The 228415-nt window shown below is 50.1% G+C and overlaps 3 protein-coding genes and 3 long non-coding RNA genes across 10 annotated transcripts; 1 reads left to right on the top strand and 5 right to left on the bottom strand.

The window, feature by feature from the left end:
• Nucleotides 1-16218: 16218 nt before the first annotated feature.
• On the bottom strand, nucleotides 16219-48813 carry MX2 (MX dynamin like GTPase 2). 2 transcript variants are annotated; one of them, XM_072807044.1, is made up of 14 exons: nucleotides 48713-48812; nucleotides 38921-39241; nucleotides 38128-38320; nucleotides 36334-36468; nucleotides 34042-34196; nucleotides 33732-33870; nucleotides 29325-29523; nucleotides 26063-26141; nucleotides 21938-22060; nucleotides 21504-21645; nucleotides 20474-20632; nucleotides 19932-20008; nucleotides 18429-18683; nucleotides 16219-17270 (listed from the first exon to the last, which is right to left on the bottom strand). In XM_072807044.1, the coding sequence occupies exons 2-14, from the start codon at nucleotides 39167-39169 to the stop codon at nucleotides 17040-17042; spliced, it is 2136 nt and encodes a 711-aa protein (XP_072663145.1). In that variant the 5' UTR covers nucleotides 39170-39241; nucleotides 48713-48812; the 3' UTR covers nucleotides 16219-17039. The 2 variants fall into 2 exon arrangements, with proteins under 2 accessions (XP_072663145.1, XP_072663146.1); XM_072807045.1 differs by lacking the exon at nucleotides 16219-17270 and adding an exon at nucleotides 17296-17491 and having other exon boundaries at nucleotides 48713-48813.
• A 6765-nt stretch (nucleotides 48814-55578) lies between these two features.
• On the bottom strand, nucleotides 55579-109103 carry FAM3B (FAM3 metabolism regulating signaling molecule B). 3 transcript variants are annotated; one of them, XM_072807041.1, is made up of 8 exons: nucleotides 109037-109103; nucleotides 87449-87592; nucleotides 73690-73813; nucleotides 65115-65173; nucleotides 64149-64199; nucleotides 63208-63295; nucleotides 61315-61447; nucleotides 55579-55702 (listed from the first exon to the last, which is right to left on the bottom strand). In XM_072807041.1, the coding sequence occupies exons 1-8, from the start codon at nucleotides 109095-109097 to the stop codon at nucleotides 55613-55615; spliced, it is 750 nt and encodes a 249-aa protein (XP_072663142.1). In that variant the 5' UTR covers nucleotides 109098-109103; the 3' UTR covers nucleotides 55579-55612. The 3 variants fall into 3 exon arrangements, with proteins under 3 accessions (XP_072663142.1, XP_072663144.1, XP_072663143.1); XM_072807043.1 differs by lacking the exon at nucleotides 109037-109103 and adding an exon at nucleotides 93496-93812; XM_072807042.1 differs by lacking the exons at nucleotides 87449-87592; nucleotides 109037-109103 and adding an exon at nucleotides 93496-93682.
• A 4329-nt stretch (nucleotides 109104-113432) lies between these two features.
• Nucleotides 113433-151264, top strand: LOC140621709 (uncharacterized). The gene is made up of 3 exons (XR_012021478.1): nucleotides 113433-113811; nucleotides 134419-134505; nucleotides 151067-151264. It is a non-coding gene; the product is annotated as an uncharacterized lncRNA (long non-coding RNA).
• Nucleotides 118002-136379, bottom strand: LOC140621708 (uncharacterized). The gene is made up of 6 exons (XR_012021477.1): nucleotides 134357-136379; nucleotides 131616-131855; nucleotides 130840-131027; nucleotides 129183-129269; nucleotides 126269-126336; nucleotides 118002-119320 (listed from the first exon to the last, which is right to left on the bottom strand). It is a non-coding gene; the product is annotated as an uncharacterized lncRNA (long non-coding RNA).
• Nucleotides 138243-218028, bottom strand: BACE2 (beta-secretase 2). Its single transcript, XM_072807040.1, has 9 exons — nucleotides 217736-218028; nucleotides 184144-184232; nucleotides 174423-174639; nucleotides 170960-171088; nucleotides 169645-169779; nucleotides 168054-168155; nucleotides 163353-163502; nucleotides 157406-157574; nucleotides 138243-138731 (listed from the first exon to the last, which is right to left on the bottom strand). Exons 1-9 carry the CDS (start codon nucleotides 218015-218017, stop codon nucleotides 138478-138480), a joined length of 1527 nt encoding a protein of 508 aa, XP_072663141.1. The 5' UTR covers nucleotides 218018-218028; the 3' UTR covers nucleotides 138243-138477.
• A 1165-nt stretch (nucleotides 218029-219193) lies between these two features.
• On the bottom strand, nucleotides 219194-227871 carry LOC140621705 (uncharacterized). 2 transcript variants are annotated; one of them, XR_012021476.1, is made up of 3 exons: nucleotides 227556-227871; nucleotides 221928-222182; nucleotides 219194-219806 (listed from the first exon to the last, which is right to left on the bottom strand). It is a non-coding gene; the product is annotated as an uncharacterized lncRNA (long non-coding RNA). The 2 variants fall into 2 exon arrangements; XR_012021475.1 differs by having other exon boundaries at nucleotides 222021-222182.
• Between the last annotated feature and the right edge of the window lie 544 nt (nucleotides 227872-228415).

Below are 228415 nucleotides of genomic sequence, written 5' to 3'. Positions count from 1 at the left end.
AGACTGCCACCCCAAGTTTATTCCTCAGCTCTGGAGCATCTTCCCTTTGCTCCTCCACAGGCTCACAGTCTTCCACCCGAATTACTGACGATTTCTTCTCTAGAAAAAAAAAAAAAAAAAACCCTCACTGATGACTGTGTATTCTATCAAGTAAGTGTCAAACTCTTAGCCTTTGAGAACTGTCTTTCCGGCTCCACACCCCACTCAGACATCCCTGAATGCAGCCCACGGTACTGTTGCCTGTCCTTCCCCCCAGGCTCCCAGAGACACCCTCTCCTCCCCCGCCAAGTCCCAACTGTGATGCTCCCTGTCTATGCAGCCACCCTTGGGAGCTCCTTCCAAGCCTGGGTCATGCCTCTTCCAGCCCATCAGCCCATCTTAGCTCAGTCTTAGATGTTGTTGCTCTCAGGTGGATGTTGGGTGGTGGGCGGGAGGGATGCGGTTATCACCTACCTCCACGGGGCTGACACGTCCACAAAGGCAAGCCTGCATCCCTCCAGTGCCTACCACCTACCAACAGCAGGTGCTCCGTAAGCATGGGCTGAGTTTAATGGACTGAGGTGCCCAGCCCCCTCCCCCTGGGCCACCAGGGCCAGCGGGCACTGCCCTCTTACTGTTGTTTCCTGTGTGCATTAAAAGACATCTGGCAAAAACCCACGGAGAAGCACATTAGTAGACAATCACCCTGCTGCCAGTACGCAGGTGCCCAGGACACCCCAGGTGTCTCTGGTCCTTGTCCAGCCCTCTCTTCACCAGACAGCCCTGGCCCTGACCTGCTGCGGACAGCTGTGCTGGTGTTAATGGATGGAAAGCCATGCCTGGGAAGCTTCGGGGGTCGCTCCCTACCTCCTCCAAGCCAGTGGAATTTCCCAACCGCCCCCCTCCGTGGAAAGGGACAGCACCCGGCTTATGTGCTGTAGGGAGTGGGAGTGTGTGGGGTGTTCCCAACTGCTTAGCTGGGCGCGCCAGCCGTGCCCGTGCCCAGCCTCCCCTGGCTCAGCCCTGCTCCCACTGCTTATTGCTCACTACACACAACTCCTCCAGCTACTCCTCCAGCTCGGGGGTGCTCCTCCTCCTCCCCCTGCACGCTGGGCTCCTTCCCAGCTCACAGCCTCCAGCCACCTTTCCCAGACCCAGGGGGCGCTTCCTGAGAGCCCCAGGTTCCCTCCCATTCCCACCCGCGGACCGTGGCCTCATCGCTCGGCCTCGACCTCCGTGAAGGCCCGTCGAGCCCCCGCTTGCCCCAGGGCCGCAGCAGGCCGGTGCAGCTGCGGCTTCACTTGGGTCTAGCACAGCGCGTGGCGCAGAGTATTTCAATACACGTTTCTAGGAGGAGCGCCTGAATGGGGAGTGGGAGGGCTGGCTGTGACCCTCAGGCGACCCCGGGGGCTTTACCCTCAGCACCTCCTCCCGGATTTCCTTTCCCGGTCACCTCGGTTCAGTTTCAGTTTCTTTTTCCCTAGGTTCCCAGAAAGGAAAGTCACGAGAGCGGAAGGAGGGGGCGACGCCGAGGAGGAGGAAGGGGAGGCACCGGGATGGGGAAGGAGCCGAGCCGAGGAGGGAGGGGGCGGCCCTGGGAGGAACGGGGGCGGGGCCTGGAGGAGAGGGGGCGGGTTCAGGGGCATGGGACGGGGCCTGGAGACGGGTGGGGCCAGAGGTGGATGGGGCGGCCCTGGGAGGAACGGGGGCGGGGCTCGGGGGCATGGGGCGGGCCTGGATGAGAGAGGTGGAGCCAGAGGTGGATGGGGCGGCCCTGGGAGGAGGAAGGGAGGGGCCTGGAGGGGAGGGGGCGGGGCCGCGGAAGGGGCGAAGCCGCAGAGGGGGCGGGGCCAGAGGAGGAGGGGCGGGTTCGGGGGCATGGGGCGGGGCCGCAGGAGAGGGGGCGGGGCCAGAGGAGGGGGGCGGCCGTGGGAGGGCCGGGGGCGGGGCCGTAGTAGAAGGGGCGGGGCCAGAGGAGGAGGGGCGGCCGTGGGAGGGCCGGGGGCGGGGCCGCAGGAGAGGGGGCGGGGCCAGAGGAGGAGGGGCGGCCGTGGGAGGGACGGGGGCGGGGCCGTAGTAGAAGGGGCGGGGCCAGAGGAGGAGGGGCGGCCGTGGGAGGGCCGGGGGCGGGGCCGCAGGAGAGGGGGCGGGGCCAGGGGGGAGGGGCGGCCGTGGGAGGGACGGGGGCGGGGCCGCAGGAGAGGGGGCGGGGCCAGAGGAGGAGGGGCGGCCGTGGGAGGGACGGGGGCGGGGCCGGGGAGGCCCTCAGGCCTGGGCACCTCCCGGAGGTCCAGCGCAGCCTGGACGCGGTTCTGCCGGTGCGGGCGCCGGGGAGGGGGAGGGGGCGGCCCTGGAAGGAGGAGGGGAGGGGCCTGGAGGGGAGGGGCGGGTTCGGGGGCATGGGGCGGGGCCGCAGTAGAAGGGGCGGGGCCAGAGGAGGGGCGGCCCTGGGAGGACCGGGGGCGGGGCCGCAGGAGAGGGGGCGGGGCCTGGATGAGAGGGGGCGGGGTTGAGGGCATGGGGCGGGGCTGCAGGTGGCGGGGCGGGGCCTGGAGGGGCGGGTTCGGGGGCATGGGGCGGGGCCGCAGTAGAAGGGGCGGGGCCAGAGGAGGGGCGGCCGTGGGAGGAGCGGGGGGCGGGGCCGCAGGCGAGGGGGCGGGGCCAGAGGAGGGGCGGCCCTGGGAGGGGCGGGGGCGGGGGCGGGGCCGGGGGCGGCCCTCCAGCCCGGGTGCCTCCGGGAGGCGCCGCGCAGCCTGGACTCGGTTCCCCGGTGCCGGGAAGGGGTGGGAGCTCGAGGGGGCGCGCGGAGCGTCTGACGCCGCCTGGGCCGAGGGGCAGAGCAGTGCGCCCCCCCGCAGCGTCCCCTCTGTGCCGCCCGGGGCGCGAGGCCAGAGTACGGTGTCCCTTGCCTGGTTTTGTTTTCTCCTCCATAGATCCGGCCGCAGATTCGTGCTTCTCAAAGGAGGGACCAGCAGCATCGGCGTCACCCGGAAGCTTGCAGGAACTGCAGGGTCTGCACCCCAAGACCACTGAATCAATCTGCATTTTAAGGAGGTTCTCCAAGTGGTTCGTTTGCAATTCAAGCGTGAGAACCTGGTGCCTGCAAGGCTGCTATTTATTTGGTGCTTAAGTGTAGGGTTCGGGGTTGCCTTCAAAGCCCCAGGCCCGACAGAGCAGATAAGCTACCAGAATGGTGAAGCTGAGCTGGTGGCCCTGGGCCCTGGGCTGGTGTCGCGGGGCCCACCCGACCTGCAGTGACGGAAGGCCCGTGGCCATCACAAGGTCTTTTTTCTGCGATAGGGCCTGGTGGTGGTTGCTTTGTGAAAGCTTGTTGTTCAGATAAGGGAGGCTGTTGCCCGGTGACCTGCCTTCCCAGGACCTTTCCCAAAGGGCTTCTGGGAATTGGTGCAATCCGTTCTTTTCACCAATTCTCAAATACCAAGCCAGTCAGTGGCATTCCTCCTCCACCTGCAACGGGGCTCAGTATTTCATACTATAGGAAGTGGGATGCTTGCTCGGGCAGCCTGTATATAGTGTAGGAAGTGGAGAGACCCGCACAAATACCTCTATTAAAAATGCCATCCCTTGGCTGTGGAGCATTCATGCAATATTAACCCTGTCGGATTCTGGGCCAATTTCTGTGATCTCCAATATACCGAGAATCAGTCAAATAGGAGGTGGAGACTCAGAGAGGGGGACTCCTTTGCCTGAAATCAGACAGCTAGTGAGAAACTGAGACTCCTTTCCATGCTTTCACAGGCCAGCCTGCTTTCTGGGTTGCCATTCCAAGCACCTGCCTGCCAGCCATTACTCATTGCTCCGAAAAACATGTCTAAAATGTCTGCGGTGTGAGAGGTACCATGATAGGAACAGGCTTCTGTGTTGAAAAGTTGTCTTCACGCTGCCTGTCATCACACTCGGGCAGCTTTAAGGAAAATTCAATCAATCCTATTTACAAAATGCCATCCTGATCCTGATAATCCTATAGACTTTTCATTTGGGCTGCCATGTTGTGGTATCGCCCCAACATGTGACCTTGCACAGAACTGATGTCTTTGGCCACGGCTACCGAGGGCCTGAGGCCTGTCTACAACAGCTGAGTGAGCTGGGAGCCTGTATCAGCTTCCTGCAGCTGCTGTAACAAATTGCCACTTACACAACAGACACTTACTCTCTTACGGTTCTGAGGCCAGAAGTCCAAGGTCAGTTTCCCATGGGGCTGAAGTCACAGTGTTGACGGGGCCATATTCCCTTTAGAGACTCTGGCCACAATACTTCTCCTTGCCCTGTCCCACTTGGAGAGCTGCATCCTTGCTTGCTTGGCTCATGGCCGCTTCCTCCTTCTCCAAAGCCAGCAGGGTAGCGTCTTCCGATGTGCTCCTTCTTTACGTTGACTTCTCTGTAGCCAGCTCTTGCTCCACTTCCCTCTCATGGGGACACCTGTGATGGCATCTAGAGGCCCACTGAGGTAATTGGGGGGCATCTCCCTATCTTTGGGAGCACAGATTCCAGAGTAACCAGAAAAGTGTCCCATTTAGGCAGGGAAAGCAAGGGGGTTTTATGAGAAAGAAGAAGAAAGTAATCACGTGATTTAGATAAGGAAGAAAAGAAACCTGTGAATTCAGTGCTAGCCAGCTGAGCTGCTTTTCATGACCAGCTAATCGATTCTTTTATTGGTGCTGTCAAACAAAACTATTCCTCGTATGCATTAGTTAACTCTTTGCTCATCATAGGGTTCATATCAGCAGTTTTGTGGTTGAATGCTAGTCGTTCTGGTGGATTTTATGAACAACTGCTTGCTGGATTCTGACCCAGTTCCAGCTCATTAGTTAGAAAGCAAAATGCAGCCTCAACATAGAATCTCTCTGTGCAGAGACTGTATCCAGTTCTGCTCACATTCGCAGGCGCCAGGGATTGGGGCCTGGCTGTCTGGGAGGCCGTTCTTCAGCTCACCACAGAAGCGAATCCTCCTCCAGCTGAGCCTCAAGCTGAGTGCAGGTGCCTGGCCCACAGCTGTACAGGCTCCATGAGACACCTGCCTCCACCACCACCCCCTTCCGCCCCGCCCTGGGACCTAGAGGCACCTGCTGAGGAACACAGTAATTCCTGATCCAGAGAAACTGAGATAGGAAATTTTGGGGTTTAAACTTGGGATGGTTTTTTTAAAAGTTTTTATCTATTCATGAGAGAGAGAGGCAGAGACCCAGGCAGAGGAGAAGCAGGCTCTGCCCATGGAGCTCAATGCGGGACCTGACGCTGAACCCGAGGATCACCCCCTGCAAGCCGAAGCCACCCAAGCGCCCCAGGGGATAATTTGTTATGTAATAATAGATAACCAGCACAGCATGTCCCTGCGTGTGACAAAAGAGGCACGTAGGGCCTCAAGGAGTAGAAACGAGATGGGAAATCGCCTATTGATACCTTTACATGAATACCCTTGGGTCTCATCACTGTACCATTGACTGGACACCCCCACCCCCACCCCGTTGCGGCCCCGCAGGAGCAACTGCCACCCAGAGGAATAGCAGGAGGTGGACACACGGGGGCGTGGATCCATGCACAGTGGCCACCAGACTGCGATGGAAGCGGGTCTCACCAGCAGGGGCTGTTGTGCAGCACCCGGGCCAGAGGAGAAGGGAGGGTCCCACAGGGTAAGGGAAGCTGTGGCAGACTAAATATACTCACACAGCACCCAGATGGGCTGTAAACCCAGGGCTGTCACGGCAACCTGCCTGAGAAACCAACCTGTTCTCTGCAGTAACCAGTCCAGGTGAGCCAGCCAGATGGCAGGATGTCCCCCCTGCTAGCCACCAACAATCCGGAAAGTTAAACAATTATCCCTACAATGGTTAGCCCCAGATGAACAGTGTTTGCCTAATAACAGACAGATTCCCTAATTTTTTCTCCCTGTTCCTGATTCTGGGCCAACCAGAGAAAGCCAAATGTGTACCCCTGACCAGCCACGTGGGATGTCTGCTTCTCATTAGCGGCCCACAGCTTCCTGGGGCCAAGCCCCTTCCGGGCACAGCTGGGGACCGTCCGAGGTTCCCACCGTGAAGCTTTGCCACTGCTCTCCCTGCCCGGGGGGCTCTGCCAAAACCTAAGTGATGGTGGCTCCCCTCTGTGCCACAGTCTGCTTGTTCCCGTGTGGGTGGCCTTCGTTCTGCACTTGTTAGGAGCAAAAGCACAGCCCCACAGTAACCCTGGAGGAGGAAACCGTCGTGGGCATGCGTGTGCCAGCGTGTGTGCATGTGCGTGTGTGTGAGGGAGCCAGCCTGGGATAAAGCAGGGAAAGCAGGGAACGCTCCCGTGCTTCGTTCAAGGAGTATGATCCCAGTGGAAGTAGGGACGGGTATGTAGGGACATCCAAATCCTGCCTCCCCTGCCTTTCGTCTGCTCTGCTGGACCACAGTGAGGTGGGGGGCCCTGGGCCTCACCTGCCCCCCACCGCCGATCTGGGGGGAAGTGAGCTACCCAGCAACTGAGCGGGGCTCCCGGTAGCCTCCCTGCAAATCCTCTGTACTCTGTCTTTCCTCACCTGCTGGGTGGGCGCAGAGGATCTGGAGGGGGCTCGAAGGCCCGGTGATGGTGGGGCCCCAGGGACCGTGTGGCTCAGAACCCTGCCAGTCGGCGTGGATGTCCGTGATGTGAGTGGGGAGCACCCTTGGGTTGTGTTAAGCTGCGGAGATCTCGAGGTGCTGTTGCAGCAGCCGGCTTATCCTGAGAGAAGGTGGGCCCTGCATTCAGCCCCTTGCTCCCACCCTGCTGGGAGGCCCGGGGTGGTGCACCTTGCCCTGTGGCCCCAGAAACTGTGTTCCAGCGTTAACCCCCGGAGCCTAGGAACGTGACCTCATTTGGAAGTAGCATCTTTGCAGATGTCATCAAGTTACAGATCTCAGGATGAGGTCATCCTGACTCAGCCTGATTACCGGTGTCTATAAAAGAGAAAGGAGAGGGACACTTGACCTGAGAGACCCAGAGGAGGCCATGGAATAAGGGGCGGAGATGGGGCTAACACAGGGGCCAGGCACAGAAGGCCAAGGACGCGGTGGCCACCGGCAGCCAGGGGAGCCACCTGGACAGGTTCTCTGCTCCAGGAGGAGCCAACTTTGCCAACACCTTGGCTTCAGACCTCCAGGCTCCAGGCTGTGAGAGAGCAGATTTCTGCAGTGTGAAGCCATCCAGTTCATGGTCCCCCCATGATGCTGGGACCAGGCCTGAGCAACCTCCCTGTGTGCTCACACCTGAGCTTGGGGGTTCATCCCCAGGTGGCAGATGAGAAGCTCTGGTTGAGGCCATGCATGTGTGTGTGTGTATGTGTGTGTGTGTGTGCATGTGTGTGCATATATGTGAAGTGAGGAGGCTCTGAATATGCGATTAATGGAATAAATATTAAATATGAGACTTTCTTTTTCTCAGACTTTATTTTCACAACAGCATTATAATTTGAAGGCTCAGAAACAAACAAACAAGGAATCAAGGACAGTGGGTCTTCTCAGCAATGCTACCAACTATTTGTGTATGTGACCCGACTCATAAACCAAGGGGAAATTATGTACAATGAGTCCAAATTACCCAAAAAAAAAAAAAATTAAAGGACACCTGAACTGAGACTCGTATTTTCTCTTTCATACGCTCTTTTCATAACTCTCAGCTTTGATATTGCAAACATTCTCTAAAACCCAGGACATTTTACAAGACAAGGTTCTCCAATTTTGCCACTTCAGTTCAAGACAGTGTCAGAAGAGGAATTTGGCAAGATGACGAAATGAAAGGCATCCAAATCAGAAAGGAAGAAGCACAATAATCTCTGCTCAAAGATTATGACTTTATATGTGGAAACCCACAAATAAACCCACTACACACACACACATACACATGCAAACTTGTTAGGATTAATGAACAAATTAGAGAGTGCCAAAATACAAAACTGACACATGAAAGTCAGTTGCATTTCTTTGCACTAACAATAAATGATCTGGAAAGGGAATGAAGGAAAACAGTTCCACTTAGCCTCAAAAAGAATAAATTACTTAGGGTTTAGCTTAATCACAGAAGTGAAAGACATACAGACTGAAAACTACACAACGTTGCTCAAAGACATTAAAGGAGACACAAATAAATGGAAAGGCACCCAATGTTCATGGATAGCAAGATTTATTTTTTTGTATATTTTTTATTGGAGTTTGATTTGCCAACATATAGGACAATGCCAAGTGCTCATCCTGTCAAGTGCCCCCCTCACTGACCTTCACCCAGTCACCCCGTCCCCCTGCCCACGTCCCCTTCCACTACACCTTGTTCATTTCCCAGAGTTAGGAGTCGCTCATGTTCTGTCTCCCTTTCTGATATTTCCCACTCATTTTCTCTCCTTTCCCCTATAATCCGTTTCACTATTTTTTATATTCCCTGAATGAATGAGACCATATAATGTTTGTCCTTCTCCAATTGACTTACTTGACTCAGCATAATACCCACCAGTTCTATCCATGTCTAAGCAAATGGTGGGTCTTCATCGTTTCTGATGGCTGAGGAATATTCCATTGTATACATAGACCACATCCCCTTTATCCATTAATCTGTCAATGGGCACCGAGGCTCCTTCCACAGTTTGGCTACTTGGCCATTGCTGCTATAAACATCGGGGTGCAGGTGTCCTGGTGTTTCACTGCATCAGTATCTTTGGGGTAAATCCCCAGCAGTGCAATTGCTGGGTTGTAGGGTAGTTCTAGTTTTAACTCTTTGAGGAACCTCCACACAGTTTTCCAGAGTGGCTGCCCCAGTTCACATTCCCACCAACAGTGTAAGAGGGTCCCCCTTTCTCCACATCCTCTCCAACATTTGTGGTTTCCTGCCTTGTTAATTTTCCCCATTCTCACTGGTGCGAGGTGATATCTCACTGTGGTTCTGATTGTATTTCCCTGATGGCAAGTGATGCGGAGCATTTTCTCATGTGCCTGTTGGCCATGTCTATGTCTTCCTCCGTGAGATTTCTCTTCACGTCTTTCACCCATTTCATGATTGGGTTGTTTGTTTCTTTGTTGTTGAGTTTAATAAGTTCTTTATAGATCTTGGATACTAGCCCTTTATCTGATAGGTCATTTGCAAATATCTTCTCCCATTCTGTAGGTTGTCTTTTAGTTTTGTTGACAGTTTCTTTTGCTGTGCAGAAGCTTTTTATTTTAAGTCCCAATAGTTCATTTTTGTTTTTGTTTCCCTTGCCTTCATAGATGTATCTTGCAAGAAGTTGCTGTGGCCAAGTTCAAAAAGGGTGCTGCCTGTGTTCTCCTCTAGGATTTTGATGGATTCTTGTCTCACATTTAGATCTCTCATTCATTTTGAGTTTACCTTTGTGTATGGTGTAAGAGAATGGTCCAGTTTCATTCCTCTGCACGTGGCTGTCCAATTTTCCCAGCACCATTTATTGAAGAGACTGTCCTTTTTCCAGTGAATAGTCTTTCCTGCTTTGTAAGATATTAGTTGACCATAGAGTTAAGGGTCCATTTCTGGGTTCTCTATTCTGTTCCACTGATCTATGTGTCTGCATTTGTGCCAGTACCACACTACAAAGTACAGCTTGAAATCCGGCATTGTGATGCCCCTGGCTCTGGTTTTCTTTTTCAATATTCCCCTGGCTATTCGGGGTCTTTTCTGATTCCACACAAGTTTTAAGATGATTTGTTTCAAGTCTCTGAAGAAATTCCATGGTATTTTTATAGGGATTGCATTGAATGTGTAAATTGCCCTGAGTAACATTGACATTTTCACAATATTAATTCTTCCAACCCGGGATCCCTGGGTGGCGCAGCGGTTTGGCGCCTGCCTTTGGCCCAGGGCGCGATCCTGGAGACCCGGGATCGAATCCCACATCAGGCTCCCGGTGCATGGAGCCTGCTTCTCCCTCTGCCTATGTCTCTGCCTCTCTCTCTTTCTCTCTCTGTGACTATCATAAATAAATAAAAATTAAAAAAAAAAATTCTTCCAACCCATGAGCATGGAATACTTTTCCATCTCTTTGTGTCTTCCTCAGTTTCTTTCAGAAGTGTTCTCTAGTTTTTAGGGTATAGATCCTTTACCTCTTTGGTTAGGTTTATTCCTAGATATCTTACGATTTGGGGTGCAATTGTAAATGGGATTGACTCCTTAATTTCTCTTTCTTCAGTCTCATTGTTAGTGTACAGAAATGCCACTGATTTCTGGGCATTGATTTTTGTATCCTGCCACACTGCTGAATTGCTGTATGAGTTCTAGCAATCTTGGGGTGGGGGTCTTTTGGGTTTTCTATGTACAGTATCATGACATCTGCAAAGAGGGAGAGTTTGACTTCTTCTTTGCCAATTTGAATGCCTTTTATTTCTTTTTGTTGCCTGATTGCTGAGGCTAGGACTTCTAGTAGTATGTCGAATAGCAGGGGTGAGAGTGGACATCCCTGTCATGTTCCAGATCTTAGGGGAAAGGCTTCCAGTGTTTCTCCATTGAGAATGATATTTACTGTGGGCTTTTAATAGATGGCTTTTAAGATGCCGAGGAATGTTCCCTCTATCCTTATACTCTGAAGGGTTTTAATCAGGAATGGATGCTGTATTTTGTCAAATTATTTCTCTGCATCTATTGAGAGGATCATATGGTTCTTGTTTTTTCTCTTGTTGATATGATCTATCACATTGATTGTTTAACGAGGATTGAACCAGCCTTGCATCCTGGGGATAAATCCCACTTGGTCATGGTGGATAATCTTCTTAATGTAGTGTTGTATCTTATTGGGTAGTATCTTCTTGAGAATTTTTGCATCTGTGTTCATCAGGGATATTGGTCTCTACTTTTTTTTGGTGGGGTCTTTGGTTTTGGAATTAAGGAGATGGTAGCATCATAAAACAAGTTTGGAAGTATTCCACCCCTTTCTATCTTTTGGAATAACTTTAGTAGAATAGGTATTGTTTCTTCTTTAAACATGTGATAGAATTCCCTTGGGAACCCATCTGGCCCCGGACTTTTGTGTCTTGGGAGGCTTTTGATGACTGCTTCAATTTCTTCCCTGGTTATTGGCCTGTTCAGGTTTTCTTTTTCTTCTTATTCCAGTTTTGGTAGTTTGTGGTTTTCCAGAAATGCATCCATTTCTTCTGGATTGCCTAATTTATTGGTGTATAGCTGCTCATAATATGTTTTTAAAATCATTTGTATTTCCTTGGTATTGGTTGTGATCTCTCCTTTTTCATTCATGATTTTGTTAATTTGAGTCTTTTCTCATTTCTTTTTAATAAGGCTGGCTAATGGCTTATCTGTCTTATTAATTCTTTCAAAGAACCAACTTCTGGTTTTGTTGATCTGTTCTACAATTCTTCTGGTCTCTATTTCATTGAGTTCTGCTCAGATCTTTATTAACTCTCTTCTGCTTGGTGTAGGTTTTATTTGCTGGTATTTCTCCAGTTCCTTTAGGTGTGAGGTTAGATTGTGTATTTGAGTTTTTCTAATTTTTTGAGGGATGCTTGTATTGTGATGTATTTCCCTCTCAGGACTGCTTTTGCTGTATCCCAAAGACTTTGAATGGTTGTATCTTCATTTTCATTAGTTTCCATGAATATTTTTAATTCTTCTCTAATTTCCTGGTTGACCCATTCATCTTTTAGCAGGATGCTCTTTAACCTCCACGTGTTTGAGTTTCTCCCAAATTTCTTCTTGTGATTTAGTTCTCGTTTCAAAGCATTATGGTCTGAAAATATGCAGGGGACAATCCCAATCTTTTTTTTAAAGATTTTATTTATTTATTCATGAAAGATACACACACGCATAGAGAGAGAGAGAGAGAGAGAGAGAGAGAGAGAGAGGCAGAGACACCGGCAGAGGGAGAAGCAGGCTCCACGCAGGGTACCCGATGCGGGACTCGATCCCGGGACTCCAGGATCACACCCTGAGTCAAAGGAAGGTGCTCAACTACTGAGCCACCCAGGCGTCCCGACAATCCGAATCTTTTGATATCAGTTAAGACCTGATTTGTGACCCAATATGTGGTCTATTCTGGAGACAGTTCCATGTGCACTTGAGAAAAATGTGTATTCAGTTGCTTTTGGATGTAAAGTTCTGTAAATATCTGTGAAATCCATCTGGTCCAGTGTATCATTTAAAGCTCTTGTTTCTTTGGAGATGGTGTGCTTAGAAAAATCTGTCATTTGCAAAAAGCACCATGTTGACGTCTCCCAGTATTTGTGTATTATTATCTAAGTATGTCTTTACTTTGGTTATTAATTGATTGGTATACTTGGCAGCTTCCACATTAGGGGCATAAATATTCATGATTATTAGGTCCTCTTGTTGGATAGATCCTTTAAGTATGATATAGGTCCCTCTTCATCTCTTACTACAGTCTTTGGGATAAACTTTAATCTATCTGATATGAGGATTGCTACCCCTGCTTTCTTTTGAGGACCATTTGAATGGTAAATGGTTCTCCAACCTTTCATTTTCAGACTGTAGGTGTCCTTAGGTCTAAAATGAGTCTCTTGTAGACAGCAAATAGATGTGTCTTGCTTTTTTATCCAGTCTGAAATCCTGCATCTTTTGATGGGATCATTAAACCCATTCACATTCAGAGTTACTATTGAAAGATATGAATTTAGTGTCACCATAATACCTATTCAGTCCCTGTTTTTGTGGATTGTTTCTTTGGACTTCCTCTTTCTTTTTTTTTTTTTTCTTTTTTTTTTTTTTTTTTTTTTGGGACTTCCTCTTTCTTTTACAGAGTCTCCCTAAATATTTCTTTCAGAGCTGGTTTGGTGGTCACATCTTCTTTCAGTTTCTGACTATATTGGAAGCTCTTTGTCTCTCCTTCTATTCTGAATGAGAGCCTTGCTGGATAGGGTATTCTTGGCTGCATGTTCTTCTCATTTAGGACCCTGAATATAACCTGCCAGGTCTCTGTGATGAGGTCTGCTGTTAATCTAATACTTCTCCTCATATAAGTTAGGGATCTCTTGTCTCTTGCTGCTTTGAAGATTTTCTCTTTATCTTTGGAATTTGGAAGTTTCACTATTATATGTCGAGGTGTTGAACAGTTTTTATTGATTTTAGGGGGGGATCTCTCTATCTCCTGGATCTGAATGCCTGTTTCCCTCCCCGAGTTAGGGAAATTCTCAGCTATGAGTTGTTCAAATACACTTTCTGGTCCTCTATTCCTTTTGGCGCCCTCTGGAACTCCAATTCTACATAGATCTTTCCTTCTGAGGCTGTCATTTATTTCCCTTAGCCTTTCCTCATGGTCTTTTGTTTTTCTTTTTTCCTCAGCTTCCTTCCTTGCCATCAACTTGTCTTCTATGTTGCTCACTCTTTCTTCCACTTCATTAACCCTGGTCGTTAGGACCTCCAGTTTGGATTGCATCTCATTTAATTGACTTTTCATTTCAGCCTGATTAGATCTAAATTCTGCAGTCATGAAGTCTCTTGATTCCTTTATGCTTTTTTCCAGAGGTACTAGTAGCTTTATATTTGTGCTTCTGAAGTGGCTTTCTGACATCGAATTGTAATCCAAATTCTGTAACTCTGTGGCAGAGAGTACTGTTTCTGATTCTTTCTTTTGTGGTGAGTTCTTCTTTCTAGTCATTTTTCTCAGCGCAGAGTGGCTGTATGAGCCGGCTGAGTCAAGAATATCAACCACGACCTAAGTAAATTTCACCCTGGATGATACTGATTAGGTCAGAGAGCAGAAATTGAAAACAAAGATCAGACCAAAATAAAAGGACCACTAAAGTGAAAAGAAAATTTTAAAACAAAGTAGTAAAAAATAAAAGGCCAAGAATTCCAAAGAAGAAGGAAAAAAGAAGAAAGAAAAGAAAGAAGAAAGAAAGAAAGAAGAAAAAAAGGAGAAGAATAAAAGGACTGGGAAATGGTGGTGATGACAAACTTGTAGTGGAGAGAGAATGTAGTCTACCTGAGGGGTTCTAGAGGGTGATCCTCTTGGTTCTGAATATATTAAGATCTGTATGTTAGAAGATGCTAAAAAAAAAAAAAAAAAAAGAAGATGCTCAGTCCCAAATTTATATAAATCAGACATACTTATAGAAGACCCCACCATTGACCACTAAACATAAATGAGATAAAAGAGGGGGGCAGAATGGGAATGAAGAGAGAATAGAATTTCACAGAATGAACCAGCACGGCATACCACTTGGTTCTGGGTGCATGCTGGTCATGTTTTAGAAGGCATTAACGTCCACCATTGTAGAACAAAATGACGCAGAGAAAACAAAAAACACAAAACAAAAAAATCATATCTTGTATATCTCCCCAAATTGAGTATGTTGAAGGGAATCTAGAAGTGGAAAATATACCTAAGACCTTTAACTGTAGAAATATGAAAGTCAAAAAGGAAGAAACTTAAAAATGTAGAGGCGGTAAAATATTGTAGTTAAGGCAGAAAAAGAGAAAGAAAAATTGGAAATTCAGTCTGATAGAAAAACGAGTTGTACTGGAAAAAGGGGGAAAAAAGGGAGGAGTGCCCTCTGGTTCTATGTACTGTATATAAGTCCCTCGACTTCCATGGAACTTTCCAGCGCTGCTCCCCCGAGAACTTGCTCTTCCCCTGTCCTTCCAGCTGGTCTCTGGGGGGAGGGCCTGCTGTGCTCTCAGGTGTGTGCACCTGGGGGAGCTGCCCACCCCCCTGCAGGGTGCCGGGCTCAGTGGGAGCTGTTGACCCCGGGAGGCCTCTGTCCTCTGGCAGCCCCGCCCCTCCCAGGCACAGGGTGACACCAGGAGGGACAACAGCACTGGCGGCGGCCAGGTCCCCAGGCCTGGAGCCAGCTCCCCCAGTAACCACCTGCAGCTCCCAGTCCGCACTGGCCTGGATGCTCCGGGGGCGGGGGCGCTGACCTGCACAGCTTGGGGGCACCTGGCGGCAGGAGCGTCCTCGCTGTCCTGTGCCCTCCCTGCCTCTGCCCGTCCTGGGGGGACCGCAGGATGGGGGGCCGTGTCCCCGGCCTCTGGGATCCGGGGCCTTCGCTGCTGGACTCGCGCTCCAGAAGGCAGCAGGGTGCAGCCCCCTCCCCCGAGCCCCGCTGACCCCACTGGCTTCTCCCCAAGGCCCCGTGGGGTGCGCGCTCCAGCCATTTCCCGAGATTGGCCGCGGTGTGGGTGCGCTCTCCCTGGCGCGCCCCTCCTCTCCTGGTAACCCCGGGAGCCTGGGGGCTCCACCGCCCTCCCCCCTTCCTGCCAGAGTTCCCTGCTGAGAGCCTTTCCCTCGGGAAGAATCCGGGGCGGATTGTTAAAGTTCCTGCTTCCCCGGGGGTCTCTCCTGTCCTGAGGCTCCCAATGCCCCCCTTAGCCCGGCTTCAAGCGGGGGCCCCTCTCCTACTGGATTTTTTCCCCCCACTTTCTTACCTTGTTAGAAGCGCAAACCCTTCTCTCTGTAGCGTTCCGGATGTCCTCTCTTTAAATCTCAGGTCAAATTCATAGGTTTTCAGGATGATTTGAGAGTAGTCTAGGTAAGCTGGGGTTGGGGGGGCAAGTGACTTGGGGACCCTACTCCCCTGCCATCTTCTCCAACCCCAGATAGCAAGATTTAATATCATTCAGTTGCAAATCCTACCCAAAGTGACCTCCAGAGTCAATACAATCCCTATTAAAATCCCCATGACATCTTTTGTAGAGAGAGAAAAACCCACTCGAGGGTTCACGTGGACTCTCAAGCTACCCTGAAACAGGCAAAACAATCTTGAAAAAGGGGAACAAAGCTAAGGACGTGTACGCCCTGAGTCCAAAACATAGTACAAAGCTACCGTTATCAAAACGGTGTGGTTCTGGCCTAAAGACAGACCCAGGGCAGTGGACTAGAATGGAGAGCCCAGAAATAAACCCCCATATATATGGCCAAATGATCTTTGACGGGGGTGCCAAGGCCAATGGGGGAAGGACAGTCTCTTCAACAAAAGGTGCTGGGAAAGCCAGACATGCATGTGCAAAGGGATGAAGTTGGACTTGTCTAACACCATATGACACCTGCCTCCCCAAGTATCAAAGGACAAGGTGTTAGAGCTGGCTGCAAGGGTGCTTGAGGTGAGGGCTGCTCTGTGGACCTAGGAAGTATGGAAGAAACACGTGTTTGATGGAGAGGAAAAAACTGCTGGCATTTTGGAACACCTGCTTTGTTACAGGTGTTTTGCAGAAATGGTTCCACTTACCCCTCCTAAAATTCCTCTGAACTAGGTACTGCTTAGCATGACAAAGCACATCCTCCAATCTCGAGATGGCCACTGGTGTGAAGCTCATCATTTTATTTGTTTGTTTTTTTTTAATGATTTTATTTATTTGAGAGAGAGAGAGAGCACAAGTAGGGGGAGCAGCAGGCAGAAGGAGAAGCAGACTCCCCACTGAGCAGGGAGCTTGATGCAGGACTCGATCCCAGGACCCCAGGATCATGACCTGAGCCAAAGATAGATGCTTCACCAACTGCAGCCAGGTGCCCATTTAAAAAAAAAAAAATGTTCTTCCTTATTAAACGTCTCTTCAAGACTTAACATAGCAATGGGAGCTCCCTGCAGCCAGGGGAACGGTACACATTAAAACCGGTATCACTCAGGCTCATTTCTCCTGGGGGCTGGAAACACGATGACAGTCAACAGTGGGAAGCAGGTGACACTGCCTCATACCACCAAAGTCTGAATTTAAGCCATAGCGCCCGTCTCCATCATTCATTTGTTCAGCGAGATACCATTTATTAAGGGGCTCCTGTGTACCAGGTGCCATGCAAGATCCTGGAAATGCCAAAGAACAGTAGGATCCTGACTCCCCACCCCTCTGGGGTCCTACAATCTAACAAAGAATGAGAGCAGTATTTGAGAAGGCTCAAGGACTCAGAGCCACCTCTTCGGGGAGGTCGGAGGTGACAGCCCCAAGTGAGTGCGGACTTCAGATACAAACTCTGGTGCTGAGCACAGTACAATGAAAATGGACACTGGCGAGAGCAGGAAAGCCTGGTTCCACATGAAAAGCCACTTCTTGTCCCCTTCACAGGGAAGGCACATAAGAAACCGCCCCCCCCAAAGCATTGCTGCCCCTCCATGGACCTGCCCCCTTTAACTGAAGAACATGTAGAGTGCGCGCCGCGCCTGAGCCAGCCGGTAAATTTTCTCCTTGAGGAATCTCCTCTTGGCAGAGGTGTCGGCGTGCTCCTGAAGCAGCCAGGAGTACTGCTCTCTCTCCTGTAGTATCTGCATCATGGCTTTCTGCAAGCAACTGCCGTTCTCTTGGAGCACAAAATACTGAATTATGAATGGGATCTGGTTGGCGAGGCGTTTGCTGGTTTCCTGGAAGAAAGGGTGGGAAGGGTTAGCTGGTGGGGTCTTGGTCTGTGTCTGCAGGGAGGCCTTGGGATTCTTGGATGCCTGGGTAATTGCTTCAATAGGTCCTGGTGGTCCCGTGCACTCCACTCCAGGGGTCAGCGTCGAACCACGGGAAGGTTCTATCTGGGCAGCCGTAGATCTGCCACCGGGTATCCTCTCGGGCCCTCAGGAACCCACCTGGCAGGCTAGCAAATGCACAGCACACTTCTGAACATCCCAGCCTTCCTGGGAGCCCTGCCCGTCTCCCCCCTCCACCTCCACTCCACCTCCTCAGGGAGACCTCCAGGCCCTGCGATCCCCTGGCCCCTTTTGGGAGCCGATCGGGACCGACCTAAGTGCCCACCTCCTTCCCTGTCTGCATAAGTAGGTCCACTTTGCCTGGCAGCTGGACCTAGAGAAGGCTTCAGGATGGGCGCCCGGGGGGCTCAGTTGGGTCAATGTCTGACTATTGATTTTGGCTCAGGTCATGATCTCAGGGTGGTGAGATCGAGCTCCACATGGAGCTCCACGCTCAGCGAGGAGTCTGCTTCTCTCTCTCTCTCTCTTTAAAACAAATACATAAATCTTAAAAGAAAGAAAGGTCGGGAGTTGGGCTCCTTTGCAGGCTAAAAGCTATCTTCCTTCCCATGTAGCCCATATTTCTGTCCGTGGACAGAGGTTTGGAAACCCTGGAGGCGAGCAGGTCCCGGGATCCAGGGAAAGGAAGTTTCGTTCCTGTTTCGTGTTGCTGGTGAGTCTGAGGCCCCGGGGGCCTTCTGGACATCAAGGAAAGCTATGTCACAACTAGCAAAGTCAGTGCTTCTTGTATCAGGCTGCATTCTGCTCATAGCAATTTTGTAACTCGTGCATAACATAAAATATAAAGATCTCTGTGGTTGGAATTCGTGTTGAGTGCGTGCTTTGCCACATACAAAACGTGACCCCCAGATTCCCAAATGAATGAAAAGTTCCCAGACAAGGTTCCTGTAAAACTCTAAAAGAGACGATGTGTGAGCACCTGTCAACGCAGAAGGGGCTTCATAGCTGGTGGCAGCCCTTCCCTCCCTCGCCCAGTGAGGCAGCTGTCAATCGGGATGCCCGGTTCACGGGGCAAACACCCAGGCCACTGACCTACACGCTTACCAAGAAATACGCATTCAGGTGCACGCCGATCTCATCATTGGATGACATCGAAGGCAGATCTTTCGGGAAAGGAAATTTCAACTGAAGATCCTGCGCAGCCTTTCCCGCTGGGTTGAAAACCTCCTTCCGGACCTTCTTCAGAACCACGCTGTAAATCTGGTCTTGACAGTAAACCAGCTGCTCCATTCTGAACTGAAGTCGGATCAGATTTTCTGCGGTTTCTGCCTGCCTCGTTTTTATGTCTTCAATCTTGTTCTGGTTGGATAAGAAAGAGAAGACGCGTTACTTCTTTTCTCCCTCTGGTTGGTTTTTTTTTTTTTAAAGATTTTATTTATTTATTCATGAGAGACACAGAGAGAGAGGCAGAGACACAGGCAGAGGGAGAAGCAGGCTCCATGCAGGGAGCTCAACGTGGGACTCGATCCTGGGTCTCCAGGATCACGCCCTGAGCTGAAGGCAGATGCTCAACCGCTGAACCACCCAGGGATCCCCTCCCTCTGGTTGTTTTAAACCTCGGAGGAAGCACTATCATGTTGAGACAGAACTGAATATAATTTAAGGTCACCGAAGGCCTGCAATGTTATATGGTGACTTTGAGGGGCCCCCAGCAGCCCGCGCTGGTGTCCTCAGCTGTCCTGTGACTCGATTGACATCTGTGCTTTCCAGAAACCCCATGACTCCCGCGTCACCCCCACAGTCAGAGGCATTCTGGGAAGGGAAGGGATGACGTGGTGGAGAAGAGACCCTTCTTGCAGTCAGGAGCATTGTGGGGATCGCCCAGGAGCTAGTCACTGAGGCCCGGGAAGAACAGGCTGCTGGCCTGGAGAAACGGTGGTCCAGGACCAGGCCTGTCGCCCATCCCCCGGTGAGGCACCCAAGGGCTCAGATGCAGCCCCTGGGAGAGGCAGAGAAGTCAGAAGTCAGACTGAGTTTTCGCCAACTGGCCAAAGATGTATAAAAGGACACATTCAAGCTATTATCGGAAAATGGGAGAAATTCTTTTTCCTGCTCACCTGGGCTGTGGAGTGAGATTCAGATCCACGTTGGGCAGAAGAGGGTCTTTATCTAGAGCTCAGGGGGGAAGCTGGACGCCCCTGGCTTCCCATTACTGAGAGGGGAATCTGAGTTATTTACGTGGAAACCCACCCAGCTGTGGCAATATTGTTAAGTCCAGCTTATAAAGATTTAGGAGTAGGACTAGTGGACAATTCTGTCCTTTGTAGTAGAAAGAGAGGCAAAGAACCGGTCAGTCCCCGGGTACAGTCGGCTGCTCAGACCACGACCCCCGAGCCTACATCCTGCTGTACTGCAGCAGGTCCTGCGGAAACACAGCTCAGCCGTGTGCTTTGTTCGGCTCTCCCAGGGAGTGCGGGCGAAGCCTGCAGCCACAACCCCGGCCTCGCATTTCTGAACGACGGTCAGTATCCCACTTCTCTCAAAGGCTAGACCCAGATAAAACAGGCAGCAGTACGGGGAACGAGCACGAAAACCGTGGGTGCTTACCTGGATTGTTTGACTGAGGTTGGAAAATACGCTAAAATGTTTCTTGGCTGTGTCGGTGAAAGCTTGCCAGACAATTTCTGACCAAAGGAAGAACAAAGCATCACCAAGCTGCAAGCAGGAATAAAATGGGCTAGAGACGCAGGGAGGGTAAGTCATGGTACGTGGACCCCCTTCCAACACTGAGCTCCCCAGATCTACAGACTGAGAGAGGAGGAGGGGACGGTACATTGTCCCAGGGAGACCCAAAATCCACCACCACCCAGAACCCACCACCCACCCCGACCAGGTCCTAGCAATTTCCTGATCTTTCCTGGAGTGTGTGTTCTCTCCAGGTCTAGCATCTGACTATACCGCACATGGCTGCCTAGAGGGCGAGGAATAACTCGACAACGCTCCTGTGCACTCTTGTCTTCCCCCCAAAATGGACAAAGAAGATCTTCATGGTTTGTTTGATCATTGCATCCTGATCCTCCCTCCAAGGCCTTGAGCCCTACGGAAGGTACTAGGCTGACACCTGAAAGGCACGCATGAGCGCTCCTCACCAATAGTCTTCCGGAGCATGGTGAGCGCGGGCTCCACCAGCTGTTCGATGTATTGGTGCACTATGGTCTCAAATGTCTTGTAGTTGACAAATCCAAGAAGTTCTTTGCCGCGATACTGCTTTTCGTATACTGAGACTTCTTCAGAAACGATATTTTTAACTACAACGTAAAACAAACCACCAAGGTGAATTCCTTTTTTTTTTTTTTTTTTTACCAAAGTGAATTCCAATAACTCCACAGACATTTCAAAAACAGAAACTTTTTTTTTTTTAAATTTGAGTCTTGCTTACCCACTGTACCCTAAGGCACTATTTCTAGGTGGAGTTTTTTGTTTTTTTTTTGTTTTTTTCATAATGAAAAAAAAAAGGTATGGTCTGATAATGCTAGTTTAAGAAACAAAATTGTTATCCTATGAAAACGGGTTGCAGTTGAGGGTCGTCACACTGAGAGATGAGTTTCGAGTTTGTAACTGGTGGGAAGCACCGGATGAGTTCAATGAAAAGAGAAATTTAAATATTACGGTGGCTCCTGCAGATCTCTCAAGGACACGTCCAGGCTACAGTTGGACCCTGAGTTCATGGATGTGAACAGTGTTTTTATCAGGTGCCTAAGCAAGGATACAACACACACACACACACACACACACACACACACACACACCCTCCAGGCATCTAGGCTGTAGCAGATGCAACTTCACTAGGCAAGGCAAGGAGATCTTCTCAAACCACAGAGCTCTTCGGTCTTGCATCAGGGGTGAAGACAGACAGAGGAAGGCAGATGGCGTGAGTGGAAGTGTCTAGCCTCAAAACAAGGAGGCAAGAAGGGGGTTACAGGTGGTGGACTTGTCTTTTGATGAGGCCAAGGCTGGGAAGCAGTTCTCGGTTGCTGAGGGGCCCACGGTGTCCCGTGTGGGTGGGCACGCTCAGCTGTTTGCACACCTCCTATGTGCCAGAAGTGGCCTCTGGTCTTGGTAAACGTGACACTGTGTTTCGGGGAGACATTTGTGGGGGAGCCTTGTCCCAGGACGTACCTTTTTGGGTATTGGCCGTGAGCACGAGCGCCCAGTGTTCAAACTCCTCCCGGATTTTGTTGTATAAGCGAGTCTCATTCTTCTTTACGATTTCTTCTCCCTCTATTAGCTTGTCAATGTCCTGATTAAACAACTTGATTTTCTGAAAATGAGATAAAGTCATCAACCTGTGCTGGAATCGCATTAAAGAGCTGGGACCTGCCTGGGGCAGCAGCCTGTGGGTTTGGGGGGGAGGTGTGTGCTACAAGAATGTCCGGTCAGCCACCCAGCCACCCAGCCACCCACGATGGGGTCATCGTCCAGGCAGGACAAGTGGAGGGCAGCTCCCTGCAAATGAGGGCTCCCGGTGCGCCACAGGCAGGGACCCACAGAGGGCCATCTCCAGAGGTGCGGGGCCACCAAGGGGATCACGAGGGGTCCCCGGACATCCTCACCTCGATCAAAAAGAACATCTTATCGGCTTCATTGCTGGGGATGCTGTCTCCACACTGGTGCAGCTCGTCTGTCGCCCTCTGGTGGCTCTCCCTTATTTGCTTTTCTAACAACGGGAGCGATTTCTGAAACAAAATGAGAGCAAACACTGAAACTCTGCAGCTTGATCAAACGGGCCACAGGTTTCTTAGGGACATGGGTAGCATCCCATGGGAAGGGATTCACGGGGATCCCGAGTTTCTATTATCGTGTGAAGCTTGTTGAGACGGGCTCCTGTTAAAGAGCCCGAGGATGGCTTTGCACGCAACGGCTGTGCACTTCGGCTTGAGCCATCCAGTGTTGGCATCTGTTGGCCACTGGAGTGGGGAGGACTCTGGGGGGGGCAGGTTTTGGGTTGGCGGGGTGCCCTGTATTTAGAGACCAAGCAGGGGCGCCTGGGTGGTGCAGTCGGTCTTGCCTCTGACTCTTGGTTTGGGCTCAGGTCGTGATCTCAGGGCTGTGAGAGGGAGCCCCAGGTCAGGCTCTGTGCTCAGTGGAGCATCTGCCTGGGGATCTCTGTCCCCTCCCCACCTGGGTGCCCTCTGTCTACAATAAATGAATAAAATTTTTAAAAAAATTTTGGGGGGATGCCTGGGTGGCTCAGTGGTTGAGCCTTTGGCTCAGGGCATGATCCTGGGGTCCTGGGATCGAGTCCCATGTTGGACTTCCTGCATGGAGGCTGCTTCTCCCTCTGCCTGTGTCTCTGTGTCTCTCATGAATAAATAAATAAAATCTTAAAAAAAAAAGTTTAAAAAAATTTTGGAGAACAAGTACACTTGAATATAGTGTAAGCTTTCCTTGGTAAAATGTTCTTTTGGTGATAATTTGAGTATAAACTGATAAACATTAAAAAATAAAATAAAATCGGGAAAAAAAATAAAATAAAATAAATAAACTGATAAACAGGGACACCTCAGTGGCTCAGCGGTTGAGTGTCTGCCTTCAGCTCAGGGCGTGACCCCGGTCCCGGGATCGAGTCCCGCATTGGGCTCCCCACAGGGAGCCTGCTTCTCCCTCTGCCTGTGTCTCTGCCTCTCTCTGTGTCTCTCATGAATAAAGAAATAAAATCTTAAAAAAAAATAAACTGATACACGATGCTATGGTAGAGGATATGTCATGGATGTGGTGCCAGGCTGGCTATTGTCCTTGATGGGGGGACAGAGGACTAGCTGAGGACAAGGCACATCGACAAGTCCTCGAAACAGGCAGAGGGACCTTCCTCTATGGACTCAGCTGCCTGGATGTTCATACTTCTCTAAGGGCAGAAGGCAACCTCAGCCCGACCCCCAGGAGCCTGTAGATCTACTTTAAAATATAAAAATTCCTTTAGAAATGTCCTTTATCTCTAAACCCCCAAGATACGTGTTGACGATCATCCCCAAGCACACGGCCCACCGATACACATCTGAAGGGTCTCATGCCTCAGATTTATTAGAGGGTAATCAGTGACCTTTGCCCAACAATAGCTGCCCCTCAGGGTCCTGGAAACCTTGCTTCCAAGCTTCCTTCGAGAGGATGCCATCTTCAAACCCCTCCCGACTCCCAGGTGTATAACCAGCCTCCCCTCACAGGCCCGCCTGGGGCAGCCGCTCTTCTGGTCCACTGGCTTCCATAAAACCCCCATTCTGCACCAAAGATGCGTCCAGAATTCTTTCTTGGTTGTCGGCTCCAGGCCTCACCTCATCCAACCTCACCTAATTCCAAAACATCATCAGTCCTAAAAATCAATGATGCCAATGCTAAGGAAGAGGAGGAGGAGGAAGGGCAGAGAGGTCCTTGGGCCAAGCAGCATTCTGCACCCTCCACATCTCAGCTAAGCCCCGCACTGCAGGACGGAGCACGTGGCTTTAGTGCCTCTTTGTTTTACAAGAGAGGAGCCTGAGGCTTGGAGAGGCTTAGTGCCTGATGCTGTCACCGAGGGAGGGAGTGGTGGAGTTCGTTCTGATGCACACCCTGCCCACAGCCCATGCAGGTGACACAGGCCTGGGTGACCAGCGACCCCAGCTTCCACTTCGGTGAATGAGGTCACTGCAGCCAGCTGGGCAGGAGGAGGAGTGCCTTGGGGTTTTTTATTTTGTTTTGTTTTTCTTAAAGCCTGCAAGAAACTTTAGTTTTTTACATTTTTAAAAATTTAAATTCAATTTGCCAACATATAGTATAACACCCAGTGCTCATCCCATCAAGTGCCTTGGGGTTTAGGGGCAGTTTGTGGATTAGCATTCCAAGGCCTGGTAAAATGCTGATGAAGATGGATGACACCAGGAGGTAATAAGGTCTCAGGGTGCTTTTGTCTGTTTGTTTGTTTTCAGGCAGTTTGAATCTATAGTTTCAGATTTAACATTTAACCTTTAACATGCTAAATGTTTCCCTGATATTTCAAATGATCATTATCCTAATGGTCTCGTTATGGATTTTAAAAATTCACTTTAAAAATATTACAGATGTAAGATTAAAGTTTTACTGTAAAATATGTAAATGCTGATAAATATATTGCCAAAAATAGTTATCAAAATGCAGTGTCTTGAAATCTCACAGAGGAAGGCACAGACACGGCCAACAAGCACATGAGAAAATGTTCCGCATCACTTGCCATCAGGGAAATACAAATCAAAACCACAATGAGATCCCACCTCACACCAGTGAGAATGAGGAAAATTAACAAGGCAGGAAACCACAAATGTTGGAGAGGATGCAGAGAAAGGGGAACCCTCTTACACTGTTGGTGGGAATGTGAACTGGTGCAGCCACTCTGGAAAACTGTGTGGAGGTTCCTCAAAGAGTTAAAAATAGACCTGCCCTATGACCCAGCTATTGCACTGCTGAGGATTTACCCCAAAGATACAGATGCAATGAAACGCCGGGACACCTGCACCCCAATGTTCATAGCAGTAATGTCCACAATAGTCAAACTGTGGAAGGAGCCTCGGTGTCCATCGAAAGATGAGTGGATAGAGAAGCTGTGGTCTATGTATACAATGGAATATTCCTCAGCTATTAGAAATGACAAATACCCACCATTTGCTTCAATGTGGATGGAACTGGAGGGTATTATGCTGAGTGAAGTAAGTCAATCGGAGAAGGACAAACATTATATGGTCTCATTCATTTGGGGAATATAAAAAATAGTGAAAGGGAATGGGGGGGGAAAGGAGAGAAAATGAGTGGGAAATATCAGAAAGGGAGACAGAACATGAAGACTTCTAACTGTGGGAAACGAACAAGGGGTGGTGGAAAGGGAGGTGAGCGGGGGGTGGGGTCACTGGGTGACGGGCACTGAGGGGGGCACTTGATGGGATGAGCACTGGGGGTTATGCTATATGTTGGCAAATTGAACACCAATTAAAAAATATGTAAAACAAAAAACAAAATGCAGTGTCTTCGTAAAAGCAAAGTTTCTATCAATTAGATGAGGCTGTCTTTTGGACAGGGATATGTCTTTTGAAGCCCTCTTCTGCAAACTAAGAGGGTTCCACTGGAATTGGGGCTCCTCAGAGTATGTTCCCTGGATCACCTGGGAAGTTAGGAATGCAAAATCATTGCCCCCACCCCCTAGATTTACTGGTTCAGAAACTTGGATGGGGACCCAGAAATCTGAATTTAAATAAGCTTTCCAGGTGACTCTTGTGTGTGCAGTTTGAGAACCACTGGTCCCTTCCAACCAAACACTGTTGGGAGTATGTGTTTCCTGGCTCAGAAGAATTCCTTGCTTTTGTTTGACCTGCTGCTAAAATAACTGGCTATTTCATTTTCAAGGTCAACAAAGTGTTAACCAATATATTGCAAAAGGATATCTTTGCTAAGTCAGTGTTCATTCCTCTTACCCTTCTAAACCGGCTTACAGTTTCCCTCCTTCCCTTGCTACTTCTCCAAATGGACTGATTCAGCAATTGGCTTCAACATCACACAGCGGTTGCTTCCAGGTTTTGGAAGCTCTACTGGGAACCTCTGCCCATGAGTGATTTGGTTTTCAGAATGTGCTGGTCTCGTGGCGTGTGTGGGCAGCTCAGTGGGTGTCTCAGCCATCTCATGATGGAGGGACTTGGCTAGGCTGTCATTTTTACGACTCACGATCCAACCCGCTGACTCACATTGATGTGCAAGATGAGCTCCTTGGTAAGTCTTTCCGCCAGACAGGGCACCGTGGCCTTTCCTTCCTCCAGGAGAGCTCTGGGACAAGACAGGAGACACAGGCGTTCAGGAAAGATGCTGGTCTTGATACTGTCAGGGAGACCTCGCTGACACAGAGTCGGGAGGCCAGAGGGGGAGATCCCATGCCACGCGACTGTCCAAGAAGTGTCACTGCCGGGCCCAGCAGAAGACTCAACAGGGGACAAGCATCAACTACAGACCCCAGCAGGAAAGGATGTGGTGCACTGCCTCTCCTGCAAGCAATCGACCGCCCTTGCAATTCAGCCAAGGAAAAGCCATCAGCACTATAAACGCTTGCGTTTCTCCCGTGGACCGAGTTCAAAAGAGCCCGATTTCCTCCATCTTCTCCATAAAATAACATTCCTCTCCTTTGTTGGACTTGCCTATGGTTTTGCCAGAGTTTGTTCCCCGCAAATGGCAACTCTCTGTTATTGCCAAATAAATTCGCTTTTGCTAAAAAAAGAATTCACTGTTTTATTTCTAAGATCCACAACCTATATGCTCATTTTTCCTATTCTGGGCTTTATCAGCTCCCTGCAGTGACACATGCCATCAGAAAAGCCACGTAGTGCATTAGAAATACAAGTGCTAAAAAAAAAAAAAAAAAAAAAAATACAAATGCTAATGATGGCTTAGCCCAAACCTAAGCAAGCATGGTGCTAGAGAGTTACATTTCTTTTCTTTTTTATCATCTCAATAAACTCACAGGGTAAGGCGTTTTTTTACCTACAGGAAAACAAAACAAACTTCACTTCATAGAGGATAAGTGACTTGCCCAAACTAGTATTTTCTTTCTTGTAACAAGTAATTATTTCTGAATAGCCAAATCAATCTTGATGAAGAAGAAAAAAGCTGGAAAAAAAAAAAAAAGCTGGAGGCATTATACTTCCTGATTTCAAATATATATATTACAAAGCTACCGTAATTAAAACCATATGGTGCTCGCATAAAGACAGACATACAGACCAACAATGGAAGAGGACGGTGAGCCCAGAAATAAACCCTCACACATGCAGTTAACTGGTCTTTGATGGTGGGAAAACCTCTCTTTGCTGTATGATGATGGGATAACTGGACAGCCACGTGCAAAAGAATGCAACTGGATCCATATGTTACACTATTACACAAAAGTGTGACTGAAGGCTTGAATGTAGGAGGTGCCTGGGTGGCTCAGTCAGTTAGGCGTCAGGCTCTTTCTTGATTTCAGCTCAAGTCATGATCTCAGGGTTGTGGGACTGAGCCCTGTGCTGAGCATGGAGCCTGCTTAAGATTCTCTCTCCCTCTCCCTCTGCCCCTCCCCTGCTTGCACTTACACATGAGCTCTAAAAAAAAAAAAAAAAAAAAAGACTTGAATTTAAGATCTGAGATTGTAAAACTTTCAGAAGATGGGTGCCTTGCTGGCTCAGTCAGTTGAGTGTCTGACTCCTAACTTCAGCCCAGATCATGATCTCAGGATTGTGGTATTGAGCCCCACATTGGGCTCCACACTCAGTGGGGAGTCTGCTTATCCCTCTCTCTCTCTGCCTCTCCTCCCTTCTCATGTTCTCTCTCTCTCTCAAATAAAGTCTTGGGGAAAAAAAACTCTTAGAAGAAAACATCAGGGGAAAATCTTCATGATACTGATCTTGGAAATGATTTCATGGATATGGCACCAAAAATACAATCAACAAAAGCAAAAACAGGTAAGTGGGTTATATCAACTAAAAAGCTTCTCCAGATCAATGGAGACATCCAACAAAGGGAAAAGCAACCTCCAAAATGGGAGAAGGTACATGTGAACTGTATAACTGATAAGGTGCCAGTTTCCAAAATATACAGAGAACTCCCACAATTCAACATTGACAACAACAATAAAACCCTAAAAACCCAATTAAAAATGACTCAATACTTGAACAGAGGTTTCTTCAAAGAAGACACCCAGAGGGTCAACAGGGACATGAAAAAATGCCCAACACCACTCGTCATCTGGAGAATGCAAATCAAAAGCACCACTTCACATCTCTTAGGATGAATGTTATCAAAAAAACCCCACAAGTGTCAGCAAGGACGTGGAAAAACTTGAGCCCTTGTTCACTGCTGATGGGAATGCAAAAATGGTGGAGCCGCTGTGGAAAGCAGTGTAGACATTTCTCAAAAAATTGAAATATGGAACTTCCATATGATCCAGCAATCCCACTTCTGGGTATTTATCCAAAATATCTGAAATCAAGATCTCAAAGAGCTATTAGCACCCCGACGTGTGTTACAGCGCCATTCACAAGATGTGGAAACCACCTAAGTGTCCACGGGTGGATGAAAGGATAAAGAAAATACACACAAGCAGGACATTCTGACATCGGCTACAACAGGCAAGAATCTTGAAAATATTACGTGGAGTAAAATAAGCCAGTCACAGAAGGGCAAATACTGTCTGATGGTGCTTACATGATCTGTCTACACTAGCCAAACTCCTAGAACCAGAGAGTGGGATGGTGGTGGCCAGGGCTTGGGGGAGGGGAAATAGGAAATAGGGACTTGCTCATCGCCAGGGGCAATATTTCAGTTGTGCAGGATGAATAAGTTCTAGAGGTTGCTGGCCAACATGGTGCCCGTAGTCAACAAGATGCAACTGTGCACTTAAAAAATATGTTGAGAGGTTAAGCGTTCTTGCCACAAGAACATTTTAAAATCAAATTTTAAAAAATGCACATGGCGCTTAGTAAGCAGCGGGCACTGTTCTAAGGGCTTTACAAAGAGTCATGTTCCGAATCCGTGAACAACCGATTTTAAGGGCACAGGAGGTTCAGGAGCTTGGCCAGGGCCATCCATACACCAGGAGGTCTGGCTGCAGGGTGTTGATGTACACGAGTCAGCGAGGATGCCACAGGAGCGCTGCTCGGAGGGCTTGTCATGCGAGGGCTGAGTCCCGACACGTGGGAACTCAAGGATTTACATTCGAAGCACGAGCATAAAAGCACGTCGATGCGCTTTCTTGTCCAGGACTTCGCTTTCCCAGGGACCTTGGGGGTGGGGGATGCTCTGAGTGTGGGTCCCTGCCCCAGCAACACTGGGCTCGACTAGGGACCTGACAGAGACACAAATTCTTGGTCCCCGCCCCAGAGTCAAGGTGGACACAGAAATTGCACACGCTTCTCTCTGTAACTTGGCAGCCACGTGGCCGGTTCTGGACGGCCGTCCTGGGATTGTCCTAAAGAAGCTCACCTGAAATACGGATGTGTTTGGAAGAACATCCTTTCCTTCTCGGTTGCCTCGGCCAGACTCAGCTGGTTTGTGATCTCCTCCTGGCCCCGGCACCTCACTATCATGTAGCCCTTCTGGAGATGGTATGTGAGGTTCTGCGCCACGTTCACCACGGTCTTTTCGGTGCCCCTGTCCACTAGATCTGGTTTGGTCAGGACTCCTGTGACGTGAGAAGCCAAAGACAGTGGCAAAGGTCAGTCTGGTCCTCAGATGTGCTTGAACGCTGCCAGGCTCTGGGATCCTTCTTCGGCCAAGACCCGTGGAGCCCTCTGGAGCTCTGATGGCCCCGTGCCTGAAACCGCATTCGTGCGTTCCACGGCCATCCCTCGGATCTGCGTCTTTATTTGCTCTCCCACTCGCTCAACCCAACCATTTCCTCATATAACCTATTGAACAAACGTGTCTGGGTGCCAGACACCTGGTGGCATGCGGCCTCAGAACTTAGCGGCTCCACCTTATTCCCCGCAGCAGCTCATCCCCTGCTGTACAGGGTGGGGGGTGTCTGTGTCCCCCTCTAGCGTGTCCTGTCACAGACTCACTCTGCCCTCTTCGTGTGGGTGGGTGTCTCCTCGGACATCGTCTTCTCTGCCTCCGTCTCTCCCATCTGTCCCCACACCCTCCCACTTAGATTGGATTGAAAGCTTTGAATTCTGAGTATCTATTTCTATTTGTGTTCTGGAGGTGTCAGATTGCCACTACGTTGTGTTTTTTGTTTTGTTTTGTTTTTTTTTTGGGTTTTTTTTTTTTTTTTTTTTGTCTGTTTAGGGTGGAAATCTAATGTCATCTTCTACTATCTTTGTCCTTGTTTTTGATTTGTGGTTAAGTCTGGCCATCTGGTCTCTCATTTCCTGAAACCTTCCTGGCACCCAAGCAGTTGAACTTCTCTCTCTCTCTCTCTCTCTCTCTCTCTTTCTGTTTTGCCTTCCTATTACCAAAGGTTGTCATTAAGAGCATAGCTTACGTTCATTAAAAGATTTGTGTGCACACAGACCGTCGTGTTCCCACAGGAGCCGACAGGTCTCTGAACCTGCACCTGCAACCTTCCATCAGTAGAGGAGAGGACCCCTCCTTGGAGCCAGCGGTCATTCAGGAAAGCCTAGATCGCTGAACTATATTCTGAGATAAACTAGGCAGATAATAAAGAGTGAGGCTTGCAATGAGTTCTCCCCCTCTCTGGAGTCAGGGGGTCTTCTCACCCAGTGTCTCAGTTTGAAGCCAAGAACTCAAGCAGGGAAAATCTCATGCCTCCATCGACAGCCTCCGCACATGAGCATCACCTAGGGTCCCAACTCCTGGGCCATGGAGAAAGGCACTGTCAATAACTTTTAGATGCCTTAGTTTTCTTCTTTTTAAACTCTTTCCTGAGTAGATTACATATTCCTATTGAATTTTAAAAATGCTTATTCAGTACACTGCTTTAGGTATTGAGAAAGTGGCAGTGAACAAGACTGCAAGTCTCTAATTTCGTGGCTATCCTCTCACCTTCTAGTGGGTAAAAGCCACATAAATTAGTCCAGTAATATACAAGAAACAAAGAGAAAGTATCTGATATTGAGAAGTGCTAGGCAGAGAGTTAAAATCCAGTCATGTGTTGGTCAACGAGCGCAGGCAGGGGGGCATGGTGCAGTGTTGGGTTGGGTGGACAAGGCAAGCTGAGATCTGCAGGAGAGGAAGGAGCCAGCCCTGCGAGGATGCAGAAAGAGCAGTCCAGGCCCTGGAGACGACAGCTACAATGGAGACCAGTGGGCAAAGCAGAAGCGATGACAACCACGATCAGAGAGGCATAGGGAGCCAGGTCACGGAAGGCTTTGGGTTTATGGTTTATGGATGTGAGGTGGTAACATTAGTGTAGAAGCAGAGGAGGGGCCTGACTTTGTTTACCTATTTAAAAACCAGTGGAGGGTGCACTGTGGGCAAGGTGAGTGCCTGGAGACTATAGGAAGAGGTGTGAGTCGCCCAGGCAAGAGATGATGGGGGCCTGGTCTAGTGGTGACTATGCAGATGGAGAGCAGTGGACAGACTTGGTATTAGTTTTGGAGACAGTCACCAGGACTCCAGCTGAATTAGCCATGGAAGCGGGGGAAGGAGGAGTCACGTGTGAGTCAGACTTGGCTCTAGAACTGGCAGGTGTGGTGCTGTGAGTGAGGTGGAGAAGCCATGGGAGAGAGATGAATTGAGGAAGCGCGGGGTATCGGGGGTTGTGTTGTGGTCACATTACCCTGGAGACATTTAATAGACATCCAAGTGGAGACATCAAGCCTAGGGAAAGGTAAGGGTCACAAATTTAGATCTGGGAGTTGCCAGCATACAGACGGACTCAAAGCCGTGGCCGGATCAGCTCGCCTAAGGAGCACGTGTGATAGAGGGGAGATCTCCGAAGCAAGTTTTGGGTTTCCGATATTTCGAGGTCAGAGAAATGAAGAGACACCCGGACAAGACTAAGAATGTGACGTCCAGTGGCCGGTGAAGGAGGAGACGGAGCACGCGTCGTGACCCTGAAGCCAAGAGGCTGTGCGTTAAGGCGAAGGATGGAGAGATGGCAAGAAGGAAGCAGTGGTGAGCCGTCTGACCGTGTCCGAGGTGGAGAAAGATGGGGACTGAGGAGCGACGGCAGGTTTGTTGGCATGGAGGGCATCGGTGACCTTAACAAATGCCACCTGTGTGCCATGGTGGCCACAGGAGTCCCACTGGAGTGGGCCGAGTAGACAATGTGCACTTAGCAGTGGAAGGTGGAGGACCCGCCTCGCGGACCACCTGCGAACATCCTGGCTCACAGTCCTTCCCGAAGCTTGGTGTCATGTAAACCACTGCTACGGTGGTGGTCACACTTGTTCTGTTTTCACCCTTTGGAAGTACGGTATAGATAGTCATTCGGCTCTCTTTTTAAAAAATTGTGGCAAAATACACCTAACGCGTGGGGGCAGGAGAACAACTCAACTAATGAGAATAGGATGCTTCCTCCTTCACTCCACCTTCAGTTATCCTGTTTTTAAACAACTCTTTAAAAATTGTGGCAAAGTCCGCGTAACATCAAAGCGACCGTTTGGGCCATTTGAAAGGGAACAGTTCAGTGGCATCCAGTTACTCATTGTTGTGCAACCCCCTCTGCCAGGATTGGTTTTCTTCTTGCAGAACTGAAACTCCGCATTCATCCACTAACTCCCAGTCGCCGCCCTCCTGTAAAGATACTAATATCCAGCTAGCTGACCCTACTAAACCGATGATGTTACCTACCGTGGCCATCGGTGAGCCATCCCTCCTGACCTAGGATTGAGAGAGGACAAAGAGCGTGGGCCCTACAATGACCGGGGTGACCCAAAGCCTGAGTGTTCTCTCTGGTGCGGTGTGTTGGTGATGCTTGGAGAAGTTGACAGAGAACGGGGCACAAGCGTGGTCTAGCGTAGAGTGAAACATTATTCATGAGGTGTGTGCCCCTCATATTCATTTCCAACCTTACTGGAAAACCAGGCCTTTATTTGGGAAGGCGCAGGAAAGGCAATTATAAGCCGAGTATGCGTTTAGTCAGGGGAATGACCTGCAAATCTGCAGGAGGGTCAGCTCTCTGGGTAGGCGGGATGATCGGTGAAGAAGTGATGCTGAGTGATAATATCACTAATAAAGAAATAGCAGCTATCAGTTGCTGAGAAAACTCTACGTGCCCAGACCTGAGTACCATCTTCATGGAGTCCTCCCAACCACCCAGCACTTAGGACTGTTAGTCCCATTTCATGGATGAAGACAGTGAGGCCAGGAGAGGTTAAATATATTACCCAAGGATACACAGCCAGTAGGTGCTAGATTAAGGATTCGAACCCCAGACAGTGCGCACTCTTAAACCGAGTTCCCTGTAATGCCTTCTAGGGTGACTTTTTTTTTTTTTTTAAAAGAAATTTAAGAGAACCTAGCTCCCCGCGAAGAGTTCTGCTTGAATACAAATCCTGCAGACTCCGGCACCCCAACATCAGCCCAGTAGAATGTCCACTGAGGTCTGTAGGAAGGTCTTTTCCACGTCAGGTGGCAACAACCTTACCTGCGGAATGGCGGAGCTGGTGGGCCAGGCTCTTTCTCCTTTCCCAACCGTTGTGGGAAACAGATAAGGCAGTTCTTGCCCCACATCCGGAATGGTTTGTGAATGCAAACGGGGGACGAGAGGAAGGAGGGTGGAGAACCTCCAAATTCTGGCCATGCATCTAACCCTGGCTGTGGGTGGAGATACCCACCCGTGGTGTGTGAATGCACCCTGAGCCCACGGAGCTCCTGCTGGGAACAGCACTTGCCTCTAATAGTGCTACATTCTAGGACCTTCTAAATATATAAGAAGGCTCCCCCTCCCTCCCATCCTCTGGAAGCTTGGTTCTGTCTTCTTACCTATGGTCCTGTCTCCATTGGGGTCCACCTCCTGAGCCATGCTCAGCGCCTCCGTGGTGGCGATGTCCACGTTGCAGGGGACCACCACCAGGTTGATCGTCTCTTGCTTCTGGATGTAATTCTTGATGAGTGCCTTGATCTGATACCAAAAAACAACAACAAAAACCAAACGACACAAAGGAAGAGTGCGTACGTCTCCGGTCAACCAACACCACAAGGGAGGCAGTCCAAAGCCCCCGGGGCTCCCCACGAAGACCCAGAAGTCTCCCCATCTTCAGCTTGGCCCATTCCCAAGTTCCAGAAGGCCTACCTGCACTCCGATGTCCTGGGGCTGATTTCCCACAGCCACCCTGGTGATGCCGGGGAGGTCAATGAGGGTCAGATCGGGGACCTCAGGGGAGGTGATCTCAAGACTGATGAGCTCATGGCTGATGCCAAGTCCCTGCCCAGCTATGATGTTCTGAGCTGTGGAGGCCAAGAGAGGGGAAACCCAGAGTCCAGGTTAATGACCTGTCGGAGGAATAGCAGTTGTAGGGGTCTCTGGGGCCACTTCGGGGGCTATTGAACACATCAGCCTCCCTGAAAGTCTGGAGGAAAACATACCAATATGTTCACAACGGGATACGGATGGGTTCTAGTCTCTCTCTTTATGCTTTTTAATATTTTCCTGTGAGTGTTAATAATTTCCACAAATTCTTCCCCACTCTTCCCTCCAAACGGTGAAGCCCTGCATGGGGGCTGGACATAGGGACCTCCGCCTAAAGATAGATAGGGTGGAAATGATGGCGTGGCGTGTGACCAGCAATAAGTACATCGTGACCGCCGCCTGCTTTCTCTGGCGTGGCTTACCCTGGGGGAAGCTCACCTGTCCTGAGGACACCAAGCACCCCCGTAGAGGTAATAGGGTTCAAAGACAGAACAAATTTTTCTTTTTGAGCTGGCCTCGAGCTCTGCTTGTGCAAGAGGACGGTTTCCGCCCTCCCAGAGCGTGGCCAATGGGTGGACAGGGTCCCTGGGTCCGATGTCCGAAGGCACACACAGTTGTAATGAAAACTCAAGTGTCAGCAAAGAGGGCCCCTCAGTGCCATCGACGGGGAGCTTCCAGCACCCCTGCAAGCCGAGGCTCAGTGTGCCAAGAAGTGACATGCAGATGGGGATCCTGGAGATCTCCACCCCAGGGCTTCGCAGAGCACATCCCAAGGCCGGAAGGAGGACATGGAGGCAGAGCTGAGCATGTCTCCCCCGCCCCACTCCCCCCATCACTCCCCAGGTGCCCTGCTGTGCATGCACCTGGCTTGCCTGTCACTCACAGTGACGTCCCTCGGGCAGGTAGCGGCCACCAGACACACCAAGGGTATCTTGCCCCTTCCTGGGAGCAGCCCCCTGTAGGGACGCTGGAGTCTTCCCACAGGCTGTCAACTTCACAACCACGACAGGGACCAGCTAAGATGTCTTGGGCACACACCTCAGAGCCAGCCCCTGCTTCATGCACATGGGGCCCGAGCGGTCACGGGGGAGCCCTGAGTTCGGAAGGGTCCCCTCCTGGTTTACTAATCTGCTTTCACGGTCTTGAAATTCTTAGTGATTCTGAACCGAGGGGTCTTGCAGGATGACTGCGCTGGGCCCCCCAGTCACGCAGGTGGCCATGCTCTGGGCACGGGTTCTCGCACTCCGCGTGCGTGTGGCCCATCTGGGAGCCTGGTTAAAGTCCAGGTCCTGACCTGGCAGGTCTGGGGTGTCTCCCGGAGACTGCAGGGCCAATGAGCCCCCAGGCAGTGTTGCTGCTGCAGATCGGGGGCCACACCGAGGGGCCGGGGGCTAGACGGCTTGGGGAAATCAGAACTGAGATGGATGGTCTAGGGGAGGGGAGGTTTCGATGGTGAATATCAGGATTTGTGGGACACACATGCCAAGGACATAGGGGTTGCTGGTCACCCACTCGGGGGGGAGCATGGAGACATAAGGACAATGCTCCCCAGTCCCCTGGCCTTGTCCCCGAGGGTGGCCTCTGTCCTCACCACCTCCCTGCCTCCTCCACTTCTTGGAGTGAGCCCCAGAGCCCCGTGGAACAGGCAGTGAGGCCTGGAGTATCAGGGCTACAAGAGCCCTGGGGGTGGTCATCTACATTCAGGGGTGAGCACAGGAATTGGGGGCAGGATGTCTGCCCTTTGGATGAGATCCCTCTGCTGAGCCATCTGAGGCCCTGGGACATGGGATTCTCGGGGAGCTGAGCTCCGGGGAGTGACGGGAAGGCCTCGCCCTCGCAAGCTGTGTTTGTTACCAGTCACAGGACCCCCCACCCCACCCCGCATTCCGAAAGGCCTGCTCCTGGCTTAATAATGCGCTTTTATGCTCTCCAGAGCAGGGCCTCGGGACAGCGGGACAGCGGTGACCAGGACAGCAGGGAGTCCTGCGGGGGGCACTTCCCGCAGGAGGGGGCAGTGTGCGAGGCAGGAGGAGCAGCCCGTGGAAGAGCCTGGAAGGAAAGGCAGCGGGCTCGCTGGTGGGGACCAAGAAGCCCGAGGACCAGGAGGCAGAGAAGAGGCCAGGACGGGGAGCGAGCGGCCCCGGAGCCGCACCTGCAGAAACCCGGGCCTCCTACCTTGGCGGATCTCCTTCTCCACCTGGGAGGGGTCCTGGAACTGCAGCTCCGTCTTGCGGTAGCTGATCCTCCCCCTCCACGCCTTGTGCGGATCCCTCTTCAGCTTCAGCACCAGCGGGCACCGGGTCACGATTCCTGAGACAGCGTCCCGAACATTCTAAGTTCCCTTTAACAGGACGGTTCGCGGGGCCCCCTCCTCTCACCCCCTTCCCCCACCACCCCAAAGGACCTGCCCCAGTGTCCCCGTCTGAAATCTCGGTCCCTCGCCAGGACCGAGACTGGGGGGCCTGGACTGGACGGGCACAGAGGGTCGCAGGTCCGAGGACAGAGGCGTTTGGAGCTGCCCCCGGGGTCTGTTCTCTGTGGCCACCCAGAGCCTGCAGGCCACCACGGCCACAGTCCCCGCCACGATGCTGTGAGCTGAGGCTCTGCGTGTCTGAGGCCCCCCAGGACTCTTGGGCTGGAGTCGCACCTCCGGCTTTGGCCGTGGGGCCTGCACCTGTCCAGCTGGCCACTGTGGGCAGAGGACAGGTGGAAACGTGGGAGCGGTGGGATCTGTCCCCCCACCTCGAAGCCCCCTCACCCCAGGGGTCAGAGGGTGCAGGGAGAAGGCAGCAAGAGCCAGGGCAAGAGTCCAGACATCCAAAGGAGGCGGGTCAAGGGTGTTCTCAGGGCGCCGTGTGCAGCCCGAGCTCAGAAAGGCTGGAACCGCCCAGAGCTTCTTGGGCGAAGCCCCGGGCACTGCGTGCATCCTCCATGTGCTGGCCCTTTAAGGGCTGCATCGTCTCCTCCTCCAGCCTGGGGACAGGCCCAGAGCCACACGCGTGTCACTGGCCTCCAGACCCTCCACCAAGCTGCACCTCTGCCCAGGATGCTGACTCCAGGGCAGAGCAGAGGAGCGACTGCTCCAAACCTTCCCTCTCTCATGCATCAGGTGCCCGCAGGGCTGAGCAGGACCTCACAGGACACCCTGACGTCAAGGACCCGCTGCCAGTGGCCGGGAGAGGGTGCAGGCCGGGGTGCCCGGTGGGCAGCCCTCCAGGGTCCCCACGCCCTCCTCTGTGCCTGGGGGCGGCCTAGGCGAGACGGCATCGGTGGCCCCCAACCCCTGGGTTCGGGTCGGGTCTGGGACCAAGGGAAGGGACCAGGATGGAGCCTCCCCCCAACCCACTTGGAGGGTACCGTCTCCTCCCTGCCTTTTCTCTTTATTTCATTAAATTGTAAATGTACGATTGCCTCTTAACTCCACACACTTAATTATTTTCTTAAAGGAAAACAGTGGGGACACCTGGGTGGCTCCGCGGTTGAGCATCTGCCCTCAGCTCAGGGCATGATCCTGGAGACGTGGGATCGAGTCCCACATCAGGCTCCCTGCATGGGGCCTGCTTCTCCCTCTGCGTGTGGCTCTGCCTCTCTCTCTGTGTCTCTCATGAATAAATATATAAAATCTTAAAAAAAAAAAATAAGGGAAAACCGTGTGTCTTAGCACACTACGATCCAGGCTAATCACTTTTCCAAACATCTAGAACATTCTTCACATGTCACCCGAGACTCTACAAACTCCACGTGATCCAAGAAACGTCTCCACGCTCTCACGGAGACCACTGGGAAAACGTCTCCACTGACACAGGCCCAGCGAGAGCTACTTGGTGCCAAAGGGGGGGTCTGAAACCCAGGGGCAGCGGGGATCCCCCCGGCCCCGCCAGCCCAGGCCACGCGCTGGGGACCTCAGCCTGCCCAGGCCTGTCTGCAGCTGCTGGCGCCCCAGGGGTGCTCCGTGGCCCACGAGCTTACCGCTGCCCCTGGGGAGGGCGACCCCCGACAGCGCCTCCAGCACGGAGCTCTTGCCCGAGCTCTGGTCCCCGATGACGGCGATGGCCGGCAGGGCCAGGTCCTGCTCCACGCCCAGCGCCCGCAGGGAGTCGATGAGGTCGATGCAGGGGCGCACCTTCTGCTCATACTGGCTGTACAGGCTCTTCTCGGGGCCCTGGAAGAGGCACGGCACACTTGGCAGCCTGGCCTCGGAGGGGAGCGTCCTCGTCGTCGGGACGCTGTGGCAGGATGGGTGCCTGTCTTGACGTCGGGACGCAGACAGGAGGTGGCCGTCCCCCCCTCAGGGAGTACCCCCTCCCGCTCCTCTTCCTGCAGGGGCTTTGCTCCTGCTGATGTGGGGATGGCCGGGCTGGAGGTGCCCCGCTGAGCGGGGCCCTACCCGGGGTGGGAGCTCCTGGCCAGAGGGAGGACCAGCAGCAGCCCCTGGGCAGCCGCGCGGGGGAGGGGTTGGGGGGCATGGGTTAGCAATGGGGGCCCCGCATGGCCTCGTATAGCCCTGTGACCACAGACGCTGCAGGAGAAGCTCCCCCCGCAGGGAGGGAGACCCCAGCATCTGGAACAGAAGCCCCAGGCTTGTTGCCCCAGAGTCTGGGTATGTCCCTGGTGCTCGTTGGAGGTGCCTGGGAGACGGCAGGGCACCAGCTTTTCTGGTGGGATTGGACCAGACTCGGTGGGTTTACGGTCGTGGCTGGGGTGCTCACCTCCAGCCAGCAGCTGGAACGCACCCTTCCTGAAGCCCCTCTGCATGACCTACCTTTGCCATCTGTTGGTGCCTGCTTCCTTCTAGTTGCTGGGGGTTCAGCGTCAGCAAATTGAACTCCTTGGCGAGATAAACCGGATCCTGCACTCCCACCTGACAGTTTGGGGGATACATCATTTGCCTTGCTGCCGCGTCAGATGGCGGCGGCTGCTGCTGGACAAAATTCATTTCTTTTTCTGGTTGCTGTCGGGGAATAACCACATTGTGCCTCCGATATGGCCAAGAACCGTGGGCCTTAGACATGAGTGGTCACGTAGTCCGAGCCGGTGGGAGCGCTCCCCCTTGCTCAGCACCTCCAAGTCTTCTCCGCGAGCTCTGCAAAGACACAGGGTGCAGAGTGGCTCAATGTCCCCAAGCAGTCCCCTCCCAGGCTGGACCTTTGCCGGCCCCTGCCTGGCCCAGCCCCATACAACCCACCCCTGCATGGAGACACAGGCCAGATTGGGTGGGGGGACAGGCCTCTGAGGCCTCTGGGGCTGGGGGGGGGCAGGGGAAGGGGACACCTGCTGTGTATCGGTTTGCTATAGTTTCAAATCCACTTGTTTGTGAGTTATGTGAAGTTGTTTAGATCTGGGGGGTGAATCTGCTTTCATGGAGGAAGCGGTGTCACCACGGACACCTGTTGTCACTAAGCAGCGGCTGCTGATGGGCACCACTGGGGACTTAATGATAAGAACAGGGACAAGGGGGCACCTGGGTGGCTCAGCAGTTTAGTGCCGCCTTCAGCCCAAGTCATGATCCTGGGGTCCTGGGATCAAGTCCCACATCGGGTTCCCTGCAGGGAGCCTGCTTCTCCCTCTGCCTGTGTCTCTGCCCCTCTCTGGGTCTCTCATGAATAAGTAAATAAAACCTTTAAAAATAATAAAGAGGTGGTTAAGGCAAAACGAGGTCCTAGGGGCTGATGGCCCTGATCCCGTCTGACTGGTGTCCTTGGAGGGAGGGATTAGGACACGGACGCTCACAGCGGGACCAGAGCGACGGCCGTGTGGAAAGGTGGCCGTCTCCACGCCGAGGAGACAAGCCTCCGAGGCGCCTCCACACCTTGAGCTTGGACTGCCGTCCTCCAAGACCTTGAGAAAATAAAACTGTTGTTTAAACCACCCGGACGGCGGCACTTCGTTTATGGCGGCCTGAGCAGAGTGACAGGAGGACCTAGTAGGCGTCGTGTGCTTTCAGGCACGGGGATGCAGATAAGGTGTCCGCCTCTGGCCCCTACTTTCGGGCAGGGAGACGCCCCCCCCCCACCCAGACAAACAAGCCTTCCAACCAAGAACGCTTCAACAGTACAGCTCCCGGTGATGATGGCGCGTGTGGAAGAAAGGCAGGCCCGAGACTAGAAATAATTGTCCCTGAACGACTGCAGCCGGGCAGCCGGGGGCGGGGGGAGGCTCTCTTTGAAGATGTGCCTGTAACAGGAAATACGCTGAGCAGAGGAGCGAACCTTGGAGGGGACTGGCTGGCAGGCAGAGGAAATGCAGGTGCAAAGGTCCTGTGGTCAGGATAAGCTCAGAGAATAGGAAAGGGTTGGTGTGACTCTGGGCATTGGGAGGGTGTGGCGGAGGGCCAGGTGACACTGTGAGCTGTTGAGTGACGTGATGACTACTCACATAGCGGAGCCTAGGTAAGGAGGGCAGGTGGCGTGGATAAGGGGCAAGGGCACGGCGAGGCACAGTGATCACACAAAGCCAGCGTCCCAGGTTTGGGGCCGACCGCCACCAGGCCCGGGGACCCAGAACTCTCTCCGTCCTGGAGTTCTTCTCTGCACCCTACGTACGTGCTGACCCGCTGAATTCTCACCACCGCCCTGTGCTCCCCGGGATCTCGCATTCACAGGTGAGGTCGCGGAAGGGCGGGGTGGCCGGCCGCTAAGCTGTGGGGGCTGACACCCGCCCCCAGGTGGGGAGGGCGGGTGTGTGTGTGTGTGTGTGTGTGTGTGTGTGACACAGAAGTGGTCACTACCACCTGCAGAGCGGCCCTCGGGCGCCTGCCTGGGTCCGCCCCGCCCTGCAGCTGCGCTGGGGGCTTCCCTGAAGCCGCAGTGGGCCACCTGCCTGCACCTGCCCTCACCTGCCCTCACCTGCCCGGCTCCCCAGCATGCACGACGCTGCGGGGGAGCCGAGTAAACCCTCTGAGACCAGCTCTGACCCTTGGGGGCTGTGACCACCTCTGTCCCACCCCTCAGCCGGGCACGTTCCTACCCGGGTCCTGGAGGCCCACTCGCGACGGGGCCCATCGCCCTCCTGGGGTTGGCTGCACTTGCCCAGACCCCGCTCCCCACACACCTGCGCACGGGCTCCCGCCTTAGGCTCTGCTTCTGGGGGCGGGAGACGGAGCAAAAGCAAGGAGACTCCGTGGTTGGCACACCAAGTGGCGGCACCGTCTCTCAGAGGATGAACTTCAGGATCTGATTTCAGGAAATCGGATCCTCGGAAACCAGGGTTGGTTTTGACACCCGTCGGCACTGGACGGGGGCCTGGGGGCCAGAGTCGCCGTGGGGGCGGCCCTGCACAGTCTTCACCGTGACACGCGTGGCGGTGCCAGCGGGCCGAGAGCGGTGGTGTGCTACGGGCTCGGGCCAGGCCCCGCCGGCCCAGGAGGACAGGCCCAGTGCGGGCCCACGGGACCGAGGCGTCTCGGGGCCGCTCCCTCCCCAGCTGCGTGAGAGCCCCTGGGAGGAGGCCTGCCCATTTCTGTCTTGTTTTATGTTCTTTAAAAAAAAAAAAAAATTTAAGCTTTGAATGTTCAGCAAAGGAGCCACTGGAAGCTCCATGCCAGGCTTTGTCTCTCCGCCTTCGAAGCTCCCCGTTTCTCATGGAGGGGGTGCTCGGAAAGCCGGGTCCAGGGGCAGCTCGTCTGGGGGGGAAGGGGCCCTGGCCTTCCTGGCATTGCTGGGACTGGACCTGACACTTGGGTTTGGGCTCGAGGGAGGCAGGGAAGGCGCTGTTCGGAGGGGCCAGCCCCGTGGGAGGAAGCCCCGGGAGGCCTTCGGGTAGAAGATGTCCTCTACCTTCATCTGTGCACCTGCAAAGTCACTTGCTCTCTACTTGATTGTCACCTGTCACCTCGTGACGGCAGGGACTGTCTTCTGCATGCCAAGCCCCCTGCTCCAGGGCACGCGTCAGGCGGCAGGTGCTCCTGGACTCGGGCCACATGAACAAACGAGGGAAGGGACCGCTACCTTCCCTGCAGTGACTGGAAAGGCCACTGTCCCAGGGCAGGATTCGCTGGCACCAGCACCCTGGATGGGCCCTGCTCCTGGGGACCCCAGCAGTGCCCGCTGGGCCATCCCTCTCCGCCAGTCCCACTCGCGGCTCGCTCACGAGGGCTCAGGTAGGTGTGCGAACTCCCAGGGCCGTCCACACCTGTGCCAGCTGGTGCCCTGAGCCAGAGCTCGGTCGTGCCCTCTGCTTACAGGCAATGACAGGCTCCCCTGGAGGAGACACTTCGTCTATACCGCCAGCACCCTGGTTTCCTGCGCGTGTTCTACCCCGTGCTGTTCGCATCCTGTGCCAGCACTTCCGGTCCCCCCGTGGGTGAATGTTGAGCACCAGACGGTGGAGCAGAAACTCAGGAGCTGAGGATGCCCAGGTGCCCCCCGCAGCCGGCCCGGCCCGGTGGTGGGTGTCCTGCGTGGACGGCCCCCCTTCCTAACACACCGCCTGCATCTCCTGCGCAGCAAACCCAGTCGTGCACCTGTCGGGAGAGCCGCATCACCTGGCGCTGGCTTTCCAGAAAGAGGCTCTCAGAGCATCCCTCCCTCTGACTGGGGACCAACACGAATTCCTGGGTATCTACGGGGAGTTTCCTTCTTCCAGGTGCCCTTCATCTCTCTGAGTTTGAGCCTTTGATGTTTTCAGCATCTGATGCTTTTCCACTCGACCATGTCCCCGCCTTATCCTGCTGCCCCGCAGAATCCTGGTTTCACCTGACGGCCGCTTCCGCCTGCCCCTCAGCAAGTTCAGAGACCCTGCGACCCTGGCCCCACTGACATCAGCTCTTTTCAGGTTCCCCGGGTCCGGTTCCGACGTGGGGGCTCCCCCTGCAAACCCAGGCAGTTCTCAGACACCGGCAGGGCTCAGCTCCGACCCTGTCTGCCCGGAGACGGCATCGGACCCCATATGCAGGGCGCAGTCCCCCGAGCCCACCCCGCACCCCCGTCCCGATGCCGGCCGCACGCCCCGGGCTCCCACATGAGCCTCTGCCCCACGCCACAGATTGGAGCTCCTCGGCCTCCTGCTTTCACGTTGCTGGAGCGGCTCACAGAGCCCCGGGCAGCGCTTACTAACCAGCCTGCTAAAGGATGTGATCGATGATATATATGAACGAACAGCCAGATGGAGAGACGTGAAGGGGGTGGGGGTCCCAGGAAAGGACGGGGAGCTCCCCTGCCCTCCCCTGCACCCACCCCCCGCCCCCACAAGCTCACCGACCTAGAAGCTCCCTACCCAGTCCTTTTGGGTTTCACGGAGCCTTCATTACACAGGCAGGACTGACTGAGTCATGGGCCACTGGGTGACCCAGCCTCCAGCCCCTCTCCCACCCTGGAGGTTGGGGTGAGGGCGGGACCGGAAGCTCCAACCCTGCACCCACATGGCTGGCCCTCTGGGCACCAGCACCCGCCCTGGGGTGGGGGGCCAGAGGTCACCTTCATCAATATAACAGAAGATACCTCTAGGACTCTCAACACTTAGGAAATTCTAATGGTCTTTGGAGCTGTGAGCCAAGACCTGTGGACGGAGACTAGATATATATGAGAAATATATTTTGGTCATCTGGATGGTCAAATATGTGTTTCTTACAAATCACAATATTCTACCATGTAAAACGTCTCCACTTTTTTTTTTTTTTTTTTTAGGTAAAACCGACCTCAAGGACAAATCCGTCGGTTTACATAAGGAAATCATTTAAGTTCTATTAACCTCCGTGATATAAATACACAATAAACGACTTTGCAGAGGGTCAAGCTGGAGGAGTTGGCTCTCCGGGTGAATCGAGTGCTCCCCTTCATTCAAGAGTGAAGGATGCGATCCGTCTGGGCACCCCCCTTAGCAGCAAGGAGGCTCACAAGCAAATCATGGGTGGTCTAGGGTCGTGGGCATTGCCGTGCTCCTTGGCTCCGGTCCCTAGTGTCTCATCAGGTCTTATCCTCGTTTTATGATTTTGCAAGAAGTGAGAATTTAGGGTCCCCAGGAAAAGGAAGTTGAGCTACAACTTTCTTGACATCAGAAAGGTCATGTTAGGCCCCGGCCACCCCGGATCTAGGCCTGACCAGCACTACTTCCCCAAAACACGCTTCTTCAGGAAGGTCCTGGGATATGTCGAAATTGCACAAGAATAGACCCCGGTAGTTTAGGATTTTAAGGCAAGAAAAGAACCAAAGAAGCAGCCGCCACTACGAAGCCAGGAGAGAGCCTCGTGGGATCAGGGAGTCAATCGGTCCCAGCGTCGGCTCAAAACAAAGATTGGCCAACACGCTCCTGAGCTGTCACTGCAGGATCCGAACCCCCTGAGCGCTCAGGTGCCAGACCAACTGGGGTGCAGAACTGACGGCGTCGCCTCTGGCCGGCCCCGTGGCTTCCGCCGCCCAGCACCCCGACTCTGGCGCTTAACATGGCTTTTGCCCCTGGGGCGCCTGGGTGGCTCAGTCAGCTAAGCACCGGCTCTTGATCTCAGGGTCTTGAGTTCGAGCCCTGCGTTGGGCTCCACGCTGGGTTGTGGAGCCAAAAAAAAGAGAAAAAAAAAAAAGATGGCTTTTGCCCCAATTGCACGCTGCGCTCCCCACTGCACGCGCCCCCTCGTGAACATGCAAGCGCCCCAGCTTAAACCTTGCCCAGTTGTGTTGTTTGAGGACGTGCTGCTTGGGGAAATAGCCCCCGTGTTCCCCTTTGCTTCCTCCAAGGACACTATTCTTGTCCTTGTCCTATTCTTTGGCTTGGTTGGTCGTGCCCTTTGGCTCCCGGAGGCCAACAAGGGGCGAACCCATTTTCGGTAACAGTTTTATGAGCAGTTTACAGCAGGGCAGGCGAGTGATGGTCTTTAGGAATCTCTGCGTTCTCTGCCTTTCCTGGTGGGAGCTGGCGGGAGCGGGAGGAGAGGTCTCAGCTGAAGACACGGGTGTGCAGAGAGAGGCCCGGGCAGTGCAGAAACACCGCTCCCGGGATTCGTGTGCGCGGCAGGATGGAGGCAGCACGATCCCATCAAGTGAGCAGCACGGAGTTGTCTCTGGTGAGATGGACAAGATAAAGGGGGGCACGCACGGCACAGCGTGCCAGGGAGGAGACGCACGGGCAGGAGAAAGATGGCCCGTCTGACACGGGGATCACAGAGGCCGCCCCCAGAGAGCGGATTTCCTTCCCTCCTTCCCTCTCGTCGGGTGGGAAAGCACCCAAGGGGGACCCTGCGTGCCCCCACTCCCAACCAGACCCTGCAGGGGGAACGGGCTGGAATCTGCTTACAGGGGTTGAGCCAGCAGCCAGAGGAAGAAGGGGTCCTCCGGGTAGGTAAAGGGTGGGACGCTAGGAGGACCCAGGCCCAGGATAGGAGGAGGCCGACCGGAGGGGAGGGCTCCCTGGCCCCTGAGGACATGCAGTCTGGCCCAAGGGACAACAGTCGGGGGACGAGGGAATTGCTTTACATCATCCCTGAGACTCTGCCTGCATCCTTGGTCACTACAGGGCCTCGTCTTTGGATGGTCTCATCCTTCCCTGCAGGAGACAGAGCAGGGGTGCGGCTGGACCCCAGGACGTGTCACAAAACCCAGCCTGTCTGTCCACCCAGGCCACAGACAGCACAAGCTCAGAAGGCTCACCTGAGCTCAGTCTCCCCCCTCACCCTCAATCTGGACTCTCCTGGTGTCTCTGTCCACCATCCACCCAGTCCTGGTGCAGCTGGGACAGAGGGACCCGAGGGAGTGACCTGCCGCTGGGTCCATGGAGACAGTGACCCCTCTGCCGAAGGCACCCCCAACTCGTGACAAGGTGACCTATGTCACAGGTAAGCCCCCCGGACGACATGCAAGTGAAGAGAAGGAATGACCCAGGATCCTGAGGCGATGGTTCCCAAACTGTGCGCCCGGGCACCCTGGGGAACCTGAGCAAACATGCAGGGGCTTTGTGGGGTATTTAAAGTTTCTCTTTCTGAAATAAATTAATTAAATTAATCTTAAAAAAAAAAAAGAAGAAAGAAAAGAAAACACATTGCTGAGGGCTACCATCAAGGAGGGTAGACTTTGCATCTGGATCTTGAAGACCACCCCCACACCCCCAGGGCTTGTTCCTCCTGCTTTTCACGTGTTTGGAACTTCCCCGGAGCCCTGCCAATCCCCAGAGGCGGCTCTGCAGGTGGGAGGGCCCGAACCTCAGCGTCAGCGCCCCTACCCCGCCCTGGGGGCCTTGCCTCCCGGACCTGCCCGGGGCCTGGTTCTGCAGAGGAGTTGCAACCTGTTTGCAACTTGTCCTCCTTTGACCTGGCGTCCTGCTGCTGGGTCTTCAAGGTTATTGGCCTAGAAGTGCAAAGATTGGGCCTGAACCCTAGGACCACTCAGGCCAGGCGGGGGACAGTCTGCTTCCTTCCACACTAATTAAGAAATGTGTTTCTCCTGAAAGCACAACACCGTGTCAAAAATCTGGTTCACGGAGATTTTGTCATAGTTTCCAGGAAAGAGAAAGTAAGGTGTGACCACTCCCAGATGTGAGTCTAGACCTCCCCTCAGTCCCTGGCTGAAGCCCAGGGACTCTGTGAGCCGCGGGGAGGAGCCGGTGGTCCAACCGTCCTGTAGAACCTGCAGGAATTGCTCCCGTGTCGCGGGTGACCCTGCGGCCAGGATTCAGGTCCTGTGCAACCTGAGAGCCATCACAGCGCCCTGAGGTATGTTCCCCAAATAATGCCACATCTGCGGGCGGGGACCAGACGCTGGAAGAGGCGAGGAAGGACTCTCCTCCAGTCTGGGAAGGCCCCAGCCCTGCCGACACCCTGGGTCTCCGACTTCCAGCCTCCAGGGCCAGGAGCCGAGAAGCCTCTGCGGTCGAAGGCGCCGAGAGTGCGGGACACTTGGTTTCGGGGGCCCTGAGACACTAACACCCTGTAAACGCCACCCCTTGCTGGGCCGACCTGGCATCAGCGACTCTAAGTGACCCTTCGAAGGCTCCATCCTGCACTGCGAGCCACGACGGGGGGTGGTGGATGTCAGAAGCCAGGTGCCCCGTCCTTTCAGGGGAGCCCCTTTTCCAGCGTGCCGCTAAGGTGGCCCAGTGCCACCAATGCCACAAGCAAGAAGGCACCTGAGGCCCCGAGACCAGTCCCAACGTGTGTTTTCTTCCACAATACTGGGCAATTAAATCAGTCCTCTCACATGTACCCCCAAACTAGCAGCCGACGCCACAGGCTGAAGGCTCAGGCCTGGCAGCTGGCTCCTGCACACACCGCACCCCCATCCGGCCCACTGCAGACGTTACGCGCAAGCCCACGGTGTCACCTGTGCCCTGACCCACTGGCTGCAGATCGGAGGTTCCAACCACCCCCACCTTGGGACGGAATAATTAGCCAGAGCGGCTCACAGAACTCAGAGAAACAGGTCACTTACGAGGTTACTGGGTTAGCAGTAGGGGACAGACTCAAGAGCCAGAGAGGGAAGAGATGCCCAGGCGAGGTCTGGGGGGAAGGGTGGAGCTTCCGTGCCGCCGGGCCCACCCTCCCCACAGCTCCACCCCATGCTCCCCGGCCCTGAAGCGCTCCAAACCCTCCCCTTTTGCGGTTTTTCTGGTGGCCTCGTCGTCGCACAGACACAATGGATGGAGTCAAAGGCCAGTGGAGATGCTTCGACCCCCAGTGGTTCTCCTTCCCTGGAGCTTAGGGGGTGGGGCTCAAAGTTGTAACCCTAATGCTGGGCCAGCCCTTCCCTGAGATGCTTTCCAAAGTCACCTCATTAACATCACAGAAGACAATGCGTGCTCCCCTCCCCGCCCCCTTAGGAAATCCCAAGCGTTTCCGGAGCTCTGTGCCAGGAACAGGATGAAAATCACATTTGGGTCCGCTTTTGGCCCAGGGCGTGACACCGGGGTCCCGGGATCCAGTCCCACATCGGCTTCCCCCGCAGGGACCCTGCTTCTCCCTCTGCCTGTGTCTCTCTCTGCCTCTCTCTCTGGCTGGGTCTCTCATGAATAAATAAATAAAATATTTTTCAAAAAGCACATTTTATAGGTCAAATATTTTTCTCTGGTATTTGTATAGACTGCAAAATGATCCCTGCAGTAAATCTGGTTAACATCCGCTTCCGGACATACAGTTTTCTCCTGATAAGGGCTTTCAATACCTACTTCCCAAGCAGCTTTCAAACAAGCAACACAGCGTTGTTAAGTACATTGTCACTGACTCCGGGGATGTGATATAGAGCAGGTGACCAGCGCTAACGAGGCTTATCATAATTGACAACATCACGGGGGCGCAAAGCTCCCACCCCACCTCCGGATGTGTGTGTGCACCCTGCGTGCCCAGCCAAGCGTTCCCAGAAGCCGCCCCTTTGTGGCCACAGGGCTTTTGGTCAGATTCAGGGTGGGGGCCTGCCCGGTGCTGCGAGGCCAGCCACCCCCTCTCTGGAAGGCATCTGGGTCCCAGCGCCAGCACAGGCTTTCCCAAATCTCACATGGGGCAGCTTCAGAAATGTGCCCGTTAGCCTCCTGCCCTGTGGCACAAGACACGTTTCCTGGAAAGCCCTCTGAGGAGGTGCCCCTGCTGCGGGAAGACGCCGTGAAGCCGCCCACCCCGCGTGCCCGGGGGACCCGCTCTTACCTCTGCAACCGATGCCAGCAGAGTCATCCTGCCCTCCTTGGCTTCCTGCTTATATATGCTGAGTGGATCACTCCTCCTGAGCTGCAGGGAGAGAAATGAAACCAAATCTCCCGGCCACAGAAATGAAACCAAAGCAGCAGCACACACCCCTCCACGACTCACGCTGTGGTCCTCAGCCTCCGGCGGCATTGGGGGGTCCCGGGGGGCCAGGGCGCACTGGCGGGCAGGGTGCTGCTCCGAGCCCCGGGGTCTGCGGCCCGGGAATCTGCATCGCCGAGGAGTCCTCAGCGGGAGGCTGGTGTCCGGCCACACTCGGAGACCCAGCGCCTAGAGCAGCGCGGTCCTGAGGACGTCGGGGAGCGCGGGGTGCTCTACCCGTTGCTGTGCAATACGGAGGGGCATCTAGAAGGAGGCTAGGGAGCCTGAGGGCTTGCCATCTTACTCGGCTCCATCCTAACTGACTTAGCCCCTCACGTGTGGCTCCCATCCCGGGGAGTCTGCAGGTCTTGATCTGAACGTCCTGGGACGGCCGGGGGCAGCGCGCCGGAGCCACACGGGGCCAACGTTAAGCGCTGAAAGCCCGGAGGAGGGACGTCCACAGCTTCCCGCAACGCCCCATTCTTTGGGTGCACGCCCTCGCTCTGCTGTGGGGTCCCTGCCCGGGGAGAGCCCTCCACCGGGACCACGAGAGGGCAGGGGCCACGCTGAAGGCAGCTCCCAGCTGACCCGCTGGTCCTAGGTCAGGTCACCTGCAAAAGTGCAGGCGCGTGCCCAAGGGGTCCCGGAGGTCCCCTGCTCTGTGAGTGGAAGTGAGCCAGGCCTGCCCAGCCCCAGAGCGCAAGAGTGGGGAGCCCTGGGAGCCCTCAGGAGGCCAGGGCTGCGCAGGAAGGCAGAAGCAGGCCTCCATCTGACGCTCCCCCAAATCGAAACTAACACTAGATAAAAATCATAAAAAAAACAAAACCAGAGCAAACCAAACCAAGCACTTCTTTGTTCCTTCATTTTACTTCCTGCCCTTGTGAGCAAGTTTTCCTTTAAAGAAGGCATTTACAATCCCTATCAAAATACCATGGACTTTCTTCACAGAGTTAGAACAAATCATTTTAAGATTTGTGTGGAATCAGAAAAGACCCCGAATTGCCAGGGGAATTTTAAAAAAGAAAACCATAGCTGGGGGCCTCACAATGCCAGATTTCAGGTTGTACTACAAGGTTGTGGTCATCAAGACAGTGTGGTACTGGCACAAAAACAGACACATAGATCAATGGAACAGAATAGAGAACCCAGAGGTGGACCCTGAAGTTTATGGTCAACTAATAATCGATAAAGGAGGAAAGACTATCCACTGGAAGAAAGACAGTCTCTTCAATAGATGGTGCTGGGAACATTGGACATCCACATGCAGAAGAATGAAACTAGACCACTCTCTTTCACCATACACAAAGATAAACTCAAAATGGATGAAAGATCTAAATGTGAGACAAGATTCCATCAAAATCCTAGAGAAGAACACAGGCAACACCCTTTTTGAACTTGGCCACAGTAACTTCTTGCAAGATTCATCCACGAAGGCAAAAGAAACAAAAGCAAAAATGAACTATTGGGACTTATTCAAGATAAAAAGCTTCTGTACAGCAAAGGATACAGTCAACAAAACTCAAAGACAACCTACAGAATGGGAGAAGATATTTGCAAATGACTATCAGATAAAGGGCTAGTTTCCAAGATCTATAAAGAACTTATTAAACTCAACAGCAAAGAAACAAACAATCCAATCATGAAATGGGCAAAAGACAGGAACAGAAATCTCACGGAGGAAGACATAGACATGGCCAACATGCACATGAGGAAATGCTCCGCATCACTTGCCATCAGGGAAATACAAATCAGAACCACAATGAGATCCCACCTCACACCAGTGAGAATGGGGAAAATGAACAAGGCAGGAAACCACAAATGTTGGAGAGGATGCAGAGGAAGGGGAACCCTCTTACACTGTTGGTGGGAATGTGAACTGGGGCAGCCACTCTGGAAAACTGTGTGGAGGTTCCTCAAAGCCTTAAAAATAGACCTGCCCTACGACCCAGCAATTGCACTGCTGGGGATTTACCCCAAAGATTCAGATGGAATGAAACGCAGGGACACCTGCACCCCGATGTTTCTAGCAGCAATGTCCACAATAGCCCAACTGTGGAAGGAGCCTCAGTGTCCATCGAAAGATGATGGATAAAGAAGATGTGGTCTATGTGTACAATGGAATATTCCTCAGCCATTAGAAACGACAAATACCCACCATTTGCTTCAACGTGGATGGAACTGGAGGGTATTATGCTGAGTGAAGTAAGTCAGTCGGAGAAGGACAAACAGTGTATGGTCTCATTCATTTGGGGAATATAAATAATAATGAAAGGGAATATAAGGGAAGGGAGAAGAAATGTGTGGGAAATATCAGAAAGGGAGACAGAACATGAAGACTCCTAACTCTGGGAAACGAACTAGGGGTGGTGGAAGGGGAGGTGGGCAGGGGGGGGGTGACTGGGTGACGGGCACTGAGGGGGGCACTTGACGGGATGAGCACTGGGTGTTATTCTGTATGTTGGTAAATTGAACACCAATAAAAAATAAATTATTATTTAAAAAAATAATAAAAAAATAAAGGTTAAAAAAAAATAAAGAAGGCATTTAAAGGCTGAATGTTAGAACCCTGGCCTTGGGAGGTCTCGGGTGATGGTCTTCAAGATCTATGTGCTGGGGGGTCGGAAGCTGAGCAATGTCACCCTGGAGCCCCCCACGGGGAGCGGGGCAGTTGCCTGCAGTGTGAGGCTCTTCTGTTTCACCACTGGCGTCATATGCATCCGCAGCTCCAGGCCCCAGGGCAGCCGGGCAGGGTGGCTCTATCCTGGGGGGTGAGGGGTGCTGCAAGAGTGCACCTGGGGACCTCCGTCTGCCCCTCCTGCCTGCTCCTCACCTGGTGGCCTCTCCAAGAGGGAGAAGGGGCACCTAGGCACTCAAACTGCAAGGACCGTGGGGTCCTTGCAGCTGGTGGATGGTGCTGTGGGGTCCTTGCAGCTGGTGGATGGTGCCGTGGGGCCCTTGCAGCTGGAAGATGGCACCGTGGGGTCCTTGCAGCTGGTGGACGGTGCCATGGGGTCCTTGCTGCTGGAGGACGGTGCCGTGAGGTCCTTGCAGCCGGTGGATGGTGCCGTGGGGTCCTTGCTGCTGGAGGACGGTGCCATGGGATCCTTGCAGCTGGAGGAGGGTGCTGTGGGGTCCTTGCAGCTGGAGGAGGGTGCTGTGGGGTCCTTGCTGCTGGATGACGGTGCCATGGGGTCCTTGCAGTTGGAGGACGGTGCCGTGGGGTCCTTGCAGCTGGTGGATGGCACCGTGGGCAGGGGCTTGAGACCCTGGTCCCCTCCATGCAAGGGGCAGCTACTTCCGGACTCCCCTGCGACTGTCCTTGCACCTGCCATAGGGAGGGGCAGGGTCTGCACCCCTCCCTGCAGAGCTCATCTCTGCTATGCCCTGGGGAGGGGGGCTTAGGCTCACCCCAATGGGGGCTGGGCCAGTAGGACGCTCAGGGCTGGTTGCCCATTTCTGTGTCATTGGCAGATTTTTTTTTTTAACTAGACTATTTTTTACAGCAGTTGTAGGTGCAAAGCAAAATTGAGAGGAAGTTACAGAACTTTCTCATTCCCACCGTCCCCCAACACATGCACAGCCTCCCCCACCATGGACATCCCCACCAGAGTAGTACCTTTGTCACAGTCGACACACCTGCACCGACGCGTCATCGCTCAGGGTCCATGGTTAACATCGAGTTCGCTTCCCGGGATGGGCGTTCTGAGGGTCTGGGCAAGTGCACGATGACACGCATCCACCTTCTGGTAGGTCCAGGTCCTCTGAGCTCCAACTGACCCCCCCAGCCCCTTGGCCCCTGCTGCCTCCTCACTGACCACACTCACACTCCGCAGCTGCCTGGTCCAGAACCCAGAACCCAGAAGCAGGGGCCAAAGGGGCTTCCCAGTAAGGACAGGACACAGCGAGGTGCCCAGTGGGGGCACCGGGCCCTTTGGGGAGGGAACAGTCCCCAGCTCAGGGCCGAGGACAGTGTCAGCACAGCTGCCCTGCTGCTGGACTGCTCTTGGGTTGTGAACTCCCCCGTGTATGGCTTTCAGGAACATTCCACAAGACCTGCAGAAAGAACACGCTGTGGCCAGGCTGTAACCCGCAGCGGTGACCCGGGCCTGACCCCTCCAATGTGCTAATGTTGCGGAAGCCAGGCCACTGAAGGCCGTACTACCTAATGGAATAAAATGAAAGTTTAGGGTGAAAACATAAGCCTGATGAAGGGAAAATGGCCAAAGTCGCCGCTGAGGAGGACGCTTTCAGGAAGCTGCGTGTTTGGCAGGCGGTGAGCTTGGCAGGCAAGCGTCAGCAGGTGGCACAGTGAGAACAGGCGTGGGGCCCTCCCGGGTGCTGGCGCCCAGGAGGCTGGGACGTGTCCACACTCAGCACCCTCATGGGCAGGAAACAGGACACGGAAGGTTCAGGGTCCCTGTGTGCCAGGTAGGGACATGCCAGTGAGGGCCACTGCGGGTGCCAGCAGAGGCTGAGGGCTCCCAGCCGGGAGGCCCTGGGACCTCATCCCTGACAGTGAACTAAGATCAACGGGGCTGGGATGCCTGGGTGGCTCAGCAGTTGAGCATCTTCCTTCAGCTCAGGGCGTGATCCCGGGGTCCTGGGATCGAGTCCCACATCGGGCTCCCTGCATGGAGCCTGCTTCTCCCTCTGCCTGCGCCTCTGCCTCTCTGTGTGCCTCTCATGAACAAATAAATAAAATCTTAAAAATAAAATCAATGGGACTATGAAAATGTAGTAATTCCCGCCAGAGTAAAAATAGTATCCATGTCCCTGCGCTGCCATAGCAAACCCCACAGACCGGGCGGCTTAAACAGCAGACATTTATTCTCCCTCAGTCTGGAGACCCAAGTGCAAGGCGTTGGCCGGGCCGTGCACCCTCCACGGGCTCCAGAGGACATCTATTCTAGGCCCCTCCCAGGCTTCTAGGGCTTTGCTGGTGTCTTTGGGGTTTCTTGGCTTGTAGAAGCATCACCTGGACCTCTGCCTCTATGCTCTGTGTCCACGTCCCCCTTTTTCATAAGGACACGGTCACACTGGCTTGCGGTCCACCCTCTTCCCTCTGACATACTACACCATGAGGACCCTACTTTCAAATAAGGTCACATTCTGAGGCACCAGGGGTTAGGATTTCAACTTAGGAGTTTTGTGGGGACCTAATTTAGTCCCTAACAGGGTCTGAGCCACAGTCTTACCCTGTGGTTTGCAGACTTCTCTGCAGAGAGAGGCCCTGGCTCCCCGAGGGGCTGCTGCTCAGGGCGGCGGGCCTGCAGGTGCCAACTCCTCCCTGGGCCAGAGCATGCTTGGCTTTCAGGGTCAGCATATCCCGCTCACAAAGACTCACCCCTTGCCTGAGGGAGGACAGCCACGTTCCCCTACATGCTTGATACCTCCTGGGCTCACACATGTCCTGACCGGAGCTCTGAGGCACCTGGGATTTCTGCTCCTCCTGGCTTCCCTGCTGACAGGGACCCTCCTCTGGCTCCCAGCACCCAGCGGCCAACCCCTGGCCGACCTGCGACTCACTTGTCATACGAAGGAGAAATCCGTGCCGTTGTAAGCCACCCAGACTGGGGTGTTTGATGACTTCAGCACCAGATTCGATGGCGCTGAAACTCAAGGTGCCTGGTGCTGCTGGGTTTTTGAAAGGAGTCCTGTTGATAAAGATGCTTGAACGCATTCACCCATCGCTCTCCCACATGAGACAGGCTCGGGAGGCATCACCAATCCGACCTCAGAGCCAGGCTCGGTAAGGGTGTTGGAATGGGCGCTTGATGGGGCGCCTGGGGGTCTCAGTCAATTGAGCGTCTGCCTTCAGCTCAGGTCATGATCCCGGGGTCCTGGGATCGAGCCCCACGTCGGGCTCCCGGCTCAGCAGGGAGTCTGTTTCTCCCTCTCCCTCTGCTCCTCTGCCTGCTTATGTTCACTCTCTCTCTCAAATAAATAAAATCCTTTTTTTTTTTAAAGGGTGCTTGGCAATGGCATAACTTCCCCAACCCCAAATCAGATGCACTGTGGGACACCCTTCACCAAGCGTCGTGGGACACCCTTCACCCTTCACCACCCTTCACCGAGCATGGATATCTTGGACACTCGGATCTTATGATGTGTCTCCTGGGAAGCATGGGGTATCCAGTTGTCCTCCTGAGAGCAGAGCCTGCCGGCCCACCCCATGACACACAGGCCACTCCTGGAGTGCCACCCTTGCATCTGCCTGGGTCTCCTCCACCATCATGATGCTGGTGCCAGGGGCCAGGCATGCCCAGATTTGTGGGGTGAAGGAGTAGTAAGTTCTCGGAGCCCCGGGAGCGTTCAAGGGCTTGGTGGGAGTTGACCAAGGCAGCTTTGCCAAGCCCTCAGGAGATGGCAGTCCTAAAGGACAGTGGGCTTGGTGGTAATGCAACGGAGGCCTTATTTGTACAGCTGCCTGGGCCACACGTGGCTCACGCTCAGGTCCCATCCCACCGCAGGTCCACAGCCGGACAAGCAGGCCTTGCCTCCCCCAGCCTGTCCTCTCCAGACCCCTTCCACTCCTTCCCTCACAGTTCCCATCCCTTCTACTCTTCCTGCTTGCTAACGCCTTCGCTACAGAAATTCTGGCATAAACAGACTGTGTGCTGAGGTTGCACACAACTAGCAAATACTGCTTGCCTGAAGACAAACCTCAAATACTCATCAAATATTGACTGTTGGTTAAGATTCTTGGGCCAGTCCACACCACACTGGTCTACACATTAACACATTTATTAAGACCGTGCAACGTTAGCTTGGCATTTTCGGTATGCAGCCTTCTATCTGGATCTCTGCGGGCCAGCCCGAGTATCTGTTTCTTGCATTATCAGAGTGGTTGATCTGTGTAAAGAAGAGAAAAGAAAAAAAAAAAAAAGAAGAGAAAAGAATTTGATTCATCCACTATTTTATTCAACAAATATTTAACATGTCAGCTATGAGCAAACTCAGAGAGAGCATCACTTCCTAGAGTGGGATTTGCTCTAACCTACTCTGGGTAATTGATTTTTTTTCCACGACGTGTTTCTTTATATTTGAGCCAGGTGTTAATAAGGCTCTAGAACCTTCTGCAAGGATACAGCTGTTGTATAATCTACGCCGTCCAGTAGAGTAGCCACCAGCCATGTTGGATTCCTGAGTACTTAAAACGTGGCTAGTGTGACTGATGGACTGAATTTTAAATTCTATTTAATTTAACTACATTTAAATGTCAATGCAAATTTGGCTAGGGGCCGCCATATTGGACAGCAAAGCTCGAATGTTTAATTTTCAATTCTCTGTGTGGAGGGCTGTATTTTTTTCAGGGAAACTATAGAGTCCCTTGCTCAGCAACTGTGTGTTCATACTGACTGGGCTTTCGTCCTTCATATCTTTGATTCTTTCACCCATAATGGAGTACCTTGACCTCATGTGGAAGAAGAATAATCTGATAATCTGCATTGTTAGAAGACGATGGAATTCTTGTTTTACATTCCTTTTTATATAACAGCTTTATGAAGATGTCATTCACATACTATAAAATTTTCCCATTTAAAGTGTATAATTCAATAATTTTAGTATTGTGGACTCAATAGTCCACAGAGGTATGCCACCACCACCACCACGATCAATTAAGAGCATTTTCATCATCTGAACAAGCAAGCACATACCTGTCCATAGTCACTCCCCATTGTCCACAGCCAGATGAGGTGGTCACTCATCTACTTTCCATCTCTATGGATTTTGCCTATTCCAAGCGGCCGAGATAGCTCAGTTGGATTTTGCCTATTCTGGAAATTTCATATAAATGGGATAATACCAATACGTTGTTTTTTTGTGTGTTTGATTTTCTTCATTTATCATGTCTGAAGGTTCATCATCCATGTTGTAGCATGGATTGGCAAGTCATCTCTTTATGCGGCTGTGGAATATTCCAGTGACTGGCTATACCGTATCTTATTATACATGTTTTTACCCATTAATCAGACATTTGGGAAATGCAGACTCACTGCATGGACTTTTAAATTGTATTTGAATTTTAAATTCTATTTAATTTAAATACATTTGGTTGTTTTCCATTTTTTGGCTATTATGGGTAATACTGCTGTGTGAATTCATGTACAAGTTTGGGTGAGCATATGTTTTCATTCTCTCAGGTAGATGTTTATGCGTAGGATTGCTGGGTTATCTGGTAACTGTATGTCTAACTTTTTGAGGAACTGCCAGCATGTTTCCCAAGGCGGCTGGATATCGCATTTCCTCCAGCCGTGCACAAGGGTTCTACTTTCTCCATATCCTCATCCACATTTCTTACTGTTTTGTGTGTTACAGCCATCCTAGTGAGTGGGAGGTGGTGTCTCACTGGGGTTTTTATGTGCTTTTTCCTAATGGCCAAGGAGGAGCATCTTTTCACGCACTTGTTGGCCATCTACATGTCTTTGAAGAACTGTCTATTCAGATCCTTTGCCCATTTTATAATTGGGTTGTCCTTCTATTATTGAGTTGTAAGAGTTCTTTATATATTCTGGATACAAGTCCTTCATTTGCACATGTTTTCTCTCATTCTGTGAGTTACCTTTGCAATTTCTGGATGGTACCTGTGCTCTCTTCTGTTGTTTGTGCTTTTGGTGTCATATCAAAGAAACCCAAGGTCACAAAGACTTACGCCTCTTTTCTTCTGAGAGTTTAGTAGTTCTAGCTCTTACATCTGGATATTTGACCCATTTTGACTGAATTTTTGTCTAGGGTGTGATGTAGGGGTCAAAATTTATTGTCCAGCATGAGGATATCCAGTTGTCTCAGCCAGTTATTGCAAACACGATTCATTCCCCAGGTCCCAGCATGGGAGAGCTCTGTGACGTGTGGAGGAGAGCAGAGTGGAGCGGCAGTGGCTTCCCTGGCGTGTGGAGCGTATGCAGCATGGAAATACCAGTGGGGAGGGACTGGCTGGGCTGCAGGGGTCTTTGCTCTGGTTCCAGATCACCAGGGACCAAGATGGAGACCATGCTGGAGGGGATGCTAATGATGGCCCCGTGCTGAGTGCACCACGCGGGGCAGGCTCACCGCCCACGGTTCTTGTGAAGACAAGGAGGCTCAGACACATGACATCAGAGTCCTTGGGTCACAACAGCTCTGCGGGACAGAGTCTAGGTCCAAACCCAGGCTACGCTGCTTCCGACTCCTATCCTCCTTCATTTCTTAGTTTGTGGGTCTCAGATTCCTCCTCCTTTATAAAACCAGAATCAGCCTTAAAGTGTGACATGAGCCGGGTTTTCGATGACAACAATGGCACGAGCTGCCAACAGAAGCTTCTCCCAGGTTCTCCTCAGATCCATGATGTAGATGCGGTCACTTTTCCTTCCCTGGACGTACTGTGCGTTCGGAAGTCAAAGTTGCTGCCACCCACGTGGGTTCCTGCTGCAAGCAATCCTAGGACATCCTCTTCCTTAAGGGCTCTGGACTCTGTGACAGTTTCCCTTTAAGTTAGGACAGGAAGGCAGAACAAGGCTGTCTGGACCCTTCAGAGGGTTCACAGTGTGGACAAAAAAGCAAGCCCCTTACATGTTAAAATTCAGTTCAGTGGGTTAGTGGGGCTGGTGAACATGTGGGCTGTGCCTGGCAAGCCAGCTCTGGGAACAGCGGGGGGGATGCATGTGACAGTGGCTGGGGCCAGGGCTTGGGAGGCCCACCCCACACAGCCACACAGCACCCTCGGGGAAGTCCACGCAGTGAGTCTGCATTTCCCAAACAGGAAGACACACGGATTCCTCCAATAGCACTTGACCTGAGCTCTGGGTGAGGCTGGCTCGAGGCCCTGGTGCCCCAGCTCAGGCCTCACCAACATCCAGGCAAATCGCCTTTTGTGCCCCAAGCCACAGCTCCAACAGCTCCCACGAAAGCTGCTCACCGCATTCAGGTCTCATCTTCATGCTCTTGTAACAACCGGGACAAGAACCTTCAACCCACACATGTAGGCAAGACAAGCATTTTCCCGACGTTCCTGTAGAGGCCCCGTTCCAAAACACTCTGGTCCTCTAAACTCAGGGCAGCGCTTGGATACCCACTCTCACCTTGATTCCTCTCCTTCTAGAAACTCTCTTCTAAAGGAGACAGGAGAGAAAGGACTACTGCTACTTTGTAATTCAAATGAGGTTTTATTTTAAGTGTCTCAGCTGAACATTAATAGGGAACCTGTCTGTTGAGATGTTAACCCTGAGTTAAAAAGGGATTCAAGCCTCACTCCAGGCTTCTCTGATCCTGTGGATGTGTGGATGCTTGGGTGCCAGAGGGCACAGGGATGGGGGCCGTACTTCCTGCAGGGTCTGGCCTGTGCTCTGCTGGGTCCTGGGGCAGCTGGGGGAGGCAGGCATAGGGGAAGGGGGGAAGGGGGGCATAGAGGCCAGGAGGTGATGTTAGGGGGAAGCTGGGATGTGCTCAAGGAATTGAGGCCTCCGTCCTGTCGTGAAAATCAGAGCAATGGGCCCAACCCTTTGGGTGCATCAAGATCACCAGTCAGGCCCCACCCTGAGGCTCTGGTTCAGGCAGCCTGTGTAGGGTTGGTAATGGCAGGCTGGGGGTGGACTGGTGGGAAGGGGCAGGGGAAGCTCCAGGAATCTGCCCTGGGTTCCAGGGCTCTGCTCAGTTTCCCTGCTGGGCCCTGCATGCTAGTCTCATGTAACCCTCAGGGACCCTTATGTGACAGGTAGTTTTCATTCCTTCCTCGCTAGAGATGATTCTCAGGCACGGGGAGGTCGAGTAACTTTCCCAGGACCACACAGCTGAGTGGGTAAAGCCTGGAGATCCCCAACATGCCAGACTGCTACCGATCATGCACGGGGGCGAGAGAGGGGACGCTGCACTACTACATGGGGTCAGCCTGACGAAGGCCACGGGTCCGTGGGGCACATCCCCGCATCACAGCCGCTGGGCCCCGAGGAGCTAACTAGCTTTCACCTCACTGCCCAGGGCACCAGAGTGAGGCCTGCAGAGGTAAAGTGGCTGGGGGTGTGGGATCACACGTGGCCCCTGGCAAACCCGACACTGGATGCCAAGCCCCCCTGCCCTGCTGTGCCTGGCCTACCTCACCACGAGGTGCGTGTCCAGGCGGTGATGGCCCGTGACAGTGGTACCACGCAGAGCCCACGGAATGCCTCTCTGACTAGGACAAGTCCCTGAGGTCTCAACTGTACACCGGGCGTCCACACTGCTTATTAGTAGCGAGAAGTCTATGCTAGGGCACCGGGTACATGTTTCTAACGTGTTCTGTATGATTGGCTTCCTGTCTGCAGAAGAATATGAGAGGTACAAGGGGAAACATGCTTTTCTAGATGCGTGCTAAAATAACCCTGATTTCGAACCCCCAGAGGAGGGGGCATCACAGAAGCCGTGGGCCTTCCCTGGGAGCTGGTCATGAGTTATCTGGGGTGGGGCCACACTGAAATCCCACCTCACGCACCCCCCTTCCCAGCGAGGGTGGTCCTGCCAACAAGGAGAGGTCCCGCTGCTGTTTCTGTCTCCCTTCCCAGACCCAGAACCACAGCAGACGGTGCCGGGAGGGGACCTGGACCAGGTGTCCCAGCCTCAGGTCGGGAGCAGCCTCTCGCATGGCCAGGACACGTCCATTCCCTGCCTCCTTTGAGTTTCTGGCTCCTGGAAAGGAAGCCCTTCTCCTGGAAAGAGTCGGTGACCACCCCACGGCAGTGCCGGTAACCGTTCCTCTCTGGAAACTGTCCCGTCTCCTAAAAGGCAGCGTCTCCGAAAGAGGCTGTGTGACCCGACCCAGAGGTGCCAGCTTGTAACTCCGACATCGTGTGCCAGTGCTCAGCTGGAATCTTCACAGGTGACCGAGTTAATCTGTTAGATTTGTTCTCTTGCTCTTTACTATTCTTCCGTAAAGAGGACACGGTGGTGGTGGTGGTGGGGGGGGGGGGGACTTAATCATGCATCGAGCTACGGCAACGGTGCACGTTTATGCTGTGTTTGGCCCCTGCACGCACAGTGCCAGCACTGTCACCAGCCTCCGAACAGAGGCCAGTCACCAGAGGCTTGCCACGAATTGTGTTGGCGGCAGCACGACGGAAAAGTGGGACCAACAGCCCATAAAGAATCGACTCGACCTTCCGTCGAGTGCCTTTTCCTGATGGAATGGGCAAGGTCACAAGCACCTTGTGATGGACTGTTTTACTTACAGTGACGAACCAAGCACCCACTGCGTGGAAGGCGAGATTCACCCCGGACGTGGGAATGCAGAGTCCCAGGCACAGGGACTTCTCCCACGGGAGAAGCGAGGGCTCAAAGCCGGGGAAGCCGGCTCCGTGTGGCCCTGTGTGGCCCGCGCTTAGCGCAGGAGTGTCGTGGAGGCAGGAAGCTGTCACCAGCCCACAGCTTTTCACATCACGGGGCACCTTCTACTACTAACCACTCGTGGGAAGTGACATTGATAAAAAAACAAAAAAAAAACAAAAAAAAACACTCACATTTTCTCTCTGAATGTCTGCAGGAAGTTCGAAGCCTTTTGCTGTAAGAAATACCCAGCTGGACCTGAACTTTATGTTCCTGATTTGTTTACTTCCAAGTGCTTCTATGACCTTCTTGGCGTCCTCCTTCAGCCTGGTGGGGGGGAGGGAGGGCGTGTGAGCGTGGCCTGTGGGGACTCCGGTGTGTCGCACCGCACGTGTCCGAGGCAAGAGGTTTCCCCAGCAACCCACCTCCTCCTGGGGCGGACAGCGGGAGGAGGTCAGATTTCTAGTTAAGCATGTAACGGGGGATCCCTGGGTGGGGCAGCGGTTTGGCGCCTGCCTTTGGCCCAGGGCGCGATCCTGGAGACCTGGGATCGAATCCCATGTGGGGCTCCCTGCGTGGAGCCTGCTTCTCCCTCTGCCTGTGTCTCTGCCTCTCTGTCTCTCTCTGTGTGACTATCATGAATAAATAAATAAATAAAATCTTAAAAAAAAAAAAAAGCATGTAACGGGCATCAGGGCCTCTTTCAGCCTCAGATTTGGGCACAGGGTTTTAATTCTCAATTCTCAAAAGCCCTGTGTCTTGGGTTCAACTGCCTCCTCACGTTCGGCCAACATTACATTTGGTCTTTGCTGTCTCTCCTGTTCACTGACCACAAAAGGTGGCGGACAGAAGTTGCTGAAAGATGAAAGGAAAGGTCAAAATGGTCCTTTTCATTTTCAGAGAGGTCAGTATCAAAAAAGAAAAAATTATGGGGGCGCCTGGGCGGCTCAGGGGTGGAGCATCTGCCTTCGGCCCAGGGCGTGATCCCAGGGTCCCGGGATCGAGTCCCGCATCGGGGTCCCCGCATGGAGCCTGCTTCTCCCTCTGCCTGGGTCTCTGCCTCTCTCTCTCTGGGTCTCTCATGAATAAATAAGTAAATTAAAAAAAAAAAAAAGAAAAGAAGACAAACTTCTGAAACAATGCTAAAAGCACGCAGCTTAGGGTAAGCAGAGGAAGGAGGAGAAGGGAAAAGGAAAAAAAAAAATAAGCTTCCAATTTTCCGGAGTCAAATCAGAATTTTCCCAAGCGTGTTATCAAATAACTTCTGTCTGGCGAGGTGCTCTGTTGAAAACAGGATCTGAGGTCAAATTATTTGGGAGAAGGCCGTGTTCGGGAGCCACCCTGGAAAGCGTACAGGCCACACAAAGACTCTTTGGTTCTTGGAAGTTTGGCAGCGAACACACACGTGTTTACTCAGGAGAGCAAACTTCCGAGAGACACGGAGCCAGACCCACTTCTCCCTCCAGAAAGCTGCGTGTGCGCGCTTCCTTTTCATCCTATCGCTACTCACCTAGAGAATTCTTCTCAACGGCCTTTCCTGTTTCTCGAAGTCCCACCCTGGGTTTAGCCTTTCTGCACCAAGTGTTAACTTTTCTGTCCTAATTATGGTCAGTGGTGGCTCCGTCTCGCTACCTGGGAATGTTCCTCAGCTTCTAATCCTCACGAACCCTGATGGCTACTTGTGGGTTTTTTTTTTTTTTTTTTTTTGGAAACCCCATCTGCTTTGTCATGGGGCTCCTGTTCCTTCTCCTTAAGAAACCGTCCCATGGGACAACCGGGTGGCTCAGCGGTGGAGCATCTGCCTTCGGCTCAGGGTGCAACCCGGGGGTCCCGGGATCAAGTCCCGCATCGGGCTCCCTGCATGGAGCCTGCTTCTCCCTCTGCCTGTGTCTCTGCCTCTCTCTGTGTCTCTCATGAATAAATAAGTAAAATCTTTAAACAAAACAAAACCTTGCTCCTTGGATTTGCTTTCTTTCCCAGAGCACGCTCCTGAGGGCCACCCCCAAAGCAGGCCTGGTCTCTGCCAGCCAGCTTCCCCAGCCCCCCCTCCCCTACGCACCCCACCGTGACAAACCCAGACACCTCACCCGCTGGCACCGTCATCCTGGGTCACCATGAAGAGCAGGGACTTCGGAGGTGCACTCTGAATGAAGGTTGCCATCAGTCCAGAGTTATCTAGAGGGTCAAAGCAAATCAATTTTAGGGTCTTCTCTGTTCACTTGCCCCGGACGCTGTGCCTCCTCTGCTCTTAGGGGCCATGTCCTCTCTGAAACCTTCGATTCCTGGGGTTCGTCCCGCGACCACACACGGGGTGCTCTAGCTCCACGAGCGAGTGGCTGAGGGCTCCACGGTGGGAACAGCGGGGGTGAGGGGCACGAGCAGATGGTGCAGATTCTGTGACTCGAACCCGAGACCAGCAACACGCTTGCCGGCACAGGCGGGGCATCTTCTGCAACGACTAACCAAGCCCGACAGCAGAGTGGCCCCAGGACACTAACGTGCAGAATGGGGGCGAGAAATCAGATTTTTAAATAATTCTCACTGTTCAATAAAGACAAAAGGGGCTGCTATACCCTGACTGCCCAGTGGGCTCAAGCCCAGTGCCCAGAGCACAGAGACCCCGGAAGGAGAAGGGGCGCCGTGTGTCCCAGGATGTGTGTGCTGAGCCCAGCAGGGCACCATGAGCAGGACAGGGGCAATGACAATGCTCAGGGCTCGAAAAAATGATCACATTTTTTACATATATTTGATTAAAAAAAAAAAAGTTCTCTTTCTCATTATCTGAGGAAGGAACAAAAGGGCAAGTGTGACCAGAGAAGACATTTTCTAGATAACACCTTCCAGCTCGATCACGTGAACTCACTTAGAGACCGGAAGGGCTTGTGGAAGACTGTTCTAGAACATTCCTCTGAGCTTCTGGTAACTTTTTTAGTAGACAAAATAAGAGTGTTTGACACTTTTGTTTGGGTCTTTTTATCTTAATGCTCCTAATTCATTTTAATTTTCATAGGAAAATTCCTTTTCTTACCACCTTCGACCATATTAAAATACTGTGTTGCTCTCACTTTTCCAGTCAGATCTGAAAAGAAAAGAAATCGGTTTTAAAAGAAAGTTCACTGGACTCGGGGCACATGTGGCACGCGTGCTCAGAACAGCACACTCGGCTGTCCCCGTGGGCAGGCCGGGAAGGCGGCTGGTGGGCTGCTCTAGAGCTTTCCTCCCGTCTGCTTCCAGTTAGTTGGAGCCCACGTTCTTTCCCGCCACCCCTCTGTTCCCACAGGAATACCAGAGCACCCGCCTCGGCCCTCCCCACTTCATACTTTGGGTTTTCCAGCGGGATTCTCAGAGTGGACACATATTGTCCCTGGTCCCCACAGCCCCGCAGTCAGGGGGCTGCGTGCTCCGTGTGCTCTCAGACACGGCACCTTCCCCAGCTCTGACAGCTCTCCTGGTCACGGGCCCCCAGTGGCAATCGTGCCGGGATGGACTCCCCAAGCTTTGTCCCTCGTGGCCTTTGCTCACAGAGGGGGACCTGGCTGCTGGCTCTCCCTCCGTGAGGCCACCGGGAATCCAAGAGCAGCTCCAGGATGGTCTGTGGCCCCACAGCCTGCTTATCTGATTTTACCCCTGCTTTCTGCTGGCCCCTTTTTTGGTTTTACAAAAGCCTATTTAATTTGACTTTTTTTTTTTTAAGTTTATTTATTTTTAGTAATGTCTACACCCAACATGGGGCTCGACTCACGACCCTGAGATCAAGAGTCGCAGGTTCCTCTGACCGAGCCAGCCAGGAACCCTGGACTGTTTTTGTTTTTTGCAGGAACCATAAATAATCCGTAAAGTGAAGCATTATAAAAATAATCAAATAATTTTAAAGTGCATTAAAATACAAGCCGAGACTAGATCATTTGCAAAAATCATCAAAAACTCAAGGTCACTTGAAAATCCATTTGTGGAACTTTCAGAGAAGTTTGAAAGACAATATTTAATGACTCACAGTCGACAATGGCAATATTTATTCCTCTTCCAACATTTCCAGTCTTTTCTCCAATGAGCCTGAAATGTAAATAAGAGTTAGTCAAAGAATCCTGTTCTTAACTAAGCAATGAGTAGGGCTCCCTGTCCCATGAGCTCTTCTCTTGGGAGAATCACTCCTCCAACCATTGGCACTTACCATTCCCTCGAAGTTACGCAAAGGCCTTGACCCAGCTCCCTCCAAAGTCACTCGACATATACCCACCCCCAAGGTTCTATAGACTCAGTCCCTCGGGGAACCTGGAAACTGAATTTAATCTTATCATCTGGACAAATGGTGAGGGAGAGGAAAGTCTAGGATTTGTTTACCACAGCCTCTTTACACACATTTTCTCACTGAACACTCAAGAAGTCGTAAGAAGTGGATCAATTGGGATGGATCTGACCCAAGTCTGGTATCCACGTACACACCCTCTCTTCTCATACTAACAGAGGCTTTGCTGGACTCCTGGCGATTTTTTTATCTCGCCACAAGGTACATGCCAGCTTACCTCCTCAAATAAATACCTTTTATTACTTCACTTAATTTTCACTTTTATTTTTTTATTTTTTTATTTTTTTTTAAATTTTTTTATTATTATTTATGATAGTCACAGAGAGAAAGAGAGAGGCAGAGACACAGGCAGAGGGAGAAGCAGGCTCCATGCACCGGGAGCCCGACGTGGGATTCGATCCTGGGTCTCCAGGATCGCGCCCTGGGCCAAAGGCAGGCGCTTAACCGCTGCGCCACCCAGGGATCCCTAATTTTCACTTTTAAATTGGAGAATAAATCTCAACTTCAAATGCACTGTGCCCTAAAACCAGTAAGAAGACTGACTTTCCTGGAGATGGTATTTATTACTGAGGATCCTGGAATTGTGTGTGTGCGTGCGTGTGTGCATGTGCAAGCATTCTCTGTCAAGTTTTAGAATCAGTGATATGCTAGTGTCACAAAAAGAATTTGTAAGTTTTCCTCCTTTTCACATGCTTGGGAATAGTGAATATAGCTCTGTAATATTCTCCTCTGGACACATTTATCTAAACTCCCCCAGGGGATTCCCAGGCTAAGTCCTTTTTGGAACAGTAGGTTTTTGACAATTTTAGAGAATATTCTGTACTATATTGAAAGAGAAAAAGAAACTTCCATTTATGACAGTGGAAAGTGGGGAGTGATCTGAATCTAACCTCTCATAGAGAAAAATTTAAAAATGGGATTTAAAGAATATATCTACTGACCATATTGGAATCACAACAAGGAAATAAAGAGTTTTGAAGCCGGGATGCGGGAAAACATGGAGTTTCAGGTGGGGGAGCCCAGCAAGCACAGCTACTTTGCCTCAGGAACATTGGCTAATTCCAGAAAAAGTGCCAATGACGATGAGTAGCGCTTCTAGCACCTTGTGAGGTGAGGCTAGGGACAAAATTGGAAGCCAGGTCCACCAACGGGAAGGCCATGTTAAATCCTCCAATCTTATATGGGTTGGGGTAAAAAATGATTGAATCTTAAAAATAAGAACGAACCAGAAATAGGTCAGAACTTGAATAACCGCAGCCAAGTTTTAAGTCAATTGGGTGGGTCCCCCCAAATCTCAGTCCTTAATATTTATTCAGATCATTCTATTCTGCTAATGATTCTAAGTCCCTGTTAAAAACAAAGACCCTCAGAAAAAGAAGATACCATATAATACCTTAAATACCTTAAATTAAAAAAAAATAAAGAAAAGAAAACCCATGGGGCATCTGGGTAGCTCAGTTGGTTTAATATCTGCCTTCGGCTCAGGTCATGATCCTGGGATCCTGGGATTGGACCTTGCATGGGGCTCCCTGCTCAGCAGACAGCCTGCTTCTCCCTCTGCCTGCCATCCCCACCCCCCAACTTGTGCTCTCTTTCAAATAAATGAATAAATAAAATCTTTAAAAAAACCCACAATTTCTCAAATGCACAGTCTGTCACACTATCAAATGTCACCTAGGACATAACGAGAGATGTCAACATAAAAAAGTGTCAATGAAACCAGCCGAAAATAATAGATAACAGTGACAGACTCATAAGGGCTCTAAATAGATTATCCAAAATATTTTAAAATAACTATACTTAATATGCTTATGAAAATAATAAAAGCAAAACATTTCAAACTGGAAACTACCAAAAAAAGTGATATGAAGATTAGAAGAAGTACAAAATGAAGCTCTAAATCTAAATGTAACAACTGCAATCAGTAGTTAACAAAGGGCTTAGCAGCAGATGAGGCCCAGTAGAAGATCTGCTGACCTGAGCAACAGTTCAGAGGAAGACAGCTCTGTCTACGATGGAAGACAGAAAGGTACAAAAATGGAAAATACAAAATAAATGGAGGGCTACAGAGAATATAATAATAGGATCTAACATATGTTTGTTAGGAGCCTCAGATGATCAGAAGAAGGCAAATGGGGCAGGAGATGCAGTGACAGAGAATTTGCTAAATGTGATGAAGGACTTTAATCTGTACATATTTAAAAAACACAATGAACCTCTGAAGAAGATAAAGCAATAACAGCAGACACAGCAGAGTACAAGTGCTGAAAACCAAAGACAAGGGGGAAAATCTTAAAGACAATGCAGGAGGGGGAAAAAGGCAGCTACTTTCATTGTATCTGCAATTCGATTGTTGGCTGACTCTTGCGGGAAACAATGGAAGCCAGAAGACCATGGAATGATATCCAAATGGGTTGAAACACAACCTGGAAAAATATCTTTTAGTACCAAAGAAGGAATAAAGATATTTCAGAGAAACGTAAACTGAGACAATTCACCACCAGCAGACCATACAGAAGCTTTTGTTCTGTATCCTTTGCTGTAATAAACCTTACTTATCTGCAAGTGTTAGCTGTTACTGAGTCTTAGAAAGTCCCTCCAGAAGATCAAAGTTGAGGGTAGTTGTACAATCCCCCAAAACAATATCTAACTGAAATAGATGCACATGTGCACCAACAAACATGTAATTATATGACACCTTTGATGTACAGGTGAACTTATTTCAGTTCTTTTTTTTCCCTAAAGATTTTATTTATTTATTCATGAGAGACACAGAGGGAGAGAGGCAGAGACATAGGCAGAGGGAGATGCAGGCTCCATGCAGGGAGCCTGATCTGGGACTTGATCCCAGGACTCCAGGATCACACCCTGGACCGAAGGCAGGCGCTAAACCACTGCACCACCCAGGGATTCCCCTCAGCTTGTTTTCAATTCTAGAGTTTCTCTTGTTTTTCTTTGGGTTTTTTTTTTTTTAATGTAAATATGCAATTCATTCACATGGTTCAAAAGTCACCATTATGTGTATGAAATAAAATCAGACCCAAAGAAATCTTCCCTACACCCTCCACTTTGTTCTCTTCAACCCCTGTTCCCATCTCCATCAATGGCTTTTCTGTTCTCCACACAGAAAAGCCAATCTAAAAACAAAACTACTAGAACTAAAAAGTGAGTTTAGCAAGGTTGTGGGATATAAGATAATTATAGAAAAATCTATAGTTTTAGTTTCTGATTTGTCCTCCCAGTGTTTATTTTTATGTCAAAAATGAGGAAATTGTGTGTGTATAATTAATACACATTCAGGGATATGGATATATACCTGGATGAGTACATTTATATATATTTATGCATATGTCTGTATCCCTTACCCTATTCTTTTATAACAATCTGGCAAATGTATTGCTCTGAGTTCTGTGAGCCATTCCAGCAAATAACCAAGCCTAAGGAGGGGTGACATGGGAACTCTGATTTATAGACAGGAGGATAGTGACAATCTGGGACTTGTGATTGGCATCTGAAGCCAGCTGGAGGAAGAGTGTCTTGTGAGACAAAGCCCTTAACCTGTGGGGTCTGAGGCCATCTTCAAGTAGACAGTATCAGAATTGAATTGAATTGTAGATGCCCCACCCCCCTCGCCAGTTGTCATCGAAGATAATTGCTTGACGGGGTGAATAACTACCACACATTTGATAACCAGAGTACAAATGCACTCAGAATACTGTGTATAGTATAAAGGAAAACAATATTTTTTTTCTTTTAATGCACCCCAAAATAATGAAGCTCACCAAGAAGAAACAGATAACTTGAGTAGCTCTGTATTTATTAAAGAAGGTGAAATTTGTAGTTAAAAATCTTCTCACAAAGAAAACTCCAGGCCAGAAGGCTTCACTGGAGAATTGCATCAAACCTTTAAAGAAATAATACCAATTCTGTATTAAACTCTCCCAGAATATTGAAGAGGAGAGAATACTCACCAACCTGATTCGACCCTGATACCAAAGCCAGAGAAAAAAATAACAGGAAAACCACAGACTAATATCCCTCATGAACATAGATACAAAACTTAACAAAATTTTAGCAAATTGAATCCAGTATATAAAAAGGATAATATATCACAAGCAAGCAGGATTTATCTAAAAAATGCAAGGTTGGCGCAGCCTGGGTGGCTCAGTGGTTGAGCATCTGCCTTCGGCCCAGGGCATGATCCTGGAGACCTGGGATTGAGTCCCGCATTGGGCTCTCTGCATGGAGCCTGCTTCTCCCTCTGCCTGTGTCTCTGCCTCTCTCTCTCTCTCTCTCTCATGAATAAATAAATAGTCTTTAAAAAAAAAAAAAAAAAGGAAAGCTTTTACCTTAAAAAAAATGCAAGGTTGGTTTAACATTCAGAAATGTAATTTACCACATGAGCAGGCTAAAAAAGACAAATTATAGAATCACCTCAAGAGATGCAGAAAAGAACATCTGACAAAATCCAATATCCATCACTGATTAAAAATTCTCAGAAACCGTGAAATAGAAGGAATTTCCTCAACCTGATGAAGGGCTTCTATGAAAAATCCCTAGTAAACATCATACTTAATGATGAATGATAGAATGCTTTCTCTCTAAGACAAGGAAAAAGGCAATGATGTCTACTCTCATTTTGATTCACTATTATAATGGAGGTTCGATCCAATGCAATCAGGCAAGAAAAAACAAAAGCAAAGGCATGCAGATGAAAAAGTGGAAAACTGCCTTTTATTGGGGTGGGGGGCAGTTAGCTGACATTATCATCCGCATAGAAAAGCCAATCTAAAAACAAAACTACTAGAACTAAAAAGTGAGCTTAGCAAGGTTGTGGGATATAAGATAATTATAGAAAAATAAATTGTATTTCTATGTACTAGCAATGAAGAGTTAGAAATTAAAATTTTTAAAAATATACTACAGCATCAAAAGTGAAATACTTAGAGATAAATACAGTAAAAGAGCTCCAAAATGTGTACACTGAATACCGTCAAAACCCTCTTTGACACAAATTAAAGAAAACTTAAGTCAATGGAGAGCTAACTATGCTTGTTGTGTAAAAGATGCAATATTGCTAAGATGTCAATTCTCCGCAAACTGATCTGGAAATCCAATGCAATCCTGTTCAAAAGCCAACAGGTTTTTGTGTAGAAATTTATATGCTGATCCTAAAATTCATACGGATGTGGAAAGAATCTAAAATATTCAAAATAATTTTGAAAAAAAAGAAAAATAAAACTGAAGAAATTATGTTTGGGGGGCACCTGGGTGGCTCAGCAGTTGAGCATCTGCCTTAGGCTCAGGTCGTGACTCCAGGGTCCTGGAGCCTGCTTCTCCCTCTGCCCATGAATAAATAAATAAAATCTTTAAAACAAATTAAAAATAATTTCACCATGTTAAAAAAGCAAACAAACCTGGAGGCCACCATGTGTTTATGTGACCAGGCCACGCACTCAGTCATGTAACCGACATGCTGACTCTGACCTTAAAACATAAGCTTCCCCCGTGTCGGTATGACTTTTCAGTCATGAACAGGTAACGAATATCGTCAATCTCGGTAACAAGTCACACCAGGAAACAATGCACTGACTCATGCCTGCTTCCTACACCACGACTACTGGGCTCTGGGCTTTCTGACCCGTCTGTTGGGACGGCTCCTGTTCTCCAACTGTTCCTCACTCAGTAAAACATTCAAACCAAGTAAAGCCCATTGGATTTTCTTTAGGTGGTCTTCATAACCTAAGTGCTGGACCTTGATCAAACTGAAACGGCACAGTCAGTGCAATGACCGAATCAGGACCGGGTGAGGAAGAGGACGGGAGTGTTGGTGAAACCACCGAGTGGCCAGTCCACAGATAATGCCCAACTCGGGGAAAGCCGAGAAGTGCGAGCACGGGCCTGCCACCTGGAGATAGGGAAGGAAGGAGAGAGGCTGAAGGCAGAGGTGGCTGTCCCCAGGGAGGGCTGGTGGCACAAAGGAAATGAGCGGCCGGAAACTGTTGTTTGTCTTTCTACATGAATGTCTATTTTCTCTATAGGATGGTGAGACGGCCACAGCCCAGCACCTTCTGCTCCATGAGCTGACCACAGCAGAACGCGAGGCTAACCCAAGCGAGTGACCCTCCTTAGGTCTCTGCTCATGTTCACTCCTCTGTTGGTTTTAACCTGCTTTTATTCGGGTCTACGCTGCTTTCCATCGCACTGTATTCCAAAAAACATCTGGAATGCTGTTTGAAGTCAGGCAAGCTACGTTTGGGTCCCACATAGCCATATCGTTAGGTGTTCCATTAGACAACTGGATTCAAGTCCGTCTACCCAGCACGTCCAAGGACGCCAGGACGGAATCCTGGCTCTGCCACCACCTAGATGCGTGACGAGGGGCGAGTGACTGGATCTGCCCGTGAATCAGTTTCCTTGTCTGCATCGTGGGGGTGACAAAGGGTATACCTCACAGCAAGTCACATGAGGCTGATACGTGGGCGCGTTAGTCTGTACTGGGTAAGCATGATGCTGTCGCTGTGACACCATGGTCAGGGGACTGTGCAACAGGCTCTGGGCACTATGCAACAGTGGAAATCCCGGGCTCTGGGGTCTGACTCAGAACAAGCCCCTTCTGGCCACATGATTCTGATGAGCATCCCCATCCCACTGTCCCACCGGCTCCCAGGTCTCCCCCCATCCTTACTATGGGATCCTCAGTTTTCAGACTGAAAACTGGTCTCATCCACAGACCTCGTTGACCATCGCATTCAACGGGACACTCATCTCTGAAGCTCCACCGCCCCACCCAAAATTACCATATAGCATTCACCATGGACGTCCGGAAAATATGTTTCTCCAAGTGTAATGGTTCTTGGAGGGAAAGGGAGTGATCTGGCCACCCAGGTGACACGTGGTAGTGTCTAAAGACATGCGTGGTTGTCACGGCTGGACGGGGTGGCCCACGGCATCCAGCAAGGAGGCGCTCGGGATGCTGCAAAGCACACCTTGTACAGCACAGTCACTGGTCTGCAGGGTCAGCCGTGTTGAGGTGGAGAACCCTGAGCTGTGATATAAGCTCCTTGAGCACAAGAGCCACATTTATTACTGTTATTCGCCCCCCGAGCCACCCGGGGGTTCACCTGAAGGAATGTCTACCGATGAGCATCCTGGCGGAGTGAAGTAGGCCTTTAGTAAGCGATGGACCTGCACAAGGGGTATGGTTTCCGTTCACCTCCCTATACGGAATGGGGATGTGCCAAGGCCACGCCAGGAGGAGCCACCCTGAGCCCAGGGTGGCTCGTGTCTGGGTGTGCCTCGCACTCCTGGGGCGGGGGGGCAAGGCAAGCGCAGAGACATACGAACTAACGGTGGTGGAGAGGGACGGGCAGGCGAGGGCTGAGGGCTACCACGGTGACCCAGCTGACTACGTGGAAGAAAGGTGCACCCAGTTTGGAGAAAGGGGTACGTAACTGGGAAAGGCTTCCTCCCCAGTGCTGGGACCAGCCAGCGCTCTCTCTCCCGTGTAGTAATTGCTGTGCGTCCCACGCATCCTTAGGCCAGGTGGTACGGGCTGAACTGTAGTGTCTCAAAATCACAGGCTCATGTCCTAAACCCTAGATCCCCCAGAACGTGACCATATTTGGAGGCAGGGCCTTTAAAAACGAGCTCCTTAGGGTCAGCCCTAATCCCTAAGACTGGCATCCTTTACGGGGGAGAGTCAGGACGCAGACTCACAGAGGGGGGACCCCGTGGGGACGCGGCCCTGGACAGGCGTGCCCTCTCGCAGCCCTCAGAGGGGACCAGCCCCACCCACATCTTGACCTTGGCCTCCCTGCCTCCAGACCGCGGGAGAATAAGCGTCTGTTGTTTCAGCATCCGGTCTGCGGAGCTTTGGCAGGGCCGCCTGCGCAGCTGCAAACACTAGGCTGGGGGCAGTTCCAGGCGCCAGGATTGACTTAGGCTATCGTGGGTCACACGGACACACAGACCCGGGAGGTGTGGGCTGCAGAGAGGAACAGCATCTGCTTTCATCCCTGCCCGGGAGGGTCACACAATAAGACGGAAGCACAACTGTGTCTGCGGACTTTTGGTGTTTCCATCACTTGGAAGGGTTATGGCACACGTGCAATAAAAAGCACAGGATACTTATCCCACCTGCCGTCAAACGGGGGTTCCACACGGGGACGCGCCCCACCACGGGAGGCAGCGCCTGGCCTCCCCCGGGGAAGGGAGGCAATCGGGTGGGGTGGCTGTTTTCTTCTTCCACACGGGTACTCACAGCTCGTCCTCAAAGCAGATTTTGGCATACTTGTCCCGGCCGCCCCCGCTGAGCAAGCGGTAGGCATAGGTGTTCAAGGGGCACGGGGTCCAGTGGTCGCATTTCTGCCTTTTAGGGGTTGGGGCTGCAACAAACAAGAACATAACAGTCAGCATCACGCTGGTATCTGTCCGACGAACCCCGCTGCCCGGCTGTGATCGGCAGCCGTCCCGTCCAGGGACTTCACACTGGAGAGTCCCGGATGCAGGGCGGAGAGGGTCACAACTTGTCATCAGCAGCGTCAGAAATTCCCCTGAAGACACAGTTGATTTCGCCTGCGTTTGTCTTAAAGTAACAACTATGCCGAAGGGACGGGGGTGCTGAGTGGGCGTAACAATTCCAGGAGGGGTGGGAGCCCCTGCCCAGGGCTGATCAGCTCACTGACGTTCTTGGCACGCACCGTGGGTTTTGTATCGGAACTAAAGAAAGTTCCCTCGGATCTCAGAGTGCTGGCGAACGAAGGAACAGCCACGTATGGGGCATCATTCCAGGCTGCGTTTATGCAACTTGAAACACACACACACGCACACACACACACCCGGGACGCCCACTCTGGCCACCATTGATCCCTTTCCTTTCACTTGAGCCTGAGGCATTGGGCTTTTCTGCTGGGGGTGCCATGAGGTCAGCAGGCCGGGGAGAGGTCTCCCCAGCACCCCCGCTTTGCAGGGCTTTCCATCAGGGGAGGATGGGGGGGCCTGCCTGAGGACCCCAGCTGGCCCCAGACAGGCCCACGGTCCTCCCTCACATCCACCGGGTGCGACGTGGCCATCGTCACCACGTGCACCCCCAGCTCATGTCACTGTCCACAGGACCCGCTACGCTGGGCTCAGGTCAGCTCTAAGTCCCAAGTCCCCAGGACAAGAGCTCAGGAGGTGCTCTCAGTCGTCCGGTTTGACCAGAGACGAGCTGTGCTTCTCTGATCCAGGACGCACGGCTGTGAGGGACAGCTGGTCGGGTGGCGAGGACACGCACACCAGCCCTGGCAGGCCCTGCTGGGGGGAATTGGGGTGTACATGTTCCCTTGGAGGCCCAGCGTGCTGCCTGGCCTCGGGGCCTGGAGCTCCCCGGGGACCACGCACCCCTTCACACCCTTCACCCCCGCCCCATCACCTGCCTGGCCGGGGCTCAGCTGCCCGGTTTTCTTTCCTTTGTCTTGGCGCTCAGTGCTCTAATATCCTGTAACTTCCTTTCCCAATGTCACAGACGCTGTACCCTGCCCCGGCCCCGAGCCCCACACCACAGCCGAGAGGGACAGCGAGACTTTCTGAACACTTGTGCCCGCAGCTCTGGTCCACCTTGACCGATTTTTCTGCCTAGTAGTCTATTTTTGTGTTTGTTTGTTTGTTTTAAACAAGGAAAGCCCATGAGATTTCCCCTTTCCTTATTTAATTTCTGCAGAAGAAAATTAAACATAACGGGAAAGCAAACTAAAGGGGAAAAAAATCCCACGTATTGTCACTGTGAAGGATCTTTACTGTTTTACCTTTTGGCATATTTTCTTCCAGATTCTTCTGTGCATACAGAGGTTGGTAGGCACAGATTAAACATACTCAGGCCGTATGGTACTTACGTAAATGTTCAAGTAAGACATTCACTATGTTTTTTCTTAATCTCCAGACACCTAAACTTAAAGCCAAGGGCCCAGCCATCAACATGAAAAAGTGCTACAAATACAGCATCTTCTCAGTGTCTTGGATTTTAGCTTTTTTTTCTTTTTAATTTAATAATATCCATTATGTTAAATGTAGAGATAATTTACCTGAAAACATAGTGAGCATAATATCTGAAAATGTGACGTATTGTTGAAAAGCACGTGTCCTGTTTCCTGACTTACAGACATCCTGTAAGTAAGAGTGAATACTCTTTTTTTTTTAAAGATTGATTTATTTATCATGAAGATTGACTTATCATTTGAGAGAGCGACAGAGAGAGAGAGCACGTGAGCACAGACGGGGGAGGGGTAGAGGAAGAGGAAGAGAAGCGGATGCCCCGTTGAGCGGTGAGCACGACGCGGGGCTCGACCCCACGACCCTGGGATCATGAGCTGAGCTGAAATCAATTGTCGGTTGCGGCTGCGTAAGCGACTGGGCCCCCCGGGCGCCCCCAGAGGGAATACTCTTGAAGTGGGATCCACCTTCATCCTACCTGTTACCTGAATTGCCTGAGTGCAGGTGACGCTGTCCCCTTTACAAGCATACAGACTTCCTCACTTCTGTGGGGACCCTGCTGTTTGTCCCTGGCACAGATGGAATGAGAGTCATGGGGACCTGGAACCCACCCTCTGCTCTGGGAAAACATCATTTCCAGGTCCTCTTGCCATCGCCACAGGCCGTAGGGCTGCACTGGCTGCATGACGCTCTCAACCAAAAGGACGTTAATCTGCATGGCGAGCGCTCGGCGGGCTGACAGGTGTGCCGTGCTGACTGGAGGAGGGGGCCGGTCTCCCACATACCCCACGGATCTTACGAGACAAGGACGCGAAGGCACATCGTGCCTCCTGACCCCCACATGGTAGGGTGATTCAGAGACAGAGTGACAGCACATAGGTACAAAGGTGGCCAGGAAGTCTTGTCCATCCAGTACTGTGCTTGCTCCGCTGGTCCGGCCGCCTGGCTCCTGTCCCTGAGCCCCAGGTGCACGGGAGGGATCGCCAGCAGGAGAAAGAATAAGGAAGAACTCAGGTTGGGTGTTTTGGAAGAGGAAGAGGAAGAGGTGTTTTGCTTTGTTTGAAAGCCAGGAGGCAGGAGTCCACGTGGGGGTGGGACCTGGGTGAAGCAGGTCAGGAGGAAACCAAGGGACTGGGGCAGCACAGGCTGGGTCCCAACCTGAGTTCTTCCTTATTCTTCCTCCTGCTGGCGATCCCTCCCGCGCACCTGGGGCTCAGGGACAGGAGCCAGGCGGCCGGCCCAGCGGAGCAAGCACAGTACTGGATGGACAAGATTTGACTTGCCCGTCTCTGCCGCCCTCTTGGCCCTCTTGGCCCAGGATGTTCACCCCAAGGCCTGATGCTGGAGTTTCCCAGGGTGCCCATCCCTGGGGGTCCCTATGGATGATCTCCCATCACCCCTCGTCCCGGCAGAAGGGATGGTCAGTGGCACAACCAGGCAACGGCCTTGCTGTCCACACAGCAGCCAGCTCCCCTGGGTGCTGCGGTGGGCTGGAAGCAGGACCCTGTGTCTTCCCAGGAGTGCCGAGGGCAGGTCTTCCGAACCTGTGGCCCTGCTGCTCAGAGGGCCCGGGGAAATGTGGGTGCCCTTCCTGTGGATAGGCACAGGTGCACTTTCTAGAAGGGAGGTGCTTGATTCTCATCAGATTCTCCAAGGAGAAGGTGGCTCTCGTGACCAGGGATGACACGGAGGCGGTATTTTCTTGAAGTGCCTGAGAACGGTTGGGGAGTCTGCGTGGCATCTCAAAAAGGCTTTTATTAACCTTCTACCCATTCCCTGGAGGCACAAAATGTTATTATGGGATCAAAGAAAGAAGATCGGGGCGCCTGGGTGGCTCAGTGGATGAGCATCTGCCTTCGGCCCAGGGCGTGGCCCCAGGGTCCTGAGATCGAGTCCCACATCGGGCTCCCTGCAAGAAGCCTGCTTCTCCCTCTGCCTGTGTCTCTGCCTCTGTGTGTCTTTCCTTCTTTAGGATGGGGCCGTGGGGGGGTAGACACATCTCACAAGACAGAGCTCTTTCCAAACCCCACCTCTTGCCCATCACATACCCCAGTAGATTCACTCCCTAATTCCACAGAATTCTTATTACACAGATATTTACTCAAAAAACATCTGTTAAGTACCAGATATTGTGTTGCCTCTAGGTCCTCCGCGGTTTTTTTGAAATTCTTTCTCCAAAGACCGAATGGGAAAGCCCACATGATGGTGCGGGAGCTGATGCCCAGGCAGGAGGAAGAGGCCTGCTCCTCAGGGTCCTGCTTACCCATCTCCTGAGACACCTGCCTGTTGGTGTAAGTAAGACCCTGAGCCCCGATCGGCACTGTGGCTCCAACAGAGCAGGCCTCGCGCTGCGAATTTCGGTCTTAGAAACCATTTTCTTGCTGAGGGAAGTCTTGCCTTATTTCTTATCCTTGCATTCACTAAAACAAATATAAGTTCTTAGGCGCCACCTCGAACCCATAGATTTTTTAATTTCCTGGAGCGGGGTCCAGGAATCTGTCTCTTTGAAATACTTTCTGATTTGGGAACCATGACAACGCTCACCCCTTTAGACAAGGAAGGTGACTCCAGAAATGTGATCCTGCCGTTCATGCCAGGCAAACAGGAAAGGTGCTCCCTGGGTGTGCGTCTGACCACATTTCAGCCATGTCAACTCGCCTCATTGTTCCCAATGAGATTAAAGTCCAGTCCACAGAAATAAAAGCCCAGAAGGCACCCAAAGAGTGCTGGTCTCCCTGATGAGGAGCGACAATGATCTCTTGGGTGCCCCGAGGGCTGTGAGGTGGCACAGACTGTCAGCGCTCCGCTCCATCAGGCTCGGTGGTACCAACGTGGAAGGATGCCAAACCCCACGGAGAGACGGGGCGGGCGCAGCATTGTCACCCTCATGGGCCCCTGTCGCCACATTCCCCGCCATTCCTGCTTCTGGGCCCTCACTGTGGGGGCACGGACACGGGAGCCAGGTGGGGAGCTCAGGCCCTACCAGCTACCATGGTTTTCCGGAGGACCTCCTACCGTGCAAGGCAGGGGCCAATCTGGAACTAGAAAGAGCCTCTGACATAGAGACGTGTGCCGTGTCCCTTCTGGGTCATTGTCGGAGGCCATGACAACTAGCTAGTGGCAGAATTAGAATTGAAAGTCGTTTTTCGATCCGGCATCCCCCCCCCACCCCGGGGACCGGCAGAGGCCAGGAGGGCCCAGGACCGCAAGGACGCTCCTGCCCCGAGCTGAGCAGATCAGTGGCCCCGCCCCGGAGCCTCCAGGCCCTGCAGACAGAGAGCTCTGGAGTTACTGCAGGAGCTGACTCCAGGGCTGCAGAGCTGGCCCCGCCACTGCGGTTGTTCCTCCTGGGGCCTCACGGGGTAAACAACCCCCACTGAGCCCTGCACCAGGCAGGGGGCAGAGCAGCTCCCCCGAGTGCTAACACATGAAAATCAGCACAACAGGCCCCTCCCCCAGAAGACCAGCTAGACGGACAAGTTCCAGGGGAAGTCAAGGGAATTAAAGTATACAGAATCAGAAGATACTCCCCCGTGGTTCTTTCTTTTTTTCTTTTTGATTTCTGATTGCTTCCCCCACCCCCTTTTTTTCACCTTTCTTTCTTTTTCTTTCTCTTTTTCTTCTCTTTTTTCCTTTTTTTCTTCCTTTTTTCTTTTTTCTTTTTCTCTTTTCTTTCCTTCTCTCTCTTTTTCTTCTTTTCCCAATACAACTTGTTTTTGGCCACTCTGCACTGAGCAAAATGACTAGAAGGAAAACCTCACCTCAAAAGAAAGAATCAGAAACAGTCCTCTCTCCCACAGAGTTACAAAATCTGGATTACAATTCAATGTCAGAAAGCCAATTCAGAAGCACTATTATACAGCTACTGGTGGCTCTAGAAAAAAGCATAAAGGACTCAAGAGACTTCATGACTGCAGAATTTAGATCCAATCAGGCAGAAATTAAAAATCAATTGAATGAGATGCAATCCAAACTAGAAGTCCTAACGACGAGGGTTAACGAGGTGGAAGAATGGGTGAGTGACATAGAAGACAAGTTGATGGCAAAGAGGGAAACTGAGGAAAAAAGAGACAGACAATTAAAAGACCATGAAGACAGATTAAGGGAAATAAACAACAGCCTGAGGAAGAAAAACATACGTTTAATTGGGGTTCCCGAGGGCACCGAAAGGGCCAGAGGGCCAGAATATGTATTTGAACAAATCATAGCTGAAAACTTTCCTAATCTGGGAAGGGAAACAGGCATTCAGATCCAGGAAATAGAGAGATCCCCTCCCCCCCAAAATCAATAAAAACCGTCCAACACCTCGACATTTAATAGTGAAGCTTGCAAATTCCAAAGATAAAGAGAAGATCCTTAAAGAAGCAAGAGACAAGAAATCCCTGACCTTTATGGGGAGGAGCATTAGGGTAACGGCAGACCTCTCCACAGCGACCAGGCAGGCCAGAAAGGGCTGGCAGGATATATTCAGGGTCCTCCATGAGAAGAACATGCAACCAAGAATACTTTATCCAGCAAGGCTCTCATTCAAAATGGAAGGAGAGATAAAGAGCTTCCAAGACAGGCAGGAACTGAAAGAATATGTGACCTCCAAACCAGCTCTGCAAGAAATTGTAAGGGGGACTCTTAAAATTCCACTTTAAGAAGAAGTTCAGTGCAACAATCCACAAAAACAAGGACTGAATAGATATCATGATGACACTAAACTCATATCTATCGATAGTAACTCTGAACGTGAACGGACTTAATGACCCCATCAAAAGGCGCAGGGTTTCAGACTGGATAAAAAAGGAGGACCCATCTATTTGCTGTCTACAAGAGACTCATTTTAGACAGAAGGACACCTACAGCCTGAAAATAAAAGGTTGGAGAACCATTTACCATTCAAATGGTCCTCAAAAGAAAGCAGGGGTAGCCATCCTTATATCAGAAAAACTAAAATTTACCCCGAAGACAGCAGTGAGAGATGAAGAGGGACACTATATCATACTTAAAGGATCTATCCAACAAGAGGACTTAACAATCCTCAATATATATGCCCCGAATGTGGGAGCTGCCAAATATTTAAACCAATTAATAACCAAAGTGAAGAAATACTTAGATAATAATACACTTATACTTGGTGACTTCAATCTAGCTCTTTCTATACTCGATAGGTCTTCTAAGCACAACATCTCCAAAGAAACGAGAGCTTTATATGATACACTGGACCAGATGGATTTCACAGATATCTACAGAACTTTACATCCAAACTCAACTGAATACAATTCTTCTCAAGTGCACATGGAACTTTCTCCAGAATAGACCACATACTGGGAGACAAATCGGGTCTGAACCGATACCAAAAGATTGGGATCGTCTCCTGTATATTCTCAGACCATAATGCTTTGAAATTAGAACTAAATCACAACAAGAAGTTTGGAAGGACCTCAAACACGTGGAGGTTAAGGACCATCCTGCTAAAAGATGAAAGGGTCAACCAGGAAATTAAGGAAGAATTAAAAAGATTCATGGAAACTAATGAGAATGAAGATACAACCGTTCAAAATCTTTGGGATGCAGCAAAAGCAGTCCTAAGGGGGAAATACATCACAATACAAGCATCCATTCAAAAACTGGAAAGAACTCAAATACAAAAGCTAACCTTACACATAAAGGAGCTAGAGAAAAAACAGCAGATGGACCCTACACCCAGCAGAGGAGAGTTAATTAAGATTCGAGCAGAACTCAACGAAATCGAGACCAGAAGAACTGTGGAACAGATCAACAGAACCAGGAGTTGGTTCTTTGAAAGAATTAATAAGATAGATAAACTATTAGCCAGCCTTATTAAAAAGAAGAGAGAGAAGACTCAAATTAATAAAATGAATGAGAAAGGAGAGATCAGTACCAAAACCAAGGAAATACAAACGATTTTAAAAACATATTATGAACAGCTATATGCCAATAAATTAGGCAATCTAGAAGAAATGGATGCATTCCTGGAAAGCCAGAAACTACCAAAACTGGAACAGGAAGAAATATAAAACCTGAACAGGCCAATAACCAGGGAGGAAATTGAAGCAGTCATCAAAAACCTCCCAAGACACAAGAGTCCAGGGCCAGATGGCTTCCCAGGGGAATTCTATCAAACGTTTAAAGAAGAAATTATACCTATTCTACTAAAGCTGTTTGGAAAGATAGAAAGAGATGGAGTACTTCCAAACTTGTTCTATGAGGCCAGCATCACCTTAATTCCAAAACCACAAAGACCCCACCAAAAAGGAGAATTACAGACCAATATCCCTGATGAACATGGATGCAAAAATTCTCAACAAGATACTAGCCAATAGGATCCAACAATACATTAAGAAAATTATTCACCATGACCAAGTAGGATTTATCCCCGGGACACAAGGCTGGTTCAACACCCGTAAAACAATCAATGTGATTCATCATATCAGCAAGAGAAAGACCAAGAACCATATGATCCTCTCATTAGATGCAGAGAAAGCATTTGACAAAATACAGCATCCATTCCTGATCAAAACTCTTCAGAGTGTAGGGATAGAGGGAACATTCCTCAACATCTTAAAAGCCATCTACGAAAAGCCCACAGAAAATATCATTCTCACTGGGGAAGCACTGGGAGCCTTTCCCCAAAGATCTGGAACAAGACAGGGATGTCCACTCTCACCACTGCTATTCAACATAGTACTAGAAGTCCTAGCCTCAGCAATCAGACAACAACAAGACATTAAAGGCATTCAAATTGGCAAAGAATAAGTCAAACTCTCCCTCTTCGTTGATGACATGATACTCTACATAGAAAACCCAAAAGCCTCTACCCCAAGATTGCTAGAACTCATACAGCAATTTGGTAGCGTGGCAGGATACAAAATCAATGCCCAGAAATCAGTGGCATTTCTATACACTAACAATGAGACTGAAGAAAGAGAAATTAAGGAGTCAATCCCATTTACAATTGCACCCAAAAGCATAAGATACCTAGGAATAAACCTAACCAAGAGGTAAAGGATCTATACCCTAAACACTATAGAACACTTCTGAAAGAAATTGAGGAAGACACAAAGAGATGGAAAAATATTCTATGCTCGTGGATTGGCAGAATTAATATTGTGAAAATGTCAATGTTACCCAGGCAATGTACACGTTTAATGCAATCCCTATCAAAATACCATGGACTTTCTTCAGAGAGTTGGAACAAATTATTTTAAGATTTGTGTGGAATCAGAAAAGACTCCGAATAACCAGGGGAATTTTAAAAAAGAAAACCAGGGATCCCTGGGTGGCGCAACGGTTTGGCGCCTGCCTTTGGCCCAGGGCGCAATCCTGGAGACCCGGGATCGAATTCCACATCGGGCTCCCGGTGCATGGAGCCTGCTTCTCCCTCTGCCTGTGTCTCTGCCTCTCTCTCTCTCTCTCTCTCTCTCTCTCTGACTATCATAAATAAAAAAGAAAACCATATCTGGGGGCATCACAATGCCAGATTTCGGGTTGTACTACAAGGTTGTGGTCATCAAGACAGTGTGGTACTGGCACAAAAACAGACACATAGATCAATGGAACAGAATAGAGAACCCAGAAGTGGACCCTCAACTTTATGGTCAACTAATATTCGATAAAGGAGGAAAGACCATCCACTGGAAGAAAGACAGTCTCTTCAATAAATGGTGCTGGGAACATTGGACATCCACATGCAGAAGAATGAAACTGGACCACTCTCTTGCACCATACACAAAGATGAACTCAAAATGGATGAAAGATCTAAATGTGAGACAAGATTCCATCAAAATCCTAGAGGAGAACACAGGCAACACCCTTTTTGAACTCGGCCACAGTAACTTCTTGCAAGATACATCCACGAAGGCAAAAGAAACAAAAGCAAAAATGAACTATTGGGACATCATCAAGATAAGAAGCTTTTGCACAGCAAAGGATACAGTCAACAAAACTAAAAGACAACCTACAGAATGGGAGAAGATATTTGCAAATGACGTATCAGATAAAGGGCTAGTTTCCAAGATCTATAAAGAACTTATTAAACTCAACACCAAAGAAACAAACAACCCAATCATGAAATGGGCAAAAGACACGAACAGAAATCTCACGGAGGAAGACATAGACGTGGCCAACATGCACATGAGAAAATGCTCTGCATCACTTGCCATCAGGGAAATACAAATCAGAACCACAATGAGATCCCACCTCACACCAGTGAGAATGGGGAAAATGAACAAGGCAGGAAACCACAGATGTTGGAGAGGATGTGGAGAAAGGGGAACCCTCTTGCACTGTTGGTGGGAATGTGAACTGGTGCAGCCACTCTGGAAAACTGTGTGGAGGTTCCTCAAAGAGTTAAACATAGACCTGCCCTACGACCCAGCAATTGCCCTGCTGGGGATTTACCCCAAAGATACAGATGCAGTGAAACGCCGGGACACCTGCACCCCGATGTTCATAGCAGCAATGTCCACAATACCCAAACTGTGGAAGGAGCCTCGGTGTCCATCGAAAGATGAATGGATAAAGAAGCTGTGGTCTATGTATACAATGGAATATTCCTCAGCCATTAGAAACGACAAATACCCACCATTTGCTTCAACGTGGATGGAACTGGAGGGTATTATGCTGAGTGAAGTGAGTCAATCGGAGAAGGACAAACATTGTATGTTCTCATTCATTTGGGGAATATAAATAATAGTGAAAGGGAATATAAGGGAAGGGAGAGGAAATGTGTGGGAAATATCAGAAAGGGAGACAGAACATGAAGACTCCTGACTCTGGGAAACGAACTAGGGGTGATGGAAGGGGAGGAGGGCAGGGGATGGAGGGGAATGGGTGACGGGCACTGAGGGGGGCACTTGATGGGATGAGCACTGGGTGTTATTCTGTATATTGGTAAATTGAACACCAATAAAAAATTAATTTATTAAAAAAAAAAGAAAAAAAAAAGAAAGTCGTTTTTCCAGCTTTTTGCCGCAACAGCAGCCACTTAGTGGTCGTTAGCTCCTTCGGTCTTGGCTGAGAGTCTAGGAAGGCAGATCGGGTTGGCTTGGCTCCATCGCACGAGAGCTTCTAAGAGAATGACTCGATGACTGCACAGCTGAGGCCCACGGGCGAACATTTCAACAGGATTCTCCTTCTACATACTCTCCCCTGAAACCGACCTTCGAGGTCTAGGGTCGCGAGCTGCGGGTGGGGGGCATAGGTGCCTTCCAACCAGACTCACCCCTCCACGGGTGCACACTTCCCATCTCACAGACACGCACTGCAGAAGTACTTGTTGAACACCCCACGCGTCCTCAGCTCCACAGGCCAGCAGTGGTATGAACCCAGGAGGGCACGGACCCGCGGGTAAGAATTACCTTGGGAAAGCCCAAAGTCAGCATCACAGGGCCTCTGCAGCCGCACAGGGGGTTGAGTCACTTTAAGAGAATAGTTTATGAAGCTGAAAAGCAACCCAAGGAATAAGGTGAAAGTCCAAGGGGTAGGGGGGCGGGCGTCAGGGCCAAGCGCAGGTGGGCTCAGTCCAGGCGGCCTCGGCCACGGGAGGGGTGGAGGGAGTGCTCCGTGCTGGCCTCTGGCTCCTCGGCCCCTTTCTTTTGTGCCCAACACTAATCTCACATGTCAACATGCTCCTTCCCTTGCTTCAGATCAGACCAGACGCCAGGGGTCACTGAGGACATTTAGGACAAACACTCCCAGGGAGGCGTCAGGGTCACGCTGCTGAGCCAACAACAGTATGACCTATGCTCCTTCTCGAGCCCTGTCCAAAGCCAGGTGTACCCTGTGCTCCATGGGCAGAGGAATGCAGGTGTCTATGGGGGTTCAGGCACCTGCTAAGGGCTGTGCAGGCAGCGTCTGGCCAAAGAGGCCTTGTGCTTGCATGGGGGCCACTCTCTGGGGCGCTGACAACAGCATGAAATGAGCCCTCCGCAGAGCCCACAGAGCGTCAAGGGCGACGCAGCCCCCTTTACTCTTATCGACATAAGCGCAGGACCACCAATCACTCACTAGGCTCAACCCCCAAACTCCGAGCCCACCAGACGCCCAGGAAACCCTGGCTCCCTCCAAAGTGGGGCCAGGACACAGCCCTCATGCCAGCTGCAGCCACCCCTCCACCCTGCTCCTGCCACCTTTGGGTTTCTGGTAACCATACAGCGCTCCAGTCCCAGGGGAAGGTGACCAGGCCTCTCTGGCCCACCCTGGGGGGAACGAATGAGCCCCTTCTCAGACGACAGAGGCAGCTCCTAGGAGTCCTGGGCAGACTGTGCATTTCATGGGACAACAGAGAAAGCGAGAAAGCCTTGTCCCCCACACCCGTCCCATGCACGGCTCTGCCTTGTTGCTGGGCCTCCTCCCCGTCCACCCAACTCCCCAAAGGCAAGCATATTCACCATGGAAACCATAAAAAATATAAACACCAACAGGCCCCTGGGTGGAACAGCAGGTTCAGCGTCGGACTCTTGGTTTCCACCCAGGTCATGGTCGCTGGGTCATGAGATTGAGCCCTTCTTCGGGCTTCCTGCGCAGCAGAGAGTCTGCTTGAGATTCTCTCTGCCTCTGCCCAGCCCCCCTCATGTGAGCTCTCTCTAAATAAACAGTTAATTTTAAAAATCCAGGCAGTCATAGTCGATTTCTGGAAACTTATTGGGGTTTGGGGGGGGGCGGGGGTCCTAAAAGGTAATTAACCTGAAAAGAAATTGCTTCTACAAAATTTTTAAAAAATATTTTATGTTATTATTATTTTCTTTTAAGATTTTTCTCTTTAGGTGATCTCTACACCCAACGTGGGGATCAGGCTCACAACCACAAGATCAAGAGTCACACACTCCACCGACGGCGCCAGCCGGGTATCCCCAGCTTTTATAAATTTTTTAGGTCATCACTCAGTTCTTTATATTTGTGCAAGTTATTTTTCTTTTTTTTAAATTTTTATTTATTTATGATAGTCACACACAGAGAGAGAGGCAGAGACACAGGCAGAGGGAGAAGCAGGCTCCATGCACTGGGAGCCCGACGTGGGATTCCATCCCGGATCTCCAGGATCGCGCCCTGGGCCAAAGGCAGGTGCTAAACCGCTGCGCCACCCAGGGATCCCCGTGCAAGTTATTTTTCTATAATTTATTTCTGTATTAAAAATTTGCCAGCATACGTATTCACAATGAGATTTCATAAGAGGGTACACATTACTACTTGAGTGTCCTGCCTGCTTTTGCAAAGGAGATTCTAATGGAGATTTTGAGATTTCATTTTATTTCCAATTTCAGTTGCATTATTCTGAATGTCTATTTTTATTTAGTAATCGAAATTTTTCCTTTTTTTTTTTAAAAGATTTTATTTATTTATTCATGAGAGACACAGAGAGACAGAGAGAGGCAGAGACCCGGGCAGAGGGAGAAGCAGGCTCCACGTGGGGAGCCCGACATGGGACTCAATCCTGGGTCCCCAGGATCATGCCCGGGGCTGAAGGTGGCGCTAAACCGCTGAGCCACCAGGGCTGCCCTAAATTTGTTTTCCTAACATCATAATTTGCCTTGGGGTCTCACAGGGGGATGAGCAGGGGTATTTACCTTGGAAGGGTGTGGGAACGGAAGGGGCAGGTATTACCTCCCCTCTCTTCTCCTCCTCCTTCCCTTCTTCTCCTCCTCTCCTTCCCCACCCTCCTCCCCTCCTCCTTCCTCCTCCCCTCCCCTTCCCCACCCTCCTCCTCTCCCCCTTTCTCCACCCCCTCCTTCCCCCTCCCCTTTCTCCTCCCCTTCCCTCTCCCCCTCCCCTCCTCCCCTCCCCTCCCCGTTTGTCCTTCCCCTCCTTCCCCACCTGTCCTTCCCCTCCCCTCCTCCTCCTCCCCTTCCCCTTTCTCCTCCCCCCTCCCCTCCCAGCTCCTCCTCACTGCCCTGATCATCACCAGCACCAGCACCAGCACCACAAGGCCAGCTGGGGCAGAGCTGAGGCCAGGACCCCCTCCTCGCACCGCAGCTGAGCCGCAGAACTGTTAGTTGGCACCCCCCCACCCCTCCCACCCCACCCCTGGGACTGGTACTCACCCTTGAGGAGGGGCTTCTCAGCGATGTTCCGGAAGCCGTAAACAGCTCTGGTCAGGGACACCTCTGGAATGAGCTCTGCCAGCAGGTACCCGGAATACCAGGCGCTTATGGAGGCAAAGAAGAAGAACGCGGCCTTCAAAGTACCTGGGGACAGACACGGGGCAACTGTGGAGGCCCAGGGCACGGGGGCCACCCGGACCCCACTTCCTGCGTCAGCGCCTGCAGGGCACTGTGGGGACCAGGTCCTCCCTGGGAAGTGGCAGGTGGGTAGGGGCCTGGGGGGCAAGGGGGGCAACGAGGCCCTGAGACTTGGCTGGCGGTGCTGAGACTCTTGAGGTCACGGCAGCAGATAATAGAAATGAGGTGTGAATGTTTTCTGCACCAAGTTTTTATTCGTGCCGCTGGTCTGGGTTTCAGAGCTTCCTCCAGTGCTAACACCAGTGACTCATTAGTGGCCTCGTGACCCAACAAGCCTGACGAGGGCCTAAAAAGACAAAAGTGGCTCATTCCTTTGTGAGACAATCAGATTGGAGGAGCCTTTTGGAGGCAGACCGACAATTCCAGAGGGCAGGGATTGTTTTGTGTATGCTGAGAACAGCACCTGGCGTCCTGTGAATATGCAAAGGGTCCCTGTAACATTGGGAAAAGCACCAAACCTGTCATTATCATCACAGACAAGCATACAGGGAAACCTAAGTTTTGCAGCAGAAGATCCCTGGAGGTAATCTTTCTGGTTGATTGGCTCTGGTATGTTCCTCCCAATTCTTTTTTTATTTTTTAAAGATTTTATTTATTTATTTGACAGAGAGAGAGACAGGAAGCATAAGCAGGGGGAGCGGCAGAGAGAGAGGAAGAGCCTGACGTGGGGCTCAATTCCAGGACTCTGGGATCATGACCTAAGCCGAAGGCAGACACTTCGCCGAGTGAGTCGCCAGGTGCCTTTCTTCTTCCCAATATTTAAGGAAAAGACATTACCCACTCCTAGGTCACAGGAGGCCTAGCAAAGGACGAGGGTAGGAAAGAGAAGGGAGGGCTGGGGAGGGACCTCCCACCTGACTCCACAACCACCTGTACCTGAGGCTGCCTCACTTCTGAACATGCTCAGGCCAAGTGCCTGGAAATAGCCATCCCCTCCCACGGCCCCCGGGGCTCACCTTGCACCCCCTGGCTCAGGGCCGCTGTGCTGGTCAAGGCCTCCAAAGTCCTCAGTCCCCGGATGACAGGCACCCCCGTGTGTGTCCCCCCTGGATGACTGACACCCACGCTCCTGACGGCGCTCCCACTTTGTGGCACCTCCCGGCCTTCTCTGCTGGCATTCCCTCCCAGGGCACAGCCTGGGCCTCTCCTCTGGACCCCAGGATTAGCCCATCCAGACAATCCTCTGAGCTCCCGACAGGGCTGCCCAACTGCCAACCTGCCGTCTGCGCCCTGGGAGGTTGGGGCCTCACACTTCGCACGTCCCAGAGGAAAACCCTTCATTCTCCCCTCCCCCCTGCCCCGCCAGATCTGCCCCTGGCCCACATCTGGACCATCTCAGTGGATGGACGGGGTCAGGTGCCAGACACCTGGAAACCTTCCTTCATTTCACACTTGCCCTCCCGGCGCTGATGGGATCCGCCGGCCAGTCTCGTCGGGGTCACCTCCACCATAAATCTCACCTCCACAGGCTTTTCTTCATCTCTACTGCCCCCCCTTCCCAGGCCACCACCATCACTACTTCCCTCTTGACGGGGGTGGGGTGGGGTGGGGTGGGGTGGGGGAGGGGAGTTCTACACAGTGTGTGGACTCGCCATAGGGGATGTGATAAAGGTCGTATCTGGACTTTGTCCCATCTCCTGGCACAGACCGCCTACAGCCCTTGGTATCTCCTGGTAGGACTATCTGCTGTTATTCTCCAGAGGCCCCTTTCGGCCACACCTGAGCTGACGCTCACAGGACAGACGTCAAGGAGTGTCCCCAGGTGGCTTTAAGGGAGAGGATTGGAGGGCTTGAGGGCTCCGCCCAGCCTCTGATCTCCAGGAAGGAGACGACGGGGAGCCTGAGGTGGCTATGCAATCACCGAAGAACCCTGGACTCCCGAAGCCCGATGCTGGGCCCCCTCCTGATAGCAAATGCACGTGTGTGTGTATGTGTGTGTGTGTGTGTGTGTGTGTGGACATTGATACACCATGACCCCAGGAGCAGAGGCCCAGAACTCCGAGGCTGGGGCCCTCCCAGTCTTCCATCCAGAGGCCTCCGCGTATGACTGGCGCTCCGGATCCGTGGACCGTCCACAGGGGATGTTCCCTTGGATGGCACGTTTCAGTTTCATGGGACGAGCTGGTCTTTTCCAAGCGTGCATGCCAACGTCCGTTAGGTTCCTCCATTATTCCAAACCGTGCGGCCCCTGAGCCTGTTAGAAGGTTACGCAGGGGTGGCTTCTGTAAGGACAGGGTGGCCGCTGCAGTTTGCGGGGCTGAAGGGACACCTCAACGCTGGGGAAACGAGCCACAGGAAACAAACGGGAGCCACGGGCTTGGCTGACTCCGTCCCCGCAACTCCTGTTGGCTCTGCTCTGGTCACACTGATCCGTGAGCCTCGGCCCTGTCCTGCCAGGGACCTTGGTGTGAGTCTGTCCCTCTGCCTGCAGGGCGTGCTCCTCCGTGACCTCCGGCCTTCTCTCTGTCCCTCCAGGGCTCCCCCGACCTCGGCGCGGCCTGCACACAGCCCCTCATCAGCCCTTCCCGTGCCTTGCTGGCACTGCACACCGAGGGTCTTCCCCCTCCGGGGCTGTGCCCACACACCAAGACAGTGCATGGGTCACAGAAGTTCCAGAAAATTCTTTCAGAGGCACACCGAGCAAGCACTGCGGTGTGCCTGCTGGAAACGGAGTCAGTATCGATAGTGTCTGGTTCAAGGGCAACAATAGGCCTTTGTGTCCTGTGTGTGTCAGATCGCACTTTTAACCAAGTGTCATATTCAAGGAAGACAATGGGCAAACCAGAGACGCATTTGCAGGATCTTCTGGTCGCCACGTCTCGGGTGAGGTCTCTGAGCAGAGGTGCTGTTTAGCTCGGAGGACACTGAAACAGAACATGATGCTACCTTCCAAATGTGTAGAGACAGCTACACGGAAGGGAGACGTGACTCTGTCCCCAGCTGAACAAGGACACACGAATGGAAGTGACAGGGAGGGTCATGATGAATGCGCCCTCACGGGCACAGCTATAAACCACAGCTGGCCTGCCTTGCAAGCAATAAGCTCCCAATCCCGCACGCTTCCCGGGAAAGCGGAAAGCATTGGTGCTTTAGGTGAGGGGTGAGCAGGTGACGTTAGGCCTGGGGAGAGCTGGTTTCTGCCATTGGCCCAGAAAAGCCAAGACCTAAAACTAGAGCCACCTTGAGGCGGAAGGAGAGACCAGGCGGCATGGACTGGGACCAGTCCACCAGGAGAGTTTGGTGGCCCATGCCAGTGGCCAGCTAGACCGGCAGCCAGTGCACAGGCCTTACGGTCGCAGAAGTAGCCCAGGTGCCAGGGGAACTTACGCTGGAGGAGACAGCAGTCCTAAGACCAACTTGCACTAAGCCAGGCTACAGGTAGGGGGATCCTGGGGCACCATCTACCCCTCCAGCCCTGGGGACCCTGAAGAAGGCAACTCCAAACCCCTCAAGAACACATTTTCTTTGGTGGGATCTCTTTCAGCATGAAGCAGGGTGAGGAAGCCGTCACCAGCGGCCTCGCCAACATGAACCCAAATCCCCTTGCCCTGGACCTCCTGCACCTCTTATCCTGGGTGGGGGGCGGCAGGGGTACGAGAGGGCTGAGGGTGGATGAGCCCTGCTCGTCCTCCGAGACTCGGCTGCTTTGGCCTCAGTACGCACTGCTGTCACTGTCCTGCTGCTGGCTGAGGCTTCACGGCAGAGAGGCTGGGAAACGTCACGCCTGAACGCCACAGTAGGTTTGGAAGGTAGCCTGCCTGGGAAGTTTCACACACCAACACCCTACTTTGGAGGGGTTAGGATGACCGCTACCAGGCAGCTGAGCAGAGGTGCTGTTTAGCTCGGTGGCGGTGGCTTAACTTACTCCACCCATTCGGTCAGAATGTCCCTCCTGTGGACTTTCTACCTGGGACAGACCCAGGGCCTGACTGACCCAGGAAAATGCTGCTTCTAAGAATGTTGCCGAATCCTGAGCTCATAAAATTCAAAGGAACGTGGTTCCGAGTTTCTGCAGGTGACTCTCCCCTAACCACACACGTCCATATGAACACAAATCTGGGGTTAGGTCAAAGCTTTATGTGAAAGGACCACATGGCCCATGAATGACTCACAAGGGCTATGTGAGAAAGAGGTGTGGGTAGGAAGTAACCAGCAAAACGTTTTCAAGAATATAAAATATAAAATAGAGGGACGCCTGGGTGGCTCAGCGGTTGGGCATCTGCCTTTGGCCCAGATCCTGGAGTCTCAGGATCGAGTCCCACATCGGGCCCCCTGCATGGAGCCTGCTTCTCTCTCTCCCTGTGTCTCTGCCTCTCTCTCTCTGTGTCTCTCATGAATAAATAAAATTGTATATAAAAAAAGAATATAAAATAGAGGGGTGCCAGGGTGGCCCCATTGGTTAAGCATCTGCCTTTGGCATGGGCCATGATCTCGGGGTCCCTGCTCAGCGAGGAGCCTGCCTCTCCTGCTCCCGCTGCTTGTGTTTCTCTGTCAAATAAACAAATAAAATCTTAAAAAAAAAAAAAAAAAGAATGTAATATGGAAATACTGAGGGGCACCTGGATGGCTCAGTGGTTGAGCATCTGCTTTAGGCTCAGGGCATGATCCCAGGTCTGGGGATTGAGTCCCACATTGGGCTCCCCTGCAGGGAGCCTGCTTCTCCCTCTGCCTGTGTCTCTACCTCTCTCTGTGTATCTTTCTTGAATAATTCTTTTTTTGTTTTAAAAGGAAGAATGAAAAAAAATCTTCCAAAATAGTTATGAAAGTCAGTGCCCCAAGAGAGATGTTTTCTCCCCCGCCAAAAAGACCTATTTCCACCCGTTTATCCTACAATCCACACGAGTTACCGAAAACAGTGCCATTCATAAAGTTTTGCAGAGAACATGACTATTTCACACGATAAAGAAAAACCTTAAACTCTTATCTTCCCAAACTTTGGGAACGGAGCCGCAAGGGTGGTGCTTAGAGCTTTCCGGAGTGTGCCCCAACGAAAGGCGGTTTAGTCCACCACCTACCTACCCGGCAGACCAGCTGCCCTCCTGGGAGGGGGAGGTGGCCACCACAGAGAATTCACCATTTCTGAACTTCCCATTTTTGCACAAGATATGCTCCCTTGCTCCAGAAGGAATCCGGATTCCTCAGATTATAGGAAGCAAACAGCAAACCGAACCAGGAAGGCAAAGGTGGGCAGGTCCACCGGGGAACCCCGGAGCACCCTGTAAAGCAAGGCCGGCAGGCCAGTGGCCGGCAGACGCGTAGGTCAGGACCCGCTGGCTTTGAGAGACCACATGGCTGGCGGGATGAGCATTTTGTTTTTTCTTCCCTTTTTCCTTTTTTTTTTTTTTTTCCCCAAGCCTTGTGCAGGCTCAAGTAATTTGATACTTGGGGGGAAAAAAACTTAAAAGCGGCCTCAAGAAAGGGATGCAGGCACAACTTTTACAGTGGGTGTCAGTGGAGCAGTCCACATGAATCCGTCCCCACTTGCCAGCCACTCACATCCCCGGGCCACTTAAAAAGGCTGCCTCAGTGTCCCTGGCTTTTCCTAACTTCCTAGGCTGGTCAGGCCGGCGCAGCGCCAGGTGGAGCCCACGAAGCAGCCCCGTGGGGGGGTGCCAGGGCCCGGGGCATCCCGGCAGGCACAGCCCCCCTGCTCCCGTGCACCTGCTCCAGCCGCACCTGCCCCGGACCCTGCGCGCGGGGGACCCAGCGAACCGGCCCCGCGGGACTGGAGCCCGCGATTCTGCTCCCGGGGCTGCGGGGAGACCCGCGGGGGTCGGGGGGGGGGGGTGGTCCCGGGGAGGGCCAGGGCGCCGGCTCTGCACCGCTCCCGCCGCAGGGGTCGCACTCACCTGCAGTCCAGGGGCGCATCTTCGGGCGCAGCTCGCCGGCGACCGCACAGGGCCTCGCAGGGGCCGCGGGCGACCGGGACGCGCCCTCGAAGCGCACAAGAGGTGCAAAGGGCGGGCAGAGGGGCCTCACGGAAGCGCAGGCCGGCTGGGGGCCGGGCGGGGGCTGGCCGGGCAGGCGCCTGCAGATCCGGCAGGTGCGGACCGGCAGGTGCGCGGGGCGGCGCCCACGAGCTCCACCAGCCTGCGGCCCAGGAGGGATGCTGCCCCCGCCCCGCCGACAGGGGGCCCGGAGTAGGGACAGGGTCTGTCCCCCAGGGGGAGGACCCCGTGTCCCTTAACGGTTCGCAGCCCCAGCCGCCAGTGCAATGTCTCCGGAAGGGAAATGGCTACGAAGAGAAGCAGGCCCTGAGCCGAGTCCCCGCAGGTTCCGAGGTGGCAGCCGGCCCCAGGGGCCAGGGTCAGAAGGCTCCTGCTTCCTCCCGAACAGTCCTGCTGCCGGCCGTGGGTTGCACAGCTCCGCACAGTCCTCCACCCCTTGCTTCCTCCTTTACTTCGGGGGCCCGTTTGGGGGAAACCAAGGACAGTGCCCGCAGCCCCACGGTCAGGGTCGCAGGCCTGCAGGTCCTTTTGTCCACAGAGAGGCCGAGGTACCAGGGTGGGAGTCTGGCAGGTGTTTGAAGACCGCTTCCCAGAAGCTGCCCCAGCTGCTCTCCCTGCAGACCTACGCTCCAGACACCCATCAGGTGCTCTTTGGAACACACTGTAGTCATAGTGGCCTCCGTCGGCCAAGGGCGAGTTAAGGCTCCAAGGGCAGTTGGTCACTTCTGCAGTAGAGTGTTCCAGGTGGGCAGGGCTCTGCAAAAGACCCACCCCCACTCCCAGAGCCCGTGGGCTCCGCAGTTCTGCTCTGTTTGTTCCTGTTTCTCCTTCCCTGAAAAGCCCAGAGGTCTTACCTCATCTCAGGATGCTCACCACCCTGCGGGGTGGCACAAAGGACTTGACCATGACCCTGCTTCACCACTGTCTTTGCCTCCTAAGGAGCTCCTGTGTGGCCCCATCCAGGGAGCCTGGGGACACATGTCCTGTAGATGGCTTGGCTTTACCTTCCAGGTCAGTCCTCCCCCGACTGTCTCCCCAATCAGGGGCTCAGAAGACAAGGTCCCCACAGTCCCCAAGACATGTGCCTGAGCATGGCACATTTCAGTTTGGATGTCACCTCTGGGCTGCTCCACAGCAACACTCAGAAGCCATTCTCCAGCTGTTCCTAACACTTCCATCACAGCAAGTGCATCAGTCCATTAAAGTAGGTCTTGGTCTCATTGACCAAGAGTCTCACTTGTGTCTGGCTCACCTGATTTTGGGGATTGAGCTTTTTTATGTCCTGTTCTGTTTCATTTCTTTTTAATTGTGGTCCCAAAAAAATGCATAACATAAAATTTACTGTCATTTCGAAATTTAAAAATTTACATTCAAGTGCAGAGTTCAGCAGTGTCAAGTACGTTCACATTGTGGTGCAACAGATCTTAAGGCCTTGCCTTACAAAACTGAAACTCTGTCCACATTAATATCAACTCACCTTCCCCTACCCTCAGCTCTTGGAAACCACCATCTTACTTTGCTCCTATCAATTCAAGTACTTTAGAAACTTCAGCCAAGGGGCACCTGGGGTGGCTCAGTTGGTGAAGCGTCTGCCTTCGACTGAGGTCATGATCCCAGAGGCCTGGGATCGAGTCTTCCTCTCCTTCTGTCCCTGTTTGTGCTCTCTCGCTTGCTCATTTGCTCTCTAATAAATAAATAAAATATTCAAAAAAAGAAAAGGTAAGAACTTCACCCAAGTAGAACATACACCATTTGTCTTTTTATGACTAGCTTATTTCACTCAGTATAAAGTCCTCAGGGTGCATCCATGCTGTAGCATGTGACAGGATTTCATTCTTTTTAAAGGATGAATAATATTCCATTATATGCGTATTCCACATTTTGTTTCTTCATTAATTTGTTGATGAACACTTGGTTATTTCCACCTCTTGACTACTGTGAATAATGCTGCTGTGAACATGGATGTGCATCTCTTCCGGACTCCATTTTCAATTATGTTGGGTACATACACAGAAATGAGATCGCTGGGTCATTTGGTAATTCTATTTTTAAGTTTTTAAGGAAACACCATGCAGTTTCCCCACAGTGGCTGCTCCATTACAGTACGAGTATTGGCTGCCCCAATAACAACGTACAAGTATTCCAATTTCTCCACATCCTCACCACCAACACGTTTTGTTTTGCTTTTTAAATTTTCAAATAGAGTCACCCTAATCTCACTGTAGTTTGATTTGCATTTCTCTATTGCTTAGTGATGTTGAGCATCGCTTGCGCTTGTTGGCCATCCGCGTATCATCTTTGGAGAAATGTCTGTGCGAGTTCTTTGCATTTTTTGTAGTCTGGTTTCATTGTTCTTGCTGAGTTATATGGGTTCTTTAAATATTCTGGATGTTAATTTCTTATCAGATTAAACAATACTGAAATATCAGTATTGTTTGAAAATATATTTCTTGATTCCATAGGTTGCCTTTTCACTCTGTTGATTGTGTCCTACGATGCACAGTTTTTGAATCTGACATAGTCTCATTGATCTATTTTTGTTGTTGTTACTGGTGCTTTTGGTGTCCTATCCAAGAAATCATTACCAAATCCAATGTTATGAAGTTTTTCTCCTATGTTTCCTGTAGAAATTTTACAGTTTTAGGACCTATATTAAGGTCCTTAACCCATTTTGAATTACTTTTTGTAGATGGTATTAGGAAGGACCTAACTACATTCTTTCAATGTGAATGTCCCGTCCTCCCAACACCATTTGTTGAAGAGACTGCCCTTTCCCCATTGAATGGTCTTAGCACCCATGTTAAAGATCATTTGACCATATATCCAAGGATTTTTTGGGCTCTCTAGTATATTCCATTGATCTATACAGAATCTGTCTTTATGCCAGTACCACTTGATTACTGTAGCTTTATAATAAGTTTCAAAATCAGAAAGGGTGAACCTTTTAATTTTTTTCTTTTTCAAGATTGTTTTGGCTATTTAGAGTCCCTTAAGATTCCACAGGAATTTTAGGTTGAGTTTTTCTATTTTTGCAAAAAAAAAAAAAAAAAAAAGAAAAAAAAATCATCAAGAGTTCGATAGGGCTTGCATTGAATCTGTAGATTGTTTTGGATGGTATTAATAATAGCTGTAAGGACACTAAACCTCCCAATCTGCAAACACCAAATGTCTTTTCATTTATTATTTCCTTAATTTCTTTCAGCAATGTTTTACAGTTTTTAGTGCATAAGGCTTTCACTTTCTTGGTTAAGTTAGGGTTTGTTTTGATCTTGCTCTTATCACCTGCATCCCGACTCTATTCCCCACTCTCAGCAGGTTTATAACAAACATGGCTACTCAAATTCTCCCTAGCAGCTCCATTAAAAAAAAAAAAAAAAAAAAAAAAGACATACTTTCCATTTCTGATCTATACCAAGGAATATTTTTTCTTCTTTAAAGAGGAAGTGCTATGTATATTAACTGAAAAATGTAATCATAAAGTTAATAAAAGGCAGAATGATTATTTAAATAAATTACTATTTAAACTCTTGGAACTCTACTCAGGAACTTAAAATTATTGTTATTGAGATTACATATCACAGGGACGCCTGGGTGGCTTAGTTGATTGAGCGGCCGATCTGGACTGTGGCTCAGGTCATGATCTCAGGGTCCTGGGACTTAGCCCTGCGTTGGGCTTCCTGCTGGGCGGGGAGTCTGCTTAAAGATTCTCTCCCCCCTTCTGCCCTGTCCCTCCGCTTGTGCTCTCTTGCACTGTCTCTCCCTCCAAAAGAAATAAATCTTTAAAAAATTATATATTACTTGTAATATACATGGGAAACATATGAAATGCACATTAAGTGAAGAAGTGGGAATAGAAGTGCACATTTATGCATATACGAAGGCTAGAAGGAAACATAGAAAGCAAAAAAAAAAGGCTGCATTTACCTGAGCAAACTATAAAGTCACATTAGTTTAAAAAATCTTTTAAATAAACAAGCACTACGAGATATGGAAGCTACATAGTGTTGATCGGTAGAGGAGTGGATAAAGAAGACGTGGTGTGTGTGTGTACAATGGAATACCCTCAGCTATAAAAAAAGATTGAAATCTTGCCATCTGGGACAACATGGACCTAGAGAATATTTATGCTCAGTGAAGTTAAGTTAGAGAAAAACAAATCCCATATGATTTCACGTCTATGTGGAATCTAAAAAAAAAAAACCGAACAAAAACAGAAGCACTCATAAATACAGAGAACAAACTGCTGGGCGCCAGAGGGGTGTGGGGGGTGGAGGAGGGGGGAAATAGGTGGAGGGGATGAAGAGGCACAAACGTCTACGTGTAAAATAAGTAAGTCACAGGGATGAAAGGTACAGTTTACTACCTCTGTAGGGCGGCAGCCGGTAACTGGCGGTGGGGAGTGCGGCCTAACTCCCAGCAATGCGTGGAACCGCTGAATCTCTAGGGCGCACACGTGAAACTGACACTACGTAGTCCCCCCTCAATTCCCTCGTGGGTCCCTGGGCCACCAGCTCATCTTCCCAGCTCTTCCCCTCACCCGGCACCGAGGGTCCCCTCCCCAGGGACAGCCACTGTCACTACTAGCAGTTCCCAGCCCTCAGAGCCAGCCTCTGCGTGTGCAGACCTGAATGTATTTCCTTCAGCCCTTTTACACAAAAGACAGATTGTGCATGGTGTTTCACAATCTACCTTTTGTGCTGTAACATCTTAGAAAGCTTCGTACATAAACACACCCAGGCTTTCCTCTTTTTTTTTTTTTTTTTTACTGTTGGTTGAACATATCTTTAAAATAGGTGTGGAGGGCAGCTTGGGTCATTTTGAGCCTTTTGCACTATTAACGATGTTGCAACGAATACACACCTTCATGCATCCACCTGGGCAATAAATACTGAGGTAGATTTAAAATAGACGCCTGGAAGTGAATTACTGAATCAGAGAGTGTGTGAATTCTGGATTTAATGGGTATCTCCAGAGAAGTGACAGCAGTTTACATGCCCTGCCAGCAGCACCGGAGAATGCCTATGTGTCCATACCCTTCCCAACGCACCACCTCATCCAACTCCTTGATCTGTGCTAATCTGTAGCATGGGGGAGAAAGTCTTAGTGTTATTTTAATTGCCTCTTTTTTTTTTTTTTAACGAAGAGGGGATTGGTTATGGTTATTTTCCTACTGAGTGAACATCTGCTTAAATTCAACACTTTAATTTTTTTATTTGTTTATTTTTTAAAGATTTTATTTATTCATGAGAGACATACAGAGAGAGAGAGGCAGAGACACAGGCAAAGGGAGAAGCAGGCCTCTTTCATTAAAGTGATGGCTTGGGCATATTTTCGTAGGTTTATATATATATAGTCCAATTTTTTTAAAAATGTATTAAAAAGTAAATGGTCATAATCACCATTTAAAGAGGTGATTATCCCCATATCCTCTTTACCTATTAGAAAACCAGAATTATTCATTTCTTGGATGTCCTTCCAGAACTTCTTTGTACAATACCCAACTGAATAAGAATCTATCCCCCCACCACACACACACATTTAACAAACCAGTGCATACTCTCACCCTGCCCCACATCTGGCTCGTCAAGATATCTCGGAGAGTCTGTCATTCGTGTAGCCGGAGCTCTTCCATATTCTTTCAAGCTGGCTCCTTACTATAGACACTTGATTCTTTTTCCACTTCTTGTTAGGACTAACACTGTGACAAAAATCTTTCACATAGAATGTTTCACTTATGTGAAATGAATAACACTACTACTACTACTACTACTACTACTACTACTCATCAGTGTGGAGGCGCCTGGCTGGCTCAGTCGGTGGAGCACGTGGTCTTGGGGTTGTCAGTTCAAGCCCCACGCTGACCCTAAAAAAATAAATAAATAAAATTCCTAGAAGTAGAACTGCTGAGCTTGTATTATCTATAATTTTGATAACAATTTGCCAAAGCAAGGGCACCTGGGTGGCTCAGTTGGTGGAGTGTTGTCTGCCTTCAGCTCGGGTCATGATCTCAGGGTCCTGGGATCAAGCCCTGAGTCAGGCTCTCCTCAGTGGGGAGTCTGCTTCTCCCTCACTTCCTCTATGGTCTCTCTCTTTCTCTCAAATAAAATCTTAAAAAAAAAAAAAAAAAGAGTTTGCCAAAACAGACCTGGATGGCTGTTGCACTCACTGATGTGCCTCCAGCAACACTTGCACATGCTTGTTTCATCTTAAGGGCTTTCTGGGTGGAGAGCTGGATGTGGGACTTGATCCCAGGACCCTGGGATCACGCCCTGAGCCAAAGGCAGGTGCTCAACCACTGAGCCACCCAGGCTTCCCTAAGATAATTTTTATTCTTGTTGATTTTCACCTTACTTGTTTACTTGGGAAAGCACTGCCATTTAAAATGGATCTCCAAAAAAAAAAAAAAAAATGGATCTCCCCTTAAGATACACTCAAATGGCCAGCCCCGGTGGTGCAGCGGTTTAGCACCGCCTGCAGCTCAGAGTGTGATCCTGGAGACCCAGGATCGAGTCCCACGTCAGGCTCCCTGCATGGAACCTGCTTCTCCCTCTGCCTGTGTCTCTCCTTCTCTATCACTCATGAATAAATAAATAAATTAATCAAAAAAAGAAAAGATACACTCAAATGCAAAGCAACCAGAATAACAAGGAGTGGAGGTTGGAGGGGGTGCTCTTACACACCTACATGTGGTGTAAGACCCCCCCTTTCACACTAATGGACACCTGCTACTATACACATCACTACACAATTCTAAATTGCATATGACAGCCCTTACAATTCTGTATTAATTAGTCCCTTATCATAGGTAATAAAAATTCTCCCCATTTTTGAGCATGGCTGTTTACCCCTTGCATGATTAAAAAAATTATGTGATTTTTCTTTTTGCAGCTTTTGAGTTTCATCTTGCTCGGAAAGGCCTCAGTTCCCTTCCTCCTAGTTTCTCAGTTCTTGATTAAAACACTGGATCCCTTGATACTAGATTTTGATGGCGATCCAAACTTATTTTCTTCCAGCTGGCTAGCCAGTGGCTCGCTATTTATGGAGGGATCGTTTCCCAGCATTGACTCAACTGCCCCCTCATCATACAAAGGCCCGTGTGTACTTGTTTTGATGTCTGGACTTTAAATTCTGTTTTCTCTGCTTCATCTCCTGCTCAGGTATTTCTTAGTGATCCTTGCGTCTTCACCTTACACGCTAGCTTGGGATTCTGCGGTCACGGCTCATGGCCCCAGAGCCCCAGCATGGGACACACTGTTCTGGAGGCCCTACAGAGAGATCTTTTCCTGCTCTCACAACAGCCTAAAGGGAAGCCATATATATTAAATTTTATTTGAGAGAGAAACAGCAAGAGAGAGAGAGAGAGAGAGAGAAAGCGAGAACATGAGCAGGGGGAAGGACAGAGGGAGAAGCGGGCTCCCTGGTGAGCTGGAGCCTGGCACAGAGCTCGATCCTAGGACCCCAGGATCATGACCTGAGCAGAAGGCATATGCCTCACCGACTGAGCCACCCAGGTGCCCCAAGGGAAGCCACCTTAACCATCTTACAGATGGTGAGGTGAAGCATCAAACTGTCACAAAGGCCATCAGTCAGCGAGCTAGGGGTCCACGTGAGTCCAAGCAGATGTTCTGCTCGCTGAAATCACAGCAACAGGACAACTGAGGCCTCCCAAAGGCCATATTCTATAGTCACGACCCCCAAGTTCTCTCTACTCGGGTCTGCAGAATGACCTGGCTGCTAACTTTAATTCTCCATCTCAAAAATCCACAGCACATAAAATGCTAAGACTTTTTAAATGTTCTTTTATAGAACTAGATTTGGCTTCTTCACAACTAAGCCGAGTGTTTTTCCTATTTATCGCACAGCAAGAGACTAAATGTGTTGAAATGCCTGGAAATCTCTGGAAACCAACTTCCCTTCTTCTCCTTCCGCAGGTGTCAGACCTCTATCATTCTGTCTCAGTGCCACTTACCTTTTATTTTCCAACTTTGTGTTCCTCTGTGCTGCACTGTATTGAGCCTTTTCTGACTTTACCCTCCAGTTCACTAATTACATATTCAGCGCTATCTGATTTGATGTTGAACCTGTTCATTTGAATTTGTTGTTGTTACTGTACACGTTTTTATTTCTAGAAATTCAATTTGGTTCTTTTACAAAGCTGCTATATTGTTTTTCACAATTTTCTGTTTCCTAAGGATATCCTAAAGCCTGCTTTTATTTTGCTAACCATAATTAGTCTGTTGACAGTTGAATCTGCCAATTACAATTTGTCTGAAATCTTTGCAAGTTATTTTCCTGACTCTAGATCATGGAGGTTTTTTTTTTTTTTTTTCTCGACTGGCTACGCACGGGGCATTGCATTTGGGAAAAAAAAATTATATATATATATATATAATATATATTCACTTGAGGCCAGTGGAAGTAATTTAGTCCTGAAAATATCTGTGTTTGCCTTGGCCAGGGCCTGAGTCATTACCACTCTGGGGCCATCTATAAAAATATATATACAGTCACGGTTTGAAAACTCATGGATGACCCAGCCAATTAAAAACAGGCTATAATTCAACATGAGCTGTTCATTTGAAGTTAGTGTCTACCCTGATGGAGTTGGGCTCCCAATTTTTTTGCATGGAGGTTCTACTGTCCTATTCTTCAGAGCTCATTTGGGGGATTAACAATTGCCCTTGGATAAAATGCGGTTTCCTGGTATGCTCCCCACCCCAGAGGTGCCTCTTTGGGGAGCAAAGGCAGATGGTGAGCTCAGTTGGGAGTAGGGGGCAAAAGGCGGCTGGGATGTGAGAGGCGTATTATGGTAAACAGGGAGTAATGCATTTTCAACAGGAGTGCTGTCGACTGTAATGCACAGCAAGCAGGGGATACAAAAGATAAGGGGAAGATGAGTTTAGCCCTGTGACTGGTAGCTGAGGATAATGAGGCCTCCTTCACGACATCTACGCCTGCACACGAAGGGGACTCTCCAGAGAGGCCTTCCCTGGACACTAGGAGAATAAACCCAGAGCCTCACCTCTCCCCCTATTACTCTTCTTCATGCCCTTAGCACCAATTAGGCCCCCCTCCGTGTCTAAGGAGCTGTTTATGTCCGCCTCTTTCAGGAGAATATAGGCTCTACCAAGGCAGGGCGTCACCCTGCACACTGCTGGGCCCCAGTGCCTTTGCACAGAGCCCGACGCCAAAGGCTTTCTCAACACATCTCTGGTGAACACGTGCGTACATGAACTAATGTGAGAACCGATGATTCCACTGAAGGAGACACAGGTCAGGAGGGGAGGCAGACTGCAAGGGGAAGTGTCAGGAGTCTGGTTTACACACTGAGTGTTGCTCAAGGGACACAGCCCATCAAGGGGAGGGAAGGAAGGAGGCTCAGAAACAGGAAAGGAGCCATCCAGCTAAAGGTGATAAAGGCACACCTTGGTTTTCTTCTTACAACACTCGGGCCACTAATGGACATTCACAGCAGATGATGATTGCAACCACACCTCAATGTCTTAGAGCCAGAGTAGATACTAGGTGTCTTTTTATTTTAATTAACCAATTTTTTTTTAGAGTAGTTTTAGGTTCATAGCAAAAAAATGAAGGGAGAGCAGAGGTTTCCCATTCACCCCCTGCCCTACCCCACGCAGAGCCTCTCCATCAACATCACCCACCAGAAGGCACATTTTTTACAAATGCATAAATCTTCACTGACATGTCATAATCACCCAGAGTCCACAGTTTACACTAGAATTTATTCATGAGGTTGTAAATTCTATGCTTTTAGATAGATGTGCAACCACAGGTTTCCACCATTATAGTGTCCTACAGAGTAATTTCACTGCCCTAAAAATCCTCTGTGCTCTGCTTGTTCATCCCTCCCTCACCCCAGCCCCTGGCAACCACTGATCTCTGTACTGTCTCCATGGTTAGGGCTTTTCCAGAATGTCATACAGCTGTAATCATACAGTTAATAGCCCTTAACAATGTGCATTTAACTTTCCTCCACATTTTTTGCAACTTGATGGCTCATTTCTTTCAGGACTGAGTAACCCATGGTTTGGATGCACCCATTCGTCTCTTTACCTACGGAGGAACAGCTTGGTTTCTTCCAAGCTTTGACTATTATCTTTAAAGCCTCATAAACATTTATGTGCAGGTGTTCATGTGGACATAAGCTTTTAACAACTTTGGGTAATACCAAGGAGTGTGCTTGCTGGATCGTACGTAACAATAGTTAGAATGAGTTAGTTTTGTGAGAAATGCTCCAAACCAGCCAAAGTGGCTGTACCTTTTTTGCATTTCCAACCAACAGTGACTGCGAGTTCTTCTCGCTCCACATCCTCACCAGCATCTGGGGTTGTCAGTGTTCTGGATCTTGCCTATTCTAATAGATGTGCGTGGTGTCATTGTTTTAACTCCCATTTCTCTTGTGACATATGATGTGGAATATCTTTTCATCTGCTTATCTGACATCTGTATATCTTCGTTGGTGAAGTGTCTGTTAAAGCCGTTGGTCCATTTTTAAATTAGCTGTTTGTTTTCTTATTGTTGAGTTTTAAGAGTTCTTTGTGCATTTTGGCTAACAGATCCCTACCAGATGTATCTTTTGCAAGTATTTTCTCCTGGACTGTGGCTTGTCTTCTCATTCTCTTAACACTTTGAAGAGCAGACATTTTTAACTTTATTTTTATTTATTTTTTAATTTTTTTTTTCCATTTTTAACTTTAAATGAAGCCCAGCCCATCAATGATTTCTTTCAGGACCACGCCTTTCATGTTGTATTTAAAAAGTCATCACCACACCCAACGTCATGTAGGTTATCTTCTAGGGGTTTTATAGTTTTGCGTTTTACATTTATGTCTGGGATCAGTTCTGACTCAATTTTGGTAAAAGGTATAAGGTCTGTTTCTAGATTCGTTTTTCGCATGTGGATGTTCTAGTCTTCCAAGACCATCTGTTGAAAAGGCTGTCTTTGTTCCATTGTATTGCCTTTGCTCCCCTGTCAAAGATCAGTTAACTAGAGCTATGTGGGTCTATTACTGAGCTTTTTATTCTGTTCCATTGATCTGTTTGTCTATTCTTTTTTTAAAAAATATTTTGTTTATTTATTCATGAGAGACACACAGAGAGAGGCAGAGACACAGGCAAAGAGAGAAGCAGGCTCCATGCAGGGAGCCCCGCGTGGGACTCGATCCCGGGTCTCCAGGATCACGCCCTGGGCTGAAGGCAGCACTAAACCACTGAACCACCCAGGCTGCCCCTGTTTGTCTATTCTGACACCAATACCACGTTGTCTTAATCACTATAATTTTGTATTTAAGTTTTCAAGTTGGGTAATCCTAGTCTGGTAACTTTGTTCTCCTCTAATACTGTGCTGGCGATTCTGGGTCTTCCTCCTCTCCATATAAACTTTTGAATCAGTTTGTCAAGATCCACAAAATAACTTGTTGGGATTTTGATCGGGATGGCATTGAAACTACAGACCAAGTTGGGAAGAACTAGCATCTTGACAACATTGAATCTTCCTATCCATGAACGTGGAATATCTCTCCCATTTATTGTTTCTTTGATTTTGTTCAACAGCACTTTGTACTTTTCCTCATATAGATCTTGTACATATTTTGTTAGATTTCCACCTACGTATTTCATTTGGGGGGGTTGCTAATTAAAAGGTATTATAACATTTTTAGAACTGCTAAGATTAAATGAACTAATATCTGGAGTGTTCTAGCACAGACAGCCTGAAGCTGAGACACTGCATTACTTATGCACTCTGCACTTTGTCCTATAAGGCTCTGAGGCAGCCAGAGACTCTGCTGGGTTGGTGGTGAAGTTGTTCAGAATCCTGGCCAGCTGACCAACTACAAGAAAAGTAAAGGCTCTCCACATCCTGGGAGGCCCCCTAGGAAGGCCACAGGACAGTGGAAGGGCTTACCCTTCCAAGCTCTTCCAACCTTGGGGGAGGAAGCGTTCATCATCTTTCACAGGGCCAGAAACCCAGACAGAGGAGCTCCAGGGAAGATGCAAGTCTAAGTTCAATTCAATTCAATTCACAAAACATTTATTAAGCACCTCCTAGATACCAGGCACTATTTAAACCCCAGAGATACATCAGAGAACAAAACTGACAAAGACCCAGGACTTAGGCAGCTCACCTCCCAGTGCAAATTTATGAAAAGCAAAGCAGCTTTTCATAACAACACAGATCCCTGGGAAGGACTGACCTGCAGTCAGGAGCATGCCAGTGGAAAACCCTCCGCAACCAAGAGGAGCAGAGTGTGCGCAGCAAGGCCCCAAAGGCTCTTGTGCCAGGGGTCATACGGAAAAGCACTGGTGATGCTGGGGGGCCAGGGATGCTAGAGGTGATGACAAGCAGGACATGAGGCTTCCCTGGAGGGAAAAGAAGCCTGAGGTTGGAGAGGGCAACTCTTGGGTGAAAACCTTCAACCCTTTTCTAAACCATAACTTTGTCAGAAGCTTCCTTGTCTCCAAGAGGTTGAGAGGAGAAATCCAGGGACTGTGAACTCTGGGTTGGCAGATTTCAGTTTAGAAATCTCTGAATCTGAATGGGGTCAGAAGCAGCTGGGAGAGGTGAAAGGAGCATATAGATTGAGGGGCTGTCTGCCCTTCTTTCAGCTGCCATTCTGGGCTGCGCCCCTTTTATTCTGGGAGCGACCCGGTGGGCCGGATGTAACGCACACATGAAGGTCTCATGCTGACCACACAGCCACTTGTTCATGAACAGTCATTGCTCTTGGGTAGGACTGGTGGGTGAGGGTCCAGGGCAGTACGTCTAAGCTTCTGAACTGGTTTCATCTTTTCTGCTTGTCAAGTTGTTACTTGCAGACTGTTTCTCTGCAAGTATCTCAAAGGTGCCAGATCCTTTTGTGCAGATAATCCATGTTGACTTTGGGGTTTTCATTTGAAAAGGTGTTTCCCGCAGAAATCAAGAGTTGAGTCACACGTTCACTACACAAATCCACCCTGAAATGGACACGTACGGTGTGAGGAAGAGTCCAAATTTTTGAAGTGTGTTTCTCCTAGTTGTGACTGCAGAGTTTTATATCCCATCGTACAAAATGCTTCTTACACGTTTCGTGCGTCATCATGTTGGTCATGGTCAGCATCCTGGGACGAGGAAGAACTGTAGCAGAATTCACGCATCTCCTGGAAGAGGCCCTCATGCAGGGAATGAATCATTTGTGGGGAGAAAAGACACCCGATTTCATGCACTCGAATGACACAAAAGTGTGAGAACAGCTCCAAGGGTAGGTTGGAGCATGTTCGTCAGAAGAGAGGGTCCATGTGGGGACTGGAAAAGAGGTTTTGGACACAAGTGCAATATAAACCAGTAACATAAACCAATATTAAATAGTTGGTGCGGGAGATGGATGATGCCGTACGCTCCCTTGAGCTCAATCCCAGATCCCAAAGTACAAATAGGATAACTTAGTAGCCCACAGCACCAAGCTAGAACATGGGTCTCAGCACCCAGGCCCTGTAGTCAGGCGTCCCACCTTCCTGGAGGGCCATGCGTCCTTTCCTGAAGGTGTATACAAATTGAGAGGTCACCAGCATCTTTGAGGGGCCAGGGGAGAGTGCGCACACACTCACAGTGACCTCCTAGACTCTGTGTGACCCCCGCATGTCTCTTCCTCCTCACCTTTATCCCCTGTGTGATCTGTTTACTTGCGCCTCACCTGGAATACAAGATCCCTGAGAAATAAAAACAAGCAAACCAACACCCAAACTCAATCCCTTTGCTGCTGGTTTTCACTTTTTATGAAACAATTTTTGCTGGCTGCAGTGGCTAAAACTCTCAAGACGAAGAGCATGGAGATTGGATCAGATGGACTCTGATCCCCTGGTTCTGTCTCTTAGCAGCTGGGTGTGAGCTAATGAGGGGGGAGGAGGGCCCACAACACCCACGTCAGAGGTGAGAAGATACAGACAAGGTACCAGAACACTGCTGGATGTAAAAAAAAAAGCACCCTATCCACAGTCACTATTATTATTTTAATGCGTTATTTGGTCTCTCACTGTCATAAGCAATCACGAGAAAAACTAGCTGAATTTCAGCTTTGATTTAGAAAAAAGTTAAGTAAGGGACTATCACAGACACTGTATGATACCTGTCCTCGGATATTCCAATGAGAAAAGATCTTTCTTTCTTTTTCTTTATTTTCTTTCTTTTTCTTTCTTTTCTTTCTTTTTTTCTTCTTTCTTTCTTTCTTTCTTTCTTTCTTTCTTTCTTCTTTCTTTTCTTTCTTCTTTCCTTTCCTTTCCTTTCCTTTCCTTTCTTTCTTTTCTTTTCTTTTCTTTTCTTTTCTTTTCTTTTCTTTTCTTTTCTTTTCTTTTCTTTTCTTTTCTTTCTTTTCTTTTTGAGAGAGAGAGTGTATGAGCAGGGGAAGAAGGGGCAGGGAGGCAGAGAGAGAGGGGGAGAGAACCCTAAGCAGGCTCCACTCACAGACTGGGTGACCCACGGCCCTATCTCACTGGCAGGAGATCATGACCTGAGCATAAATCAAGAACCAGATGCTTAGCTGACCGAGCCGCCTAGGCTCCCCGAGAAGGGATGTTTCTTAAAGGCAAGTCCCTTGGGAAAGAAAACAAAACATCTCAACAACACACGCATTAACTGTCCCCAAATGCTAAATGCAAGAAAACAGACTATTCGTGAAACTCAGTGATTTCCAAGTTGGACCAGCTGCCGCATGGAGGCGGCCCCGAGCTGTGCAGGGCTGCCCTGGCCGTGACCCCACATGGCACCCGCAGCACCCCGCTCTCTCCTGCACCTCCTGGTCACTTGCTCGGCCTCCTGACAACCACCCTGCCTGGGGCGGGTTCCCAGGCCTTGAAACGCGGGTCATTTCAAGCACTTCCTTTTGGGGGTCCTCGGAGCACTGCAGGTCCTCGCGGTGGAAGGACTGAAAGGAAGTCACTGCCCTCCGGGCGCTCCACCACCCGCCCAACGGGACCCCCTGCCCGACACGGGGGTCCTGCCCAACACGACCTCCCCCAAAACCACCACCCCCCCGCCCAACACGGGGGTCCCGCCCAACACTACGCCCCGACAGGACCCCGCCCGCCCCGCGGCCCCGATGACGTCACCCCCGCCCACGCCCGCCGGGACCGAGCGTCCAGTCCCCACGATGCTGCCCCGCGGTCAGGGGGAAGCCCAGGTGGCCGGGCCTGACCCCCGCTCCCCCCACCCGGGCCGGGCGCGTCCCTGGCTGCCCGCGTGGGGTCGGGGCACGTGGGGGGGGGCCCGGGGCCCGGGTCGCGGCCAGCGCCCCCAGGCGGCTGAGAAGAGGCCGGCCCGGGTCGCCCGTCCCTCGCGCCACGTCCCCGACGTGAGGTGCGGGTCCCCGCGACAACGGGCGGGTCCCCCATCCCGGGTCCCCCCATCTCGGGTCCCCCGCCCCGCCCCGCCCCGCCCCGGCCCCCTCACCCAGCCGCCGCCGCTCCTCTCCGCCCGCCGGGGTCCGAGCGCGCCGTCCTGCCCGCGCCATCCCGCCCGCTGCGCACGCGCCGACCCCCGCCCGCCGCTGGGGGCGCCCTCTCCGGACCCCCGCCCACCCCGGGCCCCCCCCCACCCCGCGCCGCCTCCCCGCCCCCACCCGGGGACCCCACCACCGCGCTCCTGCCCCGCCCAGGCACCCCTCCCACCGTGCCCCGGGGACCCCACCATCTCCCCCTTCCCCTCCCACCGTGCCCCGGGGACCACACCATCTCCCCGCCCCTCTGCACCCCGTGTCCCGGGGACCCCACCATCTCCCCGCCCCTCTGCACCCCATGTCCCGGGGACCACACCATCTCCCCGCCCCTCTGCACCCCGTGTCCCGGGGACCCCACCACCTCCCCCCCCTCCGCCCCGTGTCCCGGGGACCCCACCATCTCCCCGCCCCTCTGCACCCCGTGTCCCGGGGACCCCACCATCTCCCCGCCCCTGCACCCCGTGTCCCGGGGACCCCACCATCTCCCCGCCCCTCTGCACCCCGTGTCCCGGGGACCCCACCATCTCCCCGCCCCTCCACCCCGTGTCCCGGGGACCCCACCATCTCCCCGCCCCTCCACCCCGTGTCCCGGGGACCCCACCATCTCCCCGCCCCTCTGCACCCCATGTCCCGGGGACCACACCATCTCCCCGCCCCTCTGCACCCCGTGTCCCGGGGACCCCACCATCTCCCCGCCCCTCTGCACCCCGAGTCCCGGGGACCCCACCATCTCCCCGCCCCTCCGCCCCGTGCACCGCACCGGGGCCCCATCACCACCTCCCGGGCTAGGTGGACGGGGGAGGCACCAGGAGACCTCAGCCGCCTTCCCGTGGAGGCCCTGCCACAGGGCACCCCGCAAACTGCCTTAGGCTTTCCGGAGGCGGGTGCTGACACTGCTCAGCTAGGTGCCCCTGCAGGAGGCCCCACAGGGCAGTTCCTGAGGCGGACAGGGGCTTGCAGGAAAGGTCAGGCCTCAGGGGAGGGCCCCCTGTGGGGTCAGGTGTCAACTCTCCTGCCCAGGCTCCAGCTCTCCCCTGGCCACACCTGCTCCCGCTCCTGCAAGCCAGCGTCTGGCTTCCTCTCTGCTCCCCTCGGCCCCTTGTAATCGTGATTCACTTTTTGAAAGTATGAGGACCCCCCAGGAAGGCCTTTAGAACGAATCCCCGTATTAAAATATTCCTGTGGAAATGCTGAGTCCGTTCTCCTGCCCTGCCCCGCAGGACTTCTGCAGAGTTGGCGTGAAGCGGGTTAATGAATGAAGCGGGTTAATGACTTCTTTGCCTGCAGATGCACCTGTGGTCCTGCGGGGCCCTGGTAGGCGGGGCCTGTGTTTTCTCTGTCCCGCGTGCACAGCCCTGGGGTGGGGGTGGGGGGACCCAGCAAGCACTCAGCCCTGGCATGTGCGCTGAATGAGGGCCTGTGAAAAGTCCAGGCTTCACGTTATTCAGCTCCCTCAGAGCATTTTCTCCCCCAAAAAGGTTGTATCAGCCAGCTCAGGCTGTGACAAAATACAAAATGCCACAGACTGGGTGGCGTAAACAGTCCCAGTTCATCTTCTTCACAGTCCTAGAGGCTTAGAGGTCCCAGATCAAAGTGCCTGCAGATTAGGTGCTTGGGGAGGTCTCTCTCTTCCAGGTTTGCAGACAGCTGCCCTTGCTGTGGGCTCACCCGACCTTTCTCTCTCTCTCTCTCTCTCTCTCTCTGTGTGTGTGTGTGTGTGTGTGAGAGAGAGAGAGAGAGAACTCTGCTCTGTCTTCCTCTTCCTAGTAGGGCTCCAACCCTCATGACCTCAGCTACACCTAGTTATCTCCCAAAGGCCCCACCTCCAGATGCCCTGGCCCTGGGGTTAGGGCTCCAACAGGGCTGATGAAAAGACACAAGCCTTCAGCCCACGATATCCATACCCAGGGCCACGCAACCTTCCAGGAGGGAGTTGGGGGAGTCCACTCCCCAAACCCTTTAGGTTTCAGATGAAGGAAGACATTGAGAGGCGCGTCATGCGACTTGTCAGAGGTGATGTTGTCACACCCATGTGTTAGGTATAAATCTTCTCTCTGCGAAGGCCTGACTTTCAAGGGACCCACCTTGGGTTCAACTGGGAGATACACTAAGCTAGTATTTTTGGAACATTTGTTGTGGGAAGCTTTTGGCTCCTACCAGGAAATTGCAATTTGAGTCCAGGCCACAGGGATCAAGAAGAGGGTTGATTGATGTCACACCTTCAAACACCCTAGCTAGTCATGAGTGTTGACGCATAAGGTGTGTTTGATCAGCATGGGGTGTGGCTGGAGGAAAGCAGTTTTGTGGGAGAAACAAGACCATTCATTTGTTCTTGACTCATCACACAGAACAAAAGTCAGAATGGCTGATGAATGCAAAGCAAAGACTCCCTTGGTCACGTTGCCTCGTAGCCATCACGCCAAGGAACCTGACATTGGAAACCTCCTTTTAGACATGAGCAAAAAGCTGCTTTTCCCTTATAAAGTGAAACAGCGATCAGCACAGTGGCAAGTAGTTAAATCCACACACGCCTATTTTAGAGGTTACAGGAGAATTTTCAAAATCCCTTAAATAAAAATCTCTGCCACTTTTTTTTTTTTTAAAGATTTTATTTATTTATTCATGAGACACACAGAGAGAGAGGCAGAGACACAGGCAGAGGGAGAAGCAGGCTCCCTGCGGGGAGCCCGATGCGGGACTCGATCCCAGGACCCCCGGGGTCACGGCCTGAGCCAAAGGCAGACGCTCCACCACTGAGCCCCCCAGGTGTCCCATCTGCTTTCTTTCTAAAGGGAAAAACAAAAGTAGTTTTCACTTTTTCACTGACTCATGATCTTTTGGTCACTGCTAGCCTCTCTGTCCAGTGTCTTAACGAGGCGGTGAGTGGATGATTAAATGTTTCACTATTGATGTTGATGCGCCTGTTACTTCGATGACTTCATTTTATAACCACACGGTGCAACAGAGTAGAGCTGCTCCCATGTCACAGATGGGGCCGCCGAGGCCGCTGAGGATCTGAGAAGTGCGGTGGGCTGCTCCATGTCCCACAGCTGGTGGGACTCGGCCTATCGTTTGGGCATCTGTCACACGGCATTATAATGACGTGGTCCCCTCAGCTCGCCACCTACCAGTCCAGGTCCGTGAGTGGCCCGTGGGCAAGAACTCTCCCAGACTCGTGTATCCGGCTGCTAAAATGATCCTTGGCACGTTGCAATTCTTAATGCACTTGAATGAACGAAAGCATGAATGAGTGAACAAATTCTATGGAAAATGGGCTAGAGCAGAGACATCACATGATTCAAATGCATAAATTCTAGGTCCCAATCCTGGCTCCGCTTTTTCTCTAGCCAGCCCTTCATTTTGTCACCTGCGCAATCACAGGACGGTTACCGTTATTAACCATTCACCGCCACCCCCACCTCCCCAGTTTTCACAAAAATGAAGTGAAAGCCTCTTGTAGAGGGGGAAGCCAACGCAGACAAGTGGAATGCTGACGGGTCTAAGGGGGAGGGAGCAGCGGAGCACCGTCGGCTCCCCCAACCCCAGGCGGAAGCTGAACCCCCAAATGCGCACATGGAGGCCTGGGATTTTCCCAGGTCCTGGCGGAGCAGAGCACAAAAAGCGGGCTGTCTGCAGGCTGCTCTGCACCCTGGCAGCTGCTGTGGGTTAAAGCGTATGCCATGCAACTGCAGGGGGTGCGAAATGTTCCCCAATACCAACCCTCTCCCCAGCCTGCGACTTACACCAACATAGTGCTGGGGGGAGACCTGCTTCTCAGCTGGGGCTGCACGATGAACCCCAAGCACATCTGGAAAGTACAGAACCAAGGTCTCACCCCCGAGGTGCCCAAGTCATTGCCCGGGAGAGATTCCAGGAAGTGAGGTTTTTAATTTTTTTTTTTTTTTATGATAGCCACAGAGAGAGAGAGAGAGAGAGGCAGAGACACAGGCAGAGGGAGAAGCAGGCTCCATGCACTGGGAGCCCGACGTGGGACTCCATCAGGGGTCTCCAGGATCGCGCCCTGGGCCAAAGGCAGGTGGCAAACCGCTGCACCACCCAGGGATCCCCGGAAGTGAGGTTTTTAGAAGAACATGTAGGTAACTCCGCTGTATGAGCAAAATTAGATCTTACTGAGTTGGTATGTAGGGTTTTCCTTTCCTTTTCTTTTTTTTTTTTTTGTAGGGTTTTTCAATCCGGGCAGCATTATTGATGTTTGGGGCCAGATAATCCTCTGCCGTGGGGCTGTCCTGGACAGGGTGGGACAGTTAGCAGCACCGCTGATCTCCATCTACTGGCAGGCCAGTGGCAACACCCCCATTGTGACCACCACAGATGTCTCCTGGGAGGCAAAACAGCCCCCCAACTTCAGTGGTTGAGAGCCACTGAATTTGACAATGAGGCTGGGAGGAGAGATGGCATTTGATACTCTGGGTCATCCTAGGTCCTGCACCACCTGGGAGCTCATCAGACTTGCAGACCCCTCACCCCACCTGAAGTGGGATGCTGGTTTTCACAAGATCGCTGTGTGAATGTTTGAGAATATGGCCAGGGCACCGGTGTGGTGTCCCCTGGAAGCAGTTTTATTGAAACAGCAATTCACCATCTGCATCCAGACAACATGAGATCAGAGCCAGAGGTCAGTGTGGAAGGGACGTGATGGTGGGCGGTGTCGGAACCTCCCAGACAAGGACCCAAGGTGGCTGGGTTCCTTACAGGAGAGCTCCACCAGGTGAGAGAGACAGTGGGAGGCCAGATGAGAGGGTGTACCTAGAGTGTACCTAAGGTGGGCCTTCCTGGATGGGAGGGCCGTGGGTGGGGACAGCCAAGGGAGAGGAGCCTTAATGACCGTCACAATCAGTGAACTGGGTGAGCAAGCCCGTTGCTATCACAGACTACCTGTTCCTCCCACATCTCCCTCCCAGACACCTTGCAAATGACAGGCAGGTGAGGCCACTTTTTCCAGGTGTGTGAAGGGGCTGCCCCCTGGTGGGTCAGGGAGCATGGGAGAGGCTGACCCCGCCTAGCCAGGGCCATCAGGGCACAGGGTGGCAGCAAGAGCCACTGCAGAGCTGCTGGGGAGCACGGAACCGACCTGCAGCCGGCCCCCCACTCTATCCCCAGACATCCCCGCAGGTGAGAGCTGGCAGGAGCATAGATGTCAAGGTTAGCTTTGAAAGGCAGGGGGAGCCACAGAAGGGCAGCCTGTGGGGATTTGCACAAACAGGATGGTGGCCCCGTGATGTCAATCCAATATCCAACTGGCACCCTTCCCGCCCCCATGTCATGTGGCAGCTCAGGTTTATGAGACTTGGCTTTTTTGTTCACCTCTGTCCCGGCATGTAGCTTGCTGCCCCACGGATGGCAGTTCCTTGGGAGATATCCTTCCACTGAATATATGGATGGATGCATGGACGGACAGACGGATGGATGGATGGATGGACAGATGGATGGATGGATGGGTGGATAGCCCTCTGACCCTCTCCCCTCCCCTGACCCTCTCCCATCCCCCACAGCGCTGACCACTACCTGGTGGTGTTTTAGGCACTTCATTGTGAACTTATTACCTGGAGTGTAACCCTTGCCCGCCACTGCAAGCTCCATGAAGATAAGGTCTTTGACCCATTCACAGCTGAGTCACCAGGGCCTCAGACAGGACCGGGATCAGAGCCCCCACTTCCTAAATATTTGTTTAAGGACCGAATAAATGAATAAGCAAATAAGGTAGAGATGCAGCAGGTTTATTTTCATAACTGCAAGAGTGACCTCTTCCTTCTTCCTCTTCCTCTGATGACTTGATTCATTTTATATTTACCTGCTTCTGGAAAAATTATTTGGAGGTTCCCTAGCAAAGGACCAAGAGGGGTGTCTTCATTTTCCTCATGCCACAATGCCAGGGGGCAGTTTTGTCTCTTGGATACACTCTCTTCTCTTTCACAGACATTAGAAACTGCTTGTATTAACATTTCCTACTTCTTCTACAAGTTTTGCTTAGCGAATGCTTTAATTCATCCATCCCTCGATCCCTCCATCTGTCTGTCCGTCCATCCACCCATCCATCCACCCATCCATCCATCCATCCATCCATCCATCCATCCATCCATCCATCCAGTGAAAGGATATCTCCATCTGTCCATCCATCCATCCATCCATCCATCCATCCATCCATCCATCTATTCAGTGAAAGGATATCTCCCAAAGAACTGCCATCCATGGGGCAGCAAGCTATGTGCCAGGACAGAGGTGAGCAAAAAAGCCGAGTCTTGTAAACCTGAGCTGCCATGTGACTTGGGTGTTGTATCCCCGTTTTATAGGGAGGCGTTGTCAGAGGGGCCCTTTCCTCTTCCACTCATACAGCTGCTCCGTGGAAGCCTAGAAGAGCCGGCATGGGGGCCAGTTTTAAAGGGTGAGGGAAATGAAGGCCTTATGGACAGGTGAGGCATGGCTGACCATGTCACGAATTGTGAGACAGGCTGCCCCGACCATGGCAGGTAGCCCAGGCTTATGGCCTTCGGCCTTCTGGAGGGTTAGGTGAGTTCAAAAGCTGCTCCCTGCTAGGCCCACAGATGGGTGCGTGGGTGAGCATGGGGGCATGGAAGGGGCTGGAGGAGTAAGTGGATTCAAGGGGAGGGTCACAGCAGCTCTCCAAGAGTGAAACTGAGGTGTTTTTGCCAAGTGCCGTGGTACTGGAATGGATCTCAACACACACCCCTCATACACTGAAGATTTATACCGTCTGGGAATTCAAAACGTTTTAATGGGCTTGTAAAAACCATAGAGAAATACAGACAAGCATGCATTCACTGATCTGGAACAGAGTCCTTATATTCCCCAAGCCTGGTGTGATCGTAGGCTCCCATGGCCTGTTTCCCACTAGGTAACAGTCAGGCTAGGACACCGGCCAAGCTAACCAACATCCTCAGGGGGACAGCGTTAGGTCCTCACCCAATCTCAGGTCCTGCTGAGACGGCCTTCCACCCAAGGGTGCAGCCTGGTTGGGGTCTGAGGATGAGAGGCAGTAGTGTGTTTCCTGAAGGTGCCATTGGGGGTGAGGATGTAACCCAGACCTTGCTACTTACGGAGTGAGACCCATGGAGCAGCCCTGGATCACTGTGAGCTTGTTGGAAAGGCCTCGCCCCCCCCAACCCTCCAAGAATCTAAATGTGCATTTTAACAGGGTTCCAGTGTGATTCATGTTACCTTAAACTCGGAGAAGCCCTGACCCAGACAATTCTGTGCAAAGAATATTTACAGTCTTGGGGGTAAGAGAGTCTGGGGCATTATGGGAATGCGCATGGGGCAGGTGAGTGAGTGCCGATAGGCTTGAAAATGACTGCTCTGAGGATGCCCGGGTGGCTCAGCGGTTGAGGCTGCCTTCGGCTCAGGGCATGACCCCAGGGTCCTGGGATCGAGTCCTGCATCAGGCTTCCCACAGGGAACCTGCTTCTCCCTCTACCTGTGTCTCTGCCTATGTCTCTGAATCTCTCATGAATAAATAAAATCTTAAAAAAAAAAAAAAGAAGAAGAAGAAAACGACTGCTCTGGTTCTATTTCTTGTCCTAAGGGGCCAGCAGCCCAGGACTGGAGTGTCCTGGCTCCCTCACCCAGCTGGGACTTTTACCCTCTTTCTCCTCTGCTGCAGTCTGCTTACGTCTCTAGCGCATGGAGTGCAGTCAATAAACAAGATACTGACTCACAGACGCTTTGCAGAGAGCTCTGCTCTTTCAGTGGCTGGCCTGTGGGGCCGTGGATGTGAACTCCTTGCACGTTTCTTCCTCACATATGCAGAGTTCAGCTGACCCACCCAGCAGAACAGGGCTCTTCCAGCAGAACAAGTAAAAAATGGACCCAGGAAATGAAGCAACTGTTTGCAAAATACATGAGACACAGAAGAAAAAAATTAATCTTACAAACAGGCAGATGGCTCTAAAACTAGCCAGGGTTTAAAAAATAATATTAATGTAAGTCAGGGGACCTGTCTCATCCCGCTGCTGAGAGGAGTATGAATTTGGAAATCCTCATGGAAAAGTATCCAAACGCTGATGGAGCAGACAGGCCCTGCCTGTTTCCTAGAACACAGGGATGCTGTCTGTGCCAACTATGTCACGAAGCTGTCAGAGGGCTCCAAGGAGCATTCCCTGACCCCAACACTACTCAAACAATCAAAACAGGAATTGGGTATTTTAATGGTTGCCACGCAGGAACCTGGGGTTTCTATTCCACACTTACGAGGCTAGGACAAGTCACCGTTGCTTAGCACGGATTAGAACTGGTTCTATCTGCAACCGGGTGCTCCCTGCTTCATGCACTCCAGCCGCGTCTATCAAGCACCTGCTGTATTCTCGGCGGGGCAGATCCAGCCAGCCCATAGCAGCCGGCCCAGCCAGCATTGGTCCTGGTTGTCTGGAGTCTGTTATTACATAATCTGATGGTCATTCTTGACTTCAGGTATGGTGCCAGCTTGCAGGGTACCTAGAGACGAGCGTGACCGGTGTGTCATGGGAGAGGTAGATTTGGATCAGATTGAGGCTGGCCTTGAGTGCTTGAATTTGGATTTTCTTCCTGTAGCTACAGCAGGCCAGGGGAAGTGTTTAGGCTGGGACTGATCCAACCCAGAGAGAAGGTGGTTTCAAGGTGGGAGAAGCAGACAGCCAGGAGATGAATAAGGGAGCCAACTAAAGAGCCTAGAAGACAGATCATGAGAACAACTCTGGTGAAGGGGGTACAACATGAGGTCCCTAGAAGATAGAACTAAAATGACTGATGACCCATTGAGGATGGGGAACCAGGGAGTGGGAAGAGGTGAGAATGACTTGGTTTCCCGCCCAGGGTGTGGATGCGTGGTGCTGCCATCCACCAAGACAGAGAAGGAAGTAAGAGCAGGATCAAGGGAGAGGCACAGCAAGAAAATAATGGGCAAGGTTTCCAAATTTGTTTTTTAATGGTATCTTCAGGTTATAAAAATATATTTAGGAAATACATAATTTGCAAAAGAACAGTTTAAATCACCTATAATTCTTCCACAGATAACTTCAACTTTTTAGTGCATTTCTTTCGAGTGTTTGGGGTATGTGTGTGTACATTTAAAATGGTGATCTTACTACATAGACAATTCGTATCCTTTTTCTCTTAATCACTCTCTGACCTTAAAATTATTTAAAAAAATATATATATTTATTTATTTTTAGAGAGGGTGCATGCGAGTAGAGGAGGGGCAGAGGGAGGGAGTCTCAAGCTGATTCCATGCCCAGCACGGTGCCTGACTCAGGGCTCGATCCCAGGACCCTGAGATCACGACCTGAGTGGAAATCAAGAGACAGATAGTTCACTGACTGATCCATCCAGGAGCCCCTAAAACAGGTTTTTAAAAGTTACCTTGTATTCCACCCTATAGATATGTGGCAGTTAGTTTATTCCTTTACTTCTGGACACTTGGACCATTTCCACTTTTTTCCACCTTGAAAAACACAACAATGTATATGTTTGTAATAAGTCTCTATCCAAGTTTCAATAAAAGAGTTTAAAAATATTTAAATAACCAAACTACAGGGACACATGGGTGGCTCAGTCAATTAAGCATCTGCCTTGGCTCAGGTCATGATCCCAGAGTTCCAGAATGGAGCTCCACATAGGCTCCCTGCTTGGCAGGGAGTCTGCTTCTCCTTCCCCCTTCTGCTCCTCCTGCCTGTGCTCTCTCTCTCTCTCAATCTGCCAAATAAAGAAAATCTTTAGAGAAAAAAAAAAAAAAACAAATATAACCAAACTACAATATTTCTGTAGCAAAAAAAGAAAAACAAAGGCAACAAAAAACCCCTCAAAACCCCAAAACCTTGAAATTATATAAACATATACACAATAAAAGCTGAAGGCAGACTCCCAGTATGAGTGGGGCATGTAATCCTGTCCTAGAATCACGGAAGTGAAATAAGAAAAGTGAAAAAAAACAAACAAAACAAAGCAAAAACAAAAAAAAAAAAAACACAAAATGAACCACAAAGCTCTGAACTCCACATTTTTAGGGAAACTAGGAGGGAGAGATAAGCTGCAGACTTCAAAGAATGCACAGGAGCTGCCAAAAGCAGCTGAGTGAGGGCAGAGGTCCTGGGAAGAAATGCAGGGATGAAGGACAGCTCAAGGTCCTTGGTTCCAGCAGCATCCAGCCTTAGAAGGCACCAGAAGGAAGTCCGTGTCCACTGATGAGGCACTCACCCTGAAGTGTAAAAGTCCTGTTTCTTCTTTTCCTGGAAAAGAAGAGAAGCGTAAATGAGGCAGGTGGCCTTCCTCAGAGAATCAGAAGAGTTAGCACACATATGCTCCATATTTCCAGAGAACAGTCTGCCTCTCTGGCAGCAGAGAAAGAGGAAATATCAGAACCATGAAAGCCAGGGGGTTATGTGAAACCTGTGTGCTCTTTCTCTTGGAATGTCCTGCAGGCGGCTGGTCCCCAGCTTCCTGGTGAGTGAGTGAGTGAGTGAGTGGCTAAAAAAGAAATCAAGCAGAACTGATGAGCAGATGTTATAAGAAATAACATGTGGAATAGCGTGGCCGAGCTTACCATCTAATGAAGAACACTCCAGAAAAAGGTATTCAGAGAGCAGATGCACAAACTTGAGTGTGCATTTCATCGCAAATGGAAACAAAAAAAAGACAATTCATTGAAGCAATTCGTCTAGTGAAGGAGGCCCATAACGAAGAAATGCATAAAGGTGGGAAGGATGGCAAAATAAGAGGAGGAGATAAAATTCTAACTGACTGAACTCACGAAAGACACAGAAGAAAAACACAAAGCCACCAGACGATGCACCAGGGAAAAGAGATGCTCATGAAAATATAGTAAATAACAAGACAGGTAAAAATGAGGTCAGTAAAAAATTTATGGAAATAAAGCAATATTTTTAAAGTATTGTAAAATGATGGCTATAGAAGACAAGCCAGGTGGAGTTAACACAGGCATAATTGAAGTTCACATTAAGAGCAGGGAGGGGCTAATGCAGTGGATCAGAAGAACCATTTAACATTTCTTGACCCCAAATGGTCAGCATGAGACATGTCCTAGTTATAAGGCTTTAGAGATAAGAGTCTTTGGGGCACCTGGGTGGCTTGTCAGTGAAGCGTCTGCCTTTGGCTCAGGTCATGATCTTGCGGTCCTGGGATCCAGCCCTGAATCACGCTCCCTGCTCAGTGGGGAGCCTGCTTCTCTCTCTTCCTCCACCCTCCCTGTCCCCTGCTTGTGCTTACTGTCTCACATATGCTCTCTGTCTCGATCTCTCCAGAATAAATAAATGAAAATAGTAAAATCTTTAAAAAAAAAATTACAAAGAGTCTTCAGGACAGCTAGGGAAAAAAAAGGTCAAGTCATGTCAGATAGGAAGGGGATAGAGCGCTGGTGTCAGTTTCCCCCAAAGCAATGTTCAAATCCAGAAGGCAGGAATGCCATGCCATAAGGTATGAGAGAAAGAGAGAGAAAGCAAAATGAAGCTTTTATACAAGCCAAACTTTAAGTTTAAAGGCCACAAAATGGTTTTTAAGAAGCAAGGACTCAAGAGATACTGTTCCTGTAAGCCCTTTGTGAGGAAATTACCAGAAAGAAGTTTTTTCCCCAATCCAGAGGTAGGTGGGGAGGCTGGCAAACAAGATGGTGACACGCAGAGTGCAGGTGCCAGCAAGCTGGAAGGGAATACAGTGTTTCTATATCCTGGGTGATGTTGGAACAATACAACAAACCAGAACCACAGAGGGAAGCAGGAAGGCAAATACAAGGTAGAATGAATCCAGTGATTCTCGTCTGTAGCGGTTGAGAGCCAAAAGAAATCAAATGGGGCTGCAAACCAAGCAAGAGAGGCATGCGTATTCATCGTGGTACTGAGGTCACTAAGTGAGGTGATGGCTGAGAGGGAGGGCAGGGAGGAAATGCTCACCTTGGGGAGGCTCCCATAGGCTGGGACAAATGTAAGACCAAGGGACTTCCCCTCTGCCATTATATAAAGCTGTAATTATAAAGGCAACAAAAAGGAAGAGGCTCCCTGGAAAAAAAGAAATACAACAAGGGGAACCTGGGTGGCTCAGTGGGGTGAGCATCCGACTCTTGGTTTCGGCTCAGGTCATGATCTCAGGGTTGTGGGATGGAGCTCAGCACTCAGCTGCGAGTCTATTTGAGATTTTCTCTCTCTGCACCTGCCCCTGCCCCAATAAATAAATAAATCTTAAAAAAAAAAAAAAGAATTGCACACAAAAAGGTAAAGCAAACCTTTCTTTTCACACAGTGAAAGAAACAACCTGTACAAACGTGGGCATAAGCTCACAGGACACACAGGGCGGAAACAAGGTCATCTTGTCGTGGGAATGAATGCAACTGGTTCAAGTCCTTTACTTAGAAAAGAAAAAATAAATAAAAGATTTGTTGAATGCGTCATCAGAAAAACTCCACTCTGGGTGATCTGGAAAGGGCAAAAATACAGGGGATGGACATAGCCCAGCAGGCCACCGCAGCCAGGAAATAAGCTCTGGGGTCTTAGAAGTAGTCAAGGAGACATTAGATAGAACTTAGATAACACCTAAGCCAAAAGTCTTTTTACATGCTACGAAGAGGCGTACTTCTCCTTATTTGTTAGTGGGTGATTCCTCACGAATGTGTAATCGATAATACAACACGTATGGACAAAGCCATAGAACAGCGCTGTTTCTAAAGCGGACATGTGATGAGCTCTATAGAAGCACACAGATGACGGGATGCCCGGGTGGCTCAGCGGTTGAGCATCTGCCTTCGGCTCATGTCGTGACCCCGGGGTCCTGGGATCGAGTCCCGCATCGGGATCCCCGCAGGGAGCCTGCTTCTCCCTCTGCCCATGTCTCTGCCTCTCTCGTGAACAAATAAATAAAATCTTACAAAAAAATCTCCCTCTGGTGAAAGAGGAAACAAGCTGAAATAGTCATAGTTTTTAGAATACAGTGATACCACATGTAAATTATGAAACAAATTAAAGCAGCACTCAAGGAAGACTTGATGCCACAAAGCTTTTATCAATGAAACAGAATGAAACCAAATGAATTAGGGGCTCTTCATCTTGGGGTTGTGAGTTTCAAGCCTCACGCTGGGTGTGGACCCTATTTAAAAAAAAGGAATCCTCAATCAAGAAACTAAAGCAGAGGGTGCCTGGGTGGCTCAGTCCAGTTGAGCGTCCAACTCTTGGTTCTCATTCAGATCATGATCTCATGGATTGTGGGCTGAGCCCTGACTCAGGGTCCAAGGGATTCTTTCCCTCTTCCTCTCCCTCTCTCTCTGCTCCTCCCCCTACTCATGGGCTCTCTTTCAAATAAAGAAAATCCTAAAAAAAAAAAAAAGAAGAAATGTAAGCAAAAAGAGATTCACAAAACAGAAATGAGTAACAGCAGTAAACAGTAGAATTGATCCTTAAAACCTTTAAATTAGATTTTTTTAAAAAAGGTTTTATTTAAAAAAAAAAAGGTTTTATTTACTTATTTGTTTGAGAGAGAGAGAGAGCAAAATAGGCAGAGCAGCAGACAGAGGCAGACGGAGAAGCAGGCTCCCCACTGAGCAGAGAACCCGACATGGGACTTGATCTCAGCACCCCGGGATCATGACCTGAGCCAAAAGCAGACACTTTACTTACTGAGCCACCCAGGAGCCCCGATCCTTAAAACCTTTACAAAAATAGACCCTTAAAACAATAAAGTGGTTAAGTCATGAGCTACCTTGATATAATAAAAAGATACATAAAGTGAGGAATGAGGGAAAAACAAGTTACAAAAACTGGAAAAATGGGGAAAGGAATCATAAGACTGTTATGCTTAACTTTTAAGTATAACTTGGAACCCTGGGTTAAAATGCATAATTTTATAAGATGTAATTTATCAAAACTGATTTTATGTTTAAAAGATTTTATTTATTTATTTATTCATGAGAGGCACAGAGGGAGAGGCAGAGACGCAGGCAGAGGGAGAAGTGGGCTCCATGCAGGGAGCCCGATGTGGGACTTGATCCCTGGACCCCGGGATAATGCCCTAAGCCGAAAGCAAGGCTCAACCACTGAGCCACCCAGGTGTCCCATCAAAACTGATTTCAAAATAAAGAGAAAATCTAAGCAGCTTATTTCCATAAAACACATAGAGAAAGGTACCAGGTGCTAGTTTGCAAAAGAGTATTATGCACAGAGAATTCTAAGGAAATTCTACCAAGCTTTTATTTTTTTAAAGATTATTTATTTATTTATTCATGAGAGACACACAGAGAGAGGCAGACACAGGCAGAGGGAGAAGCAGGCTCCCTGTGGGGACCCCAATGCGGGACTGGACGCTGGGACCCTGGGGTCACGCCCTGAGCCGAAGGCCATTGCTCAACCACTGAGGGACCCGGGTGTCCCTAAACTTCTAAAGAGTGAATAATTTCATTAAGCTCTTCCAGATCTCAGGAAAAAGGGTAAAAGACCCAAATTATTTTCACGAAGTGAGCATAGCATTGATAACACCTGACAGACTGCAGAAAAAGAAAGCTACAGACAAAACACAGTTGTGAATATGGTCAGGAAAACGTTAGGGAAAACAGGAGCAAACAGAATCAAAAAGCACTAAAAGAAAAATACATCACAATAACACAATAACAAAGGTTATTCCGAAAACATGAATGGTTCACTGTTAGGAAATCTGGTAGTATAATTCACAAAGTTATGAACTATAAGGACAGAAATGATATCTTCCATAGACAATAAGAAAGTACCTGACAAAATTGTAAAATTTATGATAAAATTCTTGTTTTTTAAGATTTTATTTATTTATTCATGAGAGACACACAGATAATGGCAGAGACACAGGCAGAGGGAGAAGCAAGACTCCACACAGGGAGCTCGATGTGGGACTCAATCCCAGGACCCCGGGATCATGACCTGAGCTGAAGGCAGATGCTCAACCACTGAGCCACCCAGGTGCCCCTATCAGAGCTCGATGTGGGGCTCAATCCCATGACCCTGAGATTAAGAGTCAGATGTTCAACCGACTGAGCCACCCAAGTTGTCCCATATAGATTTATTTTAAGGAACTGGTTCATATAATTGTGGAGCCTGGCAAGTCCAAAATGCAGCGCAGCCAGGCAGGCTGGAGACCCAGGGAGTTAAAGTGGCAGCTTGAGTCTGCAGGCTGTCTGGAGGCAAAATTCAGTCGTTTTCTCTTAAGACATTCAACTAATTGGACAAAGCCCACCTGCAGACTAAGGGGTAATGCACTTTATTCAATATCCACTACTTTAAATGTTAAGCTCATCTAAAAAATATCTTCCCAGCAACACTGACACAAAATTAACCATGAGAAATGGATACTTCTTCAACATAGTAAGTTGTACCTTTCTCAGACAATAGCATCAGGTTTTAAAGTCAGGAATGAAATAAGATAGTCTTTACTATTTAACACTCTACTGAAAGTACTAGACAATGTAATATGACAAGAGAAAGGAATCAGAGGTGCAAATATTGGAGAGCACAAAGGGAAACTATCACTATATATGACACATACACCTGCAAAATCCAAAATAGTCACCTGAAATATCTCAAAGGAATTCACTAAGAAGCAGGATACAAAATTAAAATACAGAAACAGGCAGCTTTCATATTGACAAACAACGAGGAGGTAGGAGATTTAATGGCAGAAAAATCTCATTTGCAATAACAACAACAACAAAAGATTAAATGCCTAGAAATAAATTTAACAAGAAATTGGCAAGACCTAGGCCAAGGAACAAAAACGAGAAGTAAATGAATAGAAGCACGTTTCCTCTTCTTGGAGAGGATGCCTTAACCTCAGAGAGGTGTCAAGGTCTCCCTAAGTTCAATTGTAAACGTATGTGATTCCAATAAACATCCCAATACGCACTGGGGAGGGGAGCATCTATACAAACTGATTCAATTGTTTGTGAAAAAAGAACAGGGTCACCTGGGTGGCTCCGTCGATGAAGTGTCTGCCTTCGGCTCAGGGCGTGATCCCGGAGTCCTGGGATCGAGCCCCGCATCGGGCTCCCTGCTCAGCAGGGCCCAGAGCCGAAGGCAGACGCTTCACCGACAGAGCCACCCAGGCATCCCAAGCCCCTGTTTATAAGTCTTATAAAAAAAAACTTGGAGGTGGGAAGACGTTTCTAACAGACTTACATCCAGAAGGCTTATCAAAAACATTTTGTAAATCTGAGTATGTGTGAGGGCACACACCCTTCTCAAAGGGAAAAGCAAAAAAACCCCCAAGCCTAACAAATTCAGTCAAAAGCCATGACAAACCGACAAAGAAAACTGCAACTGATAAGCACCCCCAACCTTTTTGAGACATAACTATCACCCCTGTGCGGCTTATGGGGTGGGCACCTGGCCGAGCATGCTACGAAGATTAGCTCAGTTCATGTGTCTACCGCCCCTGTGAGGCAGCATTCGCATGAACACCGTTCTGCAGCTGGGAAATGCAAGGAGGAAGGGTTAATTTGCCCAAATCACACAGAGAGTTATGAAGTTAACGCGTAAGGAGACCTCCGTGTGGAAAGCCTGTAATATGTACACCAATATATCTATGGGGTGGTTTCCTAGAAATCGACCAACAGCCCTATGGAAAAATGGGCAAAAGATATCCCAAGTTGCTCATCATAAAAGATCTGCAGTTTAGAACTACACTGAAATATGTCCTTCTCCACCCGTCAGCTTGGCAAAAATTTCCAAGTTTCACCACCAGCTTCTTGATGAGAGAAGAGGAAAACAGGCACACTCATGCATGACTGTGGGAGCGTAATTTGGAATAATCCTTATAAAAGGCAATTTCACAGTGCTCATGGGGATTATAAATGCAGCTGTCGTCCGACCCAGCAGTTCCCCTCCTGGAAACACATCCCCGCCACATAATGATGTTTGCATAAGGTTATTCATTGCAGCCACATCTATAGAAGCAAACGATGGCAAACAACCCAGATGAAGTCATCAAGGGGCCAGTTACATAAAGAATGGGACAGGCGCACCGTGGATATGACGCATCTGGGAAAAAACATACAGAGCAACCTCCCAAAGGTAAATTATGTGGGGGGGGGGGTGGGAAGAAGAAGAAAGCAGAGTGGTGTATATAGTTTGTTACGTCTTTATATTACAAGAGAGAAAATAAACACATATGCTGATTAGCGCCTAAAGATAAATCGGGAGGCGATGGCAAGTTACCTCGAGAAGACGATGGGTCAGGAGTACAAAGAAGAATTCTCGCCATATGCTGTTCTGATTTTTGAACCCTGTAAATATATCATGTATTCAAAAGAGTAAGTGGAGAAACACAACAGCTCCAACATTGTGTCTTATACCATAACAGGAATTAAAAAAAATAAGGACATAAAAAAAAAATAAGAACGTAAGATACAAAGCACAAATATCAGAAAGGAGCTAAGATTACCATCATTTGCAGGTGACATAACTTTATTCTTGGAACCTCCCCACACACACCCTGATATTTGTCAGCAGAACAAAATTAACTAGAAACAGTAAGTTTACTAATGTGGTCAGTTACAGAATCAACAGGGAAAAACAGGTGCTTTCAGATACATAAGCAATAATCAATATTCTTTCTTTCTTTTTTTTTTTAAAAAAGATTTTATTTGTTTATTCATGAGAGACGCACAGAGAGAGGCAGAGACACAGGCAGAGGGAGAAGCAGGCTCCCTGCGGGGAGCCCGACATGGGACTCGATCCCAGGACGCCGGGATCACACCCTGAGCTGAAGGCAGATGCTCAACCACTGAGCCACCAAGGCGTCCCAGCAATAACCAGTTTTCAAATGTAATTTAAAAAATCTCATTCACAGGGCTCAGCAGAGAGCCTGCTGCTTCTCCTTCTCCCTCTGCCCCTCTCCCTACTTGTGAGCTCTCTCTCTCAAATAAAATCTTAAAAAAGAAATCTCATTCATAAGGACAACAGAAAACTCAAAACCCTTGTGAATTAAGTTATCAAGAAATCGGTGTGGATCGACATGAAATGAAGCCCACTGGGGGACTGCGACAGAGGACAAATCCAGACAGAACTACTTGTTCCAGGGGATTCAAGGCCTCCCGCTCACAACAACGTAAATTCTCCCTGAATTTTTCCGCATATACATTCAGTATGATTCCAAAACAAATCTCAACTGGATGATTCCAGAGACATCATCCAATATTTCTAAAGGACATCCAGGAGGATAAAGTATATAACATCGCTTGTGTGAGAGGACTACCTTCTCACGGGGGGTGGGAGCGGGTGTTTTATATATTAATCATATATTAATACTAATTATATTCATCCTCCTTATACTAAAATCACATTAGTAAAGGACAGTCACGAAAGCAGTGGGCGCAGGTGCAAAGGCAGGAACACGCCTGGATAAGAAGAGTCCAAAAATGGCCCTTAGTAAATGCAGCAATTTAGAAAATGCTAAGAGGTCGCCAATTAATGAACAGGCTCAAGCCCATTGACCAATCACGTAGCATGCACAGCACAAATATGTCATTTAGAAACATGGAAGTGGGGGCGCCTGGGTGGCTCAGTCGGTTAAGCGTCTGGCTCTTGGTTTCGGCTCAGCTCATGACCTCGGCGTGGTGAGATGGGCCCTGAGTTGGGCTCGGTGCTCAGTAGGGAGCTGGCTTGAGATTCTCTGCCTCACTCTTCCGTGGCCCCGGTCACTCATGGTTTCTTTCTGTCTCAAATAAGTGAATAAATCTCAAACAAAAAAACACAGAAGCAGCTCCAGAGCAAACAAAATTTGCACAATAGGACCTAAAGTTGGGTAGGGGCGCGGCTGGGGACCGCTGCTTTTGTGAAAAGCATCCTGAGATTACTTGAATTTTTAATAATGATGTCGATGTAGGATTTGAATAAAAATAATTAAAAATCCCTAAATGATTCCTATCATCCAGGATCCCCACTTCTAGGGGTCACAGGTTACTGTGAATGTAATTCACTCGCTAGATTCTTGTATTTTATACACACATCCCGATTAGCATATTTCTCTTTAAAAATGGATGTAATACGGGCATGTCATTCAGCAAACCACTTCTCTCTCTCTCTCTCTCTCTCCATTATTTCTGGGCTTGTCCACATTTCTGTTTCTTTAGGATAGATTCCAAGAGAAGTATCGATTCAGGGACGATGTGGGTGCTTTTGGGCTCTCTGTAATGAGTGCCCCAGCTTATACCCCTCGTCAGCCCAGCAGGAAACGGTTCACCTCTTAGGCATCTATTCATCATTAAAGCTGTGCTCACTTGATTTCTAACTATGTAAGCATTTTGCAGACATTGTAAGATTGATCCTGTTTCTTGACCACTCGCGTCCCACTTTTGCCAGCTTTTGCAGGCTTTGCTTCCGGGCTCTCAGGTTCTTTGGGGTTTTAAGGGTAGCAGGGGTTTGTTTTTAATGAGGCATGGTTAGCAGGAGCAGAAGAGACTGTCCTGAAGTAGATCCCGGGAACCAGAAGGCATGGCATGCACGCAGGGCTGTGTGGGGAGCCACCAGGGACGCCCAGGAGGCAGGAGGAGGAGGAGGAGGAGGAGGAGGAGGAGGAGGAGGAGATTCCATGAGCCTTCACTGTGGCTTGCAGAGGGAAGAATGGGTAAGGCAGGGTAGAGAGGCTCGGGTTTGGCTAGGGCACAGGGACAGTCATCCTTTGTTGCCTGGTATCTGACCCTGGGGGAGATGTGGGCAGGGGACAGCGGCCCAGAGTGTGGCTGTGGGTTCTGGACCACCGGCTTGCATCTGCAAGGTCCGCACCCAAATGTGTGGTTTACTCTGCAGTGAGCTGCTTGCTTTCTCTGGGAATTCTGCTAACTCTGGGAGTCCAGTCTCTCTGTGGCCAGCAAGGTCCCACATGTGGGAGCGTCAGAATACAGAAAATAAAGACATGGGTAATACATCTGACTTACCGGTATGAAATTTTTATATGCAATGGACAGCAGGCCTTTTTTTTTTTTTTTTTTTTTTACCATGATGAGAGCCTATGGACTCTCATCCTGTGGGTGGGAGCATCTTTGCTCCAGACCTCTTGAGTTCTCTGAATATGTGCCCTTGCCTTCCACCCTGCAGCTTAAAAAATATTTTTAGTAACATGTCTACCTACCTGATGGGGCCCGATCCGAGGATGGAATGTCAGTGCACCCGATATGTCTGGCCAGAACTCCCTGTTCATCAAGCGTTAGCTTCCACCCTTATATTTGTAAATATACAAATATATATTTGTAAGCGTGTAAATAGGTATCTCCTGCAATATTTTCCCTTATAGCATTTTTATTTAAGCACACGTCAGTTTTAACTTTTTTTTTTTTTTAAATTTTTATTTATGATAGTCACAGAGAGAGAGAGAGAGAGAGAGAGGTGCAGAGACACAGGCAGAGGGAGAAGCAGGCTCCATGCACCGGGAGCCCGACGTGGGATTCGATCCCAGGTCTCCAGGATCGCGCCCTGGGCCAAAGGCAGGCGCTAAACCGCTGCGCCACCCAGGGATCCCAGTTCTAACTTTTAAAAACAGTATTTTCCCTTTCGATTCTCACATTTTAACCTTTATAAAGACAGCAGCACAACGGCTGAGATCATAGGTCTGGCGATCAGACTAACTGGTTTTTGAATCTGGACCTGCCAATGAGTGAGAGCCTGGAGCATTCATGGCACCCCCCTGTGACTCAGTTTCCTTCCCTCTGCGGCAGCCAAATAAGACAGGCCAGGTGCTGGAAACGTGTATTTGGGGATCATCCCCAAGATTCACTATAGATCTCTAGCCTGCATACTTTAAAGATTCTATCTTAGAGCAGGATGGAGGAGTAAACACCCCTGGGTAGTTGCTGGGTATAGTTTAATTACATGCCGACGCTTGATGAAATTTGCCAACAAATGCACAGAACAACAAAAAAATAAAAGCACAAATGTCATTCCACAAAGTTTCACAACACCACCACCTAGTGACAGGCATACAAAACCACAACTGCAACGTCACCCATAGCTTAAGAATGGCAAAATGATAAATCTGTGTAAAAAAATAAAATAATATAAAATTAGAGCACCTGGGTGGTACAGTTAAGCATCTGCCTTTGGCTCAGGTCATGATCCCAGGGTCCTGGGATCAAGCCCCACACCAGGCTCTCTGCTCAGAGGGGAGCTGGCTTCTCCCTCTGCTCTCTCTCTCTCTCTCTCTTTCTCACATGAACCTTCAAGCAAAATCTTTAAAAAGAAAAGCATGAAGCTGAAATCAAATGATCTTTTTCATTAATGGAAAGCAAACCTCCTATTCTCCTTCTCCAGTGACTATACTGCTTCACCTCCTAAAGGTTTGAAATCCCCCCCCCCCCCCCCCCCCCCCCCCCCCCCGCTTATCACCAAACCTAAGTGTGTTTTTACAAGGTTTGGTGCAGCAGCCAGATCACAGCTCATGAGTGACATCTGTCTTCATGATTTCTGCTCCCCCAAAGTTGGCAACATCCTGCTCTAGAAACTGACCCACTCAGGTGGACCCTTATGCTCCTGGAAAGCACGGCTAGCAGCGCCTGGCGAGACAATGTGGTGCAGAGGTTAGCTCGCAGGTGGATGGACTGGGGTCTATGCCCAGGCAGATACTTTTCGGGCTGGGGGTTCCTGGGCATGTGTTTGTCTGCTGGATTCGGAGAACACCATCTCCTTGCAGGGTGAATGTGGCATGAGCACCCCATCCGGCCACAGTCCGTCCCCAGGATGAGACTGACACCCCGTCCAATCTTTATGACCCCCTTAAACATGCTTAGCTGTACCTGGTCTCTTCCCACTCCTGAGGGTTCTCACGTCCCCAAGTACTGTATTCTCCTCCCATTTTACATTGCAGTGATCAGGCCAAGACTCTCCCTACAGTTTTATCTTCGACGCTTTCCAGGAATCTATTTTGTGGCAGCAGAGGCAAGTGGATCATGACTCGTCACGGGCAGTAACTTCCAAAGCTTGACTTGAACAAAAGCGTTAAAACAGTACCAAACCCAACAAGTTGAAAGTATTATTTATTCAAACAAACCGAACTCTTTTATTTCCTTTCCAATGGTATACATCTTAAATTCGTGGGGCATATAAGTAGAAAAATAAGATTATTTTTTAGAAAACTCGAGTTTTGAGGCGCCCGCCAGCCAGGGCCGCAGATGCAGAGCCACTTCTGAAGTGGGGTGCATACCTCTTTCACCCCAACTGCTGGCCTAGCACAGCTTAATTTTAAATCAACATGGCATGCCAAAAACAGAGGGAAAGCCCCAGAGGGGAACAATAAACTATCTTATTTAGGCCTTTTCAGAAATGAAAGTTGTACACATTAATACATTCTGCAAAGCGCCGCTGCTAAGTGAGCACTGCTTCAGAGGGTGAGGTCTGTGAGCTCCTCGGCCACAGCAGACCCCCACCTCCACCCCCCCACCCCCCCGCCAAGGCAGCAGCAAAGACGTCCTTCTTAAGAAAAAATAAGTCATTGCTTTCAGGGACTGAACATGGGGATTTTCAGCTTGCAGTCTATTTAACTGCACGGATTAACAGAAATAGCAGGAAATACCTCCTCGTCGATTATAGAAATTCGGCTTTTGTGAGCCCATGGCCAATCCCACTCATTTCAGCTGATTCCTGACGTCCAGAACTTTCCATCATCATGCAGTTCCCCTCACGTGATCCACGCACTTCCAAGGCCAAACAGGATTTCCGAGCTCGCCGACAAGAACGTGTGACATGGGACGCACTAGATGACACATTATCACCACTGAGGCAAAGGAGAAAAAGCAATTCCAAGTTGTTACCCCTAGCGAGAGAGAACACAAAGTTGTGTAAGAAAAATGGAATTATGGGAGTGCATTTTTGGTGATTTTCACTATAGATGATGAACAGATGCTTTAGCTTTGGTTTTTTAATCTCAAAAAGATCATCTTTTAATGTGTTTTTAACCTTCATTCAGAAGCATTAACTTCAAAATTGTAAGGCTTGTGTGAAACTTTACTTCAATAGGTAGACAGGAGCCAGCGAAAAGCCTTGCTTTTATTGGAAACTTTCAGAGACCCGTACATAGAGCATTTCCTGGAGAAAAAGTAATAAGTCCTGCCCTCGGGAGACACCTGCCTTCTCACGATATGCTGGTCAGTGCATGTGCCATGGAAAAAGTACATATATTCCAACCTAAGTGTAGCAAATCCTATGGAAAAACCCCAACGGTAAAGAAGGCTGGATTTCAAAGATGCTCAAGGTTTCTTTTTTTTTTTTTTTAAGGTTTTATTTATTTATTCATGAGAGACACAGAGAGAGAGGTAGAGACACAGGCAGAGGGAGAAGCAGGCTCCCTACAGGGAGCCCGATGTGGGACTTGATCCCAGGACCCAGGGATCCTGCCCTGAGCTGAAGGCAAACGCTTAACCACTGAGCCACCCACAGGCATCCCGATGCTCAAGGTTTCAATTCTCCCCATCATGACACCATTCTAGAAATCTCTTTTGTAAACCCATCATTTGTAATTATATATCATTGTAAATCGATATTGGAGGACACCCGTGTGTCACATACAATTTCCACTTTACCAGCTCATCCACTTTTGATCCTGTACAAATAACTCTCCCTCTGCAAAGGGAGCTGACCCATCTCCTCACCGCCCTGCAGGCGTGGACAAACCCTGATCAGCAGACTTTTAGAGGTGAGACAGGGATTTTACTGACACCTTTGCTGTATCCTGAGAGGCCAGCTGGGCACAACTACACTCACAGTTTGGGCAATGGTGCCCAACAAGTACCCAAGGGCTTTCAGGGACACGTGGTGGCCCTCAAGCATCAAAGGTCAGGTACCCAGGAGCCGTCCTTGCAGGCTAGGTCTGAATTTATCAGGAATCTATATGTGCCTCCTACCCCAGTCCTTGGCTACAGGGAGGTCTTTAAGACCAAATGTGCTGCAAAAATCACATGGTACAACGTAGTTTAGAAACATAGGTCATCTGGGCATGCCTGGGTGACTCAGGGGTGAAGCATCTGCCTTCGGCTCACGGCGTGACCCCGGGGTCCTGGGATCGAGTCCCGCATCCCGCATCCAGGTACCCAGGAGCCTGCTTCTCCCTCTGCCTGTGTCTCTGCCTCTCATGAATAAATAAGTAAAATCTTAAAACAAAACAAAACAAAACAAAAAACCCACAGGTCATCTGAATGTAATACTCAGAAGAAGCCCAGAGAATGCTCAGGGGTAGGAACACTGTATTGATTGGTTGAGGACACATGTCCTTGATACTCAGAATTACCCCCAGTAACTCATGTGACTAGAGGTTTTGCAGACACACTGGTGTCACAATATGGCTGACCCACCCCAGGATGACACTCGTACCAAACCAGGGCATGTTCCCAAGCCCTGGCTTGCGTTCACTAGGACACCAGGGGAGCCTAATGACGTTTGCTGATTCTAACTAGGACCAGGGTGAGCTCCAGGATGGCACGGCCCTGTGGGATGCCACAAGGCCACACTGATGCATGGGGGCTCAGGGGCTGACACTTGTTTCTGCAAGTGTCTCTGACAGCAGGTGTTCCAGAGAACAAATGAGGTCAGGAACCTGTCACATTCTTTCTGAATCAGTGGGTTGCCCTGGCAGGGTTGGGTGGATACGGCTCTGAGTCGCTCTGGCTTTCAATGCAACTATCAGATGCTCAGACCCCAAAGGTAACTGCCAACTACCTGCTCTGGCTTCAGCTTTTTTTTTTTTAAAGATTTTATTTATTTATTCATGAGAGACACACAGAGAAGAAGAGACACAGGCAGAGGGAGAAGCAGGCTCCTTGCAGGGAGCCTGACTTGGGACTTAATCCAGGGTCTCCAGGATCAGGCCCTGGGCTGCAGGCAGCACTAAACCGCTGTGCCACCGGGGCTGCCCTGGCTTCAGCTTTTTGTCCCTGACCTATAAATTTCCCAGTGTGTAACCCTGAACCTACAGCCTAAGGACCATGACTTGCTTGGGACTTCACGCATCCCTAGTTGTGTTAGAATGCAGGTATTCTAACTACGTCTGTCTGCAAAGCAAGTTTCTCTTTGACAAACTTCAAATCCTGAGAGGTTCCTTTGGAACATTCCTGAAAAACAGGGGTGTGAAAAAAAATCATTTCCACCGTTGGAGTTGAGTTGCCTAGCACACCCTGGAACGTCCTCATAGTTCGCCCAGACCTTTGCAGTCATCTGTTGACCAAAGGATATGACTTCCTTCCCCACCTCCCTTCCCACATTCTAGAACTTTCCAAGGCCCAACCATCCCCTTCCCTGTTCTTCGAATGAACCAATCTTCACCTGGCTCGGGTAATGGGACGCGTAAGTCACATTCTCACTTTGTCTGTGTTGACATCCGACAGATGACTGCAGCTCAAGTACTCCTGAAGTTCGGCCTTTGCTGCTGCGTAGAATAAACCACATCTCCAGCTGACACAGCAGCTTTACCGGTAAGAGAAATCTGAGGACTCCTGGAGTTAATTCAAGCAACTTCTCCAGAACAGCTACTTCTGCTTATTTCATCCGCATACTTTTGATTACGTTTTTATTTTCCTTCCCTGCTCTCAAAATGCATTTTTCCTGCTTGCCATTTAATTGATAAACTGCCATTAAGTCCAAATTTGAAATTCTTAAAACCCACTAGGAAAGGTACACAATAGCGTCTGCTGTTGTGGAGTTTCCTTGGCTCCACAAGTCTAGTGTCTCCCCAATTTTACATTTTAAGATGTTTAGTTGTTTTTCCTAAAAAAGAAAAAAAAATCAGTGGCAAGCGTTTTGTCTGTAATCTTCTAATAAGTTTGTGCAGGACAAAAAGCACACTTCAGTCCACCCAAGTATCTGGTTTTCACTAAGAAGGAGAGGTTGGTGAGACTCGATCGGTATTGCTTATGGAACAGGCTTTTTTTGGGGGGTGGGGAGCAGTGATTTATTCCCCGTGACATCGCGTGGCCCTAAGCCAGAACTTAGAACTGAACCTCGCTTGGCAATCCACCATGCAGGAACCTGGGAGGAGGAGCGTGACAAATTTTCATTTTGCACAGGAACCTATTAAATTATGGAATAGTCCTCTCTCACTTCTTCCATACGTTAATGCGATCCCTAAATCAGAACAACTTGCAAAATCTATTACCCGAGCTCTACGGAGCTCTTGATGCTGCACTGCTGGGGATTACTTCCATAATCTTGAACTGTAACTGACCCCAAACTGATCTCCCACCAAAAACTCTGCATCTCACAATGAGTCAGGTAAAATCCTTCCAAATGTTTGGGAGTAGAACGCGTTCCGGAAAACATTCCCAGAAGTCACATGCCAAGAATCTGTTTCTATAATGCCAGGTACTTGTTTTTTGGTTCAGAAGAAATACAACATAGTGTACAGTAAAGTATCACCCTATTAAAAAACAAAAAAACAACACACTGTTCACGAAGAAGCATCCATTTCTCATGGGCGAGTTGACAGGGTTTGACAAAGGCACAAAGCTAAATGCAGTTTTCAGGGAAGGACCGTCTTCCAGCATTTTCCACAGTAGGTTACAAGGTAAAAATGACACCCTCAGACGACTGCTACTTCCTTTCCTGTTCAAAGCAAGCCTCTTTGAAGGTTTTCCAAGCTCAGCATCGATTTACATAACTCGAGGAGGTAGGTGTCACTAACCAGGGTTTTGACTCAAAGTCCAATTTTCGACAGTAAGGCATGCCAGGAAAATGTCCCACATTCAATTGTCTGTTTCATTCTTGTTGCTAAGTTATGCTTTTGTAATTTAAGTATTTCCATTAAAATGTCACATCCAATGACATCTGAGATGAAAAGGTGGAGAAATCTGATATGAAATACAGAGCGTTATAGCAAACTTCATTCAAATTCCCTAGCTTGAAATCTGCCGTGCTATTATCATGTATTCTGGGAACAGCGCCTGCTGATCCGCTGTAGCAGAAACGTTCCCCAGCTCAGAAACCTAATACGAGAAACTGGAACAGAAGACGCCTGTGTGAAGGAATAAGCAGCCAAATGAACCAGGTCATCTCAGCAACTCCTTCCTTTTATTTCAAAGGGTCCGGATTTTCACAGCAAGTGGAAGGTCCACTCTGGGAGGGCTGCTTTCCCTTCTGTGTAAAGTGAACTACAAAATGGGATCCCATGAGGGGTGCCCGAGGAGCTCAGCGGTTGAGCATCTGCCTTTGGCTCAGGTAGTGATCCTGGGGTCCTGGGATCGAGTCCCACATTGGGCTCCCCTCAGGGAGCCTGCTTCTCCCTCTGCCTGTGTCTCTGCTGCTCTCTCTGTCTCTCATGAGTAAATAAATTAAAAATCTTAAAAAAAAAAAAAAAAAAGGGAACCCATGAAAAAGCCCACAGAACTAGAGAATTAGACTTTCAGAGATTCCTAACTCTGAAATGTATTTTGAAACTACTACCACTCACCTAGCTGACACCAGACATGATAAGGAGCATCTGGTAACAGAACCCCATGTCAAGAAGGCCTCGTACACACCATACCCAAAGTGTTTTTTGAAGAGTATGCAGAAGGTTCATCTTCTTTTTCTTTTTAAGATTTTATTTATTTATTCATGAGAGACACAGAGAGAGAGGCAGAGACCCAGGCAGAGGGAGAAGCAGGCTCCCTGCAGGGAGCCTGATGCGGGACTCAATCCCAGGACCCTGGGATCACAGGGGGTCGAAGGCAGACGCTCAACCACTGAGCCACCCAGGGATCCCAGAAGGTTCATGTTCTAAGAGTCAACTCAAACCTTCTGTTGCTGGAGCGTCTGCAAGGACGCCGTGACATGTGTAAGTGATCCCATATCTCTTTGGTCATATATTCTTCAGTATGGACGTGCCCTGGTCCAGTGAGTGGAGCAAATGGCTGAAACACTCACAAGCAGCCTACCTTGAATATAAATGACAATCCAACCAGAAGAGATACTCCCGTTAGCCCCTCCAGTAGGCTTCTATCGTATATCCAACTCATCCCAATAGCAACGCAAAGCCAATGTTACACTTGGCACACAAACAAGAGAAGGGATATTGGCTTTGAACCCTTCTTCTAATTATAACTGATCACAGAAGGCTGACTACATCAAGTTAAGGATTCTGCTTTTTTTTTTTTTTTTTTTTTTTTTGGCGAAGAAATGAATTTCTTCATCAAGTAAATGATAGTAAGGGGGAGGTTCCCCAAATAAGGAGAGCACTGGATACCTACCTCGTCGCCAAAAACTGAACATGCCAAAGGGAGGGAGCATGTGGGTCATCACCTCCACAGATATGTTTACGTGGATTCGGGCAGCTGGGCTGGAGTCTTGGGGTTTCTGCAAATGCAAACATACAGTCTGAAAGCGTGGAAGACGTTCCTTCAGGTCCTCCATGTGTCTTGTGGCTTCCTTCCCCCAAGAGTTGGTCAGAAGGCTGGGTGTTTAGCCATTTCCCCATTTCCCTCAAGGGTAACAATCAACCTACCTACAGAGATTTGGAAAAACAAACAACTAAGCTAGTGAAGTAGGATTTCTTTTTTCTCACCAAAACACGTTTGGTTAATTTTAAGTAAGAGCGGTGAGCATTTGACACAATGGCCCGCTTGGCAACAGAATGGCACCTGTTACCCTCGCCTGTTGGAAGGAGGGTTCCTTCAGGAGGGCAAGAGCTGGCACCAGGCTGCCTGCAGCCCCACCCGGGCACAGGGCCCCCCCGGCAAAGTCTCCACAGAGGTAACTTTTTATTTTATACCAAGACTACAGAAGCACCGAGTACAAAAGAGTAGGTTTCCTTCCCACTCTACCATGACAGGCAAAGGCTTTCCATCTTCTGAAGAGGCTGGTGAAGACTGTTGAGTGACGTTCCCCTCCAAAAGGATTCGGGCTCCCACTCAGAGCACAGAGAGACCCAGAACAAGGCTCTGTTTCCGACTCAGAAGCAGGCAGGACGGTGAGATCGTCAGGCCCCAGGCTGCTTCTCCTGCCACCACATTGTACACTCTGAGCCAAGCCAGGTTGAGGCCTGGTGCAAAATACCCTTAAATGCAATGAATACGAGCTTCCCATGAGCTAAGAGGAGGTATGAACCATATGCGCTCATCTCTCCAGAGACGGAAGAGGAGAACTAGCCAAAGCTTGCCTTTTTTTTTTTTTTTTGGGTGGCACACCTAGACAGTTTGGCATAACCAGTCACATAAAGCCTGAAGCCCAATTCACTCTGTTTTGGTTTAGAATGAGGTGTTTTTTATTATAACTTTTCTTGGAAGTGAGGGAGAAGAAGGAAGCTTTAAAATCAAGAATCAAAATACAGTGAATCTGGAAGGCATCTAGGAGCAGAACAGATTTAAGACTAGTGGACACAGGAAGCGACCCTGCCTTACGGCCCCGCCTGCTCCACCTGAAACGTCATTCTCCTAACAGAGAGTTCGAGGCCGCTAGAGTTCAGGCTTCACTCTTCACTTCCAGCGATGCCGGACGAGAGAGGACTCGTCATTGACAACCTCGGGATCGCGGGGCAGGTGCCGACACCGGAAGGGAAGTAGCAGCAGGACGATTAGGATAAGAAGGATGATTCCACACACGCTCATGAGAGTATAGGAGACGATCCACAAAATGGGCTCATTCAAAGGCAGGGCGGGGACGCAGTTGCTGGCTATGTCGTCTGTCGAGAAAGGCCCAGAAATTTCAGACACTGGAGCACCTGCAATTTCTGAGGAGACAGAAAGGGGTGGGGGTGGGTTGAAATCCACAGCTGTGAAATGAGCAGCCTGTCCGTACCCTTTGACAAAACAGATAACACTTGCTTTACAAAACCACGGCCTCACGGGGCAGGAGCCAGTGGCTTGGGCACTGGGCATGTCCCAAGGGTGGCTGCACCCTGTGACAGTGCACCTTCTGATGGGCCAGCCCCCACCTCCAAGCACAGCATGTTTCAAGAACTGCAGGTGTTGAACCTACATGGTAGGAGGGCAATGGGGACAAGGGCTGGTACAGAAGCATCAAGTGCTCTGGGGAGGCCCAGGATGCAGAGCCCCACAGGTGAGGGCACAGAGCCCCCCACAGGTAAGGGCACGGAGCCCCCCACAGGTGAGGGCACAGAGCCATCTGCAGGTGAGGGCACAGAACCCCCCACAGGTGAGGCCGCAGAGCCCCGCAGGTGAGGCTACAGAGCCCCGCAGGTGAGGCCGCAGAGCCCCCTGCAGGTGAGGCTAGAGGGTCTCCCACACATGAGGCCGCAGACCCCCCCCCTCCCGCAGGTGAGGCCACAGAGCCCTACAGGTGAGGGCGCAGAGTCCCCCGTAGGTGATGCCACAGAGCACCCCACAGGTGAGGCTACAGAGCCCCCTGCAGGTGAGGCCGCAGAGCCCCCCACAGGTGAAGGCACAGGTGAGGGTGCAGAGCTCAGTGCCTGGTGAGGACAGGGGTGTCGGCTGCTGGGAGGGAGGGGGGCAGAGGTAAGTCGGGAGTGCAGCGGGAGCTGGGAGGCAAGGGGAGGAGCAGTCAACCTGACTCGTGCGCTCGGATGACTGTCCTCATCATCAGCCCGACCTGCACTCTGAAGGGGCCTCTAAACCGCCCGGTCAGTCCAGGAGATCCTGCCCTGCCCCACACCTGTCCCGCGTCCCACCCGCAGCGTATGGAGGATCCAGAATCGGGAATGGTCCGTGAGGGCAACAGGGAATTCGCTGCCTCCCCGTAACAAAGGCGAACGCAGCTGCAATCCACCTGGCCACAGCTGCCAGCGGGCTCTGGGCAACGCTCTTGGGGGGGGGGGGAGGCGGCGCAGAGATCTCTTAAAGCAGGTTCGGGGATTATCAGGATTTCATGTCTCTCCATCAGGCATATCTGCCCTTCTCATTAGAATAGAATTTATGTGGCATTTTACATTTCACTTGGAAAAGGAAAAAGGCCCTGTTACCCACCTCACCCATGTTTAATTGCAGAAATGAACATTTAGACACGAAAAAGCAATGTTGCTAGGCATTTCGTTTCTCTGTAACTAAAGCCTCAAGACCCGAAGGCCTGCCAAATCACATCCATTTTTTTTTTAATTGAGGAAAGAAAATGTAAAATAACAATACAACGAAGGCCTTAACAGAATGGTTTAAAGTGAGGGAAAGACCAGTCTCGATTAGAACATTTTCTTGCTCACATTTGTGTGGATTCACGGCTGCTTCCACGTGTGCTGGAAGAGCCGAGCGCTGCACAAGAGCCTGTGTAGACTCCGGGCCCCGGGGAGGCAGGCCTTCTGTTCACCCAGAGCCCAAGTGCCCACAGCTGAAGCCATCATTTAAAACAGACTCCTTGGCTATTTGCATTTGTATTACAATTTCTATCTTTTTTTCCCCTGGTTTGTAAGAATCCTTTACGTTGTAGAAACTTAAGTAGCAAATGTCTTCCCACAGCAGGTCATCTGTCTTCTTAAAAATTGACTTGCTTTATGAACGGAGACGCTTTCTCTCTCTCTCTCTCTCTCTCTCTCTCACACACACACACACACACACACACACACACACGCCAGTGAAGAACACTTAGTGCCAAGTCACCAAAGCCACCGCCTGGCCCAACAGAAGGCGACAAAAAATCACCCAAAACCAGTTTTACTTCCTAACAAGGTGGAGTCAGAGGGGCCAGATTTACCCCAGACCCGAAACAACTAAAATACTGGACAAAGCACACAAAGAAACAAAGGCTCTGGAGATATTGCCAACTGAGCAAAGAGCATGAACCCCCGACAGATGGAAGACAGATGAAGGGAGCCCGGCAGGTGCTTTGAGAACATTTTTGGGTTGTGGTGCTGGGAGGGGGGATGAAGGCAGGGCTGGGGGTAAGGCTGGGGGGCAGGGCAGGGCCTCTGTTGGAGTTCAAGGACAGAAGGCAGCTGCAGATAGAAATCCCACACATCTCCACGGGGGCCCCCCCAAGCCTTCAGCCGAGTGCTGACCAAAAATGAACGGAAGGCCAGAGGACCAGTTGAAAGGACTAAAAGGAACAGGGCTTGAAGCCCTCAGGTAGGACTCAGAACAGTACCTACTGCCAACTGCTTCCCATTTACTCTGTTTCCCAGAGTGGAAAAACAAAACAAAACAAAAAACCATAGGGGTCGGTCCTCTGTCCCCGGTGGTCGGGGGGAAGGAACCACATGCTGCACACTGCCCTGATCTTATCCAAAGAAGCTTCAAAGCAAGACAAGGCATGACCCTAAGCAACTTAAATGTGACCCAGGACAAATCTCAAGAAGACTTGTAAGAACACAGAAGGATTCGGCACTCTTTTGGGTCCCTGGACCCAATTTCAATGTGTTGGGGATCAAATTACCAATAAACAATTCCCACACACCAGCAGGGTGTCCAAGAATTCAACTCAATCCTGACACCACCTACTCAGAAGCAGCATCAGATCCCACACGTTAAAGATTCAGTCCTATGAGCCCCACCCCCAACTTCAGATGAGAGTTTAAAGCCCATGGTGTCACCTGTGCCTCTGACCCACTGGCTACAGATTGGAGGCTCCAACCCACCCCCACCTTGGGACGGAATAATTAGCCAGAGCGGCTCACAGAACTCAGAGAAACAGGTCACTTGAGGTTACTGGGTTAGTAGTAAAGGACAGACTCAACAGCCAGAAAGGGAAGAGATGCCCAGGGTGAGGTCTGGGGGCAGGGGTGGAGCTCCCGTGCCAACCCTCCCCACAGCTCCACCTCGGGCTCCCTAGCCCTGAAGCGCTCCAAAACCTCCCCTTTTGCGGTTTTTCTGGTGGCTTTGTGGCACAGACACAATGGGTGGAGTCAAAGGCCAGTGGAAATGGTTGAACCCCCAGTGGTTCTCCTTCCCTGGAGCTCAGGGGGTGGGGCTCAAAGTTCTAACCCTAATGCTGGGCCAGCCCTTCCCTGAGATGCTTTTAAGTCACCTTATTAACATCACAAAAGACAGTTTCTCTCTCTCTCTCTCTCTCTCTCTCTCTCTCTCTCTCTCTCCCCCCCTCCTCGTTAGGAAATCCCAGGAACTTCTGGAGCTCTGTGCCAGAGATGGAGACAAATACCAAATACATAGTTCTTGTAAATCGTAATATCACAAAGCAACTGACAGGATGAAGTTTGCAATGTCTGGCATCCAATACAAAATTTCCAAGTATGCAAAGAAGCAGGAAAACACAATTCAGAAGTCATGGCCAAGTAGAAAAATACAATTCTAACAAGGCGGCGGGGGGGGGTGGTGGGGTGGGGTGGGCGGTGGAATCCATCATTCAAAGCATGGCAAGAAATGACACAGATGGTAGTATTAGGAGATGGGCTATGAAGATGGTTATTGCATTCTGCTCGGGACGCTGGAGGGAATATCAGAGACACAGGAGCTGTAAGAATGTCAGATGTGTTAAGTAGAGACACAGAAGCTATAATTAAGACCTAAGTCAAATTTCTAGGGATAAAAATTGACAGTATGTGAGACAAGACGTACACTGCATGGTATTAATAGTATATATATCTGCAGGGGGAGAAAAAAAGACTAGCAAACTTGAAAACATAGCAGTGGAACTATCCATGAAACAGAACAAAATCCTGAAAACATAAGGGGAAAACAGCAGTAAACTGTGGAAACATATGAAGAGGCTCAGCATCCCTGTAGTCAGAGGACCCCGATAGGAGGGGCAGGAGGCAGAAAACATATCTGAAGAAATAATACCGAAAACCTTTCCAAACTTGAGGGAAACCATAAACCTACAGTTCCAAGAGGCTCAGAGATCCCCAAGCACGAAAAAACAAGAATTAGATGATGCCAGTGAACCGCTGAAAACTGGTGATAAGGAGAAAATCTTAAACGCACAGAAAATACAAGCAAAACAAAATATTCTGTACAGGAATTAGAACTAATTTCATCTCAGAAATAACACAAGTGATAAGAATGTGGGGGTGACATCCTTAAGGGCTGGAAGGGAAAACCTCACCAACCCAGAGTTCTGTACCAAGCAGAAGTATCTTTCAAAGCAAAGATAAAAGATGTTCTGAGACATACACAGGCTGAAAGGATTTATCACGAGAAGAGACACACACACTAGAGTCTTGTCCAGCCTCAAAGGAGGAGATCCTGCCACATTTGTGGCCACGTGGATACACCTGGAGGACACAATGCCGAGCGAAATGAGCCAGAGAGAGGAATACAAATTCCGTAGGATCTCACTGTACATGGAAACTAAAAGAGTCCAACTCAGCAGCAGAGAGTGGAATGGTGGGTGTAGATCTTATGTGTTCTCACTTGTGGGGGGAGGGAGAGAGAGAGAGAGAGAGAGAGTGAGAGGACAGGAAAGGAAAGGAGAGGGGAAGGGAGGAGAGGGGGAAAGGGGAGGAGGGAGAGAGGGGAGGAGAGAGGAGAGGAGGGGAGGGGAGAGGAGGGGAGGGGAGGACAGGGAAGGGAAAGAAGAAAGAAATTAGAAAGAGAAGAGAAAGGAAGAAAGAAAGAAGAAAGAAAAGAAATGAAAAAAGGAGGAAAGAGAAACGGAAAAGAAAGGAAGGAAGACAGACAATGGTACCCACGTGAGATGATGGATATGCAGCTGGTGGTGATCATTTTACAACACGTACATACAGGAAAACATCAAGTTGTATACCTTAAATGTTCCTAGCTTTTCTGTGTCAGTTACACCTCCATAAAGCTGAAAAAAAAAAAAGAAAAGAAAGAAAGAAAGAAAAGAAAGAAAGAAAGAAATCGCCAATCAATGTGCACTGAAATCACACTAACAGAAGGCCTTCAAGCAGAAGGTCAAGGATGTCAGCTGGAGACCGGGATGTACACAAAGGAACGATGAGCACCAGACGCGGTAACTATGTAGGCAATTATATCATCTCACTTTTCATCTTAAATACTTAAGGAGATAACTGGCGTCAAGTAAAAATAACACCAGTGTCGTGGGTGGTTTGTAACACACGCATAAGTAAAACGCGCGCAGCAACATCACAAGGGGCGACGTGAGAAGTGCGAGCACGCTCTGGGTCCTTATACTGTACAGAGCAGCAGACCAGGTCTCTCCACGGTGCCCGCTCGGACCCTAGAGCAACCGCTACGATCACACGTCCAGAGTGAGAGCCAGGACACCAGCCGAGGGGGAGAGAGATAAAAACGCTCAATCCAGAAGGAGGCAGGAAAGGGGGAAAAGTACCGATCAATCAATCATCTTGTTATAATCTACACCGGGGGTCCGCAAACTTGTTCCAGAAAGGATCAGAAAGTAAACGTGTTAGGGCTTTTTGGGCCATGGAGGATTTGTCACATTCTTCCCGGATTTCTTTTTTTTTTTTTCACACCCCTTTAAAAATGTAAAACCGTTTTTTACAAAGGCTGTATATAAAGAAAAAAAAAAAAAAAAAACCCGACAGGCCAGATTTGGCCTGCAGGCTGTTATCTGCCAATCTCTGGTCTAAACACCCCCCAAAGACAAAGCAGAGATTGTTGAAGTGAATTAGAGAAAAAGCAAGACCTGACTATTTGCTCCCAAGCAGTGCATTTTAGATGTAGATAGTCAACTACATTGAAAGACACAGGATGGAAAAAGATGCGTGAAGCTAATGCTAATCAAAGGTAATGTGGAGTGAGGGGCACCTGGGGGGAGGGGGCGCTCATCAGTGGAGCATCTGCCTTCAGCTCAGGTCGTGATCCCGGGGTCTTGGAATCGAGTCCTGCATTGGGCTCCCTGCTCAGTGAGGAGCCTGCTTCTCCCCCTTCCTGTGTCTCTACCTTCCTCTCTGTGTCTCTCGTGAATAAATAAATAAAATCTTTTAAAAACCCGAAATATCGAGAAATCTAAAGGAACTAAAATCCACGCTATGTTCTCTGATCACAGTGGAATTTAGTCAGAAGTCAGTGACAGAGAGTGGTCTGCACTGTGAGCGAGGCGGCAAGCCCCAGAGCAAAGGAGAACCACTGGAGGGGACTGGAGTTTTTCCAATTCACATACATATGTAAAATTCAGCAAACTGGTCCCCAAAACACAAACTGTGCACTTTATAGCAACTATATGTCAATAAAACCATTAAAAAAAAATCCAACAAATGAGGTAGTCAAAAAAGTATGTCAATGAACAACACATGTGACAGGATTGTACTCAGGCTGAAAAAGAAAAAAAAAAAGAAATAGAAGAAGAAAAATGAACCCAAGCTCAGTTCCGCTAGGTACATGGGGGTTTGTTCAATGCTCAAGTTTATATACAGGTTTTCACAAAAACAGATCTACAAAAAAACAAAAACAAGAACAAAAAAATAACAAACAGATCTACAATACAAACGCATCAAAACCCTCGCCGAAGTCAAATTTTCTTCAAAGTACACCTATTACTTTTATATTCAAAAAAAATTTGTTTACATTCCTGAAAAATAGCACCAATTTAAGGTTGTCAGTCAAAATATCTTATCTGAAAACAACCGTGCCCTCACATTTTCTCAACAGCTACTTCCTATCAAAGGAGGGGCGCGTGCCAGCAGAATAGGCAGCTCTTGATCTCGGGGTCCTGAGTTCGCCACATTGAGGGCAGATATTACTTAAATAAATAAATAAATATATATATTTTTAAATTAGAGTTGATTTTAAATTACTTCTTGAATATCTTCAGGAAATGGCATTCATTGGCTGGTCTGTGCACTTGTTTACCTATACTACTAATTCTATGATCCTGGAGTAGATTTTAAGTTTTTATACTGGAATTATTGATGAGGCCACCCTATGCACGGGTGAAGGGCACAGGTCAGACTGCTGGGGTTCAAGTCCAAGTTACCACTTAGTGAAGTTGTCACCTTGGCCAATATTTTTAACTTCTCTGCTCCTCAGTTTCCCTATCTGTAAAATGGAGAAATTAACAGCACCCACGAATCAGTCTTGCTCAATGGATCACCAGGCTAACCGGAAGGGCACTCAGCACCGTGCCTGGGTAAGCTTGGTGTTTCGTCAGTATCTCCTGTTAATAAATCATTATTTTAAATCTCTCATCGATATCTTGGGTTACGATTTTTAATTATGGTTTCTCTGTCTTACCTCCTGGAAGATCAGTACCCAGTTGATAATAAGCACCAGAGGAAGACACATTAATCTGCTAACCATAAAAAAATCATCATGGCTGGGTACTTTTTTTTTTTTTTTTGCCACAGTATGCAAAATAAAGTGAATGATCTCCTCACACAGACTAAATTGATACAAAGATGCCTTCTGAGTAGCCAGGTTTCACCTGGAAGAATGTTCTGGAGTTTACAGGACAGGCATTCTGGGCCCGGGGCCATTTTGTTGTGCAACCACATGAGAACCACTCAGCACCCCCAGTTCTCACGGTTCTTTTCTATAAAATGAGGAATGAGGGCGACCTAAACCCTGTCTTTGGGGCCCCTGGCGTTGGCATCTTTTCATTGTATTCTAAGTAGGTGGAGGAGGCCTATCTCTGCAACTCTGCTCTTAACAGCTAAGTTTCCTATTTTTAAACATGAATATGTACCAGATGATCCACTTTCAACCTGCAGCAAGGAAAATTCGCAGTGAAATGACTGCCACAATCTATGATGAGTCTCAAGTTGTAAAAGCTGAAATCTATACGGCTCTTGGGTGCTAAATGTCTCAATCTATAAAAAGAGATGGGTGGTATTTCAGAAGCTTTGGATACATTAAGAGAGAGCTGTCACTCTTAACACTCTATTATCTTCCTAGTTATAGGATACTTGGCCCGGGCAGCACAGAGGCAGCTGAAAGTGCTGCAGCCTCTAACATCTGCCCCTGGGATGGGAGGCTCTCTATCTGCGGACGCCCCAGGTTGGCCAGCTCCATGGCACATGGTGACCACCGCCTTATTTATGTGGCTCTGAGACTAGAATAGTGACGCTTCGTAGGGGTTGGGGGGGGGTGGGTGAGGCGAGGAGAGGCAGGGCAGCATAAGAGAAGCATCTGTGGATCTTTTTCCAAAATAACCATCACCCTCCCACCCACCACCATTCTGATACACCCTGGCTGAAAAAGGAGGGGAGGGTGTGGGCCATAATGTATTTTGAAAAGCTCCCCAGGAAAAGTCTTCAAAGAGATCCCACTCACTGCTCTCCTTCCCACCCTGCCCCAACCCTTATAGAAAAGCCTAATCCTATCGCGAAGTGTTGTCTGACAAACACCAATTATTACGAAAACCAAATAAAAGGCATCAAGAGAAAAGGGAAGCTCCCAAAGATTTGGGCTCCGCCAAGTGCTAGCTGGCACCAAGGTAGAACTTCCTCCTACTATAACACATAGAAAAGATGATAAACTCGTATTTTTAAATATGTAGATGAGCCTAGAAATAGGCCCTAGAACTGGAGATCCAATGCCCAGGGACAGGGGGAGGGAGGGAGGCAGATTTGACCCCAGCACCACATGGATGGGTGACAGAGACTGATTCACTGGTGGAGGGAGCTGGGAAAATTCTGCCAACACAGAAATCTGACTCTGCCTGAGGCCAGAGGGGCAGAGGGCAAGGAGGGCAAGAAACAATCTCCCATGAGAAAGACAGTCTCCCAACCACAGTGTCACGCATGGAGGGCATCTACATTTACACAGCTTGGGGTAGAAATCCTAAAAGTTCTCGATGCCTCACACTCAGCAGAAATAAATGCAGAGTTGCTTTAACAGCAACGTTTTTACAACCCAAGGTGCACTGAACTCTCTCCAAAGGCGGAAAAAAAAAAAAAAAATTCAAAAAAAAAAAAAAAAAAAAAAAAAGCATGCCCACTAACGATAAGCTCACAACAAAAACTTGCAAAACCAAGTGAGAAACTCCACCAGGAGAGAACTGTAAGCAGATACAAAAACAAAGAGATTAGCTCTCCATAAATGATAGGGACACAGAATATGCTTGAGATTATACTATAGCTGTGTTTACAGTGATTAAAACCTCATGAAAATACTAACAGGATTTTTTTTTGTAACAGGTTGATTTAAAGTTCATAAAGGAAAATACAATTAAGAACAGCAGGGAAGTTCTGAATAAAAAAGAATAATGGGAGGCATCTGGGTAGCTCAGTTGGTTTAAGAGACTGCCTTTGGCTCAGGTCATGATCGCAGGGTCCTGAGATCGAGTCCCACATTGGCTCCCTGCTTAGCTGGAGCTTGCTTCTCCCTCTCCATCTGCCACTCCCCATGCTTGTGTTTGTTCTCTTGTTCTCTCTCTCTCTCAAATAAATAAATAGAATCTTTAAAAAAAAAGAGTAATGAACAGAAACTAGCACTGTAAGATAAATCAATTGAACAGAACAGAAAGTCCAGAAATAAATATATATCTTTTAAATATTTACTGGAATTTGGAATATGATAATTATGGAATTTCAGATCAGTGGAGAAAATGTGGATTATCTGAAAAATATTACAGGAACAATGTGGTAGTCAGCTTGGGGGCAAAAAAGCTATCCATACAGACTATGTCAAGGTAAATGAAACATGAAAGTATTTGCACAAATCACAAAATAATTTCAATAAAGAAGGTCATTTAAAATGTGACTTCAAACCTAAGAGCCTTAAAACTTAAAAGATTGATATACTTAAAACAAAAGACTGATATATTTAAATACCTCAAACCATTTTTACAATAAAATTCCTCAACAGCAAAGTAAATTTTTAAATAATGTATAACTAAAACATGGATTATAGCTTTTTTCTCCAAATGGTTAATTACTCCATTACACAGAGCTTCTACAAATCAATATAAAAACCTAAAAACCCAATAGAATAGGGAAAATATATGAGCACATAGTTCATAGAAAAGAAAAACAAATGCCCTTGGACACAGGGAAATAAACCCAACCACACATGTAATAAAGTAATTAAATTAAAACTATACCGAGATAATCGTTTCTACCTATCAGATTGGCAAAATTCCCGAAAGTGTGACACTACCCTGTTGGTGATGCTGACTGGGAACTCAGGCCATTATATAACATTCTTAGAAAACTGGTACAACCAGGTATAAAAGAGTACAACCTCCCTGGAAAGCAATGTGACAATATTTATCAAGATTACAAATGCTTATACTCTGTAGCCTGGCAATTCTACTTCCAATAATCTAATCTAGAGATATACTTTCATATGTGTGAGTGAAACATGGTATTACTGTTAATAACAACAGGAGACTAGAAACAACTTAAATATATCATTAAGGAATTGTTAAATCAGAGAACATCCACATAACAGAGGATTATAAGGCTCAAAAAATAATGTGGGAACACTGTGTATATATACATGTATACAATATACATGATTGCCTCTGAGGGTGTGGGGCACTATATTATGCCTTGTATCACTGGAACATTATCTGGCCATTTTCAAAGATCAAATAAAATAATGGAGACAAAGTAAATACAAGCCACAACAAAATTATTACAGAACACTACAGAAAAGTACACTAGTAGATTTGAAAAAGTACAAAGTGGGATTTCTAGAAATGAAAAATACAGCCAATGTAATTTAAAACTCACTGAATAGGTTGGGGCACCCGGGTGCCACAGGTCGTTGGTTGAGGTAAGGCATCGGATTGGACTCTTGGTTTCATCTCAGGCTGTGATCTTGTGGTTGTGGGATGGAGCCCCAGCATGAAGTCTGCCTGAGATTCTCTCTCCTTCTCCCTGCCCCTCTGCCTCTCTCTCACACATGCGCTCTTCTCTTTCTCTCTCTCATGAAGAAATAAAATCTTAAAAAAAACCCTGAGAGAACTAGGACAACCTAGGATGTGTCTGCAGAAACTACACAGAATGCAGCAAAGATAAAGAAAGGAAACTATGAATAAAAGGTTATGGGATGTAAAGGAAAACAAAGAGAAATCTCAAAATTTATCTCAGCAGTCCAGGAGAAACTAGTAAAGATGAGCGTGAGGCAAGAGTGGTGGAGGTAACAGCTTAGAATTCTCTGGGCTTGATGATTAAAAAAAACATGAATTATCAGACTCAGAGAGTCCTGAGCAAGATGAAAAACAATCTAGGTCTAGATACATCATGGTGAAACTTTAGAAGATGAAAAATTTAACTTAAGTCTGAACAGGAACCAGAGAAAACAAACAGATTACCCTTAAAGGTACAACACCTGAAACTGGGGTTTTTTTCACCAGCAATAATGTTGGACAGAAAACACTGAAATAGCATCTTCAAAACACTAAGGGAAAATGGGCAATCTAGAATGCTAGGGCTAAACCATGATTCAAGGATCAGGGCAAATGAAAATTTTTTTTAAAGATTTTATTTATTCATGAGAGACACAGAGGGGGTGGGGGGCAGAGACACAGGCAGAGGGAGAAGCAGGCTCTACACAGGTAGCCTGATGTGGGACTTGATCCCGGGTCTCCAGGACCATGTCCTGGGCTGAAGGCAGCACTAAATCACTAAGCCACCCGGGCTGCCCCCAAAATGAAATTTAAGAGAGATCCTAAAGCATATTTTTCAGCATAAGGAAAATTGTTGTGTCAAAATGTATCCATTCTCCTTTCATTATACTTTGGACTGTTTTTAGTTTGATGAAAATGGTGGTTTTGTGTAACAATGTAATAACTGAATGATGTAGTACTTTTAGTTCATTTTATTTTATTTTATTTTTTTAATTTTTATTTATTTATGAGTCATAGAGAGAGAGAGAGAGAGAGGCAGAGACATAGGCAGAGGGAGAAGCAGGCTCCATGCACTGGGAGCCTGACGTGGGATTCGATCCCGGGTCTCCAGGATCACACCCTGGGCCAAAGGCAGGCGCTAAACCGCTGTGCCACCCAGGGATCCCTTTTAGTTCATTTTATGAATAAAGCTGCTTCTGGTCAAGTCTTTGGGTGGACACACATTCATTTCCCCACTGCATATACCTAAGAGTGAAGTTGCTGAGTCATAGAGTAGGAATATGTTTAACATTAGTAAAAATGTCAGTTTTTCCATTCATACTAAACAATTTCAGCAAACTGAGAATCCCTTAATTGAGGATTAGAAGGGAATTCCACAAACCTACTCTGTACATGAGACTATATGACTGCTTTCATAGAAGAATCCAAGCAACTCTAACAACTGTTTTTTTTTTTTTTAAACAGAGAATTCAGCAAGGTGGCTGGATAGAAGATTAACATACAAAAAACTCTGCAAGCCTATATACTAAACAACCGAAATGCAATTTAAAATATCATTTATAGTAACAATAAGAGCTAACAGGTATCTACCAATAAATTTACGTGTGTAAGACTTTCTTAGAGAAAACTACAAAATTGCTGTAGGACATAAAAAAAGACCTAAACAAATGAGAATTAGCACATTTATAGGGAAAAGACTTGTATAACAAAGACTTGATTTCTTCTCAAATTAATCTCTAAATCCAATGCAGTTCTAATAAAAATCCCAATAGGGTTCAGAGATCCTGACAAGTTGAAACAAAAGACAAGGGATTCCTTGGTGGCTCAGTGGTTAAGCATCTGCCTTCAGCTCAGGGGGTGATCCTGGAGTCTTGGGATTGAGTTCCACATCAGGCTCCTTGAATGGAGCCTGCTTTTCCCTCTGCCTGTGTCTCTGCCTCTCTCTGTGTGTCTCTCATGAATAAATAAAATCTTTAAGAAAAAAAAGGACAAAAGTAGCCTAGGGCATTTAAAGAAGAGTTGAGCCCCTGCTGAAAATTAAGTCTTATAACTACAGAAATTAAGCCATATATTATAGCACAGGGACAGCAACTATACCAGTAGGGCAGAAGAGAATGCTCAGAAAGAACAGATCCAGGTATATACTGGGTCTTGGTATATAACAAAGATGTTATTAAAATTTTGTAGATATCTTGCAAAATTAATTTAACCTGAATCTAACCAAGCCTCCAGACCTAAGTTCAAGTTTACAGAAATGCAGGCCACCTGGGTGGTTCAGGCAGTTAAGCATCTGCCTTTGGCTCAGGTCGTGGTCCCAGGGTCCTAGGGTCAAGTCCCACATCAAGTCCCACATCGGGCTTCCTGCTCAGCGGGGTGCCTGTTTCTCCCTCTCCCTCTGTGCTCTCTCTAGCTCTTGCTCTCTCTCAAGTAAACAAATATTAAAAAAGCAAAACAAGTTTACAGAAATGTAAGGTTAAATGAACATGTTGAACATATTAAATGATACTATTACAAGAAATCCCGACAAATCCGAATATGATATAGTCTACAAAACTGGCCTTCAAAAATACCAAAAACAAAAACACAGCTAAGGAAACCATTTTTTTGGGGTACCTGAGGAAATCTGAATTTGACCTATATAATACATACTACGATGTAAATATTTTTGATTTTTTAGATATCATAATGGTATTATGGTTATGTATGAGACTGTCCATATTTTTAAGATGTATTTATAAATGAAATGTTATAGAGTGAAATATTTAGGGGTAGAATGTCGTGATATCTGCAACCTACTTGCAAATGGTTCCAACAAAAACTACATATACATGTATACTGACATATATGGCAAAATGCAAAAATTATCAAATCTAGATAGTGGATAGTAAGACATCATTGTATTATTTTTAGTCTTTCCTGTATATTAAAATTTTTATAATACTGAAAATATTAGAGAGGAAAATATCTTCAATAAATAATACTGAGAAAATTGAATTCTTATAAAAAATTGGATTCCCATTTCATATTCTATGAGAATATGGAAAAAAGTACAGTGTATCTTTAGAGAAAAAAAATCTTTATTTTCTTAGATTGAAAAAAAAAATCTTAAATAAGGTACAGAGTAAAAGCCATAAGGAAGAGATCAGTATATTTTATCTCACTAAATTAAAAAAATATATATATAAATGAAAGACAACAAAAATAGGTAGGAGAAATCCAGAGAGATTAGCAGATATTCACCACACATAAGCCCCCCATACCTAATGGATCAAATAAGAAGAATGTATAGACATTAAAAAAAGACTGGTAGAAAAATGTACATAAGCTATTAGCAGAAAAATTCACCATGAGAGAAAGAGCTCAAACACCCCATAAACCTATAAAAACCGCATCATCTCAGGGTGTTAGGGTGGCTCAGTAGGTTGAGCATCGGACTCTTGGGTTTGGTTTTTTTTTTTTAAGATTTTATTTATTCATGAGAGACAGAGAGAGGCAGAGACACAGGCAGAGGGAGAAACAGGCTCCATGGGGAGCCATTGGGGAGCCCAATGTGGGACTCAATCTTGCGACTCCAGGATCACACCCTGGACCAAGGCAGATGCTCAATCACTGAGCCACCCAGGCTTCCCTGACTCTTGGTTTTGGCTCAGATCGTGATCTCAGGGTCTTAAGATTGAGCCCCATAAGGCCTTACACTCAGTGGGGAGTATGCTTGAGATTCTCTCCCTGCCTCTGCCCTTCCCCACCAAGTGTGCAAGCTCTCTCACTCTCTCTCTCAAATAATAAATCCTTTTTTTTTTTAAAAAAAAGTTCCATCAGTTCAGAAGTAATTACCCTGTGACACAATTTCATACATACAGATTAGCAAAATAACAAAAACAAAACAAATATAATACTTTGAGGAAATGAACATTCTTATGTAATCTGATGGTCCAGCTACTTGGAAGACAACTCTGACAGGAGCCATTAACACTGATGGCTGGCAAACCAAACCATCTAGAAATCACATCTTCAGAAGATCCTAATAGTGTGCAGGGAGATGCTCACTGCAAGTTATAATTGCAAGTATCAGAAACAATCCAAACGGTAATCAAGGCAGGAATGGTAAGTGACCTGGGGATATTCATACAAGAGGATACTATAGAGCAGTCAAAACAAGTGACCTAGTATTCACACCAACACAGAAAATGTAGTAAATGTGTAATGCTGAGTAATAAGGCAGACTGAAAAAGGATAGGCACAGTACTATAGAGCATTCATATATATTTAAAAAATGCCAAACCCCACAACCAACCACCCTATATTTTGTTGTATGGCATTTATTTATAGGTATCCAGTAGACAGCTTCTAAGGTGACTCCAATGACCCCAGCTCCCTGGTATTCACTTTTGTATAATCCCCTCCCACACTGTGCCAGGGTGGTTCTGTGCAACAGAATAGGGCACAAGTGATAGCATGCCACTTAAAAAATTGGGTGAGCAAAGACTGTGGCTTCTGTCCCGGGTGCTGTGTTGCACTTCCACTCTCTGGAATCACTTGTTCTGGGGTGACTGGGTGCCCATCTTAAGGATGTGTAGGAGGGATCCCTGGGTGGCGCAGCGGTTTAGCGCCTGCCTTTGGCCCAGGGCGCAATCCTGGAGACCCGGGATCGAATCCCACATTGGGCTCCCAGTGCATGGAGCCTGCTTCTCCCTCTGCCTATGTCTCTGCCTCTCTCTCTCTCTCTCTGTGTGACTATCATAAATAAATATTTTTTTTTAAAAAAAAAAAGGATGTGTAGGGAAGCCTGGCGTGATGTCCCAATGGCAAGGAATGGAGGGCTCCTCTCACCTACCACATGAGTGAGCTTCCAGCAGAAACCCCCTCCACCCTGCTGAGAGACCCTAGACCCGAACCACCAGCTAAGCCCCCTCGATTCCTGACCCTCAGTGCCTGCACAAGGTCACACAGTGCTGCTAAATTCGGGGCTAAATTGTTACCAAGCAATAGACAACTAATCCAAGGCACTTACAACTATGTAGTGATTTTTTTTTTTAATTTATGATTTTATTTATTTGATAGCATGCACAAGCAGAGGAAGGAGCAGAGGCAGAGGGAGAAGCAGACTCCTCACTGAGTAGGGAGCTTGATGCGGGACTCGATCCCGGGATCCGGGATCACGACCTGAGTCGAAGGCAGATGCTTAACCGACGGAGCCCCACAGGTGCCCCATGCTGTGGAATCTTAAGTGTCTAGTAATTATGAGAAGAATCTACACCAGTTTCAGGATGAAGGGTCATTCTGGGGAAGGTAGTGGGGTGGGGCTTTAGCTGTATTTCTTTTCTGTTTCTATGATAAATTTTTGAAGAAAATATGACAAAATGTTAGCATTTGTTAAATCTGGGTGTTCCGTAAGTGTGCACAAAGCACATGAGATTTCCTAGGACTTAAATCATTTTGTTATTTAAAGCAAGTGATAAATTAAAAATAGACACTTTTAACGAGAGAAAAAAAAAGGGCAGTGTACCTCTTCCATTTATCACAGCGCTATAGACCACTGTCTGGCTCCTAATTGCAGCTTGGAGGGAAGTAATTACTTTAATGGCTAAACAGTTTGCACAGAAGAGGAGACATATCCATGTATATTCCCGCTGCTGGTAAAAATCAAATGTTTAAGTACCAAAATCTTAAATATGTTTTTTTTAAACAGTAGCAAAATAATAATAATAAACTTCTATAAGCACACCTCACAAAGGATTCATGTTGAAATGCAGGTGTGAACGTTGCTTTGCCTGGAGACACTTAATATTAAACTACTTCCAACAGCAATTCACTTAAGGAGACACGGCGATTACGCGCTCTGCGGTATTAAGTAAAGTGGACGATATGACGGCTGTTGCCATAGTAGCCTCTACTTTAATAGTGTTTAACAAGAGAACAGAAATTGTGGGGGAAATTGCCTTAGTGCTTAGTTCTCTGGGTTACAAGATGTAAAAATACAGCTGGGAGACAGAGTAGCGTCTCTGACTGTACAGTCCCAGGTCCCACCACAGAGAAAGGTCTTTCCCAGGGATACCTCATGTGCTAAAAACAGGTAATGCACTCTGAAAAGGTAAATATTCCCTCCCACCAAAGATGCCAAAATGACAAACCTCAAGGATTCCAAGCCTCCCCACCAATACAAAGTCAGAGGGAGCTGCGTTAACACTTAAAGTAGTTGCAGGGGCGCCTGGGTGGCTCAGCGGTTGAGCTGCCTTCGGCCCAGGTCGGGATCCAAGGGTCCTGGGACCTGAACCCCGCAGGAAGCCTGCTTCTCCCTTTGCCTGTGTTTCTGCCTCTCTCTCTCTCTCTGTCTCTCCTGAATAAATAAATAAAATCTTAAAAAAAAAAAATAGAACTTGCAACCATCGAATATGTACATGGGGTTGAGTGGTTTCATTTCTACAGCACGTGAGTTGGGCTCATGTTCCAGATGTTACATTTTCCCCTCGATATTTCTCTCCTTCCAAGCTCCAAGTTGTTATTTTATCCTCCAGGAACGCCGGTGTGTCCAAACAAGGATAGGAAGCATGCCCGACCTGCTTTGCTTACCACGACTCCCATTCCACCCCCACCTGAGTCAGGTGGTAAGACCTGAAATGTCCCCCTCAGGGATAAATCAGCTGAGCTCCTTTGATGTCTTGCCTGCACACCCTCATGTCCGTGGCTCTCCCCCAGACGCCCCTGTGGGTTCTAGATCCCCCTGAAGGCCTAGTCGGGGTTGAGGTGACCAGCACAGCTGGCATTCATGCCTGTCGCTCACTACTCCTGTCCCTGAAGGACCGTTTCATCCAAGTCGCACCTCCATCCCCACACCACGTGGTGACTCTGTGCCGCCCCACAGCCTCTAAATTTCTCCTGTCCCACGTCCTCGCTGCCTGTACTTTTCGCTGCCACACATTTGCTTAATTTTTCTCTCCGTTGGCATGTTCCCCGCCAACTCTGAATCCCATGTGCCAGGATGTGTCAGTCCCCTGAAATCCCACTGAGAAGCCCGACTCACGCGCTCCCTCCACACGTCCCCAGTGACCCCAGCTCATGCCCACATCCAGGACTGGCCTTTGCAGTGCTAGCCTGGGCTGCTGCCCAAAGTACCCGACCCTCCCGCTGACCCGGGAGCTGTGTGGACACTCCATTCCAGCAAACTGTTCATGCATAGACATTTTCAAGTTTGGGGGTTTCCCCACCCATCAGCTTTCCTGCCCTCCCTCCTGGTTTCCCGAACACGGGCCCAACCCTCAAGCTGGGCTCCGCAAAACAATGCTGCTGACTCACCCTCACACCAGCTTTTCAATGGGGTTGTAAGAGAAAAACATGCTTCTCGATCTCATCATTTTAGGATTTCAAGAAATAGCAATGATAAGCATTTATTCCTTATTGTACAACAACCAAGATTTCTTTGAGGGGAAAAAAAATACACAGCTTATACCTGATCTTTATTTTGATTTTCCTATCAAAAAACTGTAACTCTTCTCCAAGGCCCCCCACCTTTATTCCAGGGTGTGAGATACTGTTTTAAGTCTAATGCAAGATAACTGTAATACTAACACTGATCACACATTTGCCAGGTGTCAAGCACGGAACTAAACGTTTTACACAGATGGCCTCACGTACTCCTTTCTGCAATCCTGTGGTGTGTCTCACTGATAAGACTGACCACGGATGATGGGCCTGCAGGGAACAATTCAGAGGCAACTCACCCATCATCAAGAGTTGCTTCCAAGTTAGTGAAGGGACATGATGCACTGTAGTTGGGGCTCCCTGTCTAGTGCAAGCATCGCTTACCTGCACAGGGGCTTGCTGCAAAGCCCACCCTCTTCCGAGCTCTGTCGAAGACCACGTAGAAGCCCTCCATCACGGTAGCACCAATCACCAGCGCGTTCGTGGAAGGTGAAATGCCGAATCGGTAACATTCATAATTCAGGCCAGCCCCCATCATGGGCTGGATGTAGAGCTGTTTACGAGGAAAGAGCAAACAAACAGGACAAAGCATGAATCGGGCAATATCACCAAGTTGTCAAGGCCGCGGAGTGTTCAAACCTGCCCAGGTGCCATGGCGGGGGCGGGACACAGGGAGGGAAGGGGATGACATCACATTGTCATCTGGAAGACGACATCACAAGCGTGGTGATAGACGTTACTGAGAGGATAAAAAACACGTGTGCTGCCTGTAAATATTCACAGGTGCATCCATACAGCTGTGCATCCATCAGTCCATCCATCTAGCACATGGCATCGCCAAGACATGCCTCCCTCAGTACCAGCAACAGGGATGAGGAACACACATTCCCTGCGCCCTAGAAGCTTCCCATCCAGGGAGGAGGCAGGTTAAGTAAATGTGGAGTGGGAAGTGCTCTGATGGGCCCTTCTATGGTACCATGGACCAGCTAATTCTCCCCCCTCCAAACCCTTCCTTCCATTGGCCTCTGAGAGGGGATTGTTTCTTCTTCACCCCAACACTGGCTGCTCCTTCTCAGGTACCCGTGTAGGGTTCGCTTTGCCTTCCTCACCTTTGAACATCAGAGGACCCCCAGGGCTCCGGCATCCTGGTGGCCATCCCCCACCTGTGGCCCCATGGCCCTAAAGATACTCCGGGGCTCTATGCTGATGCCCAAATCTTGACCTCCAGCCAGACCTTTGCCGCCATGGCCACACTTTTATGTCCACCTGCCCTACTCGCCACTCAACTGGCATCTCAAATGCAATATTAGAAAAACTGAACTCCGGACATTCTCCCCGTATCTGCTATTTTTCAAGGTCTTCCGTTTCAATAAATCTGTGATTCACCCACTTACTCAGGCCCTATAGCACCAGGCCAGTATCTCATTCCCTACGGGGAAACCATAACCAGAGGCTGCAGGCCTTCCTTTGAAATGGAATCTGAGTCCAATCACTACTCCCATCCCCATGGCTACAGCCCCAGTCTGGACCATTAGCATCCCCTTCTCTCTGAGAGACTGCAATGGCTCCTAACTGGCCCCAGGGTGCCGTCTTTGTCATCCTCTGCCAGAGAGAGCTTAAGAGTAGGCAGCAGGGAGGAAGCAAGGATGATTTATTTCCTCAGTCGGAGAGAGAAGAGCTGTGTCAAAGAGAAGACACAGCATCCCCACGTAGGAAGCCCCGACAGGGATGGAGACCATTTCTTGCACGGGCTGTGCATGCTCCATAAACACGACACCTGGCCCGTGAGGTCCTCCGGGGAGGTCAAAACTTTAAACAACCAGGGAGCAAACGGAAGTCACACCAGTAAGAACAATCCCTTTATTTTTTTTAACAGCAAAGTATTCAAATGCAGGCAACCAAGAGAATAGAGTGGCTTAGTAAGGCAAAATACCAAACATCTGGAAAAAAAAAAAAAAAGGCAATAAAGGGCAAAATGAGTAGGAAAAAAGGACTTTCTTGTGAGCACTGACCAGCCCTCAAGTGGTAAAAGCACAAAGAAAGATTTTGGAGGACAAGCTTGGGAACCTGGCGCTTTGGGGCCTGAGGGAGCACAAGGGGTGGGGATTTTTAGGGGCTGCAGAGGGGCGACAGGGAAGGGGTGCCAGCTGGGAAGGAAAGCACAGACGAGATGGAGCACCGGCCACGAGGAGTGGGAAACACAGGAGCACTATTTAACGTCCCGAGCAGGAAAGGAAACCAGCAAGTTGGGCTGGAGAGAGCACCTACGATCAAACTGACACCCGAGGAAGATGAGCTTCACTGCCCTTGCCAGCATATGGACGATGTGAGAGACAGGGGCTGACAGGCAGGGGGTGAGCAAGGACAGAGTGTGGCAGCCCCTGGCGTCGTCAATGGCTGGACACGGGCCGGTGGCTGGGTCCAGGGAACCGCGCCCACAGTCAGAACCCTGCCCGAGTGGTTCGTCTGTCTGCAAGCCCTCCTCCGAGGCAAGGAATCCTTCATTCTATGCTTCGCTCTGCTCCTGGTGTCTAGGCTTCGGGGGTATGGTGGGCACACAGGAGGGCCTCGAAGGGTGCCTGTGACACGAATAAGCAGCCCTAAGCTTGATCAAATGAAACATGCAACTTCACAGGATCAACATGAATGAGGCAAAGGCCGGGGATACATTGGGGGCTGCGACAGCACCTTCCCCTACCTCTCTGCAAGCAAACCCTAGGAATGTACATGGACCCACAGACACACACAACACACCCCTACCTCAGAAGGAACTAATTCTATAATAAAACCCAGTCAATTATCACATAGCATGTAACTGATGATACCAATGCAAAAATATGCAGACTGAATTTGTATCTTTTACTCTTTGTATGTGCGTCCCAGCTGACTGCCAATAAAAGTTCCAGACTGTCGATGCTGTAACACGCTGGGAAAGCTGAAGTATTGCTGGATCTCAGAATAAACTGTCTGCCTTAAACTAAAATAGCACAAATAGACCAACCAGTGGTAGACTGAAATTATTTACATTTTTAGGGTTATGTGGAAAAGAAAACCAGAATTTGCCTGTGGGCTGGGGTTGGGGGCTGCTTTTGTAAACAGGCCAGAAAAGATTTAGCCCATGTGTTTTGGGGAAAGAATGGAGACAGATGAAATTTAAGATAATTGCCTTTGACACAGCTCCCTTCTGCACTAGTGAGCATATGCCAATCTAGGGCTGCTGATGCCAAAAAGGTCCTAGGGCAGGGGCCTCATCCTCAGACTTTGGAGGGAAGGGGCCCTGATGATTGCCCCTAAATGTGAGGGATGGATGGCAGGCAGGCAGAGCTGCAGTGTTAGGAGACGACCCCCCCACCCCGCCCAGCGCTGACCCCAAGGGCTGTGTCAGTGGCACGCGGAGCTTGTGAGGTTATTGGCACGTGATGGTTCACAACTGCCCAACAAAGCCTTTTTCCAAAGAGGCAATGGAAAGAAAACGAAATGGTAAAGTTTGAGTAAGGAATCAGGAAAACAGGGATGCCTGGGTGCTGAGCTCAGTGGTGGAGCATCTGCCTTTGGCTCAGGTCGTGACCCCGGGGTCCCGGGATTGAGTCCCTCATCGGACTCCCTGCAGGGAGCCTGCTTCTCCCTCTGCCTGTGTCTCTGCCTCTTTCTCTGTGTCTCTCATGAACAGATAAATAAAATCTTAAAAAAAAAAAAATCAGGAAAACAGCAGGGAAAGCAGATTTTTAAAAACCAAAAATGTGAACATGTCAAAGTCAACCAAAATATATCTACAGTCTCATGAGAATACTACTGATTTCTCAGAACGCAGAGATAACAAAAAGCAAAGGCAATGCTCCCAAAGCTCCAGGACTGTATTTCCACACTCGGCCGTGCTGGGTCCTGGGACCAGCTGCTGAGCCCCCAGTGACCTTCCCGCCCTGGTGGCTATTAGCTGCCCCGAATGGAACAGATTTCCCCCCAAATGCCTGTGTTTTCTTCTGCTTCCCCTGAGTTCCCGAGTCTGCCAACCAGCCCCCCTGCCATTTATTTACAATTACACGCTCATCTCTGTCCCGAAGTGAGGCTTTGACTTTAGTTACGAACCACACTGAGGAAATAATGTCCACGTCGTGCTGTTCGACCCACCAAAATGTAATCATAAAAATAAATTATTTTAAAGATGCAGAGAACATAACGCTGTATGCAGGGAAAATGTCTTTGGCAAGTATTAGGATTTCTCCCTTTATGGTTAAAGGGACAGACGGGGAAAGGGCTCAGTGATCTGCTCAGAGTTACAGCATGCGTCAGGGGCGGAAATGAGCATGAAACTCAAGCCTCGGGTTCTCGGGGTGTGCGGGCGTCCTCTGTCCAGCCCTGTTTCTCCTGAGCCTCTCAAGCAACCTTCCCCAGGAACCCGCCCTTCCTGGAGGGCACGTGTCCCCACGTAGGAAGTGGACAAGGGGAAAGGTGGTAGTAGCACTTCCTTTTTTCTCCTGAAAATACTCCTCCTTCCTTGTCCCCCAATTCCATCCCCTTTATCCCAAAGTCACCGAATCATAACAAAGACACATTGATCTGTGTGTTCAGAAAAAAAAAAAAAAAAAGAAAGAAAGAAAGAAACCAGTGAGGGCGCCTAGGTGGCTCAGTGGTTGAGCATCTGCCTTCGGCTCTGGGTGTGATCCGGGGTCCTCAGATTGAGTCCCACATCCGGGTCCCCACAGGGAGCCTGCTTCTCCCTCTGCCTGTGTCTCTGTCTCTCTCATGAATAAATAAATTTTAAAAATATTAAAACAAACAAACAAACAACGATTACACCCTGGCCTCCACTGTGCGCTCATGCCAGGGAAGGAGCAAGGACCTTCAATCTCAGGGTTCTCATCTTCAAGGAATTAATGTAACCGAGGAAGAGCTCTAAGCATGTGTATGTGCTTTAAAAAAAAAAAAAGCAAAAACAGAAGTCAAATGAAAAAGGCAACAGCACAAAACACCCCCTCAAGGGATGACCGCACACCGGGTGAGCAGACCGGGGAACACGCGTTACCCGTCTGAAGGGCGGGCTCACAAATGGGTTATTCTGCTCAGCAGACGTTCAACAAAAGAGGGGTTGTTTGAGTTGGATGTTGAAGGATGGGAAGAATCTGGATATGCAGAGGGCGTGTGGGGGAGAGGGCATTCAGGCTGGGGGTGGCACAAGCAAAGGTCAGGGCAGCAGAGCGAGCACGAAGCCCAGGAGGATGCTGACCCAGTGAGTGGAGGGTCAGGGGCACAGCAGGAGGCAGGCTGGAGGCCGGGGAAGGGTCCCCCGAGGCCCGGAGGGCGAGTGGGGTGCCTCAGGGAAAGGGCACGTGTACGCACGTAGCCGGGCTCAGTGCTGGCTCACAGCAGGGACAGGAGGCCGCAGGCTGCCACGGTACTAAGGGCAGTGAGGAGAGGACTGGACTACATGGCGCGCACCTGGATGTCCCTGAGGGGGACCTGAGCCAGAGCCTTGGGAACGTGGGGGGAGGCGAGAAGCATGGCCGAGCAGGGCACAACATGCTCTGTTTGAGAGACGCTGAGGAGGAGGCACCAATGATGTACTGAACGTGGAAAACAAAAGGACGTCTTCCTCTCTCTGAGGGTCCAGTTTTAGTCCCCTCTTTAAAACAACATATCCTGGAGCCCCTGGGTGGCTAAGCGGCTAAGCATCTGCCTTCAGCTCAGGTCCTGGGATTGAGTCCCACATTGGGCTCCTGCTCCGCAGGGAGCCTGCTTCCCCCCATGGCTTCTCTATCTCTGTTTCTGTCTCTCATGAATAAATACATAAAATTTTTAAAAATAAATAAATAAAAGAACATACTTTGGTGCCACGGTGGATGTTGCACAAATGTCCTCAATTCTTGGCCTCCTGTGCCGTCAGGCCCTTGGGATGTGACTATGCGGCCAGCCCCTTCTGCCGGCAGGTGGGTCCACCTCCCCAGCCCGGGGAACCTGGGATGCCTCCACCCTGTGAGGGTGCACAGCGCGGGACAGGGTGGCCTGTGGTGCAGGGAACGTGTCCCCCAAGGTGGGAGTCAGCGGCCCCATCGCTCCACCGCCAAGCGGCCTCACCATGAGCAAGGCCACCCTAGAGGGCTGGTGGGCCACCAGCTGACCAGACGTGTCGACCAGCCTCCCGAGAGCAGCACGTCTGCTCGGACTCACGAGCTGATGAGGGCCGCCGGTTTTGTGGCCGTTTGTTACACGGCGTCATGTGGCCATCGACACCTAGCACAGATGCGGTACCCACCCAGGCGCAGTACCCACGAAGCGCCTTATTACTTCTGGGTGCCGCGTGGTTAGGGAGGGACGCACAGGTCCCCGTTCATACCTGAGGCAGGATGGTTATGCGGAACGACTGGCTGGAGTTCTCGTCTCTCAGGTAGATGGAGATTTTAGGGAAGTAAGACCAAGGTGTCTCCGAATTCGTCCAGCAAGCCAGCTGGGACCCAGTCCAGAAACCATCAGAGAATTCTGGAATCTGGACAAAACGAGATCACGTGAGAAAGCATGACTAGTCTGGCGCATCAACAGGAAACAGCTCCCGGCCCCCCTCATCCCGTGCCAGATGCCTGCAGCAGTAAGCAGTGTTTCCCTCGGACGGTGGGGCCGAGGCAGCCGGCCTCGGGAAGGGGAACGGGGATGACAAATCCTTAGCTGTTCAGCTCCCCGGGCACGGAGAGCACCTGTGGGTGTCGGGTCGGGCTGGGAGCCCTCTGCTGCCCCAGATGCTCCTCCAGAAGCCCTGTGGGTGCAGTAACATCACCCCCTGACCCCCCACCTTCATAGTTGAGGAAACCAGAGCACACAGAGGTGCTGCAGGCCGCCCAGGGTCTCAGTACTGCGCAGTGACCCTTTAGAAGACGGAACACATCCTACACGGGGCCCTCCGGCCCTCTTGGGCATCACCTCTCCTTTGAATTAGGAGCGCAGCACTCTTCCTCCTGGTACTGAGCCCTGGGGGCTGGGGCTCTCTGCTCTTCTGGAACATCCTTCTCTTTCTCTAGGCATCAGCTCAGATGCCACCTTCCAGGAAACCCACCCCACACGTAGCTCTGTCCCCCAGGTCCTTCTGCTCATAGCAGTTACAGCTCCACAGTCAGGGGTGTAACTGCTTCTGGTCTCTCTCGCACACTAGGATCTGAGTCTTCTAAGGCCAGAGATCGTGTTGTCTCAGGACCTCTAAGGACACGGGTTGTATTGTCTTAGAGCTTACAGGTCTGACACCTTGCCCGCAGGAGAAGCTCAGGAAACGTCTGTGGGGAAAATGAACAGCCAAGAACACAAGCGTGCCCACCTGAGCCTCAGGTCACAGGTCTACCGGAACCCAGGACAGGTGATGCCACCTGCACATGCCCACTAGTCTCAAAGGCGCCAAGTTAACTACAAATAACTCCTGCCATCTCACCAGGGTGAGGGAAGGTTCTGGAGCAGTCCTATCCTGCAGCTTATGTGAGCTAGGAGAGCAGGGACCCGGCAAGACTAGAGGAGCAGGGGCAGGGCTAGGAGAGCAGGGGATGGGGAGGGGCTAGGGGAGCACAGGGTGGGGCTGAGGGAGCAGGGGATGGGGCGGGCTAGGGGGCGCAGGGGATGGGGCGGGGCTAGGGGAGCACAGGGTGGGGCTAGGGGAGCAGGGGATGGGGCAGGCTAGAAGAGCAGGGGATGGGGCGGGCCTAGGGGAGCAGCACAGGGTGGGGCTAGGGGAGCACAGGGCGGGGCTAGGGGAGCACGGGATGGGGCAGGCTAGAAGAGCAGGGGATGGGGCGGGGCTAGGGAAGCAGGGGATGGGGTGGGGCTAGGAGATCAGGGGACGGGGCGGGGCGAGGAGAGCTTGGGACAGGGCAGGGTAGGAGAGAAGTACCGGGAATAAGGGGTGACAGTCAAGAGAACATCCCTAGGAAGCTGAGCTAAGGGCCAGAGGTGGTAGGAGATGAGACTGAGGGAGGGCGGACAGAGCATGGAAGCTGCCTCACTGGATAAAACAGATGGCAGCTGGGGGAGCTGGTGTACCAATAGGAAGGAGCAGGAGCTGAGGGTCCGAGGGTATCTTCATGGCCTTGGTGTCTTCATCAGAAATCATTTGTCAGAGATCTGAGCTTTGCGGCAAGCAGGTGTGACTCAGGAGTCCAAGTGGGACTTGCATACCCACCGGTTGAGTCTAAACTCCTGTCTAGCCAGGCGCACCCTGGAGTCACTGATGGGCGGATGGGAAGTGACGATGTGGCTCGGGTGGGATCCCTTCCGAGAGAATACAGGAAGAAGTGAGGGGCCTAGGACCCACCCTGGATCAGGCCAGCAAAGGAGACACCCATGAAGAGGGCGCAGGGATGGGAAGTCAGGAAGGAGGCTGCTATGAAAGTGGAGAGAAGGTAACACAGGTAAGCAGGGATGGTGCGGAGACCAAGCAGGGCAAGAACTGAGAAAACCAGGGGTCACTGGACGAACTCTGGGTGCCCCGTGCTGCAGAACCACATATGGCAGCTGCGAGCCCGCCTACCCTCCCACCCTCCTGGGCCAGACAATGGGGAGAAAATGCCTTAGGGTTTTTCATCCATTACATGGAACATCCATAATGAAAACTGTTAGTGACCAGTTAGTAAAATTTATAATGTTGGCGTGAATATATCTTTACTTTTTGTAAAAGTTACGTTGATTTGAACCATATTTATCAGAGGGCAAAATCCCTTGCCAGATGAGTTGATAAGGATGGGGCAGTCATTTGCTGGACCTGAGGATGGGCTAAGATGAGGGTGGCTGGGCCTGCACCCAGGGCAGGGAGCCCCCCATCAGTGCCCGTGCACAGCTCTAATTCGCAGATAAAGGATCAGGCCGAGGGGCCCCGGTAACTCAACTAAGGGGCACAGCTCCCAATCAGATGGGGGACTTGCCTCCAAAGAGATGTCTGTGCATCTAAGGGCCTCCCTGGAGGCTAAGCCACATGTCATTGGGGGACAGTTTTGACCCTCAGGTCACAGAGTTTAGAGTCAGAAGTCATCTGAAAGCAGGTGTCATCCTGCATCTGATTTTACAGATGGGGGAGCAGTGGTCTGAACACAAGGGGGCTACAGCTATGAAGAGGGGGAGCCCAGGTTGCTATACCCAGAACTCCCCACAAGGCCCATTTCAAGATACAGACCTATAAACCATGCATTCCTGAAATCCCATCTGAACAAACCGGACCAGGAGACAGAGCCCAACATTTGCACTGCATCTAACTCCCCGAAGCTAGTCATTCCCTTAACTAGAAAGAAACCCTCCTCCACCACAGGAGAAAAAGACCATGCCCATCTTTGGTCCAGGCAGGGACCCAGTCCACACTGGCTGCGCTCTCCCTGCCCAAGACAGAGAGCCTTCTCGGGTCCTCCTCTTCCCGACACACGCTCAGAAATGTGAGGATAATTTTAGACAAGGCCAACAAATCCTGCAATCTCATGTCTTCTCCCTCGTGGCCTTCTCACAAAGTCAGCCGCCACTAACCAGGGGCTGCGATGCCCCCCGGGGGGCTCACCCAGCTCCCACCGGGGCTGGAGTCACGGGCTGCGCAGAGGCAGGGCAGCCCACGGGCGTGCGGGGCTCACACGCTCGCCTTGAGCATTCCTGCGGATGGTCCTGAGACACGTACAGCCCAGAATACTCAGCCCCAAGATGCTCGTGTCAGGTCTGCTGAGGACATTTTCACTACTGAAGGAGATCAGCATATGGCTTCGTATTTTAAGCGTGGTCTGATTTTTCAGCCAGCATTCTGAATTTAGGGCACTAAAAACTTTACTTGCCGTTTTTTTCTGATTCAGCAGATATGAGACAAGATCAGAGCTTGACTCTGGCTTTTGACCACCGCTGCCTTGGAGTCCTTTCAAGCTCAGAAAGGGCCTCTGTGCTGCTGCTTTTTTGCCACCACTCACCATTCTCTTGATTTGCCTGCTGCTCTTCCCAGGGCAGTTTCAGACTTCTGAAGTTTGGTTCAAGACAACCAAAAACCCCCTCCTCCCTCCCATGATTCTGCTTGGAACCTGTAACAGAGCAGCCGCTGTGCATTTTCCCTTCATTCTTTGATTTCGGCCAGTGGAGTAGTGGGGCAGTCAGCCCCGCGTTAGGACCAGGATTGAGACTTTGGACAGGAGGAGACAGTGGTTTTGGTGACCTTGCAAGGGTGGCCCTGTACAGACTGACGCTTATGAAAACACCCAAGAAGCTGAGAGGGATGTTTGTCTCACGTTCAAACAAAGAGCAGCAGCACCGTGGTTGGGACATGAGATGCTTCTCTTCGGGGGCACCATCGTGTGGGGCACACCCTACCTCAGCCCTCCCGACAGCCCCGCGATGAGAATGTGGATACTCGGGGCGCCCGAAGCCCGCCCCAGGCACCCAGCTAGGAAAGAGCAGAAACCAGTCTACGTTCAAGTCCACCAGACCCCTGAAGCTGTGTTCTTCTCCATCAATAACTCTGGTCCACCTTTTGCCCCGAACCAACTGGAAAGTTGGGGCCATACTGGAATACTGTCAGCCAGTTCTCCAAAATGCATGTTGCCCTTGAGCGTGATTTTAATAATTACTACACTGGCTGATTGACCTTTGTCTTCTGTAAAAAGAATCACATTCTTTTACAGAAGGATTAAAACCCCAGCACGGCTTGGATGAAAACCAAAAAAAAAAAAAAAAAAATAGTACGATTTTCTAGTTCATGTGTTTTGTTTTAAAGACCGCAAATGTATTCCTGGTTCACTATTTAATATAGAACATTACCAAATGGCTTTTTTTTCTTAGATTAAAAAAAAAATACTACATCCACTACACTATTATTTGAAATACTAAACAGCATGGCACCTTCAGATCCAAGTCCCCTGAGGTTAATCTGAAGAAATTCTGTGCTAGTTAAAAGTAAGACTGAACTTAGTAATAGTTAAAAAAAAAAAAAATTCAACTCCTCAAAATGCTCAGATGAAGACTATGAGAATACACAGTAGTACTCCCCCCGGATGTGGTCATAACCCGGTGGTGTTCTCCGAGGTTGACGAGCACCCTGAGGACTCACCAGAGACGTGCGGGCCACGGCTTCAACCACTGCATTGAACACCTTCTGGGGCAGGCGCAGAAGCGTGGTACCACTATCCACGATGGCCTTGTCTGCGTTATACTACAACAGAGGAGAGTTGGTGGGGAAAAGGCGCGTGAGCGACATGACATGGGATACCAGCCTGCTGTCACTGTGGGTCTGCCATACGCAGCCGCAGCCAGGGTACCTCACTCCCGGCTAAATCCACAGTGTCTTCTCAGAACTTGGATCTAGCCCAGTGTTCTCGCTTCCCAGATAAGGAAACAGAGGAAAGGGAAGTGACATGACCAAAATCGACAGCTCTCCCCATGCAGAAACTTCCTCGTTTGGAGGTGCCCAGATGTCCTTGTCGAGGATCCCCCAAGAGCAAGACAAATGGAAGAGCCATTTGTCTTTCCAGATCAAAATGACAACACTAATTACCATTATACAAATCCTACAAAATCAGCACACAGAGTTTGTGTCGTGTTACAGGACCTCCCCTTTGATTCGACCCCTGGATTCTTTAATGGAAAGTAAGTGCCTCTGACGATAAACCCAGCTTCGTGGCCTTAGGACTGGAAACCCCTGCAGTGGGAGGGAGCACCATGCTGGGAGGGAGCACCCCGGAGGGAAGGAGCACTGCTCCCTGGAGCTCTGATGGGTTTTACAGAAGCATCTGTGTATATGGGAACTGTGGTAGAAGGGGATGGCTCATGAGAAAGGAAGTGATGCAGGTAGGAACAGAATGAAATGCTGGCAGTTTTTATAAACCATCCTGCAGACATTGTAGGAGATGGACTCCCTCAAACTGGCCTCATCATAATGCTGTTATGACCACAAATAAGCCAGATGTATATAGGGTGAGAATGGGGTTCCTACATGACTCGATGCCTCAGCTCTGCATGTCTGCTCCTGTCAGAGGACAGTCAGGGCAGTCAGGACACGCCGCTCTTCAGAGCATCAGTTGTCCTGGAGTGAGAGCTGAGAGGCAGGGGGATGAATGGAGGATAACGCTGGTGACTCATTTTGGGTTTCATTTGTTTTTTTCTAGTCCCTGTTCTTTCCCTTGCACTGATGAAAACCTGCTTAGTCCATCTCCAGGAACCATCAGGCCCAGATGAACAATGAAACGGTGCTCTTCACACATACCATCTTATGCTAATTTCTCCCTATGAAGCCAAGTGACTGGAAGGAAGCAAATTTTCTGGAAGGAGGAGTTCATCATTATCACGGCCCTATAACTTTTAGTATAATGAATCTTTCATTTGTCTTATAATGTAGTGTACTTCCAAATTTTCTTTTTTTTTAATGTATTTATTTTAGAGAAAGAGTGAGTGTGCACGGGGGGTGGGGGGCAGGCAGAGAAAGAAGAGAATCCAAGCAGACTCCCCGCTGACTGCGGAGCCCCACGCGGGGCTCAATCCCAACACCCTGAGATCACGACCTGAGCCGAAACCAAGAATCAGATGCTAAACTGGCTGCACCACCCAGGCGCCCCTGTACCTTCTAATTTCCTATCCAGGTCCCCGCTGTAGTATTAAAAAGTGACCCAGGTACCGAGACACAAAGACATCACAAGGGTAAATACCTCTCTGCAGTCCAGATTCAGACTCTGGCCTCCAATTTCCAACTTCAGAATTTCTATCTGATAATACCACTCCTCCTTAATAGGGGTATACCAGATGTCTCCTTTGTACAAACTCGGTTCAATTCCACCCAGGACCTGAGAAGAAAAATATTGACGGGTCTAAGAGAATAAATATACGGAGGCACATCAACAGGTTACATACACAGAGAAGCATACAATCAGAAGGGTGGAGCCTCACTGGAATCAGTACCTTCCCATTGTGATGATGTTACACAACACACATGCTTGAAAATTAAACAGGGAACGTTTGAGGGCCACGTACCCCAGGGTTGAACAATATTATGCCCTCATGTAATCAAGAGGCTCTGGTGGTTTCCCTCATGTAAAGGAAGTACATACAATTGTAGCCTTCCAATACCGAGATTCGCCCCCAAACAAATGAGGTAAAACGAGGAGCCACATTGACCCACAATAATTTAGTTCTTCGGAAGACTTAGGAGGACTTACAACCTCACGCACCTGCACGGAAAGCAGAACAGATGCGCTGCCCTCATCAAAACTTCATGTTGCAACACTATAAAGCATCACCCCACAAATCCTAGGCTGTCCTCTATCCTGAAAAGGGGGTACATCAGGTATTAAGATTGGGTGCACTGTAGGCAAATGCCAGTAACAGTATTTGTTTCTCACAGTTGGATGATTAGGGGATTGTCAGCACCCGCTCTGAGGGGCCCTTCCTGTCCCTGTTACCTCCTGGTTTAGAACATTTGGGCACAGAGTCCATCGAGAGGGGACACTCAGGCTACAGCACATGCACAGTGCTGATGCCTTCAATCCATCTGTTTCACTAGAAAACTTTCTGCTGCGAGTGCACGTGCAGAGAAAGGACACACAGGTGTCCCCGTCTCCCCATCCAGTTTAGGAAACCACCGGCATTACCCTCCACCAGAGGGCCAACCCCGAGTGAGGCCCACCTGCCTCAGTAGCCCCTACTGTTCCTCATTCCTCACTGCCCCTCCTCCACCCATCAAAAAAGTCACCCTTCAAAGGAAAAAATTTCAAAATGCTCTAATGGAATTTGAGGAAGCCATGAGAATCATCTTGTGGGTGGCAGGATAATTAGGAAAGATAAAAATAATACCTAATTTTACCCATTTTTTTAAAAATGTCGTAAAACGAGGGTTATCCAAATTCCACAGTACTTAAGTATGCTTCTATGTCTAATTCTTCCACCAGGGTGTTAATAAAACAGAAAAACTGCCCGATTAAATTGTGATTTTTTTTTTTTCCCCCTTGAAGACTAAAAGATACCCACAAGACTACCTCCGTTGGTACCAGATCCAGCTACGGGCAGCCCCGCCCCGCACATCTGCATGGAGAAGACGTTGGGGATCTTCGCCTGCGCCACCAGAGAATCAAAGAACGTCTCCAGGGAACTGGATGGCTGTAGGAGAAACAAGGACAGCAGCCCCGTGACTCACGGTGTAGACGAGGAGTGACCCCAGGGAGACGCCGGGCCCGAGGTACAAAACGGTTTCTCTGTGCGTTTAATCTTTTTCGTGGCTCAACCACACACAAGCTTCTGATCAAGGACAGTAACGCAGAAGCCTACAACAGACCTTGTTCCTACAACGCAGTTATTTTCCCTGTCTGTACGGCTCTGTTGTAAAAATAAGATAGTATTTCTAAAATTGGAACAGTAGAGAGAAGATCCGCGTGGATGCTGCGCGAGGCTGACACGCAAACACAAGACAGTATTTCTAGAGCTATTAGGATGTCGTCGCATCTCTCACCCTGATGCGACGAGGTGTGCAAGTGGGTCACCGACATGGGCAGTGGACTCGCACCTCAGCCTGAGTAAGTAAGGAGAGAACTGTCGCTGGGAGCGGCCTTCGTGGCTTCAGAGAATGTTCTTCACGTCTCCCGGCCGTGGCTGTCCACTACACCAACCACGGGTCTTGAGCACGAGACCTCTCAGACCCCAGGCCCCGCTGAACTCTGGTGAGCAGGGAAGCAGAAGGGAAGGACAGTCCTGCGCCCCCGGGGGTTTAAAAGCCTGGATTCCTCGCCGCCACCGCTCAGTGGACCGAAGTGGCCCGTGCCTCCCTTCCGTGGAGCCAGCACTCACTCGGGGCGCCCCCACGTCCCAGGGACTCAAAGGAACCCAAAGGAAGAGGCGTGGTGTGCGAGCAGCTCTGAGCTGGGGGGTGGGCCTCCAGGGCTGGTATACCCGAGGGTAGGGCAGGGACCTGTGCACAGATTTTCACTGTGACCCCTGGGGGATACCAAGCACTCCCGAGTTGTTGATTCCTGACGGAAACTTACTTGTGGTGGCACAGACGCCGTCGGCAGATTCTGACCACCAACGGTCAGTATCAGGAACCACTATTTACTAGTTGTAAGAATCAAAACTGTAATTCTGGAGGGAGTAAGAGCCCAGCCCTTCGGCAAACACAAATTGTCCCATTTATTTAGCTCAGTTGTGTCTGGCCGCCTCCTGCTTCCGTCGAATCTTGAGCAGGATTCGGCACAGTTCCTGTCTGTGACACGTGCAGCACGCTTGGCATCAGGGCAGACGACAGAGACAGAGCCCCCCTCCCGAAGTGGGCTGGGTGTGGTGCTGACCCCGCCTGGCGTTCTTCTGGCCACCCGCCTGCGACTGAATTCTGGCCCTACCACTTGCTCACCGTGTGACTCATTCCTTTATTTCTTTATCTGCAAAATGGGGAAACAGTAGCCTCCCAGAGCTGCTCCGGGGTCGCAATGGGCCAATACACACAGAGGCCTTGGAACAGGGCCTGGCTCACTATAAGGGATCCATTGTCATCCTCAGGACGACCGTCCCGTGGGATCCCTCTTGAGCTTTAAGAACATCCAGGTACCAGGGTCAGCCCCAGAGAGCCCGACTCGGAGGTGTGCAGTGGCTCCCAGGCCCCCCGGTGAGAGAGACCCCCGGAGGGCAGGGTCTGAGGCGCATCCTCGGCGGGAAGCATCGGGACTGACTAGGGGCCGCCCCTCGCTGCGGCCACCACTGTGTGCTCAGTTGGCCTATTTCTGAAACGGCTCCGGGCCACCAGGCCACCCTGCCCCGCTGGGCCTGTTTCCAGCCCCGGCGCCGCATCCGACCCATCCTGTGACTTTGTCCTCAAACCCGGGATGGGAAGCCGATTGCCGTCATCTCAGAATTCTGTACACAAGGAGGCCACGTGGCAAGTCCGGACACCCCCGGGGACTCTCAAGTCAATATTTGCAAGGAAGCTTATTATCAGTATTATCACAGTCGCGGGCAATCCAGTTTTATTCTCCCATCTTCCCAACGGTCAGCATCAAACCAATCACACGCACACCTTTCACTGTCAAAGTCAGGTAATGAAATGTGCCCTCGGTCGCCCGGTCGATACTAAGGAATGTAGTTTATTAGGATATAACATGCTTCATATGAAATTCCATATGAAGCTCACCCCATGGAACTGAGAAGAAAAGGGGCCCCTGAACCCTCCGGGCTCCGCAGACAGGCTCTGGGCGAGGAGGGTAAACCCCTCTGCCCCTCAGCCTGCAGCATCCTGAGACAGGACAGCGTGGCCTCACAAGTCGCTCCCCCGCTCTCCCCTCCCCGCCCCGGGGAGGCTATGAGAACCCCGGGAGCCAACATCCTAGGATGTCCTCACAGGCCCTTTCTTCTTGAGAAGCCACGGGGTCAGGGAACACTCCCTCCCCACCTCGCCCCCTGCACCGTTTACTAGTGAGCCCACGCCAGGATGAACATCCCAGCGGGCAGAGAAGACAGGCCTTTCCTCCCGGATCCCCACAGCCCCCGCCGGAGGGCTCTGCTGGCACCGGGGCTGCAGCTCCTGCAGTCCTGCTTCTGTCTATTCCACGCTTGCTCTGGCTCCAAGTCAAGCTCTGAACAAGAGGGCAAAGTGCACCACCACGGGGAGTGGGTGGTGGGGTGACCGCCTGTTGCTCTGCTCAAGTGTGTCCAGCCTGAGCCCAGGGCACACCCTGGTATCCAATCTGCATGCCTCGGGATCCCTTCCTGGTGGAAATTCCCCAGCCTGCGAGCAAGCTGGCCTCCCCGCTCAGGCACACCGACGTCACTTCCTTTGGGTTGGCCTGAGCACACCTGTTTGGAGACTCTATCTGGGCCATCGGTGCAGGTTCTAATGCTGATGAGAGAGAGGGCTCCCCTGCTTTCCCCCTGGTGCTTCCTGGGCCAATGGCTGGGGGTCCCCAGGATGCACGTTCAGGCCCCCTCCTCCACCTGGTGAGGCTCCAGGTGGCTCTCTGGGGTGTCCGCAGCCACAGGAAGGCAGCACGATGCTCCTTCCCCCAACCCCCCAGTGGGATGCCTCCCTGGCCGAGGTTCCAGGGCCACCTACAGGCTCCATGTCTTCATGCAAATATACGAATTTAATAAATGTGTTTTCTTTTTTTAATCCTCCCCTCAGAAAAGCTCCTAAACACCAAAATTAAAGCGATTCAGAATTTGTTAACATTTTTTAAACTACAGAAGTAAAATTAGCAAAAACAAAGACCAGCGGAAAAAAAGGGAAGTCTACGGGTATATCTTGGCAGGAAGGTTCAAAGAACTGCACCCTTTACCTTAAATTTTAACGATGCCTAGACACGTAATTAACTGTGTGACCACGGTCTGTCTCCACCACACGACTCTCACTGACTGACCCTCTCCCAACAGCCGGGACCCACCTGCCGCCCGTCTGATGACCGGTTTGACTCGTCCCACCTTCGATTTACTTAGATCCACAGACTGGCCTTACCTTGGCCAGAGCAGCATATGCGAGTCCAAGTATCCCATTCCATTTGATCCCAGGCAGAAAGAAATTCTCAGACTCAAAGATAGTGGCAATGTTGACAAGGAAGGAGCTGTTGAAGCCTTTGGGGATGGTGACAAAGTCCTCCCCGACGAAGCCGGTCCAGCTCCCTTGCGTGTACTTCACGGTGACATCAAAGCCCTTGGAGCGGTACGTACTGGACCTGGAGAAGGAAAAGAAAAGGCCTGGTCCTCACCCGCGTGTCCGTGTCCAGACAAGGTGGCCGGGCCCATGGCAAAGACAACCCTCCAAAGCACAGGAAAGCGACCACATGCAACCCTTCATAGTTGATAGAGTTCCTGTCGACAAAGTGACATATCCCACAACACATCATCACGAACATTTGGGAGTATTTCTGTGCCACATGGTGGGGTGGGGTGGGGTGGGTTGGGGTGGGGGACTGGGGTCGACACATAACCCCGAGTTTAACATCTGCCCGAGTAAAGGCCGTAAGCCAGGTGCTTTACTTAACCGCATTTGCCTTTGAAGGCACAAGCCAGTCTGGGCACCCGTCCGGCCCCGTGGCTTTGCAGGGTCCCTGCGCTGCTGCTCTGTGACCCAGGGAGGGGCCCGCAGCGGCCTCGGGTTCGGATTCCCACGCGCAACCAATGTGACAAGTAAAGACCAAGCCTCCGCCACCACAGCACTGCTCCTCAGGCCCACATTTCCTCCGGATGTCACAGGCTCCTTCTCACTGCTGTCCCCACGCCCCGAAGCGCATTACACTCAAACACCAAAATAGGGGAGGGGGGTACGGCTAGTGGCCGTACACGAATGTGTGCACTGTGACACCAATTGCTGTGGCACCATCTGCAGTCCTGCATGCACCCGGCCCTAGGCGTAAGAGCTACTGAAACAGATGAGAATCCCGCTCTGGGGCTTTCAGAGACCGACAGTAAACACACGAATACATAAAATTCCATTCAGGGTAGCAATAAAGAGTGGAAGGACTCCCCAGGGCGTAAAGTGGGCGTAAAGAGTGGAAGGACTCCCCAGAGGCAGGGACTTGGCGGTCGCCCAGGCCTCTGCAATCCAACCACATCTGTGTGAGCCCTGCATAAACACAGTGAGTCCCGTGGGAAGGACGTTCCGGAGGGAGGACAGTAGGTGTCAGGGCCCTGGGGTATCCAAACCTCCAGCCATCTGAGTTTGAAAACTCTGCTGGTTTATAGGAAGGGACCCAAAGAACGTCTGTAGGCAAGTATCTAAGCACTCAAAACCGAACTCACCCGAGGAAAAACAGTCAAGTTCCTAAGAGAAGGGTCAGGTCACCAAACAGATCACTGTCAAGTGCTCCTGCTTGCCCGCCGTCTTCACTCACTGCCTTAACACTGAGCCTCTGAACACGACGTCTTTGCCATAGGACTGTAAGAACCAGGGCAATCTTGCCCGGGGTCCGGAAGGAAGTGAAGTCAGAGATGATACAACCCCTTCTTGGGGCGCACATCACTTACGCTTTAACTATGCTAACAGTCTTTAATTCAGTAGCGGCACTTCTGAGAATCTGATCCCAAGGGAAACACCCACGATGCAGATGGAGATCCCGCGACAAAGACGGTCATTATGTTTTATTTATAATAGCAAACAGTTGGAAACAACCTCAATGCCCAGGAGAAAGGGAACAGTTCAGGGAACCATAGTGCATCGAGATGATGGACTATGATGTAGCACCACAAAATGTGATGGAAAGGGTCATTCTTCTCAATGGCACAGAAATAAGGTGAAAGAAGACTTTTCAGCGGCTCCCTCTGGGTGGTGGGGATCGTGAGGGAGACTCCCTTATGGTCAGGGCTGTCTATAGGGTTTCTGCATACCTTTCATAATCAGAAGGAAGAAAAAGGGGGGATTCTTAAAATGTCTGGCAGACACATTTTGGAGAAAAATTTAATTTATGCTAACTTCATAATGGGATACAGTATATGAAGAATGAGAAATTTTAATATTTGCCGTCTTAGCTCACTCTGCCATGATCTTAAAGAGCATCTGGGGGCACCCGGGTGGCTCAGTGGTTGAGCGTCTGCCTTCGGCTCAGGGTGTGATCCTGGGATCCCAGGATCAAGTCCCGCATCGGGCTCCTTGCAGGGAGCCTGCTTCTCCCTCTGCAAGTGTCTCTGCCTCTCTCATGAATAAATAAAATCTTAAAAAAAGGAGGCGGGGAGACAACAGCATTGAGTGAATGCCTAGTGTGTGCATGAGGGCAGTCACAGACAGAAGAGCGGGAGTGGATGGGTCCAGGCACCCAGAAAGCTAGGTCACCCATCAGAAGTCACACTGGTAGGGCAGTCAGGGCAGTCAACCAAGGGGACTGGAAGGTCGCTGTATTGCCAACTTTACTGCCAGCACCAATTCAGGTGTATGTGCTACACATCCAGGGCTTCACACATTTACGAACAGCAATGAACCTACTGAATCGGGACAACGTGGGGCCATTCCTCAGGGCCACAAACGCAGCACTGCTAACAGAAGAGGCGATTTGGAAATGCTCAGAGAACGGGATCCAGCCCAGGGTGCGCACACTTTTCCCGTCAAGGGCTAGAAAACAACTTTTACCTCTTGTGGGTCGCGTGACCTCCCCAGCTCTGCAAGTATGAAGAGGAAGCAGCCACGGACGATACATAGAACAAACGTGCACTGCTGTGCTCTAATAAGGTTTTATTAACAGAAAGGGCAGGTTGGACGTAGCCCATGGGCCCTCGTTGGCCAACCCCTGATCTGAAAGATTAGCTCTCTCCCCAACACAGTGTCAACTACCATGACTTTCTTTGGAGAAGTTGTTTTATTCTTACTCTGCCCACACTACAGAACACTCGTTAGCATCTGCTAACATCTAAGAGCCTGACGCAGCCTCTTAGGTGTATGTGGAGTGTGTCTCCTACACTCCCTAGTCCCCTCACAGCGGGAGCATTCTGGATTTCCTGGTGCCACTTGCAGGATTGAGAGGCCATGGATGGTGCACGGCCCGGGTTCAACCCCTCGTTCGACAACTCAGCTGTGTGACCCTGGGCCAGGTTACATAACCTCTCTGTGCCTCCACCGCCTCAAGTGAAAAAGGAAGACCATGTAGTACCACACCTCTCATGGGGTTAATCTTGAAGACCAGGAGAGTAAGCTCTGGAAAACGTTTAGAACAAAACCCGGGGACACAGCAGGTGTGCAACAAAAACCACTGTTATAATTACCCAATCACCTGCTGCCTTTATTCAACCTATGAACTACTATCAGAAAATGTAAGAATGTTTTTTTCCTGAGTGCCTGGGTGGCTCAGTTGGTTGAGCATCCAACTCTTGATTTCGGCTCAAGTCATGACCTCAGGGTCATGGGATCGAGCCCTGAGTGTGTGTGTGGGTGGGGGGGTCCACGCTCAGCGGGGGGGTCTTCTTGAGACTGTCCCTCCCTGTCTGCCCCTCCCTCGTGCACTCTCTTTAAAAAAATAATAATAAATCAGGATGCCTGGGTAGCTCAGCAGTTGAGCGTCTGCCTTTGGTTCAGGTCATGATCCAGGGGTCCTGGGATCTAGTCCCACATCGGGCTCCTCATGGGGAGCCTGCTTATCCCTCTGCCTATGTCTCTGCCTCTCTCTGTTTCTCATGAATAAATAAAATCCTTAAATAGTAATAATAAATCTTTAAAAAATTATTTTTCCTGTAAATGCTCCTGTAGTTACTCTTACTGAATACCCAAAACAGTCTCATTTAGAAGTCCAACCATCCCCACAGGAAGGGGCAAATCTGTCATTTGACTCCGTCAAGGTGGCTGGGAGCAGTGGAGGGGTCTTCTCGGATTCTAAAGGCAGAGTTCTCCCACAGTCCAGAGCGGTGCCGCCCAACAGACCTGGCTGCGGTGACAGAAATATTACCTATCTACGCTGTCCAACACGGTAGCCACAGGTGCACTGAGCCCTCAAATACGATCACACAGTGACTGAAGAGGTCAACTTCTTACTTCATCTAATGCTAGGTAAATTTAAATAGCCACGTGTGGCTAGCGGCTACCCTTGCAGAAAGCAGAGTTCTAGATAACGCGAGGAAAAAGTGAACGTGCACTCTCTGAGCTCCTTGAATGAAACCTCAGAGAGCAAAAACCCCAGTGATGAATTGTAAGTAACTCTGAGGGTTATCGACGTATAGTTTCCAGCACTACATTTTAAAAAAACAAAAACGTTCCTCCGTCTTCATGCTCCAACATCCTACTTGCTGGCACTGAAATGCTCTGGCTCTCAACTGCTCTGCACGTTAATTAACTATATTGAGAGAGAACCCCAGATTGCCTCCTCCCGTGGCATTCATTCCGGGTGCTCAGAAACAACAATCAATCAAGGATGCAGGGAGCCACGAAAAAGTCCACTCACAGCAATAAAATCACACAGAACCAAGTTCAAGCAGCATTCTGCTTCTGATAGGAGGGTTGAGGACACACAGGCGTGAAAAGTGAAATCAATGAACAGAGGAGAAGAGCGCCACTGAACAATTTATTGTTTGAAAAGAAACCCACTGTTGTTTGCAGAGGACATAAAAAAAAAAAAGAGAAGGTGGAAGGGGATTTCAGAAGAGGGGAGTCCTGGGGTCTGCTCTGGTCCTCCTAAGCCGCCCCACCCAGGGCACGCGGAGTCTCCTAAAGAATGCAGCCAGGGGCTCTCGTGCATGTTTGGGGGTTTGGAACCTATCTTCAGGGTTAGTGGACTGGCCCACGTTGACCGGATACTACCCTTCTTCTCCGCTCAGGGTCTAGAAGTGACCAGACCAGAGTGGACGGGGCCACTGATGCCTGCCCAGCCTGGAGGTTCATCAACACCCTCAACAATGGCCAACGCTGGGTGGACTCCAACAGTCGCCTCTGGGACAAGCAAACAATGGGTGGGTCCGAGAAATGATCTCAATCATCAGGCACAAATGCCTGCCATCATCACAAGGAGAGATGAGGCATTTCTCAGGGGGCTCAGGGGTCCGGCTCAGCATCCTTAAGAAGGCCACCGGGTAATTCCCTAACATCCTAACACTACGCCCAAGCATCAGTTGAGGAAAATAAACTGGTCCCTTGCCACAACTACTCTGTGGGTTTTCCCCCCAGATGGCGTACGGGGAGGAGGAGACATTTTAATTTCCCCGAATAGTTTACTACAAGGCCAGGGGAACGGGTATATTGGATCTTCAATCAAGCCAACTGGCTGGCGGCTATTTTACTGGCTAAAAAAGAAGTACATCTAAAGGAATACACAATCTTCTTTTTGCCATGTAGAAATTCATTGGAACACTCACCACCATGAAAAGAGGGCCTCTGATGGGAAGAAGCTACACAAATGATGAATGGGTAGCCTGACGGCTCATTCCATAAATCAAAGAGCTCCTGTCAAAGAACCCCAAGCCAAATCTCCAATTACTGGGAAATGTTTCAGGAAGCATTAAACCTGAATATCCAGATACTGGGGGGAGGGGGGGTAGAGGTGTGGGGGGGCTGGGGATGGACTTGAATCAGAAGCTGACAAACCCAACCAGAAACCTTATTATAACTAAGGGAGATCAGAGGGACAAGCAAACACAGAAGCATCACAGGGCAGGGAGCTACGGCTCAGAAAAGAACCCTTTGTCAGAAATCGGGAAGGGAAGTGAGAACGTTCTCGTGGCTTCCGTTAAACACAGTGGTGGAAAAGCACACGCCTTAGGCCAACTGGAAAGTCAGCTGAGAGTAATACGCAAACCAGTGATACATCATTTACACAGAAAATGTTCCCATCTTCGCAATATGACATCTGTGTCCAGTAGAAGCCTGTGAGAAGCACGGGATTGGGGGGCAAAGAACCAACAGAGAAAGGGAGAGAAAAGAAAGTTAACGCAAATCGCAGCAGGCACTTCACCTGCGAAACCCCCACCGTCAGGAGGGTGCCGCCGATGGAACGGAACTTGCCCCAGACTCAGAACCGTGATGCTTCCCCTCTGATGCGGCTAAGAAGACACCTGACAGCCCTGTGGATGAACAGTTCTCTTAAAAGAAGGACGGAGGCCCAGGGTGCGGCCCCATAAGGGTACTAAGCACATTTCGGCAACACCTGCCAGCACCAGGCGGGCTGACATCTGGGCAGCAGAGCCTGGGGCTTCCTGCACCCCCCAGTGGGTTCTGGGACTTCTCTATTTGCCCATGCACGGGGAGTCCAGGAGAACCCCGACCGTCCCAAAAGCTGGTAGGGAGCCCTCAGCTCTCCTGTGGAGTTAGCAAGAGGGAAGGCCTAGGCATCGTCGGAACTATAGGCCTTCCCATGAGTTTTCACGTTTAATCAGGCTTGACGCTTAAGTATGAAAAACAAGAACCACCTGACCACACACCTGGCCAGCAAGGTGAGCAGGTTAAGTCAGAAAGACATGTCTTGGGGGCGCCCGGGTGGCTCAGTGGTGGCTCAGTCGGTTAAGCATCTGACTCTTGATTTCGGCTCAGGTCACGATCTCAGGGTCGTGGAATCAAGCCCCACCTCAGGCTCCATGCTCAGCACAGAGTCTGCTTGAGGTTCTCTCTCTCTCCCTCTGCCCCTCCCCATCTCACTCTCTCTTTCTCACAAATAAGTATTTTTTTAAATATTTTATTTACTTATTCATGAGAGACACAGAGAGAGAGAGAGAGAGAGACAGAGGCAGAGACATAGGCAGAGGGAGAAGCAGGCTCCGTGCAGGGAGCCCGACATGGGACTCAATCCCGGGTCTCCAGGATCACACCCTGGGCGGAAGGCAGACCACTAAGCCACAAATAAGTATTAAAAAAAAAAAAAAAAAAAAGACGTGTCCCGCTGAAGCCTGAGACAGAACCACAGTTCAACCAAACCATGAACAAAGTAGAAGGTGAATAAGCCACCAGTAGCCTCCAGTCGATTAAATATTGCACACGTATTAAACGTACACAGTATTTGTAACACTATGATCTGCCCTCGAGTGTTTCAGTGCCTGCATCCGTGTGACGAAAGGGTGACTGGCTTGCAAAGTGCCCTTTGGCCTTGACGGATTCCAGGCTGCAGGTGTGTGCCAAAGAACTACGGCTGACTCACTGGGGAGCAAATGCTCATTCCCAGGGCTCAAGCTGCTAAATGCTGCAAGCCCCCGGAGATGCTCACGGCCCGTGCACCCCTACCTCACAGACCCCTGCTGCAGTCGACTCAGAGCGTGCAGAGCGTGCACAGATCAAGGTGCTACCTACCTTCCTCCACGTGACCTCTTCTCATTCTCTCAATTATGGCATCAGGGCCTTTAGACGTACGTACGCAGGCAAGTGATACTACCTTTGCGTCTCATTCAGGGCATTACAGAGTACTTGCTACAAAAGGGGGGTGGCACCAGGGCTGAAGGTCTGGGAACCGCTGACCTAGAAGCTGGAACTTGGATCTCCCATGCTATGCGAGTAGAGTAAAATCGAGGTCTCGACCAACTGGAAGTTCTGCTCCATGATTATGATGAACCAGCTTGGGGACAGGTGGCTGTGGAGGGGCAGGGGATGTGGAAGGACCGCCCAACAGAATGGGAAAGGGCAGAGGGGACCTCCCTCCCCTTGCACACACACAGAAACAGCCCTTCCCCCACCACGCAGGTATCTGTGGCCACAGTGATGCTCAGGGCACATCTGAGTCTTCTCTGTCATAAGGAGTCCCTGGCCAGGAAGTTCATCCTGGAATGTCAATGACGAAGGGTCATCAACACACAGAGTCGTACACTAAATGACAGGCTCTTCGAACAAGGGCTAACCGGGTACGTGGTGGCCCCCGGAGGCCTGTCTAGCACCTGCCACCACTACTCTCCAGTTGTTCATACAGGAGACCACGTCTCTGGTGCCACCATAACAGAGACCGAGACGTGCTACCTGGAGAAGACAGAAGGGCCCTTCCCACCCCAGGCTAGCTGTCCTGCCCTGTCCAAGTGGCCTGCCATTTCCAGAAGGCCAATTACTCAGTTGTTACATTCCCCCACCGAAAGTGGGGGTTTGTTCTCTGGAAGAAAGACGGTGGACGAGGCAAGTGAGCCGGGAGACAGGAAAGGGACGGCAGGGACTTTAGTGAGGAAGCTCGGAGTCTCGCAACAGCTCACACCCCTGGAAAGCAAACCACTGGTAATTTGTTTAATCTGAGTTTCAATTTTAGGGTCACAAAAACAGATGTGAAATCACCCTGCACCTCCGGGAGACAGTGACTCTGGCCCCACGGGCTCCCCAGGAGCTGAAGGATGCCTCGAGGTCCTAGTGGGCTTCCCCCGAGCTCATGCCGGGCTCCCCGATGCCAGACCATGCAGAGACCTCTGTCCAGGTGCACACCCCGCCCTGGGACGGCAGGCTCGGAGCCTGTCCCTGGCCTGAATGCTCTGCGCTCCGTCCCCTGTGAGCCACAGATTTCTCGCACCAGGAACCTTCCTTGCACAGAAGTGGTTTCAATGAACCACACTTTGACCACTGCTGAACCTCGGGGCAACACAAAGGTGGTTCTCCAAGAACCCCAGGCCGCTGCCCAGAACAGCCTCGTGCTCACACCTGATGCCCTGTCCCTGCTCCAGCTCACCGCCCCTCAATGACCATCAGAGGACGGTGTGCGCTCTGCAGTCAGGTGCAACTACACAACTTCCAGCACACTCGCATTTTCAGAGGGTAAATGTCATGAGCACGTACCACAGCCACTAGGAGAATCCTCCCCTGGAATGCCCTGGAAGGAGCCCGTACAGATGCATACACACATGCCCGGACAACTACAGCAGCCACAGAAAAACACAACCACACACACACATTACCCATATACACAGACGTCTACACAAACACACAACCAGACACACATATGCAGACATCTACACAGACACACAACCATATACACAGAGATATGTACATATGCACAGATGTCTATCCAAATATGCACACAACCATATATAAGCATATGCAAACTATCAACACACGCACACAAATATACAATCATATACACACACAGATATCGACATATACAGAGATCTACACAGAGACACAGACACACAACCATATACACATATGCAGATACCTATACACATACACAAATACATAGACACGGACATATGACCACATGCACATACACACAAATATACACAACCATAAGTACATGCAAGCATCTACACACAATTCGTACACCACACACACAGTCGCAGAGATGTCTACACAAATACATACAAATATGCACACAACCATATATGTACATGCAAATTACACAAACACACACATGCATGTAAATAAACGCATAATCACACACACATAAGTATCTACATATACACAGATGTGTACAGACACACAAATAGACGCACCACCATATACAAATATATATACGACCAAATACACATATGCCGATTTCCACAGATACACAGATATACGACCACATGCACAAATACATACAAAACCAAAAACCCATGCAAACATCTACACGTACAAATACGTATGCCATACACACAGACACAGATGTCTACACAAATATGCACACAACCACAGACACGTCCCCACAGATACCTACACATACAAAAATGCACACAACCATACACACAGACATCTATCTACACAGACACACAAACATAGCCATACACAGACCCCCCCTCAAGTGATGCAGACTCTGGGCTTCTCCTGTCCACGCGTATTCTCAAGCACTGGTGTGGCGCCCCGAAACCCCGCCATGCCCAGCCGCTCACCCCTCACTCACCTGTCCGCGTCGAAGTACGAGTCTGTGTAAGAATGCGGGGCGCCCGCCACGGCGAAGTTGCTGCTTCCAGTGTCAACGAGAATCTGCAGCTTTGATTTGCAAGGGAAAAACAGACACGATCAGGTGGCGTGAATAAGGCAACGCTCTTGAATAATTCTCTCAAAAACTAAGCCCCAAGAACGATGTATTATTCGGGGGAAAAAAACTTGGATTAGAAATTCTTTTTAAATGCGGCTTTGGAATGGAAATCTGAACACGATCCATTAAGAAGTTTAGAGCAGGGAGGGGGATCGGCTTTGCTTCCAATACACACTAGGCCTGAAAAGAAGGTACATTCAAGGGGCGCCTGGGTGTCTCGGTCGGGTAAGCGTCTGCCTTTGGCTCAGGTCGTGATCCCGGGGGGTCCTGGGTTCAAGTCCCACATCGGGCTTCCTGCATGGAGCCTGCTTTTCCCTCTGCCTATGTCTCTGCCTCTCTCTCTCTGTATCTCTCATGAATAAGTAAATAAAATATTAAAAAAAAAAACAAAGATGATAGAAGTCACTTTCTACACCTTAACCTTAGAGGTGAATTCTGCTCTTCATCTGCATTTACTAACAGAGTCACTAGAAGAGGTGCAAGCTTCACTCCCCTACAGAGAGGTCTGCATATTTCAGACAGCACGTAGTCTGAATAAAAATGACCTGGTTCCCCATTCAAATATTTGATGCCCAACAGCCCTAAGCCCCCAAACTACAATGTGGATTGGACTGCATCTGAGTTTCTCATCAACGTGCAAAGGGGTGCCAAGCAAGTGTGCACGTACTTGGATTTGACGGGAGAGGAGCTGGCGATGCAGGGGGATCTCGTGAGCACCCAGCAGTCAGAACAGGTGACCTCTGCATGCAGGTCAGTGGGACGGGCCAGATATTCCCACAGGGCAGAGTTCTCTGCTCCTGGACACTCTCGTCTTCAGTGGCTCCCCATGACATGATCCTCAAAGCGAGCGCATCAGAATCTCTGTGCAGGTTTTTTTTTTAAGTAGGATCCCTGCCCCATGTGAAGCCCAACTTGGGGCTTGAACTCATGACCCTGAGATCAAGACCTGAGCTGAGATCAAGAATCAGAACCTGAACTCACTAAACTACCCAAGCACCCTTCTGTGCAGGTTTTTTTTTTTTTTTTTTTTTTTTTAATCCCCTCAACTTCAATTCTTTTGAGGGATGAGTTCATCCCGTCTACATCCAATGGAAGCATGTTTCTTAATCCTGTGGCTTCCCACGTCACATTTCCATTTTGATCCTGTGGTTTATGTTTTCACGGGGGCCTCACACTTAGGATGGCTGATGAAATCCATGGTGGTGATGGTTTCAACCTCCAGCACCTCTGCCCTTCCAGAGGAGAGGCTGGACTCCTTCTCTCCTCCCAGGCTGGTTTCCCAACCTGGGAGCTTTCCCAAGTCACTCAGGTGTGGTCCAAAGGGGCTTGGTATGCATACCAAAAGAATCCTTTAATCAGTCCCCTCCCTGGGGGAATTCTTAAGGTTTCTGGAGCTCAGCCAGGAGCTAGAATAAGACCAAATATAGATTTCTTCCTGTAAATCACAGTATCACATATGGCCAATGTGAGAACAGCCACGATGGGACCTTTACCCATCTGGGGAATCAAGTTCCAAAATGCAGCTTGTCGAGCACCAAGGCTTTAGTCCCAAGAGCAGACACTGGATGCAAGCGTACGTAAGTTCATCCATGCAACTCACAGGGTCCTGTGTCCAGATTTAAAGGGTTCCTGGGGGCAAGATGAGCTTTCCAAGTGGCCTGGATGAAAGCGGGTGAAGTTTGAGAAAGGAAAAACCAACAGGACTCCCTCATGAGGCCAAACAGAGAATTCCACACCTTTAAAGGAAGAAAGTGGGGGCACCTGGGGTGGCTCAGTCAGTTGGGCATCTGCCTTCAGCTCAGGTCATGATCCCAGGGTGCCGGGATCGAGTCCTGCGTCAGGTTTCCTGCTCATCAAGCAGGCTGCTTCTCTCTCTGTCTCCCTCTGCCCCTCCCCACAGCTCGTTCTCTCTCTCAGATAAATAAAATATTTTAAAAATTAAAAAAAAAAAGCAGAGAGTGTGACTGAGTATATGCAGCAAGACACACATCAATCACCCAAAAAATACAAAACAAAACCAAAAACCAATTGCACAACAGTGAGGACTGCTTCATCAGTATTAAAAGTCACAGACAATCAAAGATCTAGATTCCTGAACATGAGCATCCTTCCTGCCCACGCTCGTGGTCGATCAGGAAAGCGTGCCAGCTCCATGAGTGTTTCTGGGTCTCCGTGCACCCCACCGCCCCCCAGCAGGCCGTGTATAGACAGGCCAGCCGCTGGGGCATCCCACATCTACACCAAATGCTCCTGCACAACACGGTGTGGTCAGAAGGACACAAGACGACTGTCCTTGACATAATGGCCCCAGTGACCAGACTTTCTGGGTAGATTCCCTCCCACAGCCTCCGCATCATACCAGAACCGGGTGCTTTCACACACCCCCACCCTTACTCCTACCAGAACACACAATGCCCCCCTGTGCAAAAGCAGAGAACACAAAAGCGGAGAAAGCTGCACCAGAATACAGATTGTATTATTTTACACATGCACAAATCCTAACCGTCCAGCCCAGGCATTCGGGACAACACAGCTCCTTCAGTAGGGTCCACCCTGCAAGAAAATTCATTTTGGAGTCATGGCTTTGGCAAAGTAGGCCACCCCGGCTGTTGCTAGAGTGTTAAGATTCGAGGAGAGAGATCGCCCCAAAAGATGAGGCAGCCCAAAGACAGGAAAGGGATGGATGTCCAAGGGTGAACCCCACGGGTCGTGTTTCAAGTGACATTTCTGCACACCAGACAAGCCAATACCTTCTCCCGTGTGCCGACGCCAGAAGCGGAGTTGACTTCCAGCCAGAGCCAAGCCTCCCTCCGGGTAGGAGTCTCAACCACAGAGGAAGAAGCTCAGTGCCCCCTGCCCTATACATCTCACCCCCACATGCTCTGAAAGGGCTGGACCTCCAAGGCTCAGGGTGCGGTCCTGTTAGCCTGACTGCACACGCCTGCACCGACCTCTTCGGCTTCCTTCATCCCCAGCTTCCCGAATCATCTCCCACCTCCTTGGGTTCAAGTCCACACATATGATGGCCTAATCCTGGAACATGTCGCCCAGCCCCATCACGGGACATTGAAAATGCACACATTGTCTCTCAAACCCAGGGAACGTTTGCATTTTCAAAACCCAACAGGAAATGACTTAGGGCTGAAGATAGGGGCCCCTGGGTGGTTCATCCGGGGAAACATCCGCCTTTGGCTCAGGTCATGCTCCTGGGGTCCTGGGATCGAGGTTCCCCACTCAGGGGGGAGTTTGCTTCTCCCTTGGTCTCTAATAAAATCTTTTTTTTTTTTTTTAAGTGCTGAAGAAAGACCACGTCCCACTTCACACCAGGGTTGCAGACATGCCCATCCCAGAGGTAGGAGTCCCTCTTCCCTCCCAATGGTGGGGAAGTCGCCTTCTGTTTCTTCTAGAACACAGCCACGTGTGACGTGAGGAGCTGGGGCCTGTGTTCCGAGGGCCGCTGGCCTTCAGCACAGCGGCCTCCGGGAGGGTAAGCAGCAGACACAGGCCCTGAAGAGCTAGGAACCCAGCAGGGAGGAAAGAAATGCCCACAGGCCTGTCCTCAAAGCTGCCTACGGTCCAGGTCAAAAGGCCCAAGAAAGTTCAGAACTGCAGGACTTGACAGGACAAGTTTTTTGTTTGTTTGTTTGTTTGTTTTTTTGGTCACTTCTTAGATTCAGCAAAACCCCAAACATACTCTCTGGAGCTTCTGCCCTTACCCCTGTCACTGGCAAGCATCAGTGAGTTAGCTGGGGTCTGGATTCCTCACCTCCCTTCCCTCATCAACTCTGCCTTACGGTGCCAGCGCCGGCGGGGCTCACTGGTGACCCCCGAGGTCCCAGCCTGCTCGTGAGGCTACAAGCAGCACCAGCCCCTACTCACCAGCCTCCTGGAAGCCTCAGAAACACCACCTTCCTGGGTTTCCCACCATAGCCCCTCCATTCTCATCCCCCCTGTGGTTATCTCCCTCCTCTGTGCTCTTGGAAACCCTTTACACATCATTCCTGGGAATTCTGGGTCCCCAGACCCTGGTGCACCATTTCCACGCTGGATGGAGTCCAACTGTGTTCTCCAGATGACTCCCCAGCACAGGGCACCCTGTGGGAGGGCGGGGCCTGGGTGTGGTTTGTGCTCCGTCTCCAGCACCTTGGACAGCAGCCAGGACACAGTAGGTGCTCAATAAACAGCCACTGACTACGTCATGGTGGGGACAGAGAAACCTTTACTGAGTGGCCACGAAGTAGCAGATCTGCATATTCTGGGCTAAAGAAACAGGTTTCTTTTTTTGGAAAAGTTATTCATTTATTAGACAAGTCTGTACTGCACACCTATGAATTATGCACAAAAAGGTCAAGAAGGCAAAAGATTCTTAGACCATCTATTCTAAGAGACGAGAGATGTGTGAGAATCCCACCACCCCCAAAGCAAACACTTCCCTCTTAGACATGAACTTTTTCAACAATACCTTCCAGCCCCACCAGTCCTGCCTGGACCTGCACGATGCCATCCTACAAAATAATCCTGAAACAGGAACAGCCATTCTGTACAAGTTACCGGTGGGCGGGAACTGGGCAGGTTTCGAATGTGAACGGGCAGTTTGTCTTCATGTCAAGGAGCTTCTCTACTGTCCTTGGTGGCCACCAACACAAACTCCATGACACCCAACAGACCTCCGGCCAAGGGCTCGTTCTGGAGCAACTTGACTCTAGCAGTTTCTTCAGGACGTTCTCTTTAGGAGTCTTCTCGGGGACACTCAGGACTTCATCCTCAGGCCCTGCCTAGACAAAGCTCACTCATTTTTAAGATGGCCCATTGTGTGGGGTTTTATTTTCCTCATTTTGTGTTGGCGTGATTCTGACAGGCACTCCTGGTGGTCTGGGTCTTTACTTGGCTTCCCATTCCTCCAAACTGCATACTTTTTCTTTTCTTTTTTAAAAAGATTTATTTGACAGAGAGGGAGAGCGCAAGCAGGGGGAGTGACCGGCAGAGGGAGAAGGAGAAGCAGACTCCCCTCTGTGCAGGGAGCCCAACGTGGGGCAGGACCTTGGTATCATGACCTGAGCTGAAGGCAGATGCCCAGCCGGCTGAGCCACCCAGGTGCCGCCCAATTGCATACCTTTTCTTTCAATGAGCTGGAAAGCAAAACACATTTTCTGGTGTCTTTTTGAAGGTCCCCATCATGACTACAACTAACAGGAATCTGCTAATCACCTGACCTGCAGGGGCAAGAACGCACGTGAGCTAACACCTGGGAGAAGAGATGAAGGCACGGCGGCCAAGAAGCTGGAAGAAGCGGGAGAGGGCATTCCAGAGGTCAAGCTCCCGATACACGTGTGCCCAGTACTTTGGTTTTCTAGAGATGGCCTGGGCGGGCCTACTAATGTCCCAGTGGCTCTTCCAAACAGGCACACGCTTACCTCTCAGATAGCCAAGGATAACCAAAGCCAGAATCAAGAGCAAGACCCCGCAGCAACATCCAGGGCAGACCTGAAGAGCCAAGGAGCAAAGGCCCCTGGGAGCCCCCTCGAGCCAAAATATACAACATCTGGCAGATCCAGACCTCCAGTCGCTGGCTCCCTCACCCCGTGGACAGCTGGAGAGCGTGCTTCGCCACCTCCCAGAGGTCCCGGCAGCGCGGGGCTGGGCGGCTCACCGCTGGAACGGCTCCTTCCTGCCCCCACTGCCTTGCCCCCACCAGCCTCCCAGGGCAGGGAGAAACCAGGGAAGGTGGACTCATGCAAACCTTGCCTTGGGGCCTCGGGGCTCAGTGGTTGAGCACTTGCCTTTGGCTCAGGTCGTGATCCCGGGATCGAGTCCCGCATAGGGCTCCCCACAGGGAGCCTGCTTCTCCCTCTGCCTGGGTCTCTGTGTCTCTCATGAATAAATAAAGAAAATCTTTAAAAAAAAAAAAAACACACACAACAACAAAAAACCTTGCTTCGTGCACCCCAAACACCAAATATCCTTAAACTCAGAGACCCTGATCATAACACACACGTGCGGTCTGGAAATCTAAGAGCCTCGCAGATCTCCACATCATCTGAACCCGACACAGGGGCTGTCCCCATCTCCCTCGGTCTGTCCCTCCTCCATCACATGCACGGGGGCAATAACCTCACCGAATGCCACCCGATAAGGCAAACTGTTGCATTAAAGAGGAGTGAGTTCCGTGCCTAATTAGCGACTGGCAGCCAGAGTTCTCAGATATCACTGTCTCTTTTTCAGCAGGTTAATAGATAGGAAAATTAGCAGATAATTTAAATAATGGCTCATTTAACACAACGATTCCTAATTACATTAGCAGCCCATCTGCCGCAGGCCCGGCTCGCAGACCCGGGCAGCGCCCGCCCGCTTTCCAGCCCGGCCCGGCGGGGCTGCTTGCCCACAGCTATTACACGTGATTACAGGCGCTGATCTTGTTAATCAGGTTCTTCCTACGCTTCGGTTCTGCAGACGAATCCCATTTACTTAAACACATCTCGTGGAAGAAAGCAAGAGTAACTGCCACACGCTGTTTCTCCACAATCTAAAATTAAGGTTGTTGTATAAAGAAGGGGGGGGGGATCATTTTTCAAAGGGCTCCACTTAACACAACCAGATGTTACAGAACTTTAGCTAAGAGGAGCTTGATTACCCAATGTATTCGGGCTCCGGGTGCACGCACACTTGTGCTTTCATGACTGCAAGGGGGCCTCTACCAAAAAAACAAAAACAAAAACCACGTGCCAAGAGCCCCATGGATTCCCCGGTTTCTTTTGGAGCCACAAGTGGATGGCACAGTGAAGTTTCCCACGAATGCTCAGGGCTTGGCAGGTCAATGCTGGAGGTGGAGGTGGAAAAGAGCAGAATGTGGGGCACAGGAGGGTTGATGGGCAGGGTCCCTGTCTTAAGAACCTAAAAGTCATGGGGCGCCTGGGTGGCTCAGGGGTTGAGCATCTGCCTTCGGCTCAGGTCGTGACCCTGGGGTCCTGGGATCGAATCCCACATTGGGATCCCTGCAGGGAGCCTGCTTCTCCCTCTGCCTGTGTCTCGACCTCTCTCTGTGCGTCTCTTGTGAATAAATAAAATCTTAAAAAAAAAAAAACCCTAAAAGTCATCCATTCCCAATTCTGAATCCTTCTGGGCATGACAGTCACTGCTGCTCTCTCTGCAGTGAAAACCCATCCCTGGGGTGGTGAGGGTGGCTACCGCCGGGACGGGATGGTCTCTGAGTTTTGAAATTTTCCAGACAACCCATCCCTGTTAGGAAGATTGAGAAGGCCAAGAGTGGGGGAGATTTTTTTTTTTAATCACACACCCACAGCCCGCAACCCTGAAACGTGCCAGCAACGACGTCCATTCACAGGATGCCGGCCTCAAGTTCATTTCCTGCCGCTGGTCCCAGGATACACTCTGCACTTTCTCTAAAGTGGAGCAGCAGGAGCGAGCAGTGACTTCAGGATCTGTTCGACCTGGATCTGAGCACTGGCTCTTCCCTGCCCCTCCCTCCTCCAGGGGGTGCACACTCTCTAAAATAAATAAATAAATAAATAAATAAATAAATAAATAAATAAATAAATAAATAAATAAGAAAGAAAGAGAAAGAAAGAAAAGAAAGAAAAGAAAAGAAAGAAAAGAAAAGAAAAGAAAAGAAAAGAAAAGAAAAGAAAAGAAAAGAAAAGAAAAGAAAAGAAAAGAGAATTCAAACAAGGCAGGCCATTTGGAATGTGGGTCTCCCCCAGTGTGCTAAACCCACCGCCCTAATGAAGCTGTGTCTGCGGGTTTCCACCTCCTGCCTAGAGACCTCCCTGGTTGGAGTTTCCTCATCCTCTGGGTTTACGTCATCCACCTGTGGCAGGATGCAACCCCACTGCCAGAGGAATGAAGGTGGATATTTCAACAGTCCTGTGTAAGAGTCACAAGGTTAGGCCTTATTCACTGATGCCAATGAAAATAATGATCTCCTTTACCATGGACAAGAAAATTCACACTAAATGGTGCTTTTTATTTTTATTTTTTTTAAGATTTATTTGAAGGAGCATGTGGAGTACATGCATGCAGGTGCACATGTCCGTACAAATGGTGGAAAGAGGGAGAGGAGAGGGGGAGAGGGTAGGAAGAGGAGGGGGGGAGGAGGGAGGGAAGGAGAGAGACAGATTGTCAAGCAGACTCCTTGCTGAGTCCAGAGTCTGACACGAGGCTTGATCTCACAACCCTAAGATCATGACCTGAGCCGAGACCAAAAGTCAGACGCTTAACCCACTGAGCCACCCAGTGCCCCCAACAGTGCTTTTTACAGAAAGCACTACCAAAAAGTTCCAAAGCAGATTTGTCTCCATATTTGACTGTGGAGGGAGGGGAAACTTCTATTTCCAGACGGCAAGGTAGCGTCTTCCTTCCGGAGAGGTAACTGACTACTCCCCAAAACCCATTACAGGTTTCCAGGGATCTTAGGAGACGTCGTGTTAGCTAAAAATCAGCTCTTTCTGCACATTTTCCAAAAGGAGTTTAAACAGATTCTCATCAAAGGTGTAATATCTTAACTCTCAAGATATTTCCGGAGGTTCGCTAAATGCTCCCTTTTGCTCACGGGTTGGTAACCGCAATTGAAAAGCTATTTCAGATCCCATCTTTCAGAAAAGAGACACAGAATAAACTTCATCCAGGTCTCACATTCAAATATCGTCTGTTTTTACTCAATGTTAAAAAAAAAAAAAAAAGAAAAAAAGAAAGACAAAGCCTATATGCACCTGCTGCAGCAAGAGGCAAGATTGCCAACTTACTGTTTTCATAAAATGGCTGTTTTTTGCTATTATTCTAGGCATTAAGATTCATTTCTTTTTTTTAAAGACTTTTTTTTAAAGATTTTATTTATTTATTCATGAGAGACACACAGGGAGAAGCAGAGACACAGCCAGAGGGAGAAGCAGGCTCCCTGCAAGGAGCCCGATGCGGGACTTGATTCCAGGACCCCGAGATCATGACCTGAGCCAAAGGTAGATGCTCAACCACTGAGCCACCCAGGTGCCCAAGATTCATTTCTTTAATTGTGGTGAAATACACATAAAATTTGCCATCGTAACCATTTTTAAGGATACGAGGTCACTGCCATGAAGACCACTCCCGCTGGTGTACAGCCGTCACCTCTGTCCACCTCCAGAACTTGTCCATCTTCTTCTAAGCCAAACTCCATCCCCAGGAGACACAAGCTCCTCGTTCCCTCCTCCGGCCCCCAGCACCCACCGTCCATCCGACATTCTGACTCTATGAATCTGACTACTCCGGTGGAATCCACACAGTATTTCTCTTTCTGCATCTGGCATATCTCGCTGAGCACAGTGCCCTCCAGCTTGACCCACGTCGTAGCAGGTGTCAGAATGTGGGGCTGAATAATAATCCACCGTATGGACACATCACACGGTGTTGGTCCATTCATCCATCAGCAGACACTCGGGTTGCTTCCCACCTTTTGGCTGAATAATGCTGATAAGAACACAGGTGTACAAGTATCTCTTCAAAATTCTGTTTCAAGTCTTTGGGGAAGATTATTTTTTGCAATAAATAATTTGTGAGCAGCTACCACGTGCCCCGGGGCCACGGAGATAATAAAGAAGCTCCGGTGCCCTTTCCAGATCTCACCACCGAGGACCGAGACAGGAAACCAACTTTCTCTTTCATCATGATCTTCAGTCTCTGACTTGACTATGAGACCAGTGAGGAAGGAGACACTAAGTAACGAGAGATTAATTATATGACATTGATCCACTGAATTTAAAGTTTAATTTCTAAGCCCCTGCCCCTTGTCACTCGACACACTTAAGAAAAAAATAAGTCCTGGGACGCCCGGGTGGCTCAGTGGTTGAGCGTCTGCCTTTGGTCCAGGGTGTGACCCCGGAGTCCTGGGATCGAGTCCCACATCAGGCTCCCTGCGTGGAGCCTGCTTCTCCCTCTGCCTGTGACTCTGTCTCTCCTTCTATGTCTTTCATGAATAAATAAATAAAATCTTTAAATTTTTTTATTTTATTTTATGATAGTTACAGAGAGAGAGAGAGGCAGAGACACAGGCAGAGGGAGAAGCAGGCTCCATGCACCAGGAGCCCGATGTGGGATTCGATCCCGGGTCTCCAGGATCGCGCCCTGGGCCAAAGGCAGGCGCCAAACCGCTGCGCCACCCAGGGATCCCTAAATAAATAAAATCTTAAGAAAAAAAAGAAAAGAAAAAAAAAACAAGTCCCTCTGTTTTATGATGCGATCTGTCAAGCTACTATAATCAGTTTTAATACTGTGTGAAACACAAAAGAATTAGCACAGGGCCACAGACTGCCGATCACACAACCCGTACTTGTCTACACCCTGTACTGCATTTAAAACTGATGGGCAAAAAAAATAAAAATAAAAAATAAATAAAAAAATAAAACTGATGGGCTGGGGCACCTGGGTGGCTGGAGTGCTTAAGTGTCTGCCTTTGGCTCAGGTCGTGATCCCAGGGTCCTGGGATCGAGTCCCACGTCGGGCTCCCTGCTCAGTGGGGCGTCTGCTGCTCCCTCTCCTGCTTCCCCTGCTTGTCCTCTCTCTCTCTGTCAAATAAATAAAATCTTTAAAAAATAAAAATAAAACTGATCAGCCAAATGGGTTTGCCAGGTGAGCCTCTCACAGTTTATTTTATGAAAAGACACATACAATATTACCACGAAGGGCTTTATTATTTTTTCTTTTAAGATTTCATTTATTTATTCATGAGAGACCCAGACAGAGAGGCAGAGACCCAAGCAGAGGGAGAAGCAGGCTCCCTGTGGGGAGCCCGACCTGAGACTCGATCCCAGGACCCCAGGATCACGCCCTGAAGGCAGATGCTCAACCACTGAGCCACCCAGACCTCCATTAAGGACTTTGAAATCAGAAAGAGTGACTTAAGTCCTCAGTGTCACAAAGGTACGAACACTTTCTAGCAAACGCGGACAACTACACGCAATGAGTGACGATCCAAGAATCCTCATGTTCATCTCACTGCGGGACGGGACGTAGCCCAATTTACAATGACCTCTTCTTAAAAATCTGAAGTGTTATCTCCATTTTGCATCCTCTCTGTGCCTGCTGTCTGATGGCCCAAACCTGGAATGAGTGACACAGAAAGGCCATTGTTTTGGGTTTGCCAGCCTTTGCTCATTCCAGGCCAGCCATTTAAGAAACCAGCTACTTCTATGCGGTTTGTAAAAGGCTTTGATGGTTTTTTCTCGTTAAACCCATGAGGGGGAGAAAAAAATGTTTTAATAGGCATATGGTGATCAAAGAGATCATTCTCTGCTAAAAAAGACTTTTTAAAGCCCTTCCAAGTAAATTCCTCTCAGGAAAGACATTAAATCTCCATAGATCTCCACATTTTTATGGTGTCCAGATATTTTGAAAGAATGCTAACCCAAACGAGAAATGACAGATGCACCCCTCTTTGGTTTTTCCTCTGCAAAATACAAGTATTTTCCCAATTAGGGTACAGCACGGCCACAGAGAAACCTTCTAGAACATTCTAGAAACAGGAAACACCAAGGTTTGGCTGGAAAGGCTGCAACATATGGACCTTGGCAAGATCTCCAGCAGAGACTTGAGAGCTCCTCTGTACCATCATTCAAGGTCACTGGTGCAGCAAACGTAGAGAAAGACACCATCATCTCCTAACTCCCGCCACCCACTCTGGATCCCACCATCACCCACTCAGGACAGCACACCACCAATGCCCCCAACTCTCTTCTGCATCATCTATTTGTCCCCCACCCCGCCCCCCCGCCCCCGGATCATGCCTGCTTACAAACAGGCTGTTCTATCGCCCATCCTAGGAAAGACAGCAACAGGCAACTGCCTTCACCCCAGAGCTTGTTCCAACCATGGCCCCATGCCGCCATGCTCCTGCAGTGAAGCCCCTTACAAGAGGTGTTGGCACTCACGGCTGCCAAGTCCTCATGTCCCTTCTCATTTGAACCCACAGGGCTCCAAGGCCAACCGCCAGACCTTGCATCCTTTGGCCATCGAGGGCCTGTTCCTGACTCTGTTTCCCCTGATTCTATGTCCCCTGACATAACCACCGTCGAGCTCCCCTCCTCTCTCCCTGCTGCTCCTTTTCAGGCCCCGGGACGATGCCTCCTCACCTCCCCAGCTTCCAAGGTTTGGGATGTCTCGGGCCCTGATCTTGGACCTCACCGCTCTGTCCAGGCTCATGCCCCAGGATGCTACCTCTAACTGAGGCTTCACACAGCTGCTCTGGAGTCGATGCTCAGATTTCCGTCTGTCTGGGACCCCTCGTTGGAGACCCACATGCATATTCAGCTGCTCCGGGACCACTCACCTTGCACGGCACAAAAGGGGTCTCACTTTGGCATTTCCAAAGCCAAGCTCCTCATTTCACCTTCTCGACCACATACCTCTCAGCAGCAGCAAGGCCCCCCTTCCAGCTTGTCTCTCCCCTCCTGTCCCACACAGCTCACCCATCGTGCTCCCACTGGAGCCACCCTGGGGCTCCTCCAACATGCAAGCACACATCCTTTTCAGGGCCTGTGCCCCGGCTGTTCCCATGGCCTGGAACACCCCTGCCCGCGTACTCACTCCCTCTCTCTCTTTCTCTGGGCCTCCACTCTAGTGCGTCACTGCAGGAAGACCCCTTCCCTGGCACATCCTACAGAGCTCAGGAACACTTGCCTACTCCCAGCATGCCTTCGTCTGCATTTTAATCCACCTTCCAAATAACTGCATATTTACCAGATTTGTCTGTATCTTCTCATCAAACATAGATCCGGGAAGGCCAGATCTGTTACCGCTGTGGCTCGCTGCCAAGCCCCCTGTGCCTAGAACAGGGCCTGGCAAGTACAAGTAGCCGTCGCCTCTCTGTTGGATGTGGTTAGTCATGCAGCAATGAGTGTAACTGCCTGCACAAAATAATCACCAAACTTGGACACGAGGCTAGGTTTTAATTAGGAAACATAAAAACAGGGACACCTGGGTGGCTTAGCAGTTGAGCGTCTGCCTTCGGCTCAGGGCGTGATCCTGGAGTCCCGGGATCGAATCCCACATCGGGCTCCCTGCACAGAGCCTGCTTCTCCCTCTGCCTGTGTCTCTGCCTCTCTCTCTGTGTGTCTCTCATGAATAAATACATAAAATATTTTTAAAAAAATAAAAAGAAACAAAAAAAGAAGAACTGAAATGAATCTGACAGGTCACTGTTATGTCCTTTGGTATCACCCCAGGAACTATTCTATGTAATCTCCAACCCCAAGAAGAGAACCTGGAATCCACGCTTTTAACCAGGTCCCAGGTGACGGACAACTAACCCGGGTCTGGGGACCACAGCGCAGTCCAAATCCCCCATGACACAGCACGGCCACCCGGAGCCACCCAAAAAGGCGCTGACATTTCTGCCACAATCCTCAGGGATGAGAAGCTTATTACCTGATGTCCTAACTTGTTATAAGTCTAGAGCATCCGTTCTGGCACCTGCTTCCTTTCTCAGTTTAATTCAACAAATATTTATTGAGGACCCATCCGTGCAGGTGCAATGCTCCATCCTGGGATGGATCCAGTGCCTGTCCTCATGGAACTTTCTAAAGAGTTCGCGGCACCCCTACTTCCCAGCAGACCCACGCCTGTGCTCTGTAGCAATGCCCCCTTCCATGGGGCAGCCTGTGGATTATTTGAAGTGAGAGGGTTTGGCCTCCCTAGAGCCCTCCTCCAGGACAGGCGGATGGGCCGTACATCTCCCTGGAAGCCTGCAAGTGTTGGTCACGTGACTTGACTTCCTACCCCTTCCTCATCGTGGTACCTTCTCAGGACCCCACTGAAAGTCAATATCCAGCCTTCATATCACTTTCCAGTTATCTGCTAATCAAACCTCTAATTATCGTGCTCACTTAGCACGGCCCCTAAGCAAGGATGCAGGCAAATTCATGAAGTGTTCCGTATTTTCAACACACAGGGGATTAAAAGTACACTGATCGGGGCACTCGGGTGGTCAGTGGGTTGAGCATCTGCCTTCGGCTCAGGTCACGATGCTGGAGTCCCAGGATCGCCCCGCACTGGGCTCCCTGCTCAGCGGGGAGTCTGCTTCTCCCTCTCCCTCTGCCCCTCCCCCTGCTCATTCTCCTGTGCATGCTCCCTCTCTAGATTTCTCTCTCAAATAAATGAATAAATAAAATCTTAAAAAAAAAAAGTGATGATGATGAGCACTGAGTAACCTTCAGAACTGTTGAGTTACTACATGGTACACCTGAAACTGGGATAACACCGCCTATTAACTATGCTTCAATTAAAAAAAAAAATCTGATTCTCATTTCCATACCTGTCAACTCAACTTCCGTGCCATGATGCACACCACAAACACTGGATGAGTCACCTCCGCTGATTTATCACAAATACCCATGAAAGCAACTCATAGTAGAAACTGTCTTACATGATTTCACAACTCCTGGAGACATTAAAAATGATATAAAAGCCACCATCAAAGATAGGATTTGTACTCAATAAAGGCTTTTAAGCCTCCGAGGCACACTGCCCTGTTCCATCAGGGCCTGTCGCTGTCAGCATCCAACTGAACTTTTATTTTTTAAAAAGATTTTATTTATTTATTTAATAGAGAGAGAGAGAGAGCACGCGCGCAAGCCAGAGAGCACAAGCAGGGGGAACGTCAGAGGCAGAGGGAGGAGCGGACACCCTGTTGGGCAGAGAGCCCAGACGTGGGGCTCGATCCCAGGACCCCGGAATCACGACCTGAGCTGAAGGCAGATGCTTCACCGACTGAGCCACCCAAGCACCCCTCAACTGAACTTTTAAAACAATCCATTTTTAGTTTTAATTACTGACAACGATCCTAAAGAATGCTGGGCTTGCTAACCTGGAAGGTTCTGATTACTGTTTAAAATTGCCTAAACTGTCTTTAAAAGAAAAAAAAAAATGGGGCGCCTGGGTGGCTCAGTGATTTGGTGCCTGCCTGTGGCCCAGAGCATGATCCTGGAGTCCAAGGACTGAGTCGCGCGTCGAGCTCCCTGCATGGAGCTTGCTTCTCCCTCTGCCTCTGTGTCTCTCATGAATAAATAAATAAAATCTTTAAAAAATAAAAAATAAATAAAATTGCCTAAACTCACTCCACCTTTATTGCCTCCACTGTCAGAAAGGAAGTGTGAGCACGGACTGGAGAAAAGCCTTCCACCTCCCGACCTCCTGCACTGATTTACACGAGGGCTTGCAGCCGCGGCCTTGAGCAGCAGTGCACACCTAGGCCGCACCCCCGCACCCCCCGGGGCTCCTGGACACAACAGCCCTCTGAGTTGGCCGCTGCGTCCTCCATCTCCTCTCCCCAAGGAGGCTTCCAGGTCTGAGATCAATGAACCGCCGAGACCGAGACGAGACCGTAAGAGTCCAGCTGAAAGCCTCGTGCGCCTAAGTGCCAGGTCTTGGACAAAACACCCCAATCCTTTTTGTCTCAAGTGTGCAGAAAGGCAGGCAGCTAGCCGGCCCTGGAACCGGCTCTAAAAGAAGCCATAATTTTCTGATGCACCTGAATGTCACGATCTTGCCCCAAGTGGATGTGTCTTGATTTGAGAAAAATAAATAAGCTTAACTCGGTTAAACGTGCTTCCCTCTGGTCCGCCGTGTGCCCAGAGCAGGTGGTGGTGGGTGCACGGTGGGATACCTTAGCATTCATTTACTGAGGAACACTTAACATGTTTTTTATGGTCCAGAAAATAAAGCCGGGTGGGAATTTAGAGCAAAGGGAAAATTCTTTCATGGAAGACCCACCTCGTCCTCCCTCCTGGCCAACATAAAATAGCCTGGTGAGCAACAGCAGTGTGGGAAAAGTCGATTGGTGGTGGTGGGGGGGTGGGCTCCAGATGGCCACGTGGGCTACGACTCCCCTCATGAACTGGGATGGAGATAGCAAGTGTTAGCTGGCGCCGGCTGGCGTCTTAATAGAAACCCACTTCTCCTAGCCCTGAGGCTGGAAGTTTGAGATCAAGGATGGGGCAGGGCTGGCTTCCTCTGAGCCCTCTCTCCTTGGTGTGTAGATGGCCATCCTCCGTGCACAAGTGCCCTCATATCAGTGTGTCCTCACCTCTTCTTATAAGGACAGACCAACCGCAGCAAGCTTAGCTTGAATTGAACATTCCAAAGATTTGCCTTTTTTAAGTAGGCTCCACACCCAACATGGGGCTCGAACTCACGACTCTGAGATCAAGAGTCGCATGCTCTACTGACTGAGCCAGTCGGGAGCCCCTGAAGCTCCAGAGATTTGGACAGACTCATACAGTAGGAAAGTGCTACAGCTGTATCCTCACCAGCTGCGTGAGCGGAGTGCAGCAGGACAGGGGATTCTATTCCAGGGTTCATGGGAGGAGGCTGCCGGAGGGCCCATCCACGGAGGTGCAGGCAGGGGCAGGATCACAGAGCTGAGGGGCCCAGGGAACCCTCTGACCAGGGTGTGAAGGGGCAGAGTGGACCGTGTCCCAGCGGCTGCAGTGGTGGAGGGAACCACAGTCACGCTAAGACCAGAAGGAAGGGCAGTGGGATTTACACACCTGCTTCTCTCTCATCCTAACAAGCCCAATCCCCAGCCAAGGGAAAAGGGAGCCTGAGCAGTGCGGCTCACAGAAGTCGGCCACGCAGACACAGGCAGGACAGAAGGGTTTGTCCCAGGAAGACCCCCTCCTCCTTGGGACCCCCCGTGTGGTGCCATTTGCACTCGGGCACCGAGACCAGAGTCCACCCACAGAGGCGTCCCTAGCACCTTGCTCCTAGCTGGCTGCCTCCTCTTCCCGCTTCCAGCGGCACCTCCCAGAAGGTGGGAAACAGGGCAAGAACCAGAATCGAGGATGGAGGAGAGCGAGCAAGGGGGAACCCACCCGTCACCCCACATGCACGGGTGGGAGAAGATGAGCAGATCCCAGCTGCACCCTGACGTCGGAGATCGCCCATAAATGAGTGGACAGCACTGAAACAAGCGGGCGTCACTCCCATCGGCCGACGGGAAAGAGGGGAGAGACCCACCACACGCAGGCCCTGCAGGGCCAAGGCGATGTTTGTGGTTTAGATAAACCTTTCAACTGTGCAGTGCTGTTCTGGGGCTGCTTTGGAGGGAGCCTACCGAAGAAGACAGCCGGTACACCCTCCAGAAGGCCGGGTGTCAGGAAGGGTTGGGGGGAAAAACCAACAGGTGACGATTTACTGGGCATCTGTGCATTCCGGGACGCATGTGAACTCAGCCCGTCGGCGAGCAGCTTCTCTGGAATCGAGCCAGCCCCTCAGTCCTTATGGGACTCCCAAATTCTCACGGACTAGCGACTCTGAACATTTCTGGATAACGATCAAGAAGAATATTTCTGAGGCCTCAACCCCATACGTGTATATATGACTTCTGTGCTAGAAGGCAGCTTAGCTGTGGTTGAGGGTGGGACCCGACCAGCTGTTTTCAAGTCCTGGCCCTGTCCCCATGCAATGTGCGACTTTACCAGCTGTGCCTCGGGCTCCTCATCTGTGAAATGGGGGCCATGAATCCTAAAATTTCATCTTCCCTGAGGTCCATCAGTACCTCTAGCAAACTGACCAGAAGGTATGACTTTTCTCCAGGTTTTTGTTGGTTTTTTGGCTTTTTTTTTTTTTTTTTTAAAGAACTAAAATTCTTCGGGGTGCCCGGGTGGCTCAATCGGTTGGGCGTTTAACTCTTGGTTTCAGCTCAGGTCATGATCTTGGGATTGTGAGATCAAGCCCCGTATTGGGCTCCAGGCCTAGTGGGGAGTCTGTTCCAAGATTCTCCCCCTCTGCACGCCCCCCTCCCTCTCTCAATAAAAAAATAAATCTTGGACAACCCCAGTGGCCCAGCGGTTTAGCACCGCCTTCAGCCCAGGGCATGATCCTGGAGACCCAGGATCGAGTCCTGCATCAGGCTCCCCGAATGGAGCCTGCTTCTCCCTCTCCCTGTGTCTCTGTCTCTCTCTCTATCTCTCTCTGTGCCTCTCATGAATAAATAAATTAAAATCATAAATAAATAAATAAATCTTTATTAAAAATAACTAAAAATCTTTGGAAGATTTTTACACAGGTAGTAAATTCGAAATTAAGAGTCCGAAAGTATTTATGTACGTGGCAAACCTATCATTTCTGGCGACGGAGATCAAATGATGATGGGAATATGCAAAGATATCACCTTTGAAAGACTTCTCTCCATAGGAGTTTCTTACAAAAAAGCAGTTTCTAACTCGGTGTGAAAATATCACCTGAAAGGAACCTGTTTTAATTGTTGATTTTGTTTTTCTCCGGTCTCTGCTCAGCAGCATGCCACTGCCAGCCACTTGTAACCACAGTAAAAGCCAGCAAACCTGGAACAGTGGCTCTCTGGGAAGTGAAAGCATGTAACTCATCCTCGGAGGTCTTGACCTTTCCAACACAGCAGACCAATAATGTGCTGGAGTCTGCAAACTGCTCGGCGGGCTGTCAGAGAGGAACAGGTGCAGGAGCAGAGGTGGCGATCGCTGCGCTGCAGTCACCCGGCTCTGGGGCCCTCAGTCCTGGACAATCTCGAGGAAGAGGAGCCTACACGTGTCTACCTGCTTTGCTAGATGCGTGCTCTCCACCTGGCTTTCCTCACTTGGAAGTCTTTAAAGATCACCCTCACTCACTCACAGACGCATGGCGTCCCACAGTGTAGATGCATCATGTCCCACAGTGTAGACGTGCGACCCTTCCCTCCGCCAGGCCCCTCTCTATGAACATCCGGGTCGTCTCCAACCGTATGCTGGTGCGGGTGGCATCACCATGAATAGCCTTGGGGAAGCTTTTCACAGTTTTCCCCGATGTAACTTTGTGTAAACCCCCAGAAGTGGATTTGTGAGTCAGAGGATAGATGCAGACATGAGTTTACTAGACATTTCCAAACTCCCCTCCATGGCCTTTGCATGACGGGATAACACTTTAGGAGAACTTTCTCTTGTCCTACAACCGCCTTCAAACGTGCTCTGTAAATCATTCCTCCCCATCCTTGAATGAAATCTTGGGCAAAGACTGTATTTTCCCAAAAGCTTTGTAAATGTAAATAAAATTCATTTATTTCCGCGCATTAGAAGTCCGGTCCTTTCTAAAGACAAAGCTTAAGTTCAAAGCTTCTCTCGGACATCCACTACCATGGGCCCACCTGAGGCTCAGAAATCCACGGCGGGGAAGGGGAGGCATGCTGTGGGATTTATCTCTGTTTCCCCACCAGACTCACAACAATGCCTGGAACACTAGGGAAGGAAGGGGCGGGGGAAGAACGTGCTCATCTGATTTCATGCCTGGTGCGTTCTGGGTGTGGCTGATGTATGCATACTCAACCCTCCTCCTGTGGGGTATTCAGTAGGTTCCTGGGAGCCACCTCTCCCCCGCACCATTCCCACCACACAGGGCGCCCACCTGCTCTTGCTGGTGTGGACAAAAGCACTGCCAGCCTGCTGGCCACGGACGCTCCCTCCTTGGCATCTAGAATCTGACAGTGGAACCCAGAGGTCAGCAAGCTTTTTTTATTGTGTTCAGAGCCAGACAGTGAAAATCCTAGAGGCTGGCAACACGGTATCTCTCTCAACTCCGCCACTGTAGCATGAAAGCACTCCCAGACCGCCTGTAAACCGGCATAGCTGCATTCCAAGAAAACCTTACGGAAACAGGAGACTTGGTCCATGGGCCTCACTATGCTGACCCTGGTCTGCCCCATGCAAACGCCTCCCGGTAGTCATCTCCTGCGGGGTCCCCCTTGTGACGGCCAAAGCCTACGTCCCTGTAACAGAGTCCACCTGTGGCCCACTGGAAACAAGCATCTCGCCAGCAACAGCAACAAAGACACTAAGAAAAGGACTTTTAGACTTGTCCTCCTCTTCCCAGGAGATTGCAAGGAGAAGAAAGAAATGATAAATTACCTTAAAGCATTTTTTTTTAGTATTAAGCTATTTTTTTCCCCAAAGAGTGATGGTGGCACATCATTTGGAATGTTTCTGGCTGCAAGTAAAAACTAAGTTTCGAGCAGCTCAAACAACAAGCAGGGATTCTTCTCCACATCAAGATGCGTCTGGAGATAGTTGGTACCTCGAAGTCAGCACCTCGAAGAAAATTGGCATCAGATCACTGCAGCTCCCCCCACCTGTCGCTCAAGGTCAAAGTAGGCTCCCTGGGATGCCTGGGTGGCTCAGCAGTTGAGCGTCTGCCTTTGGCTCAGGGTGTGATCCTGGGGTCCTGGGATCGAGTCCTGCATCAGACTCCTTGCATGGAGCCTGCTTCTCCCTCTGCCTGTGTCTCTGCCTCTCTGTGTCTCTCATGAATAAATAAATAAAATCTTTAAAAAAAAAAAAAGTTGGCTCCCCGTTCACGGCTTTCATCTGCATCAAAGGCAGGAAAGAGTAGAAAGTATCACCCCAGCCACACCTGCCACCTGTATCAGGAAAAATAAGCTTCCCTGAAATCCTCCAGGAGGCCCCGACCAGGTCCCACTGAGCACCGCCCAGTGCTTCGTCATCACACAGGGCAAAGCTCCAGGCCAGAGTGAAGGCGGCTGGGAAGGTGTATTTCAGCTCAGGTCACGATCTCAGGGTCACAGGACTGAGTCCCACGTTAGAGATTCCTCTGCCCCTTCCTCCCCCCACTCTCTCTAAAATAATAAATAAATTTTTACCAAGAAATGTACTCTACACCCGGCCTACGCATTGCCCTCCACTTGGCCTTTTAACACTTCCTTTTTATTTTTTTTAACTTTTTTTTTTTTTAAGTAGGCTCCACACCCAACATGGGGCTTGAACTCACCACCCCAAGATCAAGAGTCACATGCTCTATCGACTGAGCCAGCCAGGCGCCCCTAACAGTTCCTTTTTAAATACGAACAGTCAGCCAATAATCACTGGTGTGAGACACAGTCCCAGACGAACACCCCAAAAAAAGGACTCAGGGCCAACAGAAATAAGGCAGGAAGTGGAAAGAAAAAAAAAATTTTTTTTAAAAAAGCGTTATTTCCTCAGAGAGATAGCAGACACACAATTCTGAAACGAGAATAAAGTATAAACATGAAAAGGAACATTCAGAGAAAAAAGAAAGTGCTCCTGAAAAGTTAAAGCGCAAGTAAGTGGCAGAAATGAATACGGAGTAGAACCCGGAGACCAAGAGACCCCGAACTAGAAGGCCAATCTCCGGATAACAGGAGGTCCAAAAAGAGAATGGACATTTTACTAGAAAGTTCCTCAGAACTGAACATGTGGAGCTTCTAGATTGAAAAGACCAAATGGAGACGCCCGGGTGGCTCAGTGGTTGAGCACCTGCCTTCGGCTCAGGGCGTGACCCCGGGGTCCTGGGATCGAGTCCCGCATCGGGCTTCCCGCAGGGAGCCTGCTTCTCCCTCTGCCTGTGTCTCTGCCTCTCTCTGTGTCTCTCATGACTAGAAAGAAATAAAAAAAGACAGACAAGACCAAATGCCCAACATTAAAAAAATAAAACAAAAACAAAACCAAAAAACTAAGACACGTTGTTGTGAAATTTCAGAACACCAGCTCTAAGGATATGTCGTACCCGGTGTCTCCCGTAGCTCACCATTTTCCATACGCTTTGTATACAAAGAACCACAAATCACAACTGCATCAGGCTTGTCAAGAGCCTCAGCGGCTAAGAGAACGTTAAGCTCTGCAGGATGCCGGGGGATGCTGGCCAGAGGACCCGGGACTGCGGGGCTCTGGGGCCCACACACCCTCGTGGGGTCAGGGATCTGAGGTTGCACAGCCCCCAGCAGCCAGGGGAAATGTGTGCCGCTGATGATGCCACTGCTGGGAGCTCCATGCACAGCTCTGCTGAAGCTGGGATGGAGCATGAGGCCGAGATTTGAGGCTGGGCAGGCCCCTGCCTCTCCCCGCCACCCCCCAAGGCCTGAATGCCAGCACTATGATGTTTCAATTCTCTGGCCGGCAGCATGGCTCATAAACCCAGCACAGTGAGGTGTGTGTTCACCGACCCTGGGATGAGCAGGCCCCGAGCGAGGCACAGCTCAGACGTGGAGGGGAAGGTGAGGCCCACGGGGCTCCACCATCTACAAAGGGCCCATCGCGAGGCCTGCAGCCCGACCAGCCCCCAGTCTCTTCCATGTGGGCCGAGCAAGCAAGGAGGTCGGGACCAGAAAGTGCCACGTCCCACAGGGTTGAGAAGCCAAAACGCACCTACGTGTACTGACCAAAGGGCGATAAACAAGTAGCTTACATATTCTAAGAATATGCACACACCTGGAGGACAAATTCTTGGGCATCAGGAAAATTGTGGATCACACGTGAGTGTCGGTGGGTTAGGGACCTAGGCCGCACTGCTCTCGGGCACCGCAGGGCGCCAGGCACGCAAAAGGTATTGAGAGTCTTAGGTTCAGAGCACTCGGTCTTCAAAGGAGGTTTTGTGGTTGTTTTTAACCTCAAACATCATCTCCCTTTGCCCCCCAACCATTTCTCTGTCTCTTGCTCGCTGCCCACATCCTCATCTTCTGGGGAAAAAAAAAAGTTCAAAGTAGAAGTATATCAAGGAAAGTACATTCTGGACTGACTCATCACAGAGGCTCCTGGGAGTTAGATTCTAGAGCACTTTGGGGAGTTAGGATTTTAAAGTAGAGTTTTTTTTGAATAAATAAAGTGGGGCTTCGACGTGGTTTTATGGACGGTGGAAATGATGCCTCTCAAATGCACTCGGTGACAGAGAACATTCCTTCCTTCTCATGCCCTGAGTGTTAGCCTCCCTGTGCCAGCCCCGGCTCCGGCAGGAGGGCCGCGGAGGCCCCAGCCCTGGGCCCACACCTGGTGGGAGCAGGGTGGGCGGCGGGGGTGCCCAGTGCCCTTGCCCTGCAGTTGGGACCACCGAGTCCTGTGGCACCCTGTCTCAGATCCTCAGGGGGCCCATGCCCTGCTGCCCACACCTGCAGCCTCTCCCTGCACGCTTCCCTTGCCTTCTCACTTCTCCACCCCTACACGGGATTCCTGAGTGCACCTCCTGAATAAACCACCCGCTCCCACCCACCCGGGCCTCAGTCTGGTGCTGGGAACCCGATGGAAGAGAAGAAGACGCCGTGAGAAGACAGGCAGGGGTCTTCTGGCACCTGCCTCCCCTGGGCACACGGAGCTCAGTTCTTTTTTTTTTTTTTAAATAAAGATTTTATTTATTTATTCATGAGAGACAGAGAGAGAGAGAGAGAGGCAGAGACACAGGGAGAGGGAGAAGCAGGCTCCATGCAGGGAGCCCGACGTGGGACTCGATCCCAGGGATCACGTCCTGGGCCGAAGGCGGCGCTAAACCCCTGAGCCACCCAGGCGTCCATCCTTTCCTTTTTAAAAAATATTTACTTATGAATGAGAGACAGAGAGAGAGAGAGAGAGAGAGAGGCAGAGACACAGGCAGAGGGAGAAGCAGGCTCTATGCAGGGAGCCCAATGCAGGACTCGATCCCAGGACCCAGGGGATCACGTCCTGGGCCAAAGGCAGGTGCTTAACCACTGAGCCATCCGGGCGTCCCCAGTTCTTTTCAATTCTGAAATTCCTGGCTGACCATATTCAGCTCCTTTCCCCCAACTCTTCACCCCCTACACACACACACACACACACACAAGCTGCCTCTGTAAAGACTTTGTTCAAATAAAATCTAACCCCAAAGCACCATTTTAAAAGAGGAGCTGCTCCCAAAGCCTGCAGGGCAGGGGCAGCAATCGCGGCACCCGCCCCGCCAGGTGTGCAGGTGTTGCCCTCACCTGGCCGGCCTTGCCCCAGACCATGGTCCCCCCCAACGTCTCAAGGCTGGGCCTTCCCCTGCTGCTGCTCACGGCCAACTGCCCCTCCTCAGGGAGCAGGGAGCGTCCCTGCCCCGCCAGGCCGAAGCACCAGCCTGTCTCCACCCGTGCCCACGACCCGGCTGTGCGGTCTCTGCAATGACCTGAAACGAAGTCTGCTTTCTTAAAATCTGTCTGGCCAACAAGCACGCAGGTTCTAGAGCATCGAGGACCATGCCCGTCTTTGTTGACTGTTGCATCCCAGGGCCCGGCCCGCAGCAGGTGCTCCATAAACGCGCTGAATGAGAAGAAGCACGATGCTGGAATGAGACAGGGCTGTAGGGGCGGCCTGGGTGGCTCAGTCCCTGAGCATCTGCCTTTGGTCCAGGGCACGATCCTGGGGTCCCGGGATCGAGTCCCACATCGAGCTCCCTGCATGGAGCCTGCTTCTCCCTCTGCCTGTGTCTCTGTGTCTCTCGTGAATGAATAAATAAAATCTTAAAAAAAAAAAAAAAAAAAGACCGGGCTGTAAAGATCAGGGGTGATCCACAGGTGTCACAGCTGTCCCAGGCCAGCTGAGTGATCCCCATGATTTCTGGCCCCTCGCTACTGCTGACATTTGAGACCAGATCATTATTTGTCATGGGGGCAGGGGGTTGGGCAGGGGCTGTCCTGTGCCTTCGAAGGACGCTGAGCAGCTTCCGCTGGAAGCTACGGGCGCCATCGAACCTGCAACAACCAAACACGTCTCAGGTCAGTGCCACGTGTCCCCTAGACGGCACAACTTCCTGGGGCGGAGAGCCTCTGAGTCAGACCTACTTGCTGCCCGGTGTCAAAGCTCTCCTCCCAGCCCCACGGGAGAGGACCAGGAAGCAGAGAAAGCCACAGTCACATTTCCTTTTTGCTTAAACAAAAATAACCACCATCCCACTAAGGGGAGGGGCAGCAAACCCAACCTGTGACTGGAAGGAACCATCCCTGAGAACTTCCGACGTGTCCCGCCTCGTGCAGAGCCAAGTACACTTTCTAGAGCAGGGCTGCACCCTCCACCGACCAACAGTGCGGTGGGCAGCACGGGAGCCACTGGACGCCCTGACATGGGCAACCCCCACCCCCTGCCGGCCCCCAGGGACACCGGATGTCTGCTGAACCCAGTAACTGAAACAGCAGCACTTTGTATCTATTCGGGGGGTTTTTTGTTTGTTTTCACTTGGTTTTTCCTCCTAATTCATTTTTATTGATTGATAAATTATTGCTCTGTAACAGGAGGAGATTTTAAAAGGACGCCGTCAGCACACACATACACACACGCCTGGAGAGCACGTTCCCCGGAGAAAACCCGCGCCAGGTTGCCAACCTGCCAAACACAGGGAAGCTTTTGGAACACAATCTGCTTGAGGTAGAGATCTGCTAAACCCGCGGAGGAAACGCTAACCAAACAACAACATCCAGGAAGAGAAAAGAACCTGCCCATTCCACGCAGGAAACCACCAGGCAGAGAGGAGAACCAGGCCCCTCTCTCCTGTGGCTCCCAAATAACACCCAGGGGCTGGGGCCCGAGGGGGAGCCCGGGCACGTGGTAAAATGCAGATTCTCAGGCCCGGTGCAGACTGTCTCCGCCAGTACATCTGGGCTGGGTCCTGGGAAACTATTTTTAACCAGCTCCACCAGCACCTCCTAGTCCTTCCCAGGCCAGCTGTTTTGGGAATCAGGGCCGCAGCTGTGGCCAGTGAGCCAAGCCAGTGGCACCCATCCTCCGCTCCCTACCCCAGCGCGCCGAGCCAGATTCTGCATTTTAACAGAGGCCCAGGTGACTTAACCTGCACACGGCTGCTGAAGATTAGAGCTCCCTTTTTTTTTTTTTAATTTTATTTATTCATGAGAGACACACAGAGAGAGGCAGAGACAGGCAGAGGGAGAAGCAGACTCCATGCAGGGAGCCCGATGCAGGACTCGATCCCAGGACCCCAGGGTCATGCCCTGAGCCAAAGGCAGATGCTCAACCGCTGAGCCACCTGGGCGCCCCCAAAATTAGAACTTTGGAAAGCACTCAGAACGAAAGCAGACTGTAACCGTTGAGCGTTAGAGACCGCGAAGGGCTATCAGGCCATCTGGCCAAATCTCCTAATGGACAGCTCGTGAACTGAGGCGCCAAGAGGTTTGTCCCACACCAACCACTCAACAAGCAGCACCTCTAGGATCAGCACCCAATCCCCAAACGACTGCACAGCTCCGCTGGCTTCCCAACAACTTGTCCGCCCAGCGCTTATGGTTTCCAGGGTGCAGCCTGCTTGAGTGAGGCTTCTGGAATCCACACTTACCTTCCCCGAGCGGCAGCTTCCCTTCCTGTGAGCATCCTGATTGTCCCAACCTCTCTGCTATCTGGAAAAATGTTTGATTCACTATTTTCCACCTTTCGTCCCCCCATGGCACCAGTCTCTGAGGGCCTGGCTTGTGGGCTGGGTTTTCGGGGTTTTGCAGTGTTGCGTTTTTTTGTTTGTTTGTTTGTTCTTTGTTTTGTTTTGTTTTTGTTTCCTGCAGGGGGTTTGCACGGCTGGCGAACTGAAATAGTTCCCTGCTTAATGCCAATAAAGCCATTTATCCAGTGCAGGCTTCGGAGGGGCTCCGCAGTAGAAGCACGTTAGCGAGTCCAGGTATAAATCCTCCTGCTGGGCCATTCTCGGTCTAGTGTGAAATGGAAGGAGAGAGGTTTCCCACTGCCCTTTATGGCTCCCCCGAATGATGAAGCTGGCCCAGGGCAGCACCCGCTTTACTCTTCAGACAGTCCTCTTTATCTTCTGAAAATGGCAGTGCTGAGACTGTGTATTTCCAGGTACAGCTATATGATGCGCCATATAAAAAAATCCAAGAACATCCACCCTGAGACCTGTGTCGGCTAGCATGCATAACTCATACACAAACCTACTAGTTTTGTTTCTTTAATGCGGTTACACCAGTTCTGTTTCTTTAATATGTTACACCAAGAGTGATTTTTTTCCCTCTTCCAGGATCCCAAGAGCAAAAAGAAGCAACTGAGTAGCAACAGGCAATAGTCCGTTTGGGCCAGAAGAGGACGGAGGGGCGCCAACTGACAGGCAACCCAACCGTGCATCACACACACAGTCTCCAAGGCTCGGGAACCTAGCCCAGGATACGGGGCACACACCCTTACTCACATTTCACCTGTAAATGCATTTACACCAAGTCACAGAGGCAGGCTAGGCCGTCCACCTGCCTCCCAGCTGCATTATGTTTCCACACAGCATCCGCTGTCACTAACGCACAGTAAGCCCCAGGATCACATCACGCCCAGGCTGGGCCAGAAGGGAGCGAGCAGGGGAATCATGACATATGGCAATGGAGCCAAGTGTGAGCAGAAGCCCCACCGCTGGTCATAAAAGGAGGCTCTTGGGTTGGCGACAGAAGCGTCCATCATCACACTGGACCCACCACCTACTCCTGCTGCACCCTGCATGGGGCTGGGGCAAAAGTCAGCAGCCACCAGCCCTGACCTTCAGCCTACGAGGGCCCTGAATCCAGGGGCCAAAGGCCTGACCTGCTCCATCATTCAGGGTCGGTGCTGTGAAATAAAGCCCAAGGCATGCTGCCTGGCACCAGCAGGACAGGACAACACAGCCTTGAAATTTCTGTCCTCGGGTCCAGCACGGCAGGTATTACCACGTGGAAACATCACTCATCACGAGAGCCAACCTTAACCTCCCCCCTTTTGGTTTTTAGTTAGGAGAAGCCAGCAATGGCCGAGGAGGAGGAGATGGGAAGCCTCAAGTAAGTTATGCCCACCTGTTTTCAACAAAGGAAATCAGAAGTCAAGAAAGTGCTGGACAGGACTAGAAGAAGTACTGGAAGTGTGTATTCTGTATCAAAAATACTCAATAAAAAAAAAAAAATACTCAATAAAGAGGGGTGACGGATGCCTCACAGTGTCTTTTTTTTTTTTTTTTAAGAATTTATCTATTCGATGGGGAGAGCGCACAAAGGAGGAGGAGGGGCAGAGGGAGACAGAGAAGCAGGCTCCCCACTAAGCAGAGAGTCGACGCAGGACTCGATCCCAGGACCCTGAGCCAAAGGCAGACGCTTCACCAACTGAGCCACCCAGGTGCCCCACCTTACAGTCTTTAAAACACAAAATACACATTTTCAGCCATCTACATCTCTGTTGTTCCCAACGTATTTGCCAGTCGCAGATATTTAAAACACCAGTGACCCGAGCTAGCGCAAATGGATTTTTGCTCAAGTTATTTTTTAATTTTTTTAAAAAGATCTTATTTATTTATTTATGAGAGACACAGAGAGAGAGAGAGAGGGGCAGAGACACAGGCAGAGGAAGAAGCAGGCTCCACGCAGGGATCCCGATGTGAGACTTGATCCCAGGACCCCAGGATCACGCCCTGAGCCAAAGGCAGACACTCAACCGCAGAGCCACCCAGGCGTCCCAACTTTTGCTCATGTTAGGCGGTGATTCTGGCAATTTGAGAATTTGTGTAACATGACAAGAAATGTCTTTTTTTTTTTTTTTTTTTACAAGAAAGGTCTTAAAAATGTTAAGCAATTACTCTCTAGTGAGGAAACTGACACAGAGACACAGAGAAGACGCTGAACCCCTCCTTGCCTCCTTCTCCCACCCCGTCCCCTCCTCGTGCACTGGCTTCTTGCAGGCTCCACATTGACACAGCACCAAAACCACCATCTGCTACCGCCTTTAATGAAAATTAGACTTGAATTCCAAATTAAAATTGTTGGCAATTAAAAGATGGGATAGAATGAAAGAAAAGAAAATCCACAGAACGATAAACTTAGAATGAACTTGTGGGTTAAAAAACTATAGCCCCCCCACAGAAAATATGTTGAAATCAGGGTGTTTGGGTGGCTTAGTCCATCTCAGTGCTTAAGATTCTCTCTCTCTAAATAAATCACTTTTTTTGGATTGATTGATTTATTTGCCGGGGGCGGGGGGGGGTAGAGGGAGAGGTAGAGAATCTCCAGCAGACTCCCCACTGAGCAGGGAACCCCATGTGGGGCTCGATGTCACAACTCTGAGATCATGTCCTGAGCTGAAACCAAAAGTCAGACGCTTAACTAACTGAGCCACCCAGGTGCCCCTAAAGTAAATACAACTTTAAAAAAAAAAAATGTGTTGAAGCCCTAAACCTATCTGTCTTTACAGACATAATGAAGCTAAGACAACGTCAGACCGGATCAAGGTGAAACCCCCTCATCCAATTACTGGCATCATTCTAAGAAGCAGCAGATTTGCACCTAGACACACACACACGAGGGGGATCTTCACTTGAAGGCAGACGCAGAGATTGCAGAGATGCAGCCTAGAGCCAAAGAGCAGGGAAGACTTACAGGCAGCCACCAGAAGCTGGAAGAGGCGTCAGAGGGAACAGGACCCTGCCAACATCTTACTCTGGATGGCTGACCTCCAAAACTGCAGGAGAATACATTTCTGTTTTAAGTCACCTGGTTTGTGGTGATCTGTGACACCAGCCACTGGAACCTAAGCTCAAAAGATCACCAGGCAATAAGGGAAGGGCAGCACACGGCAGCTGATCACCTGTCCACGGCCACCTGTGTAATGCCACCAGCATCCTGGACGCTTCCCGCCACACCCAAGTCATCCACAGGTAAATGAAAACGGTTTTGTTTTGTTTTGTAACAAGTGCACAAGTGATCAGATTGCAGAACGGAGCAGACCCCACAGACCGATACCCCAGCTTGGCCTCTCACCAAAGGGGACCTGGGACAGATGACTGGGCCTCTCCGCACCTTGCTCTCTCCCTCTGAGAGTCAGGTCGAGTAACTCAGACGTCCTTACCAAGGCTGTCTGCAGGAGTAAAGGAGGTGATCTGTGCAAAATGCTTAGCATGGTGCCCACCATCCAGTGAGCCTGAAATAAAGGTGAGCTATTAATATTAACGGTTGTTAGTGACTTCTCAGAACGTGCCCCCTAAAGTGCTTTGAGCAGATGCCTCGGCCTGGCCCTGCCGCCTTCCGAAGGAGGACTTGGATCTTGAATTCCTCCACTCAAGCTCAGGAGCCACTCACAAGAGCTGGTGGGAACCTCGCTTTGCCTTTCTTATTCTTTGGACCCCAGAAATCTTTCCCATTGTCCTCAGTATTTCCCATCTCACTGTGTTCCATCAAATACATTCTCGGTGCTCATCGTCTTCCTTTTTCCAGCCTCGCCTGCAGTGAGCTTCATGTAATTTAGGGACACTGGATTGCTTATTCTAAAAAAGACAAACTCCTAAATTGCATATACTTGGCACATATTTTCAATCCCAAGTCTTCCAAACAATTGTGTACTAAGAAGTGGTAAGCCAAGGCGCCATGATTAAAATGTGAGTCCCAAAATAATTTCTTAGCTCCTCACACTCGAATGTTTAAATATGAAAATCGTGTTGCTGTCTGTTTCATCCATATTAGCGGAGACGACAGAAAAATCTTTCAACAGAAACCCCTAAGGCCTCTTTTGAGGCCATTACAAGGTATAGAGCTGCAGACCCGTAGCATCTCCAGTTGGATTTATTGTGTCAGGGTGAAAGCCTTTTTTTTTAAATAATGGAAATTGCTATAATTATAATCACTTTAGAACACCATTATTATTATTAATAAGACCAAATTGCATGGTTCAAGCGGATGCTGGTTCTCTACTGTTAGAAAGGAGTCACGTGATGGTATCAAACACCTGGCACTCATCTCCATGCCAACGTGGTCCTGCTCTTGCTCAGGCTTCGGGGCAGATGCCTGTGATGTCTTCAACAGTGTCATGCAGAACGACGGACCCCCAGTTCTTGATTAAAGCATCCAGGGAAACAAGCACATGTCCAACAGCTGGCTTTCCCATGGGAGAGCAGGGATCTGTATGGCTCTGGTTCTGACTGACCACTCTATTCCACGCATATCTGTATCCAACCATTCATTTTGTCCCTGACACGTTGGGGTTGAAGATCCAGGGACCTCTGGCTGGACAGGGTAGTTGAAGGCCCCCCCCAAAAAAATTTAAGGGAAAAATAGGGGCACCTGAGTGGCTCAGTGGGTTAAGCATCTGCCTTCAGCTTCTATCATGATCCCAGGGTCCTGGGATAGAGCCCAGTGCCTGGCTCCCTGCTCAGTGGGGAATCTGCTTTTCCCTCCTCTTCCCACTCATCTCTCTCTTTCAAGTAAATAAATCTTTTTAAAAATTTTAGATAAAGGCAAAAGAAAAGAAAAGGAGGCAGGATGGAAAGGTAACTTGGAACTTGGCTTCTGGAGTCTAGCTACCTGGGGTGGATTTCTGGTGCTCCCTCTTTCTTATCCAACTGTTCCCTGGGTCAGTCATTCAACGTCTCTAAGCTTCTTTCCCCATCCCCTAAAGGGGTATCAGAGCCGTGAGGTGGTTGTGAGGATCCCCAAGGAGAGCACACATGGGAGTACACAGCATGGTGCCTGCCACGAGGGGAGCCCTCCACACCATCTAGGACTATCACTTCTCCAAAAATTCTTGGTTATTTAATGCCTAAATTTACAATTTCAGTTTTCTCTCCACCTAAGCATGTTTTATTTTAGGCTTAGGAGAATCAGCAGAGAATAAATGCATAACTCTTGGCCATTAATAGAGCGGGAAACCTCAGTACAGAGTTCAGAAGTCACCCCGGGGCCTGCTGCAGACACCCTGCTGGTGGTCAGAGACATTTCAGGAGCAGACAGGGAAGAAATGAATCCCGGTGCACTTGTCACTAACACCTTAGAGTTTATAGTAGGCATTTGGAAAGATCGTACACACGGATTTTGCTATAAAACAGCTTATTACTAAATCAGGCCAAGAAGGAGGAACAGAATATTTCATTCCCCGTCAAATGTAAAAATTAAATCTGGATTGTTAAAAACAGCCTTCCCTGGAAACATGCTCATCTTTAACTGTGAAATAACCTTGAATGAACTACTTCCTTGGCCAAGGTAAAGATACAAGCACGAGGCATCCAATACATTTCCTGTTAATTAAACTTCATCATTTTAAAGTAAAGGTCACTGGGGTACCTGGGTAGAGCAACAGACTCTCCATCCCCGGGAGCTGAGTTCAAGCCCCATGGTGGGCCTAGAGCGTACTTACAAAACTAATAAAGTAAAGGTCACTGGCTTAATTAATAAAGAAAAGCTAATATTTATGAAAGCTTTTTTTTTTTTAAAGCCCAAGAGAAATCTTTTTTTCTCTCCTCACCCCCCACCCCCCTGCATTTTTCTCAAGGCTTGTCTTCCCTTCCCCTGTTCTGTGGGGGGAAACAGACATCAAGGACCTCTTTTATCCCAGCACCCAACCACCCACATCTTTACTTTTGCACAAAGACTTCCCTTCCACTCAAAAACTCACAAGAGCTCTTCCCCTCCAGGCACATTTCCGGTTCCCAAAAGATCATCCTTAGACCACAGAGGAGGTTCATCCTCAAAACCTTGTGAAATCTTGGGAAGGCACAAGGAACAAGGCTCTCACCCCCAGCGCGTGGCTCCACGTGGTGGATCTAACCGAGCGCCCACCTCTGGGGCCAGGCTAAGCTGGCTCAGCTGACTCCTTGCCTCTCCCTGCCCATCATTCTCCCTGGAAGGCCAGGCAGGGACAAGGCTTAGCTGAAAGGCAACCAGCCCTAAAGTTCAGAGCAGAACACATTTCTGAAGGTCTTTTTTTTTCTTTTGAAACTAATTAAGCAAGTATAGAAGTTATTCAGTAGCGTTTCTTTTTTTAAAAGAATTAGCATGGCGCGCCTTTCCTCTTAAGAAAGCCTTGAATAATTAGAATTACACCAAAGTCATGAGTATGTTCTATTTAGGGCAGAATCATAGCTGGATTCAAACTCAAATGACAACGTTAAAAAAAAAAAAAAAATAAGTATCCTGAGACTGTACTCAATTGATAGGAAAAACCTGACTTCAGATCGCGCTTCGATCAGGTCGTGTGGAAGGAGGAGGGGGAAGCCAAATCGACTCCTGATATTTTGTTTCAGATGCCAGAGCCCGGGGCCATCAGCTTCTGGCTCCTCCAGAAAGTGCGAATAAGTGGAAATCAGATTAAGATACAAAGAAAGCTGCTGGGCTTTGTTTTCCTTTGGTCACCGGGAGGCCACTGGGTCCCCGGCAGCCTCGCTCGGTCCCTGCTTTTTCCTGCGGGAGCCTGAGCGCATTTAGTACATTCCACGCACACGTGTGCAGACGCCGGGCTCGGAGCGGAGAGGCCGGGCCGGCGGGCGGGAGGGAGGACGAGCCGACTCCGGGAGAGGAGAGCCGCGCGGCCCCCGCGCCCGCAGCCGGGAGCCTGGGCGCACGGGCTGCCCGCGGGGCTCGCGCTCCAAGCCCCCCGCGCGCGCCGCGCCCCCGCGCCCACCCCCCGGCGCCCGGGGGCCGCTGCGCAGCACCCAGAGGCAGCACCGCGGCAGCACCCGCGCCCCAGGGCGAGCCCCGGGGAGCCCCAGCAGCGCGCGCAACGCCCGCTGCCCGCTCGCAGGAGGGGAGGACCCACAAGTTCTCCAACACTCGCGCACACCCTCGGCGGGCGGCGCCGCGCTCCGGGCCCGGCGGGGCCCCTCGGCGTCCCCCCACGCCGCTGCGCCGCCGGGGTGTCGGGGCGACCCCGCTCCCCGAGCCCCGGAGGAGCCCCGGAGGGAGGAGCCGCGGGGCGCGGCGGGGCGCGCGCGCCGGTGCCCGCCTACCTACCCTCTGCGGGGGGGTTCCGATGAGCATCTCCAGGTAGTAGCCGCGGCCCGAGTCCCCCTGCAGGTTGTCCACCATGGCCAAGAAGTTGGCGGCGCCGCCCGCGGGCTCCAGGGCGAGCGCCAGGCCGTCGGCGCGGGGCGCGGCGGGGGTCCCGGGCCCGGGGGTGGGCGCGGCCACGCGGAGGGGCAGCGTGAGGGGCGCGGGCGCGGGCGCCGGGGCCGCGCGCAGGAGCCACTGGGCCAGCAGGGGCAGCAGCAGCAGCGCCCCGGCCTGCGCGCCCATGCCCGCGGCGGGGCCCGGGGGGCGCGCCCGGCCCGGCGGGGCCCGTCCCGTCCGGCGGCGGCGGCGGCGGCGGCGGTGGCGGCTCGGCGGCGCGGCGCGGGGCTGCGGGCAGGGCTGGGCGCGCACCGGGCGGGCGGCGGCGGCGGGGAGGAGCGCCGCGGGAGGAGGCCCGGGGGGAGCGGGAGGAGGCGCCGGAGCCGGAGCCGCCCCAGCCCGCGCCGCCAACTTGAGCAACTTGGTCGCCGCTGCCCCCTCTGGCGGGCGGCGGCTGCCCCGCAGGGCCCGGGCCCCTCCCCCGCGGCCAAGGTCACCGCGGCGCGCGGGGTCCCCCGGGGCGCCCCGGGCGCGCCCTGCGCAGCCCCGGCGGCTCTCGGGCCGCGCCCCTTCCCCGGGAAACTCGGGGCCCGACTCCCCTCGGAACGCGCCCCGCGGCCGCGGCCAACGGATGTGACGAGGCTCATCTGATACCAGGGGGAAAGTTTCGGGAACGCTTAAAGGGGCAGCGAGGGCCGGAGCCCCGCGCGCCACGGGGGCCCCCGCAGCGGCGGGGGTGGGCGGGCTTGGGGCGCGGAGAGGGGAGCGGCGGGCGGGCGGGCGGCCGCGAGCATCCCCAGGAGCCGCGCCTGCCCCCGCCGGGTCGGTCCCCGCCGCTCTCAGGCGCTCGGGAGTCGGGCTGCGCCTCCGGGCCTTGCCCCCGCCGCGCCCTGCTCGGTCCCGCGCCGCATCCCCACTCCCCGGCTGCAGGGGGCTGGGCAGGCGGGGAGAGCGCGACGGCTTCGGGGACTTCTCCCTAGAAATCTTGGGCGCGGGGGGAGGGGACCTGGCTGCCGGCCCGGGCCTCGCTTCCCCTGGCGCCCCCCGTTACCGCCTGGGTGGGGGTGGGGGTGGGGGGGAGGCGTCTGCTGCTGCCTTGCAGCTTGGGCTCCTCCGCCCCAATGCAGAGGAGAAGCTGCTCCCTCACCTCCCCCAGGACTCGCTCGGTCCACCCAGCAAGTTGCAGTCACGATGCAAACATCAGGGCGGCCGAGTCTGCACCGCTGCGCGCCTCTCCTCCCCATCCCCCTCCCCATCCCCATCCCCCTCCCCCTCCCCCTCCCCCTCCGCCGGCCCTCGGCGCATGATCTAATTAATACTTGCTTAGCCCTGGACCCCGAGACCAAAGAAGTGGCACAGGAGTGCGAGCAACGAGGCTTATTTTATTTTAGGTACTAAACGCGGGAGGGACAGTTGCACAAGCTAGAGTCGGTCCATTTCTTTTGAAACAAAGAGCAGAAAAATCCTACCTCCTCCAGCTGAATTATGTCCGCTATTTAAAAAAAAAACAAACACACACACACACACACACACACACACACATGCACTTCAAACAGTGGAAAGGTTGGAGGGAAGCTTCACTCCCTGCAAGTTCCAGATTGGATATTTTATCCCTGCCTTCTCGATTTTAGAATCAGGTCTTAACTCTGCAAGAGACCCCCCCCCCCACACACACACACACGTGGGAGAGCTTCAGCAGGTGTATGTGAAAATCACATTTTCCCAAAACTATATCCCCACTTTAACACATTCCCAGCCTCAAAAAGAAAGGCCTAGCCGGGCCTGTGATGTAACCTAAATCGTTATCCTCATAAATCTGCATAGTAATTCCAGAGCTATTATATTCATATATTCACATTTCAAATTCAAGGTTGGAGAGGAAGTATAATTTTTAAAGAATGGTTATTTATACTCCTTAGTGTCCAGTCGTGAGGGGTTCAGAGAGACGTGCAGACAGTTCTCAGGAGAACACAACCTTGTAAAAAAAACAAATGGAATTTATTAAGGACGTTGGCATAGGGGCTACATGACTCTGAAGTTCAACATTAGAGACATTTGCTCTAATAATTAAACACCACAGGGGAACGTTTGAAAAATCAAGTCTAATTAAGGTTTGTCCTTCATGGAACGCCTGACTCCACCTAGTGTGAGCTTTTCATTTTGAAAGGGCTAGTTTAGGTTTACCGGAAAACAGATGCATTAAGATATAGTCACAGAGGAGCTCATGCAGTTTTAATGGACGACAGAGCTGTCTCATCAGAAAATAATACGGCTGAAGTGACAGCATCTGATGACTGTCCCCCTGGCTGGCTGTTTTATGAATGGTCTCCGAGTTCTTGACCCCTCCTCAGAACCAGGGTGCTGGCTGGGCCTGGGAGGGAATCATTTTACCTGCCAGGTGTTCTCACTCAAACCCATGGGGCAGGCCTCCCAGGGGGCAGCCTTAGAAGCCCTTGATATGGGGAGCATATCAAGGCTTAGATCAGTAGAAGCACTGATCTAAGAAGCCACTTCCCATAGCATTCGTAAGCAGTGGGGAGAAGGTGGACCCCTCACACCCCTAGACCACCCCTGCATCCTCTTCAAAATGTCGCTTCCCCGCCCACACCCTACCCCACCCCATCCCACCCCACCGTGCACTGAGGGCTCCTTGCTGAGACTGGCCCATCCTCCTTGTAAAGAGCAAACATCCTCACCAAGAACTGCCCTGGACAGTTGAAGGTGAGGACGGGTCTCACCTCCCATCCAAGGAACCAGCCAGGGACTCATTGCAAAAGTATGTGGTGCTTGGCCAGGAACATTGTCATCGGCGTGTTTATGTTCACTGGCTCTTGCCACTAGCTCTGAGTCCTTTTACACCAGCAGTTCTCAGGCTTTTGGGTCCCAGGACCCTTTAACTCTTAAAAATTGGGGACTGCCATGGGGCACCTGGGTGACTCAGCAGTTGAGCATATTCTTTTGGTTCAGGTTATGATCTCAGGGTCCAGGGATCAAGTCCCGCATCAGGCTTCCCACGAGGGGGAGCCTCCTTCTCCCTCTGCCTATGTCTCTGCCTCTCTCTCTGTCTCTCATGAATAAATAAATTAAAATTTTTTTAAAAAATTGGGGACAGCCATGGAGCACCTGGGTTAAGTGTAGGTTAAGTAGGTTGTGTCCCACTCTTGATCTTAGCTCAGGTCTTGATCTCAGGGTTGTGAGTTCAAGCCCCACAATGGATTTAGAGATTACTTAAAAATAAAATCTAAAAAAAAAAAAAAGATTGAGGACCCCAAGGAGTTTTTATTTAAGTAAATCATATCTATGAATAGTTACCAAATTAGAAATTAAAACAGAAATTTTAATATGCAAAAATACATTTAAAAATAATGTAATAAACCCATTATACAACAACCCATTTCATTAAAATAACATTTCAATGGAAACTAATCTTTTCAAAAAGTGAGAAGAATGGCTATTTTGCATTTTTGCAAGTCTCTTTATCTGGCTTAACGGAAGGTAGCTGGGTTCTTATATATGCTTCTGCATTCAGTCTGTTAGGAAGCCTCGGGAAAATTCTAACCAGCACATAGAACTGAACAAAAGTGAAAAAGACAACACTTTAGAATCATCATAAAAATAGTTTTGCGCTAGAAGGCCCTCTGAAAGGGTCAGATCATACTTGGAGAACGGCTGCTTTGCACTATCTTTGGTTTCTACGTTTGCATCTACATTTTCAACAGATAATGACTCCTCTCTATCAGGCACTGTGTCAGCGACTGGGAGGGAAAGGCGGAGTACGATCTGGTCCTTGCTCTTAAGTTTGCAGACTCAATCAAAGGGCTCCTTCCTCTATCTGATTGCCTCCCACACTTAGCAAGAGGAGGACACCAGCCACCTGCAGCTAGCTCCGTGAAAGCTTATCAGCTCATCTCCTTATTCTCCTGTAGCTTCATTTTCTGCCTGCCTCCTGGTTCCTTCCCAGAAACTTAGCAAACATGCTTACAGCCCCCACTTCTCTTTTTTTAAAACCATCTTCATCCCACTTCTGCCGGTTACTGGCCCTTATCTTCCTCCCCTTATAGCCACACTTGATGAAAGAGCTGCCTGCCCTCCTTACCTCGACTTCCTCCGCCTTCAGTCACTCTGCACCCTACAAAACCCAACTCCCAAAAGGTCGGACCCGTAGACATCTCTCCGTCTTTATTCCTACCCGGCCCCTGGGCAGCACTCCATGCTGGTTCTTCAGAGCCAAGCCTGGCCGCTCAGTGAATCACCTGGGGGATCCTGCCTGCAACTCTTCCCCTTCAGACGATTTGGGGCCAGCTTCCAGAACTACTGGTTTGAAAGCTCCTCAGGTGAGCCAAGAAGTAGACTGTGGAAGAAAGAGGTTAAGGTGTCAGACTGAAGAGATTCAGGAGCTGCGTGGTCCTGAATTGGTTTGGAAATTTCAGTAAGTATTCCTGAGATCTTTCATATTAAAAAAAAAAATGCCTCGGGGTACCTGAGTGTCTCAGTGGGCTGAGCGTCTGACTCTTGGTTTTGGCTTGGATCATGATCTCAGGGTGGTGACGTCCAGCCCCACACTGGTCTCTGCACCTAGCGAGGGGTCTGCTGTCTCCCAGTCTCTCTCCCTCTCCTTCTGCTGTTCTCCCTGCTTGAGTTCTCTCTTTCTCTCTCAAATGAATAAATAAAATCTTTAAAAAAATGATAATAAGCCTTGCTGTGTCTACTGGATAGGTCTACACACAAATGAGCACCCATAGTGCCTGCATTAGGGCTTCTAAGTATCACTTCCCCATGAAGCAAACCTTGGCTCTCCAGAGAATGTGGGTTTCAGGTCCGTGGAAGAAACGAAGCAAGGTGACCCTAGAACATCTTGTCATACCAGAAAGCGAGGGTGTTATCAAAGACTCTGGAAGCCCTGTCCAGAGCTGGGGCAGAGCTGGGACAATTAAAACATCATTAAAGGTAGTAACCATAATGGTCCAATACGCTTCAATTACGTTGAAACCTATTCGTTCATGATGTCCTCTGAAAAAGTACATTGATTGTTTCTGAAGACTGCTAAGGAGCCCGTCGCATTATTTTTTTAAAACTGGCAGAAAAAGGAAAAGAATCAAGCATTTATTATCTTGACTTTCCTGTACAAACTCTACCTCAGTAGAACCAAATAATTGATGAGGGGAAATTTCTCTTTATGGAAGGATTACAGCTAATACGTGAAGAAAAAATGATGGGATTGGAATATTGCCACCGAGCAGCCCCTCATGAATTCATAGATCTAGGCATTGAGCATACTTGGCTGATAACTTCGCACACAAAACAAGAGACCATTCAACATTCTGTGATTCCTGATGGAAGTCCAGAATGCTACCAGTGAAATGTTCTCACCAGAAAATCAAACCTGAATCTGACTAAGCTTCTGTGTCACAGATTGACATGTTACATCCTGGGCCAGCTCAGCCCTGCTGCCTGTTTGTGCGAATAAAGCTTTATTGAAACACAGCCATGCCCATTTGTCTAAGTAGTTGCAACAGAGACGATTTGGCTTTGAGGGCTGAAATATTTACCATCCAACCCTTTACGGAAAATGTTTGCCAACCTTTGCTATAGATCAAAAGAGTCCCAAGACTCTTATCAATCAGTTGTGATAGAAGGACCATATTGAAATCCTGATTGAACGAAAAGGAAAATTTACTTACAAGACAATTAGAGAAATTTGAACACTGTTCAAATGTTATGGAATTATTAATAATTTTAGATGTATACGTATGAGCTCCCAAGGGTTCCAACCAGGTGGCTTCACTGAACTCCTGCTTTTGTAAATTATTTTTTTTTTTACTATTGCTGGAAGTGTCCCACCTGCTGCTCCCAATTAAAGGCAGATGTGTGGCCGTCAAAAAATAATAATAATAATTTTAGATGTAATAATGGTATTGAGGGGCACCTGAGTGGCTCAGTGGTTGAGCATCTGCCTTTGGCTCATGATCCCAAGTCCTGGGATTGGTCCCACATTGGGTTCCCCACAGGGAGCCTGCCTATGTCTCTGCCTCCCTCTCTCCCTGTCTCTCATGAATAAATAAATAATTTTAAAAAAATAATGGCATTGAGTGTGTGTGTGTATGTGTATAAGAGGTATGATCTAGGGCAGACATGCTGCAATATTTATAAATGTAATGAGATTTATTTCAAAATAACATAGGTTAATAGAGAACATGCCAGTCAGTATTCTCAGTGAAATGTATAATCCTACTAATAACTCTGTTAGTAGGCATCATTATTATTCCCATTTTACAGATGAGAACCAGAGGCACAGAGTTGTTATTTGACTGCTGAGTAATGGGGCTGGAATTCAGATCCTGGGGACCTCAGAGCCTGTGCTCCTTAGCACCCCTTCAATGCGGCCCTTTCTGAAGGATCACAGCGTGTCTAGCTGGAGAGGACCCCCCGGGGAACACCCGCCCGGGGAGCATACAGAAGGTGAAGCCACCAGGCGGTCCTACATGCAGCATCCCCGTAGCTCGTTTCATGACAAGCTGAGCCCTTCTCTGTGCCACTGACCACATCAGAGCTGGAGCCACGTGGGACGAATGGCCCCTTCCATCAGAGATGACAGTGTAGCAGGACACGTACCAGAGATACATCTTCGCTTTGGAAACACCACTCGGGCTTGGGTGGAGGAGGGATGGGTGGGGGTGAGCCCATGACGGGGAGACCAGTTAGGAGGCTGTGGCAAGACCCCGTGAGGAGGTGACAAGGGGCATGGAGAGGGTGGAGTCAGCATTTAGTGTGGAGGGAGGAGGACTCACGGGTGCTCTCCAGACACGTGCATTTCTTCCGTTTGCTGGGGGCCATCCCCGTGCCACTGAGTTTGCACGTGATGTCACAAACCCTGCTCGTTCTGACTCTTGGACAGTGAGAAGCAGGGAGGCTGGCAGCGGTCCCCACTTTCGGAGGGACAGCAGTGCTGAGCTCCCAGCACCTCCTGGACGCTGACTGCTTCCCATCCTCTGCCCCTCGGGGGCAGGCAGACCTCCGGCAAGGGGACACCAAGGCACGGGGCACTGAAGATCTGCCCAGGGGCCCTGTGTGTAATGATGAGCCAGATCTGCACTCGGTCAGTCAGCCACCGAAGCCCGTGTCCTTTTACCTGAGCCAGGCTGCTTCTTAAAATGACTAATTAGGCACGTTCTAGGACAGAGGGCAATAGGACTCACCTCCGTCCGACTTCCCGTTAAATACCAAGTACCCTTCCTGCATTAGAAGTAGGGCCCCCTGTGCAGGAAGCCTGGCCACTCTCAGGAACATGGTGGCTGGATACACAGGGCCCATCAGGGGAACACTACACCTGCTGGGGCCGCCCCGCAAGGCTCTGTCTGGAGAGGCGGGCTCCAAATCACGGAGGTTTCCGAGTGGTTTGTCCACCGCAACCCCGCTCTTTCGGCCAGCGGAGGGAACAGCCAATGACCACTGCACCGGCCTGAGCCCCGAGCCCCGGGATGAATGGCTCATTCTGCCGCAGACCACGGGACTGTGCCCAGCACCTTTCCTGTGCTCTCACCTGGATTTCCTTCCACGTGGGTCTGCTGCTCACCTCCATGGGGTGTTCTCAGAGCTTCAGCACGAATGGGGTCCCATTGTGCAGCAGCATGGCCTATTTACTTGCTTTAGTGGGATCCTCGTTAGGATCAAATTATATCCCAGGACACGTGGGTGGCTCACTTGGTGAAGCGTTTGCCTTCAGCTCAGGTCATGATCCCGGGGTCCTGGGATGGAGCCCTGGGTCAGGCACCCTGCTCAGCGGGGAGTCTGCTTCTCCCTCTCCCTCTGCTCCTCCCCTCACTTGTGCTCTCCCTTTCTCTCTCAAATAAATACAATCTTTACTTTTAAAAAAAAAAAAGAGTTCAATTATATCCCATAGCCCCTTGAGTCTATTGACACTTAACCACTCCAAAGCCAGGACGCAGGCTTCGTTACCTGTGAAGGCATGTATTTGACGGGTATTCCTGGTGCCATGGTTGAAAACCACTCCCCCTCAACACTTGTAACCAAACAATTGAAGGATCATTTGTGAAACGTGTGTGAGTTTGGGGTTTGTCTCAAACTTTCTGTTGATACTTTCAAGCAATAGGGATCCCTGGGTGGCGCAGCAGTTTAGCGCCTGCCTTTGGCCCAGGGCGCGATCCTGGAGACCCGGGATCGAATCCCACATCAGGCTCCCGGTGCATGGAGCCTGCTTCTCCCTCTGCCTGTGTCTCTGCCTCTCTCTCTCTCTCTCTCTCTCTCTCTGTGACTATCATAAATAAATTAAAAAAAAGTCAAGAAAGCCCAGTGTGATTGCTTACAAGAAGGTGTCTGGGGCTGGGAGTCTCCTGGAGACCCCAGGAGGGACACCACTTGTGCGAGGCAGGATAATGGCCTCTTAAGGATGCCCACATCCCAAATCCCAGGATCTGTAAGTTACCTTCTGTGCCAGAAGGGACTTTGCAGGTAGGTGTGACTAAGTTAAGGCCCTTGGGGACGGGCAAAGTATCCCGGACTATCCAGTTGGGCCCAGTCTAACCTTGTGCATCTTTAAAATCAGAGAACCTTTCCCAGCTGTGGCCAGAGGGATGGGGTTTTGTTAGCTTTGAAAGGGGAGGACAGGGCCATGAGCCACGGAATGCAGGTGGCCTGAGAAATTTGTAAGGATGAGGAATGCCACTGTCCCCTCGAGCCACCAGAAAGGAAAGCAACCCCACCTACTCCTTGACCTTAGCCCAGTGAGGCCCAGGTGAGACCTCTGACCTCTTAACATACAGGTGTCAGATAATAAAATCCACATGTTTCAGCCACTGAGTTCGTGGAAATTTGTTACAGCAGCAAGAGGATACAGATACACCACTTTCAGGAAGCGATCACCTCACACCTTACTGGCCCAGAGGATGATATTTATATCGAAAACATGGATAGTGACCACTACAAGTCCAAGAATGGGCCAGAATATGAAAAATTTTGAGAATAACTTACCAGTCTATTCACCTGTATTTTAGGTTCACACAGGAATGTCTAAATAGGGCTACAATTCTCTTTCATAGATATAAAACAGAAATCCTGAGTGATAAGAGAGTATCCTATCATGGGTTAATGGTAACATATCCTTTTCAAAAAATTTTTTAAAGATTTTGTTTATTTATTCATGAGAGACACACAGAGAGAGGCAGAGGCACAGGCAGAGGCAGAAGCAGGCTCCATGAGGGGAACCCGATGTGGGACTCGATCCCGGGACCAGGGGGTCACGCCCTGAGCCAAAGGCAAGATGCTCAACCCCTGAGCCACCCGGGCACCCAACATATCCTTTTCTTAGTCATTCATGAAATAATGGTTCTTTCCACTGAAGTGTGTATTTTTTTTTTTAATTAATGAATTAGGGGAGCAAGGAAAGGGAGAGAGAGAGTCTCAAGTGGACTTCCTACCACGTGTGGAGTGCATCGGGGGCCTCGTCTCCTGGCCCTGAGATCATGACCTGAGCTGAAACCAAGAATCGGATGCTTATCCGACTGAGCCCCCCAGTACCCCTAGGAGCGTATTTTACCATCATGATGGTCAGGGACATAGAATAACCCATATGGGCATGCTCGTTACATAGGAGTCATTGGGTTAACATTTGCTTTCCTGAAAATGTCTTGGATTTTAAGACTTGGCCCCTCAGCTGCGTGTTTTTGGGGTTTTGGAGGTGCCTACCTGCACCGTCATCCTTCCTCACCTGTAGGGCTTGGTGTGAATGGCCTCCTTCTCTCTCTGTAACGGAGCTGCTCTGTCATTCTCATCGTTCTGGGAACCACTTCTTGTCCTCATTCTGGAGCCTGGTAGTCATTTGGCTAAGACCCCACAGGTGAGAGGCGGGGGAATCCTCCTTCCCGGGGTTAGCATCCTTCTGGAGTCCACAGCGGTCCCGTGTACTTCGAATTTTACATCATCAGAATTAGTTGATAATAACGCCAAGGCCGGTGGAGTCCCAGAGTGGCGGAATGAGAAGCGGCTTGGCGGCCCCCAAACGACACGTTCGGCTGCACACACATCTTATTGTCCTGTAATAATGTCCTGTGTTTATTTTGGTCACCTTCCGAAAGCCTCGACTGCGTCCCTTTCCTGGTAAAAGTCTGGAGGAAGACAAATTCCAGCATCTGTTTGGACAGGGGCCATTTGGAGAATGGGACTGTCCTCTGCGAGGATTTATGAGTGTGTTGGAGACACAAAGAGCGCAGAAGGGACACAGGGAAGGTGACAAGTAAGGAAGAAAGTGCAGAGAAGTCGCCAGCCTCTGCACTGTCACCACTGCCCCTGTGGTTCTCGGGCTTCAGCGGGATTTCGGAGCCCTTGGCTGGTCCAGTGTTGCCCCGTCCCATCTCCGCTGGAGGCTAGGAAACCACCTGCCCTCAAGCATGGGGCACACAACCCCACCGCCCACCTACAAGCTGAGGGGGTAGAGCAGCCCACAGTGGGTCCTCTGGGGGAGGTTGGAGGAGGGGATGGCAAGGGAGCTTTAGAGACCCCCCTGTCTGAAAAGCAGCCAAACCTAGCATTTGACCTGCTTGCCCCTGGGGGCTGCCTGCTGGAGGGGTG

The sequence above is a fragment of the Canis lupus genome, chromosome 30, assembly GCF_048164855.1.
Source record: "Canis lupus baileyi chromosome 30, mCanLup2.hap1, whole genome shotgun sequence".
In the NCBI taxonomy this organism is placed as follows: Eukaryota; Metazoa; Chordata; class Mammalia; order Carnivora; family Canidae; genus Canis; species Canis lupus.
The sequence above is the reverse complement of the archived record's forward strand: the minus strand, read 5'-3'. Positions and strand labels throughout refer to the sequence as shown.

Excerpts from the sequence above, each read along its gene's own strand:
- BACE2 (XM_072807040.1), bottom strand. The coding sequence starts at position 218,017 with ATGGGCGCGCAGGCCGGGGCGCTGCTGCTGCTGCCCCTGCTGGCCCAG. Across the intron at positions 184,233-217,735 it reads TCGGAACCCCCCCGCAGAGG|CTGCAGATTCTCGTTGACAC; the intron begins GTAGGTAGGCGG and ends TGCAAATCAAAG. Across the intron at positions 157,575-163,352 it reads GCATAACCATCCTGCCTCAG|CTCTACATCCAGCCCATGAT; the intron begins GTATGAACGGGG and ends CCTCGTAAACAG.
- FAM3B (XM_072807041.1), bottom strand. The coding sequence starts at position 109,097 with ATGGCGCGGGCAGGACGGCGCGCTCGGACCCCGGCGGGCGGAGAGGAG. Across the intron at positions 87,593-109,036 it reads AGAGGAGCGGCGGCGGCTGG|GTACTTTGAAGGCCGCGTTC; the intron begins GTGAGGGGGCCG and ends GTCTGTCCCCAG. Across the intron at positions 55,703-61,314 it reads CAGACATTCAGAGAGAAAAT|ATCAACCACTCTGATAATGC; the intron begins GTGAGTGTTTTT and ends TTCTTTACACAG.
- MX2 (XM_072807044.1), bottom strand. The coding sequence starts at position 39,169 with ATGTCTAAGGCCCACGGTTCTTGGCCATATCGGAGGCACAATGTGGTT. Across the intron at positions 26,142-29,324 it reads CAAACACATCCGTATTTCAG|AGCTCTCCTGGAGGAAGGAA; the intron begins GTGAGCTTCTTT and ends GTCTTGTCCCAG. Across the intron at positions 20,009-20,473 it reads CATGCTCCGGAAGACTATTG|AAATTGTCTGGCAAGCTTTC; the intron begins GTGAGGAGCGCT and ends TCCTTTGGTCAG.